The following is a 250,156-nucleotide window of genomic DNA, read 5'->3' as shown; positions in this document are numbered from 1 at the left end:
TCGGCATTCCAGACGGCGACGTGGGGGGGGGGGGGGGGAGGGGGGAGTTCCGCAGTGAGGTCTGAAAGGAGAACATCATACAAAAGCGAAAGAGCACGAGGAGGAGGAGTCCGTCGCCCAAAATAGGATTCCAGAGCTAAGGACGGAGAAGAGAGGCGAGAGGTGAGCGAGAACTGCTTCAGAAAGGACTGAAGTTGGGCGTACTCCAACCACGAGAGGCGCAGGGCAGGGTGAGAGCTACAGAGCTGGGCAAAAGGAAGGAGCGGAGAATCACCCGCCACCTCCTGAAGACGAGTACAATCCGCTCTGTCCCAACAGAGGAACCGATCAATGGAACAGCCAGGGGGGGGGAACATCGGGTTGTCGAAGAGGGGAGTCAAAGGGCTCGGGACACGGGCCAAGCGGCCAGAGGAACAAACCAGATCCCACACTTTCAGGAAATGCGACGGGAGAACGTAAAGGCCAGGGGATTTGGGACGGAAGTGCGGTGGAATCCATGGCCAAGAGGATAGTGAGGACGATATCAGATCGAATTCGATGGAAACCCACTGCTTATCATGGCGACGGAATTGCCAATCAAACAGACGAAGCAAAACCGAGGCGCGATAGTAAAGGCGCACATCCGGAAGGCCAACGCCTCCCCTGTACTTACGCCGGACAAGCGTACGGAACCCAAGTCTGCTCCGAGAGGAGCCCCACACAAACCTCCCAAACAAGGACTGCACCCGAGCTAAGAAAGCGCGTGGAAGAGGGATGGGAAGGGCCTGGAATAAATACAGGAATCGGGGGAGGACATCCATCTTAAGGGCATGAATTCGGCTAAACCAAGAGGGGAGACGAGCGCCATAAGAGCGTAGATCAGCAGCAATGGTATCCAAAAGTGGGAGATAATTAAGTTGGAACAGAGAGGCAGGATCAGGGGAAATGCGGATCCCCAAGTACTTGAAGGAGGAAGGTTGCCACCTAAAAGGGAAAGACTGCGCCAAGAAATCAGCCTCGGAAGGGGGAAGCGAGACATTAAGGGCCTCACTCTTAGACAAATTGACCTTAAAATTGCTAAGGGCACCAAAACGGGAAAATTCGCGTAAGACAGCCGGGAACGATACCCGCGGTTCGGAGACATACAGCAGCAGGTCGTCCGCATACAGCGCCGCCTTAACCATACGGGAACCTAATTGTATACCGTGGACATCAGGGCAACGGCGCAGCGCCACCGCCAGATGCTCCATCACCAAAGCAAAGAGCAACGGCGAGAGGGGGCAACCTTGGCGGGTACCGTTACGGACCGGGAAGGAATCCGAAATCACCCCGTTCGCCCGAACACGCGCCGACGCATTCCCATAAAGAGCCAAGATCTTGCCCAAAAATCCTGAGCCAACACCAATCTGTGCAAGGGTCTCCCGAAGAAAACCCCAATGGATGCGATCGAACGCCTTTTCGGCATCAATCGAAAGCAAACAAAGAGGAACCTTAGTGGAGCGTGCTACAGAGATGGCTAGAACAGTTTTGCAAACATTATCATGCGCTTCCCGACCCGGGATAAAGCCAACCTGATCACTATGAACCAAAGCGGGCATGAAGGGAGAAAGGCGATTCGCCAACAATTTCGCATACAATTTCACATCAATATTAATTAAGGAAATAGGCCGGTAACTCCCCGGACACACAGGATCCTTACCAGGCTTAGGAATCACAGTGATCAGGGCCGACAGGGATTGCGTAGAAAACGGCGACGACTCCCCCACACTATTAAACACCCGTGCCAAGTCCGGGGAAAGCAGAGAGCCGAAGCATTTATAAAAACGAGCAGTGAACCCGTCTGGGCCCGGCACCTTACCCGCAGGCGTCGCCTGAATCGCCGCGGCGACTTCTTCCGACGAGAATGGCGTCTCAAGGGCTTCCGCATCATCGCTAGAAAGGGAGGGGAGAGCAGTCTCCGTAACATAACGACGGATCTTATCCCGGAGCGCCGAAGGATCCAGGTCTGCATAATGACCGCGAATATCGTACAAGCTGGAGTAAAACGAGCGGAATTCCGCAGCGATGTCAGTAGGATTATGAACTAGACCACCCGAACCCGTACGCAAGCGCGGAACATACGCGGGGGGAGTCACGCGGATGGAGACGCCGAGCCAGCGAATGACCACATTTATCAGCAAACTCATAATAATGTTTTTTAACGCGATCCCTGAAACGCAGATATTTCCCGTCCAAAAGGGTACGGAGTTCCTCCCTAACATTAATAAGCTCAGTGAAGGTTGTACGGGAGCCAGTCTGTTTATGGGACATCTCCAGATCGTGGATCCGCCCCAAAAGGGCAGCAACCCCAACGGCTCTCTCCCTCTTGAGACGAGCGCCATGCTGAATAAGGACCCCCCTCACTACACACTTCATAGCCTCCCATTGCATAGGGAGGGAAGTGGAGTCAAGGGTATGATCAAGCCAGAAGTTCCGGATAGCCTCCCCGACAGCCTCCCTACAGGAGATGTCCTCCAATAGGCCCTCGTTTAAGCACCAATTAAATGGACGACGCGACAGACCAGGGATGTCCAAGGACAAATGAACAGGGGCATGGTCCGACCAGAGGGCCGAGTCGATACGGACCGCCGGGGACCAGGACAGGGCATGGTGGCTGGTCAGGAAGAAGTCAATGCGACTGTAAGAGTTATGAGCCGGGGAGAAATAAGTATAATCCCTATCCAGAGGGTGCAGGATATGCCAGACATCTACCAATTGGGAATTATGAAGGGCTGACAACAAACGGCGCAATTGCGAGGGAGCGTGGGGGGGACGCGGGCGAAAGGAGTCAACATGGGGTCCAGCACAAAATTGAAATCACCACCCAAAACTACAACCCCCTCACTAAAGTCTGCCAATCTGCGGATAAGGGACCTACAGTACGCCAATTGACCCTGATTCGGAAGGTAGCAGCCAGCCACGGTAAGAACCGTGCCTCCCGTGCGCAATTTCAAAAAGAGAAACCTACCCTCAGGGTCGATACAGGTGTCCAGAACCTCATGCTGCAAGGAACGGTGGATAGCAATCGAAACTCCCTTGGACTTAGCAACAGGGTTGACGCTGTGGAACCACTTAGGGAAGTAACGACTGCGAATGTCCGGGACGTGGTCCTTCTTAAAATGGGTTTCCTGCAAAACAAGGACATGTGAGCGCTGTTTATGCAACTGATACAAAACTGATTACGTTTTTGCGGGACATTGAGGCCCCGAGCATTGAGGGTGCAAAAGTTAACGGAGGACATGGCCAAGGGGAGAGGAAAAGGAGGAGGAAAGGGACGAAACAACCGGAAGACAACCAACAGACGATTAAGAAAAACGAGTAAAAGAGAGAAAAGGAGATAGAAAGAAACAACCAGGAAAGAAACACAAAGGACAGGAGGACAAGAGAAACAAAACCAACTAAGTGGGGTGGAGAGAAGAACTCCACACAAAGAGGTGGGGAAACGGCAAAGAAAAAGATTGCCAAAGACCACGCAAATAGAAAGCGTGGAGACCCCGGTGGGAAACGGGCTTTTCCAAGTATAGCAGCCGGTACCCCATCCCGGGCCCCCAGGCGAAAACACAGAAACAGTAAATCTTCTAGTAAAGTATAAAATGCTGACCGAAAAAATAGAACAAAAAGAACAAAAACACAATAATCAGAGGAAACAAGCCCCACAAAGGAGCCATCCGGAGGAGAGGATGGAAGCATCACATATAAAGATAAGCATCACACATCCCTATCCCCCCCACGCATATCTCAGGAACATAAAGGGAGAACATTCCAAACTAAAGAAGCCCGTCACAAACAGTCAGAGCAATCAGGTAGAAGCGCCAGGAGCAGCCTGAGACGGACTCGTCTCCACCGAGGAGCGGGTCTTGCGGCGCCTCCCGGAACGCCGTTGAGGACGGGCAGGAGGGGCCGACAGGAGATCACCAGGAAACGGAGGCCATGAGAGGGCAGGAACAGATGGGAGGCCCAGGGCAGAGGCAAAATTGAAAAGTTAATCCGGATGGGACATGGAAACAACACGGCCGCCATGACGGACCTGAAGGCGGAAAGGAAAGCCCCAAGTGTACGGCACTTGATGCTGGGTGAGCACATCCAGGAGAGGCTTCAACGCTCTCCGTTTAGCAAGGGTGAGGCGTGACAAATCCGGAAGTAGCTGGAGCTCAGAGTCCTGGAACAATATCTTCGGCACTTCCCGAACTTTGCGCATAATCGCATCCTTCAACTGGTATCTATGCACCCTGCAAATAACATCTCGGGGCCTATTATCATCAGGAGGGCGCGCACCCAAAGAGCGGTGCGCACGGTCAAGCTCAATGGGCGAATCCAAGGGGGCCCCCAAGATCGAATTGAAGATGGTACGCAAGGCAGTATCCAGATGCTGAGACTCAACAGATTCAGGCAGTCCTCTCACCCTTATATTATTACGTCGATTGCGATTCTCCAAGTCATCCAGCATGTCAGACAAGAACCGCAGCTGTCGAGTGTGGGAAGCAATGGTCGCCTCCTGGGTAGAGAGCTGGGAATCATGGGAGGCAGAGAACGCTTCAAGGGAATCCACTCTGGTCTCCAGTTGTTGTACAGAGGAACGGACAGCAGAGAGCTCCGATTTGTAAGACTGCTCAAGACGAACCACATATTCCTCCATATCAGACTTAGTAGGGACCGCCGCCAAGTGAGCGCTAAGGCGACGTAGTTCAACCAGGGTATCAGAAGCAGAAGAAACGTCAGCTCCAGGAGGGTCATAGGCAATACAGAGACGTGGTCCACTAACCGCGGCAGTAGTAGGTGAATCAGGGGGAACTGGCGGGAGAGCAACAGCAGCCTGATGACCTTGGGGAGGCTGGAAGGGAGCAGCAGAAGGGAGGTCAGACCCCGGGGGTGGAACAACTGGTGGGGAAGGAAGTCCATGGGCCTCATGGTTGGCGTAGTCAGAAGCCAAGGGGCTCGGAGGCACACACAAAACAGCCAGGGTCTCCCGGACAGGGCATGAGGGGGATGTTGGGGCCATCCTAGGGAGGGAGGACTCAGAGGGGAGCCAGTCAGGCCTGCCCTCTCCCCAGGCAAGAGACCCTGAGGAGGCATTCATAGGCTCCAGGGAGGGGGACAGCAGGGGGGCAGCAGGAGAAGGCGGCAGGGAGGGCCAGTCACTATCCGACCCGGGAGCAGGCAGTAGAGAAGGTGAGGCAGAGCCGCGGCCTACCTGTCCATCAGTCTCCAGGCCGGAGGAGCGAGGAGAAAGGCCGCCGGAGGTGTGCGTTGGCGGGCAGACATCCCCGGCATGCAGGACGTCCGGACCGCCAGAGGCAGAGGAGCACAGCCGCATGTCCCCAGAGTCCACTTCAGCGCTGAGGGCAGATGACAGGGCATCGCTGGAGGCAGCCGGAGAGCGCACGGAGGTTACAGGAAGCCGGCCGCGTGGAGCGGCTACAGGAACAGGCGCCATCTTGGATCCGGCCGGAGCAGAGGAGTCCCCACAGCGCGGCACCCGGAGAAAGCGGGAGATAGAAGAGGAGCCAGAGGTCCCCGGAGGGGTTGAAGAGGACCGTTGAGAAGGCCTGCGGTTCTTCCCCATCACTGAGCAGGTAAGTCCAGTCTCGGTCAGCAGCAAAAGGTGTCTTTACCCGGAGCCAGGGACGGAGCAGAGGCAGCACACAACCTCACTCCTCCATGGCCAAGCCACGCCCCCCAACTACCATATATATAACTACCATATATATGCGCGCACATAAATATGCGTGCACATAACTACCATATATATAACTACCATATATATGCGCGCACATAAATACCATATCTATAACTACCATATATATATAAATATGCGCGCACATAACTACCATATATATGCGCGCACATAAAATGGGGCGCACATAAATATGCGCGCACATAACTACCATATATATGCGCGCAATACAATTGCAAGCTAGACAATGCTGCAGACAGAAAAATGTAATGTGTGTGTGCATATGCACATAAATATGCGCGCACATAACTATCATATACATAACTACCATATATATGCGTGCACATATATATGCGCGCACATAACTACCATATATATGCGCGCACATAACTACCATATATAACTACCATAAATATGCGCGCACAACTACCATATATATGCGTGCACATAACTACCATATATATCTACCATATATATGCGCGCACACAAATATGCGCGCACACAAATATGCGCGCACACAAATATGCGCGCACACAAATATGCGCGCACACAAATATGCGCGCACACAAATATGCGCGCACACAAATATGCGCGCACACAAATACCATATATATAACTACCATAAATATGCGCACACATAACTACCATATATATATAACTACCATATATATGCGCGCACATAAAAATGTGCGCACATAACTATGTGCGCACATAACTATGTGCGCACATAACTATGTGCGCACATAACTATGTGCGCACATAACTATGTGCGCACATAACTATGTGCGCACATAACTATGTGCGCACATAACTACCATATATATAACTACCATAAATATGTGCGCACATAACTATCATATATAACTACCATATATATGCACGCACATATATATGGTAGTTATGTGCGCGCATAAATATGCGCGCACATAAATATGCGCGCACATAAATATGCGCGCACATAAATATGCGCGCACATAAATATGCGCGCACATAAATATGCGCGCACATAAATATGCGCGCACATAACTACCATAAATATGCGCGCACATAAATATGCGCGCACATAACTACCATATATATAACTACCATATATATGCGCGCACATAAATATGCGCGCACATAACTACCATATATATCTACCATATATATGCGCGCACATAAATATGCGCGCAAATAACTACCATATATATAACTACCATATATATGTGCGCACATAAATATGCGCGCACATAACTACCATATATAACTACCATATATATATACACGCACATAAATATGCGCGCACATAACTACCATATATATGCGCGCACATAAATATGCGCGCACATAACTACCATATATATAACTACCATAAATATGTGCGCACATAACTATCATATACATAACTACCATATATATGCGTGCACATATATATGCGCGCACATAACTACCATATATAACTACCATATATATGCACGCACATAAATATGCGCGCACATAACTACCATATATATGCGCGCACATAACTACCATATATATATAACTACCATAAATATGCGCGCACATAACTATCATATACATAACTACCATATATATGCGTGCACATATATATGCGCGCACATAACTACCATATATAACTACCATATATATGCGCGCACATAAATATGCGCGCACATAACTACCATATATATGCGCGCACATATATATGCGCGCACATAACTACCATAAATATGCGCGCACATAACTACCATATATATGCGCGCACATATATATGCGCGCACATAACTACCATAAATATGCGCGCACATATATATGCGCGCACATAACTACCATAAATATGCGCGCCCATAAATATGCGCGCCCATAAATATGCGCGCACATAAATATGCGCGCACATAAATATGCGCGCACATAAATATGCGCGCACATAAATATGCGCGCACATAAATATGCGCGCACATAACTACCATATATAACTACCATAAATATGCGCGCACATAACTACCATATATAACTACCATAAATATGCGCGCACATAACTACCATATATATAACTACCATATATATGCGCGCACATAACTACCATATATAACTACCATATATATGCGCGCACATAAATATGCGCGCACATAACTACCATATATATATAACTACCATATATATGCGCGCACATAAATATGCGCGCACATAACTACCATATATATAACTACCATATATATGCGCGCACATAAATACCATATATATATATATATATATATATATATATATATATATATATATCTATCTATATATATTTACCATAAATATGCGCGCACATAAATATGCGCGCACATAACTACCATATATATATAACTACCATATATATGCGCGCACATAAATATGCGCGCACATAACTACCATATATATATAACTACCATATATATGCGCGCACATAAATATGCGCGCACATAACTACCATATATATAACTACCATATATATGCGCGCACATAAATACCATATATATATATATATATATATATATATATATATATATATATATCTATCTATCTATATATATTTACCATAAATATGCGCGCACATAAATATGCGCGCACATAACTACCATATATATATAACTACCATATATATGCGCGCACATAAATATGCGCGCACATAACTACCATATATATAACTACCATATATATGCGCGCACATAAATACCATATATATATATGTATATATATATATATATATATATATTTACCATAAATATGCGCGCACATAAATATGCGTGCACATAACTACCATATATATAACTACCATAAATATGCGCGCACATAACTACCATATATATATAACTACCATATATATGCGCGCACATAACTACCATATATATAACTACCATATATATGCGCGCACATAAATATGCGCGCACATAACTACCATATATATAACTACCATATATATGCGCGCACATAAATACCATATATATATATATATATATATATATATATATATATATATATATTTACCATAAATATGCGCGCACATAAATATGCGTGCACATAACTACCATATATATAACTACCATAAATATGCGCGCACATAACTACCATATATATATAACTACCATATATATGCGCGCACATAACTACCATATATATAACTACCATATATATGCGCGCACATAAATATGCGTGCACATAACTACCATATATATAACTACCATATATATGCGCGCACATAAATATGCGCGCACATAACTACCATATATATAACTACCATATATATGCGCGCACATAACTACCATATATATGCGCGCACATAAATGCGTGCACATAACTACCATATATATGCGCGCACACAAATATGCGCGCACACAAATATGCGCGCACACAAATATGCGCGCACACAAATATGCGCGCACACAAATATGCGCGCACACAAATATGCGCGCACACAAATATGCGCGCACACAAATATGCGCGCACACAAATATGCGCGCACACAAATATGCGCGCACACAAATATGCGCGCACACAAATATGCGCGCACACAAATATGCGCGCACACAAATATGCGCGCACACAAATACCACATATATAACTACCATAAATATGCGCGCACATAAATATGCGTGCACATAACTACCATATATATAACTACCATAAATATGCGCGCACATAAATATATATAACTACCATATATATAACTACCATATATATGCGCGCACATATATATGCGCGCACATATATATGCGCGCACATATATATGCGCGCATGTGCAGGGTGTCCCAAAAAAATTTGTACACATTTTAGCATTCTTTCTTTACAGACTGAACCCAATAAACCGAGTGATGGCATACAGACTTGACTTTGAAGAAAGGAAATTTATTCTAAAATGCTACTGGAAGTATGAAAACGCAGTAGAAGTGCAAAGACAATTTAGGAGGGAGTTTAACAAAGAACCACCTACATGAGTTACCATCACTCGAATTAGAGATAAGTTTGAAGCTGATGGAACTGTTCAGGACGTCCATAAGAAGCGTTCCGGAAGACCACGTACCTCGACAAGCCCCATAAAAGAAGAAAGATGGGGCACCTCCACACTACCATGTGTTATTCTCAGGTCCGCAGTAGGTGCAATTGTGTCTGTTAATCGAATCATTTAATTTGAATGTGGCCTCATCACTCCACACAATTTTTGTGGGAAAGTGTGTATCTTCGTTACATCGTTCCAAGTACCACTCGCAATACTGTTCGGTCTGGATCATTGTCATTAAGAGCATGGAGTAATCTTGGAATGTAACTTCTCCACTGACAACGTTTCATGATGCGATGGACTGATTTTGAAATCCCTACCTCACGACTAGCTTGCTGCAAAGACTTTCTTGGACTTCGTTGAAACGTTTCCAGTAATCTTTCTTCTTTTATGGGGCTTGTCGAGGTACGTGGTCTTCCGGAACGCTTCTTATGGACGTCCTGAACAGTTCCATCAGCTTCAAACTTATCTCTAATTCGAGTGATGGTAGTAGCATTTTAGAATAAATTTCCTTTCTTCAAAGTTCCAAAACACCGCTGTCCATGCTCGGCGACCATCAAACTTAACTGAACTTGAATTGTTTTGTAAAGAGGAATGGTCCAAAATACCTTCATCCAGGAACTGATTAAAAGCTACAGGAAGCACTAGACTTCCTCCGATGTCCTGACCACTTCCTCCGGCGCTCGCGAACTGTTAATGGCCAGGGCGCATGCGCAGTATCATAATGCTTCTATTACGGCTACTGCGCATGCGCCCAGGCCATTATCAGCTTGCGAGCGCCGGAGGAGGAGGACGGAACATCGGAGGAAGAGGAGGCCTGAATGCCCGCCCGCCCGCCCACCCTGCACCGTACAGTAAGTTTCACATTCTGTTTCAGGGTTTTATTTTAAAGGGGGGGGGGGTTGATCCGTTCCTACGCGGCGTCGGTATGGTAGGTTTCCGACTTACGTCGAAATTCGGTTTACGACGCCGCGCAAGAACGGATCAACGTCGTAAGTCGAGGACTACCTGTATTTAGAACTAAAAATGATTAAGATTAATAGAGGTGCCCAAACTTTTTCATAGGACCGTTCGCCTGAAATCCCGGTTTTTGTATATTCTTGTACATAGGGGGCAGTATTATAGTAGTTATATTCTTGTACATAGGAGCAATATTATAGTAGTTATATTCTTGTACATAGGAGCAGTATTATCGTAGTTATATTCTTGTACATAGGAGTAGTATTATAGTAGTTATATTCTTGTATATAGGAGTAGTATTATAGTAGTTATATTCTTTTACATAGGAGCAGTATTATAGTAGTTATATTCTTGTACATAGGAGGTAGTATTATAGTAGTTATATTCTTGTATATAGGAGCAGTATTATAGTAGTTATAGTCTTGTACATAGGAGCAGTATTATAGTAGTTATATTCTTGTACATAGGAGGTAGTATTATAGTAGTTGTATTCTTGTATATAGGAGCAGTATTATAGTAGTTATATTCTTGTACATAGGAGCAGTATTATAGTAGTTATATTCTTGTACATAGGAGCAGTATTATAGTAGTTATATTCTTGTACATAGGAGCAGTATTATAGTAGTTATATTCTTGTATATAGGAATAGTATTATAGTAGTTATATTCTTGTACATAGGAGTAGTATTATAGTAGTTATATTCTTGTATATAGGAATAGTATTATAGTAGTTATATTCTTGTACATAGGAATAGTATTATAGTAGTTATATTCTTGTACATAGGAGTAGTATTATAGTAGTTATATTCTTGTACATAGGAATAGTATTATAGTAGTTATATTCTTGTACATAGGAGTAGTATTATAGTAGTTATATTCTTGTACATAGGAGTAGTATTATAGTAGTTATATTCTTGTACATAGGAGTAGTATTATAGTAGTTATATTCTTGTAAATAGGAGTAGTATTATAGTAGTTATATTCTTGTACATAGTAGTATTATAGTAGTTATATTCTTGTACATAGGAGTAGTATTATAGTAGTTATATTCTTGTACATAGGAGTAGTATTATAGTAGTTATATTCTTGTACATAGGAGTAGTATTATAGTAGTTATATTCTTGTACATAGGAGCAGTATTATAGTAGTTATATTCTTGTACATAGGAGCAGTATTATAGTAGTTATATTCCTGTACATAGGGGGCAGTATTATAGAGGAAAATTTACTCACCGAAATTTTCATTTCCCGTAGTCCGTAGGCAGCACAATTACACAAGGGATTTCATCCCCTAGGTACAACCAGAGAGACAGGTTAGTTAGCAATCGTGAATAACCAATTAAACAATTAACAAGGACCCCTCCTATAAAGGTAAGGAAGTCGGCTGGCCCAATTGTGTTTTTTTGAAGCAATAGACATTCAATAGGGAGGGTCACTTGTGCTGCCTACGGACTACGGGAAATGAAAATTTCGGTGAGTAAATTTTCCTCTTTCCCATACGTCCTACGGCAGCACAATTACACAAGGGATTTGAGAAGCAATGAGCTAATAGGGAGGGATGCCAGCCGCCCCTCTTTGCCTAATAAGGATCGCACTGCTGCTCGTGAATCGAGTCTGTAGAGTTTGATAAATGTGAATGAAGAGGATCCGGTTCCGCCATGTGCATTTGTTCTAGTGGAATCTGTCCCACTTCTTCCCATGATGTGAACATGGGCCGAGCGGCATGAGCTCTGACTTTAGCGGAGATTGCAGATCACTCAGTTGGTAGCACATTTCAGCCGCAGCCCTGAACCATCTTGCCAGTGGGGCTTTTACTTGTCCTTTGCCCCCTTATTTGGGCCATAATGTTGCCAGTAAAATTTTGGCTTTCCTGAAGCTGTTGGATCTCTGCAACCAGACAGGAGTTCTCTTTAACATGTAAAGATGCCACTTTAGTTACTCCTCTCACTAAGGTTTAGGGAAGACCCTGGCAAGGCAACATCTGGGCTGATCTGCTTAAAAGAGGGACCTTAGGAAGGAACCCTGGGATGGCTCTCAAGAGAAGACAAACTCCTAGGAACTCCGATAGGACTCTGCAGTAGAGAGCCTGTAATACACTAATATATCTGGTAGATATGATGGCGATTAAGAAGAAACTTTGAAGTTTAGCCATTTATTGAGACTTCTTGAAGTGGCTCAAATGGAGATTCAGCGCATTAATGACCCTGCAGGTCCCTAAGAATACCTTTTTTTTTTTTTTTTTTTGGTGAAAAAAAACGGACTTAACATTTGCAATGCTTTGAAGAAAGGTTCTTATGAGGTGGAGACTAACAAGTATATGAGCATATTCAAAATAGGATATATGAGTATACCAGACAATATGTAAGTATATCCACAATTGGATATATGAGAATATACAATGAAAAATGTCCGAGTATATATAATGGAAGATATGTGCATGTATCCACAATAGAATATATGTACATATATATAATGGGTGATATGCGAGTCCACACATCAGACTACATGTGAATATAATCACCATATAGTATAGGACCATATCCACCAGAGTTCATGAGTATCTCTATAATCAAGTATATGAGAGTGCAACCATAAATAAAGCACGTGTGAGTATGTATACAACAGTTTATGTAAGTGTAAACATCCTAGAGTGTATCCACAACAAAGTATTTGTGAGTATATGCACAGCAGAGTATGTGAGTATACACACCGTAGAGTGTATGTGAGTATATACACAGAGTATGTGAATGTATACACAGTGTATGTGAGTATATACACAATAGATTGTATGTGAGCATACACACAGTAGAGAATATGTGAATATATACACCATGGAGTGTATGTGAGCATACACACAGTAGAGTGTCTGTGAGTATATACACAGTAGAGTGTATGTGAATATATACACAATAAAGAACATGCAAATATATACACGGTAGAGTGTATGTGAGTATGCACACAATGAAGTGTATGTGAGTATATACACAGTAGAGTGTATCTGAGTATATACACAATGAAGTGTATTGAGTATATACACAGTACAGTGTATGTGAATATATACACGATAAAGAACATGCGAATATATACACGGTAGAGTGTATTGAGTATACACACAACGAAGTGTATGTGAGCATATACACAGTAGAGTATGTAAGTATATACCCAGAGTGTATGTGAGTATATACACACTGGAGTGTATGTGAGCATACACACAGTGGAGTTTATGTGCGTATATAAACATAGAGTGTGTGTGAGTATATAGACAGTGGAGTGTATATACACCACAGAAGATATATTCTAGGATCCTGTGGATACAGATCTTATTTTATGCAAATGAGTATCACAGAGAAATCTGAAGGATTCTCCATCTGTGTCAGTGCCCGGAGGATTTCTGCCCTCGAACTCGTCTTCTAAATCTCTGGTGAGATGAGCGAGCTGTATACATAGTGACCTGGCAACTGGAATCACTGGATGTATTGTAAACTCCTATGGAGGATATAGAAGGTTTCTACAAGACAGAATCTGTTTTGTTGTTTTGCTTGTTTTCTTAGCCAATGGAGTTAGTGATTCCCAGTCAGTCTCCTCCACTGGCACTTGCCAGGCCCGGAGCGGACGATGGTAGGCACTTACAGTCCACAATGGTCACTGACATTTCAGTGACAGGAAGATCTAGCTTAGGAACCAATTCCTAATCATGAGTGGAGAAGATATCCCGGCTGTAGGTTGTTTTACATCTAGATCCAGATACACAGGTTGTGTTTGTTTGTTTTTTTTTTTTTTTTTTTTTACTTTCTCGGAGTCTCCTGGTCACATTGTAGCCATTCCTGCAGGACTGGAGGACTTGGGTAAACCTTGCCCTTAGTTACATGACAATAATAGAGCTTCTTTCTCAGGCTCCATCCTACGCTGTTTTAACTCATTAGTGGGCCCAGTGCAAGCTGCTGCAGCACCTCATTAAATATAACATCAGTTCCTGCAGAATCTCCTGATAGACATGTCTGCTTTATGCAGTGCGGTAGATTTATCCTTAGTCTGACACTTTCCATTTACACTATGGTGCGCGGCTTTACCACATAATCTATGCAACAGAAGCGTATGGCGAGGACCCCAGTGCAGATTTTCTTGTGCACAGTATACAGCGCTTACAGTGGTGTAAGGAGGCGTTCACATGTAGGGATTGCGCCCCTAAACAGCGACAGACTTTGTCCAGACTCTGCCTCTATTGTTTCCAATGGAAGGTGCAGGTTGTGGGAGGACCCTGGAAGGAGAAACCGCTAACTCCTGTAAGTCCTGTAAGACTAAGTCCTGTAAGACTCCTTATGGATAAGGCCCCAATAGTGGAGGAAAAGACGGCAGCCGAATCCGGTGTCTGTCAGACATTCAGCCGCAGGAGCAGAAGGCTGGACAATGAAGAGGCGCAGTGTGAATGGCCCCTAACTGGGCACAGCATAAAACATTATCCGGATATGTCTCTACCAGCCCTGACCTGCGCCTTGTCTGCGGCATTCTGTAAATTTGTGCAGTGTAGGGTTTGGGGAGGGCCCTGGCGCAGAAGATAATCAGTCACTTTATGAAGGGATTATTATGGAATATATATCTGACTATATTTGTCATTATAGCGGACACTGCACGCCGCCATCCAGGGCTCCACCTAAACTTGAGCACATCTGCAACAGTAAATCCACTGGCTGTCACCCAGCTCTCCAGGAAACAGATTCAATGGTCTGACCACAGAACACGTCCGATCTCTAAGACAGGAATAGGAAAAAATTGACCGTAGCACAATCTGCTTTAGGTGGGACACAGCTGCATAGGCGCGGTATTCTATGAGCAGGAGCCTGATATGCAACCATAGATCATGAGGGGCTCTGTACTTGTTTCCCAAACTTAAGGGATCAACACCAGACCCTTCATTAGGGATGTAGAGGGAACGCTCTGCAGCAATGCATCCTCTACTGCTCTGCACCGCTCCAGAACTGCCATACCTGGCAAATAAGGCACATTGTATGCAAGAAACCTAACCATAGGGCCCATAGGCTGCTGCGCTGGCAAAGGTATTGACAACGTGACTACCTGCCCAGCAGGAGAGGGGGAAATAAAACCGGTCATGGCAATATATTTATTGTTTGTTATTTGTTTTGGTTTTGTTTTCTTTTGCAGACTCTCTGCCTCTCATATGAAGTGCTTGATGGGCCCGGGGCAGCTGCACCATTTGCCCTGTGATTACAGGAACCTGGTTACACCTCGTTAGCAGAATTCCCTGAGTTTTAAACTGCGTTAAGTAAAAAAATTCCCATTGTCCTTGAACACAAAACTCCTGGGTCATCTGAATTTAGGATTGAATCCCTCAAGATTGTAAGAGCTGGAGGAGCTTGGTACTGGTCACTGGGTGAGGGCTACATCCTGACCCCTTAGTAAGCTGCTGTATACCCCCTCCATACATGCTGTAGTGCCCTCTCCTGGAGAGGAGGCCACAGGTGAGGAACAATTCACACAGGTGTCTACTACCAGGTCCTCAGGTAAGGGCTGCGGCCTCTACTGCCCCCTGTGTCTGGACTTACAGGTCCTCTTACTGCTCCCGCAGACATCTAAACAGAACACAAACAGTTAGCAGAGCTTCAGCATGTGGAGAGTTAATAGTGCACAGAGCTGGACCCAGCCGGGCAAACAACATGGAGCAGCTTAGCACATACAGCCATACTTACCACAGTAAGCAGAGGGCAGAGCAGGAGGCGAGTGCAGCATGTGAGGAGTCACAGTGTGTACTGGAACCAATGCAGAGCTAAACACAGCAGGGCAAACAACATGGAGCAGCTCAGAACATACAGCCATACTTACCACAGTAAGCCGAGGGCTGAGCAGGAGGTGATCACCATACTGCCGGCCACTGGCATGTGAAGGGTTACAGTGTATAATAAAACCAGTGCAGAGCTGAACACCAGGATAGACAAACCTGAGCTGCTCAGAACATTCAGCCTTACTTACCTCAGCAAGCAGAGGGCTGAGCAGGAGGCAAAGTGCGCCATGTTGCCGGATACTGGCTCCATTCCGTATGGTGGCTGCAGCGTTGATGCTAGTCCTGGAACAACATGCCTCATTTCTCGAGGAGCACGCGCGCCATTTTCAGTGCACCATTTGTAGTGGATTGCTGGGCTAGGCGCGCATACTTCAGGGAGAACCTGAAGCGCCTCCATGTGCTACCATCCATGTTTAGTGGGGAATTCCTGACCATGTAATTCCACCCACATGTGAACCAAGGCAAGTCCAAATAGAAATGATCGGCATCATCTTGGAACACCTTTGGAACTGAGGGACAGGGACCCAGCCCTGTATACAGCCCGGAAAAGCCCAGCAACTGCCGAAAAGTCCTTAACACATCCTGTCTCTTCAGGCACCTAGAGTGAAAAAAGAACATAATTGGGCCAGCTGACTTCCTTACCTTTATAGGAGGGGTCCTTGTTAATTGGTTATTCACGATTGCTAACTAACCTGTCTCTCTGGTTGTACCTAGGGGATGAAATCCCTTGTGTAATTGTGCTGCCGTAGGACGTACGGGAAAGTAGTTATATTCTTGTACATAGGAAACAGTATTATAGTAGTTATATTCTTGTACATAGGGGGCAGTATTATAGTAGTTATATTCTTGTACATAGGAGTAGTATTATAGTAGTTATATTCTTGTACATTTGCATACCGTTAAAAACTGGTATTTCTACCGCACGACGGGCTGCAGACGGACAAAGGTAAGAGATGAATAGCCTTTCTTAAGGCTATTCCGACGGGTCAGCTAGAAAAAAAAAGTGTTTAAAAGATAGGATCCCTTTAAGGCTATTCCGACATGTTAGTCATAAAAAAATGCGTTTGAATGATAGGATCCCTTTAAATAACTGTACCCCTTCCCGACATCCGTAATAGTACATGCTGGATCTTTAAAGATGGCGGCCATCATAGCCACTGGGTCTTCACAGTATTGTATAATGGAGACCCGATACTAATGAGTGCAGCTATAACTACATCCAGGTATATCCCACTATCCCCCCATGTCCCTCCAGTATACCCCACATTACTAACAATCATCCTACTAGCCCCCATGTCCCTCCAGTGTACCCCACATTACTAACAAGCACCGCACTGTCCCCTCATGTCCCTCCAGTGTACCCCACATTACTAACAAGCACCACACTATCCCCCCATGTCCCTCCAGTGTACCCCACATTACTAACAATCATCCTACTAGCCCCCATGTCCCTCCAGTGTACCCCACATTACTAACAAGCACCGCACTGTCCCCTCATGTCCCTCCAGTGTACCCCACATTACTAACAAGCACCGCACTGTCCCCTCATGTCCCTCCAGTATACCCCACATTACTAACAAGCACCGCACTATCCCCCTAAGTCCCTCCAGTGTACCCCACATTGCTAACAAGCACCGCACTGTCCCCTCATGTCCCTCCAGTATACCCCACATTACTAACAAGCATCCCGCTATCCCTCATATCCCTCCGGTGTATCCCCACATTATTAACAAGCACCGCACTGTGCTCCATGTCCCTCCAGTTTACCCCCCACACTGTTACTATCCCCCATGAACCTTAAAGGGCTTGCCTAGTCCCAACAAGCATTGTTTTATACTTTGGCTTTCTCCAGTGGTCTGAAATCACTGAAATGGATGGAGAGCAGCCATTCCATTCAGACTGGTGTGCAAAACACCCAAACTCTTATCACCCCTGTGCATGATGCCCACAAGGAGGGGTTACCTTGTGGTCACTAGAGAGCTCCTATAAGCCTACTCCCGCAATGCTAGCATTTCACCAATATCCATATATTTCCTGTGCATCCCCTCACAAGCATTCTACATCTCTCTAGTGCACCCCCATAGTGTTAAGCACTCCCCAGCTCAGAGCCCCCGAAACAAGTTTCCCACAGCTCCCCATGTGTCTTTTAAGGCTGAAGCCCAACGTGGCAGAAACACCACAGCAAAAACCGCAGCAGGCCCTGCAAAGTGGATAGGAGTCTAGAGAATCCCATCCACAAATATCAGAAAAATACCTGGGGAGTTTATGGACGTTGCAGCACATGGAAACGCTGGTAGACTCCCCATAAGTATAACTAAAGTAGAAAGTCCGCAGAGGAAAACTGCATATTTTATGTGAAAGGCGCTGTGGGAAGATCACAATGTGTTTCCACAGAGGTTTTTCCTGCAGGGCTTTTTGGCTGTGGCCCCTTATGTGGGGCTTTAACCTAAAGTACATTGTCAATCACCTCTGCACCGCCAATGGAGGAGTTTCTTTGTGCCTCTTATGCAAACCTTAGGCTGGGTTCATATGGGGTATTTTGGACCGGAACCTGAGGCGAAGGCTGCCTCAGGTTCCGGTCCAAAATACGGGTTGCCGCAACTGGATGTCGGTGCAGTGCACCAGCATCCAGTTGGACACTCCACTCCGGATTAGGTCCAAATGAATGGGCCTAGTCGGGAGGAGGCAGAGTCTTCAGGCGAATGTCGCGACGCGAGGTGACTCCACCTGAAGAATGAGCATGTCCGTTCTTTTTTACGGGAGCTAGAAAAAACGGTTCCCGGAAAAAAGAACTGAACTGCTGCCATTGATTTCAATTGGAGCTGTCTTTTTGGTCAGTATTTTGAGGCGGATACGGCCTCAAAATCCTGTCCAAAAAAATACGTGTGAACTTACCCTAAATCCACCAAGCATCAACCATAGCTTGGCATCCCCTAAAGGAACACAGATCTAATTCTCCCCCCCCCCCAATTCACCAAGCACCCCACACTCCCCCCCCAGTTCACCATGCGCCCCACATCCAACCCCCACAGTTCACCAGGCACCCCAAATCTCTCCCCAACAGTTCACCAGGCACCCCACATCTCTCCCCAACAGTTCACCATGCACCCCACATCTCTCCCCCATAGTACACCATGCACCTCACCTCTCCCCCACAGTACACCATGCACCCCACCTCTCCCCCACAGTCAATCGTGTACCCCACATCCAACCCCCACAGTTCACCATCTACCCAACATCTCTCCCCCACAGTTCACCATGCACCCCACATCTCTCCCCCACAGTTCACCATGCACCCCACACCTCTCCCCCACAGTACACCATGCACCCCACCTCTCCCCCACAGTACACCATGCACCCCACTTCTCCCCCATAGTCAATCATGTACCCCACATCCAGCCCCACAGTTCACCATGCACCCGACATCTCTCCCCACAGTACACCATGCACCCAACATCTCTCCCACAGTACACCATGCACCCCACCTCTCCCCCACAATCAATCGTGTACCCCACATCCAACCCCTACAGTACACCATGCACCCCACATCTCTCCCCAGTTCACCATGCACCCCACATCTCTCCCCCACAGTACACCATGCACCCATCTCTCCCCCACAGTACACCATGCACCCCACATCTCTCCCCCACAGTTCACCATGCACCCCACATCTCTCCCCCACAGTTCACCATGCACCCCACATCTCTCCCCCACAGTTCACCATGCACCTCACATCTCTCCCCACAGTACACCATGCACCCCACCTCTCCCCCACAGTCAATCGTGTACCCCACATCCAACCCCCACAGTTCACCAGGCACCTCATATCTCTCCCCAACAGTTCACCAGGCACCCCACACCTCTGCCCCACAGTTCACCATGCACCCAACATCTCTCCCCCACAGTTCACCATGCACCCCACATCTCTCCACCACAGTACACCATGCACCCCACATCCAACCCCCACAGTTCACCATGCACCCGACATCTCTCCCCCACAGTACAACATGCACCCCACATCTCTCCCCAGTTCACCATGCACCCCACATCTCTCCCCCACAGTTCACCATGCACCCCACATCTCTCCCCCACAGTTCACCATGCACCCCACATCTCTCCCCCACAGTTCACCATGCAACCCACATCTCTCCCCACAGTACACCATGCACCCCACCTCTCCCCCCACAGTCAATCGTGTACCCCACATCCAACCCCCACAGTTCACCATGCACCCGACATCTCTCCCCCACAGTACACCATGCACCCCACATCTCTCCCCACAGTTCACCATGCACCCCACCTCTCCCCCACATTCAATCGTGTACCCCACATCCAACCCCCACAGTTCACCATGCACCCCCACATCTCTCCCCCACAGTTCACCATGCACCCGCCATCTCTCCTCCACAGTACACCGTGCACCCCACATCTCTCCCCACAGTACACCATGCACCCCACATCTCTCCCCACAGTACACCATGCACCCCCACAGCACTCCCCCACAGTTCAACATGCACCCCACATCTCTCCCCCACAGTTCAACATGCACCCCACATCTCTCCCCCACAGTTCACCATGCACCCCACATCTCTCCCCCACAGTTCACCATGCACCCCTCATCTCTCCCCCACAGTACACCATGCACCGCACATCTCTCCCCCACAGTTCACCATGCACCCCACATCTCTCCCCCACAGTACACCATGCACCCCACATCTCTCCCCCACAGTACACCATGCACCCCACATCTCTCCCCCACAGTTCACCATGCACCCCACATCTCTCCCCACAATACACCATGCACCCCACCTCTCCCCCACAGTCAATCGTGTACCCCACATCCAACCCCCACAGTACACCATGCACCCCCACATCCAACCCCCACAGTACACCATGCACCCCACAGTTCACGATGCACCCCACATCTCTCCCCTCAGTACACCATGCACCCCACCTCTCCCCCACAGTCAATCGTGTACCCCACATCCAACCCCCACAGTTCACCATGCACCCGACATTTCTCCCCCACAGTACACCATGCACCCCACATCTCTCCCCACAGTACCCCATGCACCCCACCTCTCCCCCACATTCAATCGTGTACCCCACATCCAACCCCCACAGTTCACCATGCACCCCCACATCTCTCCCCCACAGTTCAACATGCACCCCACATCTCTCCCCCACAGTTCACCAAGCACCCCACATCTCTCCCCCACAGTTCACCATGCACCCCTCATCTCTCCCCCACAGTACACCATGCACCGCACATCTCTCCCCCACAGTTCACCATGCACCCCACATCTCTCCCCCACAGTTCACCATGCACCCCACATCTCTCCCCCACAGTACCCCATGCACCCCACCTCTCCCCCACATTCAATCGTGTACCCCACATCCAACCCCCACAGTTCACCATGCACCCCCACATCTCTCCCCCACAGTTCACCATGCACCCGCCATCTCTCCTCCACAGTACACCATGCACCCCACATCTCTCCCCACAGTACACCATGCACCCCACCTCTCCCCCACAGTCAATCGTGTACCCCACATCCAACCCCCACAGTACACCATGCACCCCCACAGCACTCCCCCACAGTTCAACATGCACCCCACATCTCTCCCCCACAGTTCAACATGCACCCCACATCTCTCCCCCACAGTTCACCAAGCACCCCACATCTCTCCCCCACAGTTCACCATGCACCCCTCATCTCTCCCCCACAGTACACCATGCACCGCACATCTCTCCCCCACAGTTCACCATGCACCCCACATCTCTCCCCCACAGTACACCATGCACCCCACATCTCTCCCCCACAGTACACCATGCACCCCACATCTCTCCCCCACAGTTCACCATGCACCCCACATCTCTCCCCACAATACACCATGCACCCCACCTCTCCCCCACAGTCAATCGTGTACCCCACATCCAACCCCCACAGTACACCATGCACCCCCACATCCAACCCCCACAGTACACCATGCACCCCACAGTTCACGATGCACCCCACATCTCTCCCCTCAGTACACCATGCACCCCACCTCTCCCCCACAGTCAATCGTGTACCCCACATCCAACCCCCACAGTTCACCATGCACCCGACATTTCTCCCCCACAGTACACCATGCACCCAACATCTCTCCCCACAGTACACCATGCACCCCACCTCTCCCCCACAGTCAATCGTGTACCCCACATCCAACCCCTACAGTTCACCATGTACCTGACATTTCTCCCCCACAGTACACCACGCACCCCCACAGTTCACCATGCACCCCACATCTCTCCCCCACAGTTCACCATGCACCCCAATTCTCCCCCCCCCCAAACTACACCCTGCGCCCACACCTCTCCCCCAAATCTTACATCTCTCTCCCTCTACATGAGTCCCCCCGCGAACTTCCGGTTGACGCATGCGCAATGGAAGGGCGGCAAGAGAACTTCCGGTCCTGATGTTAGACGTACGTGTAAGCTTGACTTGCAAGCATTATGCCGTCTGGTTGTTGTGCTTTTGGTTGTTCCATGAGAAGTGGAACGAATTTAATGTCCTCCATCAAATTTTACAAGTTTCCATGGAATCCAGATCGACGAAAAGCCTGGGAAATCGCTGTAAAAAGAGAAGGTTGGACACCTAACAACAGCTCTCGACTATGCAGTCTTCATTTCATATCAGGTAAGTTTAAGTTTTCACATATGGTGTTCTGTTTTGGTCACTGTAAGCATAACTATAAACAAACAAATCGACAATTTGCAAACTAAGAATAGAAATGTTATTTCCTGGTTTCAGGGGGCCCTTCCAAAGATCCTCTGCATCCTGACTGGATACCCAGTGTGTTTCCTCATTGTGAAGCAAGTGGAGACAAAGGCAAAAATGCATTGAGACGATACAACAGGAGCAATCAACGTGCAACTTCGCTGCAAGCTAAGACAGCTTTTACAGATATGAGCACAATGGCAAATGAAATGGAAAATGAAGTGGCAGGTGAAGAAAGTTGTGCAGACATTTCTACACAAACAGAGAAACTTGTACATTGTACAGTAGGAACACAGACTGAACTAACATTACATGATATTAATAAATTGGTAGCTGAGAATGAAGCCATGCGCAAACAGATTGCAAGTTTGGAGCAGATAGTTGACTATGAGAAAGATGATGAAAAAATAAAATTGTACACAGGATTGCCAAACTGTAAAGTTTTTCAGATGCTCCTTCAGTATGTATTACTCTATTGGAGACCAGATGTTACAACCACCCTTAGCTATGCTGATCAACTGTTATTAGTGTTGATGAAAATGCGCCTGAATCTGACCAACAAAGATTTAGGTTTCAGATTTAGAATTAGATGTAAAAAAGTTTCCACTATTTTTCATTGCTGGCTAAATATTTTGGCTGTAGAACTTAAAAGTCTAATTGTCTGGCCAGCCCGTGATGTAATTCAGAAGCGGACGTCGAAACAATTAGTAAAGGGTAGGTTTCAAAACCTTCGCTGCATAATTGATTGTTCTGAAATTTTCATTGAACGACCTGTTAATTTTAAGGCCAGATCACAAACATTCTCAAATTACAAGAATCACAACACTATTAAATTTCTAATTGCCATTAGTCCTACAGGTGGAATTTCGTTTGTGTCATCTTGTTGGGGTGGTAGGGTTAGCGATTTGGAGCTCAACAAAAGATCTGGAATATTGAGTCTCCTAGAATTTGGGGACTTAGTCATGGCAGACAGAGGTTTTGAAATTCAGAACATACTGTCTGCAAGAGGTGTTTCTCTTGCTATTCCCTCCTTCACAAGAGGTAAATTTCAACTATCAAGAAAGGATGTAGAACTGTCAAGGCAGATTTCTCGTGTACGAATACATGTGGAACGAATAATCGGTCAACTGAAGAAGTATAGCATACTACAGGGAATCATACCTATTACTCTGTTAAAACGCCCTTCTGACACAGAGCTGTCTACTATTGATAAAATGATAATCGTATGTTCAGCTCTAGTAAACATGCAAGGACAGATTTTTTAAATAGGTATACATGGTGTTGCAAAATTACATAAGGGTTAGTCAATGTAAAAGAAAGCAATAAAAAACAAATGTTTACCCAGAAATATCATTGTTTATTGTTATAAATGTTTTGATTTATTTCAACTTTAGTAACTTTATCTACAGTTTCTCTTACGTTAAATCTTCTGATGCTGGATATACACCCAAGTTTGTTGTATGATTCTGTTGTGTTCACACATCAGTATGCCATCCGTCTGTTTGAATTCAGTTTGACACTTCAAAACAGACTGATGCACATACTGATTGTATACTGACACCTTTTTCTGCTGATAGCAAACTGTTCCCTAGAGGACAGATAAGGGGATTAAAAGTAGCAATTGGAAACAGAGTAGAGATAAGGACATTTATTATATCTCCTTATCTCTACTCTGTTTCCAATTGCTACTTTTAATCCCCTTATCTGTCCTCTAGGGAACAGAGAACGTTTGCTAATAGCAGAAAAAGGTGTCAGTATACAATCAGCATGTGTATCAGTCCGTTTTGAAGTGTCAAACTGAATTCAAACAGACGGATGGCATACTGATGTGTGAACATACCCTTACTGTTTTTGTTACCTTTATTTGAACATGAAAACTTGTTGAACATGAAAACTGTTAAACATTAATAAATATAAAGAGGTAATGAATTACCTTAATTGACAAAACAGACACGAGTATTGTTTTTTTGTTTGGCATCCATTGTGGTCTAACCTCTCAACCTCTATTCAGCAGACAACTGGTCACGTGACAGGTCATTTTTGTGTGCTCTATGCAATGATGAATACACCTGAAATCACTATGAAGAGGTTTTACACTTTTGACAATACCACTTTCCTTTAGGTTTTCGATTTAAATTCATACATTTGAAATGGAACCAAATGACATCACACCTATCACCATCACATGCAATCATCTTTCCTGCTGCAGGTGATTTGCACAAACAGTACAACCGTTCTCCTCCATCTGGAATGTAATCTGTGTCTAGCCTTCGCGTTAGGATTTCTGGGTGTACATATTTTATATAAAAACTATCCAATTTCGGTTTTAATGCCTCTTCCCAAAATTTTGTGTCTGGGTAAATCTTACTGTATGTCACTTCATCATGTATGAACACTACAAAAAAACAAAATTTTGCTCTTGTTAAAAACAGCTGACCCTGTACTTGAGTGTAATAATGGTGATTAGGTTTTAGCTTTTTATTTTTTTCTAGATAGAATTTTGGATCTTCTAATGCCTCTTCAATTGTGGACATCTTATAAGTGAAGGGACATTTAATCTCAACAATTCCTTTCCCACAGCAAATACATTCTGTGAACCCATCAGGACTGGCTCCCAAATGTGGCCATTTTGTGTTAACTACCAATCCTGCTTTGCGGCATGAAAACTCTTGGTGTTTCCCTTGTTCTTCCTGAATAAATTTTTCTCTGGCTTTTCCCTCATTTTCAATTCCCCATACCATTGCATCAGATTTCTGAAAACCACCTGTATAGCCCATGATATCTCTTACTAAATTAGTGGAACTTGTACTTTCTTTAAATGTCATTGCCCTGTGAAATTGTGATGCACATATTCGTCCTTTTCTGTTTAGTCTCCATACTTCACTCATATTCTGTTTTCGGGATGCAAGCTCTAGGTAATCAGCCTCTTTTTGTGAAATACATAAACTGTCAAATACGGATATTAACACATTTTCTAAGCCTTCATCATCAAGATCTTTAAACTGTAGGTTATAAAGATTAATCAGTGACATGGGGAGTACGCTTTCATCAATTTCGTCTTCAGATGCAGAGTCAGTTTCTTGTGGGTCGAAAGTCTTGGTGGGAAAATGCCTTAGAATTTTAGCATTTGGATTAGCCTCCATTAGCATGCTCAGAAGTTTTTTAGGAGAACCACGAGCCACAGGAACAGGTAAAGGAGAGAACTTTTTATATGTACGTCCTCTAGTTGGCTTGCAGAAATTAATGTCAATTACTCTCATACTTTGCACCACTTTCTTGCCTGTAGTCTTCCACGTACAAGGGTTACAAGTCACAGATGTACTTGTGGCTCCATCAGTCACAGCTGCTTCTATAGCGAAGAGAACTGCAGCTATATGGCTACAAACTTCTCCAATTCTGTTAGTAAAATAAGAAAATATAATTGTTGAGTGCACATTCTACAGTTATCTATCATAAAACATTTTATTAAATGGACCATTACTTACCCAGCTATACATTGGCAGTGGGCTGAAAAAACTTCACCATTTTCGTGGCAAACAATCCAACATTCGTATGGGTTTCCATTTCGTTGTCCTGGTGCAACTGTAGCTAAAACAATACGATATAGTATAGAGCTTTCAGGTTTATGTATTAGAACCTTATATATTTTGCCACTTTGGAAATAATTAAAAGCTTCCAAAGACTTGAAAGCCTTCAAACTCTCTCCGGTATAAGGTCCTGGAGACTTCACCAAATAATCATATAGATGGGGCCATTGCACAGTCGGCCATAATGTACAATCATTGACAAACTTGTCCTTGTTTCGATTATCGTAAGGATCCGGACCTTCTTTTCCTTCTATTGTCAATTTTTCCTTGTATCGGGCTTGATCACCGATATCCAAACTTTTAAAATAAGCACTTGTCATTACGAGAAATCATCACTTCATCACTAACACTCTCTAAACCGGAAAGCGCTGTTCGACCGGAAGTAGGAAGGGCGGGACATAATGCTTTATTATTGTTGTCAAAAGGGGACTCATGTCTACACTACTCCCTGCAGTCCACCTACTGTATCTTCCCCTCACTACACCCTGCACCTTGCAGGTCTCCATGTTGCTCCACTACACAGGATACAGTGGTAGGTCCTGCTTGCAATTAAAGACACGCCTATCAAGTTATGTGATCTTGTGACGTCAGAAGGTCCTTTCGGCGTCTAGTATTTAGCCTTTACCCTAAAGGAAGGGACCTGTGTGTTTTTCACTTTCACTTTGCTAAGAGCTTCCTCTCCTCCTCGGGAAACCTTTGCAGGATGCAGACAGCAGGAGCTAGCACTATAGCAGGAAGAGACCTGAGCGATTAAGCTCCACCCCCTGGGTTTCCTGCACCCCTCTCATTGGAGGGCAGTGAGAGAAGGGGAGTGTCCTTATGCCTCAGCTCTAGCAGAGCACTGAAGGGACGCTCCGACTTCATTTAAAGGGGTTGTCCCGTCACAAGGATCCTATCTATACTGCTTGTAAATGTGAATGTAAGACTTTTCCTAAATACAATGCTTCAGTAAAACTGCTTTGTTTGGCCACTATCTCACTTTATTCATTTTTTTGTGGCCACAGCCCTGACCTAGCTGCTCCTGAGTCAAGTGATGTGTCTGCCTGCTCTCAGGGGGGAGGGAGGAGGGGCTAAGTGCACGGGAGCGAGCCTGGAGGGGGGGGGGGGTAGTTTACCCTTTGGGGGACAGGTGAAGCCAGCAACATCTCTATGCTTCTGCCCTGCATGAAGACAGCAGCGGCAGAAGCGATGCTGCTATTCCGGGGCGGGGGGGGCGGAGGAGCGGAATAACAGCATCGCTTCTGCCGCTGCTGTCTTCATGCAGGGCAGAAGCATAGAAATGTTGCTGGCTTCACCTGTGCCAGCATCTAACTCCCCGGCATCCGCTGTAGCTCTACTCCCCGTTTTTTTGGATTGGAACCTGAGGTGGCCTCCGCCTCAGGTTCCAATCCAAAAAAACCCTGTGTGAACTTACCCTCAAGGATTTATCCATATTTCTAATATTGAGGCCTGTCCTTAGGATAGGCCATCAATATTACATCTGTGATGATACAACAGCCAGGACCTCTGCAGATCAGCTCTTCCAGGACAGCGTGGCTACAGGTAATGGTAAGTGCTAGTTCATACGGGGGGAGGTATAGCGGGTTTTGGCACTGAGAGTGACGCGGTGAGCCGCATCACTCTTGGGTCAAAACCCGCCTGCCATAACTGTCGCGGTTTCCCCCCCCCTGGAATCGGCTCAAATGAATGGGCCAACTCCGGAGGTTGCTGCCACCAGGCGGATGCCACGGCTCACTGAGCCGTGGAATCCACCTGAAGAAAGGGCAGCCTGCTTCTTTTTTCAGTGAATGGCAGCATGCCACTCACGGAAAAAAGAAGCCTGGCGGTCTACATAGACCACCATTGTGAGGGAGCGGATTATGATGTGGATTACGCACCATAATCCGCCCCTTCTGTGCCCGTGTGAACAGGCCCTTACATTCTAGGAGCCACACTGCTCACATTCCATACAGTGTGTAGCAGTGGGTTTAGGTACTGCGGTGGTGCACATCGTGTGGTGGGTGAGCAGCATGGCTCCCGACATGTTTTTAACTTTAGTCGCCCTGTCTCGGTAACGCTGGTCTGCAGGGGTCCTGATGGTGGGCCCTTAGAAACAATTCCACTGGTGGGCCCTACACACCCCTGTCCGACACTGTATCCACCTATCAACACTAGGGCGGGTTCTTCCTCCCCATTTATTCTTTGCTCATATTGGTGCTTGCTATTGCCTTGTGTGTTCTGGCTTTTCTCTTGCTGTTTATTCTTGTATTCTGATTCTTGACCTCTGGCTTTCCCTATAGTCTACTCTTTTTGGATATCAATTTGACACTGCACTGCTGGACTGTTACTGACCCCTGGCTAGCTGACCTCCCTTGTTGTTGTTTGTCTTGTCTGCGTTTTGTGTGTCACGTATTTAGGAAGGGTTTTGTCGTCCAGTTGTCGCCTATTACCTAGGATAGGACCGGCAAGCAGGCAGGAAGGGACAGTGGGGGGTTTCAGACCAGGGCTCACTGTCTCTGGTGGCCCTTCCTCCAGGGTTTCCATCAGCTACTGGGGAATTGCTGTGAGTTGTCACCTCTCATATCTAGTGAGTTGTCACATCTGTTCTTCAGGGATTTACTCTGCAATAATCCATGCTCTGCAAAATAACATGTAACATGAACCATCAAAGATAGAAAGACCCATTTCAGGGCCTGCGATAAGAAAGTAAGTAATATGGCCACTCATATAAAAGTGAGGGGGAGATTGGAGAATGATTTCACTTTTATAGGTCCTTGAAGTATCACCAGGGAGACCAACGAAAGGGTAAAGCGGCAGCGATAGGGAAGTTACGACACATAATAAACGTGTAAAGATGACAGATATTCTCATTTATTGCCAGTTATAGGGCAAGTCCGCACTTTGCCGCCAATTTGACCCTTTAGGATGCAAAGAGTAAATTCTGCGTCAAAAATGGTGTCCAAATTTACTTCAGGGCCGAACATCATGTAAAATTATTGAGAAAGAAAACTGAGAAGGGATCCCTGGCTTGGGCATCATAAGACCTTGTATCGCCCCTTCCCCGAAATACTGTCCATTGACATCAATAGTGGGGTTGAAATTCCCTCCATGCTACATGTCTTCTGACTGTTGCTATGTCAGCCATACTGCATCCCATAGGAATAAATGTAGTGCTAAGTGTTACTCGTAGGGCAGCCATAATGTATGTGTACCCTTATGTATACATTGCTAGCACACATTGCTGTAGGGGTATCTGTGGAGGGCTTCTTTAGTAATTTGGGGTTGTAGCAGTTTCCACCCCACCCCCACCCTATCCCATTGTCACGGCCCTGTTCACGGCCAGCAGTGCCTTGGAAGGTCACATGATCCTGGCTGCAGTGTAGGCGCCGGCCACTGGAGGGCAGTAGCCGCTCAGAAAACCTCGCGGTTGCTAGGAGAGTCCTCTCAAACCGGAAGTGCTGACCACACGTGGAACAAACATGGCGGAGAAGAGAGCTCGGCTGGAGCAGGTGAGGAGGAGAGGACAGGGCAGAGCTGTAGCCAGGGCGTGAGGTCTGAATATCGGATCCTATCGTCCTCCAGCCGGACTGTGTGTACTGGGGACTGGAGTCAGTGTAGACTGTACGATAAGGAACAGGACATGATTATTATTGGAGGGTGTGCTGGGAGTTGTAGTTCTACAGACTGCTCTAACCACAACGTGCATGGACTGTTAGTACTGGCTGCTGCTTCTTAGCTGTGAATGCTTGTACTTGTAGTTCCACTACACTGCATGATTTAATCTCTGTATGAACTAGTGCCTTTGGGAGCTGAGGGTTTGTCACTGTTGCATCCAGACTTTTGGAGGAGTTGTCTGAGACTGTGATATTTATTGTTGTAAGCTCCTCCCTACTACCAAATACAGCGCCGTACAGTGGCTGTGCTTGGTATTACCAACTGTGTCATAGCTAGAGAAGGGCGAACAGTGAAATATTCAAGATTTGATATTCGTTTCGAGTAGAGCCTCAATATTCGACTACTCGATCGAATCTTATTATAGTCTATGGGAAAAAATGCTTGTTTCAGGAGAAACCACTATTCGACTAAAGGAGAGAAACCAAGTCCACGAATAGCAGGAGGAGAGTGTTTAGGAGGAGCGCTGTGAAGTTAAAGTGCACAGACCCCATTATAGTCTATGGGGTCCGTGCGCTTTAACTGCACAGTGCTTGCATTTGCGCTGATAAAAAGTAAGCTCCCTCGTAACCGCAAGCTGCCAGCTCTCCCGACTAGCAAAGACGAGCCTGCAGCAAATCAACGCTGGTTCTGCAACAGGCTCATCATTGCTAGTCGGGAGAGCTGGCAGCTTGCAGTTACGAGGGAGCTGACTTTTTCTCATAGGAATGAATTGACCAGCGTTGATTGGCCAGTGTACAGCATTCGGCCAATCAACGCTGGTTCTGCCGGAGGCTCGTCTGTGAGGAGGCGGAGTCTAAGTTTGGACCACAATGGAGACTGCTGTGAACTGGGCCTTAGAATGGTTCTTTTCATTGACAGCAAGCAGAGGAAAACTCCAGACTACACAGATACATTGTGCTATCTCTAGTGCAAGGGATGACGGTCTTTGATTTGTCACATACCTGCATCTACTGCCGCCTCCCTCGGTTGCTCGAATAACCTGAAATAAAAGATTTCACCTTTGCTCTATCTTGGAATAGTAATTATTTTCTATTTTGTGTGTTGCAGGAACCTGAAAAGAAAGTAAACTGGAGGAAACATAAGGCACAGAGTAAGATCTGCCCCTCGTGCATCACCTCAGAGGCCACTTGTACTAGACACAAGGCTTAACTTTCTGATAACTTTTGTGTATTACAGGAAATGAACTGAAAAAGCAATGGAAAGAGGCAAAATTACTGAAAACGCTAGAGAAGGAGCAACTGAAGAAACAGGAAGAGGCTGAGAGACTGGAGAAGGAGAAGGAGAGGGAAGCGAAGAGAGAATCCCACGGTACAGTCCTATGGTCATATACTACTGGATGATCTGATGCCAACCAGCCTTAAGAGGCAGTGCAGCTCTCCTATGTCCCATATAACAGGGATATACAGACTCCTGTAGCTGTCAAGGCATGCTGGGCTTTGTAGTGTCACTGGTTAGAGATCATTGATGTCATGGATGTGACTGATTTCTCTGGTTTGGGCCCAGAATGTTAGTTGGTGCACTCACTGTATGCTGTTTTGTCATACAGGCCCTATCCATACAGCTGTGGACAAGGATGTTTATCTACTGATGTAGTGGACATAGAGATCTCTATAGAGTCTGCTGTAGTTGCCTGCACAGCTAGTGTCCAGTATACCACTGTGCATGGAAAAGCATTAAAGGAGGACAGCAGTGAGGCCCCTGCATTCTTAGGATTAAAAGGGGGTCTCAGACAGTCCCCTCATGATCATAAAGTGATGGTATAATGCTATAATAGCCTAGGGCCAGCAAAAAGGATGATATTTAGTCAGTTATTCCTGTATCAATACACTCTGCATGGCCATAACGTTGGACAAAAGGGGATTGTTGGGACTTGTAGTGACCAGCTATAATACAGCACAATGCATATGGGAGCTTTATATGTTTTAATGGCACTGTGTGTTTAGGCTTTTCCTGTTAGATCCTCTATTACAGTGGTCTGATCATGGCCTCCTTCTCTGTTTCCTCCTTAGGTCGTCCATATACAGTGAGTGTGGCATTGCCTGGTTCCATTATGGATAACGCCCAGTCCCCAGAGCTGCGTACGTACCTGGCTGGCCAGATAGCTCGGGCGTGTGCCATTTTTTGTGTGGACGAGATAGTAATATTTGACGAGACTGGCGAAGGATCCAAGTATGTGTAGCATATCTGAAGGATGGTATAAAGTCAGTCAGTGATTATTGAAGCCTGGTCTCAGTTGATATGTCTTGTCTTACAGAAGCGTGGAAGGGGAGTTTGAGGGAGTTGGCAAAAAAGGCCAGGCGTGTGTGCAGCTGGCACGTATACTGCAGTACCTGGAATGTCCACAGTGAGTATTGACCTGTCTGGGTTTTTGTTTTTTTGGGGGGATGTACACATACCACGGTTTCTTGCCAATGACATCAAATTTATTGATCACATAATACAGCAGCAGATCAGTCCGATTGATGTGAGCAGTGCTCATCTGAATTCTGCAGCCTCGTCAGCCAGCCCATCAATGAGTGTGGATCCTCACTGATCACACATTGATGACATATCTTAAAGGGATTGTCAGGATATAGTTTTTTGCAAGGAGGCCAATGATAAGTGCTCCTTACACAAGTATTCATCCCCTCCAGATTAGTACTTGGGCACTGTAATATTCTGCTGTCCTGCCACCATTGGTACATCTGATGACCTCAGTTGGGCCTGTCTATTTGGTAATCTATACATTTGTCTTTTCTTCTGTAGGTATTTAAGAAAATCCTTCTTCCCCAAGCATCCAGATCTGCAGTTTGCAGGTAACTATTCTATTATGTGGATGAAGGTAAGGTCAGTCTTGTTGCACTTGCAGTGATGTCATCATTCCGTATGTTACCCTTTCTAGGGCTCCTGAACCCTCTGGACAGTCCTCATCATGTGAGAATTGATGAAGAGTCTACATACCGGGAGGGAGTTGTATTGGATCGACCCACTAAAGCTGGCAAAGGCTCATTCGTGAACTGTGGAATGCGGAAGGTACCCAGAGCAACCTACTAGAGGGCGCCATGTTATTTGTTATGTTGGATATTATTCTGGGCTAGGACTACATACGATTGCAATGTCTCACTGTTATATGTGTCTAATGATAGTAAATGTGGTCACTTTACAACCCACAATATTCCACAATCTGCTGGATATCTGTGCTTCTCACTTGATAACCTGTCACAAGTGTAGGTCATTAGTTGAAGATCATCAAGGATCTGCTTCAGTTATTTGAAGAGACTGCAGTGCTCAGAAGAGTATTGCAGGCTCTTCCCTCATAACCAATTCCAGCCCCGCACGTATTACAACAGCTGTGCTCGGTATTGCAACTCAATTCTATTCACTTGAATTTGACTGAGCAGCAAACAGGCCACGTGACTAATGTCATATGGCCAGAAGTAGTGCTGCTGTGGCTTCTAACATCTGTGGGGGCAGGATCTGTAATTGATGACCTATCCTGTTAGTTGTGAATTTTAGACAGTGGCCTCACCATTTTTCATGTCTTGGTAGGAGGTGCAGATCGACAAGCAGCTACAGGCCGGAGTCAGAGTCACTGTTCAGATACAACCGGAGAAGTCAGGTAAATTATCACTGCGTAGAAGACGTGTATGGTATGTTTCAATGTTTATCAGACCGGTCAGAGACTTGTACCTCATCTTAAGGTGTATAGTCTGTGAGGTTGAAAAACAAGAAATGTTGGTAATGAGAGCGGAAGTAGCTAGCGTCTTGTAGTTGGCAGACTGCTTACATGAGTGGAGAAAAGCTGCAATACCTGTCATAGACTATGAATCGGAGTGGCACTATTTTGGGGGAAGAAAGGCTTAATTTTCTCATCCTGGGCCAACCCCTTTACTATCCGGAAGGGTCATCTTACCCTGATGACGGCGTTTCTCATGAATAATACTTATCACCTATCCACAGGATAAGTGTATGACCCCTTCAGCAATCACAAAAACCAAGCCCCTAGTGTGAATTGACTGCATGGGCATGACCACTATTTTGTTCACTCCATGACCAATGGAGAAAAGAGTACAGCTCTGTCAGTCTTATAAAAGTGAATGGAGCAGAGGTCACACATTCACCATACCACTCATTCACAAGACAACCCCTTCTTTATGGTGGGGAGCTCCCTGTAGTCACGCCACCAGCAATCAGACGCTTGTCCTGTTGATAGAATTGATTCATCAGAGTATTTAGTTATACCTATTGTTTTTGTATTCATTCTATATCATCTATTTCTAGACCAAAAAGTTAGAAAAGGGATTGTGGTGTCGCCACAGCATCCGAGGACAGAAGATGGCATATACTGGGGGTACCGAGTGAGGCTGGCGTCTTGCCTCAGTGAGTATCCGCACCCCTTCATGATCTTATGTTCTGTATATGTTTTGCTGCAGCATTTACTCTGATCTCTTTATCTTAGGTGCGGTTTTCACAGAATGCCCCTTTAAGGACGGCTATGACCTTACTATTGGGACCTCTGAACGTGGGAGCAGTGTGGAGGATGTGACCCTGTCGCATTTCCAGTAAGCTGTCAAGTCCTTGTTGGGCGTGGCGGGGGGGGGGGTTACATAATACTCTTAACGGAACCCTTCAGGCAAATGCTGTTATTCCTAGTGACAGGGTAGTACTACGTGACACAGGGATTCTGACTGTGATTCTCTGTGTCCTTTCTCTTCTGATATGTAGACATGGTATTGCATGTACTTCCCCAGGCTACAACATAGAACATTCTCTTTTTGTTATGTTGTCAGACATGCTGTGGTTGTGTTTGGAGGACTTCGAGGACTGGAGGCCAGTGTGGACAGTGACCAGAACCTGGACATAGAAGAACCTGGCATCTTATTTAACCATTACCTGAACACGTGTCCAGACCAGGGCAGCCGCACTATCAGGACAGAGGTGAGCACTCCCTAAACACACCTCTGCATGCACTGAAGCACATTTACTAATCCAACAGTCTGAATGTGTGCCAGATTTATCACAGTGGCAGATCTGGCTCACCCTTACACTGTCTAGTTTAAAAAGGACTTTTCATGTCCTTGGGCACTTGCGGTTTTATATACTGTTAGAAAGCCGACAGTGTCGGCGTTCCTGTTATGTGCCCTGGTGCAAGAGATATGTGCCCTTACCAATATCTCTTCACCGTCAGGAAGGGCGTTCCTGACAGTCTAGCTGGGATGCGAGGAACGCCCCTCCTAACAGTACTGTCCGTAGCACTGTACTGTCAGGGTGGGCGTTCCTTACCGCCCAGTGATGATGCTGATCGGTGAGGAGCGTCTCCCCAGTCCTAGTCTATGGAGGGGGAGCGCCATTCCTGGGTGGTAAATAACGCCCCCCTGACAGTACAGCACTATGGACCGTATTGTCAGGAGGGGTGTTCATAGCCCAGCTAGACTGTCAGGAACGCTGTTCTGACAGTGAAGAGATATCGGTAAGAGCACCAATATCTCTTGCAGCGTGGCACATAACGGTAAAGCTGAAAGTGTGCAGAACATCTAGGCCTTTTTTCAGTGGATATTATTTCAAAGTTCTGTAGCATTTTGCTCAGTAAATCTGCCCGATTGTGTGTTATCTTTATCATCTCTATCATCAGTAGTGTAAATGGCCTTGTGTGTTAGGGCCCCTTCACACGGCGTAGGAGTTCGGCTCATTCCGGCTTTACGAGTGCTCCCATTGAAGTGAATGGGAAGTGTTTAGAAGTGCTCGCGTGTACGGCTCAGAATGAGCTGAACGCTTACGCCGTGTGAAGGGGCCCTAACATGGCTCTTCCTTTCCACCTCCGCTAGTAATACAGATTTACTGCAGGGGACAGTGGTGAGCTCACAGTGGAAGGAAAATTCAATGTGATCAGAAAATTAAATGGGTTGTCCAGGCCAATGATATTGAGCTTCACTTCCTCTTCAGGCAGGTCCAGTGGTCACATGCAGCAAATGAATGTGGATGAGCTGCAATACCAAGCACAGCTACAACAGAACGTACAGTGCTGTGCTTGGTAAGTAGTGAAGAGTCTGCAGTGATCAATATCCTAGCTTGCAAGTGAGTGTATTCTGCTGTCCCAGACAACCTATTTTAAATACCGACAGCAAGGAGGGGGCTAGAAAATAAACTTACCTGCAGCCTTTCCTCTCCGACGCTGGGTTAGCCATCACTATCACCACTCTGTTTGCATACAGAGTGGTGCTGTGTGTGGTGAAACATATGGAGGTGTCAGCATGCTGCAAGGCCTATTCATCCTGATGAGTGGAGGTTCCAACAGTGGAGCCTCCCACTTATCACACCTTACAGGAACAATAATGTATAAAGGTACAGGAACCCTTAAATGTCAGAACTCAACAGTTAACACTTTCACTACTGACTATATCTATGTTTTACATGTATCAGCTAACATGTTCTTTTCCCTCCCTGTCTAGGAAGCCATATTGATCTCACTTGCCGCATTAAAACCCAGAATAGAAAATGCATTGAAGAAGCTGAAAGAAGGCTGAACATTGACTCTGACCACCAATATCAATCACCACCTCCATTTACGTGTGGACATGAATTTCTGACAGCAGTGGACTGTATAAACACACAACCAAACCAAGTCATCCATTAAATATTTTATTACAATCTTGTGCTGTAATTGTAGCTGTCCATAGATGTCCTAGTGCTGCTTCGTGGCTGTCACTTCCCTCCTGCAGTGATAGCCTTCAAGGTGTTTGTGCCCTTAAGAATATTGGGAACAAAAAGTAGGCCTGCGGCTCTCTCAATTGTCTCTATCGGGACCAAGAAGCGATCCAAGGGGATCCTGTCATCTACAGGGCAGTTAGGCATCACATAGGGCCGCAGCTCTATCTCTCCATTGTACTTCTCCAGGACCACCACCTTGAAAAAGTGCGTAGGGACAGCAACGTGGTTTGCACCGATGACTTGATATTTTACGTACATCTTCCCATCAGCTTCCATTCTGCAAATGGTATAAGAATACAATGAGATGAATGTGCATATGGGATCTTCCATGATTCCTGGTTCACATCACATGACTTACTTTGGTAAGAACAGGGGCCCGGTGCACACATACACATTTTTGTTACTCTTGGTTAACCCACGGCAGTATTTCTCCAAGTTATTCCAGGCATGCTGGTTAAGATTTGGATTCTGTAAGAGGAAAGTGGAACAAGTTAGATATACTTGGCGCACAACTACCAGCATTATGGGGCAAGGTTTAGAGGGGTTACCCAGGGACAGTTTGTTCAAAGAGTTGGGCTCTGGGCCATGTGATCAGAACCAGTCACTTCCATGGTTACTTGTATTACTTGTATTTTAGGGGCCAGCAGATTATAATAGTGAAGTCAGCACCCGTAGCGCAGGTAATACCAATGTGTACAGAAGAGATGAATCCACCTGGGTGGTGTTGGTTTGGATCACTTGACCTAGAGTTGAGGTTCAACCCAAATAGAATCAGTTTTTAACAACCCCTGGAATGCCCCTTTAAGCCCTGCATCCTAGTACAGCTAGTCAGAAAAAAATGGCCTAGACATGATGTTGCCTGTGTATTTTGGGCCAGAATTCAGCTGCAGCCATCATGGTAAATTCTCCACATTGGGCAGATTTATCATGCCTTGTATGCCAGTTTATGCAAAAATATGGCGTGTGGGTTTTTTTTTTTGTAGCTGCCATATTTGTGATTATTTACATCAGTTTACTGGCAGATATGATGCCTGAATTCTAGGCCAGCTTTGACATTATCATACATTTCAGAGCAAGTGCATGACCTGGCAGAGGTTGTGCCCTGTCATATAGGAGGTACACCCCTACACCAGCGCAAGCGTTATCAAGACTGGTGTTCCAATGTCAGAATACACCAGGAGGGGGGGGGGGAAGTGGGCCCTCCTCAAAAACACTGTGATATTACGCATAGAGGCAATTTTTCTGCATTTTTTTGAGCCAAAGCCAAGAATGGCAATAAAAGAAATGGGAAATATATAGGAAGCTTATACATCTCCCTCCTGCTCAATCCACACCTGGCTGTGGCTCAAAATCTGCAACAAAAAAGCTGCGTTTCCACAATGTGGGGACTCAGCCTTAGGGTCAGTGCACACAGAGTTTTTTGATGTCAGAACCCGTTTGCATTCACACTACGGATACGCTGACTGAAAATACTTTAAAATACGTTCAGAATCAGCGGCGTATAAAGCAGATCCCATTCGTTTCAATGGGAGCGGCATACAAGCACTCCCCATTGAAATGAATGGGCTGCTTTTTTTTTTCTCTACGAGCGCTCCCATAGCAGTGAATGTGAAGCGCTCTCGTGTACGGCTCAGAATGAGCCGAGCGAGCCGTACACGCAGGCGCTTCCCATTCACTTCAACGGGAAAGCTCGTAGAGAAAAAAGCAGATCCCATTCATTTCAATGGGGAGCACTCGTATGCCGGCTCCCCATTGTAATGAATGGGATCTGCTTTATACACGCTGATTCTGAACGTGTTTTAACGTTCAGAATCAGTCAGCGTATCCGTAGTGTGAATGCACCCTTAATGTGGAAAAAAAAGTCTCCTGTTGAAGTCAATGGGAGGCTTTTTTTTTTTCCACATGGATTCTGACGCGTTTTTTCAAAACTTCGTGTGAATGGACCCTTAGGGTGCATGTTCATAGAGTGATATCCACATGTGCCACTAATGAAAGCAGAATGATATTGTATAATCGTGCGGTCACGTTACATACACACTTGTGGCAGGACATCTGCGGACTACTTATGGGCACACACCAATATACAGCACCGCCTCCAATATGGTACTGCAATAGCTTTGGATACAATATTTTATCAGGCTGTATTCATATGTTGCAGTTTTCTCAAAATATACAGTGTTTCTTTAAGGCCCTATTCACACTTTTATATAGGTAGACAATGTGAGGACCAGATATATTTTTGCCAAACATAATATATATGTCCTGTCTTCTGCTCACATTTTTGGTAAAAAAAAAAAAAAAATCTTTACCAGTCATACAGGGGTATGAAATTTTCCCCTTATCTTGTGTCTGGCATTGGAACTCATCCCCATTGATTTGACTGCAATCCCCCCACCCACCTTGTGCCTCCCTATCTATGGTGCTGGGGTCTGAAGTTGTCCCCATGAAAAACTTATAAGCCACCCAGGCTTCGTTCAGACTGAGGTAATTCAGCTTCATTTTCGTGTCTGTGTTGCAGCCCCAAGACCTGGATGTAGATCACTATAGTGCTAGATGAGTAGACGGCGCCTGCCCTGCATTACCTGTAGCTTCATTATAGCCATCTGAATGAGGCCTTACCCCACTCCCATGATCTCCAATCTGTAACTCAAGCTGTTGCAGACCACAACTCCCAGCATGCCCTCACAGCTAGAGGTATAACACAATGGTTACAAAAAACTAACCTGTGGGTAAATATTGCTCAGTATGAAGGTCTCATCCATTGCCTTCTGGCTCCATTTATGATTGGCCGCAGCAGCCAGATGCCCGCGGTCGAAGCCGCTGCCGCGGTAGTCAGAGTTGGTCGCCCGGTGATATGGGTGCACAGACTCATCTTCTCGGAATTCAGATCCCTCACGGTTGGCGCTGCCCTTTATTCGTTCACTATTAAGCTGCTCCAAAACCCAGGCTGGGCCTCGGAGTCTGGGGTCATAGCTCAATACATGAGACTGGCGGGTCTTGAGCTGACTCAGTCCTGGTAAACCAAAGCGGGTGATCCCAGAAGGAGGTGGCAGAGACACATCAGAGGCGGCCTGGACTATAGGGGGATAGAGGATTTTAGGACCAGACTCATTTTGGTGTTTCCAGCTTGTCAGTCCAGCACCAAGTGCAACTCCAAATGCGAGGGAAGCCCCGGAGAGCAGAACTGTGCGGCCCAGTCTCATCTTATCTGTAACGCACCTTCAGCAATGAAACGTCAGAGGTCCATCCTGGGGTCTTCCTGTTGGAGAAAGTTAACAGTGACCCTCTGAATGTCCATAAGCGCAACCTATAGAGTCTTATGCAAGGCTCTGCCTTAAAGGGTTAGTCCAGTAACCTGGTGATTGGTGGGAATCTGGCTGCTCACAAGAATTGGGGTGTTTTGTACCCCTGTTTGAATGGATTTGCAGGTCGGAAATACACACCCATACTCCAGTCATTTTTATGGGAACTGCCAACATAGATAGCACACCATCAAAATGAATAGAGGGGTAGGCGTACCTTTATGACCAGAAAACCACCCCAGTTCTTGTGATCGTGCGGGTCCCAGTGCTCAGACCCTCACCCATCAACAAGTTACCACCAATCCTTTGAATAAAGAGCAGTTTCCTTTTAATAAGTTGTTCAAGACTATGATAGTGAACTCCACTCTGTCTTCTCAGGCTGTGACATCCATCAGTCACATGGCCTTATTCAAGTGAATGGGGCTGAGCTGCAATACCAAGCACAGCCACTATACAATGTATGGCACTGCAGTCAATATTGTAGTCCTGGAAACCCCTTTACAGGTCACGCTTACAGGTAAGAACTTTTTTCCTTAGGATAGGTCATCACTTGAAGACCACCAGGGGTCTTACTCCCAGAACCCCTGATTATCAGCTGTTTCAAGAGGCTGGAACATTTGATTAAGTGCTGTGGCTACCGTTCCACAACCCCTTTAAATGTGTCATGTGGTAGTGCTGAGGACCCTTCCTGATATAAAGGGTAGGAGGGGGCACAGCACTTTATTGAGCAAGGTTGCAGATAAATACAGCATGGGAACGCTCTGTATTTCTATGCAGTGCAGTGTGGCCCGCGCCCCCTTAAGTCAGAGAAAGGTCCTCAATATGGCCACCATGGCACCCTGACCTTTGACCAGCTCTGGACCTCTTGGTCCCTGCCTGCCCAGTACTGTGACTCTGTTCTGCCGACCATACATGGGGGTGGACAATGAATAGAGTGCGGCAGACTTCTGATTCACAGAAGTACAGCCTGTGGAGGGGAGACACAGAGGACCCCAAAACTAGGGGCACTGTGAAATTTAAAGGAGCAGTACCATCCCCCTTTGCAAGCATTCATTCGTGTAAGAAACCTCATGATATGGTTAGCCAGATAGAGAGTATCAGATAGGGGGCACCCCAAGCAAAATAAAGCCTATCAAGAGTGGTGGTTGGTGGACCCCAGTGCTCATTAGAATGAGGGTCCCGAGCCCCCTGCTCTCCATAAAGTGCACTAATGCAGTCAGGATATAACAGTTCTGATCATTCTAACAAGACACCCTGTACCCTCAGCACTTGTAGCACTACAAGTCCCACAATGCCCTTGCATTATGAACAGCAGTCATTGTTACAGTGTATCAGTAGTATTGAGGTGTATGAGGACACAGACGGATGCAGAGCTGGAGGACTCGTTGCAATGTGCAATATACAAAAGCCATTACTTACCTGCAGACACTGAAGAGTCACGTGGAGGAGACACACTGACCCCTCACAGGTCACAGGAAGAGGCCGCCGGCATGATGTGCGCCACACTGACATCTTGTGGCCATGTTGTGTAGTACAGGCTTAGAGTTTTGTGCGCGATGATGCCACCCAGTGGCCATAGCTGTGTTTCTGCTCAGTGCATTGTATTACGTCACATGTATTAAAGGGATCCTATCATTTAAACTGAATTTTTTCTGCTTATCACGTAGGAATAGCCGATTCGTCTCCTACCTTTAGATGCCTTCTCCGCATCGCCATTCCGTAGAAATCCCCTTTTTCGCCGGTATGCAAATGAGTTCTCTCACAGCACTGGGGCGGGCCCCAGCACTCAAACAGCACTGGGGGCGTCCCCAATGCTGCGAGAGAACTCTCCAGTGCCGCCTCCATCTTCTTCAGGAGCAGGTCTTCTTTGCGTCTTCACAAATTATGTGGATTTCCTGCTGCATCCTGGGACTGCATCCTTTGACGCATTCACCGGACTTTTTGTAGTGAGACGTATCCAATGGCTTAGTTCACACGTGAAAAAAGCCTAGCTGATTTTGTCACTGATTTTTCAGCGTCGCTTTTTTTGGACACTGTTTTTTGCATTGGACGCTGTTTTTGACACTGTTTTTGACGCTTTTTCAGTCACTGTTTTTTTTAAGCTTTTTTTTTTTTGCATTACAAAAAAGTACATGATAAAAAAAACCGCTAGTGGTTTCAGTCGCTGTTTTTGCCAAAACAGCTGCAAAAATAAGCGACCAAAAACCGCTAGCGGTTTTTTCAGTGCCCCATAGACTCCTATTCATTTTTTCAGGCGTTAAACGCCTGAAGAAAGGTCATGTCACTTCTTTTTCTGCTAGCAAAAAAAGCTAGCAATAAAAAAAGCTAGCAGAAAAAAAAAAGCTAGCAATTCACATAGGGCTACATTTTATGGAGGCTGATTTGGCCGCGAAATCAGCTGTCAAAATCAGCGTCCATGTCCCCGTGTGAACGAGTCCGGACATGGTCTCTGTTCTTATCACTGACTTGACATTTGCTAGGCCTGCCAGCCATTTTCATGTAATATCATATGTCTCTACATCACTAGCTCAAGGAAAGAGAAGACATTGCTCCGTGACTGAAGGCCTCTCATCATCATCATCATCATCATCATCATAGGGCCATATTTACAACTCGTGCCCTGACTTCTAATGGAAACATTAAAGTTAAGTCAGTATATATCATGTAGCAGTGTATCTGAGCCTCTGTATCGATCCTCACAGTACTTCATCAATGGTTTCCTCCAACACATTATAGGGGCCTCAGTTGTAGCCTTTGCCTCCATCCCATGACCTTACACTACATGTCTTGTGCCCATATATTTAGTATCTCTATTGGTAAAGGAGAAATATAGAAAAAACAAACAAACATAACCCTGGGTGGCGTTTGCAGTGATCAGACATAAGTCTTATCCTTGAACATCCAGTGAGATGCTTTGTGGAATTCAGACAGGGACAGTAGCCTGCAAGGTGCTGCTGGGTGTCCGGCTTATTCCAGGTACATACACTATGTGATCAAAAGTATCCAGACACCTGGCTGAAAATGACTTACAAGTTCGTGGAGCCCCCCATCGGTAATGGAGGGGGCTTGCACCCCTTGTTGTTTTGCGTGGCACTATCACAGCACAGGCCTACATTGATGTATTAAACACCTTCTTGCTCCCCACTGTTGAAGAGCAATTCGGGGATGGCGATTGCATCTTCCAACACGATCGAGCACCTGTTCATACTGCACGGCCTGTGGCGGAGAGGTTACACCACAATAACATCTCTGTAATGGACTGGCCTGCACAGAGTCCTGACTTGAATCCTATAGAACACCTTTGGGATGTTTTGGAACGCCAACTTGTGCCAGGCCTCACCGACCTACATCGATACCTCTCCTCAGTGCAGCACTCCGTGAAGAATGGGCTGCCATTCCCCAAGAAACCTTCCAGCACCTGATTGAACGTATGCCTGCGAGAGTGGAAGCTGTCATCAAGGCTAAGGGTGGGCCAACACCATATTGAATTCCAACATTACCGATGGAGGGCGCCACCAACTTGTACGTCATTTTCAGCCAGGTGTCCGGATACTTTTAATCACATAGTGTATAATGCAGCACACAGCCATGTCATCTCCAGAGACCAGCATTAGTAGTAGTAGTGGTGTGGATGGTACTGAGGAGCTTGGTGACTATACACATGATGCCGCCATTACTAAAAGTCAGAGGGTGCCAGGAACTTTATTAAATGGGCTCTCATGGTGGAATGGCTGCAGCCAAATAGAGATGTTTGTCGGGTCACTATCTGGCAGTGTAATGGATGCCGGAAGGACATTACCCTGCTGGAATACATAGTGACTACTGTACAATGTGCTGGAGGAGGCGTAATGGTCTGGGGCCAGTTCTTATGGTTCGGTCCCGATATTTCCTATACACTGTCTACCAATAAGTATTTGGACACCCAGTAAAGTTTGGCAGAGGTGGAGTTATAGTCTGGGGGTGGTTTTTCCCGGCATGGACTGGGACACCTGGTCCCAGTGCATGGTAAACTCAACGCTGATACCTATTGCACTATTTTAGATAACAGTGTGCTTCCCACATTATGGCGGTTCTATGGGTCAGACCAATGTTACTTCCAGGATGGCAACGCCAGCTGTCATGTAGCGAGGTCTAACATGGCTTGGTACAGTGACAATCAGGTTAACCGACTAGACTGGCCTGCCCAGAGCCCAGACTTGAATCCTATCGAGCACCTCTGGGATGAGCTGGATCGCGGAACTAAGGGGTGCAGCAGCCGTCCAAAATCGGTGAAAGAACTTACCAGCCTTCTCCAAGCTGAATGGAATAAACCACCACTAACCGTCATACAAGGACTTGTGGAAAGCATGCCCGCAGGGCTGAGGCTGTAATTGCCGCTGGTGCCGCTCGGACCACAGGTGTCCAATTACTTATTGGTAGACAGTGTACTATGGCATATACAGACATTATACTATAAGTTGGATGGTCAGGGGGTTCACATACTTTTGGCAATATACAGAAAATCTTTTATATCATTTAGGATCATAAAAAGGTAACATAAAAAGGGGCAGATTCAAGTCCCCCGTGTTTGAGTATGACATTACTATAGGTAAAATCTGGTCTTCTCTTCTCCATCATTTTATTATAGGGGGCGACTTTCGGAGGTTTCATATTACCTCACATACGTATGGACATATTATATTAACATTCCCAAGGAGTCTCTAGTCTGTACGCACATCCTATGGTATATGGCTGTCTCCACCAGACTCCACAATAACCCCAGTAAAAGGCAGGTGTTACTACGGGGCCTCAGACATAGATTGGGTAATTTATTGAGAACTAACATGACAACAGATTGAGGTAAATTCTCGCCACATCATCACATTTTATATTTCATGCCTTAGCGTCCCAGTTCACACCAAGGACCAAACATGGACACAGAATTAGGACAAAGATCACAAAAACCATTGTTAATAGAAAAACAACAAAAAGATTTAATTTCAGCACATCGCCCAAAGGAAAAAAAAAAAAAAAGGGTCTCATAGCACAAAGTCCCTTATAGTAGCCAGGAGGGTAGGAGTTGTAGTCCATGATCTATACTAGTGAGAGATCATCATTGTGCGTGATCACGAGGGTTGGGGACACTGAATGGTTCTATGAATGAAGGACATGTTAGTGTTCACATTGTGCGTTTTCAATCTCATACTTTATTGCAATGACTAATGTAACACTCCTCCTTCTTTGTCATAAGGTAGGTGAAGCCAATGGAGATGCGACTACCAATCAAGCTCACAGATATTCGCAGTAAGCTACAGCTGCATGCAACGTTTAGCCATCTGGTTGGTGGTGCTCAACAATGGTGACCGTCGCACATTCACCAATGGGTTTTGATTAGAGCCATGGTAGGCGGGTACAATAGGTATCACATGATTGGCCATTAGGGGTGGCACAATAATCTATAGCTACCTTGCTTACAGGGTGAGACAGTGTGCCTGCCTCATTTACATGAAAATACAGGGAGACAGTACTATCTTAATATCTCAGAAGGCAATATGATCTGTACCTATTGTGATTATAGGTGAGACAAGTAAGTAATGCTCTCTGTGCCCATCTCAATTTAGGGGTTACAAGGATGGGACCATCCTATTTGTGCCTACTTCAATGATAGGGGAAACAAGGAGGTGGTATGATCTGTACCTATTATACTTATGGGAAAGACAAGGAGGTAGTACTATCTGTGCCTGTCTCAATTATGGAGAAACATAGTGGCAGTACTCTCGGCGTCTATTTCAATTAGAGGAGTCAATCTGGGACAAACTCAATTACTATGGAGACAAGGAAGCAGTATGATCTGTAACTATTATAATTATGGGGAAGGTAAGTAGATAACACTATCTGTGTCTGTCTCAATTATGGGAAGACAACCAGGCAGTACTATCTCTGCCTACCTCAATTATGGGAGAGACTAGACAGCAGTATACTCTGAGTTATGGGAGACACTATTACCCGGAACTATATCAATTATGGGGAAAACAGGATAATCTGTGATTATGTCAATAATGAAAGAGACAAGGAGGCAGTACTATGTGCGTCTACCTTAACTATGAGAGGAAGAAGTGCAATCTGTGCAACTATGAAGAAGACAAGGATGCAAGAATATCTGTGCCTATCTCAATTATGGGGAAGACAAGGAGGCAGTACAATCTGTACCAACATCATATACAAGAATAGTCATAGAAATGGATACCGCTGTTTACTGATGGCTCCCATTGACTTATAATGGGGCTCTGTCTCAGTGACCTTGGTTTTGATGCGGCAAATAACTGTATGCAGCGCAATTCTTCCCATTAAAAACAACCGAGCCTTCAACACAGATGGGAACATAGCCTAAGAGGGATCATGTGATACACCATGTGACTCGACAGAACAAGGAAGTACTATATACATATATATGTAATGTAATTATTATTATTTTGGTCTCATTTATTACATGACATGTCAGTCGTCACCACTAAACCAAAAAAATCCCATGAGCTGAATTATGTCCGCAAAATGGGGAACAGAGTTTCACACGTCATATTCCCATTGAAGCTAATATTTCCCTTTAAGTTGGTGTTTGAGCCCTACCGGTCTGGCAAGATATAACAAAATTCATCTACACCAGTGCCCCCTTGAATTATCTACCTATATACCATTCAGATCCTCAGATTGCGAAAATTTAACTCAGCCACATCCATTATAATAAGATGTAATCCTCTCCATCACTACATTCCCTTACAGAAATCAATGTGCCTCCTCCGGCAAGTGCAGGGAAATGTCGTCCTTGCAGCAGCTCTCACAAATGTAATAGTCATGAAAAATATAACATTGTCCAAATTCTGTGTTAGAGTATTAACATGAAAATACTTCTCATCTACAGAGGTCCTCGAGTCGTCTTCAGTCAGGATGCTCAAATTTCTATCCAGCAACTATCTCTTCCTAGGAAAGCTGAGTGGCAATAAACATACCTGTGATTCTAACTTTTATAAGGAGTTCTCACAGAGACAACCCCTTCCATATGTCCTACTTCCTTATCACCAGCTGTTTCAGGGCTGGGACCGGTTTTATTTCAATAATGCTGAGACAAGGTCTTTAACCTCAATGCCTCAAACACCCAGAATAGGGTCCATTCCAGCTGTGTAACCCCCCAATGTCATCCTCCTGGCAGTGCAACCCCCAGCAAATTGACACGAACCTCAAGGACAGGTGATAGGTTCTTACTGTGGGACAACCCCTTAAAGTTAAGGCCCTACGCAGCAAACCGCAAAAAAAAAAAAAAAAACCTTGCAGAGGAAACAGTTTTTATTTCTACTGGGTTTCCATAATATGGTCACTTATGTCACGGTCTGGGCCCCACATTGCAAAAAACACTTGTGCTTTCTGGCTATTCCCAGCCACACATTGCAGAAAAAGAAATCTACAGCTGAAATTCTGCAATTTCGAAAACGCTTGTGGTTTTCTACCTACAGAAACGCTGCCGGTTTACGTATACATATAATAGGGACAGACAGTTTGCAGAGGAAACGCTGCAGGCTTTCTGTGAAAAACGCTGCTGGAATAAAAGCAATGCATTTGTCATTTTTTTTTTCCCCACAGTGTTTTTTGGTTGTGGCTTGCTACGTGTGGCCTTAGTCTTAAAGGGGGTTTCGATTACAGATCAGTGAGCGTCCGACACCCAGGTAGACACCAACAAACTGTTTGAAGAGGCCATAGTGTTCGGGAGAGCGCTGCAGCCTCTTCACTACTTGCCAAACACAACGCCATACAGTGTATAGTGGCAGCTCAGCCTCATTCATTTGAATGGGACTGAACTCTGAACTAGTCATGTGACGCCACGCAGCTTCAAACACCTGATCCATAGGATTCCTGGTGTTGGACCCATGCTGATCTTTAATTGTTGATCTATTATAAGGACAGGTTATCAATTAATAAGAAGTCCTAGAAAATCCCTTTAAGGCTTTGATCAGCTTTTTTGAAGCTGGCATGGTGGCCCCTTATATAGCAGTCATAGCCTACAGGAGACGACAGGATGTGACATCCACTTACTGGACTATCCCAGCAGCCCTTTAAACAATACTTGATCAACAAGAGAAAAATCAAACAATACTAAAAATAAAATAATTGATTGGCAAATACAACATAAAATCCATTTCATTATTCTTAGAGAAATGCATCAAGACATTGATAAACACTTATGTAACTACTGGGAGTCTCAGGCGCCAGGGCCTAAGCACAGAGGCAGCTTTGTCACACTGTGGGCTTTCCCTTGGTTGGCGCCAGGTGCTACATGTCACCCATAACAGTTGTCATCACCTGACAGATATTGGTACAGGTAGACAAAGAAGCCCCTTCTGTGCCAACAGGTCTATAGTGCATTGATTGGTCATCAGAAGGCCAGAATGTAGGCACAAGTGAGCACGTGGTGATCCCAGCATAATGCCCGCTGTATAATCCGTGTTCAAAGAAATCTGGGCAGGAGTGTCACCTATAGGAGTGTACAAGGCAAGGTTGTCCATGTAACACATGAAGGAGGCAGAGGACCACTAGTATCAGCCCTTGTCCAATAGGTGCGTATGCTGAAAGGATCCAGGGGGCCTCGGAAGAGCAGTGACTGCAACGCAGGATCTTATTTGGAGTCTTGAAGTTCCTTGGCTTTCTTCAAGATAGGAAGAACATCCCCGTCTGAGAGCGGGTAATCCTGGAGGGATGTAAGAAACATGGATAAGATGCAGTGAGTGGGAGGTTTAGTGATGGACAAGACGTTTAAGTATATTAACCCGTTACACTTCACTGATGGGGGGGGGGGGGGCGGGGGGTTGTATTTACAAAGAGCTCTCTGAGTTACTCTAGCAAGCTTGTTCGACTGACAGATATTCCCTCTAACCCCATCCAGTCAGCCAAGGGTGCACGTATTAACAATAGGAAGATAGATACCATATATACTCGAGTATAAGCCGAATTTTTCAGCAGTTTTTGTGCTGCAGAAGCCCCCCTCAGCTTATACTCGAGTCAAACAAAAAAAAAAAAAAATGTTCTAAATCACTCCTCTCCCTAGAATACATATAAAAGTAGAAAATGACTGAAACACATACACATTAGGTATCCCTGTGTCTGAAAGTGCCTGGTCTACTGAATATAGGGTATCTGCAGTGCTCCTGTTCCGTCGGGAAGGGGTTAATAGGAGCACTGCAGATACCCTATATTCAGCCAGGCTGAATTCCAAAGGGGGGGGGGGGGGGAAACAAAACACAACTCAGTCCTCAAGCTCAGGGAAGGGGTAGACAGACAACCAAAACACCCCCTCCCCTTCCCCAGCATCTACTGCACCCAAAAACATTTTAATTTTTGAAATTTTCCAGTAGCTGCTGCATTTCCCCCCTAGGCTTATACTCGAGTCAATAAGTTTTCTCCGTTTTTTTTGTGGTAAAATTAGTGGCCTCGGCTTATATTCGGGTTGGCTTATACTCGAGTATATACGGTAAGTAAGAGTCACCTGAATCAAATTTCTCCTTTTGAATTGCTGCCACCATTGGCAAGATAAATTTTGGTATGCAAATGAGCAGTTTGGTGCAATGGCCACATTGTCAATGTGGTAGGAGACACCTTCAATGCTCCAAAGAGCTAATTTATAGGGCAAAAACAGTGATCTCAGCAATGGAGGTAGCAATTCTCAAGGGGAAACACTGTTTGATGTAGGTAACCGTAACCTATGTATCCATCTGCAGGGCTGGGGTAATATGCTAGGGTCTGGTGACACACTCTTTAATCCCAGAAAATCCCTTTAACAGTAGGCATTTACAATGGTCACCTTAATTCCTCCATGTAATATCTCACCTGGAGCAGCCTCATGTTCACTGTGAAGTCCCCTACTAATAACTGGTCACGGATTAATCTGCAACAAGAATAGAAGGTACAAGTTAGATAAGGAGGAAACGACCCTAAGGCTGGTTCATACTCGAGTATTCGGTCCGTGTAATACACCAATATGTCGGCCTTATTTCCCACACTAAACACATCTATGATGGGGTACCTGCTTCCCATGGAAATAGTGCCCTACCCTCAAAGCAGGATTTCAGTACAGGACAGTAATCACACAGGGGCTTCTGGCATCCTAAAACATGTTCGGGTCCCTACTCAGTGTCTAAGAAATAAGGTTGACATGGTCCATACTTCACGAACCAATATGCCTGTGTGAATTTGGTCTAAGTCTTGCTACTCACTCCACATGGAAAAAAAAAAATAAAAAAAAAAAATAAAATAAATATGTGTGGTTGTACAGGATCTATAATGGTGAACGTAACAACCCATAATATACTTACATCAACATGGCGCACGAGACCTTCAGGAGGAAGTCAAATCTGTTCTCATCCGCAAACAGCGAATCCCAGATCCGGATGACATCGGGCAGCACAAACTCTTGGGAGAGGAGTAATGTCAGCCAGCGGAAAGCGAAGAACTGAGGCTTGATGTTCTGTTCTTGCTGGGAGTAGACAAAGGCTTTAGGTAACCCAGCAATGTTAAAGGGATTGTCCAAGATTACAAAAACATGGCTGCTTTTCTTCCCAAAACAGCACCACTCGTGCTCACAGGTTGTGGGTGGTATTGAGACTCAGCCCATTTATTGAGCTCAGCTACAATAATAGACACCGCCTATGGGCAGGAATTCTCTACTTCTGGTTTGTTCATCAATCCTCTCTGTGATCTACTCACCAGCCTGAGGTAAAGCTCCTCATCCTCTTCCTTCAGCGTGGAGTAAACCCGCTCCATCTTTGCCGTTATTCCGCACTGAGAGTCATCTAGGCTCTTGATGAAATTGTCCCGGATCTCGGCCATCAGATTGGTGAAGCAGAAGAAGGTGTCAGCCTCAGCATGCTCTGGTTACAAGAGTACACAAGACTGAGCGTTACATGGTGACCCTTGGCACCGCTAGTCAATAGAAAAAAAACCCATGACCAATAGGACTAACAGAACAAGACAACTTCAGTTCTGACCTCACCTCTCCAGACACCGTTAGGATTTGTGGCAAATGTGTAATAGATGGGTCCGACTATTTCATTCATGCCCTGCACGTAGGCTATGCCAGGATTCAGCTTGGCATAAATGAATAGGATTCGCTCCACCACCTCCCAGTGGGCCTCGCAGCCGCTGGGCAAGGGCTCTATATCACTCAGCGAGTGCGAAGCCGAGGCCTTCAGTGGAGAACTCACCTGGGTGGTAAAGAAAAGGCTGTATATCAGGGGGAGAAGCAATAGGGTCACCATCTGAATAGCGTGCCTGTCAAGGTGTGGGCACTGCCATTCAATAACATGGTAGTTTTTGTCTTAAAGTGTTGTCCAATATTAGAGAGAAAAAAGTTTTGGCTGTTTGACGCAGTAGCAGTGGCACCAGTGACTTTAGGTTCATTGGCCACCTGACCTGATTTCAGTTTAGTCTTATTCAATGTTGCAATACCAAACACAACCACTATACAATATATGGAGCTGTACTTGGAAAATAGTAACGAGGCCACAGCATTCATCCATAACCTGTGACCTCCTCTAACAGGTGCAGCAGCCGGATATCAGATTCTTAATCTAATGACCTTTCCTGAGCTGTAATACTAAATACAGCCTCCAGAGCAGAGTGGCACTGTTCTTCTTATACTGGAAACGCCTTTAAGGAATGTACAATTTTTACTATCATCCACAGACTGTGGACAGGTACACACTATATAAACTGCAAGGCAAGTAAATCTCTACATACAAAAGGTTGATAACATTACAGCTAGACTTGTCCTAATAGACCTGTCCGTTCCTTACATTTGTAAGGCCACTCCTGTTCCTTGCTACAGTCTGTGACTTTAGTGTGGTCTGTTCGACTCGCTTCCTCAGGGTCTCGTACTCATTCTCTGGGTCCATGATGAGCTGGCAGGGGTATTCCGTGGCATTCAGGAAAAATGAAAAGTCAGGACACAGCCTCCTGGTATGAGAGAGACAGAATTAGGAACAAGTAACAATGAGAGTCTGGTGTATCAGCTCACCTACTATGTTAGAAAATATGGTGATTAAATCTACTCGACCCTCCCAAGGAAGACAACTACGACTACATTCACTCTCCAATTAAATAAAATTAACGGACAGAAAGCAATGACCATCAGTTCATAATACCTTCATTAAAGGGGTTACCCGGTTTCTAATATTGATGGCCTGTCCTTAGGATAGGGATATACAGGGATCCCGGGAGTCAGGTGTCAATGGGACAGTGCTGCAATATCTACACTCACTGCGACACTTTGAACAGCACAGAGAGCTGTGATATCTGGGTACCAGTCCCATACCAAGGAACCCGTAGATCTAATATGGATGGCCTATCCTAAGAACGGGCCATCAAGGTTAGAAGCCGGATAACCCCTTTAACCGAAACAACCCATTTTATGAATTCAGACCGTTACAGGCAGGAATAGTTGCCAAAGGCCCCTCATAATAATTTTAGGACTAGTGGGGGTCCCAGCAGCTGGAATCTAATCTGTCACCAATTAGGCGGGGTAATACTTGCCAGGTTAGTCTAGTTCTTGACCAAAGTCACTCAAGTAGCAGTCTTGGGCATTACAGTAGGAAATATCACTTTAAGCTATACAATACCAGTCAAAACAAGCAGCGGCCATCTTGCTTACCTCACATCCTTGTCTATCTGCAGCAGTACCTCATTGTCTTTGAAGTATGTATTCCACCGACTGTCTGGATTTGGGTTAAGGGGCTAAAAGACATCATTAAATGTCTGAATTATGTTAGAAAAAAAAAAATAGTGGTAATTTCTTAGATTTAATTAAACAAAAACAACACAGCTTTTGACTATCATCTTCATTAGAAGAGTCTCCTAACCATAAACTTTCTGACAACTGGAACGCAGCAAAAAGTGTTTAGTTTTCCTAAAGCACTACCCCTGGTCAAATGCAGTATGACAAGGTGCCAATCAGCAACAATATTAGGGTATGTTCACATGGTGGAAAAGGTGGCAGAAACCTTTTCCGCCTTGTGAGCTTTCTGTGCATCTAGCCGCGACGGGATGTCGATGCAGCATCAGCATTCCGTCGCGGCATCCCGCTCCTGTTTAGGCCCGAATGAATCAGCGTGATACAAGTGTATCAGATCCTCTAGAAAGAGGAGAGTGGATTGTGTAAAAAGATAGTATACTAAGATACAAACCCCCAAAATGATCAGTATACAGTGGCAAAAGTATTCATATTCCTTGAACTTTTTCACGTTGTCACTTGACAACCACAAACTTAAATGTATTTTATTTAGATTTTCAGTGATAACCAACACAAAGTAGCAGATAAAAGTGAGATGGAAGTAAAATGATACAGTGTTCAAAAATGTAATCAAACAAAAATCTGAAAAGTGTGCCATGAAAAAGTATTCAGCCCCCTGTACTCTGATACCCCTAAATAAAATCCAGTGCACACAATTGCCTTCAGAAGTCACTTAATAGAGTCCAACTGTGTGTAATTTAGTCTCAGTATAAAAACACCTGTTGTGTGAAGGCCTCAGTGGTTTGTTAGAGAAAACTAGTGAACAAACAGCATCATGAGGACCAAGGAACTCACCAGACAGGTCAGAGATAAAGTTGTGGAGAAATTTAAAGCAGGGTTAGGTTGTAAACACATATCCCAAGGAGCACTGTTCAATCCATCAAATTCAAAAATGGAAAAAGTATTCTACAACTGCAAGACATGGCCGTCCACCAAAACTAACAGATCGAGCAAGGAGAGCAGTGGTCAGAGAAGCGGCCAAGAGGCTCATGATCACTCCAGAGGAGCTGCAGAAATCCACAGCTCATCTGGGAGAATCTGTCCACAGGACACCTATCCACAAGTGCACTCCACAAATCTGGCCTTTATGCAAGAGTGGCAAAAGGAAAACCATTTTGTGTTGGACTAGCATTTAAAAATCTCAAAAAAAACATGTAAAATGTTGGTTGTAAGGTGACAAAACGTATCAGTATGTCTCTGGAGTGTGGGATGAAACGCAGAAAAACACAGGGAGAACATACAAACTTCTTGCAGATGTTGTCCTTGGCAGGATTTGAACCCAGGACTCCAGCGTTAACCACGGAGCGGGGTATGAATACTTTTGCAAGGAACTGTATTTCAGCACTTACGTGATCTTCCAAAGTGACATCTTCTCTGGAAAAACTGAGTTTAGCTTTGGCAATTCCAGGCTGAATGATCATTTCCTTTAAGAAATGGGCATACGTTTCCCTGTAAGAAGAGAGGATCATGTGTAACAAACCAAAATGGCACCACGTTGAACTCTCCTGGACACCGCCACTCAGCTTTCTAATAAAGGGGAGGATTCATGGAAACTGCTGTAAAGAAAGAGCGCCTCCAAAATGAAAGCTTGATTCTAACTGGCTGCTTCGAGCAAAAGCACCACTTTTCATTGGCACCAGTTTTAAAAGGTCCAGAACAGCCGGACAGTGGCGGCGGCCATATTGGATGTGAAAAGTGAAAATAATCTGATAGAAGTCTTCTCACCTTTGTTTCTTCAGCACGGAGTCCCATATTAGCCGATCTGTTGGGAGATAGTTCAGTAATATCTGAAACAAGAACGGTAAGGGGTCAGTTTTAGTTTTGGGAAGGAACTTGTGACTTCAGTCTGAAGGGAGTGTGTCATCAGACCCAGCCCCGAAGATAGATCGGTTAGGATCATCTGCATCAAATAGTGTTACCTTATTGCGTATCGCTGCCTCCTGTTTGCAGATTGACTAAAACAGATATCTCAGCAATGGAGTTAGTGATTGGGGGAAACACTTTGATTCAGGCGACCCTAACCTAGCTATCTGCGGGGCTGGGGGGATATTCCAGGGGCTGGTGACAGACGCCCTCAAAGTATTTTAGTCTACAGGGGGTACTTACTTTCCAGCAGAGGCATCGAATCCCTCCTTCAAATGGTATACCTGTCAAAGGCAAAAAATAAAGAGAAGATATTTTGTAAGATCTTCAGGATGGCCGCCATCATATTCCTGTATTGATTTAATATGGCACCTGCCCATACAGAAAGCCTTAGGCAGCAATAATCTGGCCATAGGAGCCGACCCATTGAAGTCTATGGGAACGTTTTGGTTTTTTAGACATGTTCTGTGAATAGATGGGGGGAGACAAGCCGTGACATCATCTATTGTCACTAGTGGGTTCAACATAGGTCAGTGGTTTAACTTCTATTGTAATCCTGTCTGTGATGAAAATAGGGTGACTGCTACAAGAAGATTGGAAAGTATCAGTCTATTTTTAGGCTTAGGGGCCAGAGAGAAAATTGAAGGATTTCCTACGTTGTAAATTATTAGGACATGGAAAATTGAAAAAATAAAATATTTAAAAATATGCTTAACATAAAAACATGGTTAAAAAAAAACCTAAAGTGATTATTTTCTGTTGACATTTCCTTTAATGTTTTATATCCCTTTAATTATGTGGAATTAGACCCAATAATATTGCGTATAACAAAAAAAATTAGACCAATAAATTACAACATATCTTATTTTTATTCTTAACATCACGCAAGGATATGGTGACCCTTAATCTACCAGGACAATGCGGAAACCTGAAGATTTTGGCTGACAAATAACTAAAATCAAAGATTGGGAAATTATCTTCTGTCAACACGATGTGAACAAATAGCTGATATGGAGCTTTGCACTGCCTGCCATGTGTACTGAGCTTACCTGAAGGACACTGCTACCTCCCTGCTATTCCAGTGGCTGATAACAGAACAATATAGCTCTCACCCACAGATGACAGAAATCATTTCTTTATAAGGTCTTGTCCCATAAACCACCTTACACAGAAGAAAGCAATGTCCTAAGGGGGTACCACTGCCTGGCATCCCCTCCTCTATGCGCTAGAGTAGAGAGCTGAAAACAAAGAATAACTTAGGGTATGTTCACACTGAGTTTTTTGCAAGCTGAAAAAAATCTACTTCAGGAATTAGGAAACTTTTTTCACGAAATTTTTGTCACTTTTTTTGCTCCAGCACACTGTATGTACCTGGAAACTTCTCTTTACAAAAAAAAAATAAAAATAAAAGCGTTTTTTGAAGCAGATTTTGCAAAAACCGCATAAAAAAAACAAACATATAAAATAAACGCAACAAAAAACAGTGTCACGTTTTTTTCCACATCCCATTGAATTCAATGGATTTTCCCCAGGAAGAATCGACCTAAAAATAGGTCATGTCACTTTTTTTCCACTAGTTGAAAAAAAAACGCTAGAGGAAAAAGAACTGCTAGTGACTCCCATTGAAATGAATGGGAGGAGTTTTTTCAGGTGGATTTTGAGGCAGATTCTGTGTCAAAATCCGACTGCAAAAAAACTCCATGTGAACAAACCTTTAAAGGAAGTGTATTACCAGATCCCAGTAGATCAACCAAGATTGCGGATAGATAGGTTAGAGCCACCTGAATCAAATGGCATTCTCCCCACTTGTGAATCGCTGCCTGCGTTGCGGAGAGATCGCAATTCTTGTCAACATTTAAATTAATTTGGGAACCTTCCATTACTCCTTTTACTCATTTGCATAATGAAAAAACTGCGATCTCAGCAACGCAGGCAGCAATTCACAAGGGGAGAACGCCATTTGATTCAGGTGGCTCTAACCTATCTATCGGCGATCTCGTATGATATGCTGGGTGCTGATGTCCGAAACCATTAGTAAATATAGCTTCTCAAGTCATCCAGGATGAGAAAGAAGCTGTTTTTGACAGAAACAGCGCCATTTTGGTCCACAGGCTGTATCTGGTATTGCAACATGACTATTTAAGTAAAAGTGCAATACCACACATATTCCACGGGCAAGAGTGTGCCTTTGTTGGACTAAAAAATAAAGCAGACCTATCTTGTAATCCTGGACAAGCCTCACCCAGCTTTCCCAGAAATAGAAGAATGTTCTTAATGGTTAACAACCATCTAAATGAACCCTGTTTGCAGACACTGTGGAAAAGAAAACTACAAAGGCAAAGTCCATGAAGTCTGGCCAGGAGAGGTGATGACTGGAGACGTCTTACCGTTGAAGCAGAGCTCCCTCAGTACGGGCAGCTTGATGTGCGGTTCACTGAGAATACTCTGGAACTCTGCAATTCTGCAAACAGAAAAACATCACCTGATCATGTAGCATCTGCTGGTGACGTGCGGGGTTCTTCCTGCCTGGCAGATCCCCATACATACATTCAAAAAGTAAGGAGATGGCGGCACAGGTTATCAGGGAGTTTCCTGCTAAGTCACATGCTAAGCTAGTCCCTTTAAAGGGGTACTCCATTAGTGAGAATCAGTGCTCTCCCACCAGACTGGCAGGCAGTACGCCGGAAAGTCAGCTGCTGCACTGGCGTGTGATCTGCCACATTTATGAGGAGATGTATACCTCTTAAAGGGAGTGTGTCACCAGAATCCACCAGATCAACCAGCCCCGCAAATAGCTAGGTTAGGGTCACCTGAATCAAATGAAGTTTTCCCCTTCAGAATCGCTGCTTCTGTTATTGAGATATCGCCGTTTTATCAATATGCAAATAAGCTCTTTGGCGTAATGGCAACTTCCTGAGCTCATTTGCATAATGAGAAAAACAGTGATACCTCAGCAATGGAAGCTCCAATTCACAAGGGAAAACACCATTTTATTCTGGAGTCACTAAGCTAACTATCTATGGGCTGGGTTGATGTGCTGAGTTTTGGTGACACACTCCCTTTAATTTTGACATGTCGTGATGTCTGAGTACCAGCAACTAAAACCTAGAACTGTGTTACTTATGCCAGTAAATAAGTCGAGTTGCGAAGAACCAGCCTTGTCCTATCATTTCAGCAAATTGCAAACAGATGAAAAATTGGAAAAGGGGAATTTTGGGAGCAAAAACATCATTAACTCTTTATGCCAGAAGATTGGTTTAAAGAAATGAGAGCCACTATGTTTGGTTTTGCAGCTCAGAACCATTCACATCCATGGAGTCAAGGTGCAATACCAGACACAGCCATGGGCAGGTGTGGCACGATTTTTGAAGGAACGAAAAAGGTAATTAAGGCCCCACGGGATGTAATCGCAGCGCTAAAGCACTGCGGAAAGAACCGCAGCGTGAACCAAGGTTAAAATTAAAGTGATTTTCCAGGCTTTAGCAATTGATGGCTTAGCCTTAGGATAGGTCAATAATTGAAGCTAACTGGGGGTCTGACACCCGGGAACCCCACCAATCAAAACCAAGCACATTGTATAGTGGCTGTGACTGGTATCGTGGTTTAGCCCCGTTCATTTGAATGGGACTGAGCCGTATACAGGCCAAGATGTCATATGGACAGAAAAATGGTACTACTAATTTAACATACAAGCCATTTTAGGATTCGTACTCTATATATACAGATTCCTAGCTATGTGTATGTATTTATTGGTAAATGGCTCAATACATATTTTACATATATAAGCTCACATGATATATTTCATAAATACAATTAATATATTTAATGTTAGTCACTCATATACACTATATAGAAATGTGTGTGTGATGAACTTATACACATTATATATAGCTATTCATTAGAAAACAGACACAAACCTATGTACTCTTAAATATTATATAGATTAGATCTATGAACAGAGATACAGCACAAAGACAGACATAAGTTACACATTATACATATACACATACATTAAAGCTATTCATTATAAACATACAGATACAAACCTATGTCCATTATATACTATTCTATCTATGTCTATGCACACATAGGTACAGCTATATATTTATTATGTATAGTGTACAGCTATTAGACATATATACATTCTCTATACATTGTACCTATTCACACATTAGTTACACATTGTACATAGGCTCATACTTTATCTATACATGACACACATCCATCTACACATGACACCTATGGGCTCTCCCCAGGTTGTAGTGCTCCAGCCTCTCTGACACAAGAGCTGCTGCCTACACATTAACCCCTTGTTTGCAGGATGCCCTGCCTTGCCCCCCTTCCTCTATGCAGCAACCCCTCATCATCTGCCCCTACAGGACCCCCCTTTACCGCAGCTCTTACTTGCTCTTGTGCAGACTCGACATGTTGACTTCCGTTGGCTTCTGGGATGCAGGGGGAGGGCTGATGGCAGAGGCAGGAAACAGGAACCCTGGCAGAGCTGCATCTTCCTGCACACTGACACCAAGTATCCTCATCATCATCCTCAGTCCTGGCAGCCTGCTGGTCAGTAGACAGCAGTGCAGCCCATGGAGGGTTCCCTAAATAGCAGATTGCCAATAACCTGGGATTATAGGGAGGATCCCTTTATAGATAGTAGGGTCTCTAGTATAACACTACTGGCAGTCATCTGCTGTTTTATGTCAGCCTGTGACCTCACATACAGACTGCTATACAGGGCTCTGTACAACCCAGTGACCATGTCAATCTATCATCAGTCCCATCAGGGTTACTTTTGGATTTTTGGGATAGCCCTGCCTCCACCTCCCTGAGATGGTTAATACAGAAACAGCCACATATTCCCATCTCAGCTATGTTTGGCCAAGTGGAAAGACTTTAATGCCAAGTCCTTTGTTTTGTCAGCCTCATTTTCTTATTTTTCTGTAGCTGTGAGGGCTTGTTTTTTGTGGGACAAGTTTTTTATGACAAGAAACAAACTGCTTAGGTAGGTATGTGTACAAATCATAAATAGGAAAGTACAAGGATAGGGGATTTGTGTACACTTAAAATATAACTTTTATTAAATCATCAAAAGTTGAGATAAATAAGTAAAGCAATCGATCAGATGAAGTGCAGTGTGTGTTATTGAACGTAGGATGGAAAGTAGCACAGTATGTGCGCCAATTGTTATGCAGATACAATGTTGCAATTCACAACTACCAATCCACTCTACCCCAGTATTAGATATTACAACTGGAGTCAACTCGTCTGGGTGATACACTGTAACACTTTCTGCAGCTAATATACAATCCGCCACCTAGTATCCCCTCCACTCCTGCAACATGTTGTCTATTGTGATCTACATGTGACACTACGACCTCCACTCGCATTTTCAATGCGATTCTTTTTTAATTGTTTTTAACTGTTTTGTCTTCTCTTTTTTTTTTTTCTTTATGTGTAATATTAATTAAATTATTTTTGTATTAAGAACTAGTTTTGTTTTCTTATTTATGTTGTTATTTCTATACGGATACCATATAGGTTTATACACCTCTATCTGAGCTAGAAAAAAAAGAAAAAATCCCCCCAGTCAGCTGGCCCTAGTCTCAGTAAATGAGTGACTGAATGGAGAATGACATGTTGCAGGGGTGGAGGGGATACTAATAGGTGGCGGATTGTATATTAGCTGCAGAAAGTGTTACAGTGTATCACCCAGAAGAGTTGACTCCAGTTGTAATATCTAACACTGGGGTAGAGTGGATTGGTAGTCTGGGTGGTTGCTGATATAGTTATGAATTGCAACATTGTATCTGCATAACAATTGGTGCACATACCGCGCTACTTTCCATCCTACGTTCAATAACACACACTCAGCGTTTCATTTGAACGATTCCTTTAATTATTTATCTCACGTTTTGATCTTTTAATGATTTAATCAAAGTTATATTTTAAGTGTACATGAATCCCCTAGTCTTGTACTTACAAGTTTTTATGACACCATTTTTTTGCTACATATAAGTCATTTTTTTTTTTTTTTTTTTTTTTTTTGGGGGGGGGGGGGGCAAATCATTAAAAAATATGCAGGATTTTTTGTCCCCCACAGTTTACTTTGTAGTAATTTGTGGATTTTATTGGCACCATTATGGGGTACACATACAGTAGTTTATCAACTACATTTTCCTTTATTTGGGGATGTAAAGAACAAGCACGTAGGGTATAATAATCGAAAAATGAAAATGACTGGATTCTGGACTAGTTGTGTGACAGACATCAACATCAATCAATGGACCCCACTGACTTCTAATGGGGACCATTGGGTTCCACCATGGTGTCTGTCAATTTGGCATGAAGAGGCGCACTCCATAGTGTGCTTTGCACTCCTATTGAAGGAGCACTCCAGAAAATATAATCCCCCCACTTCTCCATTTGTAAAGTTCATAGTACAACCTACAAATCCATTCAATGGACATACTTCAGCCTACTATGCAGAGACAATCCTACAATCTAGAGGACCTGCAGATGGATCTGTATATGTCACATGACCTCTACAGTTCCTCAAGCCAAAGAGTAAAGTTGGGTTCTGTCCTTGAATCCGCTTGCAAAATGCGGAGAGAAAAGTTCTGCAAGCATAATTTTTTGGGCAGAAACCCAGTGGACCCTATTACTTTCTATGGGGTTCGTAGCTTTTTGCGGATAATCACTTTGTAAGCAGATTGGGTTTCAGTTTTTTGGGTCTCCAAGCGGACCGGAAGAATGGAAACCCAAACACATCTGTAAACTGAGTGTAAGACATCAAGAAGTCAGAGTAGGTATTCATGACCTGCATTCATTAAGTGTATGGGGTCTAGTATGAGGTCTGTATTTGGGGCTCTGGGATGTCAGAGGGGGTTTCAGCAGCTTTCAAACCCCACTACTACTACTGGGCGGGATGTTCTGTCTCGTATCTCATCTTTCTACACAGTGGAAATACAGAGGCTCAGCTTCATCTCGCCACTACATTCTATTACATTTACAGGAGAACCACAGTATCTTAGGATAATGGATCTCAACGTCACAGCATGTTACTATACTGTCTTAAGGACCTTTATTGAAAACCATACTGTATCCACTATGGATATTGGGCGGATCTAATTCCACTATCTATGTTTGTGACAGATAACACACACTGTAGAGTTGTTAAACCCACAGACACAAAGGAACTGGATGATACTTGGTTCATGAACTGTATGATGTCAGTGTCCTAGGCGTCTACTAGAGTTGGCTATGTAGTTCCTTTATTTTCCTCTGCCAGGGCATCAGCTACAGTGATCTGCATATACCCCTATTCACCGCTTTAAAAGCTATTATATAGTTCCCAATTTTTTGTTGGTAAAAATCGGGGGAACTTGGGTCCCAACAGGGTACCCCCCCAAACTTGCTTCTTTTTTTTTATTAAAGTGTGTCTTCCCATACAAAGTGTGAGAGTAACCACCAAGAACTGTATGCTGTAACCATTAAACTTGCATCTTTTTGCATTAAAAAGCTTCTGAGACCTTCCAGCAAGGACAGTGTCCCCCTCTAAAAGACCCTGATCACAGTGAGCATGTAAGCACCCCAACAAACAGCTCCGCATACCCAAGTTTATCATACACATTATTGTGGTTATAAAGGTTCTCTGCATCAATATTTTATCAATAGATGTCTGATCTTTGGAACTTCAAAATCTGGGCCCTGGAGAACCCTTTTAATTGGAATCTTTAAATGGGTAGTCTTATTGGAAGCAACCCCTTTCAGATAGCATTACATGCTGACAATAGTAACCTAATGTAGGGGATATGTGTAGCATTACATCGCGACTATTCATAGAAAAGCATATATCGATTGGAGCTCCCCTTTTTTTCATGTCCATATGTACTAAAAGGGCATATGGACAAGAATTGTCTTCACGAGAAAGCCTCTTTAAGCCTTAACAATCAGATAATATTTGCAGTACAAGTTTATTCCAGCTGCTCATTGCTCTGGTAGCATCTGCTACGTGATCAAATTGATTGTATCGAATGGTAGACCCCTCCTCTATTATGTCATATACTCTTGGATTGTCTAGAAAGACTGAGATCGAAATAACCATCCCTATGCCATGACGATAGGTACTGTAGGCCGAATTACAGAGACAGATAGGCAATCTTTGGTAGGTGCATATTACATACCATATACTGTATGCACATGCTACACAATACCTTAAAGGGGCTCTATCAGTAAAATCATGCTGATAGAGCCCCACATATGCGTGAATAGCCTTTAAAAAGGCTATTCAGGCACCGCTAAAGTTATATTAAACTACCCGCCAGTTTTAAAATAATACCCTAAAAAAGAATGTGATAAACTTACCGAAGGTGCACCCAGATTCATGTCCCCCCATCTCTGCCCCCAGATTCATGTCCCTCCATCTCTGCCCCCAGATTCATGTCCCTCCATCTCTGCCCCCAGATTCATGTCCCCCATCTCTGTCCTCAGATTCATGTCCCCGCATCTCTGCCCCCAGATTCATGTCCCCACATCTCTGACCCCAGTGTCATGCCGTCCCCCCCCTTCATCTGCGCCCAGTTTCATGTTCCACCTCAATGTGTACATACATTAAACTCACCTTTTCCTCGCTCCCCCGCCGCTCTCTCCGCAGTCTCGCTAATACTGTTGTAGGCGCGATGTGACGTCATCACATCGCGCCTACACAGCCACTAGCCAGAGCGACGCGGAAAAGCAAGGAGCTGAGCTCTGACAGCTCCTTGCTTTAGTCGTGTATGTATTCAACTCAGATCTGTGTCCTCCGGACGCAGATCTGAGTTCAAATCGGGACATACCTCCCTCCAACCGGGACCGCGGGACACGTCACCGAAATCGTGAATGTCCCTCGGAAATCGGGACGGTTGGGAGGTATGCTTACATTATCTGCAAAGAGCATGGAATTCTGGCTAATCCCATCCACACATTGCAGAAAAAAAGGTTGCAGAAAATAACATGATACATTTTCAACATGTTTTTTTCTGCAGTGTTTTTGGCTGCTGCACGCTACGTGAGGCCTTATCCTAAAACCACAAGAATTTTGCATCAATACTTATGATCCGGCATCTTAATTTGCCTAAATAATTACCCTATTACATATTATACAACCAATGTAACATATTGTAAGGCTTTCACTATTCCTAAATCTGAATAGCTTACAACATGGAATTAAAATATAAGCGCATGTCTTGGACTGTGATCACAGCAAAAATAAACATGGCATGCCATTTGCACAATGAATTACTCCACCATTAAAAAACATTGAAACTACATTTCACTTTTTGCTATGGATATACGGGTCAAGAGACACCCACATTGCAAACCAGGTTTTTGGCAAAATTTTTGTTTTCTGCCCTAAAATCCATATAGCTTGTGGGAAAAGCAACGGTATAGTGACATAAAACTCTATTTTTAGGTAGGATGACCTATAGGTAGGTTTTTTAGCCGGAACTCAAGTGCAGGGTCTAAGTTTCCGGGGGAATGACTAAAATGAAACAAGCGCTCCGTTGCTATGGGGGTAAGCAGGAAGTGACGTCAGAATTTGTTGACAGCGGAGCCCGAAGGATGCCCTGTGAGCAGGAGGAGGAGGATCGGCTGTGAGGACGGCCCGGAACGGAGCAGGAAGGATCGAAGCCGAATATCTCCGGGCCCCGGGGGGTTTACAGCAGCCTCGGCGGGGGATCCTGCTCCGGCCCTCGCTGCTGAGGAGGACAGGACGCTGAGGAGCACTCGACGGGCGATTTAAAGGTGAGAAGATGTCTTGTGCCTGGTTGTAACGGCAGGGACTGTGGAGCTGCATAGCTCACCACCATATGGAGGCAGCACAGCCTGGTGTACTATAGAGAGGGTACAGAGCACCTGTCATGTCCTCTAAACCTTCTGGGATAGCAGAGTGACAACCAGTGTGGCCATCATCATAGGTCCCGCAGAGATTGCCACCCTACTTTCCCGGACTCCTGAACGTCCAGTCATCCTACAATTTGTTTATAGAGACATTTGTCATTATGTCAGTATGGAAAAGCTTTCCTTGTCACCCAGCTTTCCTTTTCTACTGATTGGCAAACTCACCTGCTTATGCTTTGATTTGTCTCCCAGTCTCATATCACTGTAGAGGTTGTTGAGTTTACCTTTCTGGGGTATTGAAAAGCTGGGTGACCACCACTATGGCCATAATAGGTTTCACAGATTTTGTCACGCAGCTTTCCCATTCTCCTGATTTTCTGGAGAACATTCCCCCATTCTCATATCACTGTATATCAAGACAGGTTTATTTTTAGGGAGTCTGGGAAAGCTGGATGACAACCTTAGTCGGAGCTCTTATAGTTCCTCCATGGTTGTCATTAAGCTTTCCCTGATTCCCGGGTGGTATATTTGCAGGGATGCATATCCCCCCCACTCTCATATCACTGCATAGGTTAATGGGGTTGCCCTGCAGAAGCCTGGGAAATCTGGGTAATGACCAATATTAGTACAATGTGACCTGACGCCCAGCTTTCACTGATTTCTGAGTGGTACATCTTCCAACATTTTTAGGAGTGCTTCTTTCACTCTCATATCAATGCATTAATAAGTGGGGGTGCCCTTCAGGAGACAGGGAAAGCTGGGTGACTATTCCTATCATTTATCTGCTTCTCGTAAGTAATATGGCTTTATCATAGCACCCACAGAGGTTGTCACCCAGATTTATTAGACTCCGGAGTAGAAAATGTGTCTAAATGTACGTGATATCAGAATAGTGGAGGCATAAGTAGATGGGTTCGACATTCAGGCTTTTGGGAAATCTGGGTGACTACGTGATTACAACCCCCACAGAAGTTGTCACCCAGGATCCTGGATTGTCAGACTGCCTAGATGTCCAGCGTCTTATATATGACACACTCTTACATTGCTGAAGTAGGTGGAGCATGGAAAGCTGGGTGGGAACATCTGTGGGACCTGTGATGACGACCATATAGGTTGTCACCCAGCTTTCCCAGAAGAGGAATCTTAACAAGCAGTGCTAGATAATTGAAGTTCTTCTCATTCTTGTGCTTCTGCCCAGTCTACATACTGGATACTTGCAGCATTGTGTAACCTATGGCTCAGCAGCTGTTGTGAAACTCCCAGCATGCCCTGACAGCTGCAGACTATGCTGGGAGTTGTAGTTCTACAACAGCTGGTGAACTACAAGTTGCAGCACAATTCTATTTTCTTAATGGGGTATTCGGTCCTAACAGTGTATTTTATATTGATGACCTATCCACAGTATCTATTTGTTGGGGGTCTGACATCCGGACCTCGCACAGATCAGCTGTTGCAGCAGCCTCCGGGTGCCCGAGGCTACTAGTGTACAAGGAACGCTCCTATTCAAGTAATAGTCATAGAGCTGCAGTACCTGACACCACCACATTGCAGTGGAAGGGCTGTAGTTCTGAACCTATTACTTGACTGGGAGAAGAGTTGATCCATGTGTGACCCCTATTGATCAGACATAATATGAAAACTGCTGTTGGGGGCCAGAAACCTCCTTTAACCCCACCCCCATAAGTTTATATTTGGCAGCTCCCTAGGGGATTGCCATGTAAGCGATTCTCCTGTGTAGCATGATCCTTTACATTTCACTTTCTGTATCATTATTAAAATCTCACTGCAATCTCTTAAAACTCCCCAAGTTCCTTCGTTTCTGTGCGTTGCGTAATTTCCCTCCACCATGTAAACAGTTATGCTGACAACTTCTGTCTCACGGGAGTCTGGCAATAAAGGACTGAAGATATTACGCCCCTGGTCTTGGGATAGGTCATCAATATCCTATTGATGGGGTCTCTTCACTGAATGCCAAGCCCAGAGCCATACATTGTATAGTGGCTGTGCTTAATATGGCAGCTCAGCCCCATTCAGTTGAATCGGACAGAGCTGCTGCTGTACCATGTGATCGGTGATCGTGACCTATCCCTTCTTTCTGGGACGTACGAGCATTGTAGCTTTATTCTTAGTCTGTGGAACTGATGGAGATATTAGAGTGCTCCAGTCACATAGGGGACACAGGACCCCCATTCTAGTGATTGGGGAGGGGGAGGAATATCATAGAGTTATCCTGTAGCAATAGAGGCGCTGTTCACACCAGTTTGTATTTGGCCTGATTATAGGCTATCTTGATGATGCCTGCCATCTTTGTTAGCATACCTTGCCATACATGTCACCTCTGTGGCACTGTTGCCTACTTATAATGCCGCTGCCTAATGACCTGCCGCTTCCCTGTTGAGGCTTAGATAGTACCTCTGTGTATCCATCAGTCATGGAGCCCATTATACAATTGCTTTGGTGCGGAGTGTCTGACCTGGAGTTGAGTTCACATTGCTCACATAGTGAAGAGCGGGATCATATTGTACCAGTGACTCAGTGAAGAAATAATAGCGGCAGAGTACGAGCGCCCTAACACCTGCCGGCTGCGAACGCTTCCCTGTTACTGTCACTGACTAATGACTATTGATGTGTACTTACATTATGTGGCCAGTATTGTCATGGGGATGGAGACGTCCCTGCACCAATTTATTGTGGTGCCCGTGGATTTTATATCTTATTGGACTACCATAGATCAGTTCCAGTGAGGCACTACAGGTCACAGCATGCCCTATGCATCCAATCTTCTGGTTACTGGGAATACTGGGCATTCCTGCTGTGTAGTATTTAGGTCAGTCAGCGCAAACTCAAGTGTAATCCTGTAATCCTTGAAGGGGTCTCCTCTTTTTTTTTTTTTTTTTTTGCAGTGGACCCCTACCCAATAATATATTTTTGGCCTATCCAATAGTAAGTAGATAGGAAAGCTCTTAAAGGGATTTTCTGGGACTTACATATTGATGACCTATCCTTGGGATTAGTCATCGATAGTTGATCACTGGGGGTCCGGGACCCCCACAAGATCAGCAGTTTGAAGAGGCTGCAGGGCTCACCATGTTCCCGGCCTCTTCCCTGTACTGATAACGTTATGTTCATCGGTCACATGGTACGGCAGCAGCTCTCTCTGATTCAAGTGAATGGGGCTATCCCAGGCGTTGAACCCTCCTCCCCCCTTTTTCCCCTAACACCCCACCTAAGGCTAGACCATCAATATATGTCCCAGAAAACCCTTTAACCCTTTTTCTACAGTCAAAAGCAAAATGAAGCGGTAGTATGCATGTGTAAGCCCCACCCTATTAACTTGTATGGGATGTAAGGAGATGCCTTGGTGACCATACATGTACTACCACAACACTCACACCAGGGACTTGGGGACCCCGGCGATCAGACACCTCTGGATAGGGGATCAGAATGGAATACTCCATCACTTAGTTAGATGTGTACGTTGGATGTGTATGTCATTGCTACTCATGACTTCTCATTATCTGATACCCACAGATCTGCACCTCAATGTTACAGAAGAGTTAACCTTGGAGGAGGGCATCCATCTTCCTGGTGCCCGTTCTTTACCAAAATCTTTCCTTTACAACAACACAGCAAGATGGCAACGGATAGCCCAGAATCTCTTATGACCATCTGCACTGACTTTTGCCTCCGGAACTTAAAGGGGACCCTCTGCTACCTCCTAGACAATGAAATCCTCCGTCTACATCCAGATATCTTCCTGCCCAGCGAAATCTGTGACCGACTAGTAAATGAGTAAGTGACTACAAGGGATGTATGGGTTGTGACTATGCTGTCCCAATTGACAGGACTGGGGATCTGAAACCCAGTACCCCACAGATCAGCTGTTTGACGATACTGCTGCATTCAAGTGAGCGCTGCGGCTGCTTCACAAAAATCAAGCTGTTATTCCAGCTAAGTCCTATTTACTTGAATGGGACTGACCTGTGAACGTGACATCACTCAGGGAGCGCCGCTATTGTTTCAAACAAATGATCAGGGGGTGTTCTGGGTGTCGCACCCCACTGATCATCAGTTGATCACCTAAACTCAAAGAACCTCTTTAACCCTTTATTACCAATCTCTTTTCTTTCATCAGGTACATAGAGCTGGTGAACGCAGACAGCAGTTTTGAGCCCCATGAGAGTTTCTTCACTTTGTTCTCTGAGCCGCAGAGCACACGGCTCACGCGCCTGCACTTAAGGGAGGACATCGTGCAGGACCAAGATCTGGAAGCGATCGCTAAACAAGTAAGCCTAGTTCTATCTGTGTCTTTCTCATGTCTTGCAAATCAGCAGGTGACAAAGGTTGATCTTATCTGCAGTCTATTAGCATTTACTTCATTCCCTTGGATGAGACACAGGACATGGCTTCCAACACACTGCAATGTGATCTGTTAGCAAACAGATTGGTTTACATTATGCTTGTGAGGGGGATCACTTGATCTGGGTGTAATCTGTGCGCTTGATATTGGAGAACTCGCATTGGTTTTGCTTGTAGGTTTGCATATTAAAGACAGTGTCATCGTGAGCTGTAACTTTAGGTTAGTGAGGTTGCAGACGCTGGTATTTTGTTTCCGCGCTCTCCCGTTGACTTCAGTGAAGAGTAACTGAGCATACACTATTACTTCTTGCCTAGAGAGAATACCCCTGTTGTTGGGATCAAGAAAAATAGATGATCAGAAAATGAACAAGTGTTTATGCTAAATATTTTTAGAGCATGCTCACAACACTCTTTTTGTAACTGATTTCCTGGTTAGGTCTGGTTCACATCTGCATTCGGTATTCCATTCAGGGAGTCTGCTTGGGGACCCCCGAATGGAATGGGGTCCATGTGGTTTCCATGTGGAATGGAATGTGCTCCATGCTTTGAGTGTTGGCAAGCGTGCTCTGTGGCCAAAAACACGCTTTGAGTCTGAATGGTAAGCCAATCTGTAAGGCTGGTCATACACATTAGATAACTGTCAACAGCTGTCTCTCCTGACCCCTTCATATACATGTACCTTTGGCTGGGTGTGCATGGATGTGATCTAAATGGGGAACAAGCTTCTGCCAGACATGTCAGGGTACGCAATAAGTAACTAATTAGTGGGGTTCAATGGGAACCTCTGGTGAAAAAGGGTCCTCAAGTGCCCCTAGTGTTGCACATGCTCAGCCACCACTACATTCATTTCTATGGGACTTCCAGGACTATTATATTCAGCAATCCCATAGGAGTAGTTGTAACAGTGGCTGAGCATGTGTACTACTGCTCTTATGCTTATAGGGTACCCCTGTCCCAGCTGGTGGACCCTCAGTAATAGGATAGGCGTGTGGATAGGCCTAAGTGCCTACAATGAGAATATCCCTTTAAACTGATATACCATAAATGTCATAGATGGCTATTGACAGAATGTCCCTTTAGAGTACTTATAGTGCTTCTTCTTCTTCATAGGACCTGGTTGAACTGTACCTTACTAACTGTGAGAGGTTGACAGCCAAGAGCCTACAGACCCTAGCCAATTTCAAGTCAACCCTAGTGTCCCTGAGCCTCTTTGGCTGCAGTAATATCTTCTTTGAAGAGGAGCACCTGGGTCGCTATGATGACACTGACTGTCTGGTAAACCCCACCCGTCAGATCCTCTCCCGGGACTTCACCTTTCAAGGTTTCCAACATCTACGCTTTCTAAATCTAGGCTGTATTACCAAAGGGGTGGATGTAGAGATGATGCTGCGCCCCCTGATGTATCTCAAAGCACTAAATCTATCAGGAATTCAGATGAATGATATCAGCTTTCTGACTCAATGGAAAGACACGTTGGTGTCTCTAGTCTTGTACAACATGGATCTATCTGAGGATCATATCAGAGTCATTGTACAGCTGCAGAAACTCAGGTAAGTGTCCAGGTTGGATCCAGTTCAGATCAAATCTTATTATTACAGTAAAAATAACAACCTGCTGTTTACCCCAGAAACAGTGCCCCTCTGTCCATGGACTGTGCCTGGCATTGAAACTCCTTCCATTCACAGAAGATATTCTTATCTGGAAGTTTCTGCTCTCATTACCTAGTGCTGTGTTAATGTATAAGAGAAGTTGCAGACAAGTGATGCCTACATCATCTACAGGGAGTTCCAGGGCTACAGTAGCCATATATACTGCCATGATTTATAGGGATAGACAGAGGCCAGTATTATCTGTGACTACATCATTTATACAGAGGCAGTATGGCAGTTCTATCTGCACCAACCTAATGTACAGAGAGACTATACAGTCTTTGCTTTGAAGATTAAATAAGTTAAATGGGTTTTCTTGGGATTATATTATCACTTACTTTAATACATGCAGGCGTTCCTGGCTGGTTCTGACCCTGGTTCACATAAGTACTAGCTCCCAGTCCCCGGAGTCACTCTGTCTCCTTCTTCTTCTCCCTTATACAGGTTACCAGTATTATGGAAGCTGGCTGAATACATCAATATAATAGTAAAGCCAGCCCCAACAATGCAGGTAACTAGCGGTGGACGAGAGAGCGGAGGTGGGGCGACTTGTTCTGGGGGCTGATTCTGATTACGTGCCCCTGGGACATAATATTCCAAGTTGTAAATCCTGATTCAGCATTACTGTTATAATGGAGTGTATTAGCCATCCATTGGCATGTAATTCACATGGCTATGTCTTCTCTTAGGCACCTGGATATTTCCCGTGATAGACTTTCAAGTTACTACAAGTTCAAACTCACCCGCAAGGTGCTAAGCCTATTTGTGCAAAACCTGGAAGACCTGGTCTCTTTGGACATCTCTGGTCATATGATGCTGGAGAACTGCGCCATGTCCAAGATGGATGATGAGCTGGGTCCTCCCAGGTAAGATATAAGCAGACCAGCCTTCAAGAGATCTGCTAATGTAAGTAACATACCAGTCTGCTATCAGATTGTTAACAGTCTCTCTTGTCTCCATGCAGCTCTGACCCCAGTAAAAGCAGTATCATTCCCTTCCGATCTCTCAAGAGGCCACTACAGTTTCTGGGTCTTTTTGAAACGTCTCTCTGCCGCCTGACGCACATCCCAGCTTACAAGGTAAGGTCTGCTCATGCTGTTATAGGACCTGTCTCACTACAACCCCTTTTTAGAAGTTCGCAGGCCCTATTGATCAGCTAATCGATAGGAAATTGTGTCCAGCCATACATTTCCCCTGTAGTGGCCTCTGCAGGGGAATGTTGGTATTACATGACCCTCATTCTATAGCACAAAGTGGTACTCCTCAACTTTTAGTAAAGGACCAAGGAAAGTCTGCCATCAGTTGAGTGCCCAAGCTGAACTGTAGCTGAATGTGTCCAGTATTTACATGTGTTTCGACATGTATTTCTACCCTGCTAACGTCGTCCTTGCCCCCTCTGACTCCACCCAATCATTGTGTCCCTGTATAGTAACAGTCCTCTTCTCTGTGATAAAGCTTCCTTTATGCCCCTGTGCAGTATAATCCCACCTTAGTCTCCGCATAATGTAATGCTACCTTAGTTCCTACACACATTGTATGGATTTGTTCCCAATAAAGCTTTAAAGGGGTTTACTGGGCATTTTGGTTTGGTTTGTGCATCACAGGCCATGTGACCCAGGATTGTGACATCATATGACCTGTGAAGCGGCTGCTGTCTCTTCAAACAGCTTATCGTTGTGGGGCATGGGTGTCCCCTGCTGATCTCCAGTTCATCATCTATTTTAAGGATAGGTCATCAGTTGATATGCCTGGAAACATGCCCCTTTAACATAGGACATTACAAATGTAGCTATTTATAGGATCCATACTGCATGTCTGGATGTTAATCAGAAAAGTTGGTTTATATTTTCTATACCTTGTAGTCCTGGTGGGAATTATATTCTTGGGACATTCTCTTTCTGAGGTCTAGGTAGAGCTATACCAGAGAGGACACCAATGGGGTCTGGCATTGAGGTGGGTTCACTTACAGTGGAAGGATAACAGATGGAGCTCAATTTATGACCAGGGGCTTCCATAAGGGGATTTTGGGATAAAAAACATTGAGATCACTCCTGTCTTCCTGTAGACTGCAAAGCAGACAGTGGGAAGGAGAATCATATACATAATGATATGGATATTTCTATGACCCTGGGATTGAGCCACCAAGGCAGATGGGATATTTGGGCTGCCCAGTAACCCCATCTTCCTCCCAGTCTACATAAGAATTGCGTTGCTATAAGCAGCTTTAATATGCGTTGCATGGCTTCTTTTGGCTTTCGACGTAATATGATCTCTTACAGGTCAGTGGGGACAAGAACGAAGAGCAAGTGCTGAATGCCATTGAAGCATACACAGAGCATCGTCCTGAGATCACCTCCCGTGCCATAAATCTTCTCTTTGACATTGCCCGTATCGAGAGGTGCAACCAACACTTGCGAGCCCTGCAGGTACCCATTGCACACGTACATGCTATGAACACTATACCCTATGTCTGTGACCATGGTCTTTGAGAAGAGAATGACGTGAGAAGTTTTTATCTTCCATAGTTGGTGATCGCAGCTCTGAAGTGTCATAAGTATGATAAAACCATCCAGGTAACCGGCAGCGCAGCCCTCTTCTACCTGACTAATGCAGAATATCGCAGCGAGCAGAGTGTCCGGCTCAGGCGGCAGGTGATCCAGGTGGTGCTGAATGGCATGGAGTCCTACCAGGAAGTCACAGTAAGTCAGCATTTGCGGCATATTTTACATATAGTTCCCCAGGGTGTTAAAGGGATTTTCCTGACCTTTATGTAAGGTATAAGCATCCCCTTTAATGTGTCACACATACCAGTGCTCGGTATTCAGTTCAGCGTTACCCACCCTTATGCTATGTCTTTTTATATCATGTATTGGTGTGTTGTTTGTTTGTCACATAGAATGTGTACAGGGGACATAAAGTACATCAAAACTATGAAAAAATGTGGCTCAACTTGTCTGTAATGTTCCAGTCTATGTAAAAACTTTGTCTTCCTGCTCTACCTATATTACCAACACTTGTTAACGCTCGGGGATTTCATTTTTTTTTTTGCATATGAAAATTGTAGCAAATATTGCAATGTGTGAACACTGCCTAAGCTGATGTGTATTGTACATTTACTTGGCCACTGACCCCCACCCCTATTAATTCTAATGGTCTGGCTTTCTCCAGGTGCAGAGAAACTGCTGTCTCACGCTGTGTAATTTTGGCATCCCCGAGGAGCTTGAGTTCCAGTATCAGCGAGTCAATGAACTGCTGCTGAATATTCTCATCCCAACTCGGCAAGACGAGTCCATCCAGCGGATCGCAGTTCACCTCTGCAATGCCCTCGTCTGTCAGGTGGATAATGACCACAAGGAGGCGGTGGGCAAGATGGGCTTTGTCATGGTATGTGTTAAACGTTTAAAGAGGAACTCTTATTTTCCAGTATCATTTGGTTCATGCATTAACCCTTCTGCCTTTCTCTTTGTAGACTATGCTTAAGCTGATACAGAAGAAGCTGCAGGACAGGACAGTAAGTCATGTGGTGTCTGCCTTTGCCTGTGTTTTTGGTTTCTTCGAATAACCCCCTCCCCCCCCACACACACACTCCAAAAAAAAAATAAAAAAAATTGCAAAATGAAACGTATACAGTTGATATTCCGATGCTGCACTATAGCTATTGGATGATGTGTTTGGAAACAGTGCAGCTCTTATCCATGGGCTATGTCCGGTATTAAAGCTTGGCCCCAATTTTTAAAATGAGGGTAACCTGCAGTACCAGACACAGGCCACGGACAAGAGAGGCGCTGGTTCTTAAAATAAGACCCTTTTTAGTTAAAGTGGATATGCTGGTAAATGAAACTTTATAGATAGATATAGATATATATGTGTGTCAGCCCCGGTTATCCCATGCACAGCTGGAGGAGACTGGAAGTGCTTCATCTGCTGCTGCTCCTCCGACTCTGCTGTACTACTGCTGCTTGTGTATAGGGTTGAGAGGGCTCGGTCTTGAGAAAGTTACAGGGGAGACCAAGGACAGAGACTTCCGGCTGCACTCTGCAGACCTCCATATATATTCGTAAGTGAGCTTCTCCAGCTACAAAACCCCTTTCACTCGGAAATTCCTTTAAGTTGATATGCTCCCCACTCCTTGTAAGAGTTAAAGGGATAGTGTTATCTTATAAAGGGATGGCATATCCCTAGGAAATGCCTGCACTTTATAATCAGTGGGGGCCAACCTCTAGGACCCTCACAGATTCTTCTTATAAAGGGGCTTTAGTGTTGATACTGCACAGTGCCCTCTAAACTAGCAGATGCTGCCATCAGAAGGAAAACGATAAAGATACCGACGGCAGAGTACCTGGTGGTTCTAGGAGGCTGGGCGAATCATAGTGATATGCCACCACTGCCAAAGACCCTACTATATATACCCCTTTTAAAAATCATGGCACCATTCTGTTATTAGAGTAATGGGTTAATTCCCTTTTCCTTGGTCTGCAGTGTGACCAGGTGATGGAGTTTTCCTGGAGTGCCCTCTGGAACATCACAGACGAGACTCCAGACAATTGCGAGATGTTCCTCAACTATGGCGGTATGAAGCTGTTTCTCGACTGCTTACGGGTAAGCATACTTGTGGGTCACTCTTCCTCAGTCACCCTCTCTATTGGGCTGAGATAAAACTACCTTGTGACCCTTTTGCCTTCCGCAGGAATTTCCTGAAAAGCAAGAACTGCATCGTAATATGCTAGGACTTCTGGGAAACGTGGCGGAGGTCCGTGAGCTCCGCCCACAGCTGATGACATCACAGTTTATTACAGTTTTCAGGTACTCGGCTTTGCCTTGGAGTCTTTGTTGTTTGTGTTGTGTTTTACGCTAACCTGTCCTTTTTTTATGTTAGCAATCTCCTGGAAAGCAAAGCTGATGGGATAGAGGTTTCGTACAACGCCTGTGGGGTGCTGTCACACATCATGTTCGATGGTCCTGATGCTTGGTTCATTGCAGAGCCCACACGTCAAGAAGTGGAAGAACGCATGTGGAGAGCCATTCAGAGCTGGGATATAAGCTCCAGAAGAAACATTAACTACCGGTCAGAGATACAGCTAATATATGCATAGTGTACCCTATAGAGTCACCCTTCTCTTCTTCCCTGCTTCTGTCTGTGATCTAAGCTCTAGTGCCATCTGTTGTCTGGTCATATAAAAAGCTCTAAATCCCCTGCATAGACAAAGGACAGGATAGGTGATAAATGTTGGATCACTGGTGGTCCTGCTGTCCATCACATGCAACTGCTGCAAGTATATGGGACAGGCAAAGCTATCCTGGTCAGTCCCGTAGACTCCAAATGGAGCGGCAACAAACGTGTGACCACTATTCCATCCCTGATACCAGGACATGTGTTATGGAGTATGACTTTGGCTTCACAGATCAGTGATGTCACGGTCATTTGTCATGTGACCTGTTTGCAGGTCAGTCCTACTCAAGTGAATGAGGCTGAGCTGCAATACCAAGCACAGCCACTATACAACATATGGCGCTGTGCTTCATATTCAGTGAACAAGCTGCAGAGCCCAACTGAAAGCTGTGGCATCTGTGATGGGGTGATCTGTGAGGCCCCCGAGTGTTACAGCCCAACCAATCTGATCTCAGTATTACAATCCCATAAAGGACACACAGAGTTTCAGTTCTTGCTTTTTTGTTTTTAACTCCCAGCCCTCCAAAAGCAAGAATTTTTATTTTTCCATCTTCGGAGTCACATGAGGGCTTATTTTTTGCAGGAAAAATTGTACTTTATAATGGCTACATATAATACACTGTACAATGTACTGTAAAGCCAGAAAATAATCAGAATGGGATGGAATTGCGAAAAACCCACAAGTGTGCCATTTATTTTTAGGTTTTATTATTAAATGACATTATATTTATTCTGTATTTCAGTGAGTGAAACTATGAAAGGCTTCCCTTTTTTTCTTTTCTTATTTTTTTTTTAGCGGGGCAATATATTTTTACCTTTTGGGGAATGTATGATGTTTTTTTTTTTTTCACCATCCATTATTTTGAGAGGCAAAGAGGAAAGAGGGTGGTTTACAATTTTTAGATTTTTAATTTTTTCATGTTTTTAAAACCTTTTTTTCTTCATTGCTTTGCTTATAGTGCAGGTTTCTTATATAATAAGGCCCTGATTTTTTTTTTCCCCACTTGGCTTCTTATCTGATGACTGTGTCTGCCCTTTTCATACGAAGTGCACATATATATATATATATATATATATATATATATATATATATATAGATATATTAGAGATGAGCGAACACTATTCGAAATGGCAGTTTCGAATGGCACGCACCCATAGGAATGAATGGAAGCGGCCGGCACGCAGACTTTACTGGCCACTTAACCCCCTGCGTGCCAGCTGCATCCATTCATTCCTATGGGTGCATGCTATTTGATACTGGAGTTTCAAATAGTGTTCACTCATCTCTAATATATATATATATATATATATATATATATATATACATATATATATATATATATATATATATATATATATATACATATATATATATATATATATACATACACACAAGATCCTCAGTGAAGTGTTAGTAATGATTCCTAATGTCCTTGTGTGTTTCTTTCCAGGTCATTTGAGCCAATTCTCCGGCTTTTGCCCCAGAGCGTTTCTCCTGTAAGCCAGCACTGGGCGACCTGGGCCCTGTACAACCTTGTATCTGTATATTGTGAGTATCGCATCCCTCTCCTCATGTGTGAGCCAACATGTTTGGCCTACATCCTATAAAATATAATATATAGTTCCGTTTTTATGTTCTTGCCCATCCCTTGACTGAACGCTCATTTATATTTATGTTTTTTCCTTCTTTCCTTTTAATCTAGCTGACAAGTACTGCCCCCTATTGATCAAAGAAGGAGGACTCCCTCTGCTCATAGATGTGCTCAAAATGACCACTACGCGCCAAGAAACCAAGGATATGGCAAGGTATTGTACCCTGCACCTTCACTACCCTGCAATTGTGGACGCAGGCAAAATGCAATGAATTAAAAGCGGGTTTACCCACCAAACATTGCAGATTGTGGGCAAGTGTCTGACTGCTGGGATCACCACTCAGGAGAACAGGGGTCCCAGAGTCCTCTGTGTCATTGTTGTGGTACTGAACGTGTGACTACAGCTTCATTCCCGTCTATGGGGCTGGATCTCCATCAGTTCAGCAGACGTGAGTGCACTAGTACTCCATTCTTCTGATGGGGGTCCCAGAAATCAATCTATCTCAAATCTATCTATATTATGATTGATCTATCACTATCTAATGTTCTGTCTATGTACTCTGTATTTTTCTTCCAGAAAAGTGATTGATCATTGCAGTAGTTATAATGAAGAGAGCATGGACACCTTACTATAAAGCAGCTCCTTCTCCACAGAGAACACTTTTATCCAGCTCTAACACAAGGGGGAGCCACGTGTGCACCCAGTACCACCAGGCACCAGAATGAACCTACTTTGCACAGAAACTATTGTTATTGGTGTTTTCTTTTTATCATTATGGGTGTGGTTCCTAGAGAAAGCTCCAGCGGTAACTGAGTAAGCAAAACTATTAACCCACTGGTAACCCAACACTTGGTGTAAACTCCTATGAAAGCCCCCGGGCAGGGGACATGGTCAGACCATGACGACAGCTCGTCACACCTTTCTGACGGATGCAACAACACACCTTGAATCTAAATGATGGATCAGCCCCATGGACTTCCAGCTGTACCTAGCCTTGCCCATGGGCACTTAAAGCTTGGCAAGTATAAAGCCCACCCTGCTAGTCTGAGTGTCACATGTAAGTAAAAACAACTAATCACACTACAGAACCCCATCGTGTTGAGAATGTAATAGGCTGACTGCAACCCAAGTACGGAGAAAAAAAAAAACTTACTCTCTAGTGCCACCTATAGGTTTCTATTCAAGAAGAATCAATACCTTCTGAGAGGCAATACTTACATCCAACTTCATGGCATGGACTGTCCTCACTTCTGAGTGGTGACACTTTGTGAAAGCGGAGAGGAGGTCGCCCGGTTCTGGGCTCGAGCGCTCTATAAGAAGCCTGAAGAGAAGCGATATATAAAAGAGCAGAATCCGTACAAAGCCACTGCCTATGATTCCTCCATAGAGCACCATGTGCTGGATTCCAAATAGCCCAAGCCAAATTTAGCATATCCTTGAGGTTACCGCTCACTGTTGTCTCTTCTGTACTTTTGCTGTTTTCCATAGTTACGGAATTGCCATGTGACCGCGTCATAATCACGTGCTTGATATTCTGATAGATGCCCACAGTGACCTGTCCTATATGGGATTATGGTACAGCAAGGGTGTGTTCTCATGGCGGCAAACTGGGTCTACAAAAAAGATGTGCACTAGCACATCTGGGCTGGAAAATCTGATTCATATATTGCCAGCTTTCCCATCCGAAACCAAGTCTGGAGGCCAAGGTTCTGCATCTTAGTGATCTGTTATGCTTCATTATCCCACCACCACCACCATGAATCTGCTGTCCCACAATTTATGTAGTAAGTGACATACATTGGCTTCTTATCTGATGACTGTGTCTACCCTTTTCATATATATATATATATATATATATATATATATATATTAGAAATGAGCGAATAGCATGCACTCATAGGAATGAATGGAGAGCTGCGAGGATCCAGTGGGTCCCCATCTCCTGGAAATCTGGCCAATGTATGAACCGGATTTGCCAGCCCAGATTTGCCCATGTGCATGAGGTCTTAAAGGAATTGTCCAGATTTTTTTTTTACTTCTTCCAGAATTAACAGCACTCATGTGGCTGCATCTGGTATTGCAGTCACTTGAGATGCAATGACTGACAAAGCCAATGGACAAGACTGGCTTTTTTGGGGGGGAAGAAGAAAAAAATTCCTGGACAACCCTTTTAAAGCCCTAATGCCAGTCAGAACCTGAGAATGTATAGTGTAATAATATAGGAAGCTGAGATCTACCGTGCTGTATGCAGCATCTTTGCACTAAGGCTGTTAAGATTAAGTCTACTGTTGTCTTCCTGGCCAAATCAGCAAAGGATATTCCCGAATTCAGCTGCGTCAAAAACTGCCTAAGGGTGCATGCACACTACGTAACGCCGGGCGTGTATGAGAGCCGTACACGCCGGCGTTACAGCAGGGCTGCCGAACACTTCCCATTCACTTCAATGGGAGCGCTCGTAAACGCCGCTGTTACGAGCGCTCCCATTGAAGTGAATGGGAAGTGTTCGGCAGTCTGCCGTAATGCCGGCGTGTACGGCTCTCATACACGCCCGGCGTTACGTAGTGTGCATGCACCCTAACACGGGCTGGAATTCTTACTGTCCTGGCTACTACGAGGTATGCCATTGCATGTCAGGTAGAGATGATTTTCTGTCTCAGATCCATGAGAGAATCTACCAGCGTTACTTGTGGATCTGTCTCAGACTTTGACATAGATTTTTCCACATTCTGTAGCATACCCACCCAGTGTGGACGTGCCCTTCAAGTTGTTTTTGATTGTCTATAGATAGGATAAGCCATCAGTGTGTTAACTGACCCGAGAGGTCTCCACAATCGACAGTAAGAGGGGGGCAGTTGTGCTTTTTGTATGACTGTCCCTTCATACGTTCATTGACGGGGGTCCCAGGATATGTTATCAATGTCCACTTTTAAAGGGGTTATCCAGGATTATGATATTGTGATTCACTTCCTCTTCTCAGTACATTGATGGTCATGCCACAGCTCTGTCCTATTGAAGGAATGAGGATGAGCTGCAGTACTAAGCTCAGCCGCTATACAATGTGTGGCACTGTGCTTAGTAAGTAGTGAAGAGGCTGCAGCGACCAATATCATAGTCCTGGACAACCCCTTTTAAATTGCACTGCTATGGATAAGAAATGAACAGTGACACCTCCCTCCCCCCAAGGTCTCTCTGAGATTATTGCAACAGCTCCTCATATCTCAGCTTCCTGGACATATTGCTTGGCATACGGAAATTGTGAGATGTTATGTAATTGCACTAAAATCAGAATTTTCATAGATTTTTTTGTAATAATAAGGATCCAAGGTTTCAGTGCCAAACCAGCCTTGGTCTTACATCATATCTTCTGTATGAATCATTCTTGTGGGTCTTAAGGTATACAGTCCCTTTAATATATACATTATGACAGCTCTTGTGTATATAAATGTAACTTTTAGTTGGCCGTACAACTTAGAGCTGTGTCAGCCGAACCTGCGACCAGATCATGTAATAGTGTGGGGGCTTCAAAGCTGCCCGGACATCAACAGATTGGGATAGAGCTGCTGGATGTCATTGCCCAAATCCTTTGTGCTCAGGATGATAATTCGATGCCAGATCTCTCCAGCATGGCTTCCCCCCTCCCCATTCTAAACATCTGTGTGGCTCGGCTGACAGCCATCTTTTGTGTACAGCCAGCTTTACCAGTTTTGCATTCACTTGAGTTGCAATGTCTGACAAAGCCAGTGGACAAGAGTGGTGCTGTTGCTTTCTTCTAATCCTGAATTACCCCTCTAAAGCTAATACCATTTAATCCCTGAGAGTGCATCTGCAAGCTATGCTGAGCTTTTGTGAAAGCAGATCCTGTGATTTCCAGACACAGCGCCTCTCTAGTCAATAAACTTTGACTGGTATTGCAACCTCAGAAGAATTGGGTTAAGCTGCAATACCAGAGTTATCTCCACGCCTGCCTTCAGGCTCTGTCTGGAATTGCAGTGTTCAAGGGAATGGGGCTAAGGCTGGTTTCACATCTGTGACCGAAGTCTCATTCAGAGACTCCGTCGCAGTGTCCGTTAAAAATCGCCTAATGAGAAAAAAAAAAGTCCTGCAAGTACAACTGTTTTGGTCCAGTGGTTTCAGTTAAAAAGAAATGTTGCCCATCAGACCCCATTATAGTGGGGTTTGTCTGGCTCTGTTAGTGTCTGCTGTTCTGGTCCTCTGACGGACCAGAACAACGGACGTCCTGACGCTAGTGTGAACCTAGTGTAAGCTGTAATACAAGATGTAGCGCCACTCTTGTCTATAGGCATTGTCTGGTATTACAGCATTCACAGAAATGGATCTGAGCTGTAATAGACATGGCCTATGTCCAATAGAGCTATATCTGCTATGGCAGTTTACCCCCTTTCTCTTGAATGCTGCAATACCAAACACAACCTGTGTGCAAGGGTGGGGCTGTTTCTGAAATGTTTACAATATGTATTTCTACAGAAAATATGTAACAATTTTAATTGTTATAGACAAAGCTGATATAACATGTCGTGTGTACATACAGGAGTGAGGCCACCTTCTGTACAGACACGCTATCATGTCCAGACTACATTAGGAGCTGTTGGCAGTAGTCGGCCATCCACAACACTTGCGCCTCAGTTCCTTTTGGTTGAGTTTTGGTAGCATCCACCATCCATGTTTGGGCATCTGGCACACAAGAAAGTTGCATGACAGTGGCTATTAAGTAGTTAAGCTAGCGTGTGCCGTCTCAAGCAATATAACAGTCCTGGGTTTTACTCCGTCTGTATCCTGTAATTATGTATGTGTATTTTCTGTTTGGCTCCTCTGTGGAGCACAAGCCCTCCCCCAATTTTTTGCTTGTTCTTAAGTGTTCCTTAGAGAGTCCGCCTCTGTGTCTTCCCTCTGAGGAGCGGCAATAGCAAAGCAAACTAACCAGGGACTTGCGGAAAGCGTTCACTTTTGTATTGTGCCTGCGGCAGAAGCTGAAGCACGGTATCGGAGTGGGACCGCTCCCCTTCTCTTTTTGTATTTCCAGTTCCTTTTTGAACTTTTTATAGCCATAAATATTTGGGTGCTTGAAGTCGACATGGGCAGGTATTCCACGGCAGGCCTCCTGAACACCTATACCCTCACCCTATTGAAGTTTGGGAATCAGTTCCGCCATTTTGATTTTTTTTTTCGCCAAGTCCACTCCTTACAAATTCAACCTTTCAGTTGAATTAATTTTCGTTGTCGTCCATGGCAGCGGATTAATTTTGTGTTGTTGATTTCCATAGGTGTTCTGTCTGGGTTTGGTCTCGTCACCTCCTGCAGGGGGTGCATGGTGAAGTGGGTATAGTAAGGCCCGCTGTAAGTTAGTTGTGCAGTGCTACTGTGCATCGTGTTTTGTAAAAGCCTCAATTCATGACCTGAAACAATAAAGTCCCATGTAAAAAGGAATGGTCTGCATTTGTTGCATTGTATTTCCTTGGCGTTGGGTTAAAGCGGTTGTTGAAGATTAGGAATACATGGCTGCTTGATTCTAGAAAAGGCGCCACACCTGCCTATGGGATGGGTTGAGTTGCAGTACCTGACACAACCTGTGGATAAGGGTGGTGCTGTTTAAAAAAAAAAAATTAAAAAAAAAAGCAGCTAGGTTTCGCCCCTGACAGTCACTAGATAAGTGCCATGCCACTCTGTCTCCAGATGCTCTGCTCGTGCACAGGTCAATGGCATTGGCAATCCCAGAAGATTTTAGCCCTCTCTGGATCCATCCACATCACACACAGCAATGGTTCCTTTCATATCTGGGAACACCCAGAAACCGGTCACTTTGGGGCTGGACACAACCCTTCCCAACCATTTGCAATTATGGTCATTGGTCGCACAGCCTCCGAGACAAAACAGTGACAAATGACAAAAGGGTGGGCTAAGTAGTTTTCTGTTTCCAATGGCAATCAGAAGAATTTTGAGAGCAGCTTTGTGTGTGAATGGAGAAAAACTACAAAAGTGAGAACTAATATGGTCACTAGTATAGGTCTGACAGGGGTTGTTGGCTGTTGACCGGTCACTACTCTGTTTAGTAAATGCTCACAATAATCGTCAGATAACAGATATATATATATTTCCAGGAGGAACAGTAGAGGAACGTTACACTGTAGAGTCCTAAGAAATGATGCTCCAGAATTGTTATTTCAAGAGGAATAGAAGTATTTAGCAAAACAGGCAGGTCAGGAGAGGTCCCTTTAAGGGGTATATTAGTTGTGGCATTCAGGAGTCTGGGAAAGCTGTTATGGATGCCATATTTTTCAGATGAGATGCATTCACTTATATGAGAGGTGTGAAAATAGCTGAGGTTGCCTGAATGGAGAGACCGCACATGCGCAGCCATCTCTCCCATCAGCGCTCTGGCAAGATGGGTGTCTGTATAGCGGGTCCATATGCGACCACTTCTTACTCTGTCCACAGGGGGGTACTGGAGATCTGCTGCTTCTCTTTACAAGGCACAAAACAGGTTAATAATTTAGAGTTTTCCACTTGGAAGGAGTCGTCCCCCGCCTGGCCCCCCTCTGTCCCACACTACAGGCCCGCCAGGGATTCCAGGCATTCCTGCCCCAGGGTGGAGAGCACAGTCTGGCACCCTCTCGCCTCCCACACCCCTGCAGGACCCCTTAGAGGTGAGTGGGATTTCCTCCGGAGACTTCTTGTACTCTTCTAGGCTGAAGATTGTGGTTTGTGGTGTAGACACCTCAGCTGTTACTTGTAGGGTCTGGGGCTCGCTATTCTTCCTCGGTGACCATTATCCATACGGGTCTGTTCATATAGTATTATAGTATTATGCCCCCCCCCCGCATACGGACTGAATCCACAGCAAGTGGCCCCACTCAGCGTATATATACCTCAACTGAATACTCTGCCTCCACAGTCAAAACTCATCCAAAGAATGTGATGTATATAGTGCTTGTGTGAACACAGCCTTAGGTGCATTCACACTTCGGATACGCTGACTGATTCTGAACGTTAAAACACGTTCAGAATCAGCGCATATAAAGCAGATCCCATTCATTTCAATGGGAGCCGGCATACAAGCGCTCCCAATTGAAATGAATGGGCTGCTTTTTTCTCTATGGGCCCCTTCACACGGCATAAGCATGTGAAGTATCTTGTGATGTTCTGCAGCAGCTGAGGTGTTTATTATCCACCATAGTTCCCCTTCCTCACAATTCCTTCTGTCTTCCTAAAGATACAATATGGCTACCATGACATCTGTGAACGTCTCTGCAGGATCCAAGGAAACCATGAACCTTATAGACAACCTGGAGCAACATCTGAGGGGTCAGATCGACAAACTGGAGCAGCTGAAACTGTGTGCGGCTGAGGTAAGTGCCCTTATACATTATACCGTACGATGTCAGACATATACGGTATGGCCTATACACCTATATATCTAGCGTAAACAGTGACTGAGGTAAGTGTCCACATACATTATTCCGTACAATATCATACATGTGCCATCCCTATACGGTCCAGCCCTGAGCTATGCCAAGCTTAAGATTCTGGTTCTTTGGGTGTTGGCCATTTAAAGGTTAACTCCTGATCTCACGTGGTATTGGGGGAAAGGAGGTGACTTTTCTTACTGTATTGAATATTGGTTAATGATAGGATTGTGTGTGAGAGTGAGCAGAGCTGCAACGTAAAGCATGGTGACAATAGAGGACATTAGACACTAACCACTCCTTGCTGTGCCTAATGGAACCTATACGTATATGCGGTGTAACTATCTATCATCTGTATTCTCTATATCCTGCTCTGTCCATCAGGCCCTCGGCAGTAACGTTAACAGCATCGGCTTCAGCTACATGGAGCATAACAGCGCCGACCTGAGGATGGGGCTCGTGCAACATTTAGACCTTCTATGTGACCTTAATGAGCGTGTGAAATCATTAGAGATGGGCACTACCCACCTGGCACAGGTAGGCATCAGCTGCCCTTGCCTGGACCTATACATGCACTAAACATGGGTCAATGGACGTAGATCTAGGTGGGCACAGGAAGCTGTCACAAATCCCATGTCTATTTATGATTTTACTTATAAGGGCCTACACTGTTGATACCACTTGGGTAATTAATGGAGGATGTATTTAGCCCCTTGGAGGGGCCCGATATTGTACAGAGCCATGGACCCCTCTCTGCACCGAAAATAGGGAACATCCCCTCCTCTTCCAAGCAATCATTCCATAAAGATTACTGGCAGCCACCACTAGGGGGAGTTAATTACATATAGTTTTTAAACCAGAAGCTGTATGGATGTGTATACAATGAGCTCCCCCTAGTGGCCATGGCAGACATCAAAATAGCTATTATTTAATAAGAGGAACAATATTTATTACCTATTCACAGATTATAATTATATGATGGTATGACCCCTGGCCCCCTCACAAATTACAAAAACGGGGGTCCTGTGTTCCCCATGTGAAGGGAATGCTGATCACGAGTGTGCACTATTGCTCTTCTACTGTAACTATGTCTGGGACTGTTGGAGTCCTGTATTCAGCTATCTCCGTCTGTCGTCTAGATAGTGAATGCAATAATAGTGTGAATCGGCATGCCCTGCAGCTTTAATGGAGGGGCCTAAATCTGTGCTGTATGCGCTGTGCACTACGGCAAATGTATATATCATAAGCCACGCCTTTGACTCCACTCTATCCCACCCAGTCCCTTGGTACTTTCAGACAGTACAATGCCCCTTCTGTGGCCCTCATAGTTCCCTACTTAGTGCCCTAAGTCCCACACACACAATATAATTCTCCCCTTGTGGACCCCATACAGTATAATGTCCCTCTTCTTGCCTATACACATTATAATGTACCCCTGTGCATTATAATGTGTTCTTGTGTCCCCACAAAGTATAATGTAACCCTTGTGGCCCCTACACATTATACTATGCCATTGTGGCCTCTGTGCATTATAATGCTCCCCTTGTGACCCCCGCAAAGTATAATATAGCCTGTGGTGTCCACATGTTGTATGTATCCTTTTGGTTCCCGCAAAGTATAATGTTCCCTTCTTGTGGCTCCTACACATTATAATGTTCCCTGCACACAACATAATGCAAGGGAAAAAAAATCCTCAGTCTATTGACGCAGATAGAATTGGAGCCAGGATGTATCGCCTACCACAGAGGAACATGGGATAGAATCCAAAATAGGGACTCTTCCTCTTCCTGAATTTGGTATGGGGGAGTTTCAAGAACCCTGTTCTACAGACTGACCCCAGTGGTCTGATCCCTAACAATCTTACATATATCCCATTAGATAAGAATGGAGGAGGGGGCATTTAGATTTTTGTTTGGGGTCCTTCTCTCCTCTGTCTTGATATCATGACCTTCTCCTTGTAGGCAGGCCCTAAGCCTAGAATGAGGGGCAGCAGGCGGGCATCGGGACAACACCGCACCCGTCCTCACATCTCTGAAGACACCCAGTCTGAACTAGGATGGATCCCGGCCTGGCAGCGCAGGAACAGTGACACTACCTCTGAGATGTCCTGTGCCTGGTGACCACTGACATAAGAGGAATTACCATGTAGCCAGAATATCAGGCTCCTCCCTCGGAAATATCCATGTCATGAAAATCGTACAGCCTGAAATAAAACACATAAAATACTACTACCTGTTATTGCATAACTCATAGCCAGTGCCTGATACTAGAATTGCTGAAAAACAGAAACAGCACCACACTTGTCCAAAGCTTGTGTCTGGTATTGCAGCTTAGCTTTATTGAAGTAAATGGGGCTAAAATGCAATACCAGTCACAACCTGTGGACAGATGTGGTGCAGTAGGAAGTTAAATGGGATTACCTACATATGCTGTTGTATGGCATACCGGAGCCAGTGTTGGGCACTTGTTACTAGGAGGTGTGTCTGGCACTGTTGTGGGGGCACTGTGACCCACCTTGTTACTAGGGGGTGTGTCTGCCACTGTTAACGGGGCACTGTGGTTGGCCTTATTACTAGAAGGTGTCTAGCACTGTTATAAGTAGAAAAAAACACAAAAAGCACCGCGCCGTACCTAGCGCATTATCCCTGGATTATTGAAATATTATTCACTACTAGGGCAATAAATAATCACCTTGTGATATGTATTTAAAATGCAAAACAACAATATCACTCAAAAGGGTTTTTTAGCAGCAAGGATCCCCATAGTAAACGAAATACAATCAGGACCAGTCATCCAAGTGTATGTACACAGGAAAGACAAAATAAAATCAATGGATCCGCGCTTACCCTTCCAACGATTTTTATTCAGCATATAGTAGACAGCACACAACGCGTTTCGGGACGCAACCTGTCCCTTTCTCAAGTGTCCGTTTCTGTCCTTACAACACATTAATATTATGAGCTCCTTTTATAACAAATCCAAAAAACAAAGAACACCGGAAGTGATCAATCTTTGCTTCGCTTCCGGTGGACAATCTATGCAAACATTTACCACCAATACCAATCAATCACAAATGGATAGTTTAATTATACATGATATTTTACTTATTAGCTTTCCATTTTTCATTCGGGGAGAGTGTTTTCGCACTAGAAACCTCCAATAACGCATATGCTGTGACCCGCGCTGTCGGGTCCGCAGTGGAACGCATATGCGTTCCACCAAACAGGAACTATCTAATCGTCCTGATTGTATTTTGTTTAGCACTGTTATAAGGGCACTGTGGCCAGCCTTGTTACTAGGGGGTATGTCTTCCACGTTTATGGGGATACAACAAAAAAACAAATGACTAGGGCACAAACAATAATAATCAAAATGCAAAAACTTTATTAGACAAATCGTAACAAACAATATACAAGGGTGGACAGCATACCATCAGACTGAAGGACCGACTCGGGTAAGTACAACAAGTAAACACAAAGGTAAGTCTAAAGGGAAAATTGGGTATAACAAAAATAATACACAGCTAGAAAGAATATCAAGTATATAAAGCAGTAAGATACAGCCAGGGATAACCAAGAGTGTATGCTATAGGTATCACAGAGGTGGGCAAACTATGTTGCACCGCAAATTACACTAAATAGATGTAAAAGAGGATGTCACTGCAATAATGACAGATATTCATCAATATGTCAATAAATGATGTATATGTAAAAATGGTGTATATATAATACCAGTCAGTATACATATCAATCAAGGAGTAGGGAACAGAAAGTCGCCCATTCACTCATTTAGAACAAACCCATGGTGGCAAAATAACCAAGTAAAGGTATTACCAGAGAGAGACGGAACTCCAGGAATCCCCAACGCACATTGGCTGTATCTTACTGCTTTATATACTTGATATTCTTTCTAGCTGTGTATTATTGTTGTTATACCCAATTTTCCCTTTAGACTTATCTTTGTGTATACTTGTTGTACTTACCTGAGTCGGTCCTTCAGTCTGATGGTATGCTGTCCTCCCTTGTATATTGTTTGTTACGATTTGTCTAATAAAGTTTTTGCATTTTGATTATTATTTTTTGTGCCCTAGTCATTTTCTTTGGTTTTTTGTTGTATCTATATTGTGACCTTTAGTTATTTGGACCTTATCTAGGGAATATTACACTATGTAATAATGTTTTAATTCCCTTTATTACCATATTTGTTGTGCACGTTTATGGAGGCACTGTGGCTGGTCTTGTTACTAGGTGATGTGTCTGCCATGTTTATGGGGGCACTGTGACAGGCCTTGTTATTGGGGGTGTGCATGGCACTGTTATGGGGGCACTGTGCCCGCCTTGTTACTAGAGGGTGTGGCTGGTCTTGTTACTGGGTTATGTCTCTGCCACTGTTATTGGGGCACGGTGGCCCACCTTGTTATTAGGGGGTGTGACTGGCACTGTTATGGGAGCACTGTGGCTGGTCTTGTTAGTAGGCGGTATGTCTGACGCAGTTAAGGGTGCCCACATTGCCCCTATGTCACTAGAAGGTGTGTCTGGCACTGATATGGGAGGGGGGAATTGTGTCTGGCCTTGTTACTAGGGTGTGTATTGCACAGTTATGGGGCGCACTGAGGCTGTCTTGTTACTTAGTGGGGGATGTGTCTGGCACTATTATGGGGGACACTATGACATCTCACACCACGTGACAATTACACAGTTCTCTGATAAACGCTGAACGCTATACTCTGCAGCTATTGGCTGGCGCTACACGTGATCTACAACTTCCGGCTGCAGTGAACCAATCAGATTCCTAGACTTGCCGCCGCCACTGCTGCTACCATGGCAACAGACTTCCGCGTTCCGCAGGCTCCTGGAAACTTCCGTCTTGGTGTCTGGCGTTCAGACTGGGATGGAGGGCGGGTGCGCGGGGTCTTAGAGCCGTCATGTTCCATAGCTTGTGGGGCTCCGGGTGCGGCATTAGGACGGTGCACACACTGCTGACGTGCGGGGTCACACTGGTGCTGCTCCTGCATGACACTGGCAAGTATCCGGGGCTAAGCCACCACAAGTGTCCACTCTCAGCCATGAGCCTAACAGGTCTCTGGGAAAGCTGGGTTCTACTGTGGCCGGCAGTATCGCTTCCTCAGGGCTGTGCGCATAGACTCCCTACATTGTGAATAGGAGACTGGTTTGCCATTCAGGAGCTTGGAATAGCTGGCAGAATGTATAGTCCTACATGAATAGTCTTACCACTCAGCTTTCCAGTATTAATTCTGTCCAGATTTAATTGCTTTGCCACTCTGGAGCCTGGGAAAGCTGGATGACTAGCGGTGTATAGCTCACACAGGGTTACCACTCAGCTTTCTACTAGTATGTCTGTCCTGTACAGTGATATGTCCAATTGCCACTTTGAAACCCAGAAAAGTTGGGTGACTGTTTAGTCCTACATGTGATGGTGCAGTATACAGGACTGTTCACACTATGCAGGTTATTACTGCGATTTTTGATCCTGCACAGTGTGGATCTGGGGCCCCTTGGTATAGGGTTTGGGGGCCCCCAAGCTTCTCACCATTTAGGGCCACAGATGATTTTGTGTCATGACTTGGACCCTTTTGGGAGGGCGTTGACTTTACATTGCGCATTTCTTGTGATCTGCAGCGTGATAATCGGCAGATATAGAGATCGCCATTGTTTGCTATCTGCAAGACAAATGTGGGCGAAGAATACGCTATTACACAATCTCGTAGGAAGTCGCTGTTACCTGTCACAACAGACGCCATAGTAACTGCCTACACATGGGCAGGTGTCCGCACAACATAGCGACCGCCACCGGTGTCAGACATGGCGAGCCTACAGAGGGACAGGATTTATTCCTGGGAGTTGTCCCTTCCTGGTGTATGTGATATTCTGACTCCCTGAACTCACCACCAGGTGGAGCTCAGGAGCTTACTACAGACTTACATGGTGTAAGTGCAGTGAGCGCCCCCTAGTGGGGATTGCCGGTATGTAGACTTTATATTAGTATTGTAGAATATATAATAATACTGTACATTCTAGCTACCAGCGATATTGATGTCTATGCAGAGGATTTGGAACTCTGTGTCAGGAAACTGAAGCTCTGACCCTTATACCAGGTATATTGGTATATGAAAGGGGTTTCAGGAGAGTATTATTGAAGATCAGTGGAGGTTAACACCCAGGACCCCCACGGATCAGCTGTTTGAAGAAACTGCAGTGTTCAGGTGGGCACGCCGGCTTCTTCACTATGTACCAAGCACAGCACCCTACATTGTATAGTGGTTGTGCTTGGTACTGCAGATCAGCCTCATTCAAACAGGCCATGTGATCGCTGATCTGTGATGGTCCCCCAGGTGCCTAGTTATTTTAACCCTTTCTTCTCTTTCAGATCTCTACTCCCAGGAAGATGTCTGGATACACCTACAACCACTGGTCTTTGTGCTGATGGTCACATTCTCCACAGCGCTGTACTATGGAGTGTCGCTCATGGACCCGGGCTATGTACTCACTGACGGCGATGAGAAGGTAAAGCACTCTACATGTATTGCTATGTGGCCTTGTGAATGGCTCCTAAGAGTGAGCTGTAGAATAATTATATCATTATCTTCTATCAGTGTCATCCCTCCCTAGCAAATGGAGAGCAGGAGACGGAGTCATTGAACCCCAGTACGGTGCGGATGAGGCGCTGTGGATATTGCCTCTTAAAGGTGCGGAGCCTACAACTCATAAGAGTAAGGAAAAATAGACTAGAGATATAAGGTATTAAAACAGTACCCCTTGTAGCCACAGGCTGGAAGTGCAGTCCTAATTAAAGGGGTTTTATGGCCTCAAATGGAGTTTTCATACGGATGATGTATCCACCAGACAGGTCATCAGTATGTGATCTGTGAGGTCCGAAACCCAGACCCAGTTCAGATCAGATGTTCTGGCAGATTCCAGATATTACTGTGTGCTGCAGAGTATGTAGTATCACATGGCGGCCATTCATGCTCTGGCAGGTGGAGGTGGAGTGACTGTTTATGCATTGTAGATGAATTACTACATGACAGCCCCACAAGAACCAGCACCTGTAGGGATGACGCTGGTGGGTCGTAAAATACTATTACACGGCGCACACGCCAGGAGTACAGCGCACATTCCATATGTGTGACTTGTGATGTAACATCATGGAGTCAGTTAGTTAAGACTACTCTGGTGTATTTAGGGACCGAACTGAAGGGGTTTTTATATTTGGCAACTGCCCCACCAGAATTTGGCTTCTCACCCAACTTTCTAATACTGTAGAGTGATCGTTGTGGGGGTGCCGGGAGTCCCAATAAATGAGATATTAATGGCCATAGAACACGTCTTTTATAGGGTAGATAATGTGATTCATCTTGTCTCATCTCATAGCAGCCAATGAGGGCTCGACACTGCAAGTCCTGCCAGCACTGTGTGCGGAGATATGACCACCACTGCCCGTGGATAGAGAACTGTGTGGGAGAGAAGAACCATCGAGTCTTCATTTTATACTTAACTTTTCAGCTGCTGGTGCTGCTCTGGGCTCTCCACATTGCTTGGTAAGAAATCTTACAGTACCTCTCTTACAGTAGAGATGTGTTGGAGGTAGAGATCACCATGAATTTCTGGGGTGTTAAAGGGGGTTGTCTAGGACTATATTGATTGTTGTGGCCTCTTCACTACTTATTTAGTACAGCGCTGTGATTGGTATTGTAGCTCTGCCTCATTAATTTGAATAGGACTGAGCAAGCAGCATGGCCGTGTGACCAATGGAGATGATGGCACTGGAAGGAGAGGTATTGCTAACCTGTAGTGACAGAAAACTCCCTAGGTTATGTGAACTTAATTAACCTTCAACCTTAGGGGAACCTAGAAGCTGAAGGTCGCTTCAGTTCACATGACCTGGGGATTGTAATATGGCCAGAACCCCAGGACCACCGGCTGTAATAACCTGGGATAGGAAAGTAAATTAACAGTTCCTGGGCAACTTAAGTAACTTTCTGTATTTTGTCCATATTTGGTTATTATTTTCCAAATATTTTGTAAAGTGCTGCAGAATCAGTTACTGTATAAATGAAATGATTAGTGTGGGCAGGGCGTAGTTTTTATTTTATTGACCTCAGTTTAGAGGATGATATACTGTATTCCTGTAGCCACCACTAGGGGGAGCTCCTTGGATACAGATTTGAGTGCAATGTATAAACCATATGCAGCCCACTCCCTCTAGTGGCAGCTGCAGGTATTTTAGGTCTATGTAGAGGATTTAGAGCTCTGTACTATAGTAAATGGCTTGTCTCACAATCACAACTTATCCTAGAATAGGAGATCAATGACGTTCACAACAATGGGAGTTCTGTGGCCGCGTGCATGCATGACACTCCCTCCCCAGAAATTAGTGGGGTACCTGGGACCTTATAATTCTTCTGATACGTCATGATTGAGAATTTTGGGTTTACTTTCAAGGGTGCACATTCACTTTAACATAGATGTGGGTAACAGTCGGCGGGTACTACCCTTTTCATATGCCACCAGCTCTGCCTTGTCCTGGCTTATGTGAGTATTTGCTTTCTCTAGGTCAGGATTCCACTCAGCAGTGGCCTGGAGCAACTGGCTGCGTATTAACCTCTTCCTGCTTGGAGCCCTCGTGGTGATCGGGATTTTCTTGGTGGTGGTGACCCTGCTCCTTGTAAGCCACCTATACCTCATCTCCTGCAATGTCACCACCTGGGAGTTCATGTCCCACCATCGTATCTCCTACCTGAAACAGTGCGACTCTGATACTAACCCCTTTGACAGGGGTATCATCAGGAACTTATGGAGTTTCTTCTGTACGTGCGGGAATGTGGTCTGGGAGCGGGTTTATTTCAGAGACACTATTAATTCTGTATAAGACTTGAACCAGTGATAGGAACAAAACAGACTTACCTGATCTGCTGTATAAAGGGGCAGGCACCTGTGGTAGATAACACTACAGATACAGCTCATACCATCGCTATCTGGGAAGCTGAACCTCCAGTCATCTCACTATACCTAAGATATTGCCTCCCAGGACACAGCAGGTGCAGATGATGGAGCCTCTACAGGCCAAGCTATTGCTGTGACTGAACAGACATATATATATATATATATGAGACTAGTACAGGCTACTAGAGCTTCACACTGCTCTTTATAAACGAGACACAATGACTACTTCAAGGGCATGTCCACCTTTGCAGTCAGTTGTGGATACAGCTCCTACACATAGCTATGTGTCTCCGTGGTTATAGATTACAAACGATCCTCTTATGTAGTCTGATCTGGCAAGGAAAAGGAAATAGATGGGAGGTATCACATGACTGTGGGATCAGACTGTATACAGAATCTCCTGGGCAGATCTAGGTCTCCAGGATAGCTCATTACTGACAACCCCTGTATACACTCTGAACCTGCAGGATCAGAACACACAAGTGAATTGTTTGTAGTCTGTAACCATAGAAACACATAGCCCTGCATAGGAGCTGTATACACAACATTTTATTCAAGACTCTTTCCAAGCTTATTGCATTTTTTATGGATTGGAGAATACAAAATAAGATTTGTAAAGGTGGACATGCCCTCTAAATTATTAGACAAGCGCAGGGCCATTCTATCATGGTATTGGCCATTTATCGGGAGGAGTGAGGACCTGAAAACCTGTTTTGTTTTTTAAAAACCCAAGGGTAACCATGTGCAGAAAGATGTCTCACTGCCACTAATGTCCATGGTTCCATCTATCCTCAGACCCTCTATGCACTACCACCCCAGCTTAGGAGTAAAAGGGAAGGTTCATCCTATAGCCATCTACTTATAAAGGCCAAACTATGGCTCTGGGAAGATGTATATTTAGTGCCAAATTGGGGGAACATCCCACAGTGTGAAGGCAGGACCCCTAGTGCATCAGTGCAGTCCTAAACTGCATTTCTCTCAGGAGTGAGGCTCTATCCCCTCACGATGGTCGTAGTAGAGATGTATATATGGTATAATATGCTGCGGGGCACCGTGGCCGGAATATTGCACTGACTATTTTTTATATTTGTGCTGCCAGTTTTATAAAATCATTGTGGATTTAATAAAGATTTTCAACTGACATGTTCATGGTGCCTGGTTATATGTAAGAGTACAGACAGACATTCTTAAAGGAGTTTTGCAGGAGTTACATGTTAATCACCTATCCCTAGTATAGGTCATCAATATCCGATTCCTGGGACCCCCACAGATCAGCTACCTCTGACATGTCCATTGATCACATGGCTTGTTTTGCAGCTTAGTACTATTCAAGTGAGTGGGGCTGAGCTGCAATACCAAGTACAACCACTATACAGTGTATGGCGCCATTCAGTAAAGGGGCTGCATCTTGTTTCAGAAACTACACCAATGTTGTTCAAGTAAATGACTTGCAATACTGCACAAAGCCCATGCACGGCGCTCTTCTTTCCCCCATTTTATACTATACTGTTCCTATAAACATACATAATGAAACAGTGAAGATCAGGGCCACAGTTAAACATGGTTTATTGAACAATAAGACGGTGCGTATCCTACAGTCACAGCCAAGCTTAATATTGCTTTAAGACCTGTAAAATTCATTTTTTTGTGTTTTTAAAGGGACGCTCCGCCTAACAGTCAGAGTAACAAAACTATGAACATTGGCTGCAATATAAAAACTCAACATACTATTCTCTATATATTACTATGATACATTGACTGGGTTTCTCTTTAGGGTCTGGTTTTACTTCTATTGTACATTCTCCTTCATTTATAGCAGCTTTAACCATTTCTGTTCTTCTCTGGTCCACGTGACGTACTGTATATACAATATCTATAAGTGCTGCCTGTCACCTGGCCTGTTCCACATTCTATAGCCAGGTAGTCCTTAATGAGAACCATCACACAATACAGAACTATTAAAAGGATGCTCTATAGTGTTCAATCCATATAGGTAAATTCACATATATTTGGCCCGCCGTGGTGTTGTCACTACAAACAGACAATGTTGTATGTATGGAAACAATAAGTAGCCATAATCCATGAGTGGTGGTTTCAGGAGGGGACCTTGCTGCAGGTCTGGAGGGGAAGTGGGTCAGCAGCAGAGTCCGGATATATTTGATAGATCTGGGAATTTATGTATAGGTTTCCTATAACCATAGAACCAAACTGCCATAGTCAGCAGATATATCTAGGCACCTATAGAAAGATCTTTTGGGGCTGAATTTGATTCTGGGTCACATGATCAAAACCAGCACCAAACCCCCAAGTTGCTCCGCCTCCTCTCCATGTAGTTACCTGTACTATGGGGGCTGGCTTTACAATTATTATAATGATATCCCCATAGTACAGTACATACCAGTGAACATAACAGATGGACCAGGTGCTGGTTCTGATAACATGACCTGGGGTCAGAACTAGCCAAAAACTTAAAGTACGACAGCGGTGTATGAAATTCTGAAGTTCAAGGAAGTTAACTATTTTGTGGGGTGAGAACAGAATATGTACAAGGTATATACACAATGTATTATAGACTGGTGATTCTATCATGGCCGCTGGTGGATCAGCAGCACCGGCTACATTAATAAACCTTTGGCACAGATATGTTGACAGTAGGGTTAGGACAAACAGCAGCGAGATATAGTGAGAACGTTACCTGGATGTGAGGTAGACACAAGAACATGTCCATTTCTAGATGGCTGAGGACACGCAGGTCCTGTGATGGATGAAATGCATTATATCACATACCAAAAGGTAGGAAATCTTAAGATGAGCCCCAGAGGTATCCAAGATATTGTCCAGGATCAGCGACATTTTAGCAGTCCACTCACTGCTTCTGCTCACCAAGGAGAAGGTCCGAGACAAAATCAAACTCTTGGAACAGTATCTGGTCAGCAGCGGTTAAGGGCCGAGGGTCATCGGATGGAGACAGCACAGGTTTCTGCCCAGTGAATTCTTCATCAAAGTTTCGAACGTCAAAGGGGTCGTTTAAGGCGGGTACAAAGGGAGGAGGCAGCTTACGTGCGTACAGGGCCTCCCAGTCCAGCTCCTGCATGAGGATAGGAGGCAGGTTAGTGGTGTAAGGCACTTACTAATATAGTTCTTAAAGGGGCACTCTACCCTCTTACCAGCCACTTCTAGGGAGAGAGTAATCTCACACAATGCCCTCCCTGATCACAAGGGTCACATATGCGGAGGATTCTGCACCAAAGCATTCCATAGGTTTTGTCTGGTATTAGATCCCTGCTCCACTGAAGTAAACAAGGCCAAGTACTCACTCATATATCCTTGTGAGGATAAAACCCCTTTAATAAGCCACAAACCATACCTGGTAGAAAGGTTGTGTTTTAATTTCTTCTGCATCACCAACTCCTGCCCCTAGGCGGCGCTCGGGTGTTTTACGAAGTAACTAAAGACCAAAAGTAAAAAGAAAAAAAGCCAATGTTTATTGACTCCAGTCTCTAAGAAATGCAATGCAATCTGCAAGAAATCCCATATAAAGGGAAGAGGATCTTGGGAAGAAACACTGCATTTGGAAACAACTTTGCCTTAATCGTGTCAGTAAACTGCGGTTTTCCATTGCTGTGTGAACAGATCCCAGTTGTTCCCACTTTCTTAGACATATATAGCACCTTCTCTACTAAGGGGCTCACTAGATCTGCAAATGCCTCTCCTGATATACTCTGTGATGCTTATTACATTAATCTAGGTCTCCATTTCTTTCTTACATGTCTTCATTTGCCCCAGGAGGTTACAGGTCACTTTCTCCCACTAGATCAGATCACTCCATCCCACCTACCTTAATGTACTGGACTCAGAAGATGCAGAGGCCAGGCACTAGCCGCCATGTTACCAAAGGATCACTTACCTTCCGTATAATGTTGATAGCTTCAGTGGCCAGGAAGCGTGGGTAACGCACTTCTTCATTCACAATACTGTCAAACACCTCCTCTTCATCGTCACCAGGGAACGGGCACTGGAAAACCAGAGATCAGAGTGGGCATGAATGATGTGGACACAACGCAAGGAGTGTAGAGAGGGAGGTAACAGAAGCAGGATAGTTTACAGATCATGATCTACAGAAGGTGTCAGGATTTTCCAGAAACCACCATAGCGGGCAAATCTCATCAACCTGGCATACTATGGGTATAGCTAGATGGACATCAACACATTGAAAGGGGTTTTGCCTCTACAGATGTGTAGCTTCTATACAGGGAGTAGGGGATACAAGTGTCAGATTATTAGGGGTCCAACCCCTGACACCCCTAGTGATCAGTCCCCCTGAATCCTCCCTGTGAATGAAGCACTATAGCTCGAGTGGCCAGCATTTCATTTACTACTATGGGGTTGCACTGGCACTTCATGCACAGGGAGGATACGGGGGGAATTGATCACTGAAGGACCCAGCAGTCAGACCCCCAGTGTTAAATATTATCAGATTACAATATTCATGGCATATAAGAGTAAAGTCTATTCTGCTCACAACACTCTTCTATACATGGGTGTGGTAAGGGTACACTTGTTTTAGTGCTTTCCAAATACATTTCCAAAAAGTTTGAGGATGTTGGGGAACACCGCCTCATGAATATAAATGATTGACAGACATGTCTGGATCAGTCCATCTTTCTCTGACACCTCGAGAGATGTGGGGACTGTCCCATTGATGCCAACACACAGAAATCCAGCTTAAAGAAACTTAACTATGAGCTTCTCCTATGATGTAGCTACAAAGACATTGTATGATATTTGTTATTCTCTGGAAGTTTTCCCTGTATCTATTTTTCCATGTTTTTATAAGAAGCGGAGTTCTCCAATAATATTACCTTATGTGTTATCACGTGAGTAAGAATTCAGGGTTTTTTTTTTGTTTTTTTTTTACACCCAGTAATCTGACATTTATCCTTTACCCTGTGGATTAGTGTCTGTCATGCCACAACCCCTTTATAAGGGTATTCCCAACTAAAAATGATGGCATATTGCATGATATCAGTGGGGGTCTGACTTATCCATTAAAGAGGCTGCAGCGCTGGGCCGCCGAGTCCTCTTCACTGTTTTTTCTTTGCAAAGTGGCATCTGAATCTGATCTGACCGGTCACATCTCACCTCTCCCACCAGCATCTCGTAGATCAGCACTCCCAGCCCCCACCAGTCCACTGCATATGTATAAGACGTGTCAGTCAGAACCTCGGGTGCAAGAAACTCTGGTGTACCGCAGAAGGTGCTTGTCCTGTCTCCATATCCCATACCTGGAAGACAAACATCCATTACAACCCTGGTCCTTTACTTATTTCCATGTTACACAATGGTGTCAGAATCTTCACCTTCTTTACAGAGGCCAAAATCTGCAATCTTCACAAAGCCACTGGCATCCATCAATATGTTATCCAGCTTCAGGTCTCTGGATGGAAGCACAGTGTTATATAATATATATCATGTATAGATCCAGAACATAGAAGGCAGCTAAGGCTACATGGCGACTTTGGCTGCGACTCCCATCACATGACCATAGTTCGCAGTGTAGCCCTGCAACTCCGTCACTAATGTAAATAAGCATACTCGCAGTGTGACCCCAATGGTGCCGAGACTGCGAGTCTTCACTGCCATACCTGTAAATGATCTTTTTTTGGTGCAGGAACTGGAGCCCGAGAACCACACAGGCAGAGTAGAACCTGTCAATAGAGATAGACGCCTCAGTGACAGCCAAGACATGATGGACAGAGATTGTGCTGTAGGCTGCTCTAGGTCATACCTGGTGGCAGGTTGGGAGAAGACATTGGCATGTATGTGCATCATCAGGTCTCCACCTGGCATGTACTCCATGACAAAACACGCGTGTCCTGAGGTCTGGAAACATCCAAATAGGTTCACCAAGAAGGGGTGACCGGAGGAGTTTACTGCCTCAAAGATCCGCTTCTCACACTGTAGGCTAGATGGAAGAGGGAACAGAAATGGTTAGGGGTCTATAGGGGAAAGTAACAGGATTGACAGCACTGGTTTATACATATGTATCCCAGAGAGCAGTAGACAGGTCTTCTACAATGCCAGCACGGGTCACCAGGGCCATGCCCTGGTTCTTGGTGTCAGCTATCGCTACATTACCACAATAACCAATAGCTGGCTGCAGAGGTGACATGTTGCCCAAATCCATAGGGTCCCCAGTACCCGGCAAGGAGGGAACCATGCTGAATGAGCAACGTAAAGATTTAGGCTCAGAAGGGAAAAGGAGGGGGGGGTGTTATATTCACCTTTCAAACTCATCTCTGCTCACAATCTCCCGCTTCTTTAGCGCTTTAATGGCGTACAGCTTTCCTGTCTTCTTATATTCAGCAAGAAGCACCTAAAAGGCACAAGCATAGACCCATAAGACGTAAGACTATGCATGACTAAGACATAACACTAACTTTTTACAAAAATGTAAGGGACATTGACAGTACATACAAATGTACAATATACAAATGTCTAATCTTTTAATCTACCTGTGCTCCCAGTTCTGGAATACCTACCATGTTCCTATAGCATGAAGTATGAGATTGTCACAGCCCCATTACACTATATGGTGGGTATCCCCTTTAAGTATTGCTCAGATTAGTAGCCATCAACCTCCTGTGACAGGTTAAGTTACAACTCTACGTGACACAATAAGCAAACGCTGTCCATTATTTTACATGCACAAACCCGCTGCCAAGTACAGCACTCCGTGGACTCTTTGCATAAACAAATGACACACAATGATCTGCGGCACTGAACCTGTCTAGAGGCTGGGCCATCCCCAGGCATGTGATAGCACAGAGACAACTACATATACAGACCAGACCACTGCGTACGGGCAGATTCCACTGACCTGATGACAGCCAATGGTCTGGTAATTCCATTCATTCTGTATTGGCAAGATATTAGAGGATTGTCCGAGGTCACAGTGTATGGACGTCATTACTGCAGGTATTCGTAGGTGGGGGGGATTGAGCTATGTTAACCCATTAGTGCAGGGTATGTAATATACACCTTACATCAGCCTTTATCAATATAAGTGAATGGAGTTGAAGTGTGAGGTGACTGCAATTTATAGTCGCAAGAAGATTGAGCAGATTTTTGGGGACTAGAACTTCTAATCTCAGCACTTCAGGGTCACAATGCAGCTCCATTCATTTACATTGGTGAAGGAGTTGCAAGGCGACATGGCGATCTTTAGCTGTGCAATGGGAGTTGTGTCTGAACCATCCTGTAGCCCTAGCCTGTCCCTTGTAATACTGACACTTACCTTACCGAAATGCCCCCTCCCCAGCACAGATACACAAGAGAAGTCATCCAGATGAAGGGTCTTCTTTCTGTAAAAGCAAACATAGATAAATCCATACGGAGCTTCACGGTAAAAGTATGAGGAACCCTATCCACGTGCCCCATATGGCACCAGGGGGTGACATTTTGGTACCTGTCCCTATGTATAAGATCACTATACTAAAAGTAGGAAATCCTTTATAATCCTAGTCGTTGTCACTCGAATTGTATTAAAATATAGATTTATTTTTTTTTAGTTCCAATTTGTGATACTCAGAACCACAGGTTAACTCCATTACATGCAGTAGTTCAGGCTGCTACACCATAGCAGGTATCTGAGGACAAGCCCAAAATTTCTGCCAAAGATTTCACTGCAAATTCATGCCAGATTTTGACATTTTTCGTGTGAACCACACCCCTAAACTTGTTACATTTGACCTACGGATAGAAGCTATTACCTGACAATCTTCTGGGGTTCAGCCGCGCTTGGGGTTCCACCATCATCTGAGTGGATGCGCTTCATGGACTAAAGGGTAAAAGAGGAACTCAATGATGAGAAAGTCATTGACTGCATAAAGGAGGACGTCCAGAAATGTCATTTCCTGACAGGCCATAAGAGAAAAGGTCTACAACATGGAACATGGCTGCTCATTTTGGGTATTGGTGGTGCCAATGGCATTTTTTTTTTTTTTTCAATGTAGATTGTGAGCCCCATATTGGGCGCACAAGCTACATTTTATTTCCCTATCAGTATATCTTTGGAGTATGGGAGGAAATCTACACAAACACGGGGAGAACATATAAACTCCTTGCAGATGTTGTCCTTGGCAGGATTTGAATTCAGGACTCCAGTGCTGCAAGGCTGCAGTGCTAACCACTGAGCCACCGTGCTGCCCCTACAGCCACGACATTTAGAGGCCTGTCTGAACCCCTTTGGTACTGCTCAAAAGATCTGTAGAAATTTCCAACATAATGTTCACAATAGTTATATTGAATATTTCCAATGGATGTGCTGCAGACTAACATGGCTGCTACGGATGTCATCTGATGTGTAGATCACTTTTCAGTCTCTGATCAGTGGGGGTCTGACCACTGGGCCCGCCCCCACCTAGAGAGAAGGTGCCCGCTGGTAAGTTATGTAGCCTGTATTGGCCTGTCATGCACACACCTTCACAGGCACCTTACAAGAGTCTGCAGGAGTGGCTTCTTTCTCAGCGTCCAGTGGAAGGAACACCCGGGGAGGTTTGGGCGGTGGTTTTACTGAAGGGTCCTCACCAAAAATCAATTTCTTCACTGGGAAAGAGCTGCAAGAAAAACAGAACATGTACACACAGTATACATAGGGGGAATAGAAAAGATAATCAGGACAGGTCACAAGTATCAGGTGGAGTCAGGCACCCGCCCCACACAGATCAGCTGTTCCAGCCAGCCTCCTGAGCCAGAACCTATACAGAAGTAGAAGGCTCCGTTCACTGTTTAGCGGCCAAGGTGGGGTAGTGCAGCTGTATTCCTTGAATGGGAACTGAGCTTCAGTACTTTGGCACCATTGCTATACAGTGGATGTAGGCTTCTGCTTCTAGTTCTGTCCCAGAGGCTTCCTGGAATAGCTGATCTGCACAGGGTCCAGGTGTCAGATCCTGATGGCCTATATAGAGATCAGGTCATCAGCATCAAAAACGTCGGGCAGGAAACGGAAACCTGAAAGCGGAGACCCCGGGCGCAGATATGAATGAGCCCTTAGCAGTTAAAGAAAAAAAGACTAAGACAGCAAGTGCCCACCTGTCCGCAGAGTAAGCCTGGGTGTCAGTGCTGGGAAGGGGTGGACTAAGTGTGGTCATGGTGCCACATGGGGGTAGGATGCTCATCATCAGTCGCCCCCAGGTTGCAAAATTTATGTTCATTTGGGTGGCCCGAAGGAAATCCTTTCCTATGAAGAACATAAAGGAATAGCTGTTTATCAGAACATTAGGACAAGGAGCAGCACCCTAATGAGAGGAGAAGACATTTACCTTTCTGCTTTGGAAAAATGCGCTTCTGCCTCTGCACTTTACCTCTCCTCTCGATCACAGGGTTACAGAACATGATCTGGAGCAAAAATACAAGAAACCAATCACATACACTGTCCTGGCAGCTGTTATAGCCCTCTATGGGAAAGGTAAGGGTTAGCCAACATGGTTGTCACCACTGTATGTCACCTGGACGTGCAGGAGGGGAATGTAATAATAAATGGCGGCCATTCTAGTGAATATGGGGACAGGCTTGGTTTACCCATGGTGAGGTCCCTTCTAACATCTACATGGAGGGAGGCTAATCGAAACCAACCAAAAAGCTGTGCAGACCCATAGGAACCTCATCACTGGGGTATTAGGTAGTTGTGAATTACAGGCGCCAGAAATTGCCCAAAATCTCTCTATAAAGGACCATAAGGATGACAACAAGTCAAGAGAACCTTCTGTAAGCCAAGACCCCATGTAGTAGGTCACGTCACTCAATTGTTTAGACCCGTTCAGACGCATTATATAACTTCACCTCAGCAAACAGCATCCCTTGTGGCTCCAGCTGCAAACACACCCCGTGCCGCTCATTGTCCAGGAAGTCCTCCAAACGGACAAAGCGAATGGCACACAATTCCCGCCAGTCTCGCCAGTGTACGGACAGCTCCAACTCCCGGGACTGTGGAGTAAAAACGTAATTTTGGATAAATACAAATACATGAGATACATAGATGGATAGATAACAGGGGTGTAACAAGTAACCATGAACCCACAGTGATGTCACAGTACAGGGATAATACACACAGGGATGTCACAGTACAGGGATAATACACACAGTGATGTCACAGTACAGGGATAATACACACAGTGATATCACAGTATAGGGATAGGACACACTGTGATGTCACAGTACAGGGATAATGCAAAGTGATGTCATAGAACATGGATAATACACACAGTGATGTCACAGTACAGAGATAATACACACAGTGATGTCACAGTACAGAGATAATACACACAGTGATGTCACAGTACAGAGATAATACACACAGTGATGTCACAGTACAGAGATAATACACACAGTGATGTCACAGTACAGAGATAATACACACAGTGATGTCACAGTACAGAGATAATACACACAGTGATGTCACAGTACAGGGATAATACACACAGTGATGTCACAGTACAGAGATAATACACACAGTGATGTCACAGTACAGAGATAATACACACAGTGATGTCACAGTACAGAGATAATACACACAGTGATGTCACAGTACAGGGATAATACACACAGTGATGTCACAGTACAGGGATAATACACACAGTGATGTCACAGTACAGGGATAATGCACACAGTTATTTCCCATTACTAGGTCTCAGTGAGCCCCCTTAGTTGTTAGGTGTCTAGACTTACCCGCTCTAGCTCTATGGTGAACCTCTGATCCCAGCACTGGTTGTGCATTGGGCCCCAGTTCGTGTGGGTAACCGGCTTGTTATCCACTTTCAGGACGCACATCACCTCTCCTATGGGAAGATGTAACAACAGGTCGACAACATCCATTAAGATTCCATCTGGTGGGTTCCTTTAAGTCCACATGTGGCGATTGCAGAGCACAATCCATGCGTGTTACATTAAAGGTACACATCCACATATTTACCACAGATCTCATCTGACCGCAGGTATCTCCCAGATCCTCCCCGTCCATGAAGGTTTCCCCCAGCCCGGTATCGCATGAAGGACTTGGCCTCATTAGGACTCCCATGACTAGACGTTGCCCGAGATCGCCCCGGGACAGCTTCCAGCAGTCCCTGACATCCCAAAATGTGGATCTCCAGAGTCCCTATGAAGAGAAGAAGACTAATAAATGCCCTATCCCATGATCACCACCTATTACTGCCCCTTAACTAAACCTCAGGGTACCAGTCAGTGCAGTGGGTTTGATGAGAGGGGCGAGGGTCTGGCCCAGACTTTGCTCCTTCCCCCAGACCCCCCCAGCAGTAGGACAGTTCTGCAGATCCTGTTTGATGAGCAGCTGTTTGGAGTGACCAGGGGGCAGCTCAGACAGGCAGCGCTCCAGGGACAAGCGGAGGAGGTCAATCTTCTGGCTAGACTCATGTAGTCGCGACTGGGCCTAAAAAGAAAAGAAAAACAAAACCTGACGCAATCAACAGAAACAGCGCCACACATGTCTATAGGTCATGTGTTGTATTACACCTCAGCCCTATTCTTTTAATTGGAGCTGAGCTGTGATACCAGACACAACCTGTGGAAAGGAATGGCGCTGTTTCTAGACCATAGCAGCCATATTTTTTATAACCCCCTTTAATACTGAATGGCTAGAAGCACCCACTATCATTTCAGTCACCGCCCTGGCTCACCTCCGCCAAAGCCTTGCGATCCTGAAGTTTGCGTCCACCCAGTAATTTAACCACATTCTTTGCTCCTTCTGCGACTGCGGCCTCCACTCGTAAGTGCCGCCTCAGTTCCTCTAGTCGTAACTCTAGTGGAGACAGGTGGTCCGATTCCTGGATATCTGAGGCTGACCCCGGGGACTGTGTAAGCTTCACAATCTGCATGCGGAGCAATTCTGTTTTTATTCGGCTGTCCTGAAGCATCTGCTGAGCTGTGTTGAGAAGTTTCCGGTCCTGGAAGAGATTGCAAATTCAGTGGTATAATTTCCGTAGTGTGTGAACTACGCCCAATGCCTCACTTCACAATGAATTCTGTTTACTAGTATTCACCACTACGGGGAGCACACTTGCATATATAGTTTCATAGTAATTCAATGACAACTGTATAAATGAAGGTGCTTGAGCTCCATCTGGTGGTGAGTGCAGATAGTAAGAATTTTATCACTAAACTCCATGGAAAGTGATAGAAGGCAGTGGATTTGGAGCTATGAGTTAGAACAAAAATACAATTATATAAATTATATAAAAGCTAACTTTTATTAGACTTACCCCCTTTTTGCGTGTGGGCCTTTACATTTTTGCTACAGGACAGTGTGATTTGTGTCTACACCTGGGGTAAAAGGGGATGGTCCAAGAAGAAAAACATGGCTGCTTCTCTCAAAAACAGCATCACGTCTGTCCACAAGTCTAAAGTGGTATTGCAAGTCTTGTTAACTTCATTGGAGCTCAACTGCAATACCAGACACAACCCATGGACAGGAGTGGCACTCTATTAGGAAGGAATAATACCCCTTTAATATAAAAATTCCCATTTAGGCGATCGGTGAGGATTTGACACCAGAAGCCCCCACCAGTCAGCGACTTTCAGACGCTTCAATGATCGCTGCAGCCTCTTTACCAAGCAGGACAATGTACATACACTTAAATAAGACTGAGCTGCTACTGATCCATGTGACCAACAAATGTGACACCATCTGAACAGGGGAGGGGCTGAACTGCTGAGGCCCATAGTCTCTTCAAACAGCTGATAAGCAGAGGTCCTAGGTGTCAGACCCCCACCAATCACTTATAGATAACCTAATACAATCAATTCCAATAAAAATGGCTGCATGACAGTGTACAACCGGTTAAGGACCAGGCCTTTTTTTTCAAAACTGACATGTGTCACTTTAAATGGCAATAACTTTGAGACGGTTTAACTTACACAAATGATTTTGAGACTGTTTTTTTCGTAACACATTATACTTCATGTTAGTGGTAAATATTAATCAATATTTTTGTATTTATTTATAAAAAAAATAGGAAATTTGATGGAAATTTGGAAAAAATTGCAATTTTCAAAATGTGAAATTCTCTGCTTTTCAGGCAGATAGTCATACCACCCAAATACATGAATAAATATTATCTCCCATATCTCTGCTTTATATCGGCATCATCTTTTGATTGTCTTTTTATTTATTTTGGACGTTACAAGGCTTACAAGTGTAACAGCGATTTTCTAGATTTGCTAGAAAATTCTCCAAACCAATTTTTTAGGGACCGCTTCAGTTCTGTAAGGAATTATAAAGGCCTGTATAATAGAACCCCCATAAATCACCCCATTTTCAAAACTACACCCCTCAAATTATTCAAAACAGCATTTGGGATGTTTGTTAACCCTTTAAGTTTTTCATAAGAATAAACATAATATGGAAGTGAAATTTAGACATTTCATTTTTTTTCATTAATACATTCATTTAGACCTAAAATTAACACATTCACAAAGGGTTAAAGGAGAAAATGCATCTGACAGTTTATTGTGCAATTTCTCCCGTGCACAGAAATACCCCACATGTGGGTGTAAACTGATTTTTGGGCACACGGCAGTGCATGGAAGGGAAGGAGCGACACTGGGGGTGTGAACAGCAGATTTTGCTGGAATAATTTTCAGGCATCATGCCTCATTTGCAGAGCCCCTAGAGTACCAAAACAATGGAAACTCTCCAAAAGTGACCCCATTTTAGAATCTACACCCCTCACAGAATTCATCAAGGGGTATAGTCAGCATTTTGACCCTACAGTTGTTTCACAGATTTTACTAACATTGGGATGTGTAAATGAAAAATTACTAAAATGTCACTTTATCCCCAAAGTTTTAATTTTCACAAGGGGTTAAAGGAGAAAAAGTCCCCCCACAGTTTGTTAAACAATTCCTCCTGAACACGGCAATACCCCATGTGTGGCCATATTCTGCTGTATGGGGACATGGCGGGGCTTGGAATGGAAAGAGCGCTATTTGGCTTTTGGATGGCAGATTTTGCTGGAATAATTTTAGGTGCCATGTCGCATTAGCAGAGCCCCTAGAGGACCAATACAGTGGAAACCCCCTAAAAGTGACCCCATTTGGGAAACTACACCCCCCACAGAACATATCAAAGGGTAGAGTGAGCATTTTGACCCTACAACTGTTTCACAGATTTTATTAACATTGGGACATGAAAATGAAAAATTACTTTTTTTCCAATAAACTGTCAATTTAGCCCCAAATTTTTCATTTTCACAAGAGGATAAAGGGGAAAAAGCTCCATAAAGTTCGTTAAACAATTTCTCCTGAACACAGAAATGCCCCATATGTGGCCATAATCTACTGTATGGGAACATGGCGGGGCTCAGAATGGAAAGAGGGCTATTTGGCTTTTGAAGGACAGATTTTGCTGGAATATTTTTCAAGTCCCATGTCGCATTTGCAGAGCCCCTAAAGTATCAATATAGTGGAAACCCCCTAAAAGTGACCCCATTTTGGAAACTACACCCCTCATAGAATTTATCTAGGGGTTTGGTGAGCATTTTGGCCTCACAGCTGTTTCACAGATTTTATTAACATTGGGACGTAAAAATGAAAAATTACTTTTTTTCACAATGTATCGTCCATTTAGCGCCATATTTTTAATTTTGCAAGTAGTTAAAGAATTAAAAGCCCCCCACAGTTTGTTACACAATTTCTCCTGAACACGGCAATACCCCATATGTGGCCATAATCTGCTGTATGGGTACATGATGGGGCTCAGAATGGAAAGAGAGGTATTTGGATTTTGGAGGGCAGATGTGGCTGGAATAGTTTTCTCGTGCCATGTCGCATTTGCAGAGCCCCTAAAGTATCAATACAATGGAAACCCCTCAAAAGTGACCCCATTTTATAAACTACACCTGTCAAGGAATGAATCAAGGGGTATTATCATTTTGTGCCTAAAATGCTTCCAAAAAATGAATGTCCAAAATGAAAATTGAAATTTTGAAAGAAATATGCCATTTCAGTGCCCAATACGTTGCACCCACTTTGTGTTGTCAGAGACCTGCACTCCTAAAACTATTAAGGGGCCATCCCGAGGGGCAAAAAATGATATATGTGGGTGTAAACTGCTGCTTGGGCACACAGCAGGGCTCAGAAGGGAAGGAGCACTGCGCTTTTTAGCTTTTGGGGTACAGATTTAGAGGGACTTTCTGGGGGCCATGTTCCTTTTGGAGAGACCTGGAGGTAACTGTAAACCCCATTTTGTAGGGGCAAGTTTAGGGTCTCTGCAAAAGTGTCATGGCATCCAAAAACCAAACCATCTGTGCTCCAAAAACCCAATAACCCTTCTGTGTCCGTCTGTGCCCTAATATCAGTTTATACCCACATATGACATTACGTACGTTATCCCGGGTACACCAGTGTCATACATGTGCCCTAATATCAGTTTATACCCACATATGACATTACGTACGTTATCCCGGGTACACCAGTGTCATACATGTTGCATAAACTGTAGTTTGGGCACACAGCAGGGCGCAGAAGGGAAGGAGCGCTATTTTGGTTTCTGGAGCACAGTTTGGTTTTTGGACGTCACTTTTGCAAAGCCCCTGAATTGTCAATAAAGTGGAATCTGCAGACACGTCACCCTATTTTGGACACTAGCCCACTGATGGGATTTATCAAATGGCGTAGCGAGAATTTTTAACCCTTGAGTGTTGCATTTATTTAGTTTCCAGAAATGAAATCGCAACTGATAATGAGAAGTTAAAAATGAAAAATTTCCAGAGATTCGCCATTTCAGTACCCGATATGTTGTGCCCGACTTATGTCAGCAGAGACACTCCAAAAACTGGTAAGCGGGTGGTATCCCGGGCACAACAGCTTTCAGAGAGTTCATCTCTGATACAAGGCGGGCACAACATATTACGCACTGAAATGACGGATTCCTGGAAAAATGGTCATTTTCAGTTCTCACAATCATCCGCGTATTCATTTATGGATAATAAGTTATAGCAAAATTTGGGGGCTAAAAATGCTCTCTGTACCTCTGGATAAATCCTTCAGGGGTGTAGTTTCCAAAATAAGGTCACATATCAGGGGATTACACTTTACTGGCGTTTCAGCTCTGCAAAGGTGTCATGGCATCCAAAAACCAAACCGTCTGGGCTCCAAAAACCCAATAACCCTTCTTCCCTTCTGTGTCCGGCTGTGCCCTAATATCAGTTTATTCCCACATATGACATTACGTCCGTTATCCCGGGTACACCAGTGTCATACATGTGTCAAACGTGTCATAAACTGCAGTTTGGGCACACAGCAGGGCGCAGAAGGGAAGGAGCGCGATGAGGCTTTTGGAGTACAGATTCAGATGTTTGGTATCTGGACGCCATGTCATGTTTGTAGAGCCTGTAAGGTACCAGAAAAGTGGATTCCCCAAAGGAGTGACCCCATTTTGAAAACTGCACCCCTCAAAGAATTTATCAGGGGGTGTAGTGAGTATTAGTATCCCAGACGTAACTGCACAGCGGATGGCGAAGAGGGAATATATAAGCTGTGCGGAGGACATTGGGGACACTAAATTCCCTACTATGTCCCAGTAGCTCCTATGATTGGGGGAGTCACTCTGGGGGTCACTTTGGGGGTCACTTCTGGTGTCTGTTCCCTCATAAGCTGTAAATCTGGGGTGTCCACTGATATTCGCTCACACCGCTTATATATTCCCTTCCTGACGCCGCCAGTTGTATTCTAATGATTTGGCGATTTTGCGTGATTTTGTCTTCACATTGCTAGATGCTATATTTTCTTTATTCTTTTGGTGACGCGGCCATATAAGGGCTTGTTGTTTGCGGGATGTGATGTATTTTGTAATGACACCATTTTTGGGTGCCTACAACATACTGAATACATTTTATTAACTCTTTCTTGCTGGATTTAAAAAAAAAATTAAAAAAAAAAAAATCAATCCTGGCATTGAGTTGTACCCTTTAAATTTTGCGCCATGCAGCGTACAGTATAAGTAACATGTAGCCTTTATTCTGCGGGTCAGTACGGTTACGGTGATACCTCATTTATAGTATTTTTTTATGCGATACTAATTCTGCAGAACAAAACCACATTTGGGGACATAAATCAGTGATTTTTGTATCGCCATCTTCTGAGAGGCGTAACATTTTTATTTTTCGGTTGACAGTGTTGGTTGAGGGCTTATTTTTTGCGGGACAACCTGCGCTTTTTATTGGTACTATTGTGGGGTGCATATGATTTTTTGATCACTTTTTATAGCATATTTTGTAAGGTGATATGGTGAAAAATCATTACTTCCAGCGGGTTTTTTCCGTTTTTTTTTTCAGATGTACACCGTATACATTAAATATTATTTCACTTTTATTGTACAGGTTGTTACGGACGCGGCGATACCAAATATGCATTGTTTTTATTAATTTTTAGTACTTTTTTATATAATTCATTTTGTATAGAGAAAAAGGGATTTTTGGGCTTTATAACTTTATTACTTTTTTCATACACTATTTTTTTTTAACTTTTTTTTTTTTTTTTTACTTTTTCATGTGTCCCTTTAGGACACTTGAATCAGTTGATGCTTTGATGAAAGCACCAACTGATTCTGTATAGTAGCTTGCAAGACACGAGCAGGACATGAGCCTGCTTGTGTCCTGCAAGCTGCAGAGGAAGTGAGACACATCGCTCACTTCCTCCATCGGTCGGCAGGATCAACCAGGTATGTGGGGGCTCCGGTAGTCTGGGGTCACTGGCCAGACCCCAGACTACCTTTTACTGACATCGGCACCCCCCGATCTCGCCGCGGGGGGTGCCGATCAGCTTCAATCTGCGGCGGATCCCTTTCGATCGCGCCGTGATGTTTCATGGCACGATCGAAAGGGTTAAAACGTTCAGTCGGAACTGAGTCCGACTGAACGTTGTTGAGGGGGTGGTTAGGTGTTAGTAACACCTAACCCCTGCCCTCCCCCCGCCCCACCCCCTGCCTAGTGAGTCTCTGAAGACCGGCCGTAAATTTACTATCGGCTGGTCTTAGAGACCAGGACTGCTGGCCGTAAATTTACGGCCAGCGGTCCTTAACCGGTTAAGAAAAAAAGTCCAGCCCTCTGGTGAAACTGCTGCAGATCTGGTTTTAGGTGCTGATGACATCACTTTATTGTGGTCACTGACACCTCAACTCTACTGCACAACTTCACCGATAAGGAGCAGATGATGATCAGGCCCACTGAGGAAAACACCCACCAGGCTTATCTGAGACTTCACAACTACCGGTGGGGGTCATGTAATATCAGAGAGGCTGAGCCATACTGATATAGATACATAGTGACTGTCCCAGCAGAATAGTGAGCGCAGCTCTGGAGTATAATACAGGAAGTAACTCAGGATCAGTACAGGATAAGTAATGTAATGTATATACACAGTGACTGCACCAGCAGAATAGTGAGTGCAGCTCTGGAGTATAATACAGGAAGGAACTCAGGATCAGTACAGGATAAGTAATGTAATGTACACTCACCGGCCACTTTATTAGGTACACCATGCTAGTAACGGGTTGGACCCCCTTTTGCCTTCAGAACTGCCTCAATTCTTCGTGGCATAGATTCAACAAGGTGCTGGAAGCATTCCTCAGAGATTTTGGTCCATATTGACATGATGGCATCACACAGTTGCCGCAGATTTGTCGGCTGCACATCCATGATGCGAATCTCACGTTCCACCACATCCCAAAGATGCTCTATTGGATTGAGATCTGGTGACTGTGGAGGCCATTGGAGTACAGTGAACTCATTGTCATGTTCAAGAAACCAGTCTGAGATGATTCCAGCTTTATGACATGGCATTGCATTATCCTGCTGAAAGTAGCCATCAGATGTTGGGTACATTGTGGTCATAAAGGGATGGACATGGTCAGCAACAATACTCAGGTAGGCTTTGGCGTTGCAACGATGCTCAATTGGTACCAAGGGGCCCAAAGAGTGCCAAGAAAATATTCCCCACACCATGACACCACCACCACCAGCCTGAACCGTTGATACAAGGCAGGATGGATCCATGCTTTCATGTTGTTGACGCCAAATTCTGACCCTACCATCCGAATGTCGCAGCAGAAATCGAGACTCATCAGACCAGGCAACGTTTTTCCAGTCTTCAATTGTCCAATTTCGATGAGCTTGTGCAAATTGTAGCCTCAGTTTCCTGTTCTTAGCTGAAAGGAGTCGCACCCAGTGTGGTCTTCTGCTGCTGTAGCCCATCTGCCTCAAAGTTCGAAGTACTGTGCGTTCAGAGATGCTCTTCTGGCTACCTTGGTTGTAACGGGTGGCTATTTGAGTCACTGTTGCCTTTCTATCAGCTCGAACCAGTCTGGCCATTCTCCTCTGACCTCTGGCATCAACAACGCATTTCCGCCCACAGAACTGCCGCTCACTGGATGTTTTTTCTTTTTCGGACCATTCTCTGTAAACCCTAGAGATGGTTGTGCGTGAAAATCCCAGTAGATCAGCAGTTTCTGAAATACTCAGACCAGCCCTTCTGGCACCAACAACCATGCCACGTTCAAAGGCACTCAAATCACCTTTCTTCCCCATACTGATGCTCGGTTTGAACTGCAGGAGATTGTCTTGACCATGTCTACATGCCTAAATGCACTGAGTTGCCGCCATGTGATTGGCTGATTAGAAATTAAGTGTTAACGAGCAGTTGGACAGGTGTACCTAATAAAGTGGCCGGTGAGTGTATGTACACAGTGACTGTACCAGCAGAATAGTGAGTGCAGCTCTGGAGTATAATACAGGATGTAACTCAGGATCAGTACAGGATAAGTAATGTATATACTGTACATAAAGCAGTATATGTATATACTGGTGAGGAAATAACCTTTAACATAAGATTTTCTGCCTTTTATCAAAATAGCATCAATTCCTACATGCCTAGTGAGAAACCTGATGGACAAGTTACTGTATTTGTCTTACATCAGGGGTGACTCTCACCTTGGAAGCTCCGCTGGAAAACATCTGAATAATGTTCTCTGCGCCTTGCTTGACTTTATTCTCGATGTGTAGCTGTCTCCTCAGCGCTTCCACTCTGCGCTGTCTTGGGTCAAGGCTTTGATCAAATACACAGTGATCTGGAGAAACCACCCCATCTGAAAACCGTAATATAGTCATGTTAAAGGGATTGTCCAGGATTAGAAATAGATGGCTGCTTTCTGCCTCAGTTCCACATATGATCACAGGTTGTGTGTAGAATTACAGTTCAGCTCCACTGAAATAAAATAATGAGCTGCAATACCACAAACAACCTGAGGACAGGGGTGGTGTATTTGGAAGAAAGAAACCATAGTTTCTAGTCCTGTATAATAAAATTAATTCAAAAATGGCAACTGATAAATCTTCAACTCCTGCACTGCAAAGTAGGAGATGTAACTACTAAACAGCTCCATTCCTGTTTATAGGCCATGTGTGGTACTGCAACTCAAACCCATTCACTTTTCTGAAGTGAATATGCAATACCCAACACAGCCTGTGCATAAGAGTGGCGCTGTTACATAGGAAATAGGCTTTTTCCAAAACTATCTGCCCGTTTTAACCATTTCCTTGCACCTGCCTTGTTTGGTGTCCTTCTCCATAATGACGATGCGCCCGTTCAGCTCCTGCAGTTGGCAGTGCAGCTCTTGTAGGCGGCGGTTGGATGTCTTCAATTGACTCTCCACATGGCTCTGGTGCTTCTTATCTGTGGACACTTTGCGTAAGTTCTCAGCCCCCTCCTTTATCTTCAGCTCCCTCTGAATCTCCCGTTTCAGTTGCTCCCTAGAGTCCTCCAGTTGCTGCTGAAACCCTGGATCCAGAATCAGAGACCCTCCATTCCTGATCTCCATCTTGTGGCGCGCCTGGAGGAAGCAAAAACATACGGGGAGGAGAGGGTTAACTGCAGGTAACTGAAGACAGGTGACTCATGTACACCTGTAACGCCCTGGGGACATGCAAAGATATAGCGGAGGATTTCCAGGAAATCAGGGAGTAGCGTCCACCTGACTCCCCGGCATGATGCGAGGGGCGGCGGGCGCAGCGCTCAAATCCTGCTGGGGTTTGTAGGGGAAAAAGTTATAAAGGAGTTTGGAAAACTCTGCAGACTACGAGTCATTTCCTGGAACTGCTTCCTGACTCAGACAGCCCAGGAGCGCGTCCAGCCACATCCCCTATACAAAGGGCCAGTGTCCCAAAATAGCTGCCCCTCCAGTACAGGCCATCACCTGCGTATATAGGCCTGATGATAACCCCACTCAGACCTGACATACCTGGAGGTGAGGTGCGGAGACAGCACAACAGATGTAGTCAACTCCCAAAAGCCATCAGGGCAGCCATGACACTAATAAACCTCCAGCTATGGTGACTGTTAGTTATGTGAGACTACAACTCCCAGCATGCTCCATATTAAAGGGGTTGTCCCGTCACAAGGATCCTATCTATAATGCTTATTAATGTGAATGTAAGACTTTTCCTAAACACATTGCTTCAGCAAAACTGCTTTGTTTGGCCACTATCTCACTTTATTCATTTTTTTGTGGCCACAGCCCTGACCTGAGTCAAGTGATGTGTCTGCCTGCTCTCAGGGGGGAGGGAGGAGGGGCCAAGTGCACGGGAGCGAGCCTGGAGGGGGGAGGGGTAGTTTACCCTTTGGGGGACAGGTGAAGCCAGCAACATCTCTATGCTTCTGCCCTGCATGAAGCCAGCAGCGGCAGAAGCGATGCTGCTATTCCGGGGCGGGGGGGCGGAGGAGCGGAATAACAGCATCGCTTCTGCCGCTGCTGTCTTCATGCAGGGCAGGCACATAGCGATGTTGCTGGCTTCACCTGTGCCGGCGTCTAACTCCCCGGCATCCGCTGTAATAGGCGGATGCTGGGGACTGTTAGACGCCGGCACAGGCACATCGCTATGCTTCTGCCCTGCATGAAGACAGCAACGGCAGAAGCGATGCTGTTCCGCTCCGGGGTCACATATGCAAAGCCAAGCGGCGAGATGCCGCTGGCCCTGCGTGCACGCTCATACACTAGTCTAGCCTTCACAATGCTAATACAGACCCGCAGAGTGTCGGGTCTGTATTCGCATTGTGAAGGGTAGACTGGTGTATGAGCGTGCACGCAGAGCCGGCGGCATCTCGCCGCTTGGCTTTGCATATGTGACCCTGCCCACCAATGACGAAACAAAGCTGGAAGACAGAAGATTTTAGAGGAACGAAGACGGGTAAGTATGCGACGTGGGAGTACCCCTTTAAATGCCTAGGGGTGTGAGAGCACCTCCTTGGCTCCATACAACTCTGGATGGGGAGGGATGGAGGACGGACACTCTGTCCAAGTATAAACCTACAAATACTCAACACTAGAGTTAACGGCCAACAGATACTTCAGAACACATTGGTATACCTATCTAGTATCAAGGCTAGCAAAACAATGAATAATGTCCACAAAAATATAAACTGTACAAAAATATACTCTATTAGCTACTTGAGCAGAAAAAGAATTTGTTTTAAAATCAATTAAAAACATAGAAAACAATAGATAAGTGGGAGTCACAGTGAGAAGAGCACAAAAAGTACAAAGAGTAATCATGATACACACATATACCATAGCGGGGTCAGAGGAGCTGAAGAGTGTGCGGTTATAAGTCACCAGGTATATAAGTATGCACAATCATTTACAGATTGTGGATCCAAAAATGTAAGCTGCAATAGTGCAAGTGCAAGAGTATAAATATATAGGTCAGAATACATCAGCCACAAAGTGGAGCATTTTACTTAAGATGTATCTAGCTTCATGAATGAATCAATAGAGTGCAAGACTAGCATGTGCAAATGGCAAATAAAACACTAGCCACAATTATATGTTCCTGCATACATAAAGGTCTACTCAAACTCCCCAGATACAAGTATATAGAGTATTGTGCTCACCACTGTGACTCCCACTCAGAGCCCCGACGTATGTTTCACACCCTGACAAAGGGTGCGAATATATATATAATATTCACACCACACATACATATTATAAACATACACTTCCAAATATATCATACATACATTACATAAATTTATATACATACACACTATACTTATCCATATATTTACACACACATATCATACAAACAGGACATATATGCACACATTAGAAATTTATCACACACATCATACAAACATGACATATATGCACACATTAGAAATATATATATACTGTATATATATATAGATATATATAGACATTATACATATCCACATATTTCTATACGCACACATACAGATAATACATGACATTTATATAGTCATTTATTTATATACATATACACATAATATATACAAATATTATATATTTACATGTTTATATATACACATTATATATATCCATATATTTCTATACATACACACACACTACACAACATATTTATCCTACTAATATTATAAATGTGGATGTTTGTTTCTCTTTCATGCAAAAACAACTGAACGGATTTGGATGAAATTCGGCACGCAGTTTGTAACCTTGATTAAACATAGGCTACTTTTTATCCCGGTAAATGACATTGTGTACAGGCATTTGTATATTATCTGATCTGCTCCAGGCAGAGTGCTGACACACTGGATGGCAAAACCCATCACCTCACCCTTCCCTCATAGATTGTAAGCCCTCGTGGGCAGGGCCCTCTATCCCGCTGTGCCAGTCGGTCACTGTTAGTATTATATCTGTTTGTATATCTTGTGTACTGTATGTGAACCCTCAAATGTACAGCACCATGGAATTAAAGGTGCTATATAAATAAATAATAATACCCCTTTAATCCAAATTGGCAGTTTGCTACTTTTAAACATGCCGGGAAAAAGAAAATCTAATTTGTCGCAAAATTCTAAAACAATGAGAACTATGTAGGAAGCCCGAAGTCACAGAGTTCTCAAGCGGAGTGGAGGGGAATCATCAGCGCCAGCAACACGCTCATTATATGGCGTCTTAGAAAGCTGCTGAGATGCCGGAACAATCACAGGCACGGCCCGAGTAAGAGGTTCAGCAGCAGGACAGCATGAGAGCTCCCGAAATGCCGAAACAGGCGAACTATCAACGGCAGCAATTTGTTGAATATAGGCGGATCATCGACTCCAACAACCCGCAGATGAAGCCGGGGGCAGAGGCTAGTATATATATGTATGCATACACACAATATATACAGATACACATATATTTACATATTTATATATACACACATTGCACACACTCCCATGTCCATATATACATAAGCTATATATCCTTGTGTCTCCCACCAGCAGCGTCCCATTCACTATACAGTATACAGCAGAGTGTACAGGGAGTATACAGCTATAGCTACATGTGATACGGTCGCTTGCAGTACACGGTCCCTCCACACATATGAAATAGTGGGGGCATACACTAGTTAGTACATTATAGCGCCACCTGCTGTCACCAGTCCCGACCACCCCTCACTCTCTACAAGGACCCCAATATCCGGACCCCGCTCACCTGCAGCCGCGACCCCTCTGCCCCGTCCTCCGGACACCGGACTTTCCCCGCCCACTCTCCCACTAAACTTCAATCTTCCCGGGGGAAAGCGGCTCCGCCCAGTGGAGAACAAGGTGTACTGCAACGGGAGAAATGCGCCATCTAGTGTGGGTTCAATCTGTAACGGTCACTTGTAGAAATTTAAACATTAGTGGCATCTAGTGGACAGTATAGAAATGACTGCCATGGATGATTTCACAGGAGTAGCAACGACACACAGTGGACAGAAGAAGAATTGCAAGCTCACAATCTACATTAAAAAAAACTGGGACAGCTGGAGGGGGACATTTAACCGTAGGGGTAGCTGGAAGGTGACATTAAACTGGGGGCAACTAGAGGTGGACATGTTGTTCCCAGTTTAATGTCCTTTTCCAATTGTCCACAGCTTAATGTCTCCGTCCAGTGACCCCCATTTTTAATGTACCCTTCCAGCTGTCTCCAGTTTACTGTCCCTCTTATTCTCCCCTTATTTAATGTCAAACCCCCTTCATTTGCCACCAGTTTAATGTCCCACCCCTTAATCTGCCACCAGTTTAATGCCCCCCTTACATCTGCCACCAGTTTCATGTCCCCATCTTCATCTGCCACTAGCTTAATAACCCCCTTCATCTGTCCCCAGTTTAATAACCCCTTTTCATTTACCACCAGTTTAATGTTCCCCCTCCATCTGCCCCCAATTTCATATCACCCCCTTTATCTGCCCACAGTTTAATGTCCCCCTGTTAAATATCTTGTATTTGCCGGTGAGACTTGTGTCCACTGTTAAATATCCGTACCTGGCCTTATCCACGATAGGAAGAAGTCAGCTTGTTATAAATCAGTGTAGAGGTTTATTAATATCTTGAAGGAAAACACAGGAACAGGGAAAATGTCCAAAATAACACAAATATCAGTCAATTGTCAATAGCTTACATCTTCAGAGAAGTTAAATCATCTGGATATCTTGTAGTTACAGCTTGGTTCATGCTTGTGCTCTGGTTGGTGGACTTGGGCTGATTACGACGTCCATGGATGTCCATCTGCCTGGACCACCCACCCTGGTGTTCCCAAAGACAGACCTCCTGGTCTTCCCCTGGTCTTCCCAAAGACAGACCCAGACATGTGTATTTCTTACTCATTTATATTCATGAGAGTGGGTGTTACCTTCCATCTTGTAGCTATGTAAGGAGATTTCTAAAATAGTGTACACTAACCGCACCCATGTTCCAAGAATATAAGACTATGATGTCAGTAGAGTGTTAACCCCATGTCTGCTAGAGAATATTGTAAATATATAATATTTAACATTTCCCCCTTTTGAGAGTGAAATATCTGTTTGAACTCTCAAGATATACTATACAACAATATTCATACAATTAGATTATATCTTCTTTCTTCTTTGCTGAATACTGGAACTTAATTTTCATTAATTGTCCATATAACAATAATTTCATCAATTTGCAATAAATTTTGTCATAAATGTTATGGTATGTTATGGTAAACTGTGATCAAAGATGGAAACAATTTGATCCACTATCTAACCTACACCTGATGAAGGCTCTTCTTTCATCGTCTGGTCTTCTGGTCATCTCTTCTTCCATCATAATAGAAGGCTTACCACAAATGTAGTTCTTGACTTAAAGTCCTTTATAGATTTTCTCCATGTTGTGCAGATATTATAACATTGTCCATTAAAGTTCATATTATGAAGATATTGATATAACAACAAAGTCCATATGTTATGTTTCACTTCACCAAGACAGACTGTAGAAGGGTTTCCTTTGGTAATTACCTTGACCACCTGTCACTGTAGAATCATGTGACACTTCTGGAGCAATACTGCAAAAGCAAGGCAAGTGTGAATTCTGACATCATCCCTGCTGCTTGTCAGTAAGGTTCAGTCCTGGAATCTCAGTCTCTTGGATACACAATATCTGTGTTCGGGTTCTATCATTCACAACCCTTTTGCTCACCAAACAACCTGAAGTCTTGAAATAGAAAGGATTCCACCAAACATTGATGAGGACGTCTTTATATCTGTCCAATCATCAGCTGATCAAAGGTTCCAACCTCCAGTAATAATTTTTAAACACAGTCCTTGGCATAAGCTTAAGCATATAGCATCATACCTTCAGATTTTGTCTTTTCCCGCACATCTTCTCCTTGTAACTGTTAAAAGTCTTTTTATTAACATTTGATATCAAACTTTATTATAATCTTGGACTTGATTGAAGATAAGTTTTCTTTCCCTAATAACTAAGCCAAACTAGGCAATTAACTAAACTATAATATCACAGTGTACCATACCACTCATTTATATATCATACTTCTCTTTATATTGTATCAATATTTATATTTGACTTATAAAATATTGATATTCAATACATTTATCAAACTATCAGATAATAGTACTTTGGATACAATAATCTATATAAACATCATATATCAACATATATCTTTATATCTATATGTATGAATATATATGTGTACTTTACTTGTAATGACAAATTGCAACATGACTTTGAAATATAATGTGATTTCATTATTAACTACCATTCTATAGACAATCACTATATTTATTCTTCAGTTAGAACTTTTCACCAATTATACTAAACATATATTCCTATATGAATGTGTTATCATACTTATCATACATTTTCTAAAGTTTAGTCACTTTATTTACCTTTTTTAATAAGAAATAATTTTATTTTGAACATTACTTTATTAAATATCATTGTGTTCTTTATCTGAGACACAATATTAACCCTTTATTCATAAAACATATGTGCCTAAAGTTTCCTCTTAACACCTCGTCTCTTCACAGACTCCTGTGACCTTCTTAACCTTTCAGATACCTCCAATACCAAGAATAGAGACAAGACTTAAGACACTTGACTCTGTCTTACACTTAACTGTATATATTCTTGTGTACTGGCTGTATATGAACACCATATATATTAAATAAGTATATAAACATAAACTTTTCAAAATATGTCACATCCTATAATCAGAAGTTTAAAGAATAAACCAGAGACTATCTCTCTTGATATCCCATATCCTTTGATGATATTATACGTCTCCTTTCATGAAGATGATTAGCTTATCTCATTTGCATATAAGACATTTATGTTTTCCCAATGTTTGTTTTCCCAATGTTTGTAGATGTTGATGTGTGTAAGTGTATGCAAGTGTGTGCGTACATGTAAGAATACATAATCAATAAAACAATAATACTGGTTATAGCTAACTAGATTTTCTGCCATAACTAATATATTTATTATCCCATGATCCAATTACCCCAATAAACCTTTATTGTTTGTCAGGTTTGAACAAATATATTGAAGAGCTATCTATATCTTAGCCAAAAGCTTCTTCTTTTGCTACAAAATATTCACAAACTAAAATAACCTTCACCCTAGTGCATCTGTCACCTTTCCTCAGCTCATGTGACTTAAACACTTGGTTTTCCTGTAGGTATAAACATATGAGGTTCCTTTTGATGGATTTCAAATATATTTGCTGATTTCCCAACTTAATATAGAGGATCACATAAGATAAAAAATAGAAAAAATAAACAATAGAAAAAGAAAATAGAAATAGACGTCTTTGCTGAATAGATGTCTCCTGCCTGGCTCGCCACTGTTAAATATCTTGTATTTGCCGGTGAGACTTGTGTCCACTGTTAAATATCCGTACCTGGCCTTATCCACGATAGGAAGAAGTCAGCTTGTTATAAATCAGTGTAGAGGTTTATTAATATCTTGAAGGAAAACACAGGAACAGGGAAAATGTCCAAAATAACACAAATATCAGTCAATTGTCAATAGCTTACATCTTCAGAGAAGTTAAATCATCTGGATATCTTGTAGTTACAGCTTGGTTCATGCTTGTGCTCTGGTTGGTGGACTTGGGCTGATTACGACGTCCATGGATGTCCATCTGCCTGGACCACCCACCCTGGTGTTCCCAAAGACAGACCTCCTGGTCTTCCCCTGGTCTTCCCAAAGACAGACCCAGACGTGTATTTCTTACTCATTTATATTCATGAGAGTGGGTGTTACCTTCCATCTTGTAGCTATGTAAGGAGATTTCTAAAATAGTGTACACTAACCGCACCCATGTTCCAAGAATATAAGACTATGATGTCAGTAGAGTGTTAACCCCATGTCTGCTAGAGAATATTGTAAATATATAATATTTAACACCCCCCTCCATCACTGCCACCAGATTCATGCCACCCTACATCTGCCCCCAGTTTCAGGTTTCCCCTATGTCTGCCTCCAGTTTAATGTGCCCCCTTCATTTGCCCCTAGTTTCATGTCCCCCTCAATTTGCACCCAAACATAAAAAACACTGATACTCACCTCTCCTCGCTCCCCTGCCGCTCTGTCAGCACAATGTGAGTGACGTCATCACATCACGCTTACAGCAACCTAGGGCCAGAGTATATGAGGAACACAGCGGTGAAGCAGGAGCTTTCCATGGACAGATGACGCTTTATTAGGAATTCTTCCTGAAAGTCACTGAGGCAGATTTATCAAACTGTCCAAACCGTATAACAGTTTAGTCGCCAGTAGCAACCAATCACAGCGCAGCTTTCATGCTTCAGGAACAGAATACAACACAAAAGCTGCGCTGTGATTAGTTGCTAGCAGCTGTATAAACCATGTAAATCTGTATAAACCATTGTCCATTCTTCCCCATTCGCTTCAATAGAAATGAGACCTTCTAAAGGAACGCTCGTCCATAGCAACCAATCATAATGCGGCGTTCATTTGTCTCCAAGCAGGTCCAGAAATGAAAGCTGCTTTGTGGTTGGTCAGATTTTCTGTCAGTTTTGTAATCTTTCTGGTGCGGTGCTTCCAATTCCCAGTGACTTTATTTGTGCAAAATGGCCGCCAGTTTCTCACACTACTATACCTACTGTGGACTGTGGTATAGTAGTCGGAGGCACTCCCCCCACCCCTGCTATGGATGTAGCTGGTTGACAGCGGAGGTAGAGCGTCAGCACATGGGCCAGATATATGAAGTGTGATGTTACTTACACCAGTCTTCATAGGCCTGTAGCTGGCGGGCACACCCTACCCCTGGGTGCAAATGTAATGTACGCCAGCTTATAGCTGTCACACATTTCACCCAACATTTACTACAGATTTACATGATGATAAATTTGTTGGGCCCCCTACACTCCTTCATCACATTCCCTTCTAGAAAAGGGACGAAGCATCTCAGATTTTAAAGTGTTGTAATTTTTTTTTCGGGTAGAGCCCTGTTCACACAGACGTTTTTGCAGTCAAATTTTGCGTCAATATTCTCCTCAGTGGAAGTCACTGGTAGATTTTTTCCTGCCTGACCTTCAGGCAAATGCCATAGAGAAAAACATGAGGTAGAAGAAATCTCTAAAAAAAAAAAAAACGTTTCTAAAAACACTAGAGGTTTTTTTCAGAAAAAAAAACAAAAAAACACTCCATAAAAAGATTCAAAATCTGCTTCAAAAACCTGAAGCAGATTTTTTTTGCATGACAAAAATCTCTGTGTGAATTTAAGATTACAAAGGAGGATGTGGCAGGTATTAAAACTTGATGCTCCATTGAATAGGTCATCAATCGAAGACTGGTGGGGGTCCAACACCAAGGACCCCGTGGATCAGCTTTTTGATGCTGTCCAGAAGTTTCCACTTGATAGGTCGTGTGATGTCTCACGACCTGGTAGCAGTTCAGTCCCATTCAAATGAATAGGCTAAGCTGCAAACCAAGCACAGGCACTATGTAACGTATGGCGCTATGCTTGGTTTGAGCAAAGAGGCCGCAGCTCTTTTCCGAATGTAGCAGACTGTTCTAACATCTGAGATCCAAGTGCTAGATCAGCTCTGATAGGTCATCGATTAATAACCCTGGAAAATACTATGACCAGAGGCTCATGTGAATAAGGCCCTAGGACAGTCTTCTTACATAAGCAATCCGTAGAAAGCAGAAAAAGAGATAACTTGCCACAAAACAGTCAAGTGGCAAAACTTGTGTCTTTTCTGCAGTTTTTGTCTCATGAGCGAGCCCCTATATGCGTACGCTTCTTACACTAAGCCGTAATACGGCCTTGGGAGCGAGGCTTGAAAGAAACCATGAGTGGTGATGGTTACCATGGTAACAAGAGACTTGATGGTTGTGTAGTATATTGTAAGGTATATCATATATATATATATATATATATTAGAGCTACATATGAAATTTATAAGGGGCAGCGCCTGTGTACTAGGCCGCAGCGTCCATTATACGGGAGGCACCTGCATCTTTGTAAATTATACAGTGGCTGCCATGGCAGATTAGTCCCATCGGCGGACCCTGTAATTATCCTGCCAGCGCACACCCGGGTATCCTACTGGGCATTGTCACAGACACGAAGCCTCTGGTGATGACTGCACCCTATTATATGGCTCCATACAGCTTGTGCTCACTCCTAGTATCTTCAATTTTTATTCACCAAGTACAGTAAGTCAGAAAGATCACGAGGGCAGTGCCATGCAGAAAGTGTTTCAGGGAACGGCAGTGACGCCTTGGTCAATGAGGGTATAGAGGGTGGTGTTATGCAGGGTTTACAAGCGACACCTAAGAATAGACCGCCCACGTGACACTTATAACCTTAGTTGCATAACGGACAAAAAGATGATTTTCTATTGATAAAGATTCTGTGGACAAAGGAAGCAATATCTCTAGACATGATGGCAAGTGCCATGCCAGGCCCTGGATATTCGGTAGGACTATATCATCTGAGAGGCTCTTCAAGTGCACCCCATTAGGTCATTAGTCACCCCCAAAAAGACAATCATCTATGCTGGACAGAAATAAATTTATAGATTTGCAAGCCTGTCAATATGTGCCCTGCTGGCATCAGGCGCACTAGTATTAAGATGTACAAGGCCTCGAAGGGGCGATGCCGGAAAAATGAATTGGGGGGGGGGAATGATTGTTGACCAGTGTGAGTTCAACGGCTGAGACCCCCACTCCACTACTGTGAATGCAGAATACATGCCCTCACTATTCACCTCAATGGGAGCATCGGAGTCAGCCAAGCACTGGACTTCAGCTATTCCTGGTGCTCCCTCCCACATTCACCACAGGGGTAAAACACCCCCTCCTCCCCCCTTTCTGGGATCAGTCGTAGAAAATTAGTCCTAAAATATCCAACATGGGGTAACCAATCTACCGAAGCAAGGAGCTGGAGAGGATTTGGGGGTTTCTTGTACCAGTTTTCCTGTTTAGCACCACCTGCCCTCGCCTAGCTTCACCCACTTTTTTTTGAAAGTGCTGGGAACAGTAAACAAAGGAAAGGAGCCATTTTTGACAAATTCTAGTTTCTGAATCTCATTTGGAGGCAATAGTCATAGAAAAGTGCAAATCAGATTTGCACATGGGTCAGATTTATGAAGAGCGGCATATGTACGGCTCTATATAGCTCAGGCCCACACTGATATTTACACCAGCTTGCATGTAACACCAGTGTTCAGTAAAGGAGACCACACCTTTTAAAATTTGGCAAGGGACAAGGTCACAAAGTTTTTCACTGTGTAAGTCACAAACCTGTGTAAACTGCTTAGTAGATGAGGCCTGTGTGTCCAAATAGATGTGAATTTCCCCATTTAAGACTTGCTTAGACCACATCACTATGTATTATTTCAAACCTCCATATTTATATTTTAGCGACTTTCGGAAATGCAAGCGTGCCGTTTGTTATAGAAATTTTGCAGCAGTAACATTCACCTGAATAGGATTCAGATAAAAGCTACACATGCACTTCATGTACAACTACCGATTTCTAGCTGCAATGAAACAGCACATGATAACATAAGACAAATTAATCCTGATATCATTGCACCAGATTTGTCTACTTGGGGTAGATTTAGTAATCTTATATTTATACAGTGTAGACAAGCATCAGAATCTAGGGATACAAAGTTTATCACTGCAGCTCATCCCAGATAAGTCTGAAGCTTTAGATACTTTTGCCTAATTTTACCCCTACATCTCAAACTTGCTCCTCTACTGAAGAAAAGGGGTACAAAAAGCATAAAAATTTGATACAAAGCCTGCCAAGTTTTAGGCACACCCTAAAGGCATAATCCCATCTTTGCATGCACAGGATATGGAATAAATGAGGTCCTCAGTTACAAAAACAGGGACCTGTTTATTGCTGGGCAGGCACAAGATCCTCCATTCACTTGTCTGGGACATCCAGCAGGTCGCTTCAGCCATTTCATGAAGTCCCATACATGTGAATGGATAGACAGCCATCATGCACAGCCCACACTGTGACACTAACCTATGAGGCATTTACAGCATACCCAATAAGATGTGTACATCCCCTTAAGATTGAAACAACAGTACACACAAGGTGGCCTGTACAGCAATATACTTTGTCAAAAGGTTGTCATGCTCTAACACCAAGCTGATCTTCACGCTTTTATAACATTAATTTAACTTATCAGATGATGTAGTAATTGCATCCATAGAATTCATTCAGTGAACTTAGACGACATTTAAAGGGATCCTTTAGAATTGATGGGATATCCTGCCCCACGTACGTGATGGCGATTTCGCCTCATCCCAGGAAACGTCCCGCTGGTATAAAACGTGAGTCAAGGTACAGATCACACCAATTACTTTATTTGTAGTGTTGATTGACAGGCAGAAATCTGACAGCAATATGTAGATTTATAAACAGACTAGGAATCAGATTAAGTGCCTAAACACACCTTTGCCAAGCAAATTACAAAAATGTTTTTACCACAAAAACTCCATCCTAGACGGAGTAGAGAGGTGCTGACTGTATACCGTAGACAACCAGCGCCATGTGCCTCTGGCTTTGCTTGGCTGGTTAGTTTGGAGGTTACTACAAAATGCCCTGTATCAAAAACATTAAATATCAGTCTGGGGGAGAGGGGAGAAAATAAAACAAAAATATGACAACGAATGAGGGTGTGTGTGACAACATACGGGCAGGGAAGAAGGCAGCATCCAAGTGAAAACCAGTAGTCCCTTTGTGTACACATTTAGTTTTATTGTAACAAAGCAACTTTTACATTTTAACGTTTAAAACTGAGCATTTGTCTTTTTCCAGAGGGGAGAGAAAAAAAAAAAAAAAAAGTTTGTTAATGTCCGTTTCTAATATTTTCCCGCAGGGTCCTTTAAGGGGAGGCCCTGAAGGGTGTCATACCGAGAGCCATCAGTAATATTTTGCCCTGTTTTAAAAGTGTCTTAAACTGCATGGATGTCCTCAAAAACATCACAAACATGCCAAAGAGAAAAAGCCATGTTTCCAAAATGCCCAACCTAACCCTCCCCCTCCCTGTTGTCTCTGAAAACCTCCCCACTGTCTAACCCTCCCCCCAGTTTTTATTTATATATTTTTTTTTTTACTTTTTCATCATTTTTTAAACAAGAAAAAAAAATAGACTGATACATGTTGGTAAATGCTATCTGTCCATATTCACATGGAAACAGTGTAACCTCTGAGCCCAATATACACAGGAAGGGAGAGGGAACAAAAAAAAAAAAATAAAAAAGTGAAAAAGCTAGACGCCTGCTATGCACTATCACAAGGTCCTAGACACCCCTTCGCTTCCACCAGTGGTGGCAGCAGAGGGATATTTGGGCCCCATACACCATAGGATGGTACAATGTATATCATTTATTGAATTGAGAAGAATGACTTGGGAACAGAAACAGGTTTAGAGATTTCCACTGTATTTTTACTCAGTTCACACCTCTCCCCAAAAATAAAGTTATGAACCATGGTATAAAGAGGAGAGGAGGGAAAAAGGACCAAGAACAAGGCGACCGAGCACACACACAAAAATAAAATTAAAAAAAGGGAAAGGGAAAAAAAAATAAAGGAGAGGGGAAGGAAAAAAAAAAAACAAACAAAAAAACACAACAGCATCTTGCTCCCAGGGACTGGATAAAAAAAATAAAAAAGGAAAAGGGTGGAATCCAAACATTGCAATCTTAATCGTCTTCACCTTCATCCTCCTGTAAAGATAAGAAAACAAGGGGTTAATATACTAAGACTCCTCCATACCAAGCAGTCCTGCCACTGGATCACTGCTATTCATTAGTCTACATTTACTTGTGTTTCTTTGGCTGAATATACGACTTTTGGTTGGGATAAGCAGCTGCTGTCACCACTTATCTCACCAGGATGAAAGGGACTGGGCCTGACAACAGGGTCAGTCCCTTATCGAAAAATAAAGGGGTATTTCCCACTGAGGGTTTGACCAATAGGACTACGAGTTACCACAAGAATGGAACAGTAGTGAATACCTATGATCTCCACTCACTTCTATGGGACTGATCAGTAACATATAGAGTTCAGTCAGTCCCCATGGAATGTTGTGCTGGTTCATTCACAAGGGGGACTATAGACCCCCAATGTCATGATAGCTGGGCTCCTAGGGATTTACATCTGGAATAGTATTTTAAAGCCGCCTATAAATTGTTACTTTCCACCCTATCAGAGGTCAGCAACCTTCAGCTATTGTAAAACTAGCCCAGCTACGCTATTGCCAGAATTGCCATAGGGGTGAACGGAATATGCTGGAGGATTTTGTTTATCAGCAGCTGGAGTGCCAAGGATTGGCTGGTCCCTGCGTTGGATTACTTCATGAACCCACAGCAAGGACGTGTTAAAGTGAAAGCTCAATACTAGAGATAAATCCTAACATTAAGGGTTAGCCCCTACAGCAATACCCCAATATCACAATCGCCCCTTTCTTTGCACTCACTCCCTAAGCCCTTCTGCACTGCTACATAATATACAAGTCTGTTCTACCAAATGTTTGCATGCAAAATAAGTGACAAGATTTTACGTACATACCTCTGCTTCTTCTCCCTCTTCATCTTCGTCATCATCCTCTTCTCCTTCAACCTCATCTTCATCCCCTTCCTCATCAATGTCTTCTAACCCTTCTTCCTCTTCGTCATCATCGTCTTCTTCCTCGCCTTCACCTTCCTCGTCCTCCATATCAGGAACCTTGAAAGGGTAATGTAAAGCCATCAGTATGACTGGCAGAGCCTGCTAGGAGGAGCTGAGACTGACTATGCAGAGTTACTCACAAGGTAGTACTGTAATGGATTTGGCCAGATGTCGTCCTTTATGACCTCTCCTAACTCATCTGCACCAGCATCCGAATGATCTGTGAACCAAGTGAAGAAGCTTTCTGGCTCTTCGTGCTGCCTCTTTCTGCTGGCTTTGTTCTGTGTTTGGCTGGAACGTTTTGTCAAATCCTACAATAAAATAAATAGGACATATATGGATTAGACAGTGTCTAGATGAGTTATGTGGTCGGTGACCAGAAGCACCAAAGTGATAACTGACCCACCACTGCAAAGAGTGACATATAAGGCATAGACTACAACAACTAACTGATGTTAAGGGGCAGTAACCAAGTGAACGTCGTGAAAATACAAGTCCCAGCACACACCTCTCTTCTATGGGAGCTCCATGTACAGAAGAACAAGTATGCATTCTGGGAGTTATAGCTAGAGTGCCAGAGGTTGCGACCACTGACTTATACTATCTGCTATTTCTTAGACATTCCTTACATAACATCCTCAAGGATTACTCAGTTTCATGTAATGTTAAAGGAGTCTTTACAAAGTCAGGCAAACAAGGCTATTTTTATCTAAAAAACATTCTATTCTCTTAGTCACTGAACTACTACAACAGAACCCCATCCACATGAACAGGGCAGAAAGCTCAGAGAGCCTATAAACAAGGGTGACCACTGCACAACCTATAGCCGCCATATTCTCTCATACAATCAGATTAAACGTGGAAGCATGGCCTATGAAACACGGCTTTATATATCCCGACAGGACAAACTGCTTTGGTCAACAAAGGCTCTTGGGCGCAGACAATGCAAAAATAGCACAAGACATGGCAGACAACCCTTGGCACTCGAGCTGTTGTGAAACCACAGCTCCGAATGGAGGATGCTGAGAGTTGTAGTTTCACAATACGGAGTGCTGAAAGTTTCACACCTGCCATAAGATATACAGCTAAAAATACAATAACTCTGCCTTATAATATATTCCGGGGTGCAGCAGTTTAAAACTGGCTGTAAAACTCACCCAAGTAAATATTTCTGCAGATAAAGTAGTGATAGTGGGACTGCAGACTTTTTTGAACTACAGTCAAGTTTTCAATAGCCTGAATTGGCTGATAACAGCGCAGTTTACCACAAACAGATCTGACAGACCAGGTAATGTTACCACAGTAGAACCCGGGAGGTAAAGAACACCTACCTTTCCAGCTTTCCATTTAATCTCTGTGGACTTTGAGGAGGGGTCCCCGCTTTCATTTAAGTGGAACTCTTTAGAGAGAACTTTGTTTTCGAAGTAGGGATTTTCATCAAAATTCTGCAGAATGCACAAAATAGACAAAATTATAGCAGAGTGCAACACTGACCAAGACCCAGCAAATGAAGGGAAAAAAAATAAAAAAAAATAATCAAATAAACTTACAAAATCTATTCTGTATCCGGATTTTATGTCTTCGAACTCCGTCACTTCCACCCTGGTCAAATAGTGAAGGGCTTCCTCATCTTCTTCACCCAAGAGCGCAGAGACTGTAAATGGACACAACACGCATTAGATCTTCATGACCTAGCAATGTCCTAGTAAGACTTAGGGTGCATTCACACGTGAGTAAACGCTAGCTTATTCTGAACGTAAAACACTTCAGAATAAGCGGCGTCTAAAGCAGCTCCATTCATCTCTATGGGAGCCGGCATACGAGCACTCCCCATAGAAATGAATGGGATGCTTCTTTCACTGCGAGCAGTCCCATTGAAGTGAATGGGAAGTGCCGGCATGTACGCTCCGGCATGAGCAGAGCTTGCCGTACACGCCGGCACTCCCCATTCACTTCAATGGGACTGCTCGGAGTGAAAGAAGCATCCCATTCATTTCTATGGGGAGCGCTCGTATGCCGGCTCCCATAGAGATGAATGGAGCTGCTTTAGACGCCGCTTATTCTGAACGTGTTTTACGTTCAGAATATACTAGCGTTTACTCAGTGTGAATGCACCTTAAGTCTACTCCAGGAAAGAGTGGGACAACCATATGACATCCCAAAACAATCAGAGGAAGAGGGCACAGTTTGCTCATAACCACTGAGCCCACTGCGTCGGAAAGCAACGTGTAGACCTGTTGCTACAGGCAACAGCACCCCCAGACTTACACCAATTTTCATAAATCTTCCCTTCTACTTTAGCACAACAGACCCATATTATGCTGAAGTAGACATAAGGCATAACATCCACATGCAAACACAACAACGTGTACTCTACACATTCTTACCTTGTGGGTGGTTGACAAATGTCGTAACCCAAAAGTTTGGGATTTTGGCGATCAATTCTGACCTCTTCTGAAAGAATGGCTGGCGGAGTTTGTTGTATTTCTGTTCTACTTTCAAGATTTCCTCGCTGGCTTGTTCATTCAGTCTACAAACAAAACAGGAATTAAGACTGAACCCGCAACAGGTATCAATATAGAAAGATAATTGGGTGGAGAGTTCTTGCTACGGGTAAGGGTGCACACACCCCAATAGAAAAGTGGCCATTCCCAGAGCAACCAATGAAACTCAAACACTTAGAAAGAAAGCCGGGATCGAATTGGTCGCTATAAGGCTATGTTCACATCTGTGCCATTATTTCCACTGCAGTGGTGGCAAAATACCTGGGATCTGTCATATGACATGGACCCAATGATCCCCACACAACCTACAGATCATAATGGGGTCAAATGGGTTTCCAGCATCTTTGGCAATCTGTCACAGATGCTCCTGGGAGAACATCTGCTGCAGATGTGAACAAAGCACAAGAAATGGAGAAAGCAACGTACCTGTCGATTTCATTCTGTACTTCGTCAATATGCTCAATTGCTTCCTGTTGCTCTTTTTCTGGAAAAAATAAAAAAAAAGGTTCCATTATTAACGTGACCTTGTAATACAAGCCAATATCTGCAATACAATACATATAAATGGGGTCTCATTTACAAGCAAGTCAGATTATCACCAGCCTTAATGATCAAACAGGCGATATCTGCCTATACGGCCTGTTAGGGCATAGAAAACCCCTTTAAGTCACAGGGTAAGGCGGCTCCCGATCCTAAAGATAATTCAAAGCCAGCAATACCTCTAAGATCAGCAGATAACAGCTAGACTTGCAGTTTTAGGGTATGTTCACATAGGGAATATGGAGCTGATTGAGGAGTATTCTGCCCCAATCAGCTCCAAACTCTGTCTAAGACCATACTCCATTCATTTCAATGGGAAGTCGGCACAGATCTCCCCTCCCCCCCCAAAAAAGTGCTCAAACCTCAGGCAGATTCTGCCCCCAAACTCCATGAGGCAGAAAATTACCATCAGGCCAGCACAGAATGTCTCACAGATTTGGTAAAGCTGAAAAATTCTAATTCTGAATAACTCAAGCAGAATTTTCCAGCTTGTAGACTTACTGCTGTGTGAACAAGCGCAGAATGATGGAACTGCTGCAAATTTTACCCATAATCTATGCAGATAAAATGAGCAGCAAAATGCTGAAGTCAATTGATAGTACAAATATTTATTGCAGATGGGAGGGGTAGAAGCCAAATTATAGCAGGTTAGGGGCAACCCCAACTGTTAAGGAAAGAATTGTCAACATTAGGGGATACAGTATACACAACTGGCACAACCCCGATGATCCCCACGGGTGCGTTACCAGATATTAAGGCCAAAACCTGCCACTAAATACCTAAACACGAATATCCTGCTCAGTGCCATCACTTATGAATAAGACTTGTACCTACTAAAGTTACAGGTGACATGACTGGCACAGGCCATAATCACCCCACACACCAGATTTTATAGATTACACCATCAACATTTGCACATTAAGAGGACATCAATAAAGCTGGGTGATAATCACAATTAATGGACTGTACCAATAAAATGATACGGGGGCAGCTAATCCCCGGTGCCCCGCACAGTACAGGCAGATTACAGTAAGCCGCTGGGGAGTAAACACCGTTCACACACGTGGGATCAGAGTGATGGCGGCGCCACAGCCAGGACTGGGAGGGGGTGGGGGGGGAGCGGAAGCGGCCTGCTCACTACAGCGGGAAGGACAAAACCTAGAGGCCGCTGGGACCCACGTGGAGGCGGCGAGGCTAGGCCACAGCCCAAGGGAGGGAGCAGCCCGGCCCGGAGAGACCACCGCACACGACACAACAGAACCCCGGGGCTGAGGGGTGTGAGGGTGCCCGCGGCCGCTTCTCCGCCTCCCACGGCCTGCGCCATGCGGATCGGGACGGAAGCATCATGGCGGAGGACAATGAAGCCGCGGGCTCCTTCCTGCGCAACGCGGGCTCCAGCCCCGGGCCCCGCCGCTACCTCCACTGCCCACCCGCACCGTGCCCGCTCCCCAACGCTGAGCAGCAGCACACGAGGATCCCCAGGGCCTTCCCTGCTGTGTCCCGGCGAGCCCGCCTTCCGCCGTGGAAAATGGCCGCCCTCCCCCCCAGCACACACACATACACACAGCCGCGGCTCTTACCTGAGGTCTCGTCTGCTCCGTCGTGGTTGGAGTTGACCTCCTTTTTACTAAGTTTGGCCGCCGGCGCCGACATGTTGGAAGGAGAGAGGCGAGGAGGAGAGCGGAGAAGGGTGAGGAGGGAGGGGGTGCAGGCTCAGGCCTGGCTGGCTGGGAGGAGGAGAGAGGAAGCTCCTCGGCGAGGCGGTGCAGGGACCGCTCCTGGGAAGGGAGGGTTGGGGGGACGGAGCACCGCGGTACTATCCCCGCTCCTAGTGGCGGCTGCTGCGGAGAAGAGCGACGACCTAGAGCGGGAGAGAGGGGAGCGCGATGGCCGCTGCTGTGTGAGGTAAACCTCGCTCCCGACCAATGTGTGTGTGAGAGAAAGGAGGGGGGAGGGACGCACTGCGCTCGGCACCAACACTCGCTCCCGCTCTAGACGGTACCACCTCCCAGCAAAGGGGTGGCAGCTAAGCCGCGGGGCGGGGAGGACAAATGCATTGGACGCGGCAGCTCCGCCCACATCCCCCTTCGCTGCCCTATGAGGGTGTGGCAACCCGGGGCTTGTGAAACGTCAGGGTCACAAGCGGCATACTATTGGCTGTGCCCGGCTGTGAGAGGTGACGTCATCGGGTCACGTGGTGCGGTGGGCGTGAAAAGGGGATGAGCTTCAGGCTTGTGGATGCGCTTTCAGTTCCCGCCGTGGAGGGGGGGGGGTGGAGTGGGTGTGTGTGAGGAGGACACGCCCACCCCGCACCCGTGGCCTGCAACTCTTTCATTGCCGGCCCATCGTCATATTATATTATAACGGGGGTCAGGGCTGTGCTGTCGGTCACCATGGTGACTCCGTATAGTCCATGTAGTGAGATAGCATCACTTTGAAGTGAGGTCTCCTCAGTACCTGTCAGGTCACAACAACTCGAGCACATGTTCTGTCAGCCTCGAAAAGCTGGCCGTACACATGACACAGAAAGCGCACGAGGCTTGGGCTGTGTTCTTATTTGTAGATTGGCTTAGGATATCAAGGAATAGGCACAGGGTGCGGTTTTTTACCGCAATTGCTACAAAACTGCGGCAAAATGTTACATTTTTGCTACAATTGTGCAATAAAAATGACTTTTTGCGAAACAAATCATCATTGTATCACAAGTGCACCTCCCCCCTCCAATCCAAAGAGGACTCAAGGACCCCCCTAATATGATGGATGGGGTCCCAGCAACAAGAACGGAGACCGTGCTGCAGATGTGAACACGCCTTTACACCAAACTTCTGCTGTAATACTATAAAATGGCGCCATGTCTGTCGAAAATCTACCATGTGCCAAAGAATACAACTTTGTATCTAATATCTATCTATTATCTCTCTCATTCTATAATATCTATATCTCATTATCTCCATATATATCTATCTATTATCTGTCTCCTATCTATCTCTCTCTCTCATTATCTATCTATATCTATCTATTATCTATCTCTCTCATTATCTATTATCTCTCTCATTCTATAATATCTATATCTCATTATCTCCATATCTACTATCTATCTATTATCTGTCTCTCTCATTATCTATCTATATCTATCTCTATATCTATCTATTATCTATCTAAAATCTATCTATTATTTCTCTCATTCTATATCTATATCTCATTATCTCCATATCTATTATCTATCTATTATCTATCTACTATCTATCTCTCTCATTATCTATTATCTATCTCATTCTATAATATCTATATCTCGTTATTTCCATATCTATCTATCATCTGACTCTCTCAATATCTATCTATATCCATCTCTATATCTATCTATTATCTATCTATCACCTATCTATTATCTGTCTCATTATCTAATATCTATCTGTTATCTATCTCTCTCATTCTATAATATCTATAGCTCATAGTCTCCATATATCTCCTATCTATCTATTATCTATCTATCTATCTATCTATCTATCTATCTATCTATCTATCTATCTCATTATCTATTATATATCTCATTATCTATTATCTACCCATCTATTGCTATCACTGTGTCTTGTTGGGCTGTGGGTATGTGGTGAGGGGCTCCTATGTCCACCATGATAGGGGTGCACTAGAGAAGCCTATACAGATGTCTCTTCATTGCTGAGGTCTTTTAGCATAATTTATCTGACAGCACTAAAGACACTCATGCTCTCCGAGAAGGATTTGCACAGAAACTCTTTTCCCCCCTAAATTCTGCCCCCACCCTCCATTTCATGTCATTCAGCAGAGGACCCATTGTTAGATGCCTCTTGGCAGCCCTAGACAGCGGGCCCCTTACTGCAGGGGCAGCAGGGGGTTATCCTATGGCTCGTGGTCTACAGTGAATGCCTCAGCCCAGATAACACTCATCATTGTCCTATATAAAAATATATGTTTATTACTAATAATCATAATATAGAAACATTCTTCAAATTTGACAATCCAGTAATCTGGTCTCCAGCACCAAACAGATTAGATATAGCAATGCAGCCCGATACACTATTGTTAGGGACAATGTACACAATGTTATGCTGTGTGAGTACATGTTGCCCTATAACCCTAGTCTAATCCACGTTGTGTCCCAAACCCCTGAGAGTAATATTCACACACAGCAGATTTCAGGCAGGAATTTCTGCAGATGAAAGTGTGTTCTCCACGGTCCATCTGAATGGGGTTGCTTCTGAAGCAGATGCGTGAATTTACGAAAAAAGAAGATTAAACTAGACTTATTGCAGAGATTTCTACAAGTCTGCCGCATGTGAACATACCTGTGGATTGACGGTATTTGGTGTCCAGCACAGAATTCTAAGCAGCAAATTTGCACCAAAATTTGCAAGTTTTAGTACGGATTGTCAAACACGTAAATAAAAATTTCAGTGCGAATATTTGTATAGAAATCAGTGTAAATAAAATCTGGATGAAATCTGCAACGGATTTGCAATAGAAAATAAATATGATTTAAAATTCCATTTCTCATGTCAAAATCCGTCTTGGTTTGTGCAGTGGGTTTAGGAGAAAAAAAACCAAAGTGGTTTCCTTATAGACTGTCCTTAGGATAGGCCATCAGTATGTGAACAGTGGGAGTCTGACAAACAGGACTCCTTACATTCAGCCGTTTACATGTGCTGCAGTCTCTTCCATACGCCAATGACATAATGTTCATCTGTCAAATGGTACAGCAGCAGCTCAGTCCCATCCAAGTGAATGGGATGGAGCTGCAATACCAAGCACAACCACTATGTTATGTACAACACTGTGCTGGGCATTCAGTGAAGAGGCCACAGTGTTCACTTAAATGGCTGATTTCTGGGGATCCCCGGTGTCAGACCTTCACAAATCGCATATTGATGATCTATCCTAAGGATAGTTTATCAATATGTAAACGCTGAAAATGCCTTTAAAGGGGCTCTATCACTGGGAAAAGTCATTTTTATCTAATCACAAGTTTGCATAGGCTTTAGAAAGTCTATTCCACACCTACCTTTTGTATGTAAATTGCCTCAGTGGTGTCTGAATAAGTCGGTTTTTATTGATATGCTAATGAGCCTCCAGGCAGCTCAGGAAGTTCCCAGCAGCCTCCTCTCTCCTATCTCACATCTTTTATGTGTGTGAAGCAAACAGGAAGTGGAGTCATCATCATTATCATCAGCAGTCTCCCATAGAGAACAATAGGAGAGGTGTGCATGATCTATAGTGCACCAGTCTAATTAGCATATGAATAAAAACGGACTTATTCAGAAACCACTGAGGCAATCTACATACTAAAGGTTTGTGTGGAATAGCCTTTCTAAAGGCTATTCAAAGGTGTGATTAGTTAAAAATGAATTTTCCTAGTGATAGAGCCCCTTTAATAATAAAGTTTCAGGGAAAGTCAACAACCAATATGTCTGACGCTGATGCTACAAAATTTATGGAATATATATTGGAAACCAAGGTGCTTGACTCATTCAGGAGCATAGAAAAGCTGGATGACAAACAGTGAGTGCACAGTCAAGAGTTGCACCTGGTGCCTGAAGAGGCCCAAATACCCTTCTGTCACATAGAAGGATACATACTAGGTGTAGGGCTCTGTTATAGACTTTGCACAGGAGTCTACAAGTATCAAGGTATGACCATATTGACAGCCATTGTAGAAGCTGTAATGGCCGCCATATTGGATGTCACCTACATATACATATACAATACATATTCATATGGTGCCATCTCCATATGACTGACCCTCCCTATATACCACAAATCATGTCCCCGGTCACAAGTTCCTCTCTATACCTCAAACATAACTTCCTGATTTGACCACAGATTTTTCTTCACACTTTTGCTTCATGGTTTAGAATGGTCATTTCATTTGTTATAACAGAGGGTTAAACAAGAGGTTGAACAGCAGGGCCAGCAGACCCCATCCATCTGATATTGATGACTGATCCTACGCTTAGGTCAGGAATATTACAGTCTCAGACCACCCCTTTAACTTTCTCTATTCCCCTTTAACTTTTCTGTATTCTTTCTGATCATATAGCCATCAGTATTAACCCAAAGCAGTGTGGAGAAGTGGTCATGGTGTGTACCAATGATGTGTACATAACACTTATATACTATAGTACATGGTCACTGCCAAGGGCATAGATTGCTGTATTGCCCAGCGACTCCTTCTCTAATGTAAGTGAATGGAGTCCTATTATGATGTAGGGGAAGTTGCGACCATAACGTGCCACAGTCGCAACACCCTCAGGTCACAGTGTGACTCCATTCACTTAAGCCACAGGGTGATATGGCAATCTATGGTCATGTGACGAGTCATGGCCACAGTCATTGTCTTTGTCTCTTTCTGCTCTTCATAAGTTGGGAGGTGTGCCTTCATGGACTCCATTGGATCTATGCTATGGGTCTATAAGCACAAGGACAACAATTATGCCAGTCTGAATTAGCCTTTATACAGCGGAATAATTTTCCATTGCCATGCTTTGGTTGGAGACAACACATTTTGGGTGTTGGAGATAATAATTGACATTTTTGCATCTTTTGGATTTTTATTGTCTTTATATCACTTTATTTTATTATCTTTGACTGGCAGACATTATATCTGCTGGAACTTATAGTACTACAGCAACCAAACAGGACCACGTGCTCATAACTAATAATGGAGGTCACAGTGACACAATCAACGGACCCCCTGTTGCTTGAAATTACCCATCATGCTCTATGCCTGGGTCACATGGCAAACTCCATCAAGCGCCATGTTTGTTACTGGGAAGCAACGCTGAACTGTGCGCCGAATAATCTCGTTTAATTCATTGTTGTCTGAGAAAATCTTGTCGGTGGACACGTGGACTTCTGTGTTAGCATACCCAAGAAGCCGTTGCCTGTACAAACACTTGGTTCTTTCAAATCTGCCAATTTTAAAGATGGCGCCCGCTGTGTCACTAGAGGTGACTTTCTTCACCGATTTAATTGCAGAGCATAGTTTCGCATATTTTAGCTGTGCTGTTATAAATTCATTAATCTGTGTCTATCAGAATTATTCCGTTTTGATTTTAAAAATAAAATTTGGTATACTCGTGTAATTTTATGGCGGCACAAGTTGTCGCCCCTGTGACGTCATTAGCTGCGCCGGCAGTACAGCTTGTGGTTGCCGAGGTAACCCAGGCAATCAGGGAGCACCGGCGGCCGCAGCCTTCAGGGACCATGAGTTTTGTAGATGAGGTCGTGGATGTGGTGTCGGTGGAGTCTCTGTGGAGAAAATCGCAGGGAAGCCGCACTGAATCAGTGAGTTATTACTCCCGCCTTGGGGGTGCTCCTGCTGGAGTGACACCACATCTCCCAGCATGCCCCGGCAGCCATCTTGAAAATAAATGTTTCATGTGCCCCTGTATATGTCGTGTTTAAACATAAGCTCTGTCCAGACTACAACACCATGGCAGCGAACAGAGCACCCCATAATAGTGACTGCTATAGTGACCAGAGCACCCCATAATAGTGACCAGATCACCCCATAATAGGGACTGCCATAGTGACCACAGCACCCCATAATAGTAACCAGAGAACCCCATAATAGGGACTGCCATAGTGACCACAGCACCCCATAATAGTGACTGCTATAGTGGCCAGAGCACCCCATAATAGTGACTGCCATAGTGACCAGAGCACCCCATAATAGTGACTGCTATAGTGGCCAGAGCACCCCATAATAGTGACTGCTATAGTGGCCAGAGCACCCCATAATAGTAACCAGAGAACCCCATAATAGGGACGGCCATAGTGGCCAGAGCACCCCATAATAGGGACTGCCATAGTGGCCAGAGCACCCCATAATAGGGACTGCCATAGTGACTAGAGCACCCCATAATAGTGACTGCCATAGTGACCAGAGCACCCCATAATAGGGACTGCCATAGTGACCAGAGCACCCCATAATAGGGACTGCCATAGTGACCAGAGCACCCCATAATACTGACTGCCATAGTGGCCAGAGCACCCCATAATAGGGACTGCCATAGTGACCACAGCACCCCATAATAGTAACCAGAGAACCCCATAATAGGGACGGCCATAGTGGCCAGAGCACCCCATAATAGGGACTGCCATAGTGACTAGAGCACCCCATAATAGTGACTGCCATAGTGACCAGAGCACCCCATAATAGGGACTGCCATAGTGACCAGAGCACCCCATAATAGTGACTGCTATAGTGGCCAGAGCACCCCATAATACTGACTGCCATAGTGGCCAGAGCACCCCATAATAGGGACGGCCATAGTGACTAGAGCACCCCATAATAGGGACTGCCATAGTGGCCAGAGCACCCCATAATAGTGACCAGAGAACCCCATAATAGGGACTGCCATAGTGACTAGAGCACCCCATAATAGTGACTGCTATAGTGGCCAGAGCACTCCATAATAGTGACTGCCATAGTGACCAGAGAACCCCATAATAGTGACCAGAGCACCCCATAATAGTGACTGCTATAGTGGCCAGAGCACCCCATAATAGGGACTGCCATAGTGACCAGAGCACCCCATAATAGGGACTTCCATAATGGCCATAGCACCCCATAATAGTGACTGCCATAGAGAGCACAGCACCCCATAATAGTGACCAGAGCACCCCATAATAGGGACTGCCATAGAGAGCACAGCACCCCATAATAGCATACCTCCAGACTTTCAAAGGACAGAAAGAGGAGCAAATTTATCTCCACTCACTTCTAAATTGACACTGCCCATTCCCATTCATTTCTTTGTTTTCCCTGCACAGTATAATGTCATCCTAATATTATATGCCCCCACATTATAATGATCTCCTCAAATTGTCCCCACAGTATAAAGTCTCTCTCCTGGGGCACCCACAGTTTAATGTCTCCCTCCAGCTTCCTCAGTTTAATGGCCCCCTCCAGCTGTCCCAGGCAACTAGAAGGGGACATTAAACTGGGGAAGCTGGACAGAGACATAAAAGTGGGGCATCTGGGGGGGCATTGTCCCACCGCCATCTGCCCCCACAGTTTAATGTCGGTCTTGAGCTGCAAAAGTTTAACATAAAAAAACCCTGATACTCACCTCTCCTCGCTCCCCTGCTGCCCAGTTTGCAGTCTTTTGTCCAGGGAGCTGCAGGCACGATGAGATTGATGTCATCACATGGCGCCTACAGCTCCCAGAACACGCAGGGGGCTCAGTGGTGAGGCAGAAGCTGTCCGCTTCTGCTTCATCACTGTATTCAACTTAACTGCATCTTCTCTGGGACTTACCTCCCGTCAACCAGGACCATGGGACAGGACCCAGAATCAACACCTATAAGTATCTGGGTGTTCTCCTCAATAATAACCTGGACTGGGCTGAGCACATGAAGGTGCTACACATGAGGGGTTACAGCAGACTCTACCTGCTCAGGAGGCTGAGGGCCTTCGGAGTCCAGGGGCCACTTCTTAGGGCCTTTTCAACTCTGCAGTGGCATCAGCCATCTTCTTCAGAGTGACCTTCTGGGGGAGCAGTATACCAACCAGGGACAGAAATAGACTCGACAAGCTGATTAGAAGGGTCAGCTCCGGCTTGGGAAGCCCCCTGGACCCAATGCAGGTGGTGGGTGACAGAAGGATATTGTCTGTGGTGAGCTCCATGCGGGAGAACAAATCCCATCCCATGTATGAGACTGTGACAGCAATGGGATTGTTAGTGACTGACTGCTTCACCCCAAGTGTGAGAAGGAGTGCTATCGCAAGTTTTTCATCCCCAATGTGGTTAGGCTGTATAAACAACACCGGGGTAAGCAGAGATCACTCTGCACAGAGAACTGGAAAGATCCGTGATATCCCTCCTACAATCTTCTTTACCTTTATCTTTTTATCTGTACCTACTGTCACTGTAATATCTCTACTGTGGAGCTTTTTGTACTCGTGTTTTATATTATTATTGGATGGTCTATGCTGCTGTAACACACTGCATTTCCCCATGGTGGGACTATTAAAGGATTATTTTATTTTATGATAGAGGGGAGAAGCTGAGCGCTGTGATCTTTATAGGGCTATATGATAGAGGAGAGATGCAGAGCCCTGTATGTATATACAGTACAGACCAAAAGTTTGGACACCTCTTCTCATTCAAAGAGTTTTCTGTATTTTCATGACTATGAAAATTGTAGATTCACACTGAAGGCATCAAAACTATGAATTAACACATGTGGAATTATATACTTAACAAAAAAAAGTGTGAAACAACTGAAAATATGTCTTATATTCTAGGTTCTTCGAAGTACCGTATTTTTCGGACTATAAGACGCACTTTTTTCCCCCCAAATTTGGGGGGAAAAGAAGGGTGCGTCTTATAGTCCGAATGTGGCCGCCCGGCATCCGCTGTAATAGAAAGGCGGATGCCGGGGAGGGTTAGACGCCAGCACAGATGCTGGGGCATGCGACATCGCTACGCTCCTGCCCTGCAGGAAGCCAGCAGCGGCAGGAGCGATGCTGCTATTCCGCTCCATAAAAGGTGATCTAAGCAATAGACATACCCCAAAATGGTATAACTAAAAAGTACATCTGGCCCCGCATAAAAACGCTCTATGCGTCCCCGTACAGCTGCAGGGTCACCTGTCAATGTGGCCTTGCAGCTGTTGCAAAACTACAACTCCCATGTATTAAATATTTTACCATTTTTTGCTTCAAAATTTTGTCCTCCTATTTTCCTCCTCTAAAACCTAGGTGCGTCTTATAGTCCAGTGTGTCTTATAGTCTGAAAAATATGGTAGCTACCTTTTGCTTTGATTACTGCTTTGCACACTCTTGGCATTCTCTAGATGAGCTTCAAGAGGTAGTCACCTGACATGGTCTTCCAACAATCTTGAAGGAGTTCCCAGAGATGCTTAGCACTTGAAGTCCACTTGCAGTCCAGCTCACCCTAAACCATCTTGATTGGGTTCAGATCTGGTGACTGTGGCGGCCAGGTCATCTGGCGTAGCACCCCATCACTCTCCTTCTTGGTCACATACTGTAGCCCTTACACAGCCTGGAGGTGTTTGGGGTCATTTTCCTGTTGAAAAATAAATGATGGTCCAACTAAACGCAAACCGGATGGAATAGCATGCCGCTGCAAGATGCTGTGGTAGCCATGCTGGTTCAGTATGCCTTCAATTCTGAATAAATCCCCAACAGTGTCACCAGCAATGCACCCCCACACCATCACACCTCCTCCATGCTTCACGGTGGGAACCAGGCATGTAGAGTATATCTTTTAACCTTTTCTGCGTCACACAAAGACACGGTGGTCGGAACCAAAGATCTCAAATTTGGACTCATCAGACCAAAGCACAGATTTCCACTGGTCTAATGTCCATTCCTTGTGTTCTTTAGCCCAAACAAGTCTCTTCTGCCTGTTGCCTGCCCTTAGCAGTGGTTTTCTAGCAGCTGTTTTACCATGAAGGCCTGCTGCACAAAGTCTCCTCTTAACAGTTGTTGTAGAGATGTGTCTGCTGCTAGAACTCTGTGTGGCATTGACCTGGTCTCTAATCTGAGCTGCTGTTAACCTGCGATTTCTGAGACTGGTGACTCGGATGAACTTATCCTCCGCAGCAGAGGTGACTCTTGGTCTTCCTTTCCTGGGGCGGTCCTCATGTGAGCCAGTTTCTTTGTAGCACTTGATGGCTTTTACAACTGCACTTTGGGACACATTCAAAGTTTTCCTAATTTTTCGGACTGACTGATCTTCATTTCTTAAAGTAATGATGGCCACTCGTTTTTCTTTACTTAGCTGTTTTTTTCTTGCCATAATACAAATTCTAACAGTCTATTCAGTAGGACTATCAGCTGTGTATCCACCTGACTTCTGCACAACACAACTGATGGACCCAACCCCATTTATAAGGCAAGATATCCCACTTATTAAACCTGACAGGGCACACTGTGAAGTGAAAACCATTTCCGGTGACTACCTCTTGAAGCTCATCAAGAGAATGCCAAGAGTGTGCAAAGCAGGAATCAAAGCAAAAGGTGACTACTTTGAAGAACCTAGAATATAAGACAGATTTTCAGTTGTTTCACACTTTTTTGTTAAGTATATAATTCCACATGTTAATTCATAGTTTTGATGCCTTCAGTGTGAATCTACAATTACAGAAAACTCTTTGAATGAGAAGGTGCGTCCAAACTTTTGGTCTATACTGTATCTCTCTCTCTCTATAATAGAATAGAGAAGCTGAGCTTTGTGATATATAGTATTATATAATAGAGGGAGAGAAGTTTATATAATAGAATAGAGAAGCTGAGTTCTAAGATATATAGGATAATATGATAGAGGAGAGAAGCTGAGCTTTGTGATACACACGTGGACAAAATTGTTGGTACCGCTTGTTTAATGAAAGAAATGCCCATAATGGTCACAGAAATAACTTGAATCTGACAAAAGTAATAATGTATAAAAAAAAATCTATGAAAATGAACAAATGAAAGTCAGACATTGCTTTTCGCTTCAACAGAATATTAAAGGGGTTGTCCCATCACAAGGATCCTATCTATACTGCTTGTTAATGTGGATGTAAGACTTTTCCTAAATACATTGCTTCAGCACAACTGCTTTGTTTGTCCACTATCTTACTTTATTCAATTCATTGTGGCCACAGCCCTGACTTAGCTGCTCATGAGTCAAGTGATGTATCTGCTGCTCTCAGGGGGGAGGGAGGAGGGGCTAAGTGCAGGGAGCGAGCCTGTGTTTCTAGCTATTCCTGTGTCTACACCACGTGACCTGGCTTCCTGCTCTCAGATAGGGGAGAGGAGCTGCTTTCATTTCTTCTCTTCTCCCAGTTATCAGGCTAGCTAATTCAGTTGTGTTAATTATGGCAGAGACAGGCAGTCTCTGTATGTAACACAGAATGGAGTTGCTCCTGCCTGTACTTCATAGTCCAATATGGGTGGGCGTAGCTACACGTGAATTTGGGGGCGGAGATAAACAGCAGGTTGCATTTGAAACCCCGCCCACCAAATGATGCAAGAAACCAGGAAGAAAGAAGATTTTACAGCAGTGAAGACTGGTGAGTATGTGAGGTGGGAATACCCCTTTAAAAAAAACAATAATACTCATGAAACAGGCCTGGACAGAAATGATGGTCCCCCTGCAAATAATGTGACCAAAGGGACATGTTAAATCTCGGAGTGTCCTCTAATTAGTATCACAGATGTCTACAATCTTGTAATTAGTCAGTGGGCCTGTATATAGGTTCTGTATATAGGGCTACAGATAGTCACCGTGCTGTTTGGTGGCCTGTATATAGGGCTACAGATAGTCACTGTGCTGTTTGGTGCCTGTATATAAGGCTACAGATAGTCACTGTGCTGTTTGGTGGCCTGTATATAGGGCTACAGATAGTCACTGTGCTGTTTGGTGCCTGTATATAAGGCTACAGATAGTCACTGTACTGTTTGGTGGCCTGTATATAGGGCTACAGATAGTCACTGTGCTGTTTGGTGGCCTATATATAAGGCTACAGATAGTCACTGTGGTGTTTGGTGGCCTGTATATAAGGCTATAGATAGTCACTGTGCTGTTTGGTGACATGGTGTGGACCACACTCAACATGGACCAGAGGAAACAAAGGAAAGAGTTGTCTCAGGAGCATAGAAAGAAAATTATAGACAAACATGTTAAAGGTAAAGGTTAGAAGACATCTGCAATCAGCTTGATGTTCCTGTGACTACAGTTACACAGTTACACATATTATTCAGAACCATGGGACTGTAGCCAACGTCCCTGGATGTGGCCGCAGGAGGAAAATTGATGACAAGTCAAAGAGACTGATAATGCGGATAACAAAAGAGCCCAGAAAAACTTCTAAAGAGATTAAAGGTGAACTTCAAGCTCAAGGAACATCATTGTCAGACCTGTCAATGTTTGAGCAAAAGTGGACTTCATGGGAGACGACCAAGGAGGACACCATTGTTGAAAATAAATCATAAAAAAGTCAGATTGGAATTTGCCAAACTACATGTTGACAAGCCACAAAGCTTCTGGGAGAATGTCCTATGGACAGATGAGACAAACATCGAACTTTTTGGCAAGGCACATCAGCTCTATGTTCACAGATGGAAAAATGAAGCATAACTTGAAAAGAACACTGTCCCTACTGTGAAACATGGAGGAGGCTCTGTTATGTTCTGGGGCTGCTTTGCTGCATCTGGCACAGGGTCTTGAATCTGTGCAGGGTACAATGAAATCTGCAGACTAACAAGGGATTCTTGAGAGAATTGTGATGCCCATTGTCAGAAAACTTGCTCTCGCAGGTCATGGGTCTTGCATCAGGATAATGATCCAAAACACACAACTAAAAACACCCAAGAATGGCTAAGAGGAAAGAAAACACTGGACTATTCTGAAGTGGCCTTCTATGAGCCCTAACCTAAATCCTATTGAGCATCTTTGGAAGGAGCTGAAACGTCATCTGGAAAAGGCAGCCTGCAAACCTTAGACAACTGGGGTAGTTTGCTCATGAGGGGGCCAAAATACCTGCTGAGAGGCGCAGAAGTCTCATTGACAGTTACAGGAATCGTGTGATCGCAGTGATTGCCTCAAAAGGTCGTAAAACAAAATATTAAGTTAAGGGAACCATCATTTCGGTCCAGGCCTATTTCATGAGGTTTATTTAAAAATAAAAAAATAAAAAAATCTATTGAAGCCAAATGCAATGTCTGACTTTCATTTGTTAATTTTCATATAATTTTTATATATTATTACTTTTGTCAGATTCATGTTATTTCTGTGACCATTGTGGGTTTTTCTTTCATTAAACAAGGGCGACCAACAATTTTCTCTACGTGTGTAAACCAAGAGAACTTCGAAACTGGACAGTTGTCAGACATCACTGAGCAGTACCAAACGGGTCCAGTTAGACTTGCATATCTCCTGTTCTGTGAGTACAGTGGCCAGCGCGCAGACCCATAGTAGTTCAGGTCACGATTCACACCACTACTGCTCCACAGTCCATGTGGAAAAACTTGAAGCATGCACAATTCTAGTCTATATTACAGGTGACAATAGTCTCCAATGGCCTCTCAATTTGTTTTATCCATGTTGTCAGGATATATTTATATGTTCTGATCCTGGTTTTAGACCACTGTTCACCTGATCCGCTGCGGTCCGGTTTCTCTGGATCCCGGGTTCCATTTCTCACCAAGTAAAATCTTCTCGGACTTCCTATGGGGCTGGTCCGTGTGCCTAGGTTTAGCTATTTTCTCTTTATGGTTACAAAAACTGATGTGAGTTATATTCTGTGTACTAAGCCGTGGTATATGTTGGTGCTATATAATTCATCACCTCATTTCCTTCTTCAGAGAAGCTGTCAGACTAATCCGGTGGCCAGCAGAGAGTCCTCCGTGCAGGTGTGTGGAGCCAGTGAGGCCGGCACACAGACAGAATGGAAGCAAGACCAAAGAGTTTTGGATGTCGACCTCGGGCCTCTTCTAGATTACCCAGATGTAGGAAAGTTTCTACAACGTGTGGAGGAAGACATGATCCGAGAACTGAAGAAAAACTGGAGAAGTCACGCTTTCGATGGCTTTGAAGTGACATGGGAGGAACAGAATCCGCAGGTGATGCAATGAATGTCAGTAATAAATATATTAGGAGATGTTCACATGAGGAACTTACACCGCTGAGTCTATCCAAAACTGCAGGCAAAAAATCATGCATGCAGAACTTTTCATCCACCAAAATGACAAGCCCCATTGTAGTCACTAAGATCTGTCGGCTCCAATGATGTCTGTCATTAGATGTATCTGTCTGTACTAGAGTTGGGCGAAGTGGGTCGTTTCATCAAAACACGAACAAATCGGGATTCGTCTCGGACGAACTATAATGGCCGCCACAACATGATTTGTGGCAAATTAGTATACTTGGGGGTCTGTCTAATAGGTGGAGGTCCAGGAAAGGTAAAAAATTTAAAAAAAGCATTCTTATTCATCCGCCCTCACCTTATTTGGACCTCCTCACGGCGTCCTGCCATCTGTGTCTTCCTTCACTGCACTCTCTGGCCAAAGTGCCCATAGTATAGGAGATCCAGGGATACTGGACTACAAATACAAGTAATGATGCAGCTAAAAAGTTCCCTGGCACAGAAAGAGAGAAACCTGAGTGCTAGAAGGAAATCTGCGTAATGTCTATGACTAACATCATATCAGCAATGACACAAGCAGCTAGTCAGAAGTAGATAGAAGTTCATAGAAGACTTTTGCTGCCGAATCCTCTCAGTGCAGATTTGTACAGACTGTCACGAGGGAACAGTCCCTCCCCTCTCCATTTACTGTGTGAGGACAACCAGCCCACCCTCCCCCTACTCCCTGTGAACCTGATTTTGAATGTAACTAAGAATAGAACTTCCCTAGTAACAGGGATCAAACAGCAAATTAGCTCGAAGGGAGATGCCTAGTAGCAGCAACTATTGATAGGTTTTTGGGAAGAAAGCAGCAACATTTCCAAAAGCCCTTCCCACCGTGGACATTTTTCGATTTTCGTTTTTCATTTTTGACTTTCCCCATTCCAAAACCCATAATGCTTTTATTTTTCCGCTCTCAGAGCCATATGAGGTCTTAATGTTTGCAGGATTAATTGTTCTTCATGATGCTATCATTACTTATTCTGTATAATGTACTGGGTAGCTGGAAAAAAAATTCAGAATGGGGGGATTTGAAGAAAAAGTGCATTTGTGCACCTTTGTAACGGGCTTCGTTTTTACGGTGTTCACTGTGCAGCCAAAACGACCTGTCACCTGTATTCTATGCTTCAGTACGATTTCGGGGATACCAAACTTAAATGGTTTTATTTACATTTTAACCCCTTTACAAAAATCCAAAATTGTGCCAAAATTTTTTTTTTCTGAAAGTCACCATGACTCCTGTAACTTTTTTATACTTACGTGTTCGGGGATGCGTCTTTTTTTGCAGGACCAGGTGTACTTTTTTAGTTCTACCATTTTGGGGTATTGCTGTTGCTTTGGTCACTTTTTATGCAAATTTTTATCAGAGGAAAAACAGTAAAAAACGGCGGTTTGGCACGTTTGATTTTTTTCCCCGCTACAGCGTTTACTGTATGGATAAAATATTTTTATAGATTTGTAGACCGGGCACCGATCGTGGGCATTAGCGCTGGGTGTCTGCTGCATAAAACAGCAGACACCCAGTGGCTATGGCGACCGCCATAGCTAAACACCCTACATCCGCCGTACTAGTGCGGCTTATGTTGGGAAGGGGTTAGAGACATGGCTGGGGAATTTGACGTGGAAGAACTTACCTGGCAGCACAGAGCTCTGACCTCAACCCTATCCAACACCCAAGGGATGAACTAGAATGGAATTGGTGATCCAGGCCCTCTCAGTGTGCACCATCTGACCTCACAGGTGACTTTTGGAGAAATGGCCAAAAATTCCCACAGAGGCCTCCAAAATATTTTAGAAACCCATCCCATGAGAGCGGAAGAAATGGCGAGTAACTCCATATTAATTTCTATGTAGGTAGCATGGGGTGTAATGTAGACGTGGCCCAATACTTTCCTCTATATAGTGTAGCCCCAGCCCTGAATATAGAACTTGGTGGACATGGATCCAAGTGGTGCACCGGAAAAGTGGAGTAAATACCCCTGGCATGAAAGCAGGCCCCCCATAATTCCCAACACCCTTTGCTTTAGAGCAGTATCATTGGGTTCTTCTAAGTAACCAGACATATAATAGAGCTCATATAATTTATTAATTAATAAAAATAAAAATCAGCAGAATGTTTAAGTCTATAGATCTTGGTTGTCTTCTGAGAGAGGTAGTCTTCTTCCAGCAGACGTTGTGATCTTGTCCCCCTCAGGCTGATGCTCCAGGTCTTCAGTGCTGACACTACCAGTAATGGTTAATGATGACGTTTTCACCTCTTGCACTCCTCTTCTGAGCCATCTCCTTCATCAGGTCTTTTTGTGGCAGATATCTCTGTTCTGAAGTATCGGCGCATCCGCTCCATTGCTACGTCCTCTCGGTTCCACAGTTCAGGAACTGGTATATCATCTGTGGGCAGTTCTCGCAGTCTAAGACGGTTTCTGCTCAGGGTGTGCAGGAGATCTTCTGCTAGGTCTCCTATGAGATATTTAGCTAATGTCCTATCAATATTTTCCCTCTAGGACTTTGCTTCTTTGGGTAGGGGGATCTCAAAGTTTTGCCTCTTTGCTGCCAGGTATACACACATGCATGCGATGACCTGCGGCTTATACTGTAGACAGAAAGTCGTCATCATTAGGCAGCTGGTAGCCAGGATGTTGGCCATGCGGGTAACGGCTTCGCTGGCATTCATTGAGTGGGCACATACAGCAACAGTTTGATAGGGATGCTCAATTGTATTGTTAAATCCCAAGGTCTGAAGTAGGATTGTCTCCAGCTGGAGAATCTCATCCGCGGTGGCCGGCGGAACTAGCACATCTCAATCACAGGCTCCTCCCACACCAGGGCATCTCATTTGCATATCTTCTATATGATATTCTCAGATTTTTTTTTTCCCCTCTTAAACTGGACCTGTCACTTTACAATTGTAAGCATTAAACTCAGTCCATCCCGCTTCTTCTCTAGTGTCCTATCAGGCAATGCAGACAGGGCTGTTAGCATAATACTGGGTGTCCCAAACAATGATACCCGTATGCCCTAATTAGACATATGGATAGTGGTTGTCCTAATGGTATGGCCTCCTACATTGGTGATGAAATAGCAATGCCACCCCCTAGGTAGGCTAGTGACATGGCTACCAGCACTAAACAGCATATGGACTTAATCAAGATAACAAAACAAACGTCCACACCCAAATAGTATAAAACATAGAAATTCTGGAGCACCGGAAGCCTTCTAACTATTCCTTTAGCACTGCAGCATCATCAGCCTTCCCCTTCTCTGCGGGACTAAAGCAACTGTTAGAAGGCTTCCGGTGCTCCGTGCTGGCTCATTTGCATATCGCTAAAACTGGGCTCATTCCCAAACGCCGGCGCTGATCAAAGAGTAAAAGGTATCCCTGGAATAGCCTTTCTAAAAAAAAAGCCTATTGCCAATGATAGAATTCCTGTAAGGGTAGATTAATTTTAACAGTGGCGGAGTCTAAGATCAGACCACAATGAAGACTGCTGTGCGCACCAACAAGGGTTTTGCCACCAAGTATTAAGTCTCGTTTGCCAGAGGGATCAAATTCTTATTTCTCTCTGCAAAATGCAAATAAATTTATAAAATTTTATACAATGTGGTTTTCTGGAATCTATGTTTGATATTCTATCTTTCACTGTTAAAATTAAGCTACCCTTAAAATTCTAGACTGTTCATGTCTTTGTCAGGGGGAGAACTTACAAAATCAGCAAAGGATCAAATACTTACCGTATTTTTCGGACTATAAGACGCACTTTTTTTCCCCCAAATTTGGGGGGAAAAGAAGGTTGCGTCTTATAGGCCGAATGTGGCGCCTGGCATCCGCTGTAATAGAGAGGCGGAAGCCGGCAAGTGATAGACGCCATTACAGGTGCCGGGGCCTGAGACATCGCTGCCCTGCCCTGCATGAAGCCAGCAGCGGGAGGGGCGATGCTATTCCGCTCCTCCGTCCCCCCGCCGCTGGCTTCAGGCAGGGCAGGGCAGCGATGTCTCAGGCCCCGGCGTCTATCCCTCCCGGCATCCGCCTCTCTAGTACAGCGGATGCCGGGTCAGTATCAGCGGCCCCTTCTCCCCCGAACCTGTGCCTCCCCCGTACCTGTAAAGATGCAGGCCGGCTCCTGCGCGGCGATATCGCAGGAGCCGACCTGTTCGGGTGACAGCCGGGAGCCTAATGAGGCTCCCAGGCCTGTCACTGCTGTATTAGTATTGCGGCTGGTCTCTATGACCAGCCGTAATACTAATAGACAGAATGTCCCATAGACGGCAATACAGTTGTATTGACGTCTATGGGACTTGCAATCAAGCGACCGCAGGTTCAAGCCCCGGGGAGGGGGGGAATAAAATAGTAAAAAAAAAAAAAAAAAAAAAAAAAGCTTTAAAAATATATAATAAAAATATGAAATAAATAAAAGTTCTAAATCACCTCCTGTCCCTAGAATATATATATAAAAGTAGAAAATCATATGTCATAAACCACCGTTTTTTTTTTCAATAAAAGGTGATCTAAGCAATAGATATTCCCCAAAATGGTATAACTAAAAAGTACTTCTGGACCCGCAAAAAAAAACACTCTATGCATCCCCGTACAGCTGCAGGGTCACCTGTCAATGTGGCCTTGCAGCTGTTGCAAAACTACAACTCCCATATATTAAATATTTTACCAGTTTTTGCTTCAAAATTTTTTTTCCCTATTTTCCTCCTCTAAAACCTAGGTGCGTCTTATAGTCCGAAAAATACGGTATTTCCTTCACTGTATCTCTATTTGACACTGATTTTATTTATCCAGATATGGACTATTAAAGGAATATCTTATCTTATCTTATAACACATGGTGGACACTCAGTTTAAGCAGAACTAGTACAGCGGCAGGATGGGTTTAAGAAGGACCCTGTATGTGACACCACTGACTTTTCCCTCTCTTTGTATATAGGTTTCTTGCTTGCACACTTTACAGTATCCGGATGTGGTCGCTGAGAATCTTCAGGTCACCAGTGTGACCTGGAACGTCACGGGATCTGTCATTGCTTGTTCCTACGGCAGGTGAGGCTCTGATTTCTGCTACGTACCAAGTCATATTAAGGATAGAAACTACAACTAGTGCATGATGGGGTTAGTGGGCAGAAGAAATAGCAGCATGGAGTCAGCTACACCCCTGGTGATTGCAAGGGGACAGAGCCCCATCATGTACATGAAGTCGTAGTCCACCCTAGTCTCTATGGTAAGTTGTTACCCGTAATATACAATCACACTGGTTCTTTTGTGTCAGTCCTGTTCTGATTGGTTGGTATGGACAGCAAGGCTTTACTACCAGACCAGACCACCGATTCTGACTACTCTACTTTTCCACCCCTCGCCCTCTGCTCTGCCTGGCACTGACAACCATGATCAGTCAGAATAATAATGATAATAATAATAACTGTTCTTTTTCACCCAAAATTATCTCCAAAATTGACTCCACCTCTGCCGCCCTGGTTACTTCAGCCTTTGCACGTCACACAATGGACTGATCCCAGATCCCTCACGGGGTTGGCCTGTAGACTTGTAACAGCCTCACAAGGGTCCTGGTTGTACGACCACTTCGCCAATTAACTACTTCAAGACCTGGTCATGTTTCCTGGATCAGGATTGGAAACACTTTCATTTTTTCGAGGGCTATAACATTTGTTCCATTCATATTTTCGGTGATAAATTCGGCTTTATTGTTGTTATGGTTTATGTTTTTTTTCTTTATTTTAATATTTGAGATAATGTAAGCAGATAAGGTTTTTTTTTGTTTTTTTAAATAATTTCTTATGGTAATTTTCACATGGGTGACACATATATTTGTGTTGCCGGGGGCAGGGCTAGAGCCTGTGGTGCCCATGAGGTGGTGGCAGTATATTTTTTTTACTTTATTTTTATTTTTATCTTTTTATTTATTTTTGAAACATTGTATTAATATTATTAAGCTTATTTGTATAGCGCCATCATATTCTGCAGCGCTTTACAGATGTTGTGATCACTGTCCCATATAGGGCTTACATTTGTTGATTATGTAGATAATCTGTTTTCCTCTAGTCCTACAGCAGGACAATATGGGGTATTTCTGCCCCGTGTGCTGGTAGGACAGGTGGAATTTTTAATCAGCAAGAAATGAATATGCATGACTACAACCCTATAAGAGGGCACAGGGCCTCCCCCCCCCGCATGTTAATACAAAAGTGCTACAGTAAATATAGGGAGGGGAAGCTTGTGCTGCTGTTAGGACTAAAGGAAGACAGATTATCTACATAATCAATGATTCCCTTTCGTCCTACAGCAGCACAATATGGGGATATGGCAAGTAATCCCCTTAGGGAGGGTTTCCTTGCCTTACAGAATTTAATACTGCCCGACCAAAGGCGGTAGCTTCTGAAGCATGGGAGTTTAATATATAGTGCTTCACAAACGTAAGTTGGGAATACCAGGAGGCTGTGGAGCAAATTTGGTCTAAAGGCATAGCCCTATTTTCCGCCCAAGAAGTTGAGACCGCTCTTGTGGAGTGAGCTCTCAGAAAATCCAGGGGAGACAACCGCTGAGCAGAAAAAGAGATTTTAATGACCTCCTTGACCCATCTAGAAATAGAGGCCTTCGAGGCTTTAAGGCCCTTATGCCTTCCAACTAAATTAATAAGGAGAGTTTCAGATCTCCTAAAAGGCCTCATGCGGTCAAGGTAAACACGCAGGCACCTAACAAGGTCCAAAGTGTGAAGCCTCATCTCCTCAGGAGAAGAAGGCGCAGGACAAAATACGGGAAGGGACACCAACTGGTTAATGTTAGACAGTGAAGGCACCTTAGACCTGAACCCTGGAAGGAACCTTAGTTGGACCCTGTCCTCAAAAAGAGAAATGTAGGGTTTTTCTGAAGAAAAAATGCCTGGAGTTCTCCTACCCTCTTGGCAGATGTAATAGCCAAGAGGAATGTAGTTTTGAAAGTTAGATACTTTAATTCAACATCCTTTACAGGCTGAAATTGTGGATCACAGAGTACCGATAGGACCGTGCTCAGGTCCCACTGATGCACAGGAGCGGCTACCGAGGCCTAATTCTCATCGCTCCTTTAAGAAACCCACTCACCAGAGAGTGCTGAGATAAACGCCTCCCCAGATAGGCGGACAAAGCGGCAACAAGCAACTTCAGGGTGGCAGCAGATAGCCCTTTGTCTAGACCGTCCTGAAGAATATCCAGTATCACCCCCACTGGGGGATCAGAGGAATCCATACCATGGTCCAGACACCAGAATTTGAAAATGTTACCAATTCTGAGATAACTTTTATTGGTCATCTCTGCTCTGGCACGGGCGAGAGTCTTCAGGACGGCCTCTGACAGTCCTCTATCCTTCCATAGGGACTGGTCAACCTCCAGGCTGTCAGGTTGAATCTCCTCAGACTCTGGCAACTCCGAGCTCCTTGGGTAACCAGGTTCTGGGTGGGAGGAAGCCTCCAGTGTACACCTTGACGCATGAGCTGGGCAAACCAAGTCCTCTTTGGCCAGAACGGGATTATGGCAATCGCCGAGACTTGGTCTCATCTGATTTTCATCAATACCTTGGGTATGATGGAAATGGGAGGGAATCTGTACACCATCCTAAACCTCCACGGGATGGACAGGGCATCTACTGCCAAGGGATTGTCCTCCTGATGCAACAAGCAAAATTTCTCCACCTTGGCGTTGAGTCGGTCACCATGAGATCTGCCTCCGGGAGACCCCATCTATGGACGATCTGTTGGAACACCTCTGGATTGAGGGACTATTCACCTGATATGGTAGAACCCCGACTCAACCGATCTGCTACTATCAGGTAGCAGGTAGTCAATAGTCAGGCAGACACTGCAGATGACAGAAGGCAGGTAGCCAAGAGGCAGGTAGCCACCACAGGTAGCAGGTAACCAGCAGTCATGCAGACACTGTAGATGGCAGTAGGCAGGTAGCCAAGAGGCAACCAGGTAGTTAAAAAACAGTCGCCCCACCTGGTAGACCACAGTGAGTATTGAACTCAACACACGGTGCATTCAAACATACAAGTCTGTTCCTCAACAGAAAAAAAGGAAATTTGCTCATTATCAATAGCAGTTTTGGCTGACCACACCTGGAGATGTGTGACTTCCTGGGAATCCAGTGATCCTCAAATGCACTGTCATATGACAGGCTGCTATTCACATTAGCTGCGACTTAAGGCAGTGGCTGAAGCTCAGTCTAACAGCCAAGCCTTCCAAGGGAAGAGAAAACTCACCCCCAACTTCCTCATTTACGTGACTGCAGCACAGGTAGGTGCACATGGGCGCCGACAGAATACAGGGAGGAAGTTTGGCAAAGCCCATAGCAGTAGATATAAGTGCATTTAGTTTCTGCACTGACCACAGAGGGAAAGCTGGAGAGGACTCAGCAGGGCAGTGACCGAGCTGAAGAAACGTCAGCAACAACCTGCACAAAGCACGTAAGAAAAGAGAGGCTGCAATATAAACCTAGATCTTTCTCCTCAGAAAGAGAAAAGAAGGAGAAGGCTTTAAAACACCTTCACCCAAACCATCTAGGAGGATACAGAGCCTCCTCCACCTGTCCCCCATTTTAATGTATATTGTGAGCACTATATAGGGATCACAATGTACTTTTTTTTCCTATCAGTATGTCTTTGTAGTATGGGAGGAAATCCACACAAACATGGGGAGAGCATACAAACTCCTTGCAGATGTTGTTCCTGGAGGGATTCAAACCCAGGACTCCAGTGCTGCAAGGCTGCAGTGCTAACCACTGAGCCATCATGTTGCCCCAAAAGGTTATTCTAATCTGATTTAGTGATGGTCTGTATGTTGTTAGGTTATGTCTCTATGACCCTTCACCAGCCCTGCGTATGAAGGGGCCACAGCCCTAATTTAGCTCTGTGGCCCCTTTACTGTGTTTCTGTACACAGCAGAGCTCCCAGTCAGGAACCCATAGCGCAGCTCTATTTATAGGGGTTGTCCAAGACCTAAGGGTATTGGATACTGATGGGTAAGTCATCAGTTGGGGTCTGACACTTGGACTCCACACTGATCTGACCACCAGAAGTTTTATATAAGGTATACGGCCAGAAGCAGCTGTGTTCCAGTTCAAGTGAATGAGAGCAGAGCTGCAGTGACCTGATCCCACCACTATAGTGTCCAGAGCTGGAAGCTGTATACATCGGGGAACCATAGCATTGCTCCCATTCACTTGCATAGGAACACAGCTGCTTTTGGTTGAATACCTTGTACACAGCTTCTGGAACCCCCATATGTTGTAGGATCAGCTGAGCGGTCCAGGGTCCTGGGGTTGGACCCCCCACGATCAGATACTGATGACCTACCCTGTGACAACCCTTTTAAAGGGAGTCTGCCAGCAGGAAAATCAGAATCAGACTAATGACATTACCATGTCGGACTGATTCTACACTTTTCCAAAGATGCCTTTCTTCTCCTGCATTGCAGCTCCATTTTCAAGAAAATCAGGGTTTTATTCTTACGCAAATTAGCTTAAAAGTGCTTTAGGGGTGCGTCCACTTTCTGCTCTAGATCAGTGTCACCCACCTTCGCCCACATTGCGTGATTGACATCTTCCAATTAAATAGTCAGGTGGTGGCTGAGGGCTGAAGGGACCACTGAGGTATACTAGTGCTGTGGCCACCTCATGCTCAGGATTGGTGGGGGGTCCTAGATGCCTAACCCCCACTGACCCTCTGTATATAGGCCTGTAGCTATATGTTCCTCCTTAATCCACTGATATATTCAGTTGCACTATGTAGTATAGTCTTAGGCGGACATCTTTCTTCTATAGAATACATTTCTCGGACAGAACTTAATTCTCATTTTTTTGTTTGATCCTTCTCATCCATAGATTAGGAGATGGAGACTGGAGCACAGAAAAGTCCTACGTCTGTACGTGGAATCTGGACCGACGCGGCTTCAATCCTAATCACCCTGATATTGTCATAGATGTGCCCAGTTCAGTCATGTGTTTAGCATTTCATCCCTCCCGACCATCGCTTATAACTGGTACGTTCAGTACTGCCCCCTACAGATGTATCCTTTATTTGGGACTGGAAGATCAGAAACTGAATTGTAATATATTGATGTAGTGGAGCTGAATGTGTCATTGGGCGGTTGAGGTAAAGTGACAAGCACAGCTCTGCTACATCACTTTCTGTTACCTAAACCTGTCTCTCCTTCTTGTCAGGTGGTCTGTTTAATGGGGAAGTTCTAGTGTGGGACACAAGTCGGACAGATGACCCGCTCATCGGAAGAACTGGGCTCTCAATAGACAGCCATATGGATGCCGTCTACCAGGTAATGGAAGTTAATGTGGCTGCCAATGAGTGAGTCTGCAAGGGTTGATATGTCCTTAGGGTAGTAGATCAATGAAAGATCAGCTAGAGTTCAACACAGAAGGCCACAGGCCATGTGATGTCACGTTCCTCGATCACATGACCTGTTTGCAGCTTAGTCCTATTCAAAAGAATGAGACTGAGCTGCAATACCAAGCACAGCCCCTAGGCAATATGTGGCGCTGTTCTTGGTATTCTCTGAAGAGGCTGCAGTACTGAACTGAACACTGAAGTCCCTTCAAACTGCTGATCAGCAGGGGCTCCCGGGTATTGGATCTTCACTAATTTTTATTCTAAGGGCAGGTCATCAGTTAATAATTCTGAAGTATTTAATCTGATTGTTGTGAATTGTGCTGGACACACAGGCTGATGTATGTGTATGGGATAACACCTACTAGTGGTACCAGGCCCTCCAGAGGACTTTGGACACTGATTTTGGTGCATATATTGAGCTGAATCCCAGCGATAATCCATCTCCATTTCTCCAGTGCATGTAAATGGGTCTTTGGAGAAAAACAATCTGCGCTGTGCAAGAATAAGGGGCATCCCATACAGAAAAAGCGGAGACTGGATGTCGTCCTGCACATCCATGGCAGAAATCATGTCCAAGCCTTACAGATCCTTTCTTTTCTATGTCTCCATACACACAGCCATGTCATTCACATTTGGGGGCAGTGAGACTGGATGCAGAGCTCAGGACAGGTCCTATTCACGTCTGGTCTGTGGTCCATACTAATTCATTGAAATATAGGAGTCTGTGGAGAACACAAGTGGCACATGGATAGGCACATAGTCTAAGGCTACGGCCCCACAGGGAGTAAACGCCAGCACCATTTGGAAATTGCAGCATTTCATTGTTCCTACGGAAATGCCGGCGGTTTCCCATAGGTATAATTGAAACGGAAAGTCTGCAGAGGAAACTTCTGCGAACTTTCTGTCTATAGCACTGTGGGAAGAACCGCGATGTGTTGCCGATGCAGTTTTTCCCGCAGCGCGTTTTTGCTGCGGTACGCCCTGTGGGGCCTTAGCTTAAATGTGTGTTTCATTTTTCTATGGCAATGTGTGGACATATCCTGACATTGCAGGAAATGACCCATGGGGGGCTGCCACGTTCTGCTGGGGTCTTATTGCTGGTACTGCTGAGTGTAGTGTTCATTGTAATGCAGTATAACGTGAATATGAACATAGAGACCCCTCAATTTCCTCCAAATGTCCAGTGTACCCCAGTCTGACGCTGCTTGTCAGACCCACCATCTCTCCCACCAGTTGTATTACTTTCCTTTTTCAGGTTGGGTGGCTTCAGGACACCCCACAGTCTCACAGGCACCAGATCCTCAGCGTCTCTTCTGATGGTAAGATCCTTGTATGGCAGATGGAGAAGGAGGGAGAGCTCACGCTGCACAATGGCTTCGCTCTGGTGGCCCAGCAGATACCCAGCAACTCAAAGATAAGCAAGGTAAGTCCAGTGCACAGGAAAGTGAATGGAGTCCTGTTTCTGTAGCTAAGGTTTATGAAGATTTCTGGTCTTAAGAAAGTTGCTAATTTTTGTGTGAACTATAAACTTACACTACATTTGGCACGTTACCACAATGTGGGTGGGGCTTAACAGGAGGGGTGTGGCCTGACTGGTTTATACAGACAATCCCATTCTAGGTACATGACACTCCAGTGCACGATTCATCAAGACTGACATATGATACACCAGTCTTAAGAAGTCTTCTCAATTCTCTTACCTTTAATGTAAGGTCCTGCAGGCACAGATGATGTTATTGCTTTTTCTTGAGACATTCCTATGTTCCTCTGCAGCATGGCCGCGGTGACTCCGCAGTGGGGGTGACGTGCCTCTCCTCATCACACTTTGATCCAAGTGTGTTTGTTGTTGGAGTAGAAGGCGGCTACTCGCTGAAGTGCTCCACTGCTGTCCAGAAAGCTGCCCTTACTCACATGGCTGCCTCTGTTCCACTGAAGGCCCCAGCCCAGTTTACGTTCTCCCCTCATGGAGGACCTGTCTATTGTGTGGACTGCTCACCTTTCCACAGGTAAGAAAGATTACACGTAAGGTTAAGGCAGCAATAGATTTAAAGGGTGTTTGTCTTATGTAAGACCTCTGTCCATATAAACTATTAAAGGGGCTAAGTCAAGAAAAGTATCCTCTGCCCTTAGAACTTGCCCCCCCCCCCCCCTCTACCCTGCTGACCATAGTGAGGCTGTATGTAGATGTGGCTGGTAGTGGACGGTGCTCCCATTCACTTTGGCTGTTTCCAGCATTCCCATTGAAGTAAATGAATACAATATAAACTTATCCCCCTCATCCACAAGGCTCTCCATAATGCTGCACCTCCCTACATTTCCTCCCTCATCTCTGTCTACCGCCCAACCCGTGCTCTCCGTTCACTCAATGACCTAAAGGGATCCTGTCTTTCCAACACATTTTTTCTAACATGTTGGAATAGCCTTAAGAAAAGCTATTCTCCTAACTTTCGTTGTCTTCTCCGCGCCGCCGTTCGCCTAAAATTCAGTTTTTTCTCAGTATGTAAATGAGTTCACTCGCAGCACTGGGGGCGTCCCCAATGCTGCGAGAGAACTCTCTCCAGCGCCGCCTCCATCTTCTTCTGCAACAAGGTCTTCACCGTGTCTTCTTCCAGTGGTGTCTTCTAACTTCTAGGCCCTAGGGTAAGCCAACTGCGCATACCCGCTAGCCATGAGAAAATGGCCGCTTTATTGTAAGCGGCGCTGGAGAGCTCTCTGGCAGCATTGGGGACGCCCCCAGTGCTGTTTGAGTATTTGGGTCCCATACTTATTTTTGGGGTCATGGATGTCCATGTAACCAGCCCAATGTGACCTCACTAGCGCTGTTAGATTGTATGGGCCAGTACTTGGGGAGTGGATGCCTCTGTGTAGGTTGCTGTAGTGTTCTGTACGCCGTTTCCTTTCCATATGTATTTCCCATATAAGTAGTTAATAGTTTTTTGATCTTTGAGGTTAATATATATAGAAAGTGAATGTAGGAGATTGAGTCAACATGGAAACTCCCTACTATTGCAGCATGGCGGCAGGATGGGTCTCTGGCTATGCCCATGCTCAGTTATGAAAGAATTTCTATTGAAATGGAAGCTTGGGTAAGTAGGGAGACGCCGCTATAAGGTGTAAAGGGACTCTGCGTGCCCTTCTAAGAACTCTGGGTAATGAATATTCAAATAAGACCTCCTTGATGGAAAAGAACTTGCTCTGGCGCCACCTATTGGTATAGGTAGCTCACTATAGATCAGGGAGCTTAGAAGCTTACAATACCCTTTAAAGGGGTTTGACCATGAATAAACCATATCTCCTATCCACTGTCCACTATCCGTGTCCCCTCTGCCCTATATATGGAGCGATTGTGGCACAGGCGCGCTCCTGCTCTATTCATCTCTAGGACTGCTGGAGATGGCAGAGTACTGCACTAGGCTAACTCCCTCTGCCCCAATCGATGGCGGCAATGGCATACCTGAATCACCATTGCTCTATTCACATGGGAAAACAAGGGTAACAATGGTGGGGGCCCCAGTATTCTGACTATGCAGATAGGGGATCAGCTATCCATGGGCAAAAGCCCTGTTACTTATAATACTTCTTCTTAGTCCAGGTTAACAGAGTAGCTCATTAAAGGGGTTGTCTCATTAAAGACACTTATTCCCTATCCACAGAAGACTGGAAGCCCCTCATGCCCCTTCTATGTGAATGAAGTGTCACTTCTCCAGAGATTGCAACCCTATAGGAGTGAATGGAGCGCCAGTCACAGAGGTGCACACTGAGGAGGCAGCATTAACAAATGGCAGCATATCATCTGTAAAAGCTGTAATCCTGAGCTCAGAACCGATTATGAACTGGAAATTTGGGATAGGTAACTCAGAGGAGGTCTTTGGATATGTTTTATGAGAATAGGGACGAGGGGGCGTTCATTTTGGGTGCTCCAAAAGAGACCAGTATTGTGGGAGAGACAATGACCTTAAAGAGGACCTTTCACCACTTTTGGGCACATGCAGTGTTATATACTGCTGGAAAGCTGACAGTGCGCTGAATTCAGCGCACTGTCGGCTGTCCCGATCTGTGCCCACTGTACAGAGCTTACGGTGCCGGTACCGTAGTGCTCTATGGTCAGAAGGGCGTTTCTGACAGTTAGCCAGGAACGTCCTTCTGCCTCGCGGCGCCTATCACTCTGTGCTGTGAAGCGGGGAGGAACTCCCCCCTCCCTCTCCTGATAATGCTCGTCTATGGACGAGCTGTGTGAGCAGAGGGAGGGGGCGTTCCTCCCGGCTCCACAGCACAGCGCGATAGGCGCCGCGAGGCAGAAGGACGTCTCTGGCTAATGGTCAGAAACGCCCTTCTGACCATAGAGCACTACGGTACCGGCACCGTAAGCTCTGTACACCGGGCACAGATCGGGAAAGCCGACAGTGCGCTGAATTCAGCGCACTGTCAGCTTTCCAGCAGTATATAACACTGCATGTGGCCAAAAGTGGTGAAAGGTCCTCTTTAAGAGAGGGCCATGCACACTTGTTTTTGGGATCTATCTTTGTGAAGGGTTGTGTGGGGTCTTGTGCCCAGACTATTGTGATGCCTGCTAGTGGTGGAGGATGGTGTTGGCACTCGGTGAAGGAATACCTACCTACAGCTCTGGCAGGCCTATGTTATGAGTGCCCTCCTATCAGTACTGGGGGGTATTCTATAGTGTTGGCGAGGAGCAGATGACTGTACTATTCCCAGATATCAGCATCAGTTAGGTGGTTGTATAGCACGGAGCCGCTCATGTCCGCACACCAGTAACTGAAACTCCCATTTACTCTTCCCTGCTCTATAGATCCCATTAACTTTTAGATGGCTTCTTTGTGCCGCAGTTCTGTATGTGTGAACATGGCTGTAATATTTGGATATCTAACTCTGTGGTTGTGTTTGTAGGAATCTCTTCCTGAGTGCAGGCACAGATGGACACGCTCACCTGTACTCCATGCTTCAGGAACAGCCCCTCACATCTCTACAGCTCTCCCAGAAATACCTCTTTAGCATTCAGTGGTCTCCAGTGCGCCCCTTAGTTTTTGCCGCAGCTTCTGGAGAAGGTAAGACTTGGGGCTCCTTTCGCTTAGACTTAGGGTGATTATTTTTTTTAAAGGTTACAGGATTAGACTGGTGTCAGGTGTCCATGTGCCGCAGACATCTACACTACATCATTCTGCTGTGAGGTCCCGCAATCCAGGACTATAGACCCGTGACTGAGCTGGATTGCACAGCATCACAAAATCACCATGTTGCTGTGAAGTCAGGGCTGAGACTAGAATGGAGTGGTGAAAAACAGGTGTGTTGTGGGTCCAGTAGGCGGCGCTGCCTCGGCTCTGGGAGTGTTAGCTGTGCAGTCTGGCTAATACACCCAGCGCCTCAGTATTTTCAGGTGCTGCATTGTTGAAGTAGAGGCTAACTATGCTTCCCCTATACGCAACCCTGACCTGCCTGGTTTGATGTGGATACAGCAGTTGGTGCCTCATACTAACAGTCACAGGAGGCAGCGCCGCCTACTGGATGCATAGCTTACCAGACAGCACCTTATATTACCCACTCCATTCTAGCATACCAGCTGTCACATGCACCAAACACTTGTCTGAATTGGTCCCAAGTGCTGGTAATTTGGTATCGGGTCCCCTTTCTGTTATTGGAATGGCTGTATGTAGCAAGAGTCCACTGTCCTATACTGAATACAGGAATTGGGGCCACGGGCACTGCTAGTATCATAGATCAGGATGACGCAGAGTCTCCGGATTGAGGTCAGGCTGAGAAATCCATCTGATGTATGGACCACCTTTCCATGTGTACAGGGCCAGGAAAACCAGCAATACTAACATTCATCTGTTTTTCCACAGGAGAACTGCTGCTCTTTGATTTCACAAAAAGCTCCCAGAAGCCTTCACTGAGCATTAAGCAGACATCCAATGAGAAACCAGTTTACTGCCTGGCGTTCAACCGAGCCCAGACCCAGCTCCTGGCAGCCGGAGACGCTACCGGTGTGGTGAAGATATGGCAGCTAAATTCTGACTTCACAGAGCAAAGAGCCAGAGAGATGACCCTACTGGATGAGCTGGCTGGGGCGGTCACTGACTAATTCTTAAGTGTTGTATCTAGATTCCTCTAAGTGTACCACGTGTAAATAATACAGTTCATGTGAATAAACTCTTATTTATGGGACACTTCAGGCTTTTGAGAATTATACAGGATTTTTTAAGAAATAACACCACTCCTGTTCACAGATGTGTGGTACTGCAGTTACTCTGCAGTACCACACACAATCCCAAGACAGGGGTGGCGCTGTTCATAGAAGAGATATGATGTGTAGTGCTCTGTCCCACAGTGAAGACAAGACACATTGATAACTAGCGTTTATTAAAGCACACTGCTCATATTGCTTCTTCAGATGGCTAAATCCAAAAGCTAAAACATTGACAACACAATGAGGGCACACGGACCGCAGCGACAGGACATGCACAGCCAAAGTCAGCAGGCACAAGCAAGGGCTTTAATTCTGCTACGTCAGTTCACGAATAGCGAGCGTGTGAATTCCACATAGTCGTATGCGGAGGGCAGCTCCCGGCCCTTACTGTCCATGTATGGTTTCATGTGTGAGATGCAGTAGTCTGCCTGTTCACGTGTGAGGTTCTGCAAAGGAATAACATTGAGGTTAGAGGATGGCTCAATACCAGGCTGCAAAGTGTACAAAGAGAGGAAAGCTGCAGGATACAGAACGATGGGGCTTCTGTAATAAGGAGCTGAGACTATCGGTCTATACCCATTACCCGTAGGGCTGGGCTGTGCAGGCTGCCGTTCTCCACACTCACAGAATATTACTGTGGTCCTGGAAACCTCTACAGATGAGCACACCCATCTGACATAAAGCTTAAAGGGATTTTCCAGGAAATAGCTCATTAATATCAGGTAAGTGGAGAGTCCTACGCCCACCCCCCCCACTGATCAGCAGCTTGAAAAGACAACAATGTTGACAGCGCAGTACAGTGGCTGGGCTTGGAATTGCAGCTCATCTCCATTCACTTGCATAGAACAAAGCTGCAGACAGGCCATGTAATGTCACTGGCCTATGAAGTGTAAGCAGCACCACAGCTCCGGCTCCTAGGTAACAGAGCTCCACTGATCACATACTAAGGATAGGTTATATATATTACACTCTCAGAAAACCTCTTTAACTGGCTGTGCGCCTCTTTCATGCTGAGATGGCATGTCCTGACCACACGTCATTAAGTCTAATGATGTATCACCACAGAATTAACCAGTCTAATGGACTTTGGCGCAGATTTGCTATTGTGGTTAGGATATAAATGAGGCGTATAAATGTGGGCTACACAGTGTAAAGATCCAGCATCAGTCTCTGAAAATCCAACAGATTTACTACAGACTCTTACTAATAGTAAATCTAGACCTTTGCCTCTAAGGCTGAAGCCTCATGTTGCGGAAACACAGCTTTTTTTTTTTTTGCAGTTTTTTGAGCCAAAGTCAGGAATGGATTGAGCAGAAGGTAAAAGTGTAAGAGCTTCCGATATATTTCTCATTTCTTTTTTAGTCACTCCTAGATTTGGCTCAAAAAAACCGCAACAAAAGAAGCTGCATTTCTGCAATGTGGGGCTTCAGCCTAAGGCCAGATTCACACAAGCTTTATATGGGTGTATTTCTGTGCCACATATCTAGGCCCATCTGTAAGTCCTCCACCCTCAGAGGCCTAGGTGATGTGTGTCCATACAGTAATGGCAGCCGCTCATGTCCTCACCTGGTATAGTTCTTCCTTTGTGACGTACGGTTTCTGCTCGGTGCTGAGCGCTCGGAATGCACTTTCTATCTCCTCACTGGACTTGACGTTCTCTGTTTCCCTGCTGATCATGAAGGCCATGTACTCCTGTAGGGATACGTGGCCATCTCTGTAAAAAGACAACACAATGGCTGTGAGTAGGGATCATCATCCTTAGAACCAAGCAGCCATGGACCAGATATGAGGACCTTACCTGTTGGGATCTACAATGTCTAAGATATTCTCAAACTCTGGGTCGGGTTCTCCTTCTTCCACCATTGGAAGATCATACCCAAGGGACCGAAGGCAAGACTTGAATTCCTGGTGGTTGAGACGGCCGGACTTATCCTTGTCGAAGTGCCTGAATAATGGGAAGGAGGTGTCATTTTAGGAAATGAAGTTGCTAAGATTGAAGATTTCCATTGACTGTGATGTGGAGCTACTCACTTGAACATCATGCTGAATTCTTTGAGAGCTTCTTCTGTTACGCCTGTTGTATTTCTAAGGAAGAGAAAGAAGGCGATCATCAATGAAATACCAGCAGCCCTGCATTCTAAGTGGCTCCAGGCTAAGGCTACATTCACACTGTCAAAAGTTTGCCACAGGGCCCCGCCATTCCTAATTACTGATGGCAAGTACCTCCCCCCCTCACCTGGCTTGGATCTGCTGTTCCAGGTTGTGTTGCATCCTCATGCCCAGCTGATCCAATTGGTCCCACTGCTGTGCCAGCCCCACCGTACTGTGTTCTGTGTATTTGTTGTCGAGGATCAGAGCTTCCTCCATGGCGGCCCCGAGGTCCTCTATCTTCTTCAACTGGCTTCTCATTGCACGGATCTCTTGATGTTTTCTCTGGGGAAGTAAAATAAAACAACCAGGTCAGACCAAAAACTAGAAGCCAAATATAGAGCCAAAGCAATGAGGGGCAAGTGCTTCACACACCTTTGTGGCCTCCAACTGAGACTCCAGCGTTCCAGACTCTTCGACCATACAAGACCTGCACGAGATAAGGATCAGTGAGCGTATGTGGTGGTGGTGGGAGAAGTGGGTCTCATAGTGACGCCTTACCATTAACATGGCACATAGGGATATGAACGGACTGTGCGTCATGTCAATGGTAAGGTCAGCAGAGCACATGATCAGATCCATGCCAAGCGCTGCTCTGCCACCACACACCTGACCAGTGTAGAAGAGCCAAAGGTGCCCAAACACCATCAAAGCCTCTCTATAGATCAGCCACACTGCAGGTTAGTCAGCGGCACTAGGGGGCCAAAAACCAAAATGTACTCAGTAGCCCTCCTGCCATACACAGACATGATGCCAGCCAATCATAGTGTGAATGACTACCAGACCAGTGGTGGGTGCCGATGCCTGTCTACAAGACCAGTCCGTGCAATAATATGTGGTGTTAAGAGGCCACAGCAGGCTGTGCATATCATGACTATAGTGGAGGGGGATCATGGAGGATGGAAAGCTAAAAAGGTTAGGGTTTCCATGTTAACCCCTTCCTCACTTACAGAAAGTTTTGAGGCCAGCAATGACCACCTGATATTTCACTGCCACTGTGAGCACTAAGCATTTGCTTTAATGGGGTTGTCCAGGTATAGAAATACTTTGCTGCTTTCTTCCAAAAACAGCACCACATCTGTACACAGGTTATGTCTGGTACTGCAACTGGGCTTCATTAAAGGGAATGGAGAGGAGCTGCAATATTAGACATGGACAGGTGTGGTGCTGTTTTTGAAAGAAAGCAGCCATGTTTTTCTAATCCTGTACAACCCCTTTAAAGATGACCAGATAAGTTAGCGGTTTCCCCCTACGCCCAACAGCAGCACAACTGGGGTATTCCTGCCCCTATGAGCTGTTAGGACAGGTGGAATTTTTAATTACCTAACAGCTTTTGACCTCTATAAGAGGCCGGAAGACCTGCTCCTCCCTTGTGTTTTTTTCTGTCCTGTGGGACAGGACAGGTGGTCAGGGGGGGAGCAGATGTTCTGACCTCCTATAGGGGTCCACTACTCTCCCCCACCGGTACCTGACAGCAGAAGATCTTTTTCTGGACATCCTCTTTTTTCAGCAGAGGTCCCCTTCTCCTGGCGGGGACCCTGCCGGCTCGTGCACGCTCCTGTCCGGCTGGCGCGCCGGGTCGTGGCTTTCCCCTAGGAACGCTAGACCTAGGAACCTTTCTTAGGTTCCTCCGGTCCGCCGTCTAACAGGGTCCGCCGCACATGTGCAGTGCGCGGGTCTTGCGGCGGACGGGAAGAGAACAACCCCTAGACACGAGCATTGCACGGTAGTTCGGGAGGGGGGTCCCCCGGTCCTGGGGACCATACCTGGGTCAGATCCCCCTCCCCCTGTCTTCTCCCCTCCCCTTTTTTTTCAGGAGATTCTGGCTCCGTTGTACCCCCTACCCCTTGGGCGGGGCTCCGGGCAAAACCCCACCCCCTGGCCTATTTAACTCCCCTTAGAGCTTCAGTTAGTGCTTGTCGCTCCGGTTGCAAGCACATCAGTTGGTGAAGCTCCCTGGTCAATTTCTGTGCTGGAGAACTGTCTTCATTGACTAAGAATGTCTTCTTCTTCCTCCACTGTTCCGCCTAGAAGGAAGGCTACTTCCAAAAGGAAGCATCTGGCGTGCGCTTCTTGTAGAGTGCCGCTGCCTGATGACTCCCAATATCGCTTCTGTCAGGGGTGCAGGGCCCCCTCTGTTGAAACAACTCCCATGCGAGAGATGGTGTCCTGGGTGAAGGGGTACGTCCAGGACTCCATGAAAAGAATGGAAGCCGTCTCCCTGGCCAAGAGGCCACGGCTGGATTGCGAATTGTCCCTGCCGCCTCTGGAAAAGCTGCGCCTCAGGGATGTGGAGTCGTCTTCTAGTACGGAGGAGGAGAAGGAGATTTTTCCCCTGGACAAAATGTCCAGAGTATTCAAGACCCTAAGAATCAGAGACCGGGAAGGCGGGGAAGGCTCTAGCCGTAGGTCTCGTACCTTCAGGCCCTCTTCGGAGATGCTCCGCCTGATGGAGGGCGAATGGAGGCACCCGGAGAGATCCTTTGCGCCATCCACACGCTTCAAGGCACTTTTTCCCGTCTCTGAGAGTCAACTAAAGGCGTGGGGTCCCCCGCCAAAGGTGGACGTCGCCGTGGCCAAGTTATCAAGGCGCTCCATCCTTCCATCAGAGGACGGCTCGGGCCTCAGGGACCCCATGGATCGCCGAGTCGAAGGATCTTTGAGGCGTGTATATTCGTCCGCCTCTGCCCAGGCCTCTTTGGGCATGGTCGCGAATGAGGTAACAACTGGCTTACGCGCAGAACTGTCATCCCTGGCCAAGGACATCGATTCCGGCGTGGATCGTGATGATCTCCTCGCGGCAGTGTCCGACATCACGCTGTTGGTGGATCACCTGACAGAAGCTACCCATTTTCAGACCCGTCTGGCGGCTAGATCCATGGCACTGGCTACTATGGCTCACCGACCCCTATGGCTGAAGCCCTGGAAGGCTTACTTCCAAAAATAGCCTCTGTGGTCTCCCCTTTGAGCCCGGACGGCTGTTCGGAAGGGAGCTCGACCACATCATGGAAGGCTGGGCCGACTCTAAGAGCAAGAACCTGCCACAGCCCCTTGAAGGTCGGAGTACCTGCTTTCGAGGAAGAGGCACTCGAAGAGGCACCAGAGGCCAGCGGCGATCCGGGAAAGGAAGAGGTCGGGGCTCATCTCGTGGCCGTAAGAATGCCCCCTTCTAATTCCCTCTCAGTACACTCCCCCCCCCCTCCCCTGGGGTGGGCGGTCGGCTTTCCCATTATGTGGAGGCCTGGCGGCAGAATATTCGGGACCCCTGGGTCATCCAGATGATCCAGGAAGGTTATAAAATTAATTTTGTTTCCCAGCCGCCAGAGAAGATGGTAAGAACCCGCCCTCTTCAGGGCCCCAAACAACTTCATCTGGAGAGATTGATTCAGGAGTACGTGGACAAGGCCGCGCTAGAGATGGTTCCTCGCGCAGAACAAGGCACAGGCGTCTACTCTCCAGTCTTCTTGGTCCCCAAGCCATCAGGCGAGTGGCGTATGATCATCGATCTCAGGTATCTGAATCACTTCATCCGCAGGCTGCGGTTTCGCATGGAAACCATAAGGTCAGTACTACCTTTCATGCACCCTGGAGATCACTTCGTCACTCTGGACCTGAAGGACGCCTACCTCCACGTACCCATCTTTCTGGCACACCGAAAGTTCCTAAGGATTGCCGTAGACATACAGGGGAAAGAGGCGCACTTCCAGTTCGCAGCCCTCCCGTTCGGCATATCCTCCGCCCCCCACACCTTCACAAAGGTCATAGCTCCGGTCGCTGCCGCCCTGCGCCTTCAAGGCATATTCATAGTCCCGTACCTGGACGACTGGCTTCTGAAGGCTCATTCAAAGGAGGTTCTTACTACGCAGGTGCAGACCGTCGTAGCTCTACTAGACAAGCTGGGGTGGCTGGTAAACTGGCAGAAGTCAGTGATGGTGCCATCAACACGAGTTCAGTTCCTGGGACTTATTCTAGACTCTCTCAACATGACGGTCTCTCTACCCTCTCCTCGCAAAAGGAAAATTGCTCGGGCGGCACATCATTTGTCTTCCACACGGAAGGTCACCATCAGGATGGCGATGAAGGTCCTCGGATTGATGTCCGCTGCCCTAGATGCAGTTCCTTGGGCCCTATGGCATATGCGCCCTCTACAGAACGAGATCTTGAGAGTCTGGAATCACAGTCCTTCAGGTTTACAGAAGCCAATCCAGTTAACCATCAGCACCCGGCAAACCTTGCCCTGGTGGACCCATCTGCGAGATGGGAAGTCCTCGGTCCAGCCCGCCTGGACCCTGTTGACTACAGATGCCTCCCTCACAGGCTGGGGAGCTCATCTGGGGGAGACCCCGGTTCAAGGTACATGGAATCAGCGGGAGAGGACGCACTCATCCAACTGGCGCGAGCTTACCGCAGTTCATCGAGCCCTTCTGTCATTTGCACCACTTCTACGAGGGAAAGCGGTCAAAGTAAGATCAGACAATCTGACAACAGTCCACTAGATCAACAAGCAGGGTGGAACCAGGTCCCCCTCGCTCATGCAAGTCACCAACCTGATCTTCTCCTGGGCAGAACGAAACCTCTCCCAGCTGGCCGCGGTACATATCCAGGGCCGCCTGAACATCCTAGCGGATCAACTCAGCAGAGGCCGGCCGACCGCAGGCGAATGGTCCCTGAACCAGGACATCTTCCACTACCTGACCAGGAGGTGGGGTCTCCCCGAGGTGGATCTGATGGCCACCCAACACAATGCCAAAGTAGAAAGGTTTTGCTCCCTGTACCGGGAAGACAACCCTTTGGCTGTGGATGCCCTGTCAATACCATGGAGGTTCGAACTGGCATACGTGTTCCCTCCCATCCCGATGATACCGAAGGTATTGGCAAAACTCAGGCAGGACCAAACTTCGGCAATAGTGATCATGCCGTTCTGGCCAAAAAGGGCATGGTTCACCGACCTTATCCTTATGAGTCGGGGGAACTACTGGAGGCTTCCACCAGTCAGGAACCTGGTGTCACTGAACAGTCGGCCGTGCCTGGGCCTAGACAAATTCAACCTCACTGCCTGGAGGCTAACCGCGCCATACGCGCAGACAGAGGATTGTCCCAGGGAGTGCTAAGTACCTTAGCCCATTCAAGAGCAGAGGCAACCAATCAGAGCTACCAAAGGATCGCCCGGATATTCCGAGATTGGTGTACAGGCAGCCACCGCGATCCAGACAGAGATGCAGTCCTAGAGTTCTTACAGAACGGCTTGGAGAGAGGACTAGCACCTGCCACCCTCAAGGTTCAAGTGTCAGCTCTATCTGCTCTCCTGGAGACACGGTTATCACAAGATCCTCTTGTCAAACAGTTCCTTAGGGGGGCTGCCAGGCTCCGCCCCCAGGTACGGCCCCCTGTCCCCAGGTGGGACCTGGCCGCGGTTCTACAAGGGCTATGTGCGCCCCCCCCTTCGAACCATTATCTGAAGTGGACTGGAAGTACCTGTCATTTAAAGTGACCTTTCTGTTGGCAATAACCTCCGTCAAGAGGGTTGGCGAATTGCAGGCTCTAGCAGCCTCCGAACCTTTCATAACTTTCTTTCCTGACAGAGTACAGCTAAGGTTCGTCACAGGATTCTTGCCGAAGGTACCCACACTTCAGAACACCAATCAAGTGATCACCCTACCGGGGTTCTTTCCCTCCCCTGCCACTGAGCAGGAGGAGAAGCTACACACACTGGATCTGGTAAGAGCACTACGTATCTACCTGGATCGTACAGCACCGTTCCGAAGATCAGAGAATCTTCTGGTTAATGTGTTTGGCCACAATAGAGGCGCTAAAGCATCAAAGGTAACCCTGTCTAGATGGATCAGAGAAGCTATCAGCTGTTCCCTACGGGCTCAGAATCTTCCTGTTCCAGATTTCCTACGAGCCCATGCCACCCGATCAGTGGCGACATCATGGGCAGAGACACGGTTCCTCTCTCTAGAGCAGATATGTGCTGCAGCCTCTTGGAGCTCACAGCTGACTTTTGCCAAACACTACAGATTGGACTGGCGTACGGCCGATGCTACAGCATTTGGGCACTCCGTCTTGGCATCAGCCTGCCAGGAGGTCCCGCCCTAGGGGAGATAATACTTGCTAAATCCCCAGTTGTGCTGCTGTTGGGCGTAGGGGGAAAGAAAGATTATGAATGATAATCTGTTTTCCCTTAGCCCAAACAGCAGCACAAGGCTCCCTCCCTAAGAGGTGCTATTGTACAGATTTTGTGTATGTGTGTGTAGCTCTTGGCATAGATTGCTCTGTATATCATACTTGTTACTAACACAAGGGAGGAGCAGGTCTTCTGGCCTCTTATAGAGGTCAAAAGCTGTTAGGTAATTAAAAATTCCACCTGTCCTAACAGCTCATAGGGGCAGGAATACCCCAGTTGTGCTGCTGTTTGGGCTAAGGGAAAACAGATTATCATTCATAATCTTTCTTTCACTGACTATTCTTCGCCTGTATACACATGCACACAAGGCTTAACCAAGTGTGAGTGTTCCCTTTAGAAGAGGCTGGATACAGAACTGCTCCTATCCAGTGAATGAGAGTAGAGTTGCTATTCCCCTGGACCGCTGACACAGCATACGTCTCCATACACTCTAGTGGTGGCGTCTGGAACTGTAACCTGGCTCCCATTCACTTCAACAGGAGCAGGTCTATTAAAGCTATTGTATACTACTGTTTGTGATCAGATACTAATAACTTATCCTATCATTACGCAAAATACACAGGCTCTTCTACAACCTCTTTAAGAGCAAAAGATGGGGCAAGTTTAAATTTAAGATGCCAGACTCTTCTTCCATCAGAAGTAGGGGAGGGGTAGTTGGGAGACACCCCATACACATTCGACAGTGGGCAGGACTAGTTAACAGTCACCTAATATGTACGATAAGAAGAGACTAGTGCTAGCAATTCCATGGCGCACGTGTAGCCTAAAAGACCAATTTATCTTGGGGGGAATGAATAGATTTCAGGATATGAAGCTTGGCTGGACCCTGCAGACTAGCAGTGCAGGTCGGTGAACACTCCATTGCAGCAGTCCTCAGCAGTGAGAGTTAGTATAGAAAAGCATCACAGAGTGCCACAGAAAACCAGTGGAAAAAGGAGAAAAAGAGGAAACGCAACCTTCCAGAAAGATCATCCCCAACTTCATACTGATACACACGTATGACTCTGCGATAGGCTATGCTAAAGAAGAGAGACCCAATGGTCAATTCACCACTCACACACAACACACTGACATGGGGACAATGGCGACGATCCACACAAAGCAGTAGAAAAGAAGATCAATATAAAAAAAAAAAAAAAAAAAAAGAACTGTTCATATAATGCTCTGGTAAGATGGCATGACTCCCCCCAACATGGTATATTACACAACCACACATCCCAGCTGGCAGCATGTGCATCTCCATAGAGAAGGAGCATTGCACATAGGAAGCTTCATAGATAACTTTACTTTCCCCGCCTCAGCGTCTGTACACACTGACCCCAAAGACACCCCCACAGTGATCACACGTATACACATAGTAAATCTCGTGCACGACACAGATCTTAGAATACTAACCCGTCCAGTAGGTAGGTCCTATGGAGAGAGGCAAATGAAGGTAGCAGCGGACAGATCGGGGAAAAAAGAACATACAAAAGTGAAAAAAGCATCACAGAAATACAATACATCACAAAATGTCCGATTACAGCGAAGTACAAAACTACAGGACATGGATACAAGCTGGAGAATACAATGCAAACAACGGGGGAGGGGGTGAGTCAGTAACCTGGTCTCCTGAATCCATTGGTGGAATGCATTGGCATGTTGGGCAAATTCTTGGCGCAGTTTGTCGTTTTCTTCCTGTCTTCTCTGTTCCTTCTGTAGCTCCAATTCACGTTCCTGAAGACAGAAGTAACATTAGAGTCTCCGCGGACTCTATTACTACAAAGGAGCACATTACATGTTTCAAGATGGCGCCTTTACCTTTATGATCTTCTGCAGGTTGCGCCAAGTCTCCTCCAAAGCCTCCATGGTGAACCAAGTATAAGGATTGGATGCCACGCGATAACCCTTGATTTGTCGGTCCAGTTCGGCCAGTTGGTTGAAATCTGTCTGCGCGGAGCTGAGGGAGTTTCGGAATGCATCGTGTGCCTCACGCAGCGCCTTGATTTCTTCCAAGGAATTACAGCGGACTGGGTCAGTCAGGTCCTCTTCAGCGTTCTCAAACCAGCTGTTGAAAGCAGACGCTTTCTTCGCAAATGTCAGGAACAAGTCTTCCACCTAAGAAACCAAAGACTTGATGACAAAGCTGCCATAGAAACTACAGAGGATCTTTTTGTAAGTTTTTCCAGATTTAACTCCCCAGCCCAGATAGAACATCGACTTGCCTTTCTGTAGTGCTCCTGAGCCTCCAGAAGCTTCTTCTTTCGAGCTGCAGAGTTGTCCAGCAGTTGGTTCCACCTCTTCATGAGCGAGGCATGGCGGCTCTCGATGGCTCTGGACTGCACATGCTTGGCTGCCAGTAACTGGTCTTTCAGAGCGGTGATGTTGGTGATGCCTTCTTGCTGGAATGCCTGGAGACCGGCGTCAAAGGTTTCCTGAGAGAAGGAAATAACATGTGTTCATCGATATGACAGCTAGTACCACAAAACTCAGATCATGTCCACCAAGACTGTGCTTACCTGCTTGGTTAGTAGGGTCTGCACAGAGGACAGGTCTCTGCCATAGTCATCTGTCTTCAGACTGTTCTCCTTCTCCCCTACAGAGCAGATACAAGAGGTTATACCCTATGTAGCTGTGTAATGCATGACCCATATGGCATCAGCTGGAAATCTCACCGATCCATGATTCCACCACATCGGCTTTCCAATTGAACTGAAGGAAGGCAGAGTTCTCGTCAAGTTTAGCCTTGCGTTGAGCAGCCGCCTTCTCCAGTTCTGCCACTTTTCCACGAAGGCCTTGCATCTTTGCTGTGATGTTATCCACATGGTGATTGTTCTACAACCAGATTTGTAAGGTTTAGTTTGCTATGAGGACAGATGGCTGCTTGGACACAACTCTGCTTGAACACAACAGTCTTACCTTCTGGATGAGGTCTTCACCGTTGGCACAGACATCATGAACTCTGTCCTTATGGACGGTGAAGTCTGTCTCAAATGCCTCATGCTTTTTAAGCAATCCCTAGGAACCAAAAAGGCATAGCAAGATTATTCTCACAGCAGAGGATATGTCCCTTAAGACAGGTTATACATTAGGTATGGCCAACTCACCTGTATGGCAGCCAAAGTATCACCATAGTCTTCGCTGGCCACAAGAGTCATCTTCTCATTAATCCAGGCTTCTTCTTCTTCCACGTTGGCAACAAACTGTTGATACTCCAGAGACTCTTCCAGGCGTTGACCCCTGTAAACCCAACCAAACTGTGTCAAGATGGTAGTATAGTAATGTACAGTGGTGCATAGTCTACATGGGAGGGATTTGGAGTTAGTGTTCGGGATCTAGAGTCCTCACCGGGCTGATGCCTGCTGCTTCAGTTCCTTCCAGTGCTCCACAAACTGAGCCAACCTCTGCTGAATCTCATCCTTCCCAATGGTATTGTCATCAGACAGCTTCTTACCAGTGTCCAGTACGCCCTAAAAAAACCCAAGACCACCTCTTAATAAGTTGGCTGTTGTGACATACTAAGTTTCACAAGGGGTGAAATAGAAAAGACCACTCTGTACACCTACCTGGATGGCCGGCTCATGAGCTGCAAGTTCTGCTTCCAACCTCTTGTGCTTCTTCCTCAGGTTCTGCACACCAGTGAGATCTCGGCCATAGTCATCAGATCCAACCAGAAGCTTCTTTTCCCTGCAAATGATATGCGAAATGTCCTTAATACACAATGCCACCTCTGTAAGAGACATTGGTAGAGTGCCTTAACCTAGCCATGGAACTTAAGTTCAGTCAACACTTGTAAGCACTTACTTGATCCAGGACTCCTCATCATCAAGGTCCCTGAAGAACTGATGAAGGCGATGGGACTCGTTGAGCCTGCTGCGGCGGGCAGACGCCATGCTCTTAATGCGTTGGAATCTGTCATTGATGGCATCACGCTTGTCCTTCACTTGGGAGGTATCGAAGGCGCTGCTGGTCATCAGGCTGTCTGCTTGCCCATTCAGATCCTTCAGACGATCCTGGAGGACAAGTACAAGGACCATGAGCCTCCCACTGTTCATCCGATGCCCCCCCATTTTCTAGAGATTTAGATTACAGCTCACCTCGTGGGCAGAGATGTCGGCTTCCAGCAGTTGGTGTTTCTTCAGTAGGTTATTGACAGATGCCAAGTCCTTCCCATAGTCCTCAGAGGCAAGCAAGGCCTCCACCTTGGTGACACAGAGACCAATGTCAATTGCATGTCCTTAACACATAGTATTCACCTGAACCAGATCTTTCACCCCTCTTACCTCAGTGAGCCAGAAGTCAAAGTCTTTGATGCCAGTGTTGAAGTTCTGCTGCTTGTTGGCCTCCTTCAGTTTCTGGCTTTTCTCAGCAGACTTCTGAACCAAAAACTGCCACTGATCGGCGAGTGCTGCCAAACGGGCCTGAAAAGTCATACAGGGTCATAAGGGTTAATTCAGGAGAGCATGATCTCTGTTACAAGGGGTTGCTCAGTATGGTGAACCCCTTGTTTGTAGCCATTCGGTGCTTTTCCTCACCTTCACAGCATCCTCACTGCCGGCACAGGCACCACGTTCAATGAGAGAGTTGCCCATGTCAATGACTCCACGGATGCGGTCTGCGTTGGCGTGAAGCTCCGCCTCAAAGGCCTGGTGCTTCTGGTGTTTGCTCTGCCGGACAAGAATCAATGGGTGACTTGAGAAAATGCAAGAATTTTGTGCTGGTCTAGCTAAGTTGTCTTAATATGGAACAAGGCTACAAGCCGTTAACCTATGAAGCATCCTCCTTGGAAGTCAAGTTTCCCTGGTCCCAGAAGGTAAGTACCCTTAAGTACTATCATGGTGTCTATCAAAGATATGTGTATGATAGTGGTGTATGACAGACACCATGATAGTACTTAAGGGTTACAGGGGTTTCCTCACTAATAACACATTGGTCCCAAGATTAAGGGAATCTGAGCGCCCCATGGGAATAGAGTGGCAGACTACATGCCCAGTGACTTCCAGAACGTGATCTGTCACAGACTGGTGCACCACAATCCATTCACATGCGGTACTCTGGGACCCTTGTTTTCCTTAGCAGTTGGACTCCAATGACTAGACACCAGTATACATTAATACCTGTTATTAGTGGGGGAAACCCTTTTAAATGTATAGAACAACTGGGTATATAGTGTATGTGTGGGGCAGGGAAACCCGGAGGAGCCTTTAAAGTCCACAAAGCCCAAGAGATGTGATGAAGACACAAAACAGAACCATCTACAGGGAAATGATGGGACAATCCACAGACAACCAGGCGGGGACCAAACACGTTCTGCATGAGGTGCAGGGCACAGACCAGTATAAAGCTCATACACTGCTTACATAGAACAGATACAAGATTTTCAGCATCTATTATGAATAGTAGGGTGAAGATAACTAATGTGGTCTCCAGCAGGGCCCTAAATGGCTACAGATTAGTGGGATATTTATAGTATGCTTTACACTATATAGGAGTATGACTGCTTGTCAGGAGACACAATAGGGCAGATTTACCACGTCTTAAAGGACTATCCAGGGCCTTCCTGTGTGGTTCCTCATTTTCCATGACTGATTATAACTCCAGGTCACCAGAGCCCCTCCACCTCCTCTCAGTGTACTATGGAGGGTGGCAGAACAGATCACTGACTTAGTAAAGCTAGGCCTCATAGTATGTATAAGACCCCTCAATATGGAGAGGAGGGACTCAGGGGCCGTTTTGATCAAATGACCCGGATTCAGAACCAGCTCAGAAACCCAAGATTTGGAAAATAAAGAACCCAGGCAAGAAGTTTTTTTTTTTTCCTAAAAGAGTCCCTGACTAGGTAAGATTGGAATAATGAAGATTTATTAAGGGCACGTGTTAGATTTTGGTGCAAATCTATATTGTACAAAAGGAACAGCATCTAACTTTTAGCCAAATGCACCAAATCCATCAGACAGCGGCTCCAAGGGGGGAATTTTGGAATTCCTCTTGACGGAGTTTAATGCCATTTTCTGGGTAGTATAAAGACATCTAAGTTTTATCCTCTCAGTAGTTCTCCAGTGATGGCTGTGGTCATTCCTGGGTATTGTCATACACCATTTCCCCCAGCAGGGGGCGCTGCCCTCTACCAGGCTTCATGCAGAGTGTGTCTTACAGGAAGGATACAAAAGAACCAACCACAAGGAGAACTAATAACTAAAACAAAAGCAAAACCCAAGACAACCGGGTGGTTTAGATGAATGGAGAAAATCTAATGTTATAACACAGAGGAGTGAGACACAGGAGAGGAGGACGTGACACCTCCTGACCACTTACCAGCAGTTTGGAAAGCTATAAAACAGATTAAAAAGAGAAGGCATTGAGTAGATGAAGCAGAAATCATGTGACTACAATAACGGTCATTTCTGGTTTAATACAGATTATATTTTCAGGGGTTGTCTCATGAAGATACCAGATCACACCATCGCTCTTAGAAGACCTAGCCTGCTCATGTATTGCATAGTTATGTGAAGCTTTATATCCCTGCAGCTGGGGGTATATGGCCGGTCACATCTTCCCCCCCATGTGGACAGCTCATTACTGGAAATTTCCAGAACTCAACTCATGGAAATCAATTGGACCGGTTCTAGAAGTTTCCTTTATGAGACTCCGCCTTTAAGGCCTACTAAGTAGCACATGGGGGAAGGGGAAATATGGCCCATAAGAGATCCGGCCTCCTATCAGTGATGTGTAATTCCAGGAATCCCCGCCTCCTGCTGTCTTATACTATATGCATGATGGGACGTAAGCGCCGCAGGGGTTCCTGGCATCCTAGATCACTAGAATGACTAAAGGCCGGTTCTCCTGATTGGGTTCAGATCAGACTGATTTCCAGCCTGGATTTTCCAGGCACCTAAGACACAGCCAAGAGTTGGAACGGCAGGGACGTTTATTATGTCCCACATCGGTCTATGGCTCTTGCACACGACAACCTATACATACATTTTGCAGCAGCTTTGGGTGGTACTGTAGCTAACTGCAGTTCTGCTTCATTCAAATGAATGGGACAGGGTTATGTGTAGTAAAAGGACGGACAGCCTGGTGCCATTGCTTGCCCAAACTTTGCAGCCTCTTTAAACAGTGCGAGTCCCTACTGATTTAAGAATGAGGCCCATCCTAAAAGCATAATATATTCCGATGGGCATTTCTAGAATACGCCATAACTTTATAATCTGTCTGAATCAGATCCAAGGAACATCAGCTAATCCTCACAATGAGCTGCTAAAGTAGTCTTTCCCTGCACAGTAGCATCATGGCCACCTACAGTGCAAGGGAACTGCAGCCCCTTCTTTCCTAGGACTGGTGAGGGGCCCAGTGTCCCATGAACCACTGTCATCACTACTAAAACACTATTAAATCTTCCGCCAATATTAACCATCTTTGTCCTATAACATAAATGTTAAATGCCCACCCTCCTCATTGTGAGGAGGGTGGGCATGTCGCCCACCCTCCTTCTTATAACACAAGACCTTACTGGAGACACAAAAAGTCTGTTTAAACACACACCTGGATATTTGTGGGATCCTTGTAGGACTCATCGCTTGCGGTCTGCAACTTCTCGCTAATCCAGGCTTCAATCTCATCTACGTCTCTGCTGAACTGCTGCAGAGTCTGAGATTCACCCAGCTTGGATCTCTTCTCAATCATCTGAGCCTTCAGACGACGCCACCTACCAGAAGCAGAACAAAATGCAGCCGGTCAGGATCTGTTCACATCTGCATACTTGTAAGTGGTGGCCCTATAAGGACTTCGTATAGGGAGTGTGCACGTTCGTCTAGTACAATTTCAAGTAACTGCAGCCAACTCACCTGTCCAAGACCTCATTACGACGGGAAGCAATATCTCCCTTGGCGTAATGGTCTGCAGTTATTAACTGGTCAGCAAAGGCCTGCAGAGCAGCAATCTTCTCTTCCTGTGAGAAATACCCATAGGTCCTAGGTTACACATCAGTTCAGGACAATGATGCCCATGTGAAAACTATGGCATCTGTTGTTTACCTGCACATTAATGGCTTTGTCGAAGTCCTCGTGTTTCTTGATGAGTGCCTCCACGCTGTCCAGAGAATCGCCTTTGTCTTCGCTGTTGAGGAAGGCTTCACGGGCCGCCATCCAGTTCTCAGCCTGCTCGCAGTCTCTGTTAAACAGCTGGGAAAAAAAAAAAAAAAAAAATTTACAAGTCTGCTAAGGGCAAAGGGAACAGACTGGAGGTTGGAGCGGTGTAGTGCCGAGATATTACCTGAAGCTCCAGGCACTGGTCCAGCATCATGCGGCGCTGCACCCAGGCCTTCTCCAAGCTTGCACGTTCTTGGTCCAGTATGTCAAGCTTCTCTTTAATTTCAGGACTGGCGTAATGGCCTCGAGCTAGAAGCTGCTGCCCAAACTGCTCAAAAGCCTGGAAGGTGCCAGCTCTGGCGTCGATCTCTGTGCGGTGTTCCTGATGGGGCAGAGAGGGTTATAAATGTGCAGAAGAACTGACATAACTCAAGTTATCGCCTATACAAAGTATAGAGAACACCAAGCACCCCCTGTATGAATGGAGGGTCAGGTCATGCATGCATCTCCGCTGCATTCATCTCTATAGGACTGCCAGATATGCGAACAGCCATCTTTAGCTATCCCATAGCTATGCACTTCCCCAACCTGCTGCTCCATTCATACCAGGCACATGGGGAGACACTAATAATTGTAATAATTCTCTGAATGGTGGGAATTCAACCACCAGGACCTCCTCCAGCTATTCTATACATCTGGAATAACCTGAAGTGACCCTTTACAGGGTTTTGCAGTCACTTTCAATTTGATGACATATCCTTTGGATATCTTAAGTGAAGATTAGCAGGGTCTGACATCCCAGATCCCTGCTGGTCAGATGTTTGAAGAGACGGCAGCACTCCCTGATTGCCCCTCCCACTTCACAGGCCATGTGACATCACATTCATCAGTCACATGGCCTGTGAGCAGCTCAGTCCCATTCAAATGAAAGGGCTGACTTGTGATACCAAGCACAGCCACTATACAATGTATCGCGCTCATCGGCAGGGTCCCAGGTAACAGATTCCTAAGGGATAGGTCAACAGTATTGTAGAAGAGAACCCCTTTAATCCAAGTACTGCACTACTGACCTGGTGCCTCTCCAGCAGTGCTTCAGCTCCAGTTACATCTTTCGCAAGTTCATCAGATGATACAAGGCCACGGATTCCATTAATCCAGGACATGAGGTCCCTGAGAAATTAAATTTATTTTTTTTTACTTCATTGGTCCTTAACATCCTTGTCTCTCCAGCTGCACCATAACTACAACTCCCAGAATCCCAGAAGTTGATGTACGAATCGGAAACCACTGCTAAAACTTATGTTGGGTTACAACTGGGCGTTCGACCTTACCTGAAGTCACTGAGGAAGCGCTGCAGGTCATGAGAGTCTCCAAGCTTCTCTTTACGTTTGTCAGCGCGTTTGCCGAGACTGTTCCAAGCTTGGTTGAGCTCGGTGCATTTTTCTTGGATGTCCTCAGCAGATTCTGGATGGGACTGGATCAGGCGCTCAGCGGTCTCTCCTAAAGAATTCACCTAGGAAAGGGCAAGCACAATGGTGAGGGTATCAGTCTGCTGAGCCTTAAGATGCTTTTCAATATGGTCAAATTTCAGGGTCCTTTCACAAAGCCATATTTGGGCTGGCCAATCCAGTCCATGTATCCACTATATTTCCAGGAGATCTATAGGACAGCAGGACTGCTGTAGTTCAGAAGCTCACAGTATCATAAACCAGGACAATACTGTGCTTGGGCCAGGAAATATCATGGGATGGATTTGTCAGCCCAAACGGTTGGGAAATGCAAAGTCAGATTTTCACTAGATCCCTCACCTTATCCCCCAGTGCAGCCAGATCTCTTTCGAATCCCTCATGTTTGCGCTGCAGAGCCTGGACACTAGCCAGATCGTGTCCATAGCTGTCTGTATTCAGAGCCTGGTTCTTCTCCTCAATCCACTCCTTGGTCTCATCAGCATCCCTATAAAAGGAAGCAGGAGCTTGTAACACCTACCCAAGAGTCCCAGCTTTCATGGATTTAAGGAACTCACACCAGACCCTGCACCATATATTATGATGTATCCTACAGTCAGTCATTCAGGATTATTATGTGCCACATCTCAGATCTTTGTCCTTTACCTGTGGAATCTCTGCACCTCGTGGGCACTGCCCAGCAGTTGGCTCCTCTCCTCTGCCAGCTGCTGTAGGGATCGCCAGCGCTCATTCAGATCCTAGTGGAGGAAAGAGTACAAATCACTTCTGAGACATAAATCAGAGTATTAGGGAGGTTGTACACATGTCCTGGAGCTAGACGGTTACCTTGATGGAGTTAAAAGTGGCCACAGAATGCACAACAGTCCTGACAGCCTGTAATACACATATACATGAAGTTACAAACAGGACCGAACGAGGACCGGACACCGATGTAATGAAGGACAGTTACACTTATTACAAGTCATACAAAGAAATCTGAACCATAGGAACATGGAGACAATACATCAGTAGTTGTCAGAAACAGAGGGAACTGTAGTTAAGGGGGAGGGGGACAATATCCCTTAACATAGGAGAACGTTAGAGAATTGTTCCATTTCTGGATTATTCTGACCATATGCAGCGAGTCGTCTTCACTAGGCATTTGCCCCATTATTTTGCAAAAAAAATATAAAAAAATTTGGTGGCGTCAGCCGACCACCTAGTGTATATGGCGACTTCTAAAACAACCCCAATGACAGATGCCAGGCTCAAGCTGCTGGATTTCAACATGAGCAATACTTTTGTTCTTTAGCAGACAAGACACCACCAAACATGTATCAGCAGCCTTCTCCCCTCCCCACATTTAGAACATACGTGCACTCAGACCAGGTATGCATGTGTATGGGAAAGTCACGAGCGATAGCTGATGACCAAACAAGCACTCTGCAGACTGCTATGTAATGTGTATGGCGTGGGGTTACAGGACACCTACCTTCCATGGTGAGGCTCCTTTAGCGTCTGCTTCATCCTAAGAGAATAAACAAAGACAATTCAGATCATGAAGGGTTAGGTCATGTATGGTGACTACAGACAAATACAAACATTGCCACTTACCCTTGGCATGCCGTATACTTCCTAAGGGGAGGGGAAAATGAAAAAAAGTGTTATCACATTGTCAGGATATAAAAAAAACAAACTTAACCATTTAAGATATGGGAATGTAGTAAGAACAGGTCAAATTCCAAGATATAGATGGTATTGGACAGATGTAGTGACATTTGCTGTGAGGCTTCAGAGGACAATACCTCTGAAATACCAGACAATATGGCGTCCATGCTAAAGGATACCGTACCTGCTGCTGTACAGCTTGCACCTCTTCAGTTATCAGCCCTTCTGACTCAAGGTCATCCGCAACCTTGTTGATATCCTTCAGACGTGACTCATTTGCCTTCAGGTCCTGAAAGACAATGGTTTTAACAGGAACACCAGGTCAGTACGATGGTAGAAAGTATCAGATTTATAAAACACAAGTTTTTCATGATGTGGTTACAGCACCAGTGACATACACCTGTCTACTATACACCTCCGCGTACGTGACTAAGAGAAGCCATGTATCCTACAATTCTGCTTCATTACAGCCAGTAGGCAACATGTAGGATGTCCCAGGTCTGCTAGTCAGAACCCTCTCCAATAACCTTCTCATTTACCTTCTGGAAATCATCAAACTTCTTCTGCAGCACCTCCACTTGCTCCAGGTCAGCCCCCACTTCCTCGTTGGTGAGCGCAGCTTCCTTCTCGTTGATCCATTGCTGCAGCTCATTCGCCTCACGGAACAACATGAACTTCTTACAACTTTTCTCCAACATGTCTTTGCGCTTCTCTCCCACCTCCAATATGTTCTGGTATCTAAAGTCAAAATGAGCTTGGTCAGAAATCTGTATACAGCAAAGTAGGCATCTATGGAGCGTCAGCTCAATTGGCAAGTCATGGTAGCAATATGAGGGCTGACACCTCAACATCAGACTAATTCTAGACATGAACTGTCTACAGAACTGAAACAGTTCCCAAATTTAAAAGTTTTCACCAAATGTACAATGGTGCTGCCAATACTGACCAAGCACAGTGCCAGGCATTGAATAGTGGCTGTGCTTGGTATTGCAGCTCATCCCCATTTACTTCAAAGGGACTGAGCTGCACAAAGGCCATGTGACTGATGAATATGAAATCAAACAGCCAATGAAGATGGAGAGCGGCGCTCACTGGCTTCTGGATGTCAGACGACCTACAACCTAATATTGATGACCTATCCTAAGGTTAGGGCATGAATATTTAACTCCAGAGACTCTTAACATCCATTTTTGATCAGAAGAGGCTGGAGAAGATGCTTGTTGCGCTGACCGGAGATTCTAGGACTGGCAGCGCCCTATATGTCCCTCTTTTGGCATGGATACTGGTGAGGCCACAGAAGTACTAGTCTAGATGACTTCTTGCCAACGAACTGGGCATCTTAGTCCTCACCACCACAGTCAAAGGACCGTTCAGCCAAGTCCACATGGCTTTGACACCTTGAGCTCATCAGTAGTTATCTAAGGCTAAAAATGATCTAATAGACTATGAGAAGAGATGGGCGACGGTGGAACGGGTCTACTCACAGTTCTTCAACCTGATTCATACGCAGAGACACACTGCCAGCTTCCTTAGATACAAGAGTCCTGCACAGACAAGAAGGGAGCACAGCAAAAAAGGCATGCAGACATTAGTGATTACCAACAGGCAGGGGGTGCTGCTCCATCAGGGAGCGTATTAGCGGGAGGTGCAGTGTACGGAGTGCAGTAGTTCACACATAACAGCCTGTCCACCTCTACTGATCACCCTAATACAGGAGGTGTATGCCTGAGGTGCAATGCACAGTATGTTAGCATTGTTTATGGTGGCTAGCACAGTGACCCATTACATTCTTATGGCCCAATACACACAGCCCTGCATAATCACAGGTCCATCTAAGGGGCAAAACTTAGCACAGGTCCTATACCTGTCCACTTTGCGGTCTTGGGTCATTAAGGAAATCTAAAGATCTGTGGAGGTCACAGATATCATCCATGTGCCACCCTTGTCCTTTTCTCATAGACCCATAGAGCACACGTGCGTGTCCATGTAGCCTCATAATCTGGCATGGTCCGCACTGACTGGTCATTATGAGATTGTGTAGACATGTCCCCAGCTAGTAACTTCCAGCTGATGTTTCCAGAAGGACTAACAGAGGAACAAAGAAACTGCCCTTGAATTGCCCCACATCCTCTCCCATATGCCATCTCCTGTTAGCCCTCATAGCACAGGTTACTACGTCTGAACAAGGAGGGAAGAGGTGGAGAAACTTGGGGGACAGGTGCTGGGTTTAATTGCGTGACCTAAGGACAGACCCTTCCAGGTATCCCGGGGTTCACCACCTAAAAGCCCCAGAGTATTCACAGACTCCTTGGATACTCTTTAATATGGAACTTGTCTAACTATGGATGACTAGATGCATGCTATGAGACTAACTGAAATCAGTAGAAGTGGACATGCCCTTTAATTTCTGAAGTGTACCTTTAAAGATACAGAGAATCACATAGGACTAGAGCAGGAGTGCGCCTGGTGATGGTCTATAAAATTACAGGTACACTACAAGAAACAGGTTACTGGAGTCCAGGCAGCTGCATAAAAGTAGTATTGCCTCATAGGTAACCATAGCCCTAAGCTGCAGTACCTTATACTTACTGTATACTGGGTGGCGCTGTTGTAGCAGTCACTGACTAGCCAGTGGTTATATACTCCTTTTATACAGCTGTAGTAACCCAGTGTGGTACTACTACTTACCAAATCACAGATCAATCAAAACACATAGAAATGAATGACAAGTAAGATGCATATTAATCTGTATGGTGATCAGGGTCAGTAAGGTGATCGATGGGTGCACAGGGGGCGGAGTAAGAAGATTACCAGGGAAAGAGTAAATCTGCACATGTGATGATTTATAATGATGGATATTATAACATGCAGGAGTCAGGGTGACGGGAGAAGCAGAGGACGAGGATCTATATATGTGTGCAGTGAGAGCAGAGGAGAGACACTGGAACTCCAACATCCTGTCTGCACTGTCACATGACCTGTACAAGATGGAAATCTACAGCTAAAATGGAGTCTTACTGGCCATCGATCTGCTCCTGGCGTAGAGCAATGCTTCCCTGCTCCTCCAGTAAGTTCTCCCGAGAAGCAGACTGGGCCGGATCCAGCTTCTTCACATAAGCAGCGGGTACAAAACCCTGACGGTCATTCACTTCCACTTTCCACCAGTCCTGGAGGGCACAGAACATACCGGGTCAGGTTCAATTGGCACACAGACAATCTCTTAAAGGGGTATTCCAGCCCCTATAGCAGGTTTTATAGTGATCCACAGGATAAGCAACCAGTATCTGAGTGGTGGGGAAAATGACTACACACACGACTGACACTTTTATGGAAGAATTAAGGCAGACCCCTTTTATTCCCCTACAATGTATTGGGCTACTCTTCAGGTCTTGCTTACCTTGTTAGTGCTGTTGAGCAGAGTCAGGATGTCTCCTTTCTTCATGGTCACCTCTCGGGGGCTCTTCTCCTGGTAGTCATATAAAGCCAGTACCAGCTCCTTACCAGTCTCATCATCTGTTGGCGCCACTTGTTGCTAAAGGTCAATTATAAAAAGTCAATGAAAATTTTGCAATAGAACCTATTTATAGAGTATTATGGCTACTTCCTCTACACATTACAGTCAAAGGGAAATCCCTACAGCAGACAGATCTTTATACTGCGGGGAATCAGAGACCTCCCACGTCTCAGAAAGTGACCCCTTCATATCAATGACCTTGGACATACCCTGCAAGCCTGGGCCTGCTCCCTCAGAGATTGGATGCTGCTCCCGTAGGCTCGCAGATCGGACATCAGAGCCTCATGTTTCTTCAGCAGGGCCTGAAGACAGGATGGATGTATTAGTATAGTAGGCTATAGTGACAACAGTGTGCAGTGTAGGACATGGCGGGCGGAGATCCTACCTCAGCAGAGTCTTCATCCTTGCCATAATCTGTGCTCCCAACTATCGGCTCCTTCTCCCTCATCCAGGACTCTGCTTCATTGGCATCAGCAAAGTACTGCTGAGCCTGCAGGGAGTCCTCAAGGTCCTGTCTGCGCTGAGACGCCTTATTTCTGAGGGACTGCCACTTGTCATTTAGTTCCTTCAGCTTCACCTTCACTTCATCAGCTGCAAAGTGTCCTGTGAAGAAGAGCAGAGAGCATTAATGACAAATCTATAGTACAAGCATTGTCCAGGATGATAAAGGCCCTATGCCCTAACGCAATGTACTTACACCTTGCTTTTAATTTAATTAATAAATCTTGTTTTATGCACGAGTTCATGAACCTACTTGCTAGATAATTTTTTTTGTCGACTTTAGAATTTTTTGGCCTTTTTATTTTTCTTCATGTTTGGAAATAATGGAAAATTATATATATATATATTTTTTTTTACATTTCTCACAGTTGGCCACTAGAGGGAGTGTCATTGTGTAACACAGTACAACGGTCTTTACTAGCTGTTCAAGGACCTTTGCTAATGTCATCAGAGGTTCTTAAGAAGCAGCAACACTTATACAGCTCTGCACTGCTACACTTGAAGCTTATCAAAAGCTGAAAATGCATCTATAGTTATGTGAGCAGTACATAGTAACTGCTGTTATACGCCTCAGTGCAGAGCGGTATGTGTGTCACTGATGCAGTTTAATGACCCAAATCCTAAAGCAAATAGATATGCAGCACAAAAGAGAACAGGAGCCAACCTGTAGATGATGCTCCCTCTATTGGACAAGTAGAAATCTTTATTATGGGGTAAAAAGAAATTAATAAATTGAATTGATATATATTACCTTCAGTGATCATATTATTTCCCTTCTGGGTGACTGCCTTAATACGGGGTTCATGTCCAGCTATCTCGGCCTGCAGCGCTTGGTGCTTCTTCAGCAGGTTCTGGACACCAATCAAGTCTTTGCCTGGAGAGAAGATGTGACAGTGTAAGGTCTGAGCCCAGGACTAGAAGGGTCTCCATCACACTGGAAGAGAACAGTAAGTTACCCCTGTTGGTGGAGGCTGCTATGGGCTCCTTCTCCCTTATCCAGGTCTCCTCATCTTCAATATCACGGAAGAGCTGCTGCAGACGCAGAGAATCAGACAGTTTCTCCTTGCGTGCAACCATGGGGTCTTTCAAAGCATCATATCTCGCAACCAAAGCCTCTTGTTTCTTCTTGATGTTGTCCGCATCAAAATGGCCAGCATCTTGGAACTGGCGAGCCTGGATAGTGATGCCATCTATACGGTCCTGGATGAATAATACAATGAATTATTAGTTCTATAGCTACTGTTAAGAATGCTCAGTGGTGCCCTCTGCAGTCAAGGAAAGGCACTAATCACATGTAAAGTACCTGGTGAGCTGCAACATCAGCCTCGAGCAGAGCGTGTTTCTTCTGAAGGTTCTGTACATTAGTCAGGTCCTTGCCATAGTCATCAGAGGCCAAGTGCCCCTCCACCTCGTACAGCCAAAGCTCAATGTCTTCCACGTTTCGGTTGAACTGCTGCTGCTGGTTGGCCTCACGCAGTTTGATGCCTGTGTAGAGACAACGCCCTATTGTTGGTCTTTCTTCCCAAACACTTTCTTTTATGAAAGGCTTAGATGGACGACAGTCTCACCTTTGCGATCTGTGGCTTCTAACAGCCTTTTCCACAGGCTGATGACCTCATTCATACGTGCCGCCACCTCATCGGATGCATAATGGTTGACATCTATTAACTTCTGCCCGGAATTTTCCAAAGCATCAATGCGACTTTGATTAGCAGATAGTTCAGCTTCGAAAGCCTGGTGCTTCTGGACTTTACCTTGAAGATTGGATGGATCCTGCAGGCAAGCATGGAGAGGAGTCATTGCGGTAAGTTATAACAGCAACACATGAGATCATACAATGGAGAAGAGCAAATACGGTTAGACACCATTCCCCCTTCTCTGTGATCACTGTATTATAGATACCAGGTGTTTTGTAACCATCATCCCTTTGCACATGGTGTAATAATCTGAACCAGCTGTCTTTGCCTAGGATACTCTGCACTTCATTACATGCATACATAATATATTATACAATTCCAACCCTAGTTTGTCATTGTAAGGCCTGTTACTATAGAATGAACTTATTTCTGGGAGGTTACTCAGAAGTCCTCATACAGGCTATTGTCTTCTCGTCTGGAAACTATCCTCCTGCCAGAATGGTACTAAAGGTTTGGAACCTCATAGACAATAAGGGAAGATCAAAAGCAAATTTTACCACAAAAAGATGAAAAGTTACCCCCTGAAACCTCACCTTGTAGGCCTCATCAGTGGCGGTCTTCATCTTCTCATTAATCCAACTCTTCAGCTCATCGGAGTCCCTGAAGAACTGCTGCAGGTGGAAGGAGTCAGCCAACTGGGTGCGGCGATATAGTGCCCGCTCATGGAGGGCATTGCGGCGATTAAGGAGCTGCCGAGAGAAGCAGACATGTAACAATATTAAATAATGTCCAATAATATCAGAGAGGGAGATCCAAGCACTTAATAGCCGTCAGGCAATACCGTACTTACCGCGTCTCTGCGAGCAGCAACATCATCCATTGCATAGTGGTTATTCTGAATCAGCTTTGTTGCAAATTCATCCAGAGCCTAAAAATTAGATAAAAATATCACAATCATTTTATAGCACAGAATAATACACAAGAATAAAGTGTCCCTGAACCTTAAGCAGACACAAGTTAATCCCGCCACCATCTGATCAAATTATAACAAGAGGCTTCTGTTCATCTCATGCAACCTGTAATCCAGATTCTCTCCATACGTTAGATGAATGTTGATGGACCGTGCAGATTATGGCATCACCATTCTATATTTGATATGAATGGGGTGGTGGTGGGGGGGTGGTGGTAGTACTTGGAAGAGACTGAGGGACAACATAATAAACAGAAAGGTGGTTTGCAGTGGTCATCTGGTGCGCTCCTGTTGGTCTGGTATCTTGCAGTGACTTCAGACACTGGACTTCACCAGAGTTCCCCTTTAATGACTGTACATGTTACACCACCTCGGGTCCCCGGAGCTCTCAACATATATCATACTGGAAGAGAACCACGACCCTCCAATCCTATCACTGTATGTCATTCTGCCGCATGCATTTGGAAGTAACCTACCGTGATCTTCTCCTCCTGGGCGCTAAGAGATTTCTCAAAATCTTCATGTTTCTTCAGCAGAGCTTCCACACTGTCCAGAGAATCTCCCAAATCCTCATTTAACAGGAAAGCCTAATGTATGAAGAGCCAGAGGGTTAGGTAAGGACCATTATGGAGGAGATGGCTAAACCTACTGATGCCTGAACGCTCGCACCTCTTGTTTGCTCATCCAGTTGTCCACTTGTTCGGTGTCTCTGTAGAAAAGCTGAAGGTCCATGCACTGCTCATACTGCTGCCTGCGGAGGTCCCACAGCTCCAGAAGGGCCGTTCTCTCCTCTGACAAGATGGTGAGCTAGGAGTGACAAAAGCAGACAGCTTAATAGAAAATAATTTGGACTTCTTCAGATTGGTGGTGCAGACCTCATTCAGCCTGAGACTAGATCACGGGATTCTCATTGATCTATGATCACCAGTGCACAATGTCTCATGTACATGGTGATACACAGCAGTATAAGCCTCCATGTACATAGAATTGGACTTGTGGGGAGAATAACTCCATACATATGGAATCTAAGGGAGCATGCCACAGAGAGATTATAAAAGGTTACAGTAAGGCCCGAAATACCTTCTCCCTGACTTCATCAGAAGCATAGTGTCCGGCGTTCAGCAAGGCATGTCCGGCAGCATCTGCAGCTTTAAAGCTGTCCTCGTGAGCATCGATCTCACCCTGAATCCAGAAGTAGGAAAAAGAGGTTAACCACAGCTTTACTAAAACAGGAACAGATGCTGTCAACAGTGAAAGAAAGTGATTAGCGCGCGCCACAACTATGACAATGACTATAGTCCCTCCCCCTCCTCAATAACATCAATTATGGCAGCAACTTGGGGTCATGGGGTGCCCTTTGTTCCCCTACAAGCGAAAGGCTATTTAGCAAGGTTTTGCATTTACCTTATGCTCTTGATGTCTATCTAGGAGAGCCTCAGCTCCAGCCACATCGTTGGCCAGCTCATCGGCATTGATAAGAGCCTTCATTTCGGTCACCCAGCTGGTGAGGTCTCTAAAATCTGCAAGGAATCTCTGCAACCTGAGAAAGAACAAGGAACATACGGAATGACCAAGGGGCACAGATATCCATCCCCAGTCAGTACATGCTGCAGTGTATGTGTAGATTTAGCCTACAGTCTTGCCTTGGTCACTTACTTGTAGGAGTCATTGAGGCGGGTGTGACGCTCTGCAGCCAGTGTGCGGATCTGCTCCCAATTTGCAAGGAGCTCCTCTCCTTTCACCTGGATCTGGGGTGCATTCTGGGGGTGTGACTGCTGTAGGCGATCAGATTCAGAGCGTAGAGCTTTTACCTGGTAATATAAAAAAATAAAATAAAAATAAATAATATATTATACACATATACACACCAATCATTGAGGCCTTGCAGTATCCTAAAAGTGGTTGTCTAGGCATTATAGACAACTTAGGGGTGGCCAGGATAGGTACAGTCCAGGTCCCCTTTCCCTCCCATGTTGAGACTCTTTGGGCCAGAAGTGGACAGGCTCATATGACTGCAGAGACCAGTCAGCAGCCTCAGTGGTTGCTGGACAGGGAGCGGTGATGTCATACAGATAAGTCACTGGATTGTCACCAGGGACCGCTGAAGCCACCAATTGGTCTCAGCAGTCACACAAGCCTCTCTGCTCCCGGCCCAGCAGTCCAGAAACGAGGACTGGGACTGTAAAGCAATGCTCCAGGGATAAACAAATATGACTTTGTCCTACACCCACCCCCAAGTTTCCTACAATTCCAGATAATCACTTACTGAAGGTCTCCTCCAGTTTGGAGTGTTTGGGTCATACATACCTTCTCTTCCAGGGCTGCAAGGTCTCGTTCCAAGCCCTCATGTTTACGCAAAAGTGCTTGCACACTGGCCAAGTCTCGGCCAAAGTCATCGGATGCCATCAGCTGCTCCTTCTCTCTGATCCAGCCAATAGTTTCATCGACATCTCTAAAGGCAGAAATGAAGAAGGCAAAGTGAGAACAAGCTGCAGAAAAGGACCAGACAGAATTCACAGCCTGACCCAGCACCATATGGCGATATCAGGTGTCGCTGGGCAGGATGGATAGTAAAGAGACGCTGCTGCGGACCTGTTAAATCTCTGGACTTCTGCTGCCCCAAATAGCTTCCCTTGTCTCTGCAGAGCCAGCCCCTTCAAGCGCTGCCAGTTAGTATTGACTTCATCTTGTTTGGTTGTGATCAACTCAAGTTCGGGATGCTCCTCCTGTGGGCACAATGAATGAGGCCATATTGGTATAAAGGCATCAGTCACAGCTTTACAGACAATGGGGCATTTTTGGGGGCATATTTTACCTGTGCCAGTTTACTGGCAAACTGGTTAACTTCATTCACCCGTTCCTCATGGGCTGCCAGATCGGTCTGAAACTCCTCAAACTTTTTCTGCAGGAGCTCTACGTGTTCAAGATCTTGTCCCAGCTCCTCAGACATCACAATGGCCTCCTGATGGAATAGATCGGTTAGAGTACGAGATTATATCCCAATTTACAAACAGATGGATTTTCCTAGACTTTGCCTTTGGTACTAGTCTAGACCATGAGTGTATGTGCCGAGGCACGGCCATACTTATTTGTATGGGGATGCGAAGCTCTGCTTATCGGCAGACGTCAATGGGTCTGACCCAACCAAACACTGACGATCAATCCCAAGTCTACACATCCCTTTAACTCAGCCTAAAACTTGTTTAAAAGGAGTTTTCCAGGACTCATATTGATGGCCTATCCTTGGGATAGGGGATTTATAGGTTATTAGTGGGTGTGTGACACTCAGTACTCCCACAGATCAGCGCTCTTAAAGCGCTGCAGCCTCTTCCCTCGGACCCTGACATCACATTCATCATCACATGGTGTAATAGCTTAGTCCCATTCAAACGAATGGAGCCAAGTTGCAATACAAGGACAGCCACTATAAAATTCACAGCGCTGTGCTTGGTATTCAGTGAAGATGTTGCAGTGCTCCCTGAATATAAATGGAATTTCAATATGGAAATACCAGAAAACCCCTTTAAGACTTGACAACTGAACTACAGTAAGTACCTTGTCATTAATCCAGTCCAGGACGTCCTCACACTCCCGCAGGTACTGGACCAGCTTCTGGGCCTGTTGGAGCTTGATCCCCTTTTCTTGCATTTTCTGAAGCAGCTGTTCCCATAGACGGTGGAGCTCTACCAGACGGGTCTGTGGAATAAGGATATATGAGCAGGATAAAGGACAGCTCCATCATCCTGCCAGTGTGCTGAGGACAATGAAGGAGCCGTATTCACACCATCCTGAAGAGAAGGAGCAGCCACAGAACTCACACAAGGCAGGAAATGAAAGAAGGAAAATGAGAGAACCGCTTCGCTAGGTGCAGGTCCTAGAAGGAGAGCCACCATATCCAAGAAGAAAATGAATGGAGATGTGGCTGCACACATCTATGGCAGTCACAGAATTAACCCAGCACGCATGGTCAGCTATCTCCCAGAGGTGAATGGAGAGATCCAGGCCATTTATTCTTGGTGGGGTGGAGGACCAGATGCACCTATGTATAGAAGATGGCAACATTTCTAATAAGGTGGGAGGAAGACCCCTTTAAAGGGGAATAAATTATTGATCTATCCTTAGCAAAAGTCACCAATATCAAATTGATGGCAAATGTGTGTGTGGGGGCGGGGGCTAGAACCTGGGAAACCCATAGATCAGGTGTTAGAATTGCTACTTCTGCTTCACAGGCCAGTGACGTCACATTCATCGGTGACATGGCCGATTTGGAACTCAGTCCCATTCTGGCTGAGCTGCAATACCAATCACAGCCACTAAACGGCGCTGTTCTTGGTTATTAGTAAAGTTCAGATGGAATAACATTGAGTTCTATGGAGTCTGAGAGTTGGATGAAGTCACGGTATAGACATGCAGCAGGAAAGCAGGAAGTCATCACTGCACATCAGACACCTCCACCTACACGTATGTGAGCCCCAACTTGCACACAGGTCACAATGGGTCGCTGTGCTGTCCGGTATGGCGTGAAAGACTAAATCACAAATATGCAAGTCAACAACTGCATCAAAAGGGTATCGCCATGTCTATTAGGGCACATGACAGGCAGATTTCACACAGTGATGGATCAATGGCTGTTATTACAGTGACAGCACACAAAAGTGACATTGTTCAACATGATCCCCATCAGAAAGCATGGAGTGACCAAGGACTCTGCACATGAAAATTCAATAGGGGTCTTGTTATAGGACATCCAATCTTATAACTAATGGCCATTTCTGTCCTTAGCAACAGCCAGCACTATTCTTAGGCCGGGGCCCCACAGGCTGGAAACGCCGTGATTTACCTGCTGCGGGAAAAATTGTGGTGTTCTACAATAACAGAAAAGTGGATGGGATTCACGTCAATTCTATGCCCACTTTGCATTCAAGTCTGCAGCACAAACACAGCAATTTCCAAAAACGGCGCAGTTTTGGAAATTGCAGCATGTTAATTATATCTACAGAAACACCGGCGGCTTTCTGGAAGATATGATGATAACAGAAAGTCCGTTGAGGAAAGCTCTGTAAACTTTCTGTTCAAAGCGCTGCGGAAAGAACCGCGATGCATTTTTCCCGCTGCACATCGTTCCGTGGGGCCTTAGCCTTAAAGAGGATGTCCAGGATACATGGCTGCTATCTCCAGAAACAGCACCACATCCATCCCTCAACTGTGCCTGGTATGCAGCAGGGCTCCATAGAAGTGACTGGTGTGATTAAATTTAATTAAATTAGATTAGATTTAATTAAAAAAAAAACAAAAAAAAACACACCAGATACTTCAAAATCTCATAATAGGCCCCATTCATAATGTATTTCATTAGATACTGCACAACATTTCTTTTGTTGGGGCCATATACCGCAAGTTCAATACGGGACAGCTAACCCACTGCAAATTAAAGCAGCAGTAGAATGGACGGAATTTCAATAAACCCTATCTGAACACAGTGCAAAATACTTTGGAACCAGAAATGTGTCAATTATAGCAATGCAGAGGTTGAAAATCACTGTAGCAGCAAGGGATAACACCCCCCCCCCCCCAAAAAAAAAAAAAAAAAAAAAAAAAAAGCCTAGTTTTTTTTGCAGGAGGGTCCGCTCCAGGATAACTTGCTACAGACATCTCCCAGCAGACTGCCACAAATGACCATAGCCCTATAGAGCGTATGTCTGCAAACCTCACATGTAAGTTTTAGTGACCATTACTCACTTTGTAGAAACTTTTACATGAGTTGTGTGGTCCCTCTGTTATTCCTCTAGGAAATAATATGAATTAAGAAGCAGATAGCTGGGTGATCCCACTCTCCTTGTCCTCTGACATGGACACTTTAAGGCTGCGACCCCACTTTGCGGAAACACAGATTTTTTTGTTGTTGAAGATTTTGTTGCCAAGAATGGCAATAAAGGAATGGGAAATATATAAGAAGTTCTTATACATCTATCTTTTGCTCAATTCACTCCTGGCTTTGGGTCAAAATACCACAGCAAAAAAAGCTGCGTTTCTGCAATGTGGGGCTTTAGCCTAAGAGTTCCTTTATACACTGACGCTGGGGCACACTGTGGTCCAATTATTCCTACGTCGCCAGGAGGGACATCAGAGGAACGATAACACAGGGTTCTAAGAAAGAGTTACATTCTCAGTGATCATCTACTCACTCGGATGGTCTCAGATGCAAAGTGGGACTCAGTAATCATTTGGTTTCCAGTGTTGTCCAGCTTTACAATCGCTCCTGCGTTGGCCTGTACTTCCGCCTCAAAGGCCTGGTGCTTCTGCAGCTTCCCCTGAAAGCATATAACCCCTTATAACATTAACCCCTCATTCACCACAATACTGCAGCATAGCCATGCCCCCAATGTCCTGCCCTAGGACTGCTCTGCTGTCCCTTATAGTCTGACACCAGCAGGACAATGCAGAACTTCTTACCTGGAGGTTAGTCGGGTCCTTGTAGTTCTCATCAGATGCAATCTGGAGTTTTTCGTGGATCCATTTCTCAAGCTCGTCCGCGTCACGCTGAAAGAACTGGAAGCGGTAGGAATCCTCCAATTTCTGCCGCCGGATGGTGGACAGCTCCTTGAAGCGCAGGTAACGGTCTAGAACCTGCTGCCGCCTCTCCTGGATGTCCTCCGCCGTCTCCAGCACTTTCACCCCACTTGAATCCATTTTCTGAAAGGGACACAAGATCTTAGTAACAACAGTGATGGAAACCAGATAATATGGGGATGTCTGTAGGAATGGTGAAAGATAACCGTCTCCTGGACACTGGATTACAGTGAATGGGACTGAGCTGCAATACCAGCGACAGCCTGTGGGGTCACCAGTGATTTGCTGGTCAGCCATTTCCTTTCTCTTGAAAGAGCAGGACAGAGACAGACCAGGACATAGAGACAGACCAGGACATAGAGACAGACCAGGACATAGAGACAGACCAGGACATAGAGACAGACCAGGACATAGAGACAGACCAGGACATAGAGACAGACCAGGACATAGAGACAGACCAGGACATAGAGACAGACCAGGACATAGAGACAGACCAGGACATAGAGACAGACCAGGACATAGAGACAGACCAGGACATAGAGACAGACCAGGACATAGAGACAGACCAGGACATAGAGACAGACCAGGACATAGAGACAGACCAGGGACCCAGGCAGCATCAAACATAATTCACATTTATTCATTCTTTTCTTTTTTAACCCAAAAGCCTGATGCGATTATTTTTTTTTCCCCTGCCGGACAACCCCTTTAAGTTGGGGTCACACAGGACTTACATGCAGCAAGGTCAGGTCCTGTAGAATTTCCATGGCAGAAATTCAACAAGACTTAAGGGATTGTCCTAATGCTGCCGGGGGTCAAGATGTGGCCACTGGCAACCATAACCCAAGACAGGTAAGGCAAAAACCAATCCGCCATAGAATACAAGGCATGGGTAAAACCTCAACGTTGGACGGATACATAGCCAAAAACAAACCAGCGATAGAATTCTGCTCTGTGTGCGGTATAACGGAGTATGATTGTGGATATTTTTGAGAAGGTTTTTGAGCTTTTTACCTAATAAAGCAGTCAAGGTTAGCGGATGAGCGTTGCTGCAGCACATTACAATGGAGCAGGACAGATGGCAGAACTCACATTCCTCTAGCTCGCAGCCGCACCTACAACAAGCTCCCATCCCCCACCCACATGACTTCACATGGCTCAGCCCCGGCCTCTATAGTTTTTTTTGCTTTCATTTCCATGCTGGATAGATGTGGAGAGTTACCAGCTGCATTCCTCCGCTGTTATCGCGGCCAGACAGCAGCTGACAGATCACTGGTAGGACGGGCGCCAACGCTCTATGTAATGGAGGCTTAGGTATCCCATAATCTGGCAGCGTGTGAGCTGCCGTTTTGTTGCTAATTTTGGGTGTGGAATCCATCATTAATATAAAGAGTAATGGTGGTAAAGAGAAAAAAAAGCTATATATTATATAAATGCAAGTGAGATTTAACAGAAGTGAAGTGAAATGCAGCGGGAGACAATTCTGTAGCCATGGGGACATGTATGACAGGATTTACATGAACACATGGCCGCATTGATTGTTTTACAGAAACGCCAGACTGGCCCCCACTAGCTTCTCGCCAATACCGTCACAGACGATGGATTCAGGAGACATAATCCAACATGTATAGGTAGCTTGTACCACGGAAGGGCGATATATTGTATAACAGTGCGTGGTTATTTCTGCTGCTTTAGGAGCACTAGATGCCACTTTGTTGTATTTTTGTGACATGACCACACAGTGTGCCAGTCAACGCCATCCTTTGTACATTGGGCCATATTATATGTGATATGGGCACAAAGGATTTAGGAGCATTCTGCTGGGTTCAGGAGGTCTGCCCATTCTTTCAGGATGCCGGGTGGTTACCTATTTTTTGTGGGAGCCTTCTGGATGTTCGGGGGCAGTTGGCAACTATAGGGTAACTCGAAATCTTGGTCCAGCCCCTTTAAGGGTAAAATCCACGCCAGCATTACACACGTTTATTCCTGAATGTGGATATAACTGCACCTCAGCGACTGCGTATGAATATACCCTTAGGTCTGCACATATGTAGTCTGAACACAGACCAGAGGAGCGCATTCACACTACCACGGTCATGTACGATTCTGTAAGTCCCTACTATAAGCACGGCCTACTATCTAGGGGAGTTAGCCAGGCCCTCAAAAATAGTCAGGATCCACTAAAATGTAGAAGTGTATGGCCACCCCAAGACTCCTCACAGCCGATCTAAGTAGATACTTTCATAGACATGAAAGAAAAGTGTGAGTTCTGCTTGTTAAAACCTCACCAGTCCCCAGATTCCTGAAAGGCAAATCTGACCAAGTATACAGAGATCTGGCGAGGGGATTGGCAGCCATCTTCTTGGCGCTATGTCCTCCCCGGCAATAAGAGTTAATTTGTTCGGATGTCTCTGGAGCTTTATATACCGGTCTGTTACCAGGCCCCACCCTGTGAGTGTCCTGGAGCGGGCCCCTTCCTCCTGGAGTACGGTTTCCTGATGGTGTGCATTGTCTCCTACGCCTGGAATGTGAAGGAAGGATGTATGGACATTGTATAAACAGCAAGCAGCACTGGAGGAGGAGGAATGGCGGCCATATTGGCTTTCAACATAGCACATTTGTAACATCCCTGCATATCTAGCTAGGTATGCCATGCAGGGCTCTAAGAAAGCTGGGTGACAAACCCTTTGGAGCTGTAATAAAAGCTATATCGGTGGTCAACCAGCTTTCCAGAAATAGAATAAACGTTGTTGGATTTAGATTGCTAGCTTTATGGGCGAGATGCTCCAGACGAGGGGCGTGCTGTGACCTTTATGTAGGAAGATTCGGGAAGGAGCTGAGGCTGCTGACTGCCGCGGCCTCCATGATGGTATTAACTGGATAAAAGGCTGTGTGTGATAGTCAGCAGAGCCGCTCATTGTTCTGGCTGTGCTCCGGGGCATCACTAATACATGGATCTATCCTGCAGGAGATCAGCTGACGTCACTCTGTCCGCTCCATGCCAAAAATCTGCCCAGCAGTATCTGTCTGCAGACTCCCAGCCGAGCCAGCACTGCCGCAGCCCGCTGCAGCCAGAATACTAACAGCTTCAGTGCAGATCCCTGCAGACACCCAGGAAAGAGAGGGAGTCTCAGCATTGCAGAGCACAGCGTTACCGCAAAGCAAGATGCTCCACAGTCATTCACCAGCTGATTCCAGCACCCAGATATGTCAGCATTCACATACAGCACCCAATACACTGAACAATTAATACATTGAAACCAAGAGTAAGACATATAAAGGGAGAGTCACCAGAACCCAGTGTATCAATCCAGCCCTGCAGATAGATAGGTTACGGTCACCTGAATCATATAGTGTCTTTCCCTTGTGAATTGGTGACGCCCTCATTGCTCCAAATAGCTAATTTGCATATTGAACAAAAACAGAAAAATCTCAGAAATGGAGGCAAAGACTTAAAAGGAGAAAACACTGCCTGATTCAGGTGGCCATAACCTATGTATCTGTGGGGCTCAGATGATATGTCTGTTCTGGTGACACACTCCCATTAAAGGTCTGCCCCGGCTTTAATGGAGCAAGTATTAGGAGGTGCAGACAGACTAGGACTATATTCACATGAAAGAGAAAGAACAGTCTTTTCACAACTGTTTTACATCTGTGGGCCCCCTGCTTTACACAATCCCTAATAGATCTGGGTCTGTGGGGATTTATTATGCCCCATTTATGACAGTGCACACCTACTCGCCATCATGGGGCACGGCCTAAGAGAAAAACCGTTATGCTTTGCACATCAGGTAAGTGATCTGGGAAAACTGGACACAAATAGGATGTGATTTTTTGACAGCTTGTAATGCTCGGTTCACACTAGCATTAGCTGTCTGTTGTTCTGGTTCGTCGGAGGACCAGAACGATGGACAAGCTGACCCCTAAAATAGTGGTCACATCAAAGGCTCCCCTTCCTCTGCAGATAGATTGGCGTTTTAGGAGTAGGACCCCCACGTGATCATATATCAATGAGCCTTACAGAAAAAGGGTCCCTATTCTAGTAATTATCATAAAATCCCCCCCCAATTTATCCTGATCCAGGCTCTATGTCAGGATCTTCACTCAGCTCAGTCACAGAGGTATTTATGTCATGGCCGCCCCTATCATCACTCTCCAGCTTCAGATAAGGCGCATTCCTGGCTGTGTACAACCCATAAACGCCACATTACTGTAGGATCCATCAGTGCGGCCGCCCCTCCCTCCTGCACCTTACTGATAAGGCCAGAACCTTCCAGACCTAACTATGGCTCCTCTTCTGCCTTATCCACTACACTGTGGTACTAATACTAGGGGGCGCTATAGACAGGCCTGCAGATTTGGCTTTTCACAAGGGCTTCTGACCCTTTTCTGATGGCAAGTGCCAGAGGAAAGAAGCAGCAGACACAACAGCTGTTGGGAAACTGCAACTCCCATCATTCACAACTGATCTGCCATTCTTGGAGTTGTAGTTTTACAGCAGCCAGACTACTGAAGGTTGCTAACCACTGCCTTGGGAGACAAGGAACGCTCAGCCTAACCACGTGAGCATGCATGTGTATGGGGCAACTAGGAGGAATGACTGTCAGTCATTGATCTACAGTATGTGCAGGTTTATAGCAGATGTCATAGTAAATGTATGGCATTTTATTGCTACAGAAAGTTACAGTATATCACTAAAGTCCAGGAGGTCACCCTCCCCATTTCTTTGATTTTCTGCCTAGTGTTCGAGTCTGACCTCTTGGATCCTCATGTTCTCACTTACCTGACTGTTTTCAGATACAGTGACATTGCTGACCAGGTGAATTGCAGACATTATATAACAAGATGGGACTAGCAGACGTCACCCCAATAAAACAAGAAGGAAGATACAGTTTAATTTATTGGAGCTGTCAGGCGGCCATGCTGGGCGTTGCAGTTCCATCACAGCACAGCACCACTGACTGCCTGGCTATTTCATATGTATGGTGGTATCCCGACCATCCCATGATCCATGTGGGGAAAAGTGATCAGACATACTGGATTTTAACAAGAACATAGCGTGCTGCCCAGAGTTGAGAGGGGCCTTACTCCCTCCTCTGAACATTTAACACACATGCACACTCAAGTGTGGCGGTCCGGAGATTTAGGGGGCATTCACATGGAGTAAAGTGGCGCTGATTCTGCCACGATAACTCGTGGGTGAAACAGCGCTGATAAAAAGACTCCCATTGACTTCAATGGGTTCCATTTTTCACATGGAACACATTGAAATCAATGGGTTAAAACATTGACGTCAATGGGAGTCTTTTTATCAGCGCTGATTCTGCCGCGAGTTACTCCATGTGAATGCCCCCTTAGTAGACAGCTATAGACCCGTACAAGGGTGTGTGGAGTCCCAGTGGGTAGATCCCACACAATGATCAGCAGGTGATAGCAAGTCCTAGCGCCATATATTTCCAATATTAGTTGTACTGCTTTGGTTGCAACAAGGCACAAGTTATTTTGAGATATAATCACACACACAAATAATATACATGCCTCCATATACACCCAGTGCCACACCCTTGATATACAGTATTTGTCGTCACCCACTCGCCAGCTGCCATAACACATATTTCACAATGTAATGACCATTTTACTATCCTGGCGATTCCTCTCTGCTATGCGACAACTCGGGCAAGGTATCCAAAGTGCCTGATAAAAGACATTCCCGAGGAGGTATTTATAGCCCAGCAATGCGGGCACTTTGCACTTTCTGCTGGCAGCGCCATGTGCAGTCTTTAGTATGTACCACGATGGTACGAGTGAATCTCGCTATATCGTCCTGCAGCTGACCCAATATACATCCTGTAATGTAACATTATAAGGATACGGCACGGAATATCCAAATAATCACTCAGCTTTCCCAGACTACCAACCTGTCTGGTTATTTAGTGATATCTCCCGCATACGCCTATATAACCAAACCGACCACCAGGAAAGCTGGTCAAGATTATAGTTCCTATAGAATGGGACACAATCTAGTTTATATATAATGGCAGCTACTGGTTGTCACCATCATGGACTTAGATTTTGAGCGGTTGCTCAGGGTCATCGCTCGCCTCTTTGTTAGCACCAGTTCTCATACACCATGATGTGGTCAGACTACAACGCTGGATTCTGTGGAGTGATATCACTGGTCGCCAGTGACACCATATAACAAATGATGGCGAACGCCAAACAGAGAGACCATATTAAACCAACATAATAGCAGTTGTCTATAGCAACCGTCACACAATGGCACATTTCAATATGACTCACTTTCCCAAACACGTCCATGTCTCTACCTATCCTGCCAAGCAGTCTCTATGAGTGCAGACATATCTTACATTCCTTGTCAGTCATCCCTTACACCTCCAAGCCTGAAATGGTTGCTATCGGGAACACCACCCTGCATTCACCAAGTTCAGGGAACACTCACTAGGTCCACAATGTTACAGAAAACTTGACACTTTCCTAATACAGCAACGTCTCCAGAGAAAACCAGTTCTGCAACTCCATCTTGGCGTCCTGAGAAAGGACGGGCAGGTCTGACAGGATCACTTCAAGGTTGCAGTGAGTGATTTTGATGGAGGCAGAGGCCGGTCCTAGGAAATTACTTGCTAATGCAAATGGCGCACATTGTATCTTTATTACCCAACCAATGGAGGAAGGGTTAGTCAAGGGTGGCCATGACCTACATTGCACAACGGCAGCGATTTTGTGGCAGGGCCTACATTCACCTGATGTACTGCCACACAAATAACACGGCCATAGACGTCAGGTTTTAGTCAGTCAATAGCGACAATTTCTAAGACTGCCCCATGTCTATGTGTCTACAGCTGGCGATGAATCTTGAGAACGAATCTTTTCTGTTCTAGTATATAGACTGGTCCAAATCATGGTGACTTATGATGGATTTGCTATGTGTAAAGGGATCTTTATCCGTCCATCCTCATCTGATATGTATTCGTTCTGATTCCCCCATACAGAAGCACCCTTGCTAGAGGAGAGGACTATCCTGACATTATCTCCTACAGTATAGAATATATATATATATATATATATATATATATATATATATATATAAATAAATATGTTTGTTAAAAAGCCTTCGTGCCCAATTCCTACCAGCTGACATTGGTGGGCATGACCAAGTAAATTTCTTTTGCTGTAAAAACCTTGACATAGGACTGCAGCTAAATGTAGTCATCCCACGAAAAAAAAAAAAAAAGAAAAAAAATGATAAAGATAGAAAATAAAATAAACCACGACCCATACAAGATGGTGTTCCTGAAGGTTCGGTAACATATCCAGCTCTGCTACACCTGTGTATTTATTAGCGAGGTTCCTGATGCAGCAGACAAGCCTCTGCCGTCTGCAGAGATCCAGATCCCGCCCAGAGGACTGCAGAACTTTCCTGCAAAAAACAAGTCCAGAGACATGCCGCACCTTCCCCTCTGCTGCATCAGGACCAATGTCTAAATAGTCTTCACCTCTTACCCCCCCCCCCATAGATCAGTGGTCTGCAAAACATAGCTCTCCTGCTGGAACCACAACTCCTATCATCATGTCCTGATTGGTGCAGATACTGGTTTCGGGTAAATTCACACAACTGCGTGCTCTGTACGGGTCCATGAAAACCAGAATGGATGGTATAGCGCAATCCTCCTGCAAGTTCTTGAGTTGCAAATTCTGTTCAGCCACCTCATTCTGGAGAAGCTGGGAGAACTCATACATAGAGAAGAGCAAGTACTATTCGAAACGGCAGTTTCGAATAGCACGCACCCATAGGAATGAATGGACGCAGCCAGCATGCAGGGGGTTAAGCGGCAGGACGCCGGCCCCGTCTGGGTGCCGGCCGGCTCCATTCATTGCTATGGGTGCGTGCTATTCGAAACTGCCGTTAAAATGCTCGACCAGATTCTTAACTGGCCATTTTGACTAATATATATAGATGTATATCATGTTCCCATAAAACTGCTTGGGGAGTGTTCACACCTGCACCGCTCTGTCCTTTGTTCTGGTCATTTGCAGGACCAGAATGGACAACTGGCCTATCTTATAATGGGGCAACGCATCCAGAGAGACCCCAGTGACTATAAAGGGGTCCATTAAGCATCAGTCTTTGGTTTTTTCCTCCGACATGGCCAGATGCAAAGAGGTGCATAACTTTTTTTTTTTGTCTAGGGTTTCTGACAGACACACAGCTCAGATGTGAACATACCCTTAGTAAGGAAAATCTGTATTACAGGAGCCTGTGAAAAATCGATGACAACCCCTGTTTAATCTCAGTGGAGGTTTGTTGATGGTCACCCAACTTATCCAGGAACAGATGAAAAGAATTTAATGGTAGGCAAAACATTGCATCTGTTTCACAACACTCCTTCTCTTATCATATAATATTCTATACAGTGCCCCCTGAGGATTAGACGGCTGCATACAGAATCATGCAATACAGTACAGATCCACATCAAGACCACACCATATACAGGTCACCCAAAAATAGGGAATAAAGCAGTAAAGGAGCTTCGAAAGCATTGCAGAAACTTAGACAGATAACAGAGAGCAGCAGCACATCACGGCAAGCACAGCAAACGCTGATACCTGGACTCTGATCTTACGCAGGGACAACATGGCGGAAGACAGACAACTCTACCCCTTTAAAAAAACAGGACAGGTAATTGTAGCCATACAATTGGGTCACCAGTCACACTGTCAGTCATCATCCCGAAGGGCGGTCCATTTATGGCATGGGGTGTCTGGATTCATTAGCAATCTATGACTGCGGGAATTTGGTGCTCCTGGGGGATATCATCAGAATTAACTTTGCTGCATTATAAGGCTATTTGTGGCGGTACCTGCGGTGGGTAAACTACTTTATTAGCCTCTGGTACTGCGGCAGATATGCAGTAAAGATTTTAAAGGGGCAGTAACATATAAAAAGGACGTCATCTCCTGACTATAAACACAAGGCGTACTGATCAACACTATAGGCCCCTGAATATGTATTACCTGGCTTATCAATATGGGGGTCTCCCAACACTCCTAGGAGACCCCAATACTAACAACTTGATAAGCCAGATAAGATGACATCCTTTTTATTTGCTACCGCCCTTTTAAAATCTCAGCATGCCCAATACTTTACTCCCCTGGAAGATAGGTCACTGGCAGCGGCCTTCTCCCCTTTCTCTATTGAACATATATACAAGTGTGTGTGTGTGTGTGTATATATATATATATATATATATATATATATATATATATATATATATATATATATATATATATATACACACACACACACACATATGTGTAGGTTAATGGGTAGTAAGTATGACCGTATGCCCTCTATGGGCCTATGACAACTAGAATGGTTGGCACGCAGGTGGCAATAGGACCTGTCCTGAGTTTTGTGTCCAGGATAAGGAACATGTCAAAAAAAACCGGCTATGTGTATGGGGCCATAGAGAAGAATGTTCCAGTGTGTCATGTGTTAAAACACAAAGCACACTGACCAGGGATAAAAGGTCCCCAAGGCAGATGACTGGGGAACATTTATCCCTTTAAACGCAAGATCTCGGCTTCAGATGCAATTTCTATGGTAGGAGATAACCTATACGGCTGCCATTACAGCCCTAACCAGCATTTTCACCTTGTTTTCCCACCTGCTTCAATAAAAGGATGACCAATATGGCAACCATAATAGCCCCGAACACTACAGTCACCCAGCTTTCCCAAAAACAGAAGAACATTTGAGTCCATTTCTGGGAAAGTAAAGTGTCATAAGAGGTAATGTTCTCTCTTGACTAGTACCATTCTGGGAAAATCAGGTATGTAACGGCGACCATATTGGCTACTTGTCTTTTCTAGAACAAAACGGCAGCAGATCCCTTAAAGGGATTTTTCTTAAAGGGGAAGGGCTCATTATTGGAATCCCCTACAGGAATAGATGTCAGTAACTGTTCATTGAAATGAGTGGTGTGTAAGACAAGACATTGGAGTAAACTTAAGCACTTGCCAAGACAGAGCAGATCGGGGTCACACACCAAGTGCAGCTGGCTCGGGTACAGATATCCGTGCATGCCAGGAATCCTTAGTATGTGGGGCATGTGTGCAGGGCGAGGACTTAACTCCCCACACACAGGGTCACATAATGCAGCCCTGACAGGTCAGACACTTTGCAAGGTTTTCACAATGAATATCTGAGTCACTTTCTGGAATTACATAACTAGTTTCCTAATAATACACATGCACCAATGGCAGCCTGTACTCTGTCAATGCATGGATGACACTAGCCAGATGCGGATCGGATCCTTCTCTTCAGGTTATTTGATCACACTCACTAACCAGACAGAATCTGCATAGGACATAACATCAGGGTGGTGTTAGTTATGTAATTTCCGATTATAATGGCTCCAATCCAGATACTCAATAGAAATACGCGACAAACAGCACAGTATTATACCGTCGGGACACTGGACTGCATCTGGCTTACAAAACAACAATGACAGGGAATGCTGGGAGTTATAGTTTTGCATTGACTTGAAAGCCAATAGCAATCACAAGGGTGGAGAGAGATTACTAGAAATGAAATCTAACTCAGCCAAGCATGTCAAAGCACAATGACCTTGTACAGTACAACCCCACACTCCCGAGGGGGACAGAGTATGCAGCTTAGGGAGGGGTGGGGGCCGCTGGGTGGGTGCAAGAGTCCAAGTCATTAAGGTCCTTGTCCTGGGAAATGACATGCCTGATATTTTCCTGAATGACATTCCTACAGCTGACGCCCTACTACACCCACAGCAATGTACAAGAGGGAGCGACAACAATGCAATACAAGAGGCGGCCAGATGGGCAAGGGTTAAACGCTCGCCAGCTCCGAGCAGCCTTGGTAACAGGATTAAAAATGTATGCACTGGTGGGGAGGATATGGGATAGAAATAGGATTGTTTATATGGGAAAGCCAGAGTTTTAGGACGACCTTATTCCTTGTTCTCTAATCTGAGCCAGATAGTCTTTGTAAATGTGGCCATTGTTAGAGGGGATTCGGTAAACCCTGTATAGAGACCACCGTAGCACCTAGTCATATGGGGAACAGTAATAGCAAAACACATTAGTTTGAGGAAGGGAGCCTCATGGCGGTGCAATATCATCAATAGCGGTCAGGGGGTCTTAGTGCAAAAAACGTGGGGACCAAATTGGGGGCCGTAATAAGGCACCGGACACCCCTTAGGATACAGAATAGTAATAACAAGACCACGCTCATAGTAATATAATACATCCAGGCCACAAACCGTCACCTATACACCCTACTGACGTTACAGAACCCAAACCGTCCTCGCAGTCACCCCAATATACAAAAGCCTTTGCACTCGTTCACACTAACACCTCCCATTCATTTCTACGCAAGGCGAGGAGTCAATGGCTACAGCCACAACCAGCTGCCGCATACTGTAGTGAGCCTGGCCATAGGGGGTTAACCCCAATATGTTGGCGTCAAAAAAATTATAGAAGAATTTGTACTAAGAAATTTATTTTGAGACCCCTATGGTTGAAATTTTAAGACGGCAGATTTATTGTGGCGGTTTTATTTATAGGGGGTCTATGGCCAGGGTTCAGCACAGCTCAGGGCATGACAGGGTTAAATGCAAGCAAAAAAAAAGGCAGAACTGGTAAGCTGCCTCACAGAGGATATACAGTACATGGCTATTGTATATAACCTGCAACATAACACAGTGTATCTGCAGCCTGGGGATACGTGGGGGAGCGGTGGTCGGGGGACGGAATGGGGGAGAGGGGTGCGGCCTCACCAGTTCTGAGGGCGTTTTGCACTCCAGCTTCCTCACTCCTATTCTCCGGATCTTCGTCTGAGCGCTTCGGCGGGGTCCTGCCCTTTATATAGTCGGGGCCCGAAGCGCTGACGTCACCCTGCGCTACCTCTCCGGAAAGGCACGAAGGCGCCCGAGCGCTCCAGACACACCCACAGCTCCGAAAGTGACTGCGGCTGCTGCGCGGAGATACACGAAGAGTTCCGGAAATCTCCGACAGCTCAGAAGATGAAATGGCTCGTAAGGAAGGGGAAAAAATGGCGGCTTGAAGGAATTGATGTGGTGTAGGGCAGCAGGGAGAAGGTTTGTGTCTAAATCAGTACGCGGTGTGTTTTGTAACTGGAGGGAATTTCTCACATGGCAATTTCTGTGTTATGTTAACCGCCACTTTTAGGAGTACATTTACACAGTACAATTGCATACGCGTTTCTCCCAAACCTGTGTATAATAATAAATATAAGAATCCTGGAACAAAAAATAACTGCACATGTGAATATAGCCCTATTAGACATATCAGGGGCAGGGATTTATTTATCACAGCACACCTGGCGACAATATTCAGGATTACTATGGATTGGATACAAAATAGTTCCATTATTTCAAAGAGGTCATCCAGTATCAGCACAATATAACCTCCTCCATACAAAAACCGCAACACCTCTGTGCACAGGATGTGAAAGATATTGTCCCATAGTCAGACTAAAAAAAAAAAAAAATAATCAGACACTACCAATGAGCAAAGGGGGCGCTGTATCTTTAAATCTAGTTTCAATATGGTGTAGTGCCCTCTAGTGTCTTGACATCACTTGGCAAGCACCACATACCCAACATACATATGGTCTGGCCAGGATGGGCACAGGATGGAAAGGTGACCAGGACATGTCATAAGTCATCAGTTTCTGAGAAGTCGGGGAGGGGTTGTATATATTCAACTACTAGGCGCAGACATGTAACCCCCATCCACTGTATAACTGTGACCTGCTCTGGTCCTAGTGAGCAGCTTCTGGCACCAGGTCAGATCTCCCATGGTCGGTCCTGTGGATAGATAATCTGTATTTAGAAACACACACCTGGAGGTGGAAAACTCCTTTAAATGAGATTTAAACAATAAGATTCGGTCTACCTCCTGCCCCCACTAGCGGGTACTTCCTGCATACAGCTGAGCCATTAAACTGAAAACTATACCAGTATGCGATAAACTCCCCCTAGTGGAGAGTGCAAACAGTCTGAAAGCTTAAATAAATCATTATATACATAATGTGGAACGAGTCAGCAAAGAATATTAGACCTAAAAAAAATTACTTTATACAAGCCAGTACTCATTGTACAGCTACAGTGGCACAATCTCCATCCGCTGCACAACAGGACAGATCAATATACATTCGTTACATAAGACACTGGGCATCGACCAAAATACACTCAGTACAATGGCTATATCACCAGACAGTGACAGATGTGATATACAAGAGTGTTACACACCCTGTACAAGCCACTTTGTGTAAGGGTCTGCACACAGCTAAGTGAGGGGGGAGTCTTCGTATCTGGGTCAGCACAATGACAGCTTGGAAGACGCCTGAGATGACATTACTTTATGGCCATCAATAATTCATTACAGATCCATTATAAATGATAAATTGTATCCAAGTCACTACTGCAGGAGACAGCAGAGATGGCGGATACACGTGGACCGAGGTGATCCCAGCCGGCTATTAGATTATGGTACAGTTACTGTATTATGAACCCAGCCTGAAATGTATGCCTCCGATTTATACGGCAGCACATATCCTACTGAATGTCATATTACAGGGGTATTCTTCACCAAGAATATGGTGGCTGACAAAAGATACAGAAATTAGTTCCATAGTACAGGGGGCCAGGAGTAGCTCTAAGGAGCCCATTAAAGAGGTTTCACGAGAGATAAACATTGATGACCAATCTTTATGGAAGGTCAGCAATAAGTGATCTGTGAGGACCAGACGCCCAGGACCCCTGCAGATCAGCTATTTGAAAAGACTGCAATATTTGGGTGAGCGCTGCAGCCTCTTCACACAGTGCCACACATCGTATAGTGGCTATGTTTGGTATTGCACCTGAATGGACCTGAGCTGCAAACAGGTCACATGATCAATGACTGTGACATAACTTGAGGCTACGTTCACATCTGCGTCAGGTGGTCTGTTGGAGTCTCTGTTGTAATGTCTACCTCAAAATCGGTGGAGGAAAGAAGTCCTGCATGACAGACCCCAATATAGACAATGGGGGTCTATCGGACATCGTGTGTTTATTTTACTGGTCCGTCTCTCTGCCAACACCTGTGTGAACCTAGCCTCAAACAGCTAAAAAACAAAACATAATAAACATTGTGAGCATATATAATAAATACGTGTGTGTGGTAACTTAAGGACACGGACTCTACAATAGCTAAAATATTTTATTTACAGATTTATACAGCTTTTTTTTCCCCAAGATGGAGGCCGGCAGAATCAGCCAATAAACAGGACGTTATAATGTTACAGGTGAAGTGCAGACACACCTCCATAGCCTTCATGTAGCCACTCGGGACTGTCATGGACAGAGACGGGACACATCTGTGGTCATGGCCTACACAAATAAATCCTCCTATATACTTTGCTGTGTGTAGTCCATGGATGTACATCATGTTGTTAGAAGGCACCAATGTCTTCAATCTGCTCAGGGGAACTGAATCATTACAGAGGAGTTTATGGCAAAGTGCTAGCACTTAAAGGAGTGAGGGCTACTCTGATCTAATGCATATACCTGGTATTATAATACACTTGCAATACCAGACTCTGTCCATGGACAATAGTGGTGCTGTTTCTTTTCTTATCTCATTTAACTCCTTTAAGATGAGGACAAGAAGTAGAATACACTATAGCTCACAACACTCATATCAACCAGGATTTTCTATATTTCTTACAACTAAACCACAAGATTGAAAGAGTAAAAAAATAAACGGACTGTAGTCATCCCCCACACCGCTATACTTATGTATAATTCATGTCAATGCTGTCCTACTAGGGCACCGCTCTAGTCTATCTGGTCTCAGGAAAGTTTAACTTGATGCCAAACTGAGGGTTTTAAAGGGATTTTCTAGGAGTTACACATTGATGATGTATCCTTAGACTAGGCTTCAATATCTGATATGGGGGCGCCGCACATTGTATAGTGGCTGTGCTTGGTATTACAGCTCAATCCATTCACTGGGAAGGTAAATGAACAGCAAGCAAACCACGTAACTAATAAAAGTAGTGGCAATTCCTGTGGCTAGTCATGCTTTGGACGGAAGAGATAACCTACGTATTATGGTAGAGCTACACTATAAGGATATATTCACATGATGCATCTGAAGGGTGCTGTAACACATACATATACTGCCCCATCCAGTACGGAATGGAATTTTCAGTCAGAATAATGTTTGTAACAAATCTGCTTTGTGTGAACATACTCTTAAGTCTGGTTATACAAGAGATACCCACTGGCTGAGAAGCTTGCTCTCGCTCTTTCCCCTGACGCCAACATCTACATATTGAGCGGGTTTATATTCTGGCTGTGACTTATCAAACATGCCGAAAACCAGCAGATGTTGAGACAGAGTCAGGAAGACCTCATATAATCGTCTAGTTTGTCTGTCTTGCCAAATTATTAGATTTGGCCAACAATCATCCAACATGTTTCACCCTTAATGTAGTGGTCAAATTCAATGTATACAGAGGTGTAGGAGGAGAAGCAATTCATGGGACAGACAACACTGCTACAATACATTATAATACACTTGGCAGCCGGACATTTCTTCCACTAATGAAATCTAATTTCTGTCCACAGGATAAGACTGATCACTGGAGGGCAAACCATGGGGGATCTCTAGTGATTAAGAGAACCATTTTAGGGATCAGCAACTATTGGCATTGCAGAAGATGTGAAACTACAACTCTCAGCATGCTCCATTCACTGCTGTGGGAGTTTCAAGTACAGTAGAGCAAGTGTGCATGGAGAAAGTTGGAAGTAGTTTCACAACAGCTGGAGCTCCAGAGGTAGATGATCCTGCATGTATGAATGAGTGGTGGCACACATGCCTGACCATCATTGCTTGCACTGAAAGGACGGCCATACTGCAAGTTCTATAGGAGTGAATGAAGCAGCTGGCCAGGCATGTGCGCTACTGCTCTATCAAAATGTGACACTCGAGAGCAGCCGTGGACCCCCAGCTACACCTATCCTGCGGGGAGAGTATGAATGGGAAGACTCCTTTAACTAGGATCATATATAAAAGACATTTTTTTATGGAACTCTAATAAAAGAAAAATAAAAAAAATCCTAACAGTATAAAATTATATATATATATATATATATATATATATATATATATATATATATATATATATATATAATGTGTGTGTATGTATATGTGTGTATAACGGCAATACACAGATCAATATCCTGAAGTCCTCCAGAATGAAGGTTGCAGGTATCCTTTGGGTAAGGGGATATCCCTCCGTCGTACTGCTCCCTGAAATACATGAAAAAGGGCTTTATGGTAATTGTGTACTACATCCGTGCCATGTACATCAGCCACATGATGGTCAGCTTACCTCTAGAAAGTGCTTGAGTCGAGACGCTGATCCCATTTCTGTACTTGTGGTTATCTTCTCAATCCTGCAGGACATGGCACAGTATGATTATAATAATAATAATAAAAAAATGTTATTTCTATAGCGCCAACATATTCCGCAGCGCTGTACAATTTGTAGGGTTCAAATACAGACAGATACATTACAAAGAAAATCATTTCACACAATGGGACCGAGGGCCCTGCTCGCAAGAGCTTACAATCTATGATTATGTGATAAAATACAGCCCCCCCCCCCCTGTTCAGAGCCCTCAGTCAGCCATAGCTCAGAGCACCTACCAAAAAAGCCCTCCTGTAAGGGGTACAGCACATTCACAGACTTTGACGAGAACAGTGTAATGCATCAGGTTCCCTGTGGTGGCACTGAATGCAAATCTAACACTTCCCGCCAAGTTTCCCACAGATTATAGCTGATCGTTTGATTACCTGCTTATTGACAACTGAGCACTCCAGCAAGTAGGAACTGTCAAAAATGGGCCAACCCCTTTGAAGGGGTTAGCCCAAGTTTTAAGTGTTAATCCCCTATCTGCAGGGACTTCCACTGATGGGACTAGGAAACAGGAGCTGTCAGGCTGAGCAAGTACACTGCCACTCCATTCTCTAGGATACTGCTAGAGATAGCCAACATTCCTTAAAGACAATGAATAGGGCAGCAGTGTGAATGCTCGGCCTGATGTTCCATTTGAACTGGGGAAAAGGACCCATTCTCGTGGTGTCCTGGTAGTTGGACCCACATTATTCAGCACGTTATCCCTTATCCTATAAAGAAGAAGCCCTGCTCATTGAAGTGCTGGGGTTGCTCCTACCTCAGCATCACGTTTAGGTGCGTATCTCATCATTATAGTCCCAGGACCATCCCTCTGCCTACTAGTCTCTTCATTAGTAGCCACTTTGTACTATTAATATACTGAATAGACATTTATAGACTTACATTGGAAAATACTGATCTTTGATTAAGAATAGAAGCTTCCAGAATTGATCCTGGTATTGTTTTATCATGGCATTACCACAAACCTGTAGATAGACAAAGAAATCATTAGAGGATAGACCACACAGTCACTTCTAAGTGCACACTGCTCTGCAGTCGCTCATGTCTTGTGTATTCCTGCACAACAGTAGAAAAAAAAAAAAAAAAAAAAAAAGGATAAAAAATAAATAAATAAATTAAAAGTAAAAAAAATAGGAAGAAGCTGCAAATATATTTATCAGCTCAGTAAGGTTTTTGTCCGATTCAGCCCAGTGTGAGCTTACAAGGCTACTAAGCTGACTATGGCACCAATGTGGCCTACAATTGGTAAAGTAAACTTGCCCCTGGGAGCACAGAGGTGCCCAGCTGATTACCAGGCGGATGTCCGATTATGGTGCTGTAATTATAACGAGCGGCACCTGTGTACTCATCACATGACCATGGACCATAAATCACATGACCATGGTCAGACTTTTAGCCACTAGAAGTAACAGAATGAATGACAGCGAGCAGAGATCTAGAAAACCATGAGGAATTGATACAGAAAGTATATTGGAAAATTGTACAACTTTTTATTATACAAACCATAACATTTGTCTCAATATTGGTCTGAAGGTGGCCAACCCCTTTAAATCCCAGAAAACACCTTTAAGGCCTCGTGTACATGAACGAGCCTCTTCCAATGCTCTGGTACATTCCGATATTTCTCCCCCCTCAGCCTGCACACTCTGTCATAGCAGTATGCCCTCTAAACATGACTCTACTTTTTTGATTCAACAATATGTCTAATACCACCTACCTCCAAGAAATCAAACAATAAGGTAGCTGTGATATCAGACAGTGGCTCCATGTTCACCATCTGTGCCAACCAATGCCAACCATGATTCAATCCATGTGGATGGCTCTAGAAGAAAAGTAAGATAACCAATGTTACACACAAGTATGTCACCGAATCAATCACATTTCTCATTTCCAGTCGTCACAAGACAAGGGTAAACTGGTCACCTTTGGGCAAGTCTTTACAATCCATAGGCACTGTACTTATAGAAAGAATTTCCTAAAGGGTTAAAACTGAATGTTTGCTATGAGCAATGTTCTTATATCATCTGACCCCAGCCCATGAAACATTTGCAGCAGATCCTGCTGACTGTACATTAATGGCAGGATCGAGCTCATCTAATTCTATGAGCGCTGCCAGACCCCAGACTGACATCAGACTATTCCTTTCCCAAAGATAAGCAGAGGCAGCAGAGGATTCTGACAGCTGCTCAGATCCCAGCCATAGTATTAACAATAAAGAAAAAGTCATCCGACAAGCCATGCGCTGGATAGGTCTGCTTAAAACTCACCATCTCCAAAAAATGGGGGAGAATGTGGAGGTGACAACATGACTGAGTGACAACACATTAAAGGGTCACCTTAATAACCAACAAAGATCTATGAAAAGACATCAAGAACTACATAACCTCGACAGGTACACGCACCCCTTTATTTGTCCCGTAAGGCCACCGAACTTGCATAATGGCAGCGTACAGGCGAATCATTCCAGACATACGCTTCAGGAAGCTATCTTGTTGTTCGACTATAGAATCCTTCACTTGGTATCCCAACAACCTGTGGAACAAAACCACAAAAATCTGAGACAAATCACTGCAAGAACGACTATGTACATACATAGCAAGAAAAGATGGTGGGTAGTAGGTCACTGGGGTACTATAGTCGCAGATATGGCCCACAAAGCTTATTATTGTTATTATATACCAGGCACAGCTCCACACAGTGGCTGCATCTGGTATTACTGCTCAGTCCTAGTTCTCTTTAGTTGCAATAATAAACAAAGCCTCTGTCTTATTTACAAAAATTAAAATCTATAATGGTGTTAATAAAAAGGAAGAATAAATTATAATTATTAATAATATAATTTCTTATTATATATGATAATATTATTAATAATACTAATAATAAATAGCCACTACCATGCCCTTCAACCAATGGATCAGAGGGGTGTCATGAGCTGGGACCGCCCCACTGATCCGGTATTGAAGGTCTATCTCCAAAGACAAACAGTTTAATGGAGCAATAAAACTCAGAACTGAGGCTATGTACAGAGCAGGTATTGCCATAGAAGCTTAGCTGCTCACTACTAGCTACTATAGAAGTGGTAGAACAGGTCAGGGAAGACTTATTGCAGTCAGCCGTGGTCCTTGTGAAATGGGAAATTAACAAATGTGCCTTGCCACCGTTAATGGGAATGATCGAAGATCAATATTTTAATCACCAATCAGATTGCTTGGACCCCAGTGATCACTACGATTCCTCTTCATTGCAAAATGAACCACTATACGATATACCCCGCACTGCTTCGTATTCAGTGAAGAGGCCACAGCGCTCAAATACAGGAGTTTCTTCAAACAACTTTCCTTGGTGTTGGCCCTCAAAAATCAAATATTGAAACCTATCCTATGTCCTGGAAAACTCCTTAAAACTCAGGCTCAACCACTAGAAACTTCCTTCTGGTGTCATATGTCTATATATTAGAGACATAAACGCAGCCAGAAAGTCAATAGTTTACTTACCCTTTAAAGGGAATCTGTCAGGACAATTTGGGACACTAAACCACGCGCATGCCCATATGGACTGGGGCTTAGCGTCTCAAATCGAAATGACAAGTTCCCTTTAAGGATTGCTCAGAATGTGGGCTCACAGGCCTGGAGTTAGTTTCATTCTCAGGCGTCTGACACACATTGGCCCAGCAGACATAGTTCAATGGTTCTCTACACAGGCATTGCTCTTACCGCTGATATTCCTCTACAGGAGTCCCTTCCTTGAAGGATGGGTAAAAAGGCACAGCATAAGGACACTTCTTATGCAGGTTGGCAAGGAAGAGTTCACCCACTTTGGGATAGCGCTCCCATAAAGCGGAGGCCACTGACGCAATAGGAAAGGCGGATTCATGATGGGAAGCAACTTCCTCTTCCCCTTGACTCTGTAGATACAGAATTGATGGTTAATAAAGAGATACTTGGGCTGAGCTGCAATACCAGACACAGCCTCCAGATTAGAGAGGCGCAGTTTCTAGATGAAAGCAGCCATATTTCCTAGTCTTGTGCCCATTTCTTCCACTCTACTCACCACTAACTTTTCTGCTAACTTTAAACATACAAAGTCCAGACTCAGGGGATGTTGAGATAAAAGAATTGTCTTCCCAGCAGAGACAGCTGGCTTTCCCATCAGGAAATTATTTATCTTCTCAAACGTGTCTTTCACTTGAGATCCTAAAAAGTTTACAGGACAACGGATTATTACAACAACCTCAATACTCCACCAATTCAGGCGACTTACACATGGAGGAATCTGGACCAGGAAATCTGGGCCACACATCAGCCAGATTTCCTGGTCCCTACACTGTCTGTAGGGGCAGACTCCCTTCATCATTATAATGTATGATACTCAGGGAGGCTGGGACCCTTAGCACCATAGATCACGCTTATTCAGAGAGTCCAGATCTATGGGCTGAGTTTGGGCCAGGATCACACTAGGTTTTAAGTGGTACGCACTCACCTGATACACTGGAAATTTGGCTGACCGGGGTGGTGACTGCCCTCTGAAGATCAGCCCGGATTTTCTTGGTCTGTTACAGAGAACACAGTTAGAGGAAGAATGACCATACTTAGTTTTATGAAAACAACAGCTATGAAGACGTACCTGAGGATCTTTACACGTTGCAAGATCTTCACAGGCTTTTTGACACAGCTCCAGGACTTTCTGCAGCTCCAGGAATTGCTGTAATGTGCCCTTCGAAGCTTTTTTCTGAAGTCCTACAAATAGATTGGGAAGTGATGTATGGGAGTGAAGCTGCAGTAACTTGACTGTGCCACGTCTGGCTCAATCAACTATGTAGTTCGATTGGCTATTGTAAACGGCTGATCAGTAGAGGTGCCGAGTGTTAGATGTCCATGGATCTGATATATTCTAAAGTTAGTTTATTAATATAAAAGGCTGGACAACCACTTTAATAGTCACATACAGGTTTTCAGGTTTAAGGCCATATTTTCCATAGAAGACAGTAAATAGATCGTGAAAGCAGTGAGAGGATCATAAAGCAAAATATATGTTAAGGCATTACAGACCTCTGAATTATACAATGGTCTTAACATGACAACTTGGGGGTTGTGTTACTTATCTGGATTAAGTGTTGCTGCTCTATACAATATCTATGGGACTAAAGGAGAAAGCTGTGTACAGCACTTAGTGACTGCCATCGGCTTTCAATGGAGTGGCAGCATGTACGCCCACCATTCCAATCAGAATGATCAGTAGATGTATGCTAGCGATAAAAACACTTAAACTATCCTGGGGATACAAAACATGTTGATACGATTGAAGACCACTGTGAAACCCCAGAATAGGTCAACGTCTGTGTATATATGATTTACAGTGAAAAAGCAGGGCAAGGAAGCAGTTTGGGGAGAACTGTGATGGAGCACTTGCCTTCTTGCCTAGACTGCTTCTGGACCTGCGCTGGAGCCAGGGTCTGTGGCTTTGCCTGTTGCTGCTGCTCCTGTTGTTGCTGTAGTTGTGCCTCCTTCTGCTTCTCCTTGGCAGCAGCTTCTTCGGCCTTCTTCCTCTGTTCTGCTTCAGCCAACTCTTTCTCTATGGTGCTGGCCAACTTCTGCATCTCCTGCAGGGAGCGCTCACCGAGATTAACATCATCCTGGGTAAGGTATCCTCTCTGTGGAGACGACAAGATGACACTTGGACCAGGAATGATACATTTAACACTCGATCGCTAAACTTGCAGGGGAACATAAAGGCCAAAAAAACCTCTTTCCTTTCACTGCACTTTATAAAAATCCATTTTACCTCACTACTAGAGCGAATGACAGAGGATAAAATGCCACAGATCTGGTTCCCCCGATGGCCGTATGCAGAGAGGTCCACTCGCAAGGCTTCCTGTTGCTTGTAGTCCACTTGAATTTTCTGGACAAGCCGCAGCACTTCTTGCTGTAAAAAGCACAGACGGCGCATTCTCTCACGACCTTCTTCTTGTCGGACGCGCTCCATTTCCTGTTGCCGTTGCTGTTCGGCTTCACGAAGCTTCAAAGTCAAGAGCTGAGATACAGAATGAATACAGATAAATGGATCTAGTCTAGCACAGGTCTACAAATTAACCCCTTAATTCTCTGGTCAGTAATAGTACTTCGCTACATGAACATCGTTCACACTCTGCTCAGTACTGTTACTGACCTGTATTGTCACAGGCACAGACGCTATGCCCACAATATTACTCCCAGCACCCGGCTGTGTTACACAGCTGAGAACTGGGACAAGTTGCTCCATTAACAGAGGTCCACTCCAATTTGCAGTTTTAACCCCTTGGATGCTGCAGAAAAACAAGTCTGTGGCATCCAAGGGGTTGCACGATAATACTGACCCCCCATGGCGAGATCGTGGGGTGCCCTGATGCATTTTGTGCAGCCCGGGGTCTAGCCAGTGACCCCTGGCTGCTAGGACCCCTAAGTACCTGGTTGATCCTGCCGTGATGCAGGCTTCTTCTATAGACTGCAATACACATGTATTGCAGGCTATAGTACTGGAACAGCAATCAGTATTACCGGTCCAGATGTTCTTATGGAACAAATAAAAAGACGTTAAAAGAAAAAAAAAATTAAATAAAGTGTGTGAAATGAATGAATCCCAAAAATTCCCTTTTCCTATATCAAATGAGTTATATAAAAAAACGAACCTAAAAATAAAAAAAAAATACATATTTGGTATTGACACATCCATAACAATCTGTAAGATACAACTGAAACATTATTTCACCTATACGGTAAATGTTGAGGAAAAAAAAATAAAAAAATGCCAGAAGTAATTTTTTGCCATCTCACCTTACAAAATATGCTATAAATAGTGATAAAAGTCACATGTACCCCAAAACAGCACCAATAAAAAGCACAGGTTGTCTCCCAAAAAATAAGCCCTCAACCAACTCTGTCAAACAAAAAATAAAAATGTTACACATCTCAGAGGATGGCGATGCAAAAACATTGATTTATGTCCCTAAATAGAGGTATCGCCGTGATCGTACAGACCCGCAGAATAAAGATAACAGGTTACTTATTCTGTATGCCATGAAAAAACATTCAAAAAGTAAAATGCAATGCCAAAATTGATGTGTTTTTTTTTTATCCACCAAGAAAGAGTTAATAAAAAAAAAAAAAAAATAATATGCCATAGGCACCCAAAAATGGTGTCATTACAAAATGCATCTCATCCAGCAAAAATACAAGCACTCATATGGCTACATCATCACAAAAATAAAAAATATATCTTGAATAATGCGAAGACAAAAAACCCCAAAGGTTCACAAGGAGTATTTTGGAACATTGAAGTAAATGGGAACCGTTTTTGGCACCAAAATCCGTTCCAAAATAATAATAATCATGACCTCCCCATCCCAATAATAGGAGCTACTGGGGACATAGTAGGGAATTTGGTGTCTGCAATGTCCTCCGCACAGCTTATATATTCCCTCTTCACCATCCGCTGTGCAGTCACATCTGGGATACTAATACTCACTACACCTCTTGGTAAGTTCTTTGATGGGTGCAGTTTTTAAAATGGGATCACTCTCTAGGGGAATCCACTTTTCAGGCATCTTAAAGGCTCTGTAAACATGACATGGTGTCCAGATACCAAACATCTAAATCTGCACTCCAAAAGCCACACAGCGCTCCTTCCCTACTGCGCCCTGATGTACCCAAACTGCAGCTTATGCCACATTTATGACACCGGTGTACCCAGGATAACGTACATAATGTCATATGTGGGAATAAACTGATATTTGGGCACAGCAGGGAAAGAGTGCTATTTGGTCTTTGAAGTGATAAGGTCATGGGCCCTGTTTATGACCAAATGACCAGTAAACCTGGGTAACTGTCGTCCTAATTGATAAGGCTGAGGTGCCGGCAGTAAGGATAATGACTAGAGATGAGCGAACACTGTTCGGATCAGCCGATCCGAACAGCACGCTCCCATAGAAATGAATGGAAGCACCTGGCACAGCGACCGGCTGCCGGCAAAGTGTAAGTGTGCTTCCATTCCTTTCTATGGGAGCGTGCTATTCGGATCGGCTGATGTGTTCGCTCATTTCTAATAATGACACCAGATACTTATTGCTGGTATTCATTCCTCTCTCAGCCGAGGTGAACTGACCGTAGTTTATTTAAAGAGGACCTGTCATGGTTTGGGGCACAGGCAGTTCCATATACTGCTGGAAATCTGACAGTGCCCTGAATTCAGCGTACTGTCGGCTTTCCCGATCTGTGCCCCGGGTAAAGAGCTTTTGGTCCAGGTACCGTAGCTCTTTACAGTCAGAAGGGTGTTCCTGACAGTCTGTCAGCTATGTCCTTCTTCAAAGCAGCACCTATCGCGCTGTACCGTGTGAGCGGGGATGAACGCCCCCTCCCGATAATACTCGTCTTTGGATGAGCACTGTGAGCAGGTGGAGCTCTACAGCGTGATAGGCGATGCTGTGGAGAAGGACGTACCTGACCAACTGTCAGAAACGCCCTTCTGACAGTAAAGAGCTACAGTACCAGGACCGATAGCGCTTTACCCAGGGCACAGATCGGGAAAGCAGACAGTGCGCTGAATTCAGCACACTGTCGGCTTTCCAGCAGTATATAGAACTGTGGCTGAGCCACATTTATCCAGGGGTACAGTGAGCATTTTTAACCCCCAGGTGTTATAATTTATTATCCATAAATGAATACGCAGCTGATTGTGAAAGGTGAAAATGACAATTTTTCCAGGTATACGTCATTTTAGTGCGTAATATGTTGTGCCCGGCTTGTATCAGAGATGAACGCTCCAAAAGCTGTTGCCCAGGATAACCGCTTACCAGTTTTTGGAGTGTGTGTTTCTGCTGATGCAGTTTGGGCACAGCATATCAGGAACTAAAATGGCATATCCCTGGAAAAATTACAATTTTCACTTTTTTATCAGTCACACATTAATTTCTGGAAATTAAATTAATACAACACTCAAGGGTTAAAAAAATGCTCGCTATTTCACTTGATAAATCCCTTCCGGGTTGTAGTGTCCAAAATGGGGTAACATGTCTGCGGATTCCACTTTTATGGGAAATTCAGTGGTTCTGAAAAAGTGGCATGAAGTCCTAAAACCAAACTGTGCTCCAAAAACCAAGTAGCATTCCTTCCCTTCTGTTCTCGGCTGTGCCCAATCATTAGTTTATACCCATGTAGGACATTGTTAAGCATGTTATCCTGAGTACACCAGTGTCATACATGTGGGCATAAACTGCAGTTTGGGCACAAAGCAGGATGCAGATGTGAAGGAGCACTATGTATTTTTGGAGCGTAGATTGATGGTTTTTGGATGCCATGTCAGGCTTGCAGAGACCCAATAATTGCCCCTACAAAATGGGGTCACTTCTTGGGGAATTCCAAGTTACTGGCACCTCCAGGGCTCTGCAAAAACAGAAAGTCCCTCTAGCTCTTTACTCCAAAAGCTAAAAATAGCAGTGCGCCTTCCCTACTAAATCCTGCTGTGTGCCCAAGCAGCAGTTTACGTCCACATATACAAGTTTTCTGTACCCGGGATAGCCCACTTAATAGTTTTACGAGTGCAGGTCTCTGATGACACAAAATGGCCCTAATATATTTGGCGCTGAAATGATATATATACGAATCGAAAATTGCAATTCTCCTTCTGTACCATTTGCTGTGCAGTGCCATTTGTAAAAGCCTGTTTTGTCAAAGTGCTTACTGTAACTCCAGATTAATACATAAAGGGGTAACGTTTTTAAAATGGGGTCACTTCTTTGCGTTCTCCACTGTACTGATACCTCAGGTACATACATGCTTTAAGAAAAATGCTTTTATACTGCCAAATCCATGGTCCTTTTCCATTCTCTGCCCTGCTGTGTGATCAGACATCACACAACAGCCACATGTATTGCCATATCCAGGAGAATTCACATTACAATTTATGGGGTCTATGTCTCTGGTGGCCCATGCTGGGCACAATATATTGGGCTCTGAAATAGCATAAAACATTTGAAAATTGCAATTCTCCTTCTGTACCATCTGCTGTGCAGTGCCATTTACAAAAGCTTGTGGGGGTCACAATGCTCACTGTACCCCCTAGATGAATTCCTTAAGGGGTCTAGTTTCCAAAATAGTTTTTTTTTCCATGGTTGTGGTACCTCTAGGCCTCTGCAAATGCAACATAGCACCTATAAACCATTCCAGGAAAATCAAGGCTCCAGAAGGCAAATCACGCGCCTTCAGTTCTGAGCCCTCCTCTGTGCCCAAACAGTGGTTATTAACCACAAATGGGGAATCGCTGTACTCAGGAGAAATTGTGCGACAAAAAGGTTACTTTATTCCCTGGTAAAATTGGGAAAAAATGATGAAAAGTACATATAACTGGAGAATTTTTTTTTTTTTTAAATTTACGGCCAAATACAGGTAAGTTTAGAGAAAAGCCAGGGGGTTAAAAATGGTCATATCACCCCTAGATGAATTCCTTAAGGGGTCTAGTTTCCAAAATGGGGTCACTTGTGGGGGTTTTCGACTGTTGTGGTACCTCTAGCGCTCTGCAAATGCAACATGGTGTCTAAACACTATCCTAATGAAATTGCTCTTAGATTTCTGAGGACAGATATTGAGTCACGTTGCACAGAAAGGTCACATATGGGATTTCTAAAAACTGCAGAATCAGAGAAATAAATATTATGGTATGTTTTGCGGTTAACCCCTTCTTTGTCAAAGAAAAATGTGGTTTGAAATGGAAAATGTGCATAAAAGAGTGACATCTGGAAATTTCACCTCCATTTTGCATTAATTCCTGTGTAACAGCTTAAGGGTTAATAAAGTTCCTATATACAATTTTGAATTGTTTGAAGACTACAGTTTCAAAAATGGGGTCATTTCTGGGAGTTTTCTATTATATAGGCCCCTCAAAGTCACTTCACAACTAAATAGGTCCCTAGAAAACAATCTTGAAAATCTGACAATTAGCTATTAAATTTATAAACCTAACTTCCTAGAAAAGTAAAAAGATGAAATTGGAGATCGTTTAGTTGCATTAAAAAATGCAGTTCCCAGTACTTCAATAGGTCTGCCCATGCATTAGGAAGCTATCCTCACAAAGTAAAAGAGGTCATATTTGAAAAATAGGGTCTGAACTACCCTGCGTCCTTAAGGGGTTAAATAAATATAGGTAAACCCCATAATTTGTTACAACAGGGACCAACCACACAATCTGTGAAGAAGAATTTGTATACGTTGACAGTAGTCTATGACGGATAAGGAAACTAACCAGAGGTGGAATATCATTTTAACCTGTAAGGCTGGTCTTACACGACCATATTGATTTTACGGTCCGCAAGTTGCTGATCAGCAACTTAGACATTGAAGACGCCCGTGTCCTGCCGCACTCGCCCATAGAGTTCTATGGGAGAGTCCGTGCAGTGCCATGAATTCACGGCCTTTGCAGACCTGCTCTATTCAGTGCGGACCTCGGTCATGGGCAGAACACCACGGCTAAAATATCCGGTTGTTTAAGAGGCCGCACTGAATACAATGTGTCCACAATTGAAAACCCTCAATTGCGAACTTAAATTATGGTTGTGTAAGACCAGCCTAACCGTCATGAGTAATGGAAGAGGAGAAGGGGAAGTTAGTACAATGGAAAGTAAAATCTGCTTACTCCCAGATCAGCAGGTCCAACACCACACATATAGTACCCTACCTGTAGATAACGCACCCACACGTTACGCTGTCAGGCCCTAGATTGTACCCCTTTGGAGATGCCATTTGCAACAATGCCAACATTTATTGGACTTTCTGTCCCCAGTAACATTTAACAATGGGCCAGAAGTCAGATCACAGCTACTGCTGGACAGACACGATGCTGACCTTTGCCCGGTGGCGATGTTCCTCCTTCAGTTTCTCTTGCTGTCCCAAGGCCTCCTTAGAGCTTCACAAAAAAAAAAAAAATGCAGATATTAGTACCGGAGACTCCAAATCTTCTATAGTGTCAATGACACCCGAGTCCTGCCTCACCCCTTCTCCAGTTCTTCCAGCAGTTGATGCTTTTCTTGTCTGTGCTTCAGTTCCATCATCTCCTCGAAGCGCTTGAGCTGCTCTGCAGATTTCTCCGCTATGGACTTACTGAACTGATCACACATGTCAAGACGAGCCTGCAATTCTTCCTTAAAATAAGGGGCAAGCATTAAGAAGCATTAGGTATGGATGGTCTAAACTAAGGTCAAGACATCAATACTAAAGTCTCAGACAACCCCTTTAAAAATGCATCAGTTACTAGATGGATGACATCCTAAATGTTAGTTCCAACTAAAATTTTCTAGCCTATGGGAGGAGGAGGCGGCCCATGTAGGGTTGCAGGAGGTTTGAAGGTCCTGGGTGGTTTGATGCAACTAGGTATACAGCTATGTGTGCTACAACATGTGTCCCTGTATACACTGACAGGTTTGCCATTCTGGACTCCAGGAAAGTAGAGTGTCCCGCAATGGAAACTACAATGGTTAGCACCCAGCCTTCCCTAAAACATATATTATTGAGAAGAAGACATGTTATATGCTGGGGTTAGCAGCACCACACCTGTCCATAGGTGGAGTCTGGTACAGCAGTTCAGCTCTATTAAAGTGAATGGGGCTGAACTCGGCACACAAGCTGTAGACAGATGTGGCGCAGCCATGTCTTTCTAACCACACTCTTATTTTCTTATACACCAACCTTCACTTTCATCTTTTGCGCTTTCTCAAACAACAATATGCTGCCTTCAACTTCCATAGCTTTATCCATCCGTAGTTTTGACGACGATTCCACTTCTTTCACTGACTCTTCTGAACAGCAGTTATCCTGAGAAGAGATGTTAGTGAGTGCAAGAAGACTTCATGGCAGGAAGAGTAAAGGAGATCCTTATCAGCTTACCGGCTCTGTGGGTGTAATGGACGTGGAGTCCTCGGGCGACGGCAGCCTCTCGACAGAAGAGCTATCTGGTTCCATGCGGTTGACGACATTGTCCAGAACCCAAGCAGAGTACTCAGATAACACCACAGTAGGCTCATTGATATCCAGAGGATTCTAATACACAAACATAAGTCACAAGAGGAAGATAAAGGGGCTGTACAGAATTATAAGACCATGTTCTCAAAAACAGCACCACACTTGTCCACAGGAAGTGTCTGGTATTGCACATTAGTCTGGTTCACTGTAATGGAGCTGAGCTGCAATGTCAGACACAATCAATGGACAGGAGTGGAGCACTGTAGTCATTTATTATGGTGACCTGCTGACTACTAGGACATTGACAGCTTTAAGGCTATCAACACATCCTGGGAGTTGTACTTTCTCAACAACTAAAGACTGCTGTCCTCAAAGGACAAACCCTCTGATTTTCTCATGCATATATAATACAATACACTGCTTGGAAAGCACTAAAGCAGCAGTAGCTGTATGCCAACACTGCTGGCTCTTCCAATTGAACCCCACCTCGTCAATCAACCATGTGAAGAGCAAGCAGTGTTCGGGTAAGAGCTGCTGACACTTTAGTGCTTGCCAGGCACAGCGTATTGTGTTGTATAGTGGCTGTGCTTAGTACTGTAGCTTAGCCCCATTCAAGTCAAGGATAGATCATCAATCTTATAAACCAGATAACTCCTTTAGGCCGGGGCCTCACACTGTGAAAAAGCCATGGGGAAAAAAACACAACTTTTTACAGTACCTGTGAAGTGGATGGAATTCTGGCTAACCCCATCCATACATTGCCAAAAAAATTGTATTCTGCAGTGGAATTTTCCGTATAGGTATAATTAATGAAAGGACGCAAAGGGAAAAAAGGAAAAACAAAAAACATTGCAAGGAAAAAAAAATACATTGCACTTCTGCTGTGTTTTATTGCTGCAGTTCGGTACATGGGGCCTTACTCTAAAAGAAATTTGTTAAATCAGTGAATGGGAAAGCTGGGTGACAACCAACATGTCTGCTGTGACGCAATGGAATTGTCACTTGAATTTTGATAGTTCCCTAAAGGGGAGTTCCCAAAATCCCAACTTGCCCACCCAGTCACACCTATAGCCCCCCACTTGAATAGAGAGGGCTGTGTACAGAGGAGATGAGTCTAAGTCTATGGACGTTACTAGGATATAGCAGGTCATGTAGAAGCTGTAATGAGGCGCCTTGTGCTGGTCACCCAGCTTTCCTACCTCCGAGCTCCAGTCTCTATTATACTGCAGCCTCCCCTTAGGAGAGTTCTTCAGCGCCTCCAGGGTCTCCCAGTCCCGCTTGCTCGGCATTTTGACTCCCAGCACGGCACACACCGGCAGGTTAGACACCGTTCAGGATCTACCTTTCTGCTTCCGGGTCACTAGTCATGTGACTTAAGGCAACCAGGAAAACGGATGCGTCGCTGGGTGTTGTCAAGACAACAGACGTTACAAAGTCCCGCCCCTTCACAAACATGCTCATCAATCAGAAAGCGATTTCTTTCGGTACGACATTTGAATAAACCAATGAACAGCCTGGGGGCGTGTCCCGGAACAAAGCCGAACACAAGTGAAGCTAATGGGGTGTCCATAGGGGAAATAAGGGGTTTGGGGGTTCGGTGACAAAGATGGCGCCGCCTATGGTAAGAGTGAAGCTGTAACTGGATATTATGTAGAGGAGGGGTCGGTAGCGGCTGCAATGCATCTAACGAATACATTTGCTTATGCTTTGCTTGGTACAAGTCTTCGCCTGAACATGATGCATCATAGTTATTCTGTGACCTGTAGTCCCACAACATCTCCAGACTACAGGTAGTGGCTCCTTGACTGTTGTGAAACTACAACTCCCAGCATGCTTGGCAGCTGCAGGATTTCTGGGCATGCTCGGAATTGTAGTTCTGCACTTTTCTAGTAGACTTTGTGCTTTAATTCTTGACAGTTTTCAGAATCTTTGCTTGTTGTCAGTGAATTGATCTTCCCAGAGCCCGAACACCCAGCTGGTCACCGGATCAGGACAGGAGTTGGGCCAGGCAGGTGTCCATTCGCTGATGGCAGAGATCTTGGAAATACTGAATTTTAATAGGATAAAATAGCATTCACTTATTCAATGCAAAGCTTTATTGACAAAAGTGAAAAGAATCAGAAGTTTTTAATCCCACGTGGAATGGTATATAGTGACAGTCTGGTTTGTTTCCTGTATACCTCCAGTATGGTGCGGCTGGGCATTACCTGGCCTCTCCCACATCAGGGTGGGGTTTGGCATCTTGAGTAGACAGTTGTAAGAGGCATCAGTAACTATAGGAACAGTTTACTAGGAGAGGCGTCTCTGGGGGTTTGGTACAGTCTTGTAAAGCTTCAGCCGAGGAGCCTGAGGATTTCTTCTCCTTATTGCGGTAGGAGGATGCCCCACCATTGTGGTGTTTATACATTGCCCCCTCATGTCTGTCATTTCTTATAATCCCTTTCAATGTAATCTTTTTACCTTAAGGTTCTCCTCCGTTTACAAGTTCTCTGCTTCGAATGAATATTCTTTAGACTGAGAGACTGGAAACTCATCATGATAATGTAAGCGGCCTTGTAGCAGGATGTCTTCAGCCATCCACTGTGAACACAAAGGGCTCTATTCAAGCAGAGATCCTGAAAATGGTGAAGAATTGACAGCTATCATCCCTCCATCTGGTCACTTTGCGACACCTTCACTCATATAAATGAATGGAGTCACACTGTAACTGTAAGGATACAGCGACTGCAACTTCTAGTTGCAAAAAAAAATCGAGCAACTAGACTAAAAGTCGCAGTCACAGCATCCTTGAGGGCGCAATGCAGCTCCATTCACTTACAAAAGTAAAGGAATCGCAAGGCGACATAGCGATGTTTGGTTGTGGCCGAAGTCGCTGTAAATATTTGATGCGCTTAACCCCTTGGTGTTCGGCCGCTTACACGCACTCAGATGGGAGCGAGGTATTCGATCGAATACTACTCGCTCATCTCTAATTACCACCTTACTTCTGATATTGAGATGTACCTCATTCTTCTTGCTTCAGAAAACCATCCACCAAAAAGCCATGAAGAACCGTTCACCCTCCCCGCCACTACACGTCCACGTAGATGAAAGCACTCCCGTACATGTCCATGTTAAGAAGGGGCCCAAAATCTCCTCCAAAGTACAGGTAAGACACAGCTACTTTTGTTTGGTCCCATGTATATGTCACCCGCAGATGCTGTATATACAGGGTTTATTAAAGGGGTTGTTCACAATGGCCAATGAATCGGTTATCAATATGAAATCTTGTGGGACTGAAACCCAGCACCCCCTATGATCAGCTGATTTTTTGCACACTGTACAGAACTAGAAGCAGAAGACTCCGTGACTAAACATGCCCACTATGTCATAGTACACCTAAAGTGCTATACTCCTGTATACACCTCCACCAATCCATGGTGTTTCCTTCATTGTTTACCAGGTATAGCTCCATACTCTTAGTAGTGGTTGTACTTGGTATTACAGCTCAGTGCAGCTAAGTCATTCAAGTGGATGGGATAGAGCTGAAATACCAAACACAACCGCTTTGAAGGGGATGCGGCAGTAGCTGGAGTGTTGCTGCCCCTTCAATCCACCAGTCACAGTGGTGCCAAGAGCTGGACCCCCCACATGAGGTAATATTGGTGGCCTATTGAATGCATAAACTCTTTGTTCTAGTTCTGGGGAACTCCTATAGTTTTGTTGAGATGGCACCCAGCTCTCCATAAATCTACATTGCTATGTTATAGTTCCCTCTCTCGTTCTGCTCTGCTGGTGTGTCACAAAAACCACAGTTTTCTGACTCGGGAATCAGCAAGCTCAGGATGGACACTGCTCAAGCCCCATGCTGTGCTTAGAACTGTGGCATCATATATATATATCAGGCAGCTGGTGTCACTGAAATATTCTGTTAACAGAAGGGAACCAAAAGTAAAGTGAAGAGTGACATGGGAAATCTACGACGTAGTGCTAAGGTAAAGACCAGAGTGCCTTGGATTCCCCCAGGAAAAGCATCTATGAGGGATACAGGCTTCAAGTGGGAGGTAAGTGATTCTCATGGATATGAAAATAAACTGCATGCGCAGTACAGGCACAGAGAGGGTTAAATGCATAATATCTAAGAGACGCTTCAAACAGATATGCTGCTGAGTCAGGAGTATTGATCCGGATTTACTGCTGCTTCGGCCTCACATTAGACTTTCTCAGACCATCTTATGAAGGGATATTAGATGACTGATGACCGTTCCTTTGGATATTGTTGGCAGGCTGTGATATTGGATATTGTTACACTGCTGTGAGAAACCTTTCTGGGCTCCATTGTGGATACCGAGTGACGGGTCATTATTACCACTTTCCTTTGGATAGGTCATCAGTCAAAGTTCAGCGGGGTCTGACACCTGAGATCTCTGCAGATCAGCCACTTCTGCGTCACTGGCTTTTGGGCAGTTCAGTCCCAGTCAAGTGACTGAGGTTGAGCTGCGATACCAAGCATAGCCACGATACACTGTGCTGTGCTTTGTATTCAGTTAATAGGCTGCAGCGCTCACCCCAATACTTCAGCCTCTTCATACAACTGATCTGGGGGGAGGGTCTTGGGTGTTGAAGGATAGGTCATCAATCTTATAAGGCTTGAAAGGCCCTTTAAAGGAGGACTATTGATAGAATAGGCCATCATTATGATAAATGGGGATCTGAGCTCTGGGTCTTATGGAGATCCTGAGAATGAAGGTGCTGCAGCACTGTTTGATGGGGTTTTACCTTAGGATAGCTCAGTAGTAGTATGACACCCAGCTCCCCACTGATCAGCTCTTCGGCTTTTCACTGCCTGTCAAGCACATCTGGGTTATTATAAGTATAATGTGAAATCCTTTCTAAATTAATTTCAACAGGGTTTGACCCATCGCTTGGAGATCACTCCACCAGACATGGAGAAGATGATGTCAGCACTGCGCATGAGCGACCTCTCCACCGATGAAGAAGAGTATATGCGTGGCAAGATCAACTCCTACGAAAAGAAGATTGACAGCTTGATGTGTGAAGTCGGGACCTTGAAGACTGAGGTATGTCTGACACAGGGACGTCTGTATAGTTCTTTGGTACAGGGATAAAACATAACCTGTTCAATCTACTGACCATCAGGTCCAACAGCATAAAAGAGACCACTCCCTTGAGAGATATGAAGAGCGATTGGCTGCCTCCAAGCGGGCGCTAACCGCCAAGAATGAAGAGCTGAACGAGGTGTCTCTGGAACTGGTGGAGACGGAAAATGAAAACACCCGTCTGAGGAGGAGCATTGACCGAATCAAGGAAGAGACTGACTTAAGTTTGTAGGTATCAGAGTAAGAGTCGGCAAGAATGTTTCAATTTCAACCATAGGATAGCGAATAAGGAGCCATGTACACAGAGGAGTGTGAGGCATTCTTCTGCCTCAAATTACCTCTCCAAATAGCGACTCATAGTATAAAGTTCAAGCAGAATGGGAATTGGCAGCTAGATTGAAAATTGAAAACAATGAGATGAAATTTGGAGCTGGTTAAATTCAACTCCAAATTCCACCATGTGAACATACCTTAAGTATCTGATCACTGGGACATCGATGATCATAAGAACGGGGTCCCTATGTGTGTATATAGTGGTAATGCACATGCCTGACCACTATTTCATTCACTTCTATTGGCCATGTACACTGCTCTGTCAGTCCGATGGAAGTGGAAGGGTGGTCATGTGATCAGACATTTATCCCCTCAACTGTAAATAGAGGATTAAGGGAATAAGTGTTGTTCGTGGGAAACCCCTTTAAAGAATTCAGCTTGGCTCCTCATAGAGACTGTTACTAATATAATTTCCCTAATATTGTATGTAATATCTGCCATTTCAGGAGGGAGAAGCATCAGCTGCAGCAAGAGAAGTCCCATTTGCTATCAAAACTGGTGGAAGCGGAGATGGACGGGGCCGAAGCAGCAAGACAGGTTGATCAGTTGCGGGATACCATAAATCAGATGAGACATGTAAGTGATATATATTGCTGGGCGTTGCTATGGCGAGCCTTTAGATACAGACCCCTAAATCCTGAAGATTCCTGTGTTTTGCAGGAGAAGAGAATGACTAGTACGGACTTCAACATGCTCACTCGGCAGAAGGAAATCCTGCTGGAAAAGCTGAATACATTTGAAGAGACTAACAGGGCACTGAGGACTCTACTGAGAGAGCAGCACTGCCGAGAGGTGAGAGACTGACAGCGTATCTCCAGCCATACGCCTTAGCTTACTGATATTACTTCTAGCTCTGCACTTTCAGATGGACATGCATGGAAGCTATTTAATGTTTTTTTGGGGGGGACTTAAATATTGAAGACCTATCTTAGGATAGTTCAAGAATAACAGATTGGTGGGGGTCTGACACCCTGTACCAGCACAGATATGTTCTTGGTGTTGTACATTGTATAGTTGCTACTCGTGGTATTAGAGCTCTGCCCCATTTATTTCAATTGAACTGCAAATAGACCATATGAGTGATGAACACGTAGCCATGTGGTCTGGGATGCAGAACAGCTGATCAGAAGGGGTGCTGGATATTGGATCCCCAATGATCTTGATAGTGATGACCTATGCATTTCTCGGAAGCCTGGATGACTCTGTGACTGATGAAAACTCCATAGCTGCTAGAAAGCACGGCATATGTAGTTCACAGGATCCAATATTTCCTGCACAGACATGTCTGATTGATGGTAAGGGGCTATCTCTACTAATGATGTACCAAAGCAGAATAAACAGGTTGTCCAAGTATACTCCTCCATCGAATCTGACTTCGGGCCTGAGAGATTAAATCTGCACTTTGGGTGGGACAGTCGTAGAGACAGCCATCTGATAACTAGTGAGTGCATGGATAGAGACCACTCATTGTGCATTTGTGTTTCTCCATGCCAAAAATCACAAGGAGTACAAGAGTGTGCATGGCTTAACAAAATATAACAATTCAATAGAGCTGACTTGTATTACCAGGCAGAGCCCACAGACAGCTCTGGGATGGTTTCTATAAGAAAATCAATCCTGAACAATCCCTTTAAATCTATTGTTTTGCTTTAGTAAAATATTGTGGCCTTAAATATCAATCCAAATGTGGCTTGTTGTGTTCTGTTAATGTAATATGAAGACTGTGAGCTTGTTAGGTAAATGGTGGAGGCACAAAGAATACAGCTCAATGTGAATCTTCCTTCATTTCTTGCAGACAGAGACACATCGGCTGCTGGAGCAGAAGGAGCTGCTGCTGAAGAAACTGTCAGATGCGGACACTGAGAGAGCGGTATGTACACTGCCCTCTAATGGGGAACTGAGGCACTGATGGCAAGCCAGTTTATGGGCTCTATCCCCAGCAGTATAGGAATTAGCACTGTGAATACCAGGGATCAGCAACCTTCAGCTCCTATGATTCTACAACTATGACTGGTAGTTCCAGGTTGCCTATCCCTGACCTATACTATATACAGCAGCTGTAGTAAGCCTCTTCTGCCATCTCTCATCAAACCTGCGGCTACATGACTGCTAATCCTGCAGATACGCTATACATCCCCTGCAGGTGTGGTTAAATTGCACTTGTAGACTAGTAGAATATACAGACTGTCCCAATAACTGAGCACAAGACATTGATTTCTATGATCTAACCAGATCTAATCCCTGATGTCTTCCTTCACGTAGCATCTCCAGCTAAGACTTCACGAGAGAGACAAAGAGCTTGAAGATCTCAGGATTCAGCTGAAGACAGAGAAGGTTTGGGACATATCCATCTTCAGGAGAATCGGGTTTGGTCCTGATTTTAGTCACTATGTTAATAAAGCTCCAGCTCCCTTCTTATCTTTCCATAGGATCTATGTAGGACATCTACTGAATTTACAAAGTCACTTGAGGCAACAAGAGCTCATCTACAGGGGCAGCTGAGGAGCCGGGAGGCCGAGAATAATCGACTATCTGTCCAGCTCAGGGTAAGAAGAAGGGAATGATGACATCTGTAATGTAGCCCAGTGATTTTGGGGTTACTTCATCACAGACATTGGCAACATAATGCTCAAGGATCCATCACTAAAACAAAGCTGCAGCTGTGAATGGAAACTGGCATGTCACATCATCACAGCCTGCAATATAATCTGTAGAGAACCAGCAGGAAAGTCAAACAGCTATGGATCAGCATGGCACCCTTGTTAAAGGGGTTGTGCCATAACACTTTATCAAAGAATAGGGGATAGGTGTCTGATCAGCAGGGATCTGACACCTGGGACCACTACTTGTCTCATGAGCTCGAAAACCAAGTCCCTCTGCTTGAAATTAACTGTGGTCGCACATGTGCAGTACTGAGGAAAGCCAAATACAGCAAAGCAATTTCCTGCAGTCTTGTAGAAATGATTGACATAGCTGTGACCACTGCTCCTATCAGAGGGACTCAGGGCCCCATTTCTCACATTCGTTGGGCATCCCCACTGCTTAGACCGTTATCCCCTATCTTGTGATGAATGGTACATCCCTTTTAAAGTACAGCTACTAGGTGCCTGGTCAATCACAATGGTTGGACACCCATAAATCAGATATTGGCGACATATTTAGGAATATTCTACCAATCACTTAAAGGGTTCTTTTCTATACACACACATTTACAATATATCCTCAGAAAGTTCTCTTATGGCATATCCCGACTCCTGTCCTGCCATTTATACAACACTGGACAACCCCTTTAGCAGCTATAACAGGAGTGCATCTCTGTGCTGTTATGGCAGGGTGTACACCACACTTAGGGGGCATTCACACTTGCACCCGTCTCCTCCCACCAGGTCTCCGTCCTATTTCCCAAGCAAACTGGATAGGGAAATAGGTTGTGTTTTTAAAGCAAACCACCGGTTTCAGTATGCAGCCTCTTCTCTGAGAAACTGTTTTGTTTGTTGTTTGTTTTTTTGTGTACGGACATAAAGTTGAACATGTAGGACTTTGTGTCCATCCAAAACATACAGTTTCCAGGCGGAGAAGCTGCATACGGACACTGGCGGTTTGCTTTAAAAACCTATTCAAATGAATGGGTTTTAAAACTGACCTCCGGGAAGCCGGCAGGCAGACACGGGTTTCAAGTGTGAAGGCCCCCGTAGCCATACTCTACTTTTCTATTGCGGTTTCAGAACATGGAGCACAATGAGATCCGACATAAGGAAGAACTTGAACTGCTGACCGCACAACTACATGACCTCAAGACCAAACTGGAGTCCGACAAAGAAGGGCTGAAGAAATCGGCTCGTGCCCAGAAGCATCGGGCAGAGAAAAGTGAGGAGACCTTAAAGCTTCTTAATAGTCAGCTCCTGGCAAAGGTGAGCAACACTTACTACAATTGTGTCATTACATATGTGAGTCCGATGGGATCCAGCAGCTAGGATTCTCATCATTAGCCTGATAGTGTTTATGTAGTAGGCCTAAAAACACCATCTTTCTTGTTTTATGACAGGACGCTGAGCTCTCTTCTGCGTTATCAAGTATTGACACCTTGAAGAGCCGTTGTACCATGCTGACGAAAGAGAGAAGTCACGTGGAATCTGAGCTTGTCCTGCTAAATGAGTAAGAGGGGCGGCCTATCCAGGCTACTTACCCTGGCAGCCTAACGTATATATGGTGTACACAGGAGAGATGGTCGGGGAGCACTACAGATATCAGTGGAGTCTACTGGTTCTGTACTGGAAACGTATAAGGGCTAATGTGTTCACCTTCTGGAAATCCACGTTGTGATGATTCTGTCTTGTGTTCTTACAGCCGGATGACCCAACTATTAGAAGAAAAGCAGCATTCGGAGGAGAAAGCACGCTCTGAGCGGGAATCTTTACAACAGTCACTACACCAGCAGACAGCAGCGAACACTAGCCTCCGCCTGGAATATGAGAAGCTTAAGGTTTGTTACACCTATTATTACACATATGATGCTGGTCATATAATGGTGCAATACTGTATTGTGTGTGATTCTTTCATTGTCTCATTGAAAGTCTATGGCATGTACACTACCAACATTACCTCTAGGGGGAAAGCCAAGCAAAACCTTGAGAGCATAGTGTTCAGCTAAGTGCTTCTATCTTTGCTTCGGAAATGTGGAGTCTCAGTAACTACAAAAATTTACATGGTTGGAAATAAGGCATGCAAACATGCCGTTAGGCGCATCCAGGGGGTGACCACAGCTGCCAGTGTACCCATTCTCACCTGTGTTTGCTGCACATCGGGAGTGGTCAGCCTTTATGGTAGGTGGTGGTGGACCCCGGATGAAAATGGATGCTCTGGAGGACACTCCCCGGGTGCACCGATCTGCTCCATTACATCCATTGCACTTTGACACGTAAAAGTGATTTTTACTATGTCACTAACCATCTGTACAACCGCATATAAGGGGATTTGGAGGTGGCGGAGTCGCTTTAATGAATGTCTTTCTCGCCTCTTTAATACAGACACAACTAACAACTGTGGAGGAGAAGCTCACTCTGGCTCACAGTGAGGTGCAGCAGCTCAAGAGCTCCCTGCGGCAGTACGAGGGGCTTGTAGATACCTACAAAGATCAGGTTTGTTATACTGCCCCCTCTGGTCTGTATTAGTAACTAATAATCTGTCAGCCCTTATACAAGTCCCTAAGATATTATTACATAAAGCAATGCTGATAGAATCAAGTGTCCCACCTGCCCAGTGCCATAGCCTGTAATATTTAGTGACACATGCATGGTCCTTTACCATTCTGGACGCTGGGAAAGCTGAATAACAACCATGTTGCAAAGATACAACCAATTCTTTCCTTTCTACAGATGAAAAAAACCCGCCAAGAAGCCGATCAAATGTGTGTACAGCTGGAAAGATCTGACCTGGAGAATAAGAACATAAAGGAGGAAATGAACCTGGAGCTGGAGCAGGTACATTGGGCATTTATTTCAGGTAGATTAGGATAGGTGACAAGTGTCTGATTGGTGAGAATCCCATGAGAATACGTGTTCCTTGTAACCCCTTCTGAATGGCGCAGAGGTTGTCCAATGGTATTGCTGCTCCATTTATATCTATGCGACTATTGGAGAGAAGCCTTGGTTACAAGGACCCCTATACGCTTGTGATCACTGTGAGTTAGACTGGGTTAGACTTTAGATACTTATCACCTAGACTGTCTATAGGGAAAAGGTTGTAAACATGGCACAGCCCCTTTATAGCCACTTGGTCCCCAATTCAAAAGTTGTAATCCATGGGTAGCATCCTGTGTAGCAGAGACCTAAGATACTTATATGTGCCATGACTGCTGTGTTTTACTAGCAAGAACTGGCACATGTTGGCCAGCCATGACATATTGGAGTTGTGATGGGGCTGAATGCATGGCACCCATATACATATGTGACTAGTGACTGAGGCTGTGGCATTGAGAATTATCTAAAACTTGAGGATACGGAAGATGTTTTTGTATTATTTAGATGGTCTTAGGATTCACATGTGGGGGTGGGGGGCAGCGGTCTGCACCTATCTGGAGCACTTGGTGTAATTTGCATTCTGGACATTGGTGGACACAGAAGCGGGAAGACGTTATCCACCAGGATATGATACAATGATGTTTTTCTGATGACCAAAACGGGCCTCAGAGACGCATTATGTGGACCATAATGTCATATAACATTGCTGGGACTTTTAACCATGCATTGCCCTGGACTAACAAGACAACTAAAACATCAGGCAACCAATCACAGTCGATGGTTTCCTTCAAGAGACAATCCCTGAGAAACCAATGGCTATTGAAGATTTTTAGAAGTTTCCTGCCGCATCCAACAACGACCTGCTCTGAAATTTTCATGTGCTTGCCCAAGAAATATGAAAATTGTTATGGAAAGTGACCATCTTATGCAGGATGGGGGATACATTTTACTTCTGGAGAACTAATATCTAAGACCATACATTGCACCACTCAATTCATGAAGGGATCCAACTTCTTGGTGTCTGTGTCCACCAATTTTCAGAAAAGTTCCCTGCATGCAAGAGTATCTCACAGTAGCCCCTCCTTTGTCTCCAGATTCATCGAAAATTTCAGAGTCGCTTGGAAGAACTGGAGAAGTTACCGGAGATGCTGAAGATTACAGAGCTGAGGCTTCAGGAGTGTCAGGATCAGCTGCAGGGATACGAGCATAAGAACTCCGAGCTTTCTTCTATCATCTCGGATTTGCGTATTCGGGTAAGGAGCAGGCAGCAGTTCTGCTGTGAAGATGCAAGATACATCAAGAAGGCAATAGTCCATGGCTTCACCAATTTCACCATGGCTTTACCCAGTCCTGTAATGACACTTAACTGTACCCTTAAAATCTCAACATGTGAGTATATATGGATGACCTATATAGTCCCAAGCAAGAGAATTCCAAGACTACAGATCTGTGTAGGAAAGCATAAAGGAGGCAGAATAAGCATGATCAGATAGTTCAAGAACCAGGCTGTCACAAACTCTGGATTGTCGGATGTCTGGCTGGAAGACTCTGCAATGTCGGACGCCAGACTGAGTTTGTAGATAGTGGTAATGGATGATAGCAAGGTCTGACCACCACCATTTAGAATCCTGAATAAATACAGACTACAATCTTTACATGTTTGGTGATTTTGTAGATGGAGCAGCAGGGAGACAAGATGGAGTCCACAAGAGATCGCTATCAGTCTGCAATGGAGGAGAACAAACTTCTAGCATTGAAAGTGGAAGAGTTAGAAAGGTAAGAAATCTGTGATACATCAGTGTAAGGTGACGCTCACATGGTGGTGATTTCCGTCTATTTGCACAGTCTGTTCATGGACCCAATGAATTTTATACGGGCTTTCACACGTCTACTATTAAGGACTGTACAGGCATATTGAAGTCAGTGGGGGAATTATATTTTGCAAGCTATACGACCAGACCACAGGCCACTGGTCTATGGCACCCTTAGGACTGCACACAAGGTGTAATGAGGTCACTTACTGCTGAAGACAAGGAACCTCTGGGGCAAAATGTTCCTCAATTACATGTAAATTTTTTAATATTTGAGATTTTATAAAGGGCGGGATATTGATAGGATCTGAGCTGCAGTAGCGTGGCACCAAGCACAGGCCATCAGTATCTAGTCCTGGGGAACAGACAGGGCTCGCTGTCACATACTTGTATGTTGCTAGAATGCAGTACTTTGCTCTTTAAGGAGACTAGATGACTCTGGAACTCAGAACCGAGAACTTCTTCAAGTTGTGGCCAAACGGGAAGAGAGTATTCATCAGAACCAGCTGCGTCTAGAGGAGAAGTCCCGGGAATGTGCATCACTATCTCGCCAGCTAGAGGCAGCCATTGAGGACGCACGTAGACAGGCAAGTGGGACTTCTGCTAAGTATAAGGTTCCATACACACTGCATTCAATGATTCTGTTACAGGTTTGTCTTCCTGGCATAACTTACTAAAAGCCTCTTGTCATCTATTAACTTTAATTACCTCTTGGTGGCGCTCTGCTTAGGAAAGTGCAGTCTTATGAGTTTTCCAACACAGTAGAAAAGTGCTATACTGATGTAGAATGGCCAAAAGAGAGATGGGTGATGGAGCCCTATAAATGTCTTACATATACATACATTTCCAGCATGTACCTCAAACAGACTCCAAGATATGCCAAGCAACAATGCAGCGGTCTCTGGCACTAACCAAAAAACTAATGTGTCTTTTAGGTGGAGCAGACCAGGGAGCGAGCCTCGTCCAAAGAGAGGGTAACACAATCCAAGCTCTTGGATCTGGAGACGCAACTGAGCAGAACAAAAACCGAATTAAACCAATTTCGCCGAAGCAAAGAAGATGTAAGTTGTGGATAACTAAAACATTGTAAATCCAAGTCTTGGGCTAGAGTGCAGTTCGGCCAAGAGATATGGAAGACATTCAGACCAGAAATTCCCATGTGCAACCTCAATATTAATTCCTACAAAATACCTTTAATGGGGTAACTTACTAGCCCTGGCTATTCTGCTCTGCTGCAGCAACATCCATGATCAGTCACATGGCCATATCTCTGCCACAGCCAACGCAAGCCCTATAATGACACTGCTGCGTTGCATACTGGGTGGCGTATTTAGGTTTCATCAGGATGACATTCACTTGGTAGAATCTTTAGGGGTTTTGCACCTCAAAATCTCCAGATGCCGGCCTGAATCTGACTCCCATGGTTTTATCTTATTTTCTGCAGTGAAAGCCGAGGTGCAGGGTCTCATTCCCTAGTATATGAGGCTAGTCTTATGTGTAAACCTACCACAGAAAATTGAGCCTGACTTTTGGCTTTCTGCTGCAGTTTCCACAGTGCTGGTTTTTGTAGAGGAAGGTGGACACCTACCTCAAATTCCACTATGTGAATATACCCTAAAACTGAGTGCTTAACACATAGCAACCAAATCACGTCTTTCATTCCCTCTGAGGCCACGTCGGTAATCTGACTGGTTGCTAAGAACTACGCCTTGGTTTATTTTAGATCTTTCACAATGTAATATGGCAAACAGTGCCCTGAACCAGCAAGGGGTGTGAGGGTATGTTCATAAATCCATGTTCAGAGTCTGTATTTGATGCTTCACGTCAGTCGTGTCTGAGTGAGGCCAACTATTAAGATTAAATGATGATTAACCCTTTGTAAAAACCCCTTTTATCTACCCTATGGCTGATGCAGTGGAGACAGTACTGGAAGGTGATCTTGTGTGTAATAGAAGACATACCATGTGTCCCTATAGATTTTGCTGTGCCCTATTGCTGTGTGCAGTGTTTCCTGGATTGGGGGTCTGGATAATTTTACACAATATTAATTCTAGACCTCATTTCCCCACTAGGCCGAGAGACGGTTTCAGAGTCGCCTGCAGGATCTTAAAGATCGTTTGGAACAGTCCGAGAGCACAAACCGCAGCATGCAGAACTATGTCCAGTTCCTGAAATCCTCGTACGCCAATGTCTTTGGGGAGGCTACTCTATCCAGTTCTCCAATCCGGCCCCGTACCCCTCTCTGAAAAGACGACTAAACCTCAAGTATAGCTTTCCGTGGATCACAAGGCATCTGGAGACCTAATTCCATCTTGTAGGGGCAAGCCCTGGGGTGTGGCCTGGACTCAGGGAGACGGATTTAGAAATTCTCTACTAAACTTGACTGCGGTTTAAAGATAACTTTATTTTGTGGACTTTACTAATTTATACTGATTCTTACTCTATATTTTATGTGTAAACTATACCGTACGCCCTCTCCTACTCATTCACTGAGCAGTTTTGTTTCCCTCTGGTATAACTTAAACATACAGGGTCTAAATCTGGCACTGACAACATACTGGAGGTGTCATCCATAGTAACCAATCAAAATCCAACACTAAATCCTCTTCAAGAGGTTATAAAACGAAAGAAGTGATCTGATTGGTTGTAAGTAAGGGGCTTTCCAATCAAATTGGAGGGTGGGGTAAAATTCAAAAATGAAAGAAGCGATACTGACTGACCTACAGCCCCTTGTTCCATTGTGTGTCGCCACTGGCCGGTCTGGAAGGAAGGTGACATCATAGCTAATATTTCACCAGTACCCAGCATGTGACCACTGAGACAAGCAATTGGTACTCATCATGTGACCAGTGACGTCATACGAGCAGCTTCACTTCTGAGCAGGCCAGTATGGTACATACAGTCACAGTTTTCTAATAAATGCCAATATGCACCTGGGCTTGTAACTTAAAACCAATAGCAAGTTTAGGTTCAGCCCAGCAAATGGTAGTAAAAATCTGATGTTACTGCGGACTGATCCTGTGACTATTATGTGAAAAGCCAAGGAATCAGCCACGGCTATCTCATTATTTAGTTACTGTATTCAGTATAGCGCCCTCTGTGGCTGGCTTTACTATTGAGGCCAACAATACTACTGTGAATATTATCGAACAATAGCAGGCCTTTGTATCGTGCATATATACAGAGTAGAAAGGGGAGGTGGGTCTTATTAAAATAATGTGTCATACACCCCCAACTCCCAGGCACCCAAAGCAGTGTACGGTTTTGTCATGTTTGTACTGTGTTTTATATGTGGTTTTCTATTATTTATATGAAGGGTTACAATAATGATTTATATTCAGATTTGCAATGTCAAACAAAATCTGAGCCGACTACAATAAAAGATTTTGTATGAATTAATACATAACAATATTATTTGCTGTTACTGTTTTCTCACCTTTTAGCTAATCAATATAGCCGACGTTACAGATCCCACATACAAGTACCAAATAGATTTTGCATCTAACCTTTTAACAAACCTTACATAAATCAATAGTACAGTATATGTACATGAGAAGTGACATTATATATGCCCATGATATTATAGTTGACATTTTTTAGCCATATACCCCCTCTGCGAAGTCTCTCTCTAAATCTCAGTTCTCCCTGAGCTGGTGGCTGAAGACTAACTACTGTCTCCTATACACTGCACACAGAAAGTAGAGGAGATTCTGCTCGCTCACTCGGTAGGATCATATAGGACATTCTATAGAAGAACTGACCTGCATAGAATGAGATTCAAAGCTTACAATTATCTGTGCCGGTGTCTCTCCTCTGCAGGAGAATGACCGATGGATATGAAGAAAACCGCGCTACTCTCTTGGGATAAACCAATACAAGCACTTTATTCCACTTTCTTAAAAACACGACGCTACAACACAGCGTTTCGGGGATTCCCCTTTTTCAAGTGTCACAAAACACACAATATACCCTAATAAAAATAACAAATGGCATAATAAATGCAACAGAAGGCAAAATAAATAAAAATACACATATGCATATAAATATATAAACATATAAAAATAGGTAGAATGGCAGGTCTTAAATATGAATGTTCCATTACACAAGTATTTATCGTTGTTTGTCATTAATCCAGCAAAGTCAAACAAAGTTGCTACCCCAGCTATTGGTGATAGTTGTAGCTACATAAAGTGACCAACTGTAATATAATGCAGGTTGGTCACTTTATGTAGCTACAACTATCACCAATAGCTGGGGTAGCAACTTTGACAAACAACGATAAATACTTGTGTAATGGAACATTCATATTTAAGACCTGCCATTCTACCTATTTTTATATGTTTATATATTTATATGCATATGTGTATTTTTATTTATTTTGCCTTCTGTTGCATTTATTTATTATGCCATTTGTTATTTTTATTAAGGTATATTGTGTGTTTTGTGACACTTGAAAAAGGGGAATCCCCGAAACGCTGTGTTGTAGCGTCGTGTTTTTAAGAAAGTGGAATAAAGTGCGTGTATTGGTTTATCCCAAGAGAGTAGCGCGGTTTTCTTCATATCCATCGGTCATTCTCCTGCATCTTCTGTTCCCTAAGGGGTTCTGGATTGAATTACTGCTGCTGCCAATCTTCCTTGTATTGTATTAACAATCTATTCCTGTGGTTGCTCGGTATTATCATTTGTTCCTCGGTTCTCTCCTCTGTCACTCAGCTTCTGTCCAGTCCTCCACTCTGTGACCTCCTATTTTGTCTGCTTAGAGATTTCAGAATGAATAGAGCAGGAAGAGTCAGAATGGTGGAGAAGGAGGTGGCATGTTTATTATATTCACTTGTACTTTTGAAAAGTTACTGACCAATTACCAAATGGTCAATAACATCTCAGACAACGTAGGCTAGCTTCACACCTGCGCTGGTCTCTCTATCATTCAGGTCTGCTGCTGGACTCGAACAACAGAGAGCTGAACTGCTGAAACAGTTACTCACAGCACTCCATAGACTAAAATCTGCTGTGACACCCAGTGCATAACACAATCCAACACCACAAAGCAAGGGAATAAAGGCCGGTGCTGTTGTAGGATCAGGAAAACCCAATTACCATAAGTAATTATCCTTTTCCCCATGACAGCGCCAGAGAGGGAATAAAATAGGATCAATCAGGAATGGACCACCGATTGAGGTAACTTTCTACCAAAGGACAGGTCAGAAGCTGCTCCCACATCCAATCTGTAGTGGTGGAAAAAAAGGGCAAGGTGAAGACCAGGTAGCTGCTCTACAAATTTAATCTTTCAAGGTGTTCGCCTTCTCTGCCCAAGACGTGGCAATAGCTCTAGTGGAGTGGACCTTAAGATCCCCTGGTGGAGACAACCACAAGGAGCTGAAGCCAACCCAATAGCCAATTTCACCCATGAGGCCAGGGTACTCTTGGTAGAGGTTTAGCCGCAGTTGGGACCTGAAAAATACACAAACAGGGAACTAGACTTTGTCCAATCTGAGGTGTCCAATAAATACTGAATCAGGTAACGTCTAACATCTAAACAGTAGGATTTCACTTTCTTCGGATTCCTAAGTTAGCACAAAAGGAAGATAACACTATCTCCTGGGTATGGTGAAATTTGGAGGCAACTTTAGGTACAAAGGCAGGGTCTGGACTAAGAATAACTGTCTTCCAGTATTGTCAAGAAAGGAGGGTTGATTGACAACCAATGGAGCGCACTAATCCGCCGGGCTGGAGTGAGGGCTACAAGTAAAATGATTTTGAGAAAGGGACCTAATTGAACTTTCCACCAAGGGTCCAAAAGAAGGATTAGCTAGAGCATTAAGCACCAGGTTCCCAGGACAGAATCTAGAACGAGCCACCGGTCTGCTCTTAAAAGAGGCTCTGATAAACCAAATGACCCAGGTATTCTCCACCAGCTTGACCTGGAAAAGGGCACCCAAGGCAGATACCTGCACTTTGAGAATTCTGGTGGATAACTTCCTTTCCATATCCTTCTGGAGAAAATCTGGGTTCCAAGGAATAGGAACCTCTGGCCCCACACACATAGAACCCCTAAAATTCCTGAAACAACCCAGGTTTTTGCATAGGTCCTAGAGGTCACCATCTTTCTACTCTTCAAAAGGGTATCAATGATTTCTCTGGAAAACCCCCTTGCTTCAAGTTCCAAGCAGTCAGATGCAGATGGTCAGAAATGGGATGCTAAACAGGACCCTGCGTTTCAGGAGAGTTGGAACCTTCGGGAGGATCTATAGGTCTGTCACCAACAGGATCCTCAGAGAAGAGAACCAAGCCCTCCTTGGCCAGAAAGAAGTATTCAGGATGACTCTCGCCCAATCCTTCAAACTTTTTTTTTTTTTTTATTACTTAGGGAATCAGAAAAAAAAGAAGGGTGGGACAGAATAAGTTAGACTGAAATCTCATTCGTGAGAAAGAGCATCCACCCCAAGGGAGGATTCCCCACGGAATCCAGAAAGAAAAACAGAGGGACCTTCTTGTTGGAACGGTTGGCAAATAGTTCCACCTCAAGCATCCCCCAGGAATCCGCTATCCTCTGAAAAACCAACTGGTCTAACTCCTATTCCCCCAGTCTCAGGGCATGACGACTTAGTCTGCTCTGGATTTTTTGGACCACCTTATACGAAGAGCAGACAGGAAGAGAATGGAAGGCTCCAACAATCTCAGAATCTGGGCCATAGTCCAATCAGGAATTGGGATCTTGTACCCCATGTCTGTACAAATAAGCCACCACAGTTCTGTTGTCTGAGAGAATTCTTACACGGTGACCCTGAATAAGGGAAGTGGCCTTCCTTAGGTCCATCAGAACTGCCCATAGCTCCTTCAAGTTTGAAGATGCCCGAAGGTGACTGTTGGCCAGACCCCCTGAAAGTCTAGGGAACTCAGATGAGCTCCCCTCACCATCAGGGGCTGGAACCCATGGTGATCACTAGAGGAATTGGGGTCCTCCAGGGCAGTCCTCATCAAATTGTCCCTTTTTGTCCGCCAGGCCAGGGAAGAATGGAATCTGTGAGATAATAGCATATTCCTGTCCAAATCCCTGTTCCTCTCCCATACTGGCAAAATTTCTGCCTGCAGAACCTGGGAGTGGCCCTAAGACCAGGGGACAGCCAGAAACCAAGCTGTGAGGAATCCCAGTACTGACATGGCTCTCCTTATAGAGACTCGGGATGGAAGCGAAGAGAGTCCACCAGACCCTAAACCATCAACATTTTCTGCATCACCAAGTCCAGAATACCCCCCCCAAAAAATTGATGCCTGGAGGGGGACCAACCTGGATTTTTTGAGGTTGATCAACCCTGTAATGATGAGACCCTCGTTATTATTATTATTATTTTTTTTTAAAGGTATTTTTACTTCATATCAGTCCTTTAGGAATCTTGTGTTTAAGCTGTGTTTACATTGGAGGTCAATTCACTTCAGTGGTTTATGTTATGGTTTACTAGCTGGTACCCGCGACTTCGTCTGCGGTGATTGTAGAAGTGGGTATATACAGGTGCGGGTAAGGTTTTTGTACTGTGTATAAGGGATGGGATATGAAATGTAAGTTTGTATCTTGTTTTTGCTGTAATTCAGAGAATACGTGAGACTTTTGTGTTGAAGTTAATTTGTATTTGAGCTGCTATACGGTGTTGGTATAAACTGTACATAGTGACTTTGGAACAGAGGGATTTGAAGTTAACCCTTTCCCGCCGATGGCATTTTTTGATTTTCGTTTTTGACTCCCCTCCTTCTAAACCCCATAACTTTTTTATTTCTCTGCTCCCAGAGCCATATGAGGTCTTAATTTTTCCTAGGACAAATGTTTCTTCATGATGCCAGCATTATTTATTCTATATAATGTACTGGGAAGCAGGGAAAAAATTCAGAATGGGGTGGATTTGAAGAAAAAATGCAGTTCTGCGACTTTCTTACGGGCTTTGGTTTTACGGCATTCACTGTGCAACCAAAATGACGTCCCCTATATTCTGTGTTTTGTTACGATGCCGGGGATACCAAATTTATATGGTTTTATTTACATTTTGACCCCTTAAAAAAAGGCAAAACTGTGTTAAAAAATTTTTTTTTTTGAAAATTCCGACAGCCGTAACTTTTTTATACGTGTGTGTACGGGGATGTATAGGGCGTCTTTTTTGCGGGACCGGGGGTACTTTGTAGTTCTACCATTTTCAGGAAATGTTATTGCTTTGGTCACTTTTTATTCAAATTTTTATCAGAATCAAAACAGTGAAAAAACGGCGGTTTGGCACTTTTGACCATTTTTCCCGCTACGGCGTTTACCGAACAGGAAAAATATTTGTATAGCTTTGTAGAGTGGGCGATTTTGGACGTGGGGATACCTAACATGTATGTGTTTCACAGTTTTTAGCTACTTTTATATGTGTTCTAGGGAAAGGGGGGTGATTTGAATTTTTAATCCTTTTTATTTGTTTTTATATTTTTTGTTTTAAACTTTTTTTTTGCATTTATTAGACCACCTAGGGGTATTGACATGGGTGGGCGGTGTCGCGGATTGTCAGAGCGGTGGGGGTCGGCAAACATGGCTGCTCCGGAGCGTTAAAGAGAGCCTCCTGGAGTATCGTTAAGGTGAGGGGCAAAGTGGTAAAGTATATGTATATGTGATTGTGTGGGGTTAGGGACTAAGCTGTAGAGGGCAATATGAATTTTGTGGCTTGCTATGGTCCAAACTGTGTGAGATTGCAGAGATGGTGGTGTGAGTTTGGGTTTTGTGGGGGTCCTGGCACAAACGTATGTGTGCTATTGTGACGAAAAGTAGCCTATTGCGCAATCGGGTGTATTAACTATGTTTGTGGAAACTTTCAGCCAAATCGGTGGAGCGGGTTTTGCGTGATTGAGGAACAAACATACAAACATCCAAGGATTATCCCTGATCAACAGATGTCCAGGGGGGGGGGGAGAGGGGGCTAGTGATCCCAAGTTCACTCCCAGACACATCTTTACCAGCACCTAGGAAGACATCCCTCTTTCCCAGGATTCTGAAATGGGGGAAGGAGGTGGGGGCCTACCTGGGAGGGAGTTGTGGGTGGGGAACTAGCCAAATGCTGAAAGGAAGACCAGGATTTTTGGTCAACCAGCAAAGAGAGCTCTGAGTCTAGGAAGCATGTGAGCGCACACACAGTTACAGACTGAAGAAAGCACCCTGAGGCATAGGAGTGAGGCCCCAGCAAACCAGACCACAACTTTGTTTGGTATCATTCTTTTCATCCCATTTTATTTTCTGTATTGGATTGTGCTTTTACCTGAATTTGCTTGATGATCCTCTGATATATACTCTGTGTTTGTTAGTGGCTAGTACCGACCCACTCAGGTTAACAAATATCTAAACTTTATAAAGCTTGTTTCATATTATCCTATGAACTCAGACACTCAACGGGCATGAGTGGAAGGTAACAAGGGTGATCGCAAGTGTGCCAAGTGGCTTTGCAAGGCGAGATTCTTCACAAACCCCATACACAACAAGAAATACAGGACCTGGTTGACACTCCTCCAACACTCCACCTTGGGCCTGGATACAATGAGAAAATTGTCTAGGTAGGGAATAAAGATTATATCCCTCTTCCTGATATGAGCTTCCATCTCTGCTACCGGTTTTGTAAAAATCCTGGGGGCCAAAGAGATTCCAAAGGGAAGAGCTTGGTACTGAAAATGACAGACCTCTCCGTTTAGTACTACTGCTACCCTCAAAAACTTCTGGCGAGCCAAAGAGATTGGGACATGATAAGATGCGCTCCTCAAATTTATCACCACCAACCAATAATTGGGGATCAAAGGTTTATTGGAGATCAGACTGTCTCCATTTTGAATTTCTTGGCAACGAAGAACAGATTTAATCCCCTCAAGATTATAATGATTATGAAGGATCCCTCTGGGTTCCTCACCAGGATAAGATGGAAATAACCCCCCCTTCCTGCACTTCTGCTAGGGGAACTAGCACCAGCATCCTCATTTTTATTAAACTCCGAACCTCCAACTCTAGGGCCATTCCCAATAGCCTCTAAGACTCAGGGGCTTAGGTAGATGTTTACCCAGGCTGAGAGAAGATAAAGTTTAACCTTTCTCCCACCTAGTGTCATTGCTTACAGGACTTTCCATCCTAATCCCGAGGGGCATTGTACAGGAACCCTCTCTCTTCTCCCCAGGTCCTTGCTCCGTTTG

The 250,156-nt window shown here is 44.8% G+C and overlaps 11 protein-coding genes across 17 annotated transcripts; 5 read left to right on the top strand and 6 right to left on the bottom strand.

The window, feature by feature from the left end:
* The first annotated feature begins 30,240 nt into the window (after positions 1 to 30,240).
* On the top strand, positions 30,241 to 37,068 carry SPOUT1 (SPOUT domain containing methyltransferase 1). The gene is made up of 12 exons (XM_075259966.1): positions 30,241 to 30,286; positions 31,500 to 31,542; positions 31,629 to 31,760; positions 32,462 to 32,621; positions 32,707 to 32,796; positions 33,198 to 33,247; positions 33,334 to 33,464; positions 33,981 to 34,050; positions 34,713 to 34,811; positions 34,891 to 34,993; positions 35,222 to 35,369; positions 36,881 to 37,068. Exons 1-12 carry the CDS (start codon positions 30,257 to 30,259, stop codon positions 36,953 to 36,955), a joined length of 1,131 nt encoding a protein of 376 aa, XP_075116067.1. The 5' UTR covers positions 30,241 to 30,256; the 3' UTR covers positions 36,956 to 37,068.
* Positions 37,042 to 41,934, bottom strand: ENDOG (endonuclease G). Its single transcript, XM_075259968.1, has 4 exons — positions 41,861 to 41,934; positions 39,863 to 40,398; positions 37,498 to 37,607; positions 37,042 to 37,416 (listed from the first exon to the last, which is right to left on the bottom strand). The coding sequence occupies exons 2-4, from the start codon at positions 40,340 to 40,342 to the stop codon at positions 37,134 to 37,136; spliced, it is 873 nt and encodes a 290-aa protein (XP_075116069.1). The 5' UTR covers positions 40,343 to 40,398; positions 41,861 to 41,934; the 3' UTR covers positions 37,042 to 37,133.
* A 6,632-nt stretch (positions 41,935 to 48,566) lies between these two features.
* TBC1D13 (TBC1 domain family member 13) lies at positions 48,567 to 59,595 on the bottom strand. The gene is made up of 12 exons (XM_075259971.1): positions 59,517 to 59,595; positions 57,500 to 57,573; positions 55,356 to 55,396; positions 54,975 to 55,036; positions 54,599 to 54,698; positions 53,112 to 53,194; positions 52,258 to 52,417; positions 51,456 to 51,666; positions 51,170 to 51,333; positions 50,779 to 50,939; positions 50,294 to 50,351; positions 48,567 to 49,157 (listed from the first exon to the last, which is right to left on the bottom strand). Exons 1-12 carry the CDS (start codon positions 59,537 to 59,539, stop codon positions 49,086 to 49,088), a joined length of 1,209 nt encoding a protein of 402 aa, XP_075116072.1. The 5' UTR covers positions 59,540 to 59,595; the 3' UTR covers positions 48,567 to 49,085.
* A 5,113-nt stretch (positions 59,596 to 64,708) lies between these two features.
* ZER1 (zyg-11 related cell cycle regulator) lies at positions 64,709 to 80,182 on the top strand. Of its 2 annotated transcripts, XR_012711851.1 has the most exons (17): positions 64,709 to 64,898; positions 68,526 to 68,786; positions 69,130 to 69,280; positions 70,464 to 70,903; positions 71,692 to 71,868; positions 71,967 to 72,081; positions 73,282 to 73,428; positions 73,528 to 73,701; positions 74,171 to 74,386; positions 74,472 to 74,513; positions 75,482 to 75,601; positions 75,690 to 75,805; positions 75,879 to 76,067; positions 77,624 to 77,721; positions 77,876 to 77,978; positions 78,342 to 79,019; positions 79,050 to 80,182. XR_012711851.1 is itself a non-coding variant. In XM_075260125.1 (16 exons), the coding sequence occupies exons 2-16, from the start codon at positions 68,629 to 68,631 to the stop codon at positions 78,397 to 78,399; spliced, it is 2,304 nt and encodes a 767-aa protein (XP_075116226.1). In that variant the 5' UTR covers positions 64,709 to 64,898; positions 68,526 to 68,628; the 3' UTR covers positions 78,400 to 80,182. The 2 variants fall into 2 exon arrangements, 1 of the variants encoding a protein (XP_075116226.1); XM_075260125.1 differs by having other exon boundaries at positions 78,342 to 80,182.
* A 9,886-nt stretch (positions 80,183 to 90,068) lies between these two features.
* ZDHHC12 (zDHHC palmitoyltransferase 12) lies at positions 90,069 to 95,260 on the top strand. Of its 2 annotated transcripts, none has more exons than XM_075260493.1 (5): positions 90,069 to 90,207; positions 91,574 to 91,710; positions 91,800 to 91,892; positions 92,581 to 92,744; positions 93,760 to 95,260. In XM_075260493.1, exons 1-5 carry the CDS (start codon positions 90,111 to 90,113, stop codon positions 94,073 to 94,075), a joined length of 807 nt encoding a protein of 268 aa, XP_075116594.1. In that variant the 5' UTR covers positions 90,069 to 90,110; the 3' UTR covers positions 94,076 to 95,260. The 2 variants fall into 2 exon arrangements, with proteins under 2 accessions (XP_075116594.1, XP_075116593.1); XM_075260492.1 differs by having other exon boundaries at positions 92,578 to 92,744.
* Positions 95,261 to 96,730: 1,470 nt separating this feature from the next.
* Positions 96,731 to 118,716, bottom strand: PKN3 (protein kinase N3). The gene is made up of 21 exons (XM_075259953.1): positions 118,673 to 118,716; positions 114,766 to 115,048; positions 114,150 to 114,304; positions 105,843 to 106,109; positions 105,385 to 105,595; positions 105,122 to 105,304; positions 104,878 to 104,987; positions 103,993 to 104,136; positions 103,473 to 103,548; positions 103,243 to 103,390; positions 102,632 to 102,767; positions 101,922 to 101,989; positions 101,447 to 101,513; positions 100,434 to 100,525; positions 99,938 to 100,114; positions 99,795 to 99,857; positions 99,510 to 99,586; positions 99,292 to 99,434; positions 98,057 to 98,164; positions 97,517 to 97,597; positions 96,731 to 97,237 (listed from the first exon to the last, which is right to left on the bottom strand). The coding sequence occupies exons 2-21, from the start codon at positions 115,034 to 115,036 to the stop codon at positions 97,016 to 97,018; spliced, it is 2,799 nt and encodes a 932-aa protein (XP_075116054.1). The 5' UTR covers positions 115,037 to 115,048; positions 118,673 to 118,716; the 3' UTR covers positions 96,731 to 97,015.
* A 9,199-nt stretch (positions 118,717 to 127,915) lies between these two features.
* Positions 127,916 to 134,682, bottom strand: SET (SET nuclear proto-oncogene). 2 transcript variants are annotated; one of them, XM_075259720.1, is made up of 8 exons: positions 134,280 to 134,682; positions 132,586 to 132,643; positions 132,043 to 132,185; positions 131,206 to 131,309; positions 130,987 to 131,100; positions 129,796 to 129,966; positions 129,553 to 129,712; positions 127,916 to 128,712 (listed from the first exon to the last, which is right to left on the bottom strand). In XM_075259720.1, coding segments are annotated over exons 1-8 (825 nt in total). In that variant the 5' UTR covers positions 134,353 to 134,682; the 3' UTR covers positions 127,916 to 128,710. The 2 variants fall into 2 exon arrangements, with proteins under 2 accessions (XP_075115821.1, XP_075115820.1); XM_075259719.1 differs by having other exon boundaries at positions 129,557 to 129,712; positions 134,280 to 134,678.
* A 5,196-nt stretch (positions 134,683 to 139,878) lies between these two features.
* DYNC2I2 (dynein 2 intermediate chain 2) lies at positions 139,879 to 164,940 on the top strand. The gene is made up of 9 exons (XM_075260421.1): positions 139,879 to 140,019; positions 148,058 to 148,315; positions 153,308 to 153,417; positions 158,247 to 158,404; positions 158,586 to 158,695; positions 160,022 to 160,189; positions 160,540 to 160,772; positions 163,672 to 163,829; positions 164,625 to 164,940. The coding sequence occupies exons 1-9, from the start codon at positions 139,939 to 139,941 to the stop codon at positions 164,861 to 164,863; spliced, it is 1,515 nt and encodes a 504-aa protein (XP_075116522.1). The 5' UTR covers positions 139,879 to 139,938; the 3' UTR covers positions 164,864 to 164,940.
* A 184-nt stretch (positions 164,941 to 165,124) lies between these two features.
* Positions 165,125 to 209,640, bottom strand: SPTAN1 (spectrin alpha, non-erythrocytic 1). 4 transcript variants are annotated; one of them, XM_075260789.1, is made up of 58 exons: positions 209,509 to 209,640; positions 197,561 to 197,800; positions 197,293 to 197,418; positions 194,663 to 194,803; positions 193,923 to 194,069; positions 193,700 to 193,833; positions 193,415 to 193,559; positions 192,764 to 192,918; positions 192,512 to 192,647; positions 192,188 to 192,289; positions 191,777 to 191,914; positions 191,584 to 191,694; positions 190,988 to 191,065; positions 190,731 to 190,886; positions 190,069 to 190,273; positions 189,804 to 189,985; positions 189,457 to 189,700; positions 189,252 to 189,374; positions 188,385 to 188,602; positions 188,209 to 188,301; positions 187,883 to 188,017; positions 187,504 to 187,652; positions 185,970 to 186,029; positions 185,025 to 185,223; positions 184,670 to 184,774; positions 184,432 to 184,452; positions 184,310 to 184,345; positions 183,664 to 183,711; positions 183,484 to 183,575; positions 183,181 to 183,325; positions 182,704 to 182,885; positions 182,443 to 182,542; positions 181,557 to 181,754; positions 181,319 to 181,465; positions 181,130 to 181,233; positions 180,828 to 180,990; positions 179,598 to 179,612; positions 177,818 to 177,949; positions 177,566 to 177,703; positions 177,380 to 177,484; positions 177,087 to 177,295; positions 176,849 to 176,969; positions 176,631 to 176,752; positions 176,390 to 176,522; positions 176,202 to 176,300; positions 175,958 to 176,117; positions 175,802 to 175,878; positions 175,508 to 175,717; positions 175,104 to 175,400; positions 174,907 to 175,019; positions 174,699 to 174,716; positions 174,260 to 174,322; positions 167,492 to 167,546; positions 167,205 to 167,401; positions 167,000 to 167,053; positions 166,767 to 166,913; positions 166,535 to 166,682; positions 165,125 to 165,414 (listed from the first exon to the last, which is right to left on the bottom strand). In XM_075260789.1, the coding sequence occupies exons 2-58, from the start codon at positions 197,795 to 197,797 to the stop codon at positions 165,289 to 165,291; spliced, it is 7,494 nt and encodes a 2,497-aa protein (XP_075116890.1). In that variant the 5' UTR covers positions 197,798 to 197,800; positions 209,509 to 209,640; the 3' UTR covers positions 165,125 to 165,288. The 4 variants fall into 4 exon arrangements, with proteins under 4 accessions (XP_075116890.1, XP_075116886.1, XP_075116887.1 ...); XM_075260785.1 differs by lacking the exon at positions 174,260 to 174,322; XM_075260786.1 differs by lacking the exons at positions 174,260 to 174,322; positions 179,598 to 179,612.
* Positions 209,641 to 213,945: 4,305 nt separating this feature from the next.
* Positions 213,946 to 228,535, bottom strand: GLE1 (GLE1 RNA export mediator). The gene is made up of 16 exons (XM_075260094.1): positions 228,403 to 228,535; positions 227,129 to 227,281; positions 226,931 to 227,056; positions 226,238 to 226,386; positions 226,091 to 226,151; positions 220,005 to 220,253; positions 219,633 to 219,873; positions 218,847 to 218,959; positions 218,703 to 218,772; positions 218,274 to 218,416; positions 217,937 to 218,127; positions 216,626 to 216,755; positions 215,941 to 216,045; positions 215,106 to 215,188; positions 214,137 to 214,200; positions 213,946 to 214,054 (listed from the first exon to the last, which is right to left on the bottom strand). The coding sequence occupies exons 1-16, from the start codon at positions 228,490 to 228,492 to the stop codon at positions 213,977 to 213,979; spliced, it is 2,046 nt and encodes a 681-aa protein (XP_075116195.1). The 5' UTR covers positions 228,493 to 228,535; the 3' UTR covers positions 213,946 to 213,976.
* A 274-nt stretch (positions 228,536 to 228,809) lies between these two features.
* ODF2 (outer dense fiber of sperm tails 2) lies at positions 228,810 to 242,263 on the top strand. The gene is made up of 20 exons (XM_075260790.1): positions 228,810 to 228,824; positions 230,226 to 230,351; positions 231,121 to 231,246; positions 232,093 to 232,263; positions 232,343 to 232,530; positions 233,082 to 233,211; positions 233,296 to 233,427; positions 234,431 to 234,505; positions 234,898 to 234,969; positions 235,065 to 235,181; positions 236,361 to 236,546; positions 236,681 to 236,790; positions 236,983 to 237,118; positions 237,663 to 237,773; positions 238,011 to 238,115; positions 239,249 to 239,407; positions 239,830 to 239,930; positions 240,390 to 240,552; positions 240,901 to 241,026; positions 242,038 to 242,263. Exons 1-20 carry the CDS (start codon positions 228,810 to 228,812, stop codon positions 242,209 to 242,211), a joined length of 2,523 nt encoding a protein of 840 aa, XP_075116891.1. The 3' UTR covers positions 242,212 to 242,263.
* The last annotated feature ends 7,893 nt before the right edge of the window (positions 242,264 to 250,156 follow it).

The sequence above is a fragment of the Leptodactylus fuscus genome, chromosome 11 (assembly GCF_031893055.1).
Source record: "Leptodactylus fuscus isolate aLepFus1 chromosome 11, aLepFus1.hap2, whole genome shotgun sequence".
In the NCBI taxonomy this organism is placed as follows: domain Eukaryota; kingdom Metazoa; phylum Chordata; class Amphibia; order Anura; family Leptodactylidae; genus Leptodactylus; species Leptodactylus fuscus.
This window is presented reverse-complemented; position numbering and strand designations above follow the sequence as displayed.

Coding starts and splice junctions, on each gene's coding strand:
- PKN3 (XM_075259953.1), bottom strand. CDS start 115,036: ATGGAGATCAGGAATGGAGGGTCTCTGATTCTGGATCCAGGGTTTCAG. Junction 103,391..103,472: donor CATTTTTCCAAAGCAGAAAG/GTAAATGTCTTC, acceptor TGTTCTTCATAG/GAAAGGATTTCCTTCGGGCC. Junction 101,990..102,631: donor CTTGTAAGGTGCCTGTGAAG/GTGTGTGCATGA, acceptor TTTACCCTTTAG/TCCATGAAGCGCATCCACTC.
- TBC1D13 (XM_075259971.1), bottom strand. CDS start 59,539: ATGTCGAGTCTGCACAAGAGCAA. Junction 54,699..54,974: donor TCCGTGCTGAAGAAACAAAG/GTGAGAAGACTT, acceptor CTCTTCTTACAG/GGAAACGTATGCCCATTTCT. Junction 49,158..50,293: donor TGAACATGAGGCTGCTCCAG/GTGAGATATTAC, acceptor ACATCCCTCCAG/GATTACCCGCTCTCAGACGG.
- DYNC2I2 (XM_075260421.1), top strand. CDS start 139,939: ATGAGTTTTGTAGATGAGGTCGTGGATGTGGTGTCGGTGGAGTCTCTG. Junction 158,405..158,585: donor CCGACCATCGCTTATAACTG/GTACGTTCAGTA, acceptor CCTTCTTGTCAG/GTGGTCTGTTTAATGGGGAA. Junction 160,190..160,539: donor GCAACTCAAAGATAAGCAAG/GTAAGTCCAGTG, acceptor GTTCCTCTGCAG/CATGGCCGCGGTGACTCCGC.
- ZDHHC12 (XM_075260492.1), top strand. CDS start 90,111: ATGTTCCATAGCTTGTGGGGCTCCGGGTGCGGCATTAGGACGGTGCAC. Junction 91,711..91,799: donor TCACTGACGGCGATGAGAAG/GTAAAGCACTCT, acceptor ATCTTCTATCAG/TGTCATCCCTCCCTAGCAAA. Junction 91,893..92,577: donor GTGGATATTGCCTCTTAAAG/GTGCGGAGCCTA, acceptor CTCATCTCATAG/CAGCCAATGAGGGCTCGACA.
- ENDOG (XM_075259968.1), bottom strand. CDS start 40,342: ATGAGACTGGGCCGCACAGTTCTGCTCTCCGGGGCTTCCCTCGCATTT. Junction 37,608..39,862: donor TGAGCAATATTTACCCACAG/GTTAGTTTTTTG, acceptor TTCCTCTTACAG/AATCCAAATCTTAACCAGCA. Junction 37,417..37,497: donor GGGCCCCTGTTCTTACCAAA/GTAAGTCATGTG, acceptor TACCATTTGCAG/AATGGAAGCTGATGGGAAGA.
- GLE1 (XM_075260094.1), bottom strand. CDS start 228,492: ATGCCGAGCAAGCGGGACTGGGAGACCCTGGAGGCGCTGAAGAACTCT. Junction 227,057..227,128: donor CCATTACACCCACAGAGCCG/GTAAGCTGATAA, acceptor ATCTCTTCTCAG/GATAACTGCTGTTCAGAAGA. Junction 218,417..218,702: donor CCAAATTTCCAGTGTATCAG/GTGAGTGCGTAC, acceptor TAAACTTTTTAG/GATCTCAAGTGAAAGACACG.
- ODF2 (XM_075260790.1), top strand. Junction 236,791..236,982: donor GAGCTTGTCCTGCTAAATGA/GTAAGAGGGGCG, acceptor GTGTTCTTACAG/CCGGATGACCCAACTATTAG. Junction 239,408..239,829: donor TCTCGGATTTGCGTATTCGG/GTAAGGAGCAGG, acceptor GTGATTTTGTAG/ATGGAGCAGCAGGGAGACAA.
- ZER1 (XM_075260125.1), top strand. CDS start 68,629: ATGGCAACGGATAGCCCAGAATCTCTTATGACCATCTGCACTGACTTT. Junction 69,281..70,463: donor TGGAAGCGATCGCTAAACAA/GTAAGCCTAGTT, acceptor TCTTCTTCATAG/GACCTGGTTGAACTGTACCT. Junction 70,904..71,691: donor GTACAGCTGCAGAAACTCAG/GTAAGTGTCCAG, acceptor GTCTTCTCTTAG/GCACCTGGATATTTCCCGTG.
- SPOUT1 (XM_075259966.1), top strand. CDS start 30,257: ATGGCGGAGAAGAGAGCTCGGCTGGAGCAG. Junction 33,248..33,333: donor TCCAGATCTGCAGTTTGCAG/GTAACTATTCTA, acceptor TACCCTTTCTAG/GGCTCCTGAACCCTCTGGAC. Junction 34,812..34,890: donor GAGGCTGGCGTCTTGCCTCA/GTGAGTATCCGC, acceptor TCTTTATCTTAG/GTGCGGTTTTCACAGAATGC.
- SPTAN1 (XM_075260789.1), bottom strand. CDS start 197,797: ATGGATTCAAGTGGGGTGAAAGTGCTGGAGACGGCGGAGGACATCCAG. Junction 192,919..193,414: donor TTGCAGCCCTGGAAGAGAAG/GTATGTATGACC, acceptor TTATATTACCAG/GTAAAAGCTCTACGCTCTGA. Junction 166,683..166,766: donor GACATTGTAGATCCCAACAG/GTAAGGTCCTCA, acceptor GTCTTTTTACAG/AGATGGCCACGTATCCCTAC.
- SET (XM_075259719.1), bottom strand. CDS start 134,352: ATGTCGGCGCCGGCGGCCAAACTTAGTAAAAAGGAGGTCAACTCCAAC. Junction 129,713..129,795: donor ATCCATTACAGTACTACCTT/GTGAGTAACTCT, acceptor TACCCTTTCAAG/GTTCCTGATATGGAGGACGA. Junction 128,713..129,556: donor AAGAGGGAGAAGAAGCAGAG/GTATGTACGTAA, acceptor TTATCTTTACAG/GAGGATGAAGGTGAAGACGA.